The sequence below is a fragment of the Zonotrichia leucophrys genome, chromosome 21 (genome assembly GCF_028769735.1).
Source record: "Zonotrichia leucophrys gambelii isolate GWCS_2022_RI chromosome 21, RI_Zleu_2.0, whole genome shotgun sequence".
Classification (NCBI taxonomy): domain Eukaryota; kingdom Metazoa; phylum Chordata; class Aves; order Passeriformes; family Passerellidae; genus Zonotrichia; species Zonotrichia leucophrys.
Window position 1 is genome coordinate 7100602 of NC_088190.1, and position 271196 is coordinate 7371797.

The 271196-nt window shown below is 51.5% G+C and overlaps 22 protein-coding genes and 1 long non-coding RNA gene across 34 annotated transcripts; 10 read left to right on the plus strand and 13 right to left on the minus strand.

The window, feature by feature from the left end:
* The first annotated feature begins 3488 nt into the window (after positions 1-3488).
* NBL1 (NBL1, DAN family BMP antagonist) lies at positions 3489-16035 on the plus strand. 3 transcript variants are annotated; one of them, XM_064730853.1, is made up of 5 exons: positions 4348-4458; positions 10439-10503; positions 13963-14157; positions 14326-14437; positions 15579-16035. In XM_064730853.1, the coding sequence occupies exons 1-5, from the start codon at positions 4393-4395 to the stop codon at positions 15828-15830; spliced, it is 690 nt and encodes a 229-aa protein (XP_064586923.1). In that variant the 5' UTR covers positions 4348-4392; the 3' UTR covers positions 15831-16035. The 3 variants fall into 3 exon arrangements, with proteins under 3 accessions (XP_064586922.1, XP_064586921.1, XP_064586923.1); XM_064730852.1 differs by lacking the exons at positions 4348-4458; positions 10439-10503 and adding an exon at positions 3489-3594; XM_064730851.1 differs by lacking the exon at positions 10439-10503 and having other exon boundaries at positions 4310-4458.
* A 4321-nt stretch (positions 16036-20356) lies between these two features.
* HTR6 (5-hydroxytryptamine receptor 6) lies at positions 20357-25414 on the plus strand. The gene is made up of 3 exons (XM_064730588.1): positions 20357-21978; positions 23514-23672; positions 24436-25414. The coding sequence occupies exons 1-3, from the start codon at positions 21253-21255 to the stop codon at positions 24820-24822; spliced, it is 1272 nt and encodes a 423-aa protein (XP_064586658.1). The 5' UTR covers positions 20357-21252; the 3' UTR covers positions 24823-25414.
* Positions 25415-27348: 1934 nt separating this feature from the next.
* Positions 27349-66907, minus strand: TMCO4 (transmembrane and coiled-coil domains 4). The gene is made up of 14 exons (XM_064730864.1): positions 66867-66907; positions 63946-64115; positions 63394-63568; positions 59494-59521; positions 57528-57660; positions 52178-52275; positions 51532-51675; positions 50941-51060; positions 49520-49684; positions 48921-49057; positions 46808-46892; positions 43053-43170; positions 40054-40171; positions 27349-28537 (listed from the first exon to the last, which is right to left on the minus strand). The coding sequence occupies exons 2-14, from the start codon at positions 64107-64109 to the stop codon at positions 28202-28204; spliced, it is 1821 nt and encodes a 606-aa protein (XP_064586934.1). The 5' UTR covers positions 64110-64115; positions 66867-66907; the 3' UTR covers positions 27349-28201.
* OTUD3 (OTU deubiquitinase 3) lies at positions 58330-89408 on the plus strand. Of its 3 annotated transcripts, XM_064730867.1 has the most exons (11): positions 58330-58388; positions 59129-59281; positions 62447-62635; positions 71250-71540; positions 75684-75832; positions 77077-77189; positions 80688-80810; positions 83645-83770; positions 84332-84428; positions 84676-84857; positions 85170-89408. In XM_064730867.1, the coding sequence occupies exons 4-11, from the start codon at positions 71518-71520 to the stop codon at positions 85341-85343; spliced, it is 987 nt and encodes a 328-aa protein (XP_064586937.1). In that variant the 5' UTR covers positions 58330-58388; positions 59129-59281; positions 62447-62635; positions 71250-71517; the 3' UTR covers positions 85344-89408. The 3 variants fall into 3 exon arrangements, with proteins under 3 accessions (XP_064586937.1, XP_064586935.1, XP_064586938.1); XM_064730865.1 differs by lacking the exons at positions 58330-58388; positions 59129-59281; positions 62447-62635; positions 71250-71540 and adding an exon at positions 74041-74393; XM_064730868.1 differs by lacking the exons at positions 58330-58388; positions 59129-59281; positions 62447-62635; positions 71250-71540 and adding an exon at positions 74448-74483.
* On the minus strand, positions 68790-70765 carry RNF186 (ring finger protein 186). Its single transcript, XM_064730869.1, has one exon. The coding sequence runs from the start codon at positions 70374-70376 to the stop codon at positions 69453-69455; it is 924 nt and encodes a 307-aa protein (XP_064586939.1). The 5' UTR covers positions 70377-70765; the 3' UTR covers positions 68790-69452.
* Positions 89409-89728: 320 nt separating the features above from the next.
* LOC135456740 (group IIE secretory phospholipase A2-like) lies at positions 89729-91073 on the minus strand. The gene is made up of 4 exons (XM_064730807.1): positions 91031-91073; positions 90753-90900; positions 90443-90549; positions 89729-89985 (listed from the first exon to the last, which is right to left on the minus strand). The coding sequence occupies exons 1-4, from the start codon at positions 91056-91058 to the stop codon at positions 89843-89845; spliced, it is 426 nt and encodes a 141-aa protein (XP_064586877.1). The 5' UTR covers positions 91059-91073; the 3' UTR covers positions 89729-89842.
* Positions 91074-93458: 2385 nt separating this feature from the next.
* Positions 93459-95866, minus strand: LOC135456808 (phospholipase A2, membrane associated-like). Its single transcript, XM_064730920.1, has 6 exons — positions 95798-95866; positions 95502-95670; positions 94846-94902; positions 94547-94673; positions 93979-94085; positions 93459-93883 (listed from the first exon to the last, which is right to left on the minus strand). Exons 1-6 carry the CDS (start codon positions 95864-95866, stop codon positions 93756-93758), a joined length of 657 nt encoding a protein of 218 aa, XP_064586990.1. The 3' UTR covers positions 93459-93755.
* Positions 95867-95945: 79 nt separating this feature from the next.
* LOC135456809 (phospholipase A2, membrane associated-like) lies at positions 95946-96808 on the minus strand. Its single transcript, XM_064730921.1, has 4 exons — positions 96769-96808; positions 96357-96501; positions 96146-96252; positions 95946-96070 (listed from the first exon to the last, which is right to left on the minus strand). The coding sequence occupies exons 1-4, from the start codon at positions 96806-96808 to the stop codon at positions 95946-95948; spliced, it is 417 nt and encodes a 138-aa protein (XP_064586991.1).
* A 2110-nt stretch (positions 96809-98918) lies between these two features.
* Positions 98919-101159, minus strand: LOC135456734 (phospholipase A2, membrane associated-like). Its single transcript, XM_064730801.1, has 4 exons — positions 101120-101159; positions 100307-100451; positions 99983-100089; positions 98919-99276 (listed from the first exon to the last, which is right to left on the minus strand). Exons 1-4 carry the CDS (start codon positions 101154-101156, stop codon positions 99131-99133), a joined length of 435 nt encoding a protein of 144 aa, XP_064586871.1. The 5' UTR covers positions 101157-101159; the 3' UTR covers positions 98919-99130.
* A 3888-nt stretch (positions 101160-105047) lies between these two features.
* Positions 105048-110537, plus strand: UBXN10 (UBX domain protein 10). 2 transcript variants are annotated; one of them, XM_064730469.1, is made up of 2 exons: positions 105048-105107; positions 108237-110537. In XM_064730469.1, the coding sequence occupies exon 2, from the start codon at positions 108242-108244 to the stop codon at positions 109109-109111; it is 870 nt and encodes a 289-aa protein (XP_064586539.1). In that variant the 5' UTR covers positions 105048-105107; positions 108237-108241; the 3' UTR covers positions 109112-110537. The 2 variants fall into 2 exon arrangements, with proteins under 2 accessions (XP_064586539.1, XP_064586540.1); XM_064730470.1 differs by lacking the exon at positions 105048-105107 and adding an exon at positions 105402-105446 and having other exon boundaries at positions 108237-109244.
* A 2021-nt stretch (positions 110538-112558) lies between these two features.
* Positions 112559-124750, minus strand: LOC135456553 (ATP-dependent RNA helicase DDX19B). Its single transcript, XM_064730468.1, has 12 exons — positions 124625-124750; positions 123637-123685; positions 123219-123272; positions 122215-122350; positions 120315-120407; positions 119633-119735; positions 118591-118705; positions 118266-118443; positions 117093-117330; positions 115941-116103; positions 114514-114705; positions 112559-113049 (listed from the first exon to the last, which is right to left on the minus strand). Exons 1-12 carry the CDS (start codon positions 124679-124681, stop codon positions 112988-112990), a joined length of 1440 nt encoding a protein of 479 aa, XP_064586538.1. The 5' UTR covers positions 124682-124750; the 3' UTR covers positions 112559-112987.
* Positions 124751-127741: 2991 nt separating this feature from the next.
* On the plus strand, positions 127742-161172 carry VWA5B1 (von Willebrand factor A domain containing 5B1). 5 transcript variants are annotated; one of them, XM_064730622.1, is made up of 23 exons: positions 127742-128186; positions 129982-130136; positions 137960-138129; positions 138386-138547; positions 138892-139114; positions 139268-139410; positions 139639-139770; positions 140034-140158; positions 143131-143307; positions 146143-146253; positions 146715-146917; positions 148645-148759; positions 150254-150439; positions 150650-150845; positions 151772-151959; positions 154632-154812; positions 154999-155310; positions 156054-156191; positions 156752-156880; positions 157849-157923; positions 158315-158384; positions 158603-158726; positions 158943-161172. In XM_064730622.1, exons 1-23 carry the CDS (start codon positions 128124-128126, stop codon positions 159657-159659), a joined length of 4095 nt encoding a protein of 1364 aa, XP_064586692.1. In that variant the 5' UTR covers positions 127742-128123; the 3' UTR covers positions 159660-161172. The 5 variants fall into 5 exon arrangements, with proteins under 5 accessions (XP_064586692.1, XP_064586694.1, XP_064586693.1 ...); XM_064730624.1 differs by lacking the exon at positions 127742-128186 and adding an exon at positions 128876-128974; XM_064730623.1 differs by lacking the exon at positions 127742-128186 and adding an exon at positions 128994-129011.
* Positions 161173-172608: 11436 nt separating this feature from the next.
* Positions 172609-175069, minus strand: CAMK2N1 (calcium/calmodulin dependent protein kinase II inhibitor 1). Its single transcript, XM_064730779.1, has 2 exons — positions 174772-175069; positions 172609-173969 (listed from the first exon to the last, which is right to left on the minus strand). Exons 1-2 carry the CDS (start codon positions 174929-174931, stop codon positions 173899-173901), a joined length of 231 nt encoding a protein of 76 aa, XP_064586849.1. The 5' UTR covers positions 174932-175069; the 3' UTR covers positions 172609-173898.
* A 2311-nt stretch (positions 175070-177380) lies between these two features.
* Positions 177381-181120, minus strand: MUL1 (mitochondrial E3 ubiquitin protein ligase 1). Its single transcript, XM_064730557.1, has 4 exons — positions 180965-181120; positions 180779-180866; positions 179694-179814; positions 177381-178726 (listed from the first exon to the last, which is right to left on the minus strand). The coding sequence occupies exons 1-4, from the start codon at positions 181082-181084 to the stop codon at positions 178006-178008; spliced, it is 1050 nt and encodes a 349-aa protein (XP_064586627.1). The 5' UTR covers positions 181085-181120; the 3' UTR covers positions 177381-178005.
* A 1152-nt stretch (positions 181121-182272) lies between these two features.
* FAM43B (family with sequence similarity 43 member B) lies at positions 182273-183845 on the minus strand. The gene has a single exon (XM_064730582.1). The coding sequence runs from the start codon at positions 183374-183376 to the stop codon at positions 182486-182488; it is 891 nt and encodes a 296-aa protein (XP_064586652.1). The 5' UTR covers positions 183377-183845; the 3' UTR covers positions 182273-182485.
* Positions 183846-186618: 2773 nt separating this feature from the next.
* Positions 186619-189065, plus strand: CDA (cytidine deaminase). 2 transcript variants are annotated; one of them, XR_010442587.1, is made up of 5 exons: positions 186619-186915; positions 187193-187304; positions 187550-187607; positions 188242-188425; positions 188524-189059. XR_010442587.1 is itself a non-coding variant. In XM_064730625.1 (4 exons), exons 1-4 carry the CDS (start codon positions 186741-186743, stop codon positions 188353-188355), a joined length of 459 nt encoding a protein of 152 aa, XP_064586695.1. In that variant the 5' UTR covers positions 186619-186740; the 3' UTR covers positions 188356-189065. The 2 variants fall into 2 exon arrangements, 1 of the variants encoding a protein (XP_064586695.1); XM_064730625.1 differs by having other exon boundaries at positions 188242-189065.
* A 1189-nt stretch (positions 189066-190254) lies between these two features.
* On the plus strand, positions 190255-199743 carry PINK1 (PTEN induced kinase 1). Its single transcript, XM_064730930.1, has 8 exons — positions 190255-190575; positions 192440-192739; positions 193681-193784; positions 195395-195577; positions 195948-196111; positions 197061-197188; positions 197937-198173; positions 198558-199743. The coding sequence occupies exons 1-8, from the start codon at positions 190255-190257 to the stop codon at positions 198816-198818; spliced, it is 1698 nt and encodes a 565-aa protein (XP_064587000.1). The 3' UTR covers positions 198819-199743.
* A 1180-nt stretch (positions 199744-200923) lies between these two features.
* On the plus strand, positions 200924-204469 carry AGMAT (agmatinase (putative)). The gene is made up of 7 exons (XM_064730931.1): positions 200924-201454; positions 201573-201775; positions 202511-202559; positions 202695-202890; positions 203205-203384; positions 203642-203726; positions 203832-204469. Exons 1-7 carry the CDS (start codon positions 201084-201086, stop codon positions 203903-203905), a joined length of 1158 nt encoding a protein of 385 aa, XP_064587001.1. The 5' UTR covers positions 200924-201083; the 3' UTR covers positions 203906-204469.
* On the minus strand, positions 204462-217045 carry DNAJC16 (DnaJ heat shock protein family (Hsp40) member C16). The gene is made up of 14 exons (XM_064730929.1): positions 216831-217045; positions 215566-215632; positions 214369-214699; positions 213939-214123; positions 211603-211707; positions 210872-211030; positions 210391-210521; positions 210052-210235; positions 209700-209882; positions 209414-209490; positions 209072-209152; positions 208886-208984; positions 208281-208451; positions 204462-207871 (listed from the first exon to the last, which is right to left on the minus strand). The coding sequence occupies exons 1-14, from the start codon at positions 216989-216991 to the stop codon at positions 207475-207477; spliced, it is 2331 nt and encodes a 776-aa protein (XP_064586999.1). The 5' UTR covers positions 216992-217045; the 3' UTR covers positions 204462-207474.
* A 39-nt stretch (positions 217046-217084) lies between these two features.
* On the plus strand, positions 217085-225972 carry CASP9 (caspase 9). 2 transcript variants are annotated; one of them, XM_064730722.1, is made up of 10 exons: positions 217085-217130; positions 220835-221054; positions 221434-221514; positions 221676-221707; positions 222246-222422; positions 223099-223188; positions 223856-224003; positions 224357-224536; positions 224715-224824; positions 225448-225972. In XM_064730722.1, the coding sequence occupies exons 2-10, from the start codon at positions 220958-220960 to the stop codon at positions 225538-225540; spliced, it is 1008 nt and encodes a 335-aa protein (XP_064586792.1). In that variant the 5' UTR covers positions 217085-217130; positions 220835-220957; the 3' UTR covers positions 225541-225972. The 2 variants fall into 2 exon arrangements, with proteins under 2 accessions (XP_064586792.1, XP_064586791.1); XM_064730721.1 differs by lacking the exon at positions 217085-217130 and adding an exon at positions 219696-219936.
* Positions 225973-227425: 1453 nt separating this feature from the next.
* On the minus strand, positions 227426-229395 carry LOC135456634 (chymotrypsin-C-like). The gene is made up of 8 exons (XM_064730607.1): positions 229356-229395; positions 229148-229239; positions 228974-229071; positions 228764-228889; positions 228546-228682; positions 228319-228464; positions 227541-227693; positions 227426-227443 (listed from the first exon to the last, which is right to left on the minus strand). Exons 1-8 carry the CDS (start codon positions 229393-229395, stop codon positions 227426-227428), a joined length of 810 nt encoding a protein of 269 aa, XP_064586677.1.
* Positions 229396-239477: 10082 nt separating this feature from the next.
* LOC135456697 (uncharacterized) lies at positions 239478-247238 on the plus strand. The gene is made up of 2 exons (XR_010442596.1): positions 239478-239533; positions 246889-247238. It is a non-coding gene; the product is annotated as an uncharacterized LOC135456697 (long non-coding RNA).
* A 9739-nt stretch (positions 247239-256977) lies between these two features.
* LOC135456637 (chymotrypsin-C-like) lies at positions 256978-258565 on the minus strand. The gene is made up of 8 exons (XM_064730610.1): positions 258526-258565; positions 258318-258409; positions 258132-258229; positions 257918-258043; positions 257664-257800; positions 257435-257580; positions 257123-257275; positions 256978-257030 (listed from the first exon to the last, which is right to left on the minus strand). The coding sequence occupies exons 1-8, from the start codon at positions 258563-258565 to the stop codon at positions 257013-257015; spliced, it is 810 nt and encodes a 269-aa protein (XP_064586680.1). The 3' UTR covers positions 256978-257012.
* Between the last annotated feature and the right edge of the window lie 12631 nt (positions 258566-271196).

Here is a 271196-nt window from a genome sequence, read left to right on the forward strand (position 1 = left end):
TCATGGGACTTCCTGATGGTCCACAATTCCTGCCATGGCTGAACCTAATGGCTCCACAACTCCTGCCATGGCTGAACATTCCTATTGCTCCACATTCCTGCTGGCTGAACTTCCTAGCTCAAGTTCCTGCCATGGCTGAACCTTCCCTGAATGGCTCCACAGTTCCTGCCATGGCTGAACTTCCCTTCATGCTCATTCTGCCTGTGAAATTCCTGAATGCCACAGTTCTGCCTGGCTGAACCTTCCCTCCATGGCTCCACAATTCCTGCCTGGCTGAACTTCCTCTGTCCACATCCTGCCATGGACCCTTCCGAATGTCCAATTCTGCCATGGCTGAGCCTTCCTTCCATTGCTCCTCACAATTCCTGTCAAGGCTGAACCTCCCCTCCAGCCTCTCCCTGCATGCTGTGAAGCTCAGGGGCTGTTCCGGGGGTCTGAAGGAGCAGTGGGTGATATAAAGGAGAGCAGGCTCCTGGTACTGAAGTGATTTTAGCATTTGTTATAAGAAAAAGAAAGGCCCAAAGCAAAGGGCCTGGGCTGGGCAGGAGCATTCCCCAGAGGATGGAGCACGCGGCACTGGGCATGTCAGCAGCAATGTGCCCGATGTTCCAGGGGAGCAGCACAGCTTCCCTGGGTCAGATGCCCCTTTTTGTCCTGTTTTTTGTCCCTTTGGATTGGTTTCTTTTTGGATCCTTCATTTGCATGAAGGTTTAAGGTGCTTGGTTGGCCATGACAGTTCTGTCCAAGCTGGATCGTGGTGCACTTTACTGAGGTGTGTTATGGTACACTGAGTACTGGATTTCCTATAACAACCCTTTTAACCCTTTTTGCAATATAATAACCAAACTACCAGTACATGCTTAATGATCTATCAATGATTTTACAACAGTTTCTAACCTATTTTTACAGTGGGGGCTGTTGTACCCACGGGTTTTGGGGGAACCTCAGGAAGCAAGAGCCGTGCTTGTAAGGTCAGACTCACCCCTGGCCCGGGTGCTGGGGCTGCACAGATGGGAGGGTTTGTGCTTGCAGCACTGAGAGGATGTGGCCCTCACACCCTCCCTGCCACCACTGTCCCTCCCTCCTCCTACCTGAGGGGGAGATGGGAAATCATCCCTCAGCTTTTTTGGTTGTTAAATCTTTGTGTCTCTTTTCTGGCAGGAGTGCTGCTCCACTCACCCAGGGGGTGTATGCCCCTACACAGCAGTTTGGGGTCCTGGTATCTTGGAGATGTGTTATTGTTTATTCAGGAACCAAAAAGTTCCTGTTTAACCCCAGCAGGTGATGGGGAGGTGAGAGAATCATGGAATGGAATCCCAGAACAGCTTGGGCTGGCACAGACCCTAAAGATCATCTTGTTCCAGCCCCTGCCAGGGTGCCACTCACACTGAATCAGGCTGCTCCAAGCCCTGTCCAGCCTGGCCTTGACCAGCTTTGATCCAGCCTCCCTCAGAAGGGAGCAGATAAAGAGTTCTCTTTATTTCAGGGAGCAGCTGCACCATTCTGCACCCATTTGCAGATCAGATGCAGAGGTGAAAGGAGCTGCTCTGACATGGGTGCTCCATGGCCCCCAAGTCCCTCATGGGTCAATGCAAGGGGCTTTATCCCCTGAGAGCCCTTCCTTGGACCCTGTGTGGTTCATCTCAGGGACAGTGAGCAAATCACCAGTGGGAGGAGCTGGAACTCAGGCCCAGCTGTGGGATATGTGCAGGGCCATTGTCCCCACCCTGCAGCCCTTCATGGGCACACACACTCCCTCCCCCCTCATTTCCCACCCACCTTCCCCCCATGTGTTTTCTTGCCTCCCACTGTGGGAGCTCTGGGCTCTGCACTGACACAAATAAAAGAAAGGGTTTTATTTTTGACTTACACATCCACCCTTTTCATTCTCACGCCCACAGTGCCAGGTCCTGTCCTGACAAGCGGGGAGCCCCTGGCGCTGTGGGTGTTTGTCAGCAGCCCAGAGCAGCAGCAGAGGGTGAGGAGGGACATCCTGGCTTTCTGCTGTGTCCTTGGTGATTCCAGCAACAGGGAAAGGGCTGAGGGGAAGGCATGGGGTGTGTGGATGTGGGGCACAAAATATCCTGTAGAGCACCTGGTGGAAAAGCAGCATGGAATGGGCAGTTTGTGAGGGAGAGAGAGGAGCTGTGTCACTGTGGGGAAACATCACTGTGCTTTGGCTGTTCAGAGGCAGGCAGCAAACCCCCCCAGCCTGAGGGGAGTGGGAGCTGGTAAAACACTGGGTGATGTGTGGAGCAGGAGCCCAAAGCTGCTGCTGAGGGCAGAGCCCTGGCTGGGGAACAGGGGCTGAGCTCAGCTCCTGCCCTCCCTGCAGAGCCGCTGCCTCTGCTCTGCGCCTCAGTCTGTCCAAATGACATCTGCAGGCACCAGGTCATCACTCCTGGTTCTGGCTGTGATATCACATTGCCAAGGAGAAGGGAAAAAGTCTTGGCCCAGGGCTTTGACAGCCTTTCAGCAGCTTCTTTCATCCCCCAGCCAAGCCGCTCTGTCCTGCAGCACCTCTGCTTGTTCCTCCTGACACCAGAAAAGCTGAACCCTGCTCCTCCTGCCTCCCCACCCCCAGATCCACTGATTGCTGCTTCCCTTTCATGCTGTTTACAGAACTGGAACAGGGATGAATAGTAGGAAGCAGTGAATGAACAGCACGCTGGCTCACAGCTCCTTGCAGAGCAATCACACCCCAGTGCTGAGGATCCCACAAATCCCATCCAAACACTGAGCCATGGACCCCAAACACTGAACCATGGACCCAAACACTGAACCATGGACCCCAAACACTGAACCACGGACCCCAAACACTGAACCATGGACCCCAAACACTGAACCATGGACCCCAAACACTGAACCACGGACCCCAAACACTGAACCATGGACCCCAAACACTGAACCACGGACCCCAAACACTGAGCCATGGACCCCAAACACTGAGCCATGGACCCCAAACACTCAGCTGAATTTCACCACAATGCCCATGCCCTGTTGCTGTGCAGTGGCTGCAGCTGCATCTTACTTTTCCTTGTAAGAACTTGCTTCAGAGTCTCAGATGTCTCTTATTTCACTCATATTATTCAGAATAAAGCAGGAGTTAACTGCTGGCCAGGCTGGCCCTGGGGAGCAGGTAGAGCATTGGTCAAAGGCCTGGGTTCAGCAGTGGGTGAAAATGCTGGGAAAACAGATTTTGGCTCCTGCTGGCGTGTGTGGTCATGGCTAGAGGCTGTTCCTCTTGTTGGCCCTGTTGGAGTTAAGCATTGCAGTACAGTTCAGGGCTGGGTAGGTTGCATTTAGCAGGATAAGAAAGTGATGTTGGAAGCAGCGTTTTGCCACCCTGTTTACAAATCCTGTTATCCTGGAGCTGGAAGGAACTGGGCAGCAGGAAACCATTCCTTCGTGGCAGCCTGCAGCCTCCTCCAGCAAACAGCCAGCCCCAAAGCCTCTCCCCACAGCTGCTGCCAGGGCACTGCCAGCACTTCCAGCACAGCTGCTGCTTCTCGCCATCTCCCCTTCCTGCTTCTCTGATCTCTATGCAAATCCTCGCACCAACAGCAGCCAGCAAAACCCAGCCAAGCCTGGCAGGTATCTTTGATTTGGGTAGTGTTTAATGTGGGGGCCTCTTCAGATTAATTGTGCCTTAACAGAAACAGAGCCCTTGGTCTCCAGCAATTATCCTATCTGAAAGAGAGACGTGAATGGGGCTTCACTGCGGTGGGGTTTGGCTGTTTTTTAATGGGAGAGGAAAGAGGGAAAGAAAAAAGAAAGAGAAAAAGAGGAGAAAGAGGAAGGGGGAAAAAAGGAAAAGTAAAAGAGAAAACCGTCATCTCTAGTGCTGGAGAACTTTCCCAAAGTCTTTTCTGCAGCCGGGACTCTGCCCCACGGATTCTCTATCACGAATTATGTTTCAATAAGAGTTGTTGGCGTTCAGTGAGCCCAGTCCGGACTGTTTTTGACACCGCAGGAGCAAGTGCTGGGACATTCCCGTGGGCTCTCCTGGCCGAGAGAGCCCCCTCGTTTCGTGCCCGGGCGTTTCCAGCGGGCTCTCCCCGTTAGCTCCAGCCCTTGCCGGGGTTCCACGGCCCAGGTGGGTGGGTGAGCTCCGTGCCCGGGTTCCTGGGGTCCCGGCTCTGCTCTCCGCGGGGCTCTCGGTGCGCCCGGAGCCCGGCGGGGCGGGCGGGCGCTGCCGCCGCTGCCGCCGCTCCCTCCTCCCGCCGGCCGTCCCTCCCTCCTTTCCCCTCCTTTCCTCTCCCTTCGCAGCCCGATTGTGCAATCGCGAGCGGCGGGGCCGGCGGCACCGCCCGGAGCCCGGCACCGGGGGGAGGGAGGCGGCCGCTCCCGCCCGCCCCGCGCCTCCTCCGTGGCCGCCCCGCCGCGCCGGGGATGCGGCAGCCGCCGGGCACCGCCGGGCCCCGGACCCCATGGGATGCGCCCGCCGTTCCCTGGCTGGTGAGTAGCCCTTGGCTTTGTGTGCCCCCCGCCCCCGCCCCGGACCTGCCGCTTTTCCCCCGCACCAGATTTTCCGTCTCTTTTCCTCTCGCCTCTCTTCTCCCCCCCGCCGGTGATGGATGGCCGGGAGGATGAGGATGTTGCCACGGGCAGAAATCGGTTGCAGATGAGGCGGACTTGGGGGGATCTGCTCTGCAGTCGTTAAAGTATTTCCACCGCCGCTTCGGCTCGAGTAGAATAAAAGCCTGGGAGCCGGGGAGCCGCGCTGTGTCGGTCGCACATCTGTGGTACAGAGTCCTTCCCTCCTTCCCATCCCTGTCGGGTTTGAAACAAAAGTGCCGAGGGAAGAACGGGAACGCTCACTATCGATTAACCACACCACAGCGGACGCAGGGTAGTTCAACGATCATAAAAGGAAGAAGTTTTCCCGATGGCAAGGCAGTAAACTTTTGTTCCTTGAAAAGTTCATCCCGGGGATTAATTTACATCCTTGTTTCATGGAAATACTTTAGGCACTTACTGTAAAGCTTATATCCGATATATCCCTACCTGTTTTTTGAACCCCAGCATAGCATTTCAATTTGTCTCAGTTTTTGCAGCAGTTTTTATTTGTTCCATACAACAGTGTCTGCATTTTAAGATCAGTGGGGATTTCTCTTTTTCTCTGGTAGGTGTTTTGGAAGCAGAACATGCTTTAGCTTGCTTTCGGGCTGCATTGCAGTTGATCTGGACAATCCCTTATTTCCTACTAACATTTCTCTTACAAGGGCACCAGCAAGTTCTGCTCCACTCCACAATCTAACTTTTACATGTAGGATTAGCCAAATCAAATTAAAAATGCACCCTGTGTGAAGTGTTGGTAGATTTAGTTCACGGTAGCTTTTCCATGTAGGTTTTTTTGGGAAAAATTTGAACCCTGCTGAAACAAGTGGGAAAGATCCTAGCGAGATGGAGAGACCCAGATTTTCTCTTGTGTTTTTAGCCGAAGAACTCGGTGCTTTCTTTGCAATGTCCAGCCAGCCAAAAATCAGCTGCATCCACTGGGCACTTCTGCCTTTTGAAGGCAGGCTCCCATCTCGTAAAAGGCTGCTCGCCTCAAATTTGCAAACCACAGGATGGGAAATGGAATTTGCCTTCAGTATAAAAATCCCAAGTGTTTGCAAACAGCCCTGAGAAGAATCCGGGCTCTTGGCGTGACCTCCCAGCGCTGGATTCCAGCTCGGGGAGTTTGCGGTCTCACAAAAAGGGCAAACGAGCAAAGTCCTCCCGAGTGCCCGCTCGTCTTTCCGGAGCAGGGAGAACAGTGGAGCTGGAGGGAATTTTGGGTGCTCTGGAGGTGCAGGATCAAGCCCTGAGCCAAAGTGCTTTTCAAGGAGCCTTGAAGAGCTGCCCATGTTGGAGTGACTTTGCTTGCGGCGTGCGTTGGCATTGCCGAGGGCGGATCAGGCTGGTGCAGCCATGGGAAAGCTGCCCAAGGAGCAGAGGAAACTCCTGGGCAGTTATTCCTGCCCAAACTCCGTGCTGTTCCCATTAAAGCTTTAGCAGCTCCTCTGCCAGAGCCCATATCCGACCACGGGGCGGGCAGAGCCAGGTTCTTGCTCCGTCCTTGGGCCTTGCTCCTGCTCTTTTTGTTTTGAAGTCCGCTGGAAAAATCCACCCTCCTCTGTGGTTGCACGGGCTCAGAGAGCCCCTGGGACAAAGCAAGGAGCTCAGTAACAGGGGTCCAGCATGGCTGAGGGCAAAGAAACTTCACACCCGCTCAAACCAGACTCTTAAAAACCCGAACAGCTGATAAAATTGTCCTTCTGGGGGAGTTGTGCAGTGAGAGCCAGAGGTGGTCTGTCCTCTGTTAGCCCTGGCAGGGCTGTGCTCGCTGCTCTCCAGACCTTTGTTTCTTGTGCAGCGCTGTTTAGGGAGGGAGGGCCGTGGGGGCCAGGGCTTTCCTGGACATAAATTAGCACCGAGGGTGGGAAGGGAACAGCCCAGCACCCATCACAGCAGTTGTGGAGCTGGGCTGGGCTGGGCTGGGCTGCTTCCCTGTTCCAGGATCGCAGCCCTGCGGAGCTGAGCCTTGGAAATGGCGTCAGGATGGAGCCCTGGCCAGGGTCACTCTTAGATGTGGTTTAAGCCTCCTTCTTCTCTGACACAGAGCTCAGGCAACCTGTCCAGAGGGGGGAAGGGAGTGCTCTTGGGGTCACAGTGGGATTTCTTTGTGGGCCCAGTCCTGAAGTTTTTGGAGAAATGGTCTAAATATCAAGTGTGAGGTCAGCCCTGGTAGTGACTGAAAATACCAGCTGGGCCATGGGCTGTTGCATTACCTCCAAACCCCTCTGGCCTTGCACTTCCATGTGTTTTTCTGCTTTGGCCAGTGCCATGGGTAAATAACACAGACATTGGGTTTGTGCCATCAGAACTGAGGAGGCTCCTGTGGTGTAAAGCAGAGACTAAAAGAGGGCAAAAACACATCAGGTCAGTGAATTTCTGCTGCTGTGACCAAGATATGGCCTGAACGGGTATGAAGGGAGAGGGAGACAGCAGGGAGGATCCTGAAAGATCCACAGCTCCATCCACAAGCTCTTTTCTCCTTTTCTCCTTCCCCTTCTTGCTCCAGCAGCTGGGAACCTGATCCTGCAGGCGCAACCCCGCTGCGCTGGGATTTTATGCAAGTTTGGTAATGAATGACCGAGCCAGGGAAAGCCAGCGTGGTTGGCATCCGAGACAGCTCCCCTCGCTGCCTGCAGGAATTAAAAAAATCATCATCCTGGTGGCCACTCTGCACTGGAACTGGTTTTATCTGGTTCCAGTTAGGCTTGTTTTGAGTAAGACGAGCGGTGCCAGATTCTGATCTCATTTGCACCAGTGGAGTCATTTGGAGGAGCCGGTCCCAGTTTACCTCACTCCAAGCGAAAGCAGAACGGGCCCTGCTGGGAGAAGCTCTCCCTGACCGGGGCAGTGCCCGGTGCCTGCCCGCAGATCCACCGAGGAAAAGGCCGCGGCTCCCGAGGCCCCGGGGCTTTCCTGCCCTCCTGGGAGCTGGGACGGGCCAGGCTGTGCCTGCGGGACCCGAGTGACCGAGCCCGCTGCTCTGGGGGGTGCTTGGGTGAATGGGGGAATGTGCTGAGGAGGAGGAGATCCTCCTGTCCACCCTGGGTGGGGGAACTCGCAGGGGTCAGAGACAGCATTGGAGAGAGCAGCACAATCCGTGTTACCCATGGGATTTCCAAAGGAGCTGTTGGACACCCTGGTGCCCGTCGGGCTGCCCTCGTCCCCGGGCTGGCTCCGAGGCTCGGCCCGGCTCTGTGGGGCACCAGCCCCGGCTCTGTGGGAGCACCAGCTCCAGCTCTGTGGGGAGCACCAGCCCCGGCTCTGTGGGGAGCACCAGCCCCGGCTCTGGAGGAGCACCAGGCTGGGCTCTGAGGGAGCACCAGCCCCGGCTCTGAGGGAGCCCCAGCCCCGGGGAGAGCAGGAGGCGGCCGGGCCCCGCTCAGGCCCGGGCATGCGAGCGAGCCCGGGGCTGGAACGCTGCTCCCGGCTGGGCTGGATCAGCTGCACCGGGCCCGACCCGGCTGGGAACGCTCCAGGCACGGCTCCAGACCGGTCCTGGCCCGTGCAGGGCTTGGGCAGAGCCTGGACCCCCTGCCCGGCCAGCTGGGGCTGCCCATCCCGCTGCTCCCGGAGCCGCTGGAGGCCGGTACCAGGCTCATTTTCCAGCTCCCCACACAGCTGATCTGGTCCCGGGATCCTTTTCCAGCTCCCCACACAGCTGATCTGGTCCCACGCTCGTTTTCCAGCTCCCCACACAGCTGATCTGGTCCCACGCTCGTTTTCCAGCTCCCCACACAGCTGATCCTTGCTCCCATCCCACTCCTCCAGCTGCTCTCGGGGGCTGCAGAGCCCCCCATTCCTCAGGAAGAGGGGCAGTGCAGGTGTGGGGCCAGGATGCGTCCCTGAGCTTTAGGTTGATGCGTTTTCCTGGCCATGATTGTTCCTAATGCTGAAGAAATGGAGCAATTGAAATAAATGACCAGAAACTGTTTATATGACTCTTGCCTCTTCTACAGGCCATTAGTGGGACCCTTTTCCAGCAGAGTTCCTTCAGGACCCCATCCTAAGCCCAAGTCCAGAGGTAGTTTTCCAATGAATTTTGGATTTTTTTTTTTCCCAGCTACAAAAAATGAGTTTCTCAAGAGCTCAGTGCATGGATGAGAAGCCAGATTATAACTCCCAATGTACCAACATCTTTTCACATTCTGGCCAATGTGGGGAGGGCAGAAGGCTTTAAAAATGCTGCACTGCTTTTCTTTATTTCTGCAACTTGCCCAACCATGCTTGAGTGGAAATTAATATGTTACAGAAAGGGAAGCTCTAACATCTGCTTCTGAAAGGAGCAGACACAGCCAGGTCCACAGTGAGAAACAACACAGCTTTTTCTCCACTATCAAAAAGTTCTTAGGATGGATTCTTGTGGTTGTTAAATATCAGATGTCTTCCTGTGGTGGTTCCCTGTTTATTTTTTTGTAATTTCTCCCCAGATTTTTCAGCTCAGCGAAGCAAGACTGGGGCTCTGAGCTTGGAGAGATTTCTGTGCTCAGTTAAGCACTCTTGTGTCCTGCTGTCCTGAAGAATTACCTCCAGACATTCTCATTGCAGAGTTCTCCTCCCTCTCCCCTGCTCATATCATACCTCAATTAGATTCTTTTGGGCTGTTACAGTCACTACAGTAAGGGTCCCCAAAACTGTAAAGTTTTAGTTAAATGCAAATTTCAAAAAAGGGGGAAGTATTTAATAATAGGTATTAAATAACATCTGTTGTTTTGATAGATGTTTTTCAATACACTGTGACTTCTCCATTTTTAGCAGTTGAGATTTAAGTTTTCCCTCTTAATAATGCTGGCTTCTAAGTTGTTTTGTTCCATGTAAGCAAATATTATTTGAGTTGAGTTTCCTAAGAGCCAGTCCCCAGTGGTGTTCAGCAGTTACAGACCTAATCCTGCCCCTGAGGAGAGCCGTGCCATGGATCTTCCTGGGATGTTTCTTTCCAGCTGCCACCAAGCAGACACTTTACTCTGGCTTTGCATCCTTTTAGGTGCCTCCATAATAATTTTCCTTTGAGCATTTGCTGCAGTGAGAGCAGAGATCCCACAGAGTCCCTGCAGAGCTCCCTGCCCTGCCTGCAGCGCCGTGTCCCGGGGTGACTCCCCCACACCTGGCTGTGCCCACCTGGCTGTGCCCACCTGCCCTGTGCACCCAGGGGTGTGGGCTGAGGGCTCTGGCACCAGCCCAGCCCTCCCTGCTGCCCGGGCAGCCTCTTCTCTCCAGGGGAGTTGGGTCTCAGACACCTCCCTGTGCATCCACCAGCTCCCCTGCTCCTCCTGCAGCCAGGGAAACTGAGGCACAGAGCACCTCTGGGCTCTCCTCTGCTCTGTGAGGCAGCTCTTGTCAAACAGCACAAATAACTAGAGGAACACAGAGGGCTCCTGTCCCACACCAGCCTGGGGTCACTCCTCGGCCCAGCGAGCACAGAGCTGGGTGGGGAGCTGGAAAGGAAGGACAGCCCTGTATCCAGGGGAAGGGATCCCAGCTCTGACCCAGAACAGGAGCCCAAACCTTCCCCTTGCCCATCTCTGCTGAGAGCTCGTGTGTAAGGGCTGGGATCCCTGAGGCACAGCACGGAATGGACCCCGTGTCCGTGCTGTGCTCACAGCCTGGGAGCCCCAGTGGTGTTTGGAAAGCTTTGGGGGTTCTTGTCTCTCAGAGCCTGCGGTGCCTCGTGTGTGGCCCTGAGCACAACCTACCTGTTTGTGGTTCTCTGTATTTGGCAGAATTGCAAGATCCTGGATAAGAAAAATACCTATAAACACATTAAACAACTCGTGAAACATTCCCCATGTCCACCTGCAAGCCTGTCTTGTGTTATGGTGTAAACTTCCCACTGGAAAAAGAGGGTAAAACTGATTAGATCTGTTTTATTTTCCTCCAGAAGTGTTTGGTTTCCAAATGTCTGGGAACAGCTGTGGGCTGGATGGTGGGAACGTGGCCTCCGAGGTAATTCCAGGGATTGTCCTCCAGCCCATGGAACGATGGAGATTTTCCCAGCTGCTCCCAGGCGCTGGTGTTGTCCTGCTGGGGGGACTCCTGAGAGTGCTGGGATTGCTGGGATGGGAGGAAGGAGCTCCTCTAGCTGACACAGAACATCTGAGGTGGCACCAGGAGCTCTCCACGCCGGGAAGCTGCCGGTGGAACTGGGGTGGAACCAGTTCGGGGGTGCAGGGGTGGAACCCCGGTCCCAGCCGCCCCTCAGCTCCTCGGGCACGGCTGGAAAAGGCTCCGGAGCACGGGGCTGCAGCTGTGCCTGCGCTGAGCGGTTGTTTGTGCCGGGAGCTGGGATGTGCCAGGTTCAGGGCTGAGTCATTTCTTTCCCAAATGCTGCCGGAGGGATGGAGGGGAAGCTGCCCTGGGCTCCCTGCAGAGGGAGCGGGGGGAGCCCCTCACGGGCCGGTGGCTCTGCCGGAACTGAGCTGAACTTTCTGCTTGAAGAGCTTTGACTAGCGGGGGAAAAAATGTGCCTGGGTTCGGGGGAGAGAAAGAAGCCCCTGTGTGCCGGGAAGTGGCTGCTCCCGCCGGGTCAGCCGGGGAACACACTTGTTCCTTTGGGCTGCAACGTGTAATTTAGCTTGTCACGGAGGAATGTGCTCAATGCCTTTATTTAATCGGGAGTTTGCAAACCTGCTCGGGTGCCTCGTCTTCCTTTTTGCCTTCCCTTCCCAGGCGGAGGGGGAGAAGGAACACGGTGCTTTTGTCTCCGTGGCCGCTGTCAGATGAATGGTGCTGGTGGCAGCTCTGTCCGCATGACTGCTTTGAGCTATGGACACGCTGCTCCCAGCCCCGGCTCCCTCCCAAACTCAGCTGCATCAGATGTTTTCCTAGGCACTGGCGTAAACCTCGTTACTTACTAGAAAAGTAGCCCTGCGGGTTCCAGGACATTCCTGGGAGAAGGAAAACACCATGTGCAGGGGATGTGGTGTGCTCAGGGCTGCAGGGCAGTGGGGGACGGCAGTGCTGGGTGCCCTGAGCAATGGGGGGCTCTGGAACTGCTCCAGCTCCAAAGAGGTGCCCCCTGCCCCTGCTGGGAATTCCGCAGCTCCTCCCCACCCCTTGCACAGGGACAGCGGCCGTGGGGCCCTGGTTACAAACACGCCCTGCTCAGGAAAGGAGAAGCTCAGCACATGTTTAAGTGCTTTCCTGAATCCAGGCCAGGTCCTGGGCTGGAGCAGAGCACAGCCTCACTCATCTTCACAGGATGCTGGGAGAGGATCCCTCGTGCCTGTGGGTCTGCTCTGAGCAGCAGAAACACCTCCATGGAGCACAGACCCCAGGAAACAGGACCCCAGCACTGACAGGAATTTTGTCTCTTTGCAGCTGGCTAGAGATGCACAGAAACCTGGAAAAACCCCACCTTTCTTAGGAAAGAAGGAAATTGCTCTCTAATCAGGCATGTGGAAGTGAACTTGTGTGCTGGCTCCAGAGGAATTTGGGTTGTTCCCCGGGGGGTTGTGATTGCTCTCTGGGTCACATCCCAGCTCTGATCTCGGACTTGCCTTTGGGAGCAGGATTCCTCAGCACAGAGCTCCTGGCATTTGAGGAATGAGTGATGCTTGTTTCAGAAAGCAAACCAAGTGTGTGTGAGTCTGTGTGTGCAGCTTAGCCATGTTCATCCTTCAGAAATTGCAGAATTCCCCTGCTGAAATGGGAAAGAAACCTCGGGCACAAGAGTCCTCTTTGGGACAGATGTATTTAACCCCACAACTCTCATTGTGGCAGTGCAAGCTCAGGAGTTAAAACCCTCTGCATATCTCCAGCCAGCACCTACAAGGTCTCCTTTGTGCAGGTATTCCCACCAGGGAGCCATGGGATCCACATCCCACAACTGCTGGGAGGATTACAAAGCCAGGGCTCTGCAGGTGCTGCTGCATTATATCACTGTGGTTCTGTATCACCAGAAAATGAGGAAATTTAGCAGAGACACCACAAGATTCCTCCAGAGATCCCATGAGCGAGGATGCTCTTTTCTGTGTGCCATGGGGTGGAAGGCAGGGAGGAATCTTTCTGGTCTGTCTCTTGATTCAGATCCAGTGGAGGGATAACAGGGCAAAATCCCATAAAGACCTTAAAATCCCTGAGTGCTCAGGAGGTGTCTCAGTCATTTAGATGAATCTGATGGTGCTGCAGCCCTGGGGGTGTGGATGAGGGCTCCAGAGGAACGGGGCATTTTTCCTCTCCTCCCAGCAAGTGTTAGAGGGCTGGGCCCAGGAGCCATGGGAATCAACAGCAGTCTTTCCAGTGTGGGCTGTGCATCATCGTCTGGATAAATAAATAGAAGGAAATAACAAATAACATGGTTCTAACAAATATTTTAGGAAGTATAAATGCCGTTCACCATGACTCCATCCAAACCCCACACAGGAAAAAAATCTCCCTGTTTCTGTGCTGCTTTTCCATCTGCCTTTCCCCAGCCAATTGGGGGTGTTAATTCAGGAGAGCAGAGCAAGGAAACCTCGGGGGGATTTCTCTGAGGGTGAGCAGCGACCTCCAAACCCACCACCTTCGTGTCCTTGTGACAAGGCCCCCCCTTGTCCCGTCCTCGGAATAACCCTGAGCAGAATTTGAGTGCTCTGTGTAAATAAACGCTGTATTGTTCCTCCCCGCGGTTCCCACCCTGGGCTGAGGTTTCCCCGTGTCTCTGCTGCTGCCTTGCAGCGACACCTGCTGCGCGCTCCCAGGAGGAGAGGGGACCCCCAAGGCTTCCCAGCTGGGAGAAAGGGAAGGGAAAAAGCTTGTGCCTTCCTCAGATAAAAACATTTTTGTGCTGTGGGACTTCCCCAGCCCGGCTCGACTCGTGGCAGTGACACTTTTGGTTTGCAAAGTTCTCCCAGCCCAGTTTTGGGTGGGAAATGAGGAAAAGCCTGGGAGAGGCAAGGCGGGTCTCTGACTGGCCAGAGCTCCTTTGGAAGAGGAAAGGGGCAGAGCAGCACATCCCACTCTGGGCAGAGTTCTGGGAGCTGTGGAGGGGGATTTTAGGGATCTATCCAAACTGTCTGTGAGACAGTGCATTTTCCAGATCACAGCTGAAGACATTAATTAAGCCTTCTGCTTAAACCCCCAGGCAGGCTGACGAAAGAGCAGGGCCCTTGGCATCATTAAGGTAGGGAGGCAAAAGAAAAGTGAATAGGTTGATTTGCAGAAGTGAGAAATTGGTTATACATTCAGCAGTGTGATCTAATTACAACAGTTTTACAATGAAACTTGCAGTGCTGAGGACATAGCATTAGGAAATAGCATTAATGCTGTGCAGGAAGAAATCCAGTTTGCATGCTGCAAGATCAAACGAGTGGTTTGATCAAAACCACCACCTGTGCTTAGAACACCCAGGAACTCCCTGGGGAAGGGGAAATGGGCTGCTTGGCCAGTTTTGTTTGCTGCTAACGCTGTGCTCTCCGTGTGCAGGTGTAGGATTCTGGCAGAGCTGGCCATGATGTTATGGTTCCTGGCGGGGGCCCTGTTCCCAGCGCTGCTCCTGGCTGCCCCACCGCCCATAAACAAGCTCGCCCTCTTCCCCGACAAGAGCGCCTGGTGTGAGGCCAAGAACATCACCCAGATCGTGGGGCACAGCGGCTGCGAGTCCAAATCCATCCAGAACAGGTACCGAGCTGCCCTCAGGCAGGGCTGGAGGCACTGCTGGCACTGCAGTGCCTCTGGGCTGTGGCTGGCACCAGGCACGGTGTCCTGCTCTGTGCCAGGGAAGGTCGCACCTCTGCCTTGCCTGGGAAGGGCAGCACCCCCCTGAGCCCCATCCTGCTGTCTTTGCAGGGCCTGTCTGGGACAGTGCTTCAGCTACAGCGTCCCCAACACCTTCCCCCAGTCCACAGAGTCCCTGGTCCACTGTGACTCCTGCATGCCAGCCCAGTCCATGTGGGAAATCGTGAGTATCCATCCTGCTCTGCTCTGCTCCATGGGGCTCTGACACCCCCTCAGGGCCACTCCTCCTCCTTCTCTGGGCTTTTCCCACTCAGAGGTTCCTCCCAGGGCATCTCTCAGGTGGCTGTACCATTTCCTGAGATGCCTGGGTGGAGGGAGCTGCTGGAAGCTCTGCTGAATGATCCATAATCCCTCTATTTGCAGAACCATCCTGTCAGTCCCTGCATTATTTATCCCTATGCTTATCCACATTCCTGCTGTCTCCACTGCTCCCTTTGTCCACCTGCACCCCCCTGGGAGATCTGGCTGTGTTTGATGTCCGGCAGTTCATCCTTAGACCTCACAGTTCTGTGTCACCTCTGATCCTGGCAGAGCCATAAACCCAGGTCCCAGAGCAGCCCAGAGCCCAGGGACCAGGCTCTGCCCTCTGCCTCCCTTCCAGCTCACATTTGATGAGAGGGTTTAGCCCAAATTGAGCTGCTTGGCATCACCTCTTGTGGGTGGCCTTTGCTGTCTCATGGATACTCCAGTGCCAGCAGTGCCTGGGAGCTGAGTCCTGCTGGAGCTGTGCTGAAGGGTGGGAGTGAGGGGTTGGTCTCTCCTGCCATGTCTCAGGTGAAAGGAGGAGAGGAAATGGCCTCAGGTTGCACCAAGGGAGATTCAGATTACATATAAGAAAAAAAATGTCACTGGAAAGGGTGATCAGGCTTTGGAAAAATGTCCCCAAGGAGGTGGTGGAGTCCCTGTCCCTTGGGGTGCCCAAGGAATGGCTGGACAGGGCAGTCAGTGCTCTGGGCTGGGTGACGAGGTGGGGATGGGTCGTAGGTGGGTTTTGATGGTTTTGGAGGTCCTTCCGAATCTTAACAGTTCAGTGGTTTAGAGGTGACTGTCCTGGTGCTGGGTTGAGGGTTTGACTTGATGAGCTTGAAGGTCTCTTGATAATTCTGAGATTTTCCATTAACGTCTAGAACGAGACATTCCCAGAGAACTGTCACCTTGCAGACTGACCAGGGTTTGTTTCCATGGATAGAAACCCATCACATGTGCCCTGAAACCACCCCAAATCTGCAGGGTCTGGAGCAGCTCACACTTCCCACCACGGGAGCCTGAGCGCTGACCTGCTCTGTCCTTGTCCTGCTGCCCAGGTGACTCTGGACTGCCCAGGCAACGAGGAGATCCCCAGGGTGGACAAGCTGGTGGAGAAGATCCTGCACTGCAGCTGCCAGGCCTGTGGGAAGGAGCCCAGCCACGAGGGAGCCCTGTTCAACGTGTACCTGAACGCCGAGGAGAACATGGCCCACGAGGGGCCCGCGCCCCACCACTACCCCCACCACCAGCAGGAGCTGGAGGAGCCGCCCTCCAGCCACCACCACCACGAGGAGGAGGGCGAGGAGTGACCCTGTGGACTGTCCTGGCGGGGCTCTGAGGGCTGGGCCGGGCTTTGGGGAGGGAGGGGGGTGCTGGAGTCTTTCCTGTCAAATCGCTGCCCTCGCGTCGCCCCCGACCCCGGGGGCACAGGCAGGGCTGAGGCTGGAGCTGCAGGCTGAGACACGAGGGCTCGGCCTTCCCAGATGCACATAATAATAATGATGATGATGATGATGATGATGATGATAATATATTGAGAGGAGTGGCATGAGGGGCTCTGGCTGAGAGCAGGGGCTGGAGCTCTCCACAGGCTCCTGGCTCTGGGGGAATCCCTCTGAGTCCTGCTGGGTTCTCCTCATGTGGAGGAGGAAGGGAAGCAGCCTCTCCACAGCCCCAGCAGGGACCCACATCTCTCTGGGGTGGTGGGACCAGCAGCACCCTCCTGCCTCCTCTCCCCCTGCCTGCCCACAAGGGCTCAGTGTGGGCACGCTCCTGGCACCCACGGGATCTTGGTCCGAGCCCAACCCTTTGTATCAGGTGGCTTCTGGGGAGGCTTTTGCCCCAGGAGGTGCTTCTGGGGGCATGGGAGCCATGGTGGTGACAACCCTTGCCTTGCTGTCCCCAGGGCCACCACGTTGCTCCCTGGGAATGAGGGACTTGGATTGTGAGCACTGGGACTTCAAATTTGGGGCTGCAGGGGAAGGCCAAGAGCTGAGGGGGTCTGGGGGAGGTTCCAGCCCTGTCCCCCCTCTCCCTGCTGCACTTCCATGGTGCTGGAGGGAGAAGGGGCTGAGGGCTGGAACGTCCCTGTGCAGGGAGTGCCTGGGCAGGGCTGGGGGTCGGGGTGGGCACGGCCTCTGCTGCCCCTCTCTCTGCTGTATAAAGCTGATTCCTTGGCATTGTCCTGACAAGAGCTTCCAGAGCTTGTAATCGAATGCCTCCCCCTCCTTTTGACAAGTTTTGGGGTTTTTTTCTTAAATAAATTAGTTCTGACTTCCACTGCTCAGCGCTGTGCCGCCTGTCTGGTTTTTGGCGGCGCTGAGGCCAGGACAGGCAGGAGGCTCCGGGGCAGGGGAGAGCCGTGGTTCCCACAGCTTTGAGCCACATTCCAGCTGGGAAAGGGAGCAGAGAGCTGCTGGGCGGAAAAGTGAGCCCAAATACCGAGGGTGTGGGCTGCATGTGCTGGGGGAGCTGCCCGGGGAGCTGTGGGTGCCGCCTGTGCATGAGTGTGACGGTGCTCACAGGGGTCCGAGCATGAGGGAAGAGATGAGGATCTGACTCCATGTTTCAGAAGGTTTGATTTATTATTTTATGATATATATTATATTATAACTATACTAAAAGAATAGAAGAAAGGATTTCATCAGAAGGCTAGCTAAGAATAGAAAAGAATGATAACAAAGGCTTGTGGCTTCTTCCCACAGCTGACTGTGATTGGCCATTAATTAGAAACAACTCTATGACACCAATCACAGATGCACCTGTTGCATTCCACAGCAGCAGATAACCATTGTTTACATTTTGTCCCTGAAGCCTCTCAGCTTCTCAGGAGGAAAAAATCCTAAGGAAAGGATTTTTCCTAAGAGATGTCTGTGACACACGGGAGCCTCCGGGGCTGCTGTGCCGCAGGGTGACAGCCGCTAGGTGCCAGCCTCGCTCCGCCGTGTCCCCGGCATCCCACGGGATGCTCCGTGAGGCCGGCTCGGACAGGGCAGGACAGGACATCCCTTCGGGGCACGGAGGGGCACCGTGGCTGGAGCCAGCGGGCCCTTCCCAAGGGGGTTTGGATCGGGCATTACCTGTGCCCATGCAAACCTCTGGTCCCACAGGCGCCAGCGTGGATGTGCCCTGAGCAATGGTCAGTGGAATGGATGTGCCCTGAGCAATGATTAGTGATGCTCCTTGCTCTGAGCCTGGCCCTGGGGAAGGTCCAGCAGCTCCTGGAGGGGCCAGAGGCTGTGCTGGGCCAGCAGAGAGCTCTGACTGTCCCTCCCTGAGCTCAGCTCTCACTGTCCCCTTTATTGAGCTCAGCTCTCATTGCCCTCCTCTGTGGGGCTCTGGGGACTCTGCAGAGGTTGGGAGAGCAGGTCTGTGCTTTGGGAAGTGGAACAGGCTTTGTGTTAGGCAGGAATTGCCACAGCAGAGGGGCTGGGCTGACCAGGGAGGGCCTGGCAGGGCTAGAGGTGCTCTGTGATGTTTTTAGGCTGTGAAGTGTCTTCCCAAGGAAGGGAGCTTTACCTGAGAGCCAGGCAAAGGTGGAGAAGCCTGTGGTGGTCACTGAGCACCATCACGGGGCCCCTTTGCTGGTGTACAGTGGAAACAAGCTGGATTCAGCAGGGGGCTGTTCCTGTGAACTCCAGGAGCTGCAGTTCCAGGTGTTTGGAGCAGGACATCTCCACCTCCATTCCACACGAGCTGAGCTCCAGCAGAGGCAGGCAGCGAGGGCTGCTGTGCAGATGAAACCATAAACTGAGGTAGTCAGCCGGGCTCTGCCCAGATTCAAACCCAGGGAGCCACCCCAGTCACAGCCTGAAGGACATCTCGAGAGAGCATTGCAGGGTTGGAGGTTTCTGTGCTCAGCCCTGGACTGCTGCAGACTCCCTGAAGTCTCTCAGCTCCCAGTTTGACTCTCCCTGTCTCACCCTTTTTTTTTTTTGCCATATTGACACTTGGGTGGCTGTTGACAACTTGGGTTTGCTTTCCCTGCTAGTGGTGCTGGAGAGCAGAGCTGGTGGAGTCCATGATCTCTGCAGATGTGTCCAGAAATGCAGCACAGACAGGCCAGGACAGCTGCCAGCACAGAGAAGCTTTTGCAGGGACAATGGCAGGATTTGGTCTTCATTTTAAGGCAGGTTTTTTTAAACACATTTTGTTTCGATCAGTTCAGATTTGCTGCCCCAGCTAACACATCCAAACCAAGTGTACAAAGCCTCCCATGCATGCAGGATGTGCTGTGGGTGTTGGGAAGAGGCTGCTCAGAGCAGCTGTGGCTGCCCTGGATCCCTGGCAGTGCCCAAGGCCAGGCTGGGTGAGGCTCAGAGCACCCTGGCACAGTGGGAGGTGTCCCTGCCATGGCAGGGGTGGGAATGGAAGGAGCTTTAAGGCCCCTCCACACCCAAACCATTCCAGGGCTCCATGATTCTGACCCAGTCTCCTCCTCAGAAGCAAAAGCTCTGCAGACAATCTGGGGTGTTCCTGGTGAGCAGCAGGGCTGGGAAGGAAGGCTGGCTCTGCACTGGGACATCACTTCCTCCCTGTGCATCCAGCTGGGATGAATCCGAGTGCTGCCTTCCCTCACCCTGCCAGGGGAGGCTGCTCAGGGTGGGGTTTCTCCCTGCTCCCAGCACAGAGGGGAGGTGAGGCTTTCCTGGGGCAAAGGCTTTTCTAAGGAAACCTCCTGCTGCAAACAGAGCCTCGCACGTGGTGCTGCCCTGGGGCTGCTGCCAGCACACTGTGACACTGAGGGGACCAGGGAGGTTTGGTGGGAGCATCCAGGGGAGGGTCCTGGGCAGCAGAGCCTGTCCTGGCACAAGTGGCAGCAGCAGTTTGCCAGGAGCAGCCTGACCCAGAGATCTGGGGGGATAAATCTGTGTGTGTTTGTCTGGGTCCCTGCCTTCCACCTCCCCTGCCTTGCTCACAGATGGTTTCCAGGCCTGGAATGCCCGTTCAGGCACTGGGAAAAGCACAACAAATGTGTTGGAAAGGTGACTGGAAAAGCAGGACGTGGTAAAGGGGCTGATTTCTGTCCCGGGGTGGTGGCTGGGGGTGTGGTGTGCACAGCTGGCTCTCACCCACACATCTGCAGCACAACTGCCCGGGGAGGCGTGCCAAGGAACGCTCCAGTGGGCACTTGGGGAGGGCAGGGCTGGCCCTGGGAGCACAGGGTGGGTGCCAGGAGCACACCCTCAGCTCTGGCCTGTGCTGGAGCCACTGCCCTCAGCCCTGGTCTGCCCCAGCAGAAATCACAGCCTTTGGTTGGGAAAACCCCACCTTTGGGCAGCTGGGTGAGTAAAGAACCCCAGGCAGTGCCTGCCCAGCCCCCTGAGGTGTTTGCCCTGAGCGTGGAGGTGGCAGCACAGAATCCCCAGCTGCACACAGAGACTCAGAAGGGTTTTCTGGGCTGGCTCCTCTCTGTTGATGCTGTGGGGCCATCCAGGACTGCCCCTCAGGCAGGGAGCTGGGCTGCCCCAAGCCACTCCAAATAACCCTGGGGCAGAGGGGCCAGGCTCTGCCTTGTCTCTGCTCCTCCATCACTGGCTGCAGACTGCTGCAATATCTGCCAGCGAGTCCTGGGGCTGCTCTGGGGACTGTTGTGGGCAGCTGTTTGTTGTGGTTTTATTTGACTTGGCAAAATTTTGCTTTTTCTTGCCCAGTGTGGAGGGTGTAGCCTGGAACTCGGAGCTGCCAGCCGGGTTTGGCCACTGACCTGCTGGCCCAGGTGCCTCCAGCTGGCACAGATGGCAGGGATGGCAGAGCACGGGGCTGTCTCTTTAAGGCAGAAACGGGAACTCTCTGGCTGCCACTTTGTGGAGTTTAGCCCAGATCCCTGTTTTCATTAGCGCTTCCATTTCATCTCCTCCTCTCCCCCCCCAGCCCCACCTCCTCGATCGGCATTTCTGCATCCTTTGTGAGCATCCAGAGCAGCAGGTGAAAGTCGGGCTGGCACCTGCACACACCCACTGCCACCGCTCCCTGTGGGCTGGACGCTGCTGTGCCGCGGCAGGGATCCCTTCCACTCCGCATCTTCCTCCTCCCGGGCGGGCTCGGCCGGGAGCATCCCGGTCCTCCTCGCCCGAGGCTGCTCCGCCGCTCCCGACGCTCCGGCTGCAGCAGCGGAGGAGCTCCGGGACCCCGGGCACAGAGCTCTGCAGGGAGCCCAGCCCAGCCGGGGGACGGCAGCTGAGCCTCGGGGGGCCGGAGCATCCCCAGCATCTGGAGCATCCTGGAGTCCAGAGCATCCCCAGCTGCTTTCCCAGCAGCCCTGGCACCTGGGACATCCTGGGATGCAGAGCATCCCCAGCAGCTGAAGTGCAGAGCATCCAGAGCATCTCGGTGCTGTATTGTTCCTTGGTCCGGTGCACCCAGAGCATCAGGGTATCCAGAGCATCCTGCCATCCCTGGCACCTTGGGAACTCTGCCTTCCAGCTCGTCCCCAGCGTCCAGAAGCAGCATCCAGGGACATCCCAGAGCAGGGGGATTCACAGGAGCTGCTGTGAGTAATGGGGAGGGAACCTTGGTGCTGCTGATCGGCTCCTGGGAATGTCACCCTGCCCTGAGTGCCAGTGAGGAGAGACAGTGGGGGAAGAGAGGGAGAGGAGGAGGAGAGGAGGAGGGAGGACAGACACAGAGCAGAGAGATGATCCTCCTTCCCCAGCCCCGGTGATGATCACATAGTACGGGCCACGCTGGAGAAGGTGCCCAGCCCAGAGCCAGCCCTGCCCCCGGCTCCTCATGGAGGGGGACCTGGGGGCCCCCAATGCCAGCGTGCTGGGGGAGCACTCCCTGCTCGTGGGCAGCAGCTGGGTGGCCGCCTTCCTCTGCTTCATCATCCTGCTGACCACGGCGGGCAACTTCCTCCTCATCCTCCTCATCGTCAGCCAGCGCTCTCTCCGCAACACCTCCAACTACTTCCTGGTGTCCCTGTTCATGTCGGACCTGATGGTGGGGCTGGTGGTGATGCCCCCGGCCATGCTCAACCAGCTCTACGGCCGCTGGGTGCTGCGGGGGGACTTCTGCTCCCTCTGGGCCTCCTTCGACGTCATGTGCTGCAGCGCCTCCATCCTCAACCTGTGCCTCATCAGCCTGGACAGGTACCTGCTCATCACGTCCCCGCTGCGCTACAAGCTGCGCATGACGTCCTGCCGGGCGCTGGCGCTCGTCCTGGCCGCCTGGGCCTTGGCCGCGCTGGCCTCCTTCCTGCCCATCAAGATGGGCTGGCACGAGCTGGAGTTCCAGGTGCAGCCCCTGAACGTCACGGGGGGCCGGGGGGACGAGGAGCAGTGCCGGCTGCTGGTCAGCCTGCCCTACGCCCTGGTGGCCTCCTGCCTCACCTTCTTCCTGCCCTCCGCCGCCATCTCCTTCACCTACTGCCGCATCCTGCTGGCGGCGCGCAAGCAGGCCGTGCAGGTGGCCTCCCTGGCCTCCAACGTGGCCACGGCCGACGAGGCCACGCCACAGGTAAGGAGCCCACAGGGATGTTGCTCTGGCAGACCCCACAGTTTGGGTGCCTGGGCTGTTTCTGCCTCGTGGATGGTCTCGGGGCTGGAGCCAGCTTTGACAACTGCAGGGAGGGAGATTTTGGGCAACATCCACCTCCCTGACATCCTCTGAGGTGCCCCATGCCTTGTCCCAGCAATGGAGAGCTCTGAGACCGCTCATGAGCACAGAAAGAGCATGAGCAGAAGCAGAGAAATAAATAAGATTCAGGCAAAAATGCTCAGCAGTGCAAAATAAACGCAGTTTCCCCCCTCTCTTGGCTGGCGTCATCCCCGAGGGGTTTAATCTTATCTGACTTTCCACTCATAAATCTTGGCCGTGGTGGGTGTGAGACATACGGGGGAGAAGGATTTTAACTAATAGCAAATGCCAGATTCCCGAGAGCACCTTATTTTGAACAGAAGCTTCTATTTTTGTTACCTGCTCTATAACAGGAGCTGCCAAAGCCCTCCTCGTGTGCTCGCCGGTGGAACCGGAGTGTGTGGGTTTTATAACAAAAACGTGGCTGCACTTGTTTGTATTTCTCCAGGAGAAGGTAACTGCCACTAAATCTAACAGCTTTAATTCCCTGTAATAGGCTTTATTGACCTCATATCCTACAGGGAAAAGGCAAACTTAATTGCCTTTAAATACCTTGATTGAGTTTATTCTCTCCAAGAGCAGAGCCAGGACTCCGGCCAGCTCTCCCACACGTGATAAGCTGCACCAGACGGTCAAAAGGAAAAGGAGAATTAAAGAATCAACACACAATATCATAAAGTGTTTATTTCCTCACAGGATGCCAGGTTTTTGGACTCCACAGAGTCAGGGGATGTCCAGGGCTTTGCTGTGCCATGCAACAGCAGCATCCATCCCCCCGTCATTCAGCTGAGGCCAAAAAGCTTCCTTGAAGACCCAAATTGGCTGAGGAATAAGGTGTCAGCCAGGAACCCTCAGATTCATCTTTTAACCTTTTTCATCTTAATCTAATTTTAGAGATTTTTGTTCTCTTTTTGGGCTGGAAGCTAAGTTGCAACAGGGTATCATTTAATTACAGGGGAGGGCTGAGATAATCACTTAATTTTAGATTGCAGGAGGGGACGGAGGGCTGGGTTATGGTGTTTGGAGGCTGAAATGTTTCATGCCCTCCGTTTAAAACCATAATTAGTTTGCTGCTGTAATTAGCAGCTGGAGCTGCCTGTTTAGGGCAGGCTTTATCCTCACATGGACTGAGCTGGGTTTTTCTCTAAAGAGCAGCCTAATGACAAACATATTATTTTACAGTAAATAAAATCATACCCTCAGTGTTGAGGGTTTCTATTGCTTCCCCTTCCTAATTTGTGCTTCAGGGCTTGTGGTGTGTGCCCAGCTCATGGAGTCTGCAAAGCCCTGAACAGAGAAGGGAATTACTGGCAGGGGTTTTGCAGGATCTGGAGCACCAAATGCCACTTTTGTTGAGCAGAGGGCAGTGCTGGTGCCAGGGAGAGCTGCCCACCCCTGCCTGTCTCTGGCTGCAGGTCCCACGCGCCCCGAGCCAGCCCCTGGCTGGCAGTGAGAGCAGGAGGTTCACCAACAAGCACAGCAAGAAGGCTCTGAAGGCCAGCCTGACCCTGGGCATCCTCCTGGGCATGTTCTTCGTGGCTTGGCTGCCCTTCTTTGTCACCAACGTAGCTCAGGTAAGAGCCTGTGGGGGCTTGATGTCGGGTTTCCAGAAGTTTTTCCTTTGGAATCCAGCTGGGTTCAACCGGAGGGACCAGGTCTTGCTGGACCTCCAGGACCAAGGATTCAATTCCCCAGGGAGCAACAGCAAGGAAAAAGCCCTTCAAAAGGGATTTGAAGGTTTCCTCTGAAAGGGGAATGTTGCCTGGGAAACCCCTCTGGGTTGGTGAAAAAGACCTGTAGGTCCTCAGATTAGCAAGGCAGTCCTGTCTGGATAAATCAGTCCCTCCTGGACACAGAGTGCCCAAATGCTGCTCGAAGCCGTGGCTACCTTTGGCAAGCCAAGTGATTTTCAGCTCTTTAGTGGTTAGCAGCTCTCTTAGGATTTCAGCTCCTGCTTGTCAAAAGCACCAGAGGGCTATGGGGAGAAGCAGAGAGAGACGAGGAGGAGGGTCCTGGTGGTTCCACAGCGATGGTTTATTGAGGGGTCTGTGAAGGCTTCCAGCGATGGCTCTTCTGCTAAATGGGCTAAACCAGCCCCTTTTTATAGGGTATAGGGGGATCCAAACTTGCCCAATAGTAGGGGTTAGGGGGAAAGTGGCCTGTGGGGTTACAGAGATAAGCTGGGGTTCAAGAGGCAGAAGACAGGAGCTTATTTTGCTGTCTCAGCAGTTCCTACTGTTAAATCTCAGCACGCCATGGGGGCCCAGCCAGCTCCATGGAGTGTGCTACAGGCTGGGGCTGAGGTGGGAGGCTGCTGATCCCTGCTGTGTCCCCCAGGCAGTTTGTGACTGTGTCCCGGCCGGATTCTTCGACGTGCTCACCTGGCTGGGCTACTGCAACAGCACCATGAACCCCATCATCTACCCGCTCTTCATGAGGGACTTCAAGAGGGCCATGGGCAAATTCCTGCCCTGCTGCCGGCGCCCGGCGGAGCCGCGGCCCAGCGCCATCTCCCTGTCCATGAGGAACTCCAACAGCGCGGCCCGCGCCGCCACCTCCCTCAAGAACGTGCTCACCCTGCAGGCGGAGACCGACTCCATGGACTCCGGGGCTCCGGGCAGCGAGCCCAGGCTGCCCCCGGCGCCGCGGGGCCCCGGCGCCCGCTCCGTCAGCCTCTGGGACACGGAGCCCCCGGGCACGGAGCTCAGCACCCCCGTGGCCTGAGCGGGCACACGCGGCTCTGTGTGACAGGAGGGATCCCCGGGCCCAGCACAAACCCTGAGGGAGCTGATTTGCCACAAGCCATCTCCGCAGATCCCTGGTCCGGCACACGGTGCAGCTCATGGAGGGGATGGTGGCCCCGGCACTGCCACAGGGAGGATCAAACCCTGCAAAGCCAGGCGTGGCTGCTGAATTAACCTGCTTTGTCTCTCTCTCTTTCATCCCTCCTGTGCTCACCATCACCATCCTCTAACCCTTCCTGTGGCCTTTCCGTCTCTGGTGAGTCTGAACCTCGGATTCCAGACTCTGTGTCTCCCTAACCTCAAGCCAAGGCTTGGCTGTGCACACACAGAGTTCAGCAGATCTCCTCCAAGTGCACTGGGGGGAGTGGTGGAAAAACACCCTGTGGCTCATGGGCAAGAGGTCTGGAGCTGCTTCAGCAGGAACACTGAGGTTTGGGGCTGCTTCAGCCCATGAACATCACATCTCCCTGGAGCTGGGGCTGGATCTCCTCCCTGGAGCTGGGGCTGGATCTCCTCCCTGGAGCTGGGGCTGGATCTCCTGCCTGGAGCTGGGGCTGGATCTCTTCCCTGGAGCTGGGGCTGGATCTCCTGCCTGGAGCTGGGGCTGGATCTCCTGCCCGGAGCTGGGGCTGGATCTCCTCCCTGGAGCTGGGGCTGGATCTCCTGCCTGGAGCTGGGGCTGGATCTCCTGCCTGGAGCTGGGGCTGGATCTCCTGCCTGGAGCTGGGGCTGGATCTCCTGCCTGGAGCTGGAGCTGCATCTCCTGCCTGGAGCTGTGTGTGTCTCAGGTTGCTGTCACACAGCGCACTCCAGCTCAGCACACCGCCGTGGTTTGTCACGCAGAGCTGCACTGTGGGGGCTGAGCTTGGTGCAGAATGTCCAACCCTGATGTCTGGGTGTTCAGTGGGGGTGTGGGGTGAGACTCACGGTGCCTCCATGCGTGTCTCGCAGTAGCAATGGGATCAGCTCCATCCCACAGCTGCCCACTCCTGGCACAGGACCATCTCCCTTCCCTCTGACAATCCATCACATCCTTGATGATGCAGTTAGAAAATACACTTTTTCTCCTTCCTTCAGATAAGAATCTAAAGGAAAATTGTATTTTAAATGACAATGCCAGCCCCCTCCCCCAGAGCCATAAGCAGAGGGAACACTGAGTAAATGTGACAAGTGGGCACTTCAAAAAATCAGTATAAGAAATTATTTTGGTAAATTCTTTCTCAAGTGCCTTTGGGCTGGCAGTTGGCTGCTGTGCCCTCCCTGGACCCTTCACTCCGAGCCTTCTGCCTAATTCCAAGACTGTTCTCCTGGAACTCCCTGATACCCAATGGACACAGAGCATCCCTGAATACAGGATGCTGGAAGAAGCCAGGCCACTTTCAGTTTTCTTTCCATGTTGCCCACAGGTGTTCCAGAACTGAACTGCAGTTTGTATGACCAACCCAGCATTTCTTTGCCACAGATCCCTTGGGAGCCAGGGATGAGTGACCAGGACACACCGAGGGCTGAGCACAGGCTCAAACCTCAAACTGTTCAATGAATTTTGCCACAGATGGAGCTTGGGGCTTTTGTTGAGCACCCAGATCAAGATATGCATCTTTCCACAATGGCTTTATATAAATACAAGCTTGAACTACAACCCAAGTTAAAAAGGAGCAGAAAAAGGTACTGTGGAGTCTGGAAGTGTGTTAGGCACCAAATCAGCCTTGGGAGATGGACAGAGAGAGAGGGAGAGTGACCTCTTCAAGCCAAATGTTCAAAAGCAATAATTCCTTCGTGTCTCATGCAGGCAGTTCTGTGTGATTGGCTGTTTGCTTGTGGACAAAGCCTCGGATGAGCAGAGAATCCCATCCCAGCCCTGCAGCACCAACAGCAGCTGGCTGAACAGCCCCATCCTGTGGGATCCCACAGCCAGGCCCTCCCATCTCCGCAGCAAGGCATCCCTCAGGGCAGAGCTGGGCAGGTCTGAGCCCCTGGGATGATGGATTTAGGGGCAGGAATTGCCAGGCACTGCTTCCAAACCACGGTGCTTTGCTGGGTCACAGCATCACCCCCAAACCCAGCTGAGCCTGACTCCACGAGGAATGATCTGCAGGTAAGGTCTGCAGGAAGCTGGGAATGGGAGGGGGATTAACATGGCTGTTGGGTCAGTGAGGAGGAGGAGGGGGAGAACTCTGTGTGAACCACAATTGGAAGGTGCAATCCCAGTATTTTCCCTCTCATCAGTCAACAGGAGCCCCCAGATGGGGGTGGAAGAGTTTGAGCCCTCCCTTGTGGCAAAGCACAAAACCCCAGAGTGTGATTACCCTCCTGCCTGATGCACTTGCCTGGGCTCAGCAGCAACACTGGCCAGAAAAGGGGCTTTTGTGGAAGATGTGGATCATTCCCACATCTTCCACATGATCCACATGATGTGGATCATTCTGGAGCTGTGCTGGCAGGGAATGTAGGGCTGGGTCCTTCCCTCTGCTCTAAGACTGGGGACGAAGAGAGTGGAGCCAACTCACTTCTATGGAAGGAGGCAGAAATCAAACAGATCCATGTTTATCCTGTGCCAAGTATTGGTTTTATTCTAAGCCAATTAAAAACATGTCTGGATGGAGCTTTTAAGGCTGGAGGTGTCTGTGGGACACAAAAGGAAAGTCTCAGTGGGTTGCTGGCTTGGAGAACCTGGGATTTTCATAAACCATCCAAAACCCCCTTGGTTTTCCTGCTGCTTTCCCCCAGGGTCCCAAACATGTTTCTAAGAGGGCCTCCAACACCCACCAACCCCAGCCTGGAGACAGGGAAACCATCTTGGAGATGGGACAGTGCCTGAGGCCTGGCAGCAAACCTGCAGCAGGCAGGGAAGGAAGCCTGGCAGCCCCAGCCTTTCCCCTCCTGGTCAGCAGAGCTGGAGAGCAGATCCACATCTGTCCAGAGTGGGGCAGGTAGAGCCTGGAACACCCTGAGACCCTCAAACCAAACTCATCTCCAGTGGAGAATTGTTTTTAATTTCCTATAATGAACCCTTCTCTGTGAAATGTTTAAAATCCCCCCAGAGCCACCTGCTTCCCCCAGTCACAGCAGGGACACGGTGCCGAGGGGCGCAAGCTGCTTCCTGCGAGGATTTGGATGGGATCTGGCTCGGATTCCTCGGAGCAGGGCAGGCTGAGGCAGGAATGTGCCCTCTCCCGCCTCGGGGAGGTGCCGAGGGCGGCTGCTCCGAGCCTTGGATCCGGTGCCACGGCAGTGCCACGCTTTGCTCCGGAGGGGCTGCAAACAAACTGCAGCTGCAGCTCCGGCAGCTCCATCCTCCGGGAATCCCGGAGCCACGGATGTGCTGACAGCGGGTTTTGTGCTGGCTGAGCTGCTCTGCCCTAGTTTGCTCCCTTCCCCACTGCCTGGTCCTTGCTGTCTGTGCTGTGTGAGCAGTCTGGGCAGGGAGCAGAGGGCTCTCCCAGGGCAGAGCTGGAGGAATTCTGTCGGTGAGCACAGCCAGCTGGGAGAGCCTCACTCCCAGCCTCCTCCTCCTCCTCCTTCCTGGTGTTTTCCTCTCCCCGAGCCTCGCTGCCAGCTGCCCGCTGGGATTTCTTGGCTTGAGGGGAAAACAGACTGCCACTGCCCCTCTCTTCCAGCTGGCAGTCCTTGGTTTTAATGCCCACGGCTTTTAGGATGGTGTCCATCTGCTTCATGTAGTCCAGGTGGCCGTTTACCTGCAGGGAACAAGGATCCTGTGAGGGGGAACCTGTGACAGTGGTCACAAGGGTTTTCAGGGTGAGAGATAGACGAGAATGTTGACCTCATGTTCAGAAGGCTTGATTTATTATTTTATGATAGATATTACATTATAACTATACTAAAAAGAAATAGAAGGAAAGCTCTCAGAAGGCTAGCCAAGCTAAGAATAGAAAAGGAATGAATAACAAAGGTCTGTGTCTCAGCAGAGAGTGAGAGACCCAGCTGTGCCTTGAGTGGTCAGTAAATCCAAACATCCACAGGAGACCAATCCCAGACGCACCTGTTGCATTCCACAGCAGCAGATAACCATTGTTTACATTTTGTTGCTGAGGCCACAGCTTCTCAGAAGGGGGAAAAATCCCAAGAAAGGATTTTTCACAAAAGATGTCTGTGACAGGAACCCACAGGGATCCAGCACAGCCAAGCCCTTCATCCCAAGAGCCACCACCACAGAGAGACTTGGGTTTGGCTCTGACACATGGAAAGAATGAGGCTGGAAAAAATCACAGACTCATGGCATTGTTAAGGTTGGAAAAGATGTTTGTGGCCATCCAGTCCATCAGGCTGAGGCCACCACTAACCCATGTCCTCAAGTGCCACATTCACACGTTTTATGAACGTTTCCAGGAGTGGTGGGATCACCACTGGGTAAGTGTCCATCAACCAGCCTGAAGTGGCTGCAGTGTTTGAGGCACACTCTGGTGCTGGATGTCTTTTCCTCTGAGAGGTCTAAAAGCTTTTCCAACCCCCAAATCCTGGGAGCTCTGCCATGGGAGAGACACCCAGGCAGGAGAGTTCTCTTAGCTCAGTTGCCTGCTCTTGCAAAAGGTGTCCTCCAGGTGCCTCAGCTCCCTTGCAAAAGCCAAGATTAGCTTATTTAAAAGAAGGCAGAGTCATTAAAGCTCACACAACTCCCAAGCTGAGGAATTGCACTGATCCATCCTGCCCTGTATAAAACTGGGAGCCCGGGAGTTATGGGTTCATATACCAATTAAAGGTCAACAATATGTGTAAAAACCCAGACAGCTTTATTGTAAAATGAATTCCACGACAAGATAACCCCTTCTGAGATGGATGTTGTAAAGTTTCCTTCCAATCAGGGCACAGGAGGAGAGGAAATCTCCTCTGCACGTGATTGTTCTTGATGCTAAAGGCCACGTGGCTGGAGAGGCTGAAATTCCTTCCCCATTCCAGGTGTCCCAAGTGCTGATGTACCAACAGCATCCCCAGATACTTCAGCCTCTCTGGTAAATTCAATTTTGAGCAGTTTAAACCTTCCTGACCCAGAGATCTGTCTTGGCCTTTTATTTTCCCAAATCTTGCTGGTAATTAGGGAATTTCCATGGCAGGGAATACCCATAACCTCAGTCCCAGGATTCCTGCTTCTCAACACCGGGGTGACAACCCCAGGAAGGGATGATGATGGTAAGAGCTTTTCACAGAGCTCTGTACAGACCCCAGCCCTAGACCCTCTGCTCATCTCCTGCCTGGTGCCAGGGCAATCCTTCAGCTGCCCCTGGATCCCTGGCAGTGCCCAAGGCCAGGCTGGACAGGGCTTGGAGCAGCCTGGGATCATGGAAGGTGTCCCTGCCCATGGCAAGGGGTGACACTGGACGGGCTTTAAGGTCTCTCCCAACCCAAACCACTGTGGGATTCAGGGCTGCGCCAGCACCAGGGCTCCCAGCACACCTCTCCCAAAGCTAAAGACAACCTTTTCCCCACAGGTCCAACCCCCTGAGCTGTTTGTGTGAAGCAGCTTTGGAGGGGAGCATTTGGCTGCACTGAGGCCTTGGAGCAAACGGAAGGATTTAATCAGCACATCAGGAATACAAATATGTGACTTGAATCTGTCCAGATGGCTCAACGGGCTCTGGATGTTTTGAACAGATTAGTTAATTAAAATAATTAACCATGGAAGGGCTGGGAGCTGTGGACATTGTGCCCTGGAAAAGCACAACCCTTTTACTTCTCACTGAGGGGGGCTGTAGGAAGGAATGAGCACAGCCTTGGGCAAAGTGGGCAGAGACAGGAAGGAGCTGGAGTTACTGGGAGCAGGGGCTGGAGGCTCTTGGTGTGCTGCACTCAGAACCTCTCCAGTGACACCATCTGCCTGCCCTGCCTTGGGAATGATCAGCCTGCTGTTCTTGATCATTAGTCAGACACAACAAATTTCCTCTGCCACCCTAAGGACTGATTTTCATTACTCCTCAGTATCCAGCAGCTTCCACTAAAACAACAGGGAATTCCTCTTCCCTGAGAGATGCAGGGTGTGAGCCATTCTGAGGAGCTCATGCAGCTGAAAGAAAAGCTGAGACCTCCTGAGAGTCTGTCCCTCTTGCAGCTCTGCTCAACCTCTTCAAGGAAACTCACTGCTGTCCCTAGGACAGCAGGGGAGAGGATTCCATAAAGCTGGACCAGAGCAGCCCCTGAGAAGTGTGAGAGGAGGGAGGACTCAACTCTGCTGCACTGAGCCACCAGCAAAAGAGCAGCAAAGAAACTGCCTTGCCTCTTTAAAGCCATCCTGGTGGGAAACCCCAGCAATCCCAGCTCACTAAAGTCTGTTTTCATCTTCAGTCTGAAAGGCTGAATTCCTCTGCTGGGCAGGTGATGCTGGAGATGGGAGGGGAACACCGACAACATTGTCAATAAAAACTTAAAAGGCAAATAAAGAACTACATTTATATTTGTCAGAACAAAGTGCAGGGGGAATTTAGGATAAAAGGAAGTGTGCTTGGCACCAGAGCAAATACATTTTTGCTTCTTTTAAGGAATGCAGTGGGGTGGATTTATTGGGATTGTTTGGGTGACTTGCCCCAGACACACTTGGCTGACTGATCCCAGTCAACCATTTGACTTTATGGTTGTTTTGACTCACTGGGAGCCACGAGCCAGCTGCCTCTGGCACTGCTGCTGCAGGACTCCAGTGCCACACCAGGGACCTCCAGGGAACAGAGCTGATGGGGATCCACCAGCCAGTCAGCTCAGCATGTTTGGAAAAATTCTTAAGTGCAAATCCATCCACAAGTATCAAAAAAGTCCCTGAGAACAATCAGTTGTGACGATTAAACTGCCAGGGCAGTGTTGCTGTTGGAAACAGAGGATTAGAATTCTGCTTTCTCCCTGGTTTCACTACCAGGAACTCGGTGTGTCCTGGAGTGAGTGCTGCCAAGGGAAGGGCAAGGAGAGAGGAGACATTGCCCAGAATGCCAAGGGAAGGGCAGAGGAAGGGCAGAGGAGAGAGGAGACATCCCCATGATCCTGGGACTCCGCTGACTCAGGGACAGGCACGACTCAGTCACAACACTGATTCCACAACACTGATACCACAGCACTGATACCACAGCACTGATGTCACAACAATGACGTCACAGGGACAAGCTCAGTACAGCAAGATAACGCTTCATTGCTCACTCCAGAGTCAAGAATCTTCAGCTGCCATCCAGTGCCCTTCAATAAAAGCTCCTCCACCCATCCCAAGCAGCCAGCACAGGAGTGCACATGGCTCCAAACGCTCTGCAGGGCTACGGAACTGCCAGAGCTCAGCTGAGTGTCCCTCACCCCTCTGCTCCCTGGGTGGGCCTTCCTCCTGCTCCCCCTCACCAAACCCCCCTGGATTCACAGGGAATCACTGTGGAGGCCAGCAGTGTGCTGGGGAATGCACAGGTCACTCATACACCTGAGAATTTCACTGCTTTGATGTGTTTTAAGCCCATCAAGTCCTCCACAGAGCAACCTTATTCCACAGCAAAAGATCCCCTTAAGTTCAAACACCTCTGCAGAGCTTGGTTATTTCAGCAGGAGTAGCAACAACCTTGGAGGGGACCCTTCAGGACTCCCTTTAGGCTAACACTGTCTGTTTTCATAGCAAATGGTATTTTATGGGGGCTGAAGGAGTTCCTGGAGTGAGCTGAAGGTTCTGGAGCTCAGTGGATAATCCCAGCTCACCTCCCAGGAGCCCTCACCTGCCCTGGGTGTCACACGCAGAGTGACACAAAGGGCACAGCCAGCTCAGCCCCTCAGGTATTGCTATTTTCCACTCTCCCTTTCCCAAAGCTACAGTGAAGGTGATGTCCAGGACAAGCCCTGCTCTGAACTGAGCTGCCAGGTCTGGCAGCTGTTGGTGCAGAAGGGAAGAAGCTCAGATGTCCCTGCTGCTTCCCAAAAACTCCTCAGTTCTGTTTGCTGCCTCAGAACCCACACAGCCCAAATGGTGGCACAGGCTGGTGGATTGCAGGCTCTGCCAGGCTGTCCCTCAAACTCCAGTCAGCTGTGCCAAGCTGGCAGGCTCCTCTGGTCACAGATATTCCCACATGTCACTGAAAGCCTTAATTGTGACTCTGGCTACCTCCTGCATCACAGAGGGCATCCACAGAATCCCAGAGTGGTTTGGGCTGTAAGGGACCTTGAAGATGCTCCAATTCCACCCCTGCCATGGCAGGGACACCTTCCACTGTCCCAGGCTGCTCCCAGCCCCATCCAGCCTGGCCTGGGCACTGCCAGGGATCCAGGGGCAGCCACAGCTGCTCTGGGCACCCTGTGCCAGGGCCTGCCCACCCTCACAGGGAACAATTCCTGCCCAATATCCCATCCAGCCCTGCCCTCTGGCAGTGGGAGCCATTCCCTGTGTCCTGTCCCTCCATCCCCTGTCCCCAGTCCCTCTCCAGCTCTCCTGGAGCCCCTTTAGTCTCTGGCAGGGCTCTGAGCTCTCCCTGGAGCCTTCTCCTCTCCAGGCTGAACCTTCCCAGCTCTCCCAGCCTGGCAGAAAATGTCCTGGGTTTCCCCACAGTTTTCTGACAGCTCATGGCAAAGCCCTGATGCTGCCTGGGCAGAGGAGCTGGAAAATCCAGAGACAGCAGGAAACAGAAACCATTCCACACACCTTGACACAGGCTGTGCTGAATGAAGTTAGGATAGGAATAAAATTCTTCTGTTTGGATCCTCAGGAAACAATGTCAAAGTGAGGACAGTGAATACATCCAATAATTCAGAAGCTACAATTTAAATGGATCTATAAAAAAATTGATTCAATTCACCAATTGAATTTGGCACCTGCAGCAATGGTGCGTCCTGGGCACCAGCAGTCATTGAGAAACCAATCAAAAATATATTTGAGGAAAAATTGACAGAGCTGAATTTATTTTGGAAATCCTGACAATGCCATTTGCATTATTCCTCTTTAATGTTTCTATTTCTGCTCTGCCAAATTGAGGGAATAAAGAATTATTCTGCTGAGGCTCAGAGGCTTCGCTTTCACATCATCCCTTTGCACAATCAGAGCCCTTGTGGACAGAATAAGTCACTCAATTCTTATTTTTCTTCTCATTTCAAAACTCACTAGACTGGTAAAAGTTCTCCTTTCATTGCAGTGATATTTTTTGAGCCAGACTGTAATTTTTCCCTGCAATCATCTTTCAGCCACAACAGATTGATCCAGTCATTGTCACTTCTGGGCTGGTAATTGAGGGATGTTCCCCTCAGACACCCTCAGGCAATTCTACACCAAGGCAAGAGCTTTTTCCAAGAGTTTTTTCCATCAAACTTTGATATGTTTTGTGATCAATGTTGAAAATTCTGAGTAATCACTGGCTTTTGCTGGATTCATCCATTGCTGAAAATCTCTGCCAGCTTTATGCTCAATTTACTTTCAGCAATTCCAAGAGGAAGATGGAGAAGAGTAAAATACAGACTATAACAAGAAAACCCAGGAAGCAAATGGAGGAATCAAGTTCTGAAGGTCTAAGGGACAAATGGAGAGCAGCTGTACTTTAGTGACAACAGGCAGCACAAAAGTGGGAATTAATATTCTGAATTAGTGAAAGAGTCCTTGAAAGAATTTCAAGGGAAATGTGCCTTCAGAAATGTCCCTCTGTAGCCAGAAATGCACTCCAAGGCATCCCCCTGAAGGAAACAGCTCTTCCATTGATTTTTCAGCTGTTTGTGGAGCTGCTGTTGACTATTTTTTGTTGATGCTCTTCCCAACTAGTGCCACTCATTTATAAGGCAGCTACAATTAAATACTCATTTTTTGGTGCTAATCCAAATGGAAATGATTTAAATTCAATTATTTAAAGAGTGTTTTAAAAGACCCAGTATAAACTGTGCATATAATTATCACTGGGAAATAATTTGGACATAATGTCTTGGGCCATGGAGGACAAGAGATCCCAAAAATAAAGACTGGATTGATACACTGAATTTGAGTGATCCTAAAAAAGAGCTTTGGGGATCCAGGTGTCTGCCACTAGAAACCACAGCAGGCCACCAGTGACCCAAAATACTGGACATATTGATCAGCATTTTTATGGGAAATTATGGAAAATATGGAAGATTATGGAAAATTCTTCAGGATTCCACACAAGAACATGAGATGAGGTTTGGTGTCCATAACCAGAGGGAAGCATCAGGACCAGCCTGAAGCAGAGGATGGCTCCTGCAACACCCAAAGGGGCTGTCACCCTTCCTCTCCCCATCTTGCTCCAGGAATGCACAAGATTTGGCAGCTCAAACATCACCATCTCTGCTGCTTTCAAACGAGTTCTCAGCCCAACCCCACAAAACAAGATCGCCTGACATTAACTAAAGGAACTTTTGATGATTTTGGGGACAATGGCCTGTTCTGACTCATCCCTCATAAGCTGATGGCAATTGTGTCTGGGCAAGAAGTCTTGGGCATTTGGAAATTCCAAGAGCTGTGGAGCAGTGCCATGTCCCTCCTCAGCAATGTGATATCCTATACATCCACCTCATGGGGATTTGCAGGAGGTTTAAACCCTCCCCTTCCCCCAGTGTCACCAGGGCAGTGACATTTCAGTGACATTCAGCTCCTATCAATAATTCAGCTGCTCTAATTGCAGCATCTCAAACCCATGATGTGCACAAGGAGTCAGCAGAGTCAGCCTTCCCCCTGATTAACACTTCTAATTGCCTGCTGCCCTGGGATTTTGTTTCCATGTTAGCTGAGAAGGTCAGAATGGGAGCTCAAAGGGAGCAGAGAAATAACACAGAATCAGTGTTGGTGTTCCAGCAGAAGACAGGAAATGAAAAGCTGAATTTTCTATCCTTAATTTTCTATCCTTAATTCACCTGTCTGGGCTCTGTGTGGCCATTCCTGAAGATTCCAGCTGAACAGCACTTTGGGAAAACTCCCACAGCTTTGCCTCACCAAGGGCTGGGATGGGGAAAGCTGCCTGCAAAGCCAACAGCTACAGACCTGCTCACTGCAAACCAGGAAAGAACAGGGATGCAGTGCAAACTGTCCCATTTCCACATGCAAAGTGCTCTAAGGGGGAATAGAAAATCTGTCAAAGGTGATCTGTGATGCCAGTTGTTATGTTCCACGGGAGAAAGATGTGCTGGCACCACAACTTTGCTGGCTCTGCAAAGGAGCAGTGAATTTCCTCTGCTGGACTGGGTTTGATGGAAATACAGATCACCTGTGAGCCACTCAAACGTGGCACCGGTGCCCTCAGCTCTTCTGGAGCTGGAGGAGAAGCTGCAGTGCCAGGAATTCAGCCCTGCCCAGGGTAGCTGGGGGCTGTGAACACTCCACACACCCCACAGATGATGTGGGAATCCCCTGTGGAAGGATACACACCTGTTCCAGGCACCAAGGGGGAATGGGAGAATCCCTCCTGTAGATCTGCAGGAAACTGTGGCTCCCTGCTTGTTCCCGGTTGTGGGAATTCATTTGGGCACCAACCTTATGAAATGTGAGTCCTGTAAAATGGTTCTCTCTGCCTTTAGAAGCAGCTGAGCACCCCCAGGCTCCCACAAAGCACATCCAGCTCGAGCAGTCTGTGTGAGGAGTGAGGAGGGACAGCAGCCTCTGAGGTTTGTCAGCCACAAAGCAAAAACAAACTGCAAGTTATTAATGGCCTCCTTTGCACTTTTCTTTTGGAAAAGCTTTTCCAGTTTCTTCCTCTGTTCTAAAACAGTGACACTGCCAGCAGTCTCTGCTTGTGTCCCAAAGGGAAAAAACCATATTGAATATGTATTTAATGTGGGATTCTTGGAGCTCCCAAATCAACAGCAATGAGGAGCACAGCAGATGAAGCCACTGATGATGCCAGGGCTGTGGAAGGCATCCCTGTGACCTCCCAGCCCAACAGGCAGATGGAATTGTTTCCACAAGGCCCTGCATGTTGCCCTGAGGGGAGAGGGGCTCTCCCAGCTCCTCCAGGCAGCTCCCTGAAGCCAAGTTCTGCTCCAAGCTCTTGTTCCTCTGATCCTGCCCTTGGGGAGGTGGCACTGCTCAGTGCTCACAACCCAAACAAAGGAGCAGGGACATACTGGCAACCTTTTATTGCCTCTCCAACTCCCCAGGGTTCTTAATTAATCCATATTTTGTAACCACAATTAATTCTTTGCTGCAAGTCTTGGGAATACAGTGGGAAAAGTCACAATTTAATGTGTTTGGAGAAAAAAAAAGCCTGACTCACAGAAGTGCCAAATCAATTGGATTTTATGAAATTCAGACTTTCCATCTGCTTGTGGTATTGATGTACCTGACTGCCTTGAAGCTGTCTTCCCTCATAACGGGAATTTTGGTCCCTTTTCTGAGAGCTGACAGAAAAGTGGATCCAGGGGGGAGGTTGGTCTCTTCTCCCAGTTGACAAGTGAGAGGACAAGAGGAAACAGCCTCAGTCTGTGCCAGAGGACATTGAGATTGGATATCAGGGAACATTTCTCCATGGAAAGGGCTGTTCAGCCCTGGCCCAGGGCAAGGATGGCATTCCCTTCCCTGGAGGGATTTAACAGCCCTTGGGGACATGGCTTAGCAGTGGCCCTGGCAGTGCTGGGGGAACAGCTGGCCTCAAGGGTCTCTTGAGAGCTTTTCCCCCTCACCAATTCCTCAACTCTGTGATCCATCCCTGCTCTCCACTGGACTTCCAGCCATGCATTCCCATTGCTTCTAAACCTGAAAGTTCATCCCTAAATGCTGCTGCTGTGAAACTGCCCATTCCTGACTTGCTGCCGACTCCTGAGCCTCCCTGAAGGTGCTCCTTGAGCAGTTCTGCAATATTCAAATATTAATTCAGATTGCACTGAACAAACTCCTCTGGGAACAAACAGCAATCAGGATAATCCCCTGCAGCTCCACAACTTCCTTGGTCTCTAACAGGTGCTGTCAAATAAATCCACAGAATAAATCAGCCCCTTTGTAACCATGAGGAAGGATTTTATAACTGCATTTGCTGAGTGGGAGGATATTTTTCTCTCTGCTTTTTTACTGACAGTCAGATAAAATCACACTAATCAAGAGAGACATGAGATGGAGGCCTTGGAGGTGAATTGCTGTTTATACTGAGGGCTCCTAATCCTCCACTCTTTTGAGGATTCTGGTGCTACAGCAAAGAGAACCAAGCTGGTTGGATACAGACCAGTTTTCTTTATGGATGGACCAGGAGATGCCAAAAACACTGATGGTGCTTCATAATATTTTCATGCTGAGCACCTTTGCATCAGCTATACTTTATTGTTCTTTCACAGCTTGTCCTTCTCCTGGCAGGACACTCACAGGGACCTCCAACAAGGGCAACTGCAGGGGTGGAGCTGGTCTCCATAAAGAAAATACCTGTATCTCTATATATCTCTAAATATCACTTTGTATTTTTCTGTTCTGCTACTGCACTGTACTTGCAGCAAAATCCATCTTTGCTTTCTTGCCACTTTAAAAAATATTGCCTCTGGATATTTCCTTCCCCATTCTTGCTCCTTTTATTTCTAAAATGTTCACCAGAATGCACTGTATTTCTTCCCATGGTCTGGAAAATGGATCAAGGCAATGACACCTACTTAACATACATTTTTCCTCCCCAAAGCTTTGCAGTGAGATGAAGGAAGTGTCAATTCCTTCTGAAGGAGAGCAGCACTGGGACTGACTGCTGGCAGCAGGCAGCCAGGATGCAGACACACAGCCCTGGGAGATGAGCAGAGAGCAGCTCTGCAAACCTTATTCATTCAGTGAAATGTAAATCCTGCTCCTCTGAGGGGACAGGAGAAGCTGCTGTGATCCAGGCAGGATAAAGTGTGCAGGGCTCCAGGGGGTTTCATTCTTCAGGAGGCAGAGGGGCATGAGAAGGAGGGTCTCTGAAGAGAACTCAAAAAGAGAGGGGGGACATGGACTGACTGACAGGAAATGTCACCCCCGTGCCACCACTTGGCATCTTGGGCCATTTTCATGCCAGCAACAGATGTCAGAGAGCAAATGAGTACTGGCAGCTCTGGGATGGTGAGAAAATGGATGTGGGAGTGTGGAAATGCTGACAGCCCAGCGAGATGCAAAGATGCATGGGCCATGTTTAACAGCCTCCACCAAACCCCCTCCTCCTGGGAAGCCCCTGTTTTGTTCATCCAAGGCTCTGTTCTCTCTGCTCAGCACCAAGCCCTGCTTGTGCTGCCAGGGGCTGTGCAGAGCTCAGTTATCATGAATGAAACGAGTTGAGAACAGTTGGGTATTTATAGGCTTAGCAAGCTGGTGCTCCAGAAAATCTAAAAGCTCTTCCAAGTGCCTTTAGCTCCAGAGCAGCACTGATGGTCCCTGCCAGCTTGTGGGGACACTTGGGAAGAAGAGATCATGGAAATATCCCAAGCTTTGTGTTGGGCATCTTCCAGTTTGCAGAGAGTAAACAATAATGAAAACATTAAGATATGGAAAAAACACAATGGCATGCCCAGGATTTCTGTGAATATGGATACACAAGATAAGCTCTGCCTGGTTTTCTGTGGAAGAGCTCACTTCTTCTGTGGAAGAGCCAACAACGTGGTGATGAGTGTGAGATCATTGAGTTGAATATAGCTTAGATATATTGCCAGATGTTCTAACAGTGGCTTATCAGTAATGACACCAGCCAGCTTTGAGGAAGTTAAATGTTTCCCAGATATAGCAGTGAATCTCTCCCTGTTTCCTGGAGACACACTCTGAAAAGGCAGCAGGACCTGGCAAACCAACCATTGCTATCACAGAGCTTCTGTAATTCCAGAGCAGTTCCGGCTCCTGCAGCCCTGGGGACCAAGGTACAAGGGCCAGGAGCCCGTCCCAGCCTGAACCTGAGCACTGTGGAGGCTCCACCAAGATAAGATAGTGGCTTGCACCTGCCATGTGCTTGTTTGGGATCCACGTTTTCCAGCTGCTGATCCCACCTCCCCAGGACCCACACTCACAGGGCCTGGCACTCAGCTCCTTCCAATCCAAACCTTTCCATGATTCTCTGACAGCAAGGCCCTTCTTGAGGAGTGACAGCATTTTCTATCTCCACTATGAGATATGTCAGAACCAAAAAACCCCAAACATATCCAAGAGGAGAGGCAGATTCTCATTGTTTTGCTCTGTTGAGCACTAGCTGGGCCAACAAAATCCAGAGGGAAGTGTGGAAAAGAGTTCTCTCAAAGTCAGGAAGGAGGGACAATGTACCTAGAGGGGCTCTGTAACTGGGGTTACAGTGCTGCAGGCAAAGAACGATGGAGAAAAAATGAGAATATGAGAACTTACCACAGAGGAAAGGTCCATGTTCACCATCCTCCTGTCATCCAGGTCGACTGGCTGGAGGCCTGCAACATTGAGCTGGACAGAGGAGGTTCTGTAAACAAAGCTCAGCAGCCAGTCCCCCCTGGAAGCAGAGAAGAGTGGGAATAATCTTGTTGCCCAAGCAATGCCGTGTGGAATCAAAGAATTCCAGAACAGTTTGAGTAGGAAGGGACCTTAAAGCTTATCCTGTTCCACCCCCCACTATGGGCAGGGGCACCTTCCACTAGATCAGGCTGCTCCAAGCCCTGCCCACCCTGACCTGGAACACTTCCAGTGTGTTACTGCTCAGACCATGAGGAGAGTGGAAGTGCTGGGAAGCCCAGTGATGTCTGGACCAAGACCTGCTGCAGGTCTGTGTGATGCAGCAACCACACAGGAATGATTGCTGGATTCAGGGCAGACCCCTGAGACACAGGGCTGTAACTCCTGAATCCTGATCCACGGCTGTTGTCTCTTTACCTGCAGGGAGTTTAAAAATCTGACCCTTCTGTTTATTTCTATGTTTGCTCAGGGTTTGCACATTGACATATTTCACCTTTTTAACGTACTGCTATGTTCTGCAGGCCATAAAGCTGTAAAAGTGATGAGACCTACAACACTGATGTTGGGACATAAATATTGACTGTGAAGCTCCTGGGAGTGCTCCTGATTTATAGGTGCTGTAGAAATACATGGCTTCAGTGACAGAACTAGGAAGGGCTTGTTCCCACTCTAGAGCAGTGCCATAAGTCACTGTGACAGTTTCAGGGTAGACTGTAGCATGAGGAGAGAAGGAAACACAAAACTCTTCTGAGCTGAACAACACCATAAAATCTGGGTACCAAAATGCCACTGTGCTCTACAGAGCAGATTTAAGTGGGACATGAGTGAGATTTGTGCTCTGTGATGGCAGCAGGTGAAATGCTCCTGGCAAAGGTGCCCATTCCTGGCTACTCCCAAATATTCCACACTGGGAGTTGTAAGTCTATGCAGAGCCCTGCAAAACCTTTACAACACATTCACACTGCTCAGGTGTTGGTTCTTTCAAAAGCTGAGCCAGTCCAACTGATTTGGGTGAGGTTTGCCACTGGGAATTTGCAGCCCTGCTGTTGAAGTGGGAGGGGACAGCTCCAAGAGCTGACAGGGCTCTCACTCACCCTGTCCCCTCATATTCCAAACCAAAGGAGAACAAAGACTGAAGCTCAGCAGCTGGGCTCAAATCTGATCTCACAGGAATTCTATTCAGTGTAATTCATCCAACCTAAATAGAGTTACTCCTGAAGTGACAGAATGAGGCCACCCTTTGTGCAAGCAAGAGACCAGAGAAATCAGAATCAAGTGAGGCCTTACCACAAAATGTTTGTAGAATCTTTCTCTCTACCTCAATCCTCACAGAAATTCCCCAAATCTCTCAATTCCCTCCTCTAGCTGCCCCTCAGGTTGCCTGAATAACCCTCTGGACACACACACACACACACACACACTGTATTTTATTTCAGCAGCACAGGCAGGCTTAGAAACTGTAACAAATCTTTTTTGTGTCTGTGTGTGTGTGTGTCTTACAGGAAATGGATACCCTGAGCAGTGATACAGTGAAATTTATTTTTGTAGAACACAGACAGGAACAATATTTTCTGGGTAAACTCAGTTATATGCAATGATTTCTATGATTTATGGTTTCTTGGAGGAACTCACAGCACTCCCAGGCAAGCAGCTTTTCCTTATGGCACAGGAAGAAACACTGCAAGAGGTGTTTACATCACAGGCATCCCTGAAAATCCTGGGATCCAAAGAGGACAAAAGCAACAATTCCCAGCCTAGCTGAGAGAAAGGACTGATAATTTGTTGTTTTAACCTTGAATACTTTAAATTAATTTATTTAATTATTCATTCTAAGTTAAAACACTCTGTTAGAATCACAGTAACACAGCACTTCCCCACCTTCCATGTACGTGTGTAGGCATCCATATGGATGCATGCATGGAAAACACCAGCAGCATTTTCACCTGTCCTTGACCTGAGGGCTCACAGCTTTATAAACTGTCTTGGCTTGAAGATTCTTTGCTAATTTTCTTGCCTGGTTATTTCTCAATTTATTTCTCCATGTTCTTAGTCTTCCCCACTTTTCCTTGGTTTTAATTTCCCCTTATCTAATTGTGCTGGTAAGCAGTGTTCCTGCCACAATTATCTTCCAAGACACAGTCATTAGGTTTGAAGCTGTCACTTGACTGCTTAATAGCTTTTCTGAGATTGTTTCAGCTGTTTCAGGCCTCTGAACCTCCCTCTTCTCACCCAGCAGCTCCCATAACTCTGCCCAACAGCTGTCTGCTTTTATTTCTAAAATGTTTTTCAATGTGGTTTTAAAGGGCTGGTATTTGTTTCGTAGGCAATCTTTGTATTCTTTCACATCCTTACTAAATTTGCTACAGCTATTCCAGTTATTCTTCCTTTGCAAGTTAAATATCTTGTTCATGTGGACTATCTTGACCAGAAACTCACTCCAGATATAAAACCCTTCAATTTGCTTGAGCTCCTTCCCTTCCATTGTGATTTTCACATATTTTTCCCCATAAGCAGCCCCAAGTGAATTGCATCTTAAAGCTTTTACAGATTCTAATTCCCAATCTTTAAGTCAGCAAACTTAACTGCTGTATTTACAGTCCTTCACACAAAGCTGAGATTTAAAGGGCCTTCAGAATACATCAGATTACACACACAAACCCAGGCACTTCAGGCTGTGAGTGGCAGAACTCTGTCCCTCTATGAACACAGCTTTCCAGGGGCACAAAGAGCCAGGAGCTCTGTCAAACAGCTCCAGGTGCCTCCTGAAGCTGCCATCCCAAATGGATCTGAGGCAGAGGCCTGGAGGGACGAGGCTCTGGCACTGCTCAGTGTCCTCACCAGCACTCCCAAAGTGCTCGAAAGGGATGAATGCCCCAAACCACTTGCAGGCTAACAAGGCTGGGCACTGAGCTCACACTGACCTGCAGAAGCCATTTATGATCCTGCCTGACACCACTCTGGTGAGAGCTCTCCAGTGCTTGGCTTCTCCTTCCACTGGAGCTCCCAGTAAGACAACGTCTTCAATGATCCCTTGTGAGTCTGTCGAGGTGAAAGCACAACAGTTCAGATTCAGAAGATGGATCAGAAAATATTCTTATGTGAAGTGTGTTCAGATGTGCACAAAAATCATAATTTAGGTGAAAATCAATTTGATTGAAAGATAGAAACAATGGAAAGGAGGATCATAAATAAAACTCTGCATACATCTTAAATGTCCACAATTCACCTGGAGTTAGTAAATGTGAAAAACTGAGATTCTCAGACAGTGCAAAGGACCAAGCACTGGGAAGGAGAAGTGGCCTGTCCTCTGCCCAGAAAGGTGCTGGAAACCCCTGGAAAGGTCTGGAAACCCCTGGAAAGGTCTGGAAACCCCTGGAAAGGTCTTTCTGCAGACTCACTGATGTGGGTTTGCACAGAGCTTCGAAACAGGTGAAAGGATCTGAGATCCCACAGAGTGAGCAAATGTTGTCATATGTGAAGCATGAAGAGGTCTTCCCACTGCTGATTCTATGAAAAACACGACCTGAACATGCAAGGGGAAATCCCAAATTGTTAATATTGATTTGGAAGTAGGAACAATGCAGGCACTTGGCAATACCCAGTGAAGATCCATCAAACTGCTTTGATTTCCTTCTCCTGTAACATGAATGCCCAGGGCCTGATTTGCTGAACAGCACGTTAACTTTTAAGCATAATAAATCCTCCTCACTTACCAAAGAGCTGCAGCTGGGCAATTTCAGGAGGAATAATGATGGAATGAGAAATATTGGGCAGCCCTGCTACTTTCCTAAACTCCTGAACAATATATCAGTATCTTCCATAAATCTTTGTAAAGAGAGATGAAGGCTCTGATGCCACAGCAGTTAAATGGAAGACTCATGAGCAGAACATTCCAAACCCATCCTCAGCACCTGTGGCAGACCAGGCTCCACAGACCTGAGCCAAACCCAACATTTGAGGGAGAGGTTCTGCCTGGGCACTTTTCAGATTTAAATCCCTTAGCTTCCTTTCCCTGATGGCAGTAAAGGATTGGAGCTGCCTGCAGTGCCTGCCTCCTTCTCTGCCCTGTAAATCCCGTGCCTGACAAATCCAAATGAGCTCTCCTGGAATTATTTCTTATTGCAGAGCAATTTTTGCACCAATCAAAAAGAGCAAAGAGCAATTCAATTTTGTGAGTGTAATCTGTGAGCAATAAAGTCCTGTTCCCATAATTATGGGCAATGAAAAGGAAGTACAGAGTCTTGCAGGAAGCTTGTCCCAACCAAGGTTCTAAATTCCATGTCTGTGGTGGGAGCCAAGTGAATAAACAAGCAGCTAATTCATCAGGATCCTGAATATTTGGGCAAGGTGTTGGAAGCTTTTGTTTCTCCAGTCCTTTGTCCAGTTTATTGCTTGCTTAGAACAAAAAAAAAAATAATAAAAAAAAAAAAATTTAGCCTTGGCTGAAAAATGTTCATTTTCTTTGAATGTTGACAGGATAGAAACCTGGGAACAGATCACTGGCCTGCAGAGCAGCTGAGGCTTGAGATAAATGAAATCTATTTCACAGTTTGTAAATCTTTTAGATGATGATGAACAATAAAGTCTGTAAAAGCAGTGGAAAAAAATTACTTAATTAACCATTTACCCTCATAGAGAGTGGCTAATGAATAAGGAGTTTTATAAAGGAAAATTTCCAGTCAAGTCCAAGCAGGTGAGAATGGAGTGAGAATGAGAGGCCAAAATTCAAACCTGATTAAGATGATTTCTCCAGAAAAGGTGTGGAAGAAAGAATCTGTCCCAGAGACCATAACCAGTCCTGGGAGCTGGGCTTTGCTGTGCCCTAGGGATGGAACTCACTGGGAAAGGGAAAGCACCTCAGCACATCAGTCCTGGCTGCAGGGAAACAGCCCTGAGTGCAGCCCTGGCTGTGTACAGATGTTCCAGGGCAGAGCATTCCCAACGCTGAGCACAGCAGGGATCACAGCCCAGTGGGATAACGGCCACATGAGCTGGGATCAGTCCCAAACACCCAGAGTGTGACACCTCACCCCTGTCACACACAGCTGGGTCTCAAGGTTTGGTCTCTGGTGGTAACAGCTATTATCAATTTGCATTAGTTTGCTAATTGCTGAGTATTTACTGAAAGGCATGGGAATCACGATGAAGAAATCAGAGCGATGATCCTCCCACGCAGTAACGTGTCTCTGATGGCTCACTGACTCCAGCTCCTGCCATAATGGCATTTTCTGGAAACCTGCTGAGCTCTGGCTCCCGGAGTGATCCGTGCTGAAGTACCCCAAGGTTGTTCCATTGCTTTGCAGAGAAGCATTTGAACAGAATCTGTGCTCCTGCCATGGAGTTTCACTGGCCAATCCATCATTAGCTCTGTGTCCTCAGAAATGCCAGTGCCATCTGGATGCAGAGCCTGCATGACGAGGCCGTATGTTCCTTTCGTGTGAGCCATCCAAGTCCAAACCCAAATCAGTCTCAGCTGTCCCAGGTCCCAGCTCTGCTCCTTCTGTGGCTTGCTCTGGAATGTGCCTGTGAGAAAGCCTTGGCAATCTGTGCTAAACATGCTGCTTTTCATCTCACAAACAGCTCAGCTTGCAGAATTCAATTAAGGAACTGAAAAATCAGTGTATGGTGGGAGCTGCTCTGATACATCACCACAGTACTTGGATTTCTTTGCAGTGGCAGCCAACCTTCCAGACCCCTAAGGATTTCCTCCCTAAGCTATGGGCTCGTGTCATTCCAGAGCCTGCAGACTGAAATAAAAACCTGGAAATTCCTCAGCCCTTGGCATTCTCAGGACACAAAACATGTAGATCTAGGGCCAGATTAGGATCTGGGTTCTGGCTCCAGTGTAACTCCATAAGGATTATTCTGGATTTGATTATATTTATTTTGAGAACAGAATTCCTGTATTTGAAGACTTCTATCTTAAATCAGAAGTGAAGTTCTGGCACACAGCTGTCAGTCCTGACCTCCATCCTCACTTGACTCTGTGCCCACCTTGGACTTTACTGGACATTTTCCTTTATAAAACTCCCTAGTTATGATTTATTGTGAAGTAAGTGGTTAATGAGTTAAATTGCTACGTGGGGGGAAGGCAGGCTGCACACACTCACTGCTGACTCAACTCCAAGATACAATTTTCATCAACTGATCATAATGATCTTACTTTTTTTTTTTTTCTAAATTAAAAATAGAAATCTATTAATAAACAGAACCACAATGGGTAATAAATTGGCAGATGGTTTTATACTTGACTTTGGGGGAAAATTACCATGAAAATAGCAGATGACAGTGGCATTTCAGAGACTTAAATGGAAGGCAGGACTCAGGGAATCAGATGCAAGAGCTGCAGAGAGCTCCCAAGAAAGGCAAAGCATCCTCTGCTGGGATCAGGCAGTGCAGGGGCAGCTCCAGACTGATCACAAATGTCACCTTATTGTTTACAGACCAAAATGCCCCACTGAAACCCCTCAAGTGAATACAGTGGATTTTTTCTGCTGGACTGGGGAAAATGACAGAAGAATTTGGCTCCAAAGGCATTTAAACCTTGGGTTTTTTTTTTTTTTTGTTTTATTCCTATCCTAAAAGAGCCAAGTTGTATTCTTCCTCTTGGAAGAAAAATTTCTCCACCAGGAGTAAGGAAAATAAAAGAAAAAAATGGTTAGAAGGTGAATGTTACCTTTTTCCTGAGCCATTTCCTGCAGGCAGAAGTAAATGACTCTGGCACCCAGGCTGAAGCCAATCAGTGTGACAGGTCTCTGGCCCTGAGAAAGAAGGAGAGGAAAAAAATGCCACCAAATGGTGTTTTCTCTGGAAAGAGATCAGGCTGGAGATCCCTGAGAGCCTGAGACACAGAGCACCTGCTTGTGCATCACCTCTGAAATAGTGGAGCAATTTAGTTGGTTTCAAAGGGATCAGGTCTCCTCAAAGTTATGCCCAGTTCAATATGGAGAATGCTACATATTTGTAGTTTGTATTTTTGATCTTTAGAAAATCAACTGAAAACAATCTAGTGATCACAAGTTACAACAAAGGGGATGTTTCAAACAGAACCAAAACAGACACTGCCCTTGGTTTGAAATTTCCAAATGAAAACCTTATTCAAGGAACAAAATTTTCCTAGAAATGTTTCAATACACAGAAGAAGAAGCTGCAATACAAAAATACTGACCACTTCCAGATTTCAGGCTGAGTGACAGCAGCATGTGATGGTTATAAAAGATGAGGTGGCTTTTAAGCTTTAAGCTTTTATTTTGAACAGCCTAATAAGACTTTCTGTAAGATTAAAGGGAGCCTAATCCCAACATCAATGAAAAATGGTCTTTGTAATATCCAGGGAGCAGGTGTGCAATGGACACCCCAGACATCTCATTAACTGGTTTTAGGCTCCAGCATACTGGAATGTGTGTTTTCACAACAGCAAATGCTTAACAAGCAAGAACAAATGCCCCAAAGCAAAAGAAAGGGCTTGTATGAAATAAAGTTTATTGAATTTTCTAGGATTGGGTTTTTATGAGAAATCAAGTTTGTTCCTCCTCTGCTGTTCCACCTTGCTGGGTCACACAGCTCTGGGGCCATGGCTTGCCACAGGCTCCTCTATGATCAGCAGTGACTGGTGTGAGACAAACACATGGCCAGCAAACACCAGCTCTGGCCCAGCAAATGATGGCAGGCTCCTGGGGGGCAGAAATGGCTTTTTTTGAGCCTTTTCAGAGAAACTTCTGTTACTTCTGTCAGGTACCAGCCTGTTCCCCTTGTCTGCAGGCAAAGCCACAGAGCCACTGGGCATTGGCTGCCACCCACTTTTCTCTCAGGTTGTTTTGCAGGTGCCTCTTAATGATCCATAAATATTTTTTAACACTTTGTATTCTGCTTTTCTTTTCACCCATCCTCACCTCCTGCTCTCTGACTTGCACTAGGTGAGTGGGCCTGGCTGTGTTGTGACATGGTTTAACCACAGCTCATTTATGACCTGGATCTCTTCTTCCTCATTGAGAAAAGCTTTAGCTTAAATGGAACAAATCTCAGCAGGATTTCTCTGATCCACTTGGGACCTCCTCCTTTTCCCCAGTAAGCCAGATATCTGCTGGTCACCTTCATGCAGCACTCTCTGTTTTTATTTTATTAATTTTTGTCCCCTTAGAAAGATGCCCTTTAACCAGCATTGTAGTAAACCCCTCAGGTTTAGCCAGGGCCCCTTGGAGAATAGAATGCTGACACAGTGGCAAAGAAGTTTCCTGTCTCCAGGGACATCCGCCTTGTACCTTATCCCTATAGCCATGTAAGGCAATATTGTGTTAAACCCTACCATTGGTCACTTATGGTCACTCTAACACCTTTGCCATTGGTCAGGATTGGATCCAGGCCAAGGGTATAAAAGTAGCACACTGTACCCCTACTAACTCGGAAGAAGAAGAGCTGAGACCCTTCACAGACCCTCCAATAAAGCCATACTCGTGGAACAGCCAGCGTCCTCTGCTTCTCCTCTCTCTGCCGTCTGCTGGAGCCTTAGGCCAAGGGAAAAGCTACCTAGCAAGCAAAGCTGAAATCACAAGAGCTGCCTGATCACTAAGAGCTGAATATCTCCCTGCTTGCTAGGGGCTGACCCGCGGCCTTGGTCTGAGAGCGAGCTGGCTTCTGGCACCCAGTCCCCTTGGGGACTGAGCTCTGGAGCTGGAACAGCTTGCATAGGATACGACCAAGCAAGGCTCATTTACAGCATGACTGTAAAACTTCACCTCCCTGGGCCAGTCCCTTCCTGCTGTTACTCCTGGGTAATTGTGGCCACTCACCTGCTGTCTGCTGAGCAGGATGTGTGCAAGGTGCTTGCCCACCTCGGCAGAGCGATGCAGGCACACTCCCCAGGGGTTGTCAATGACACTGGCAACAGTCAGGAGGGATGCTGGCCAAGTCAAGGCTGTCACAATCCCTGCAACACACAGAGGTTCCTTAGAAAACATCAAAAGCAAGAAGAGTTCACTGAAATTAAAGGCTAAGCCTAGGAGCTTATGTCATTTCCAGCTCTTCTTTCTTAATAGCTGTGCTGAGAAATGCTCTGCTGGACTAAAGATAAGAAAGAATTTGATGTTCTGCCACAGGGGGAATGTGTGCAACCCACGTGTTGGGCTGTTTCTGCAGAGCAGTAAATGTGTAATAATAGAGGAAATGAAGAGTCCCAGGTGAAGGAAGGTGTTTCCAGCTGTAACTTTAACAGAATGATGCAATGTCATGGTGGCTCAGCAGTCCAGGAAAGCACAGCTAAATTACAGGTGTGGCAGAGGAGGTTCTCAGGTCAATTCTGCCTCCTCCAAAACATTCCTTCTTTAGGAAAGCTCCTTTAACACTGAAACTGCACAAGAGCTACTCAAGCAGATAGGATTTAGTTTCTTACCTGACAAGACAGTGAATTTTAGGGCTTCTTGAGCCATCATGTTGACAAAGCCATTCAGCAGGGAATCCAAGGCATTGCCAAGCTCCATCAAGTACTTGGATTCCCAGGCCAGGCAGTACTGCTCACTGGAGTGCAGCATGCTGCTCCACGGGGCTGTGAAGCTCCCTGGGAAAGGTTGCAAAGATGGAATTCATGTTGGGAGAGAACACAATGGCAAGAGGAGCCCAACAGAGGATCAGAACAAAACCTGCAGGACACTGGAATATTCTAGCAATGCTATTAATGACAGATCAACGCTGAAGGGCAGAGCAGAACTGTCATCTTAATTAATTAAAAGCCTTCCCACACTGTTTCTTCCCCAAACAATGCAGGCTGAGGCAGCTGCTGATCCAAGTGTCACAAGATCCCCACCGTGGTCTGTCTTATTTGGGGACACGTTGAAATTCCATAAAACTCCTGTCCTCAGTCCCTCTGTTTGAAGGAGTGTGCACACAGACAGGCACTGCTGTAAGGAGGAAAATGGATGACAACCCTAGTTTTGTTCTTTAAAACATTCTAGCAGATTGCTAGTTATGGAAGAAGAATGTGTGTCATCTGGAACTCCCTTTTACGGGCAAACAGACACAAAATGTTCCTGGAGGGACACACTTGCCTCTCTGACCCTGCCTGGGAGCCTCCAGCTCTGAGCATTTGGACCTGTGGCAAGTGAAGAGAGAAGCCAAAGCACAGCACTGCAAAATGAGAACTTCCCTGTGACAGCAAGCTGCAGCCTGGCAAGTGACAGGGTGAGGCATCCTTCTGCATTAATGATATCCAGAGTTAATTATGGTGCTTCTCAATAAACTGGCAGCTGTTCAGTCAGCTGAAGCTGAGCACTTTAGCAGACAGGTGACATATTTTTATGACAAGCTACGCTGGAAAACAAAGCACTACAGACCTTTCAAGGTTTCCCCTGTAAGTCACCTCCAGAGTGCTGTGCTTAACAGGATTTACTTGACAGAACTTTCTTGCCAATAAACCTCATTAGCTGACAGACATGGAGAGAGCAAAACCACACTATTTTCTGTTAATTCCTGGTGGATAAACATAAGGTCTCAGAGATACTTTGTACTAGTGCTGGCAATCATCTTCCAGACAGATCTTTTCTGGCAAAACCATTCAACAGTTCCTATCAGAAACAATCCTGCTGTGGCTGCTCCCAGTCCTGCTACCACCACCAACATAATGCCCTCTTTTTTTTCCTCTGTTTGCCTGGGATTGCAGATCCAGTTGCAAAGTCTTATGGTGAGAATTGATGTGGGTCAGTTATCACGCCATGGAAATGTGGGGCAGACATGGTGCTCTGTGAGCACAAACACAGCCTGGAGTAGGACACAGCCACAGCTCTTGGAGCTCCTCTCAGCTTCTCATCATGCTCTTACCATATTTGCCAGTGCACAGCCATCCAGTGATTGCTATGGTGATGTGGAGCTGCTTCCCTTCCGTAAGTGGGAGGAATTCAAACTCTTCTATGGCTCCCACACGTTTCTTCATTTTGTATCCTACACAGAGCCAGGAAGAAACACACGGCTCAGAGATGGCACAGAAAGGACACCCTCTGCTAACAGTAGGAGTTCGTTAAGAAATTAATTGGGTAATCTGGAGAGGGTTTTTTTTTCCTTTCCAAAACCCTCAGTCAGCCCATGCATTACTTATAGCATAGTAAGGAGCCCACATGATCTTTCTGAGCTTGTGTGATCTGAGGGAATCCAGCAGAAGGGGTTTTTTTGCTGTAACAGCTGCTTTTCTCCATGGCATCATCTTTCTAACCCAAAGCAGGAAGTTTTCATTTCCTTCATTAACCACACACCAGGGGCTACACAGTACCTGAATCAGCACTGAGACAAAAATCTCATGGATTACACCTCAAATCGCTTCCTTCACTCTGCAGAGAGCTCAGTGGGGTCATTAACTGTGCTTGCAGACATGATCCTGTGGCCCAGTGGCTGGGAATGGTGTGGTCACTCTCTTACCAGTAAGCCCAGCTCCTGCTGCTCCAAAAAGGGATGCCATGACAGCAATCCCAGCAGTGGATCCCAAAGCAGCTGCTCCAGCACTCCCGATGATGGTGGCAGCTCCTGCAGCAACCAGAGGGGCAGCCAGGCCTCCTGTCAGACCTGAGGATGCAGCAAGAGATATCACCAAACTATTATCCCTTAAAAACCATTCCCCTGTGCTGGGAGAGTGCTGCTGCTGCTGCAAGAGCTTTTTGCATGTCCAATAAAGAGGCTTTCTGAGACCCTCCCCAGGCCCTGATTCTCTGCCCAAATTCCTTGACTGACTTCAGATACATGAAGAATAATTTCAAAGTCAAAGGAAGACTGTGTAGTGATCTGGGGTAAGCTGTGCTCTGTTTGCTCAGGAAACATTGATCTAATCTCACACTCTTGATTTCAGAGTTGAAGATCTGATCCTCTTATGACAGCAAAACAGGAGAAAACTTTTTTAAGGGGTGACAACCTCAGTTTAATACTTCCCCCAGCTAGTAAAGCTACACTGGAATAACTTTTCCAGCTAACTCTTTCATGTTTATTTTTGTGGGGCTGAAAATACTTTTCTTGGAGTCAGACCCCTCTCTGTCCCTGGACTGTGTCCCCAGAATGCCAAAGGCAGCCTCACCAATCACTGTTCCACCCCCAACAGTTGCCAGACCGATCAGCAGGTATCTCTTCAGCTTTTTCCTTTTTTCCTTCTTTTTTCTTGAGACTTCTGCAGTTCTGTGGGGGGATTAAAAGTACAAAAACAAAGGGAAAATTCCAATGCTGCATCAAAATCTGCTTTTATTCTCTTCAGTGTAACTTCCCTCCCAGGAGCAGTAAAAAGGAACATGCAGGTGTGGACTGGGACAGCACACTGAGATTTATGAGCATGGATTTAGAGATTTAAATTGAATGGATTAAATGGACCACAGATTTAAATTGAAATAATTTAATTGCTGACAAAAGCCAACAGATATTACTTACTCAGAAAACCCTTCCTAATAGGGCTGAAGCTTGTGGAAAAAAAAAAAAAAAAAAGAAACAAAAAGTCAAAAGCATTTCATTAACTATATGCTGCCTAAGTGTCTAAAAAACCACAAGAAAGCTAAGAAGAAACAGGGAAAAGTGTTTGAAATAAAAGGGAATAGGGGTAATTTGTACTAACAAACAGAGATGCAATTAAACTGTTTTCCAAAGATGTGTTTACTACAAGCTGCTTTCTAATTGCACATCACAATATAATAATATAATGGGAATTAAACACAGTCATCAGTGTGCATTTAAGCTGTATTTTAACAAGCTTATCAGAAAGAGGTAAATAAACCAAAAAGGAACAAATACCAGTTATTAGCCACTACTTTTGATTTCCCTCCAGTGTCTTTGTTTTCTCTCTTACAAGAAGTGCCTCCATTTCAGAGGAAAGTGGGAGAAACAGAGGATACTGGAATGAGTTGTTTCAAGAGGAAGGTTCCTTCTGGCCTGTTTACACAGCAGTTAATCCAGGCCTTGAAATGTGACATTTATCTTGCTTCCAAACTTGGATATTTTCCCTGTTAATCCTAGCCTAATTTTGGATTTTCATTATCCATATAATTGCCTAATCTTTCCTGGAACCCCCTAAGCACACTGTAATTTTGATTAAGACAATTTTACACGAGTCCCAAACAATATGCAGCTTTGTGAGGCGCAGCAGGAGGGGAATGGAGCTCAGTGGGTGAAATCCCTGAGTCACTGCACTCACTGGCAGAACTCCTATGGACCTGCACGTCATGGAGACTTTGTCTCCACAGAGCCCCTCCAAAAAACCATTGCTCATACCTTGTGCAGCTGCAAACATGGTGTCTGCAGAGAGAACCACAGAATCACAAGATTGAAAGAGACCTTCAAGATCATCCAGTCCAACCCATTCCTTGACACCTCAACTAAACCCTGGCACCCAGTGCCACATCCAGGCTTTGTTAAACACATCCAGGGATGGTGACTCCACCACCTCCCCAGGCAGAACATTCCACAACTTTATCACTCTTTGCATGAAAAACTTTCTCCAAATATCCAACCTATATTTTCCTGACACAGCTTGAGACAGTGTCCTCTGGTTCTGTCAGTGCTGCCTGGAGAAAGAGACCAACCCCACCAGACTATAACCACCCTTCAGGGAATTACAGAGAGTGATAAGGTCACCCCTGAGTCTCCTTTTCTCCAGGCTGAGCACCCCCAGCTCCCTCAGTGGTTCCTCACAGGGTTTGTGTTCCAAGCCCCTCTCCAGCCTCGTTGCCTCCTCTGGATGTGTCTCAACGTCCTTCCCAAACTGAGGGCCCAGAGCTGGACACAGTACAGGGGCAGAATGAGCTCCCTGCTCCTGCTGGCCACACCATTCCTGATCAGGCCAGGATGCCAGTGGCCTTCTTGGCCACCAGGGCACACTGCTGGCTCATATTCAGCTGACTGTCAAGCAGTGTGACCGTGTTGGCAGGGGTCTGAGGGAAGAGATGAGCATCTGACTCCATGTTTCAGAAGGCTGATTTATTATTTTATTATATATATTATATTAAAACTATACTAAAAGAATAGAAGCAAGGATTTCATCAGAAGGCCAGCTAAGAATAGAAAAAGAAAGAATGATAACAAAAGCTTCTGTCTCAGACACAGAGTCCGAGCCAGCTGACTGTGATTGGCCATTAATTAGAAACAACCACATGAGACCAATCCCAGATGCACCTGTTGCATTCCACAGCAGCAGATAACCATTGTTTACATTTTGTTCCTGAGGCCTCTCAGCCTCTCAGGAGGAAAAATCCTAAGGAAAGGATTTTTCAGAAAATATCACAAAGCAGTACCCCCAGGTCCCTTTCTGCCTGTGCACTGTTCAGCCACACCATCCCCAGCCTATAATGTTGCAGGGGGTTATTGTGGCCAAAATGCAGAACTCAGCACTTGGATTTATTAAACTTCATCCTGTTAAGACTCAGCCTAATCATTCCAGGTCTCCCTGCAGAGCCCTCATACCTTCCAATCGATGGACACACACTCCCAGCTTAGTGTCATCTGCAGATTTACTAATGAAAGACTCAATCTCCTCATCCATGCCATCAATAAAAATATTGAACAGAGCTGGCCCCAGCACAGAGCCCTGAGGGACACCACTGGTGCCTGGATGCAGCCCCGTTCACCATCACTCTCTGGGCCCATCCAGCCAGTTCTGAGCCCAGCTCAGAGTGCTCCTGTCCCAGCCATGGCTGCAGCTTTCCCAGGAGTGTGCTGTGGGACACAGTGCCAAAGGCCTTGCTGGAGTCCAGACACATCCACAGCCTTTCCTGCATCCCCCAGGTGGTCACTGGGTCATTAAAGGAGATCAGGCTGGTCAAACACAACCTACCCCTCCTAAACCCCTGCTGGCTGGCTCTGATACCCTGGCCATCCTGTAGATGCTACATGATGACACTCAGTATTAATTGCTCCATTATCTTGCCAGGTACTGAGAGCAACACCTCTCCAATTTCTGCACAGCCACAGCTACTTCTACAGCCCCACAGACAAAGCAGGAATTGGCTATCAGAGAATCATGGAATCACTGAGGTTGGAAGAGATCTCCAGGACCATCAAGTCCAAGCTGTGTCCAATGCCCACCCTGTCACCCAGCCCAGAGCACTGAGTGCTATGTCCAGTTGTTCCTTGGACACCTCCAGGGATGGGGGCTCCACCACCTCCATGGGAAGCCCCTTCCAATGCCTAACAGCCCTTTCCATGAAGAAATTCCTCCTGATTTAACCTGAACCTCCTCTGGCACAGCCTGAGGCCATTTCCTCTCATCCTTTCCAAATGCTCTACTTTGTGCCTTAGTCACCAGTCTGAATGCTTGGCTTTGGATAAAATTGCTCCTGGAGTTCTTTATACGAGTGCTGCAGCCAGGCTGTTCATACCTAAGCTGGCAATATCCAGCAATTTCTGTTCTACATGAGCTTCATCAGCTTTTACAGTCACTGCAGTGTCTCTCAGGCTGACAATAATGACAAGAGAGCTGGAACAGGCCTAACTTGGAGTCAGTTGGAATAATGAGCAGTTGGAGTTATGTGGGGACAAAGAGAGTGGCAGCTAAATCCTGCCTGCTGATGCAGTAAATAAAAGGAGAAGTTCTGCCTGTCACTGCTTCCTAATGGCTCCTCCATTACCATTATCACTGGATTACCAGGCTGCCTTTATCCACTCTGGTAATTAACTGCTGCTGCTGGTATTTCTCTACCCTCACTGAGCTCAGATGTGCAGCTTCTTGCCTGAATCACAAATTACATTCAGAGAGATTGTTATGGGGAATTTCAGGCGATTTTCCAATAAGGAAAGGTGCAGGAGCACACATCAACAAGTGAATGTTGGGATGTTTTCCAGTTTCTTACAGAACTGTGTACAAAAGAAAGGTTCTCACCTGCAGGTCAGAGCACATTTGGTTTAACTAACACAGTTTAAGTATTTTGAGCATTATTCTTTAGAGTATTGTACATTTAATCTCATAGGTTCTGGGCCTCAATCCAACAAATCCACATCACCAAAGGCAGGAGCAAACCTCCTGTTAACAAATATCAGTAAAAACACCTGTGCAGGAGCTGCCAAACCCCTGGCTGGTTATTTCTGTTCCAAAACCTCTTGCTGGTCAAAGCTGGAAGCATCCCAAGCACATAATGGTATTCCTAGCCCCAAAATCTGTGAGGTCAGGGTGGTGACAGGTTTATATTTTGCTTCCTTTCCCCATTGACTCCTGATTTCAAACCAAAGAAAGGGTCATCAGTTCCCCACAGATCTCAGCCTTGTTTAAGCACAGCAACAAAACTGTGGTCTTGGGCCCCTCTCACCAAAAGGATTTTTCTTTTCTTTTTATCCAGTAGATATTTACTCCCATGGCTGCAATTTGTGCAGAGGACAAGCCAGGAACCCCACAACAGACACGCAGGAAGCCCACAGGGCTGGCAGCAGGGTTTGAAATCCACACTGTTCTTTCACTGTTATCAGACACAGCTTAAAGGCCCAGCACTGACTCTGCTTGCACAAACTACAGCAAAACAGCCCCCATTAATACCAACCCTTGCTCCTGCACACCAAATGTTTAGAAGTCCACGATCTTTGAGATTATTCTGACTTTCCCTTTTTACAGTGTGCTATAAAGTTAAGCATTATTTAAACACAGCTCTTACTGGAAGATACCCATCACATGCTGGACCCCATGGTAATCATCTGGCCATGGCAAGGGTGTTGATTAAAGACTTTATTAGCATTCAGGGTAATCTCATAACCTGTTTGCTGAGTTGACAGTAGAAAATATTTCCCTTGAAAGTCCACTACAGACATGTTTACTGCCTTAAATATTGCTAAACTGTCACACAATTCCTGCCTGATGAGAGGAATTTAAAGACACTGCATTTCTTATAGCTACCAAGAATTATAAATACTAATTCTATGTTAATAACTAGAATTCTATGTTAATAAATAGAATTATGAGCCAGGTCTGTACATATCTGAAGATTCAGCCTGTTGCCCTCAGAAATCTCCCTTCAATAGGAGTTACCCAGCTGTCTCTTAAAGATGCTTAAAGAAACAATGAACAGCTAAGGATCTAACCCTGATTATCTGTAGGAACTTCATTTTGCAAGAGGCAGTTCTAGCTGAAGGATTTTGGGCCAAGAGACAACAAGATCTGTGTGAGGTATTTATACAAAATCTACAGTCTCTGAGAAGCAACTGGAGAGAGGAAAGGAGGCAGCCCAGAGCTGAACAGCCTTTACCAGTGTGCAAGGCCAGATCTCAGCTCTGATTTTAAGAATGCTGAGCTTTTCTTCTTGTCAGTGCTGTGAGGGCTCTGCAACCCTAATCAAGCCATAAATGATTACAGCAAAAGCCATGTGGGGAATAATCAGAGACTGGACTTAGGCACAAGTAATTACTGCTAAGTTTTTGAGCACTGGCAGTGTTTTTTGATCCCGTATCAACCCAAACGTTCTTACTCTGACTCTTCCTCTTTTTGTTCCTTCAGGCTCTCAAGCAGAGATTCCTCCAGGACTTCCAGATCTTCCAAGGGAATTCTCAGCAGCCAGCTGACACGGCAGATCAACACCCTGGCTCGAGCATCATAGGATCCTTGAGGAGAGAAAAGCCCAGGAAATCAGTCTGGTCAGTCTGATGCCACAGTTTAGTTAAGGAGCAGAGTGCTCAAGGAATGTGTCACACAGCAGCTGCTTCCCCCAGGCCCTCCTTTTCTTACATGAAAATAAATGGAAAATCCTTCTTCCCTGCAAACAGAGCCACCACACCAGGTAATGCCTCTGTGGCAGGAAAAGGATCTCAGATCCTTTGGTCTCCATCCTCTGTGGTAGAGGCCTGCTGGCAATTTTGCAACAGAGAAATGCTGCAGCAGGACCACTGCTAACTGGAAATATCAAACATGTCTGTGTGGGCAACTGGGCACAGCCCACCTCAACTGGCATTTTGTAAAAATGCAAAAAAATCCATGCAAAAGCTTTATCTTCTCCTTTGGTGGCAGCAAGAAGCACTCAGGAGTGTAAAGCTGCACACTAGCTCCCCCAGCAGCACCACGGACAAATGTTTGCTTTTACACTCCCTGCTGGAGATGCAGAATGCACTCAGACAACAGCAGATAACTGAACTCAATACTCCTGGTTTTATAAGCAGGTGTTCTTCAAGAAAAGACATCTTAGAAGAAAAAATATCTTAAATGTCATAGGTTTGAAATTATTTGTGCCAACTCTTGCTTTTTTAATGTGTTTCTCAGCAGCATCTACTACTTCCTGATGTTTGGCTTTTATAAAGGGTTCTTGGTGCACTCTGGGATGGAAATTTTTCTCAAGGTGGGTGAAGATACCAGCAAGACCCAATTACAAAGAATGTTCATGATACCCGCTGCACGTAGATCAAACAGGGCATTGGGCAATCTATTGGGGTTGTTTATTTATTACCATTATTACCAAGATACCAAATCAATTCCATAGCTTTAAATGACACCCTTGATCAGGTTTGTGCGTAGTTGAGAAACGAGGACAGGATTTATCTTCACTCCTTCCCGAAATGCGGCACGTCCTGCAAGGCCAGGCGGGTGGAACGAGCCCCCTTTCTTCTTCCTGTCTGCTGACACTGCTGGGTTCTTCCTCACCAGCCTGGTGGGAAGGCAGCAAGGCTTGGAAAGAGGTTGCTCCTAAATTCCAGCTTCACAAAATAAGCAGTTTTGCAATAACTGACTTGTCAATTTTCCATTAAAAATAAAGCAAGAACAAAACTTGTTTTGTTCTGCAGTGCAACAGGCTATCAGCAACCAGTGAGTTCTTTCCTGTGAGGACATGTTAAAACACGGAGATTTAAAAAATGCAAGTAGTGATAGAATCCAGGCTTCTTTTAGAAATGAACATTCTGTTCAGCAGGCAGTCTTTATTTCATTAATTTTATCAGACTAATCCATGTAATGGATTGCAAGCCAGAGAATTGTTTTATGTGTAATATAATATATGAGAAAAATCACATTTATTTATAATGGGCTTCACAGGACACTCTGGAATTTATACCCTGATTTTTTTTTTTTTTTTTATTCTTTTAGGCAACCAGCAGAAACTATTTTAGGCTGAGATTTTCATAACAGCTTTACTGCCTTCCTAAAGGAAGAGATCACCTGATTTCCTGGAAACATTGGAGAAAAACCACCCCACTCCACCACCATTTACATCTGCTTGGCAATGGATGGTGGGTGAAGGTAAGGAGGTGAAGAGCTGTTCAATTTTCATTGGGTATTATGAACCATTCCTAAAAGAAGAGTTGTTTTTCCTGAAGGGGATGCAGGGAAGGAGTGTGCAGCTTTTGCCAGAGAGGAAGCTGAGATGAAACAGGATAGCACCTTTTTGAGCACTTCAAAGTATCAGATGTAAACTCAACTATATTATTTTAACAAAGAAAAAGTAAGCTTACCATCTTGAAGAGAGAACGACAAAAGGTCCTAAAGAGAGAGAAAAAAAAAAGAATATTCAATTTAAAATTGGTGATGTAGGTCTGGAGGGATCAAAATTGAGGCATAAAACCCATCACACTGACTGAATTACTGCAGCAGCTCAGTTCATAAGAGGGAAGCAGAAAGTTACAATTCAGTGAGGCAGCACAGAGCAAAAGCAGTCCAAAATTCTCTGAAGGCCAGTACAAAGGGCTGGACAGAAGCAGGTAATGCTTGGTATATGCTAAGGCATCTCACATTTTTTAATTTTGTTATGACCCTGATCTTACACCAGACTTTAAAGTTTGGAGGAGCAGGGCTGTAATGCTCCCCCTCTAATGCCTTCTGCTCCCTACAGTCACATATGCAACATCACTAACAGGTTTGAATGTTCCTCTAATGGCCCCTATTTTCTTTGGCATTCTGGGAATTCACAGCCTTAGGCAGTAAGGCTGAACTGGCATCAAGTTCTTTTGGATTAAGTGAGTTAAAAAACTCAGAATTTATGGACATCTGTCAAGATTGAGGGACTTGACTCCTGTGTTGGCTCTTTACCATAAAAAAAAAAAAGGAAAAACAAATCAATTCAATAGATGGTTTCTATGGATAAATCCATGAAAAAGAGGCCTGTGTTTTTACAACTGTGTTCTCCTCTTTTATTGCCACTGGACAAATTCTAAGCTCTTTATGTGACTACATTAAGCACCAGCTCAGTTGAGCTGCTTCCCTCTCCTACACACAAACACAGCACAGCTGAATTTTACACAGAATCCTTTCAGCCCTCTGGGAACACAAAAAATGCAGCCAAAGATGTAGGAGGCTGCCAAAGAGTTTATGATTATTAGTCCTGTAAGCTCCCAAGCACAGTTTGTATAGTAAAAACGTCTCTAACCTGAGAGTCCTACACATGAGGAGTGCAGAATGCAGAACAAACCATCCTGAACCAACCAAAAAGGGACAAACTGCAGGCTGCTCCCCAGGCTGGCTGGTGGGGTGTGGGAATTGGAGGTACCAGTACAGAGGGAGGGATGTCACTGGTTTCCCAAAGCCTGAGTACTGGGAGTGCCCAGGTGATGTGGGCACCACCATCTCTTCCCTAGGTGCATTTCTGGGGGAAGGGTTGGCACAGAGATGTCAAAGCCCAGCAGAAGGTGCAGGGCTGGGAGCCTTGAGCAAAAAGCTGACCAAGCAAAGGGCCTTGAGTCTGGAATAAGGTGAAGCTTGTGACCTTGTTGCCACAATTTTCCACAGACTGCCATAAGCAGCCTCTGGAAGAGGTGATGGCTTGTGGGCAATAAAATCCCTGAGTGAGGCTGTGATTGAGGTCCTGCCTGCCCACTATCACCTGTGGCACCTCATATCACACCAGCCCACGTAAATCTGGCCTAAGCATGTACACATGTGCCTTTCAAAAGGTCAGGGAGGCACGTAAGTAAACAGGTGATAAACTGCAACAACTGTTTTTATGGCATCTGTGCCAGTTAGCAAACTCAAATTTAGGCTGCAGTTTAGGCTGTGCTCGTATTGCACATGCAGGCAGCTGGAATCCTACCAGCAGTGATTAGGTTAGTTCACAACTGGTTTGTTTTCCTCCCTAAGCTGCAGTTGTTATATTGCAGCCTTATTGTGAAGTCAGTGTTTTGAATCTCCATGAAAACTCCATGACAAGACAACCACCCATATGACTGAGAGGCCTTACAAAAGAAGGGAGTCTTTATTCAGTCTTTGCCAGCTTTTTCTGAGTTGATGCAAGTTCAAAACCCACTTCCTTAACAACAGAGAGGCCCAAATCCACATAACAGTGAATGTGGGTAGGAAACCACTGGAATATGGGCATTCCAAGTATGCTGAGAATAAAAAACATATCCATAATAAGATTTTTCAACATGTAATCACCTATCACAGCTTCTACACCTCTTTTATTCCATTGCCTTCCCATACAACACCCATAGCTTGCTATGACTACTATCTTGAAAGGATTCAGTTACCACCATCTGCCTGTGTGTTAGTCATCTGCAATGACACAAAAGGCACAAAGATAACAATCCATAATCCTCACATGTTCACTGAATCAATGGTGAGCTCACATCTGATCTCCTGACTTCATGGATCATCTCTTCAGCTCCTTTGACATGAAGAGCTTTCAAAAAATGCAGCATTAGTGCCAGCAAGGCCCTGCACTGAACATGCTGAGCAATTAAAGCAGATACTTAATAAACAGTAAATATTGCATCAGCAGCTGCTGAATACAAAGGAGCACTAGAACCATAAAGCAAAAGATCAATAATTCATAAAGCTTTGTCCCCTGGCTTGTTTATTTCCAGGTAAGAAGGAGAAAGCTGATCTCAGCTTATCATTGATGTTTGCCACACACCAGGGTTTTTTCCAGACACACCTCTGCTGCCTTGCTCTGCTGAAGTCTTTCATTCTGCCTCTCCTCTGACAAAATCAATCATCTTGCCCACATGCAGATGACTGTGTTAGGGATTGCTGCTGTGGCATTAGACTGATAGTTATTCCTTATCTTCGCTTTCAGCTGATCAGAGTTGTCTATGGTTTCTGTATTCCATGAAAATCCAGGGGATATCCTCCATTTCCTGTCAGGGCAAGCTCCCGTGTGCTCCTACTGATCCAGAGCCACATTTGCACACGCACATGGAGCCCTCCTGCAGCACAAGCTCAGAGCAAGCACAAACTGAATTCCATCCTTAATAAACTCAGCAGGAACGCAGGAAAACCTGCCTCAATGCAGGGAATCCATCCTGAGGCACAGAGAATGAGGGAAACAATGCAGGAAGCACATTGAGGCAGAAAGAATGAGTGTGGATATATTGAATTTGAGGAAACAGCATCCAAAGAGGCACTTTTATTTCAGAAGATCTGCTATAAATTATTAAGATTAAGATATCTGTTGCTGTCCTTGTACTGTTGTAGGACTTTGGGCACTGGAACATTTGGACCAGGAGCAGATCCTCTGAGGCATTTCATGGACTGACAGGAGAGAGAAAAAGGTGGCTGAGGAAATGGGAGCCAGTCAAGGTGACCAGAGTTGTTCACTGCTCTCTTATCTCCCCATACACAGCCGAGTTCTCACATCTGCTGTTCTCCAGGCCATTGCTCAAGGTGAGTGTGTGATAGCCCTTACTCAGCCAATATCAGAGCACTGGGTGCCCTTGGGGTGTCTGGCCCACGGTGACAGTGCCCACGTTCTGTGTGGCACCAGCAGCAGCCTAATGCTCTCTTCACCCTGCATGGCATAACATGAGGTTGGATGAGGAGAGATCTTCCCCAGCAAAAGCAAATGCTGCCAAAATGCTTCACCTCTTTTACCTTTCCACCAGCTTTTACAGCAGAACATTATGGAGCAGTCCCAGTTTCACTTCCTCAGTGAAAGAAAAAAAAATCGCAATAATTTCCTTCTGGTCAAAATGTACTCTGGGAAAAAGACTTTGGAAATTGTGCTCCATTGAGCATGTGTGTGGAGGTGGTTTGTGATACATATAGAGTGAAGGGGCTTTCAGACAAGTGAGAATCGTGTCTACTGTGTTCAGAGTGTCACTAAAATCTGTACAACAAGTGTATGAATGGAGACCACTGCAGTAACACAATCAAAGTAAAAACTCTGTCAGTTCTCTGTTCTGTAAAGTGAAACCATCAAAGACACAACTCAGCAGACAGTGACCATGCTTCATGTTTATAATTTCCATGAAATCTTTATGGATAGACTGCCAGTCCCCCCACAGCTGCTTATAAATAAATGCCTATCAGAAATACTGGTTTTATTTCCCTGACTGCATAAACATCACTTCAGCTGCAAACAGACAGATATGACAAACCTCTTTTGCAAAGCAAACACGGGCGAGGGGAGCACATGGACTTACCTGGGTAATGAGAAGTGGATTTTCTTTCAAGATGGGATCCTTCAGCAAAATTTCCGTGAAAGTTTCTGTGCCCTCACCTCCCAAGCCATCAGCAAAGGCTGTCATGGCAGGTAAGACAGCATCAGGCAGGTCCAGCCACTTCACAAAGCCCTCGATGAATTCTGTCCTGAAGGAGCTGTAAGGCAACAGAAGCAGTTAAGGCTTCACAATTGGGTATTTCAAGGCTTTACAACTGGCTATTTTTGGAAGTTTTGAGCAGTCCTTGGTTTCAAACATCAGTTCAAACAAAAATCAAAGCATCAGGAGTCAGATGAAGGTGAATTGCTAAACCAACTGGCTAAATAAACAAGGAAATAATCTGAGTGGGACTAGACCTTGCTTCAGCGTTAACAGATCTGTTCTGTGCTGAACTGTAAAAGCCTTACAGGCCAAGAGAGAAAGGCTCTTCCACTCCCCCAACTTCAGAGGACCCCGCACAGAGTGTGCCACCAGCTCTGGCTGAGCCTCCACCCAAACTCCCCCTGGCCTGCCCAGGCCCGGCTCCAGCTGTACCTTTGCTCGTTTTCAGGGAACAGCCAGGCCAGGGAAATCCCGCAGAGCGCGGCGTACGCGAACCTGCCGGCCTCGGGCAGCCTCCGGGCCAGGCCAGCGCCCGGCTCCCTCTGCCCGCCGGGCTCGGCCTCCTCCCGCCGCCTCCCCTTCTCCTCCGCAGCCATCTTCACCTGCAAGGTCAAGGAGGAAAAAGCAGCAGAAAGAAAAACAACAACAAACAGTTGGAAACCAGGAAGTGAGGAGACAAATTGCCTTTGTTTTCACTGCCACACTTGCTGCTGGAATTAAGTCTCACCAGATCCAGCCTGTCTGTTGTCCCCAACACACTGTGACCAAAGAAAACACAGGAACAGGACACAGATGAACAATTCATCAAATTGTTCATCAATTCTCAAATGCTTTGCACAAAATTAGCTGACAATAAATATCTCAACCTGCAAAAGGACAAGTTCCCTTTGGGATGCAAAAGCACTGGGCTCCATTCAGGCCTGTCAGTCCCACACTTACTGCAAAAATAACATGAAAATAAAAGTTCTGCCACTGGTGCAGGGACCAGCACAGCTGCCTGGGAAATAATTTTCCTCTCTCATCCTCAGTCCAAATTGCTCCTGTTTGTTTTGCTGACAGCATTACGAAAGTTGAGTCCAGCTGCAGCCTCTGAGAAGGACTTTGATGTGTCCCACAGTCATTGCTGAGCTTTGTTTGTAATATTCCTCCTCTATACAACCTACCACTGCTCTTTCCCTAAGAATAAGATCCCTGCACCACACGGACCGTGAGCTGGGCCAAGGGATTCTTTTTTAGAGTGTAGATGTGCACACACTTCCAAGTGATGGTCCTCCAGCTGCTCCCCTGGTGGTGCCAGCAGCAAACTGAGACCTCAGGCAGAGGTGACAACACTTAGCTCATTTCAAATTCAACCTGGGTAACAACCTGGTCCAGGGCTCACTTCCATCACCTGCAATTTCTACTGATTACCTTAAGATCCAATCAGTTTCTAAGGGGCCCAAATCACCCATTTCATTTTACAGTTCAAATTAAAATGTTTCCTTTCTTCCACACCCTGGCTAAATAGGAATTAGGAGCCCGTGACACTACAAGTGACTCCCAGGGGATGCAGACCATTTATGGATCATTTTAGAGCCCAAAAAGAAAAAACTTCAACAGGAGCTGCTCTTTATAAAGAGAATTTATTATCTGCATGCCATTTGTCATGGTCCTTTAGGAAAGGTGTCTGTCCTGCCTTCCCACTCAGAAACTCTAAATATCCAGACTTCCAGACCAATTTTCCCAGGAATAATCTAACACTAAAGTTTCAATAATTTTACAATTATTTGTCATGTCTGCTCACCTCTGGTCACATTATGGGAGACAGCACTGAAAATAAAACCCCCTCCCCTGACAGATTTATTGATTTCTTAACTCGGGCTCATATGAAAAGTGAAGCAGCTAAAAAAGATCCGTGAGCAGTACAACTGTTTAACCTAATTTCCTAATAACATCAAATATGGAGCAATAATGGAGCAACACCACAGTGGCTCCTGGCATGCAACAAATAATTCAGAGTGCTGAGTAGCTAAAATACCCAGAGAAAGTTTCTGGAAGGCATTGCTCTGAAGATGTTCAGATCAATGTACTTCCCTCTACACAGGTATCTTTTCCTTATAAACAGGTAGGAAAAAATGGCCTTGGGATTTTCACACATACAGCGTAAAAAAAGGGCAGTGTGTGATTTACAAAAGAAAACTTGAGCCAAGAAGTTTTGCCACAAATCCAAGATGAGGGAATTGAGTGTTAGAAACATATTCCAAAAGTTATTTATTCCAAAAGTTTTTAAGTCTCATGGCACTGGAATTCCGATCTCTGCCTCAAACAATGTAGTTCAGCAATCAACAGCATTGCCATAATCTGTCACTTGAAAGAGAATTTTTTATCACTTCCAGCTCTCATTTTTCAAACAAAGCCCTTTGTTTTCTTGAGAAATGGTGTATTTTATACAGCAAATAACACTATCCTGTTTGGAAAGCTGAAAGAGAATTCCTTTGGGGATCTAAAGCTTTACGATACACGTGTTCCCTGCAGCTGAAAGAGGAAATAGAGACAGGCTGGCATCGTGTTTGTACTAAACTGTGACAAAGGCAACCAAGCCATCATCTCCACAACCTCCCAAAGTTAATGAGGCATCTCATTAACTCCAGAGGAGCGGTTGTAGGTAATTATTCAGACGGGCTGGCCAAAGAGTTCCGTGTAAGGCACAGTGGGGACAGCAGACCCCAGCTGTGGTTACACATCACACACAACGCTGTGAGCGTGGAAACATTTGGCCAAATGAGATTTTTTGGGGACCTGCACATGGCTCCAGAGGTGCTGGGAGCACCACAGCCTCTGCTTTCAATTTGTAGATAGGAGGTATAAACACGGAATTAATTCAGTTCTGTCTCAATGCAAGAACACATGAATGCATTATGGATGGGCCACAGGGATCAGAGCCCGAGGGGACAGGGACACAGAGAAGCCCAAAGCTTAAGTAGTTGGGAAAGTGAGCGTGTTTAATTCTGTTAATCCTAAGGCTGGCACAGGCGCGACTGAGAAGCGATGTCCTCACAGTGAAGTGAGCAAAGCTGCGGAGAGGGAACAGCACATTGAGAAGCGTGAAGGCAGCACCTCAGCTGGGGAAGCTGTGAGGGCGGACACCGCCACAGCTGCCCGTGCTCACGTTTACCACAAGTCCTTCACGTCTGAAGTCTCTGCGGCTCCAACACAGGCACTTATTTACGGAAAGCGGCGCTTCTGGCTACGCTGAGGGCGGGAAAGCAGCGGCCACAGCAAGGGAGCGGCCTGAGGGAACAGTCCCGCCCGCTCGACCCTCAGCCCGCGGCGCTGCCCCCGCACAGCCCCTCTCCCACCTGCCCGGTCCCGACCTGCCGCCGGCCCGGCCGAGCACCGCGAACCGGGAACCGAGCACCGACTACCGCCGCCAGCGCCCGCCCCTTCCTGCCCGGCCCGGCCCGGCATGGCCGCCGGCACTGCGCCATGGGCGTGGGGAGGGCGGGAGGTGCGCCGGGCTGAGGGCATGGAGGGCACTGAGGGGATCGGGGAATATTCTGAACTGGAAGGGACCCGCAGTGATCATGAAGCCCAGCTCCTGAAGTGAATGGGCCACAGAAGCGATCAAACCCACTATCTCGGTGTTGTCAGTACCATGCTCCAACCAAGCGAGCTGATCCCAGGATCGCCTGAGGGCATGGCGCGGGATGAGGTGATGCTGCCCATCCCCATTTATCTTTATAATTCCCTCCGGCACACTGTATTACCCAGTCACTATCCAAAATCAGGAGCTAGCTGGGTAAGGTAAGCAGGGCATGGGACTTCAGAGCTGAAACTTTCTTGACAAAATGACCAGCATGAATTAAACTTGAGTGCAGGCAAATCCTTTACATTTTGGAATAGGAATATAATCCCGTTAGCCTTTCCTCTATAAATGTAATTGCCGCTTCAGAGTCTTGCATGGTTATTGAGCCTAATTATCTTGTCAGATGGGAATGTGTTCAAAAGATAGCAGGTTCCAGAGCCTCATGACTGCCACCAGCACGGGTGAACTCTGAATCACCTGGTGTTAGTGGCTCTCAGGATGAAAAACATTTCAGTGGAACTGCTGAAGGAAAACTTGGAAGGTGCTGCACTAGAACTCTGTGGATCCATAAGGATTCCTTCGGAGGGCCTGTCTCATCCTGGAAATCACATTTCTGTATGCTGCCCTTTCCTGTTGACCTTTTTTTTTGGCTCTGTAGAAAGTAGTGTAATAAAACAATTCTTTTGGAAGGGCAGGGTGAAGAATAATAAGAGATTTCACTGGTCATGTTCATTCTGTTTCCATTTCTTCACACCCATGTGCTGAAAACATACATTTGCTTGCAGGATCCCTTGAGAGTGATCTGTTCAGGCCAATATTAATCAATTGTTACAGACCTTTACAGTACCAGTCACCCACTGGTGTTGGTGAAGGGAACTCGACAAGAATATTCTCTGTGAGCTTTAAGACTTGCCCAGTGTTTCTAAAAGTATTTTCAGTGCAGCTAAATATCTGGTCCAGTCTTTATATATGGAATAATACAGTATTTGTGTTTAAAACTACCTGCCTTTTTTCCCAGGTGGAAAGCTTTTTTTCTGGTTGGTTATTAGCAAATGTCATATATATTCTGCAGTAAGCTTGTTGCTGTCCAAAGAGATGAGAAAATCCAAAGGATTTTTATCCCCTGAAGGCTCCTGTTCCTTGCAGAAAACAAAGTTGTGTTTTCCAAGACTTTAGCTGCACAAGAGCTCCTACCCTCTTAGTCTAATCTGTTTTATCTGCTGTGAGACACTCTGTGTATTTATATACTGAGCAACTGCAGGACATCAGTTTCCATTCTTATCAAACACAAATATTTACCTGATCCAAGGTCTCTTGAGATCCTTAACACTCTTAAACATGCAGTTTAACTAGAGAAATCTATTTTTTCCCTCAGTTTAATTTTAGTTGGGTTTCAGGGTATTTTCTTAGCAACTAAGTATTTTTTTAAATGAAGGAACACTCCAACACTTTACTGCTTTGCTTTACTCACCAGCTCAGCTCTGCAGACTCCCTAATACTGTCAATAAGGAAACTAGGAATTGTTTTGACATAGTCAATGAGGAATTGAAACCAAGAAGTCAATGAGCAATTAGTATTATTTAAATTTAATGGAGACATTCCATTTAAAAATATCACACATGGTGTGACGCAGCAGTCACTGGATTTCTGTTTACCTCTGTGAGCATCTTCAAGGGCAATGTAAAGGGGGAAAGAAAGAAGAGAGGTCCTGCAGGTTGCCAGATAAAGGAATTCAGGTGAGAGGAACTATTTCAGTGCTAAATAATGTGGGGAATTTGGGGGGTCATGAGGTTTTTGAGCCTTGCCCTTTGCAAGCCACAAACCAAGATCAGGAGTGTTGATTTTGCCTCTTCCTCTCCAGTTTTGTATGTAACTTCAAATGCCATCAAATGACACCCCCTTTCCCCATCCCTGCCAGGGACTAAGGTGATAATTTAGGTTAAAAAAACCTCTTTTCCAAACACCCACTCCCTGATTTAGCAGCCTTATTTCCCACTCTGTCCCAAGGAAAGGTGTCCTTGTTTTCAGAGTGGGAGCAGCAACCCCGGGGTTTTGCAGGACATCACCTCCCAGGTGTCCCAGATAACATCCTGCAGGGCTGATCAGGAAGAGACACAGACATGAATAAAATAGCAAAAGCAAACCAACACAATTACAAAAAAAAAAAAGTGTGAAAACATAAATATCAACATATAAATAGTTCATTTTGTTTGCAGTAATGAGATTTAACAACAGTGTGCGCTGGCATTGAGCCAGCTCAGCCAACTGTTGAATTTATTCTCTGAGAGATTGTTTTTAGGTCCAAAACTCCCTGGTGTGCCCAGCAGGCACCTTGGCCCAATCCCTGATCTGTGGGACAGGCAGGTTAATTGTCTCAGGCCACAGTAACAATGTGGATCTCCTTGTCACAGGAAGCAGGGGAGTCCTTCTTGCACCTGCAGTGGAATTTAGGAGTGCAGCAAAGCACCATAGACATGAGCAAGCCCAAAGTAAGCAGGAGACAAATTACCCACTTCACCCTCCCTGAGTACATGAAGGGGAGGATGAGCAGGGCGAGGATCACCCCGAGCAGCAGGAGCAGCAGGAGTCTCTGCACAGCCAGGCTGCTGTGTGCTGGGCTGCTTTCCTCTGCGTTCAACATGTCCTGGCTGCTCTGAGCCCAGCTGTTGTTGCCATCCAGCCCCATGGCACAGATGTACACCTCAGGGTTTGAGTCAAGGCTCTCCAAGCGCTCCAGGATGTCTTCTTTGTTCTGGAGCGTGCGGATCAGCCCTCCTGACACGCAGGTGGGTTTTCTGCAGAGAGGGCAGGTGATTGTCCAGGTGCTCTTCTCTTTCCTGAGGATCAGCTTGAGGCAGACGGCACAGAAGTTGTGCTGGCAGTCCAGGAGCTTTGGGACTCTGTAGATGCTGTACTTGTTGAAGCAGATCATGCAGTCCATGTCTGGGGTGGCTGTGTCTGAGCACTGCAGGTTCAGGTCCAACGTGCTCATTTCAGGAGAGTTTGTGTCTGTTAGCACAGCAAGCGGCTGTGAGTTTGGACAGTCTTGTTCCAAACCTGCTGCTTTAAAGGCAGCAGGACTGTCTCTCTCTGTTCCTGAAGGTCTCTCCATTTCTTCAGTACACTCTTCAGTGAACCCCACTCTCCTCTCATGTTTTGAGTTTTGTGTTACGGATCCTGCTCTGCTCATTTCTGCAGCACCTCCTGCCACGGGCGCTGGACTGTCTGCCTCAGCCTGCAGTGCTCCAGGAGCTGACAATCTGTTTTCCTTGTTTGGCTTGTCAGTGGATTTCTCCATGGAGATAAACCTCGGCGCAGCTTGTCTCCCCTTAGCTGAAGGATTTCCCGAGTCTCTGGCTCCTTTTATGTGTTGCTGTATTCCTGCTGTATGCCTGATTGATTAGTGAGAGCCTTAAGCCAGTCATGCTCTTAAACAATATGATGTTTTTATGACATGGGGACCAGAGTTAATGATTGACTTCCCAGCCAAGGCAGTTTACAATGACTGATAATATCAGTGGGCAATTCCTGTCCGGAAGCAGACTCCATGGCATTAGCAGACCACTCTGACAGCCAGACACTACCATTATTATTAAATTAGAACTCTCTTAGATGAAAGCAATTTCATTGTTCTCCAAACAGTGACAGGCCTGGGGGAATTACCTGTTTCTGCCATTAGTGTGCTGAATGCAGTGCTTTGATTAAAGCATATGTATCAACAGCTTTGGGCTCTCTGGGTAGGAAGTTTGCTCTTGGTTTAAAAACACTTACGACCTGACAGCACCAAGTGAAGAATGAGATTGAAATGACTAAATTGACTGTTGAATGTCCAATTGTTATTAGCTCTTTTATCCTAGGGTATCTCTTTTTTCAGCCTAGGATAACTCTTTTGTCCTGTTTGTTTTAGTAATCAGAAGGTTTCCAGTACAAACTGAAGCATGACTGAGGTCCACACAGGATCTCTCAGAGTCCATGAAAGAAATCAGAAAACTAAAAGCAAGAGCAGTGTCCTAGAGGGTGGAACCTTCTTCTTTCCTGTGGTGTTCACCAAACAACCTCATGCACTTGGGAATGCCCTTCTTGAGTGATTTTGTGAAGATTCATCTCATCTGAAAAAAATGCCTGAACAAAATCCCTCAGTCTCTAATTTCTTTCTGCCTTTTAATTTCAGCAGTAAAATACAGATGGTTTCTCAGCAAGAATCCCATGGAAGGAAGGAATGAAAGAAGGAAGGGAAGGACCCCTAATCCCCAAAAGCCAGATGAGGTCAGTGTTAGCAGCAGAAGACACACAGGACCACTCTGGTAGCCTCAAGTGCACCTGAATGCTCACACTGCCCGTGCCCCCAGTCCCAACCCCTCCCTCCCAGAGAGGAGCAGCAGAAAGAAATGAAACACTACAGATGAGGAGGGCAAGGAGTTCAGGAAGGCTCTAATCTCATGAACTCGCTGGAGGGGATGAGGTGAGAAGAACTTGTTCTTATTTGCTGAGAAATAGAAGGTTTGTCGTAAGCAAACTTCGTCAAAGTGTGTGAGCTGTCCTCTGTTTCTGCTGATGTGGCATATGGTGGTGCTTGATGGACTTTTGGATTGCCCCAAATTTTAGGAGCCTGAGTATCTCTCAGTTGCAGAAGCTGGTATCAAAGTGCAGGAATGTCTGGAAGTAGGCTGGTGAACTGCAAGACTCGCTTATCTTTAAAAAGTAAATCTTCTTTTGCATTTCATAAAACTCTTTGTCAGCAAGTTCATGCTGTTAACAAGATCCGGGAAAGCAGAAAACAGACTTGCCATTATTACAATAGTTTAGAAACTTCAGATTTTCCCATGCCAAAAATGGAAATGTCTTAAAATCTCCTGATTTGTAATTGCTAGAACAATATAAAAACACCTTGCAGATGTTGGAAGTTGGAACAGACACCAAGAGGGACAACTACACTCCCAACATAGAAAGTTTCGAACTGGTTGGGATGAATCTGTGCTCCATGTCTGTCTGCTCTGTGTTCTACCAGTGGGTGAGGGTGACTTGGCTGTCTTTTGTGTTGGAAAAACAGTTTTTTGTTGTCCTCCACTGACAACGTTTTCAGCCAAGCCCTGATTCCGGCTCCGCTTTGTCTCTGGTGTCACGAGTGATGCTCCCTGGCTGGCATGTGCCTTGTGCTTATCTGAATTGCTCACAGCCCATTAATGCTCCTCTGGCTAATTACTGTCTCATTAATCATTTGCAGTCAGTTTATATACTCACATTGTTTTCCCTCTTTTAGTGTGTTTGCATAACAAAATGTGTTTCTATGAAATGCTTTATATGGAATTGTTTATAGCAGGAAATAGATATCGAAGAGCAGTTGTGTCATTGCTAGTAAAATCCTCACGTGCCACAAGCCAAACATCCCAGAAGATCCTGGGGATACTCCCATGAGCTTCTCCCTGTGCTGAGCTGTGCTTCAGGCTGGACAAGAGGAACAGAAAAATGACATCCAGCTTAGAAATCGCTGTGATGTGAAGCCTCTTCTTGCATTCCTGGGACTGTTCTGTTAGCGTTCCTCACAAAGCTGTTGGGATGTGCCCTCTGAGCTGGGAATTAGAAATTCAAGGAATCCCAGATTGGTTTGGGTTGGAAGGGACCTTAAATCTCATCCAGTGGGATGAGCAGGGACACCTTCCACTGTCCCAGGCTGGCCTTGGGCACTGCCAGGGATCCAGGGGCAGCCACAGCTGCTCTGGGCACCCTGTGCCAGGGCCTGCCCACCCTCACAGGGAAGAATCCATTCCCAATATCCCGTCCATCCCTGCCCTCTGGCAGTGGAAGCCATTCCCCCTTGTCCTGACACTCCAGGCCTTTTTTCCACAGTCTCTCTCCATCTTTCTTGTCAGCCCCCTGACGAGAAAGGTACTGAAAAGCTGCAATTAGGTCACTGGAGCCTTCTTTTCTCCAAACTGAACAATCTCAGTTCTCCCAGCCTTCCCTCATGGGTGAGGTGCTCCATCCCTCTGCTCATCTTGTCCTTCTATGGACTCCACGTGCAGCATTCTGACAGCCCCGGGCAGTTTCTGTCACGATGCCAGCAGATAAACCAGAGTCCCGGGCACAGCGATGCCCTGGTGGCTGCTGCTGCTGCTGCTGGGTGATTCCTTTAACGGGATCCTGTGGGACACGTGGGAAAGCCAAAGAGCAGGAGGCTGGCAGGGAATCCTCCCCAGGAGCCCTGCTCCAGATAAATCACCCATTTCCAGCCTCCTGTGAGGCGTCTCCCTCAGTGCTAGAGGAAGCGAGGCGCGGAGCCTCAATTTATTACACTTATCACATTTAATTCATCATCGCTGTCTCGGCTCCGCTTCTGCCTTGTCAGCCCTGCTCTCCTGGTGCCACCTCGCGGGTACTCCATCGGCTCAGCTCCCTCTTTGCTGGGGGTTCATTTCCCAGCGGTGATTTGGGCTGAGCAGCAGGATTGGGGCTGAGCAGCGGTGATTTAGGGTTGAGCAGGGTGATCTGGGATTGAGCAGCGGTGATTTGGTGCTGAGCAGTGGGATTGGGGCTGAGCAGGGTGATCTGGGACTGAGCAGCGGTGATTTGGGGTTGAGCAGCAGGATGGGACTGAGCAGCGGGATTGGGGCTGAGCAGATGTGATCTGGGATTGAGCAGCGGTGATTTGGGGTTGAGCAGCAGGATGGGACTGAGCAGCAGGATTGGGGATGCGCAGCGGTGATTTGGGGCTGAGCAGACACGGTTGCGGTGGCGTGTCCGGTGCAGAGCGCCCACCCGTGAGGTCAGGGCCGGGAGGTGTGCCGGGCAGCAGGGAAATGCTCTTGGGCGGGGGCAGTGCAATTAGCACCACAGACCAATTAGCGGGAATCCGGCAGCTTTTGGTGCAACATCGGCGACTGTGGCGCCTCCCCAGCCCTTCCCCACGCACACACCGCTCGGCTGCGCCGTCCTTCCCTTCGCCTTCGGCTTTTCCATGCGCAATTTCCTCTGTGCCCTCTCCCCTTCCTCCCCATCCTCATCCTCCTCCTCGAGGCTTCCCGGCCGGACGGGCGCTCACGTGACCCAGTCCCAGCGCCGCGGTCACGTGAGCCGCGCCCGGTTTTGGTCACGTGGCGCGGCCGGTGCCCGGTGCGGCGGCCCCGGCGGGGATGTCCCGCAAGCAGGCGGGCAAGGCCCGGCCCGCCACCCCCGCCAACAGGAAGGGCCGCCGGCCCCGGCAGGCCCCCGCCGGAGCGGCCCCGGGCCCCGCTGCGGGCGGCGGCGGCGGCGGCGGCGGCCTCGCCAGGCAGCTCCGGGCCCTCGGCCTCAAGCTGCGGGAGGTGCCGGGAGATGGGTGAGCGCCGCGACGGGTGTCCCCCGCCACCCCGGGGACTCTCCCGACATCCAGCCCTGAAGGCTGAGGGCTTCCTCCTCCCCGGGCGATGTAAGCCCGGGGCCGAGGGCTTTCACTGATCCCGGGTGGGGAGCCCGTGTCCCCGGGGCCGAGGGCTTTCATTGATCCTGCGGTGGGAGCCCGGGGCCGAGGGCTTTCATTGATCCCGGGGTGGGGAGCCCGTGTCCCGGGGCCGAGGGCTTTCATTGATCCCGGGGTGGGAGCCCGTGTCCCGGGGCCGAGGGCTTTCATTGATCCTGCGGTGGGAGCCCGGGGCCGAGGGCTTTCATTGATCCTGGGGTGTGAGCCCATTTCCCGGAGACCGAGGGCTTTCATTTATCCCGGGACGGGGAGCCCGTGTCTCGAGGGCCGACGATTTTCCCTTCCCGGTTGAAGTGGGCCCTGTGCTCCGCAGGGGTGAGGATTTCCCTGCTGTGCCCTCAGGGATCTCTGCGGTTCTGCAGGGCCTGACGGCTCGACCAGTCCCAGCCCGGGGGCTCCAGTGCCCAGCAGAACTGAGCATAGGAAGGGCCATTGTCACAGACATCTTTTATGAAAAATCCTTTCCTTAGGATTTTTCTTCCTGAGAAGCTGAGAGGCCTCAGGAACAAAATGTAAACATTAATTATCTGCTGCTGTGGAATGCAACAGGTGCATCTGGGATGGTCTCATGTGGTTGTTTCTAATTAATGGCCAATCAGAGTCAGCTGGCTCAGACTTTCTGTCTGAGGCAGAAACTTTTGTTATCATTCTTTCTTTTTCTATTCTTAGCCAGCCTTCTGATGAAATCCTTCCTTCTATTCTTTTAGTATAGTTTTAATATAACATGTATCATAAAATAATAAATCAGGCCTTCTGAAACATGGAGTCAGATCCTCATCTCTTCCCTCACCCTCAAACCCCTGTGAACACGGTCACAGGCCATAAATGTTCTCATGGAATACTTTCACCCCCTTCTTTTCTAGAAGGTGAAAAAGTAGCAAACGTTCCTGCTGAGTAGTTGCTCAGTGGGGCATTTGTTTGTGCTTTGGTGCTTTATGTCCCTTGTCTGGTGTCAGGGTGGGACAGTTGGGCCCAGCAGTTTTACAGTGACATGATCACTCAGGCCCAGCCATTGAAGGCACAGGGAGCGAGCACTCCTCTGCATTCACAGCCTCGCTAAACCGGACAGAATGAGCACAGCCCCTTTCCCTGTGCCCCGTATTCCTTCTGCTGCCCCAGGCACTCTCTCCCCTCACTCCCTCCCTGCAGGAACTGCTTGTTCCGGGCGCTGGGGGATCAGCTGGAGGGGCACTCCCGCAACCACCTGCGCCACCGCCAGGAGACCGTGCAGTTCATGGTGCAGCAGCGCGCCGACTTCGAGCCCTTCGTGGAGGACGATGTGCCCTTTGACAAGCACGGTATGGGCTCCCTGGAGGCATCCTTGTGTCCTGCAGCTCCTTACTAAGCAGTTCCCCCTCCCAGAACTACCTTAGAGCTCCTCTCTAGTTTTTAGAAACAGGGGCTTTTTGTTTAGGGCTGTTGTGGTGCTGTGGGAATCCTCATTGAATTTGTTCTGGACATTATTTAAATTTAGGAGGAACTTGGAGAAGGAAAGAGAGACTAAAAAGGCCAGGAGTAAAAATTGTGTTAATCCTCATTGAATTTGTCCTGGATGTTATTTAAATTTGGGAGAAACTTGGAGAAGGAAGGAGAGATTAAAAAGGCGAGGAGTAAAAATTGTGTTAATCCTCATTGAATTTGTTCTGGACATTATTTAAATTTAGGAGGAACTTGGAGAAGGAAAGAGAGACCAAAAAGGCCAGGAGTAAAAATTGTGTTAATTCTCGCTGAATTTGTCCCGGACATTATTTAAATTTAGGAGGAACTTGGAGAAGGAAAGAGAGACTAAAAAGGTGAGGAGTAAAAATTGTGTTAATCCTCATTGAATTTGTCCTGGATATTATTTAAATTTAGGAGAAACTTAGAGAAGGAAGGAGAGATTAAAAAGGCGAGGAGTAAAAATTGTGTTAATCCTCATTGAATTTGTCCTGGATATTATTTAAATTTGGGAGAAACTTGGAGAAGGAGAGAGAGACTAAAAAGGCGAGGAGTAAAAATTGTGTTAATCCTCATTGAATTTGTCCTGGATATTATTTAAATTTAGGAGAAACTTGGAGAAGGAGAGAGAGACTAAAAAGGCGAGGAGTAAAAATTAGGTGTTTTCAAAAGGAAATTGAGAAAAATTGTCTCATTCTCCTTGAATACTGGTGGGTATTTGGCTATTTTGGTGAGTGGCTGATTTCTTTGGGTTTCTTTCTCCTTGGCACTCAGTATTTCCTCCTGGGAAGTGAGGAGACAAATACAGCCCTTGATGTGTCAGGTGCCATGGAGGTGATGCACAAAGGTAATTTGGTCATGCAGTACATGGCACTCCTCCTTCTGAGGCCTTACTTTGTCTAAGGATGGAGTGCCTTTTTTAGAGATTTCTGTTGTCCTTTAAATGCATCACCTCATGTTGCAGCCAAGTTCTTGTTTCACAGGTGGGATTTCCCTTCCAGAATTTCTTGGGCTCGTGTTGAAATCTCACCCCTCATCATCCCTCCACTGCTTTTGGAAGTAGCAGAAATTAGGTTCCAACTCTTGTGAATGTTTTTTCCTTTAGTTGCCAATTTGGCCAAGCCTGGTACTTTTGCTGGCAATGATGCTATCGTGGCCTTTGCAAGGAACAACCAAATGAATGTGGTTATTCATCAGCTCAACACTCCACTGTGGCAGGTGAGACACAAAGCTTCTACATTTTTGCCTAATTTTTACCTGAGGGATATAAATACTGTGGAAAATCCCTGATTTATTAAAAAAGAGCATTATCTGCAATGATCTGGGCATGGGGCAGAGCTATGCTTGGTCTTTGAAGAGGGGGAACACTTGAGATTTTGGTTCGGAGGAGAGGGAAAGAAAGAAAACAGTGAGTGCATGAGAGATGGGTATGTGGGGGCAGAGCAATGTGTTTTACTTGGGTTTTAAGCTGTGACCTTCAGTGCCATGCTCTGTCTCTTGAAGGTCAGAGTGCATTTGAGCTGAATTTTCTGCCAGGAATCCCAGAATGGGTCAGGTTGGAGGGGACCACACTGGATCATCTGGTCCTGTCTCCCAGCCCCACCTTCCTCAGCCTCTCCTGGGCAGAGAGATGCTCCAGGCCCTTCCTCACCTCTGCAGCCTCCCCTGGCCCTGCCCCAGGAGCCCAGGGCTGGACACAGCACTCAGCTGTGCCCCCCAGGGCTGGGCAGAGGGACACAGGGGCAGGGTCACTCCCTGACCTGCTGCCAGTGCTCCTCCCAGTGCACCCCAGGGCCCCCTGGCCCCCAGGACACTCTGCTGGCTCCAGGACAGCTCAGTGACCATGGGACCCCCAGGTCCTCCCTGCAGAGATGCTCCAGCAGGCACCCCTGCCTGTGCTGGTACTTGGGGCTGTTCCTCCCCAGGGGCAGGACCTGCATTGCCCTTGTTGAACTTCAGGTGGTTCTTCCCTGCCCATCTCCAACCTGGTGAGTCCTTCTGAAGGGCAGCACAGCCCCTGGAGTTTGAGCTAGGCTTAAGGAAACCTGTACAATAAGACTCAGGAAGGTGGAAATGAAGGTATAGCAGGGCATGCACTGTGTTGGTGTGAAGCTCTATCAATTCTGAGTGGGATGTGGAATGCCAAGGTTTGTGACAGATAGAGAAATAAGGTTTTAAAATAATTTTTAAAACCTTAAAGTGGTGTTTAGTCAGCTCATGGAAAGAACTGTGTGGTGTGGTTTCCTCTGACAGGGACACTGAAACAAGTAATCCATCAGGTCCCTGGTTTTCTCTTTGTTGTTGTTTTCCATGGCAGGTGGAACAGGTCCATGCTCAGTCAGCCTGGTCATTGAGCACGTGAGAACCTGTATTCAAGCCAGGATTGCTTCTGGCCTCTATTTACAGACAGAACCAATGAAGTGTATAGATTAAACAGGGCAATAAAGATAAAAAACCAGATGAAAGCTGTCAGTGACATCTTAACTGCATTTAAAACAGCCTCACATGGATTCCTGAAATCAAGCAAGTTTAAACTCTCATTTATGGGCAGCCATGGGCAGAGGGACAGGTGGGTGAAGTACCTGCAGGGGAGGTCACAGGGGTGCTTTTCATGTGTTGTTCCTCAGTGCAATTTTGCTGTCCTTGATTCTTTCATCTCCTCTCAGTGCCCGTGTCAGGGTGTCAGTACAGAGTTTGTGATGAGGTTCTGTCCTGCCTGAGCAGTGCTGTTAGGGAAGGATTGTCTCAGGCCCTTGAGAATGGTGTGAGTTAGGAGAGCTGTGAGTAGTTGTACCATCATGAAAAGCTCTTGGCAGGTGGACGTCTCTGCAGGGACTTTTTTGGTCTTTGAACACCCTTTAACTTTTTTAATAGTGACTGTAAATTACAGAATTGTTAAAGTTGGAAAAGACCTTTCAAATCATGGAGTCCCACTGTGGACTCAAGTTAGGTGAGATTTGTAGGTTATTTGTTGGCTTTTTGGATAACAGGCTGGCTTTTTTCCCCTCTGTTTTTAATGTGCAGCTCTAATTTACTAACCAGTTTCAGTGTGTTCATGGAATGAGAGAATCCTGGGTTGGTTTGGGTTGGGAGGGAGCTTAAAGCTCATTCAGTGCCACCCCTGCCATGGCAGGGACACCTTCCACTGTCCCAGGGTGTTCCAGCCCTGCCCAGCCTGGCCTTGGGCACTGCCAGGGATCCAGGGGCAGCCACAGCTGCTCTGGGCACCTGCCCACCCTCACAGGGAGGAATTCCTTCCCAATATCCCATCCAACTCTGCCCTCTGGCAGTGGGAGCCATTCCCCCTTGTCCTGGCACTCCAGGCCCTTGCCCACAGTCTCTCTCCATCTTTTCTGTTGGCTCCTTCAGGCACTGCAAAGTCACACTTAGGTCACCCTGGAGCCTTCTCCAGGCTGAACAATCCCAGTTCTCCCAGCCTTTCCTCATGGGAGAGCTGCTCCATCTCTCTAAATCAATATGGTGACCTCCTCTGGGCCCACTCCAGAGTGGAAAGAGGCTTCCCTAATGAGAGCTAAATTGGCTCATTTTCAAATCTTTCAAGAGCTTTGGGATTTGTTAGATACCTGTTCAAGCTCTGGCAGAGGAGAAATGTTTAAAATAAATCTTACCAAGTTTCTACAGTGGAACAATTTAATAGAATAAAAAGCAGGAGTTAAATGTAACCAAGTGTTGAGTTGGAACCTGAAGGTGAGCAAGTGTAAAATACAAAATAGGTGAATGGAGAATTATTTGTTGGAAAACCTGATGTCATTAGTGCAGCACAGACTGCGGGCAGGGCTGAAAGGTGCCTTGGTGTGTGGTCTGGGAGCTGAGATAAGGCAGCTCACCGACGTAAAAGGGTTGGGAAACGCTGGAGCCCTAAGCAAGGAGTTCTGGTCCTTTGCTTGCTGACGTCTGGAGAGCTTTGGGTGAACTTGGGCTGGCAGGTCAGGCCAGGCTGGTCTGCAAGTGCAGTGGGACTTTCTGCATTCCTGGCAGCAGCTGGAATGCTGTGTAGCTCTTATCTAATAGTTTGAGACACTGATAATCAGGGTAGGAACTATTCTCACATCAGTACAGATAATACTCAGAGCAGGAATTTTCTGTGGAAATTGCTGTAACTTGGTGCTGACGAAGCAAAGCAACATTTGGTTGTTAACAGTGCTGCTGAATGGAGTTAATACATTTTCATGGATTTGCTTGCTTTTAAAAACAAAACACAGCTGCTTGGAATGCTGTTTAAACAGTATCTTGTCCCAACATCAAAATTTACTCTGGGTGACTGTTTCCACTGTTGCTGTCCCTTGAATGGCCTCTCTTCCCTTGTGTTTGAGAGTAAAATGACATGGTACATTCGTGTTTGAGAGTAAAATGACATGGTACATTCGTGTTTGAGAGTAAAATGACATGGTACATTCCCTGGGAGATCTTGCTGAAGCTGGTTCTGGTAGGATGATCAGAAAACAGCTCCTGTGGAAAGTTCAGGAAATAGTTCTGAGCTTTCCACAAAAATATTTTCATTCCACATTTTGTTTGTCCTGATGTAACTGCCCAATATTTTACATCTGGCTTTCATACTTCTTCTCTTCCTGTTTCAAATGCTCAGCAGCCACATACTTACCTCCTTCCCATCGCTGCAAAAAAACCAATACGCTGAGAAATCAGGTGCTGGAGCCGATTGCAGATGCTCATTTGCAGTTTGTTTCTTTTGTTGAGATCCGGGGCACGGACAGGAGCGGCGCCAGGGAGCTGCACATCGCCTACAGGCACGGCGAGCACTACGACAGCGTCCGCAGGCTCAGCGACGACTCGGAGGCGCCGGCGCACCTTCGGATGGAGGTGGGTTCTGCTGGGGCGGGACACAGCGCTGGGCAGTGCTGCCTCTTGATTCCCACCCTCATTTGTGTTATGAATAAGAGGCTTGACTAGGCCAATATTCAAGCAGCAATCAATTTATTATTTAATATGGTAAAGTATGAGCAATGCAGCGCTGGGTAAAGTTTTTCCCTCCAACTGCACACCGATAGTTGATGGTTACAGGTATTTATAGGGTACTTGTCGGATCTCAGCACCTCAGCCTGAGGTGCCGGGCCACCGAGACCACCCTTGGGGGGCTCGGGAGTCCTGGAATGTTCCAGAAGTGTCTGGTGGCTGGACTTTGATCCACACGGAGACGACACCTGTATGAGGATAGGAGGGTTTCACCGGGGTGAATGGTGAAGGGATGAGTTAATTAGAGGGTGAAACACAGGGTTTAGGATTTCTGTACAGGGGGGTTTAGAGAAGTAAGATGGAGGAATTGGGGCGTGTGTCCTGTCTCTTCTTCTTCTTCTCCTCCATCTTCTGTGGTGATGGTGGCGCTTTGGGATTGGTCATTACTGAAAGTGCACGGACAATAAGAATAAATGGTATTGGGGAAAAATGATAAATATTGTACATGTAACATTGGGTATAAAGATAGTGACTGCCTGAAGGGCAGACAGAGTGTGCTCATGGCTGGCTGCTGAGCAGAGCTCTGTCGGGCTGAAAGAAAATCTTTTAGATAAACAATTAATAAACATAAAAATCGAAAGAAGAACTGAAGCCTCTTCTCGTCTTTTGATACGCGGGCTGCCCCAAGGCCACTCCGGGCCTTTCCAGGCCCTCCAAACAGCTGAAAACCGACAGGTACTCATCAGCTTTTTCCAGCAGTTTCTATTTCCAATCTTTTACTCATCAGCAATTTTTATTCCAAATTATTACATCACAATTCTATACACTGTTGTGATTTTAATTTCTCAAGATGTGTCTCAAAGGAGTATCCCCAGATGGTGACAGTCCAGTTTCTGAAAGAAGAAAGACAAATCCCATCTGGTGGGGTCCAGCTCCCAGATGTGTGTCCACCTTTTAATTGCAGAGACTCTAAATCTCATAACAGTGATGTCCAGCTTCCCTTTGGTCGAAACCATAAACCCTTGAGGTCATGTTCATCTTCCTTTCTCAAGCTGTTTTTCTCTGCTTCAATAAGGTGTGAGATAAGCATATTTCCTTTATATATATTCCAAAGCTATAGTTTCAAGGATAAAAGTAATATTCTAAAATTATACTTCAAAAGGTTATTATTGCAGAGCTTTTTATGGATTAAATGCAAGCAAAGAGCAACATCCTTAACACCTTAATTCCAATGCTCCTAAATCAACCAGGGTTAATTGCAAACAAAAGATAGGTTCAAAGGCCTTTTTCCATGCTTTATTTTCCTCAGTTATTATTAGAATTCGCAACTATCCCATTGTCAGTGTCCACACATTTCGCATTTGCAAGTACACACTTTGCCTGTTTGTACCTGACACTAAACACAGCTTTGCATCTCACGTTTGGGAGGGAGGCAGGGGCTGGGTTGTGTTGTGCTGGAGAGCAAAGCCCTGAGGGTGTAGCTCATGCTGCTGGCTCTCTCCAGAGGGGCTGTGAAGGATTCAGCCTCTGGGCTGGGAATGAATTCAAAGCTGATGCTCTGATGTGGGCTGTCTGGAAGCAGCCTCATCTAAATGATGTAATCATGCACCTCAAATGGAAAAACAGAGGGGAGGGAGGAAAGAGCTGGAAATGCAACAGCTGGATGTAGTTGTCTTCCTCATATCTCCTTTTTTGATGCTGAGGAGTAATTGTGCTGTGCTTGAGGTTCTCTGCACACAGCTGAGGTGTGGTATTGATTTATTAAAAATATGGATATTGATCTAGTACTGATATCCAACTGTGGTGGACAAAAACTCTCTAACAGTTTAAAGTTAGAAAGTAGATGTTTATTGTGGGATAGCTCCCAAATACACCCTGTGATTTACAGGTGATTACAGAGTCCTTTTATCTATACAAGTATTGAATACTGTATTGTATATATAAATGTATTATTGAATACTCTAGTATTGTATGTATAAAATACAAATGCATTTTCATAACTTTGGTACATCCCATTCCCCACTTCCCCTGGTAATTAGTTCAAAAGCCATTAAGCATGGGTAGTTTGTACCTTGAAATGGGTCGGTGGTCCCCTTCATGGGGAGGGGTCCCAAAATGAGGAGGTAAATGAAGTCTTCCTCCTTCTGACCTTTCTACCTTTTCAATACAAATATGACACATGAGCCCTTGGTAGAACTCCTGCTCCCTGTCTTCAATTGATTTCAAAACAGAAGAGTCCTACAATTGTCTTATGTTCCTAAAAGCTATTTATCAGTTTTTCTATATTCTTCATTATAAACCCAGCTAACCAAACATTATGTTGGCGAGCAATCAATTCTTAGTTAACTACTAACTCTTAACTTCATCAAGGCCTACCCATTTATTTTCATTAACTCCAATAAAGCTTATCTCTAACTTAAACCTCAGCTCCTCTAAAATCCCTAAATTCTTTAAAGTTTATGTCTCAGTATTGTGTTAAAAATACTCAATTTAAAAGCTCATTTGTTGTGATTCATGTTGTTGTAGTGCACTGGAGTTTGTTCTGCAGTGCAGGAGATGTGGGAGGCTCTCAGCCATGGTGGAAGTTACAGTTTCCAAGAGGGTTTGACACAGGATGTTCCCAAGAAAAGTGTGCCTTGATAATTACTGTTGTTAGGATGTCAGACTTTGTTGGATTGCATGCTTGTGTGATCTGCTGGGTGTGTGATCTGTGTGTCCTGCTGGGCTTTGCTCTTCTTCAGATGCTTTGCAAGAACGATTCCAGTAAGGCAGAGGAAGTGAAGCCACAGAAGGGCAGCTCTGAAGATGAGACTGAGGTGGAGATGGAAGATGCTGTACAAAAAGTGTGCAGTGCAACTGGGTGTTCAGTAAGTATCAAGGAGCCCTTCTGGGCTTAATGTTCAAACCTTGATACATGGAAGTAGTGCTGGGAAAAGTTCTAAAAAACTCTCATCTTGTACAAACTTGGGTACCATGGCCATCAGTCAGGGTGCATCTCATCCTAGAGTCAGCCCTTTAATGCAGGTGAAATGCCAGCTTTTTTGTGGATGCCTGATAATTTTAGAAAGTTTGTTTTGAGGCTCTCCTAAAAATTCACTTGGAAACAAATCCTGTAAGTTCTGAAATCCTTTGGGGGTATTGAAGATCCCAGATAATTGGATAATCTGTGACTTTTGGCTGTTGGCACTGTGCAGGTGCATAGAACAGAAAGGGCCAAGAGGGAAGCTTACACTGAAAACAGCATATTCCTTTTTTCTGATAGCTTCAGGAATTTAAGGTTTTCCTCCTCACCCTTTCAGAAATGAAGCACAGACCAAGTAAATGATCATAAAAGCAGCAGCCCCCTCTCAGTGGTGCAGGTGTTGTTAAGTGTATGTGGGTCACAGATTTGAACTTCTTCAGTGTTTTCCTTCCCCTCTTGTGGACAGGACATGGATTTAGTGAGCCACATTCTTGAGGTGGAGGACTACAACGTGGAGTCTGCAATATTTGTCATCTTGCAGATGAAGGAAGTGGAAGGAATAGGTGAGTGCACAGTTTGTCACCTGGGGCTTTGGTGACCGTGATGTCGATGTTGGGGACAGGAGCAGGAGAGGTGGGGTTTGTGTGCTGCCACTTCAGCCTCCTGTGCTCAGGAAGGTTTTTAGTGAGGGCAGCATCAATCCAGCTTCCAAAAAGCCCCAGGATTTCTGGGAAGAAGAATTGGCTGACAGTGCAACAGCCCCTGGGTAGAGCATGTCAGCATGTCTGAGGAAACCTCTGCTGTTGGCAGGTGCTGAGGAGCAGCAGGAGCCCCCAGGCAGGGAGCAGAAATCCTGCAGCAGGACACTGTGGGAAGAGAATGGAACTGGTTCAAGAATCTTTGGAAATCAGAGCTTGCATCCAGGTGAAGCAGAGAACAACAAGGGACAAGCTGGATCCAGGGAAGAGAACCGAGCCAGCAGGAACCCAAAGGTGTGTGAGGGGTTTGGCAGCAATGTGAGCACCCCTCCATGATTGGGGGATGCCTTAGCACTGCTTACCCAGCAGCTCTCTTCTCCTTTCAGTTTACAAGAGCTCCTGCTCACTGCATTTTGTCACTGCTGCAGCTGTGAGTGCTCTGCCACAGACATTTCCTGGTGACATGCAGCTCGGAATAAAGTCCTGATAAATAGTCAGGAATGTCCTCTGGCAGCTGCCTTGCTATCTTTGTCTCCTTTATTACTTTTCCCTGGCTGAGCAGAGCACGTGTGGTTTGAACTTTGTGTTTTCATCCTTCCCCTGCAGGTGGCCAAGAGGCAAAGGAAGGAGCAGCAGCGGCTGGAGAAGAAGAAGCGGCAGGAGGAGAGGCACAGGCAGAAGGTCCTGGCCACCAAGGGGGACAGGGCAGACACCAGCACAGAGACAGAGCCAGCCAGCCATGTCACCCTGGTCAAGGCCATGGCTGCCCTGAACATATGACTCAGTGCTCTGATGAGAAAAGCAAATAAAACTGATGAAGGCAAAATTCCCCCAGGAGAATTTCCAGGCACCCGTGTTTATCTTGAAATCCATCTCTGCTGGGATTTCCAAACACAAGAGAGCTTCCTCTTCCTTTGCTTGTGGGGAGGACAATTGCTCATTGATTCTGCATCAACCTGTGGTGAGAAGAGCTATTTAAACTTAACAGGAAGTAGAGACTTGGATCTATAATTTTGAAGTTACATGAAGGTCAGGACCTTTTCTTCACACAACGGTGTCAGATTTATTTTGACATCTCTTGATGTGCCTGGTTTGGTTTTATTTTGTTTTTTTTTTCTTTTATTTGGTTATGCCTGGAGGAGCTTTATTTTACCTCACTGTCAGGGTGTCAGACAATCTCTTAACAAATCTCAACTCAGGAATATCTCTAGTGGATCTTTTTCTATTTAAATTCAAAAAAAAATAAGAAAACAGAGTCCCAGAATCCTTTCCAAAGCAAAGTGTGTCAGCCAGCACTGCTGTCTCAAACATGACATTCCTGTTTTGTTTGCCATGCAGGAATACAGTGACAAGTTTTAATCTCACTGGAACTGCTGGCATTGCACTGAGCAGGTTCAGAAGTGATGAATACATGGAGGGAGCTGGGGATTGCTGCATCCATGCTTGCTGAGGTTTGGGATCAGCTCCTTTATGATGAGACCTGTAGGGGATAAAAAAACCCCAAAACAATAATCCCAGTTGACTCATGAGAATGCAGAGCTGATTCTTCTGATCTGGTAAAATGTGACAGGAACAGGCTTCAAGTTTCTGATGAGTGGTGTTACTTGGACACCTGGAGTCTTGTCCCCTTTGCCCTGTTCCAGAGCTTTTGGGCCACTCCAGGGCTTTAGTCCAAGTCAGGGGCTGGATAGGTGTCAGTCTCCAAATGAAATCAGTATAGCCAAAGGACCAAGAGAACTGAGAAGAAGCTCCCAAGCCGCATTGATCCCAGGAAAACCTGCCTATTTCACTTCATAAATCAACCTTTTTTTCCAGGGTAGGTTTTTTTTCTTCTTAAATTCCATTTTAGTGAGGTCACCAAGTAGGATGCAGAGCTTGACTCCTGTGATGTTTTCCACTGTAGGACTGAGAATTTGGATAGAAGTGAAAGGGCTGTGGGATTGATCAGCCTTTGATTTATAGCTCCCAGTGTTTCAGCTCCACTCAGGTTTTTGGACTTGTAACAAGCACTAAGCTTGAAGAAAGGACATGTGCACTACACACTGAGACACCTCATCAGCCAGGGCAGAGGTGAGAGGGATTTTTTAAAAGTAAGGAGTGTTGCATTTGAAAAACTTGTCTGTGCTTAAAAGTTTATAAATCAGCATGGAAATATTAATGGGTTTTTTACTGAACTGCCAGGAACTGGGCTGGTACTTGAAGAATAAGAAGGAAGGACTCTCCTGTAAGAACTGGTGGCGTAGGAATTCCTTTTTCTCCAAGACAGTCATTTTTACAGTAGTGGGAAGGGAGGTGAGTCACAGCTTAGTGGGGAGAAAGTGCAAATTCTTTCAGGGGGTGATAAATTGTGACAGCGGGTTTGGCAAGGCAGTGCAGGTGACTGTGTCACCCGTGTCCTGCCCTGTCCTGTGTTTTGGTCTGAAAAGCAGGTGTGTTCTGAGGTTTGAAGAGATAAGAAATTGCAGTTGTGCACTGTGAGTAAGAGATTTGATCTCAGTGATTTGGGGTTTTCTCCTGTGGAGCCAGAGCTGACAAGACATTCATTGTTGCCTGGAGCCTGAGAGCTGTGGAGGGAGTTGGTGAGGAGGGAACCCAAACCTCACCCCATGGTGTGCAGCAGGAAAGGGGGGTCTGCAACAGCAGCACCAACAGCAGAGGGAGAGAATGGCCCACAGCTCATGGCCTCTGATACATGAACAAAATCTGGGGCTGAAAATGCTTTCATTTCCAAGTGTAATGTGATTAAAATAAACTCGTAATGTACTGGGCTCTTAAATCTTGACAAACCAGTCAAATTCCCTTTATCTTGCCAGGGCAGCTTTGTGCCTGTGCAGCCATTCCATATCCAGAGATGTTAAAACTGATTTTGTCTCTTTCACGTTTTTCCCGTTGAAATTTCCACCTTCCCAATGTATATTTTTTTCCCTAGGGAATCTTTGTGCAACATTCTTCACCAAACTCAGTTTATGCAGTGAATTTGCTTTGCAAACTGATGGTGGGTTTTCCTGGGAGGAGGAAGGGAGGCAAGAGAGCAGAGCAGAACAACACTGTGATTCATGCATGGTGTGTGTTTACTCCTTGGTGGAGCTGAGTGCTCTGTAATCCACGGGCCAGGGGTGGACAATGAGCCCTGGATGTTCCCCTGGGCTCTGAGGAGGATGACTGTTTGTTCTTAGCAGCTGGCTGACACATAGGAGGGTGTTTTGGCTCTTGCTGCAGCAGGGTCACTGTGAGCCTCTCAAGGGCAAATACACAGCAGGAAGATGTAGAAAACCACTGTCCCTGCCTCCTGTCTCCCTCCATCATCTTCCCTCGACTTATTTTCCCAAATCCTGCCCCTGCAGGTCAGAATTCAGTTGAACTGGAAGTTTTAAGCAGGTTCTGGCTGACCTCCATAAGCATGGCTGTGTGTGGGAAGGGTTTCTGCCCGTGCTGCTCCGTGTCTCCTTTCCCTTGTTCCTACTTAGGAGCTGCCTTCTGGTTTATCTCCCAGCTCTGCCACATCACCCATGGCCTCCACGCCTGCAGAGCTTTGGGAGCTGCAGAAAGGGAGAGAAATTGGGCATGAAGAATGATCCACAATCCAGTGTGGGGTAAAAGAACAGGAAAGGGAGGGAAATTGGGCATGAAGAATGATCCATAATCCAGTGTGGGGTAAAAGAACAGGAAAGGGAGAGAAATTGGGGATGAAGAATGATCCATAATCCAGTGTGGGATAAAAGAACAGGAAAGGGAGAGAAATTGGGGATGAAGAATGATCCATAATCCAGTGTGGGGTAAAAGAACAGAAAAGGGAGAGAAAGGGAGAGAATTTGGGGATGAAGAATGATCCATAATCCAGTGTGGGATAAAAGAAGGTGGTTTGTGCTGGTGTTGAGCAGTGGGGTGGTCCCTAGAAGCTTCCTAGGTACAAGCACCAGCCTTAGAAGGCAGCATTGGCTCTGTCTCAGTTTCTAGAATCCTTATTGCCTGTAGAAAATGAGAAGAAATAGGTGATTTGGAGTTATAAAGGTACCACATTTACTGTAGGAGCTTGAGGCGGGGATGCTGTTGCTTGTAGTGAAACACTAAACCAAGGCAGGAGCCCTCAGCACTGATGTGGAAATCAAATTAATTACTCTTAAACTCCTTTATTTTAGGCAGATCACATCTCAGAGGCAGCATTACAGCTGGAGGTGCCTCCATCGAGGCCCAGGGTGCAGCCAGACCTGGCTGGTTAGAGTTAATTAGGGCTAATTTGGGATCATGTGCAGCTGTGGTGTGGGACAAGGTGTCTGCATGGAGCAGCAGCCTGAGGAGACATCTGTGTGCAGGGAAGAGCCACCCAAGCCTCTGAGACCCCACCACTGGGCTGCCCTGTGCCTTCAGTGAGCATTAATTGCTATAACAGTCATTAGAGGTGGGATGGGGCTGGGTTGTGGATTGAGGCTGAGCTCCTGGAGAGAAGCTGGCCTTGGAGCCTGCTTTGGGGCTGGGGTGCAGCAGCCACTTGCTGTTTCTGTGGGCTTTTTTTTTCCTCTGGATCTCTTAAGATTTACTGGTTGGCTGCTAGAAAGTCACTTCTGATCATTTTTAAAGAAAAAATGTATGCAGGAAAGAACATGTCTTCAAAAAATCAGCCCTCAATGTCCATGCCATTAGCTACCCCTTCCACCACTGATTCCCAAAACACAACACTGGCCACAATTTTGAAACATATCTTTATTTGCAGGCTTTACCTGATTTTTATGAGTTATTCAACCATGGGAAGCAAGATTTCCCTGTGCTAAGGCTCTGGGGAAAGGCGCTGGACAATTCTTCAGTGCCACAGGGAAGGCAGAACCTGCCAGTTCTGATGGTTCCTGCTGGGTTTTGAGCAGGAGCATGGCAGAAACCCCAGTTGTGATGGTTCCTGGCAGGTTTGGAGCTGGGGCATGGCAGAACCCATCAGTTCTGATGGTTCCTGGCAGGTTTGGAGCTGGGGAATGGCAGAACCGGGGCCCATTGAGTTCTGGTGGTTCCTGCCAGGTTTGGAGCTGGGGCATGGCAGAACCCATCAGTTGTGATGGTTCCTGGCAGGTTTGGAGCTGGGGCATGGCAGAACCCATCAGTTGTGATGGTTCCTGGCAGGTTTGGAGCAGGAGCATGGCAGAACACACCAGTTCTGATGGTTCCTGGCAGGTTTGGAGCAGGGGCATGGCAGAACCCACCAGTTCTGATGGTTCCTGGCAGGTTTGGAGCTGGGGAATGGCAGAACCCACCAGCTGTGATGGTTCCTGGCAGGTTTGGAGCAGGAATGCTCAGCAGGAGGGTGTCCTGCCCCTGCACTTGGAGTTGGGGTAGTTGCTGTAGGATTTGCGGTAGGAGCTGGCTGCCCTCTGGAAGCACTCCGCAGCCCTCTTGTCGCACTCACACGTCCGCTTCTGGCACGACTTCCCGTTTCCTGGAAGAAAATTGGGGGGATGGAGGCAGGTGAAGGGTGTGAGGGTCAGGGGGTGTTTTCTGACCGTCCCCACAGCCCCTCTGTTGAGTTTGGGGTGTCTCAGGTGGTCTCGTGTCTGGGGTGTAGAGCATTCACATCACTTTGTCTCTGATGTGTCTGTGGGTGTTTGCCTGGGTCTCTGGGATGTGCTTTGTAACAATGAGCACTCAGGGCAGCTGTGCCAGGTCCCCATCCAGCATGGGAGGCTCCTCTCAAACCCTTGGTGTTTGGCCTCTTGGGAAGTCTCCAAGCTCTAAAACTTCACCACAATCCATCAGATAGTTATTTGCCTTATTCCTGGCACTTTTCCTGTATTTCCACCCACTTCCCTGTAAGTGATTTCCAGGCCAGGATGATCTAAAGGGGATGCTGGAAGCCAGGCTCCCCGCTCAGGGCGCTGCCCCCGCCCCGCTCTCACCGCAGGTGATTTGGTTTTTTTGGAAGCTGTATTTGTAGGTGGTCGTCTTGGGTTTGCAGCCGGCGGCCACCAGTTTCTTGTAGCAGCAATCGTGGGCGTGGCAGCACCTGGGGGCAGGAGAGCCGAGGTCAGGGACAGGTGGGACAGAAGGTAAAACATCACCCACTGCATCTCTGCTGCTGCTGCGCCACTTCTACAGAGACTTTACGGACAAGTACAATTTTCTCATTGCTGTTTCCACCCTCAGGAGCAGGAGGGAGATTGCAGCGCTGTACCCAGGGAGGGGAGGAGGGCTGGGGGCTCTCAGTACCTGTCAGTGGCATCCAGGGGCTGCTTGGAGCCACCCAAGCCGCAGTAGCAGCCGTACCCGTTGTAAGCCAGCGCCGATTTCCCCGTCTTCTGCTTAATCATCGCTGCAAACTGGGCCAGGTTGCAGCTGGCAAGGGCCAGTCCTAGGACTGCAGAAGGTGGGTTAAGAGCACCAGGGAAAGCAACCTCCCATGCCACCTTTCCACAGCAAAAATGGGCATCTCACCATGCCCACCTGGCTGTGGGCAGGGCCTGGGAGCTTTCCCGGGGGATACTCACAGAAGAGGAGCAGCGAGAGGAGCTTCATCCTGGCAGAGGCAGCTCTGGGCTTTGGCGAGCCCAAGGTGCTGCTGGTCCCACCTTTTATGGCTGTGCACCCTCAGCAGGGCCCCTCCTCTGGGGAGCCCAGAGTGGGCAAATATTGACAATGCTCACCATACTGGTCCCGCTGCTGTGCAGGTGTCCTGGCACTGCTGGAGGCTGTGGGGTGCCTTGTGTGGGGGAGGTCTTGGCAGGAGGTTTGGGATGTGTGGAGCAGCCTGGGGCTGAGTCTGTGGGTGTCTCAGCATTCCCAGTGCTTCCCTGAGTGAAATGAGAGAACTTGAGGGAGAGCAGGAACCACTTAGTATGAGGTGTCCTTGCTCATGGCAGGGGGTGGAATGAGGTTGTCTGAGGAGTCTGTGATTCCATGATCCACCTTCTTCCTGGGTGACAGGTTTTTTAATGCCTTGGCTAGAAAACACCATTCTGTGTCTTACTGTTTCTATCCTGACTTCGCTGGGCAGGGAGAAAATGCAGCCAGTGCAAAGATTCCTCCCCTTCCAACTTACCAGAGTGGCTGAGAGGCAGCATTGGGAGGGGAGGAAGGTCCCATGGTCCAGAATGGCTGTGGCTGGAGATAGAGCTGAGCAGAGGCCATGGTTGGTGGCTTTCTTGATAGTGGGGCTTTCTGAGTGCCCAGATGCCCCCTGCATGTGGGGATGCTCCATCCCTCTCCCCATATGTGCTGGGCACTGTTTTACTCTCAAATACCTCATGGCAGGAGGTGTGTGCTTCACCTTTATTTAGAAGCAAAATAAGGCAAATGGCAGAGAAGAAAAAATGCAAGTGATGTATGATGGAAGGTGAGGGAAAAGAGGCTGCTTGTGTCTTTTGCTTGGAGAGAATCTCTGGTTAAATTGGTGGTACTGAGCAATCAGTTAGCAGATACCTTCTGGCAGAGATTGCAGCTGCTCTGTGGTGCTTTTTGGGGAACCCCAGCATGGGCTGGCACTGAGGCAGGGGAGGAAACCCCCCCAGCGCTGGTAGGGAAACTGAGGCAGGGAACAAGGATGCAACTTGTGTGGGAATCAGAGAGATGCTGAGAGAAGGGAACTCAGCAAAGTCTCTTCCCCCCTCTGCCATGGGCCCTTGGCCTCATCAGCTCTCTGGGCTAATTTAAGTTGTCCCCTGGGGCGGTGTTGAGTTAATTGGCTAAACCAGGATTTGCCATAAATCAGGATTTTCCAAGTCCACAAGTAGTTTTATGACAGGGAATCAGGGATATTCTTGTCCATCAAACTGGCTGAGCTCCAGTGAGAGCCTCTGCACCCCAGCCCCTCTACCTGTGGCAGGTTTGCAGGATCCCTTCTCCAAATGGGAAATAAGCTCCCCCCCAAGCCAAATGCCTCCTGGGAAGCTGTGGATTTTGTTTCATAGTATGAAAACCACAACTCTTGCAGCCCAGTGTATTGCAATGCTCTGAGGGGCTGCAGCATCTGAGCCAAACCATCAGCATCTGGAGGATTTGTATGAATGGGTTTGTACAGCCGGATGTCCAAGCAGGAAAATTCAGGGATGGTTAAAATTCACCCAGAATTTACAAAGGGAGAGTGTGATTCAGTTTGTCCCAGCCTGCAATCTGTCTGAGCTATCCATGCTCTCGGTGAGGATTTGATCTTTGATTTATGCCCTGCAATTATCAGCTGCTGGGCAGAGAGCTCCTTCCTCCTCTCCCCCGGGATTGCACACGGGATTCCTTGATCCCGCTGATTTCAGGGCTATTTCCTGGTGCCATTGATGGCAGCTATGGGGCAACCCAGGGTGGCAATTCCAGCTGGGCATCAGCCCCTGAGGAAAGTGTTTTGTTGCTGTTTCTGTGGCTTTATTTCCTTGCTGAGCCCCCCTAAGGCGGTTTGGAGCCAGAGACCTGCCGGGGTCAGCACCCCGAGGCACAAACCCTGGCGATGCTGAAGTGGGGGGAAGCAGCCGCTGCCTGAGCTGCCTTTTTCTAAGGAATGTGCTCAGGGTTGTTGCAGAATTGGGCCAAAACATTCTTTTCTGGTGAGAACTCTGTTTTGCTCAGCGCTGGGTGTGACGCAAGCTCCCGGCCGTGGTGTCACAGCAGAGATTTGGGGGATCACACAATGTCTCGAGCTGGAAGGGACCCACAAGGATCACCCAGGTCCAAGCCTGGCCCTCCCAGGCACCGTGCCTGCCCCCAGCCCTTCCACCAGCCCCATTCTCCCTCTCTCAGGAAAACTGGGCATTTTCAGAGCCCGAAGGTTTAGAGCTGAGTTGGGGCAGTTCAGGGGTGAGTGTGTCACCTCTCAAGTGTCGTTTTTGCTGGGTACTTCAACAGGAAACCTGTCTAAGAGTGAGGGGTGCTCTCTGGGCTCAGCCGAGTCACTGCACGCTGCGAACCAGTGCTTTGGGCTCTCTGGTTTTATTTTGGAGCAACAGAGGGAATTTGCTGAGAAGCAGAAGCGGAGGGAGCGGACAGGCTGTCCGGGGGACGCTCCCCATCCCGGGACAGGGCCAGGGGTCCCCTCCTCCCTTGTTTTGCTGTGCTGCACCTCGGGGAGCGCCGCTGCCCCTCCTCGCATGCGGCTGCCCCGGAGGGCTCCTGTCCTGGCCTGGAAGCCCAAAGGCCCCGAGAAGGAGACTCGGCAGGGCTGGGAGGCGCCGCCGGCTCCATCCCTTCGCCGATCAGCCCGGAGATGGTTCCGCACAGGGAGCTCTCGGCTCAGCAGCGCCCGGCTCGTCCCCGGCACCCGGCGCGGCGGCGGAGCTGAGCCCGGCCCAGGCGAGCCCGGCACAGCAGCATCGCCCTCTCGCACCTGCAGGCGCCTCGCTGGCAGCGCGTCCCCGAACCTGCGGGCACCGACAGCGGGCTGGGAGCTCGGAGCAGCCCGGGACAGGGGCCGCGGACGGGGGATGGTGCGGGAAGGGGCGTCCCGAGCACTCACTGCAGGCGGGGATCCCTGCCCGGGGCGCAGACAGCGGCTGGGCCGGTCCCGCTGGGCAGCGCCGCGCTGCCAGCCTGGCATAGCAGCAGGCTCGGAGCAGGCAGCACCTGCGGGAGGAGCAGAGCCCGGCCTCGTCGGGAGCGTGGCACCCGGACAGCCGAGAAATCCATTTCCTGCGTGTGGCACCGGCTGCCGACACAGGCTCTGCCAGCTCTGCCTCCTCCTGCTCTGCATCGCCCAGAGCCTCCTCTGTCCTGCCCGTTCCCACGCCAAGCCTCTGCTCCCCCCTGCAAGCCCTGCCCCGCATCCCGGCTCCAGGAACGTCCCCCTGCTCTGGTGCCATCCCACGGACCGGGCACACCCTCTCCGGGATGGAGTTAGGGGTGAGCCCTGCATCACCTTCCCTGCTTCCCGAAAACCCGATGCCTTCCTGCTGCTGCTGCCAAGCACCCGGTCTGCATTTTGCAAAGCTTCAGCGGGGGCTGCTGGGGTGGTGCAGAGCCCCGGGGTTACCCAGCGTTAGCCCTGTGGGACCAGTGTTAGCCCTCTGGGGCAGCGTTGCCTGTACCGATCCACCGAAGCCCTCGAGGTGCCCCATCCCCTGTAGCATCCATGGGCAGTCAGGTTTCCCACGGTGCTTCCCTCGAGTCCCGGTGTGAACGGACGTGGGTGCTTCCCGTGCGCTGTGAACACACCTAGAGTGACCGTAAAATGTGATTTGGTTTTTTGTGACTTATGTGCCTGTTATGAGTTGTGAGGCCTGGGGAACTGGGGAGGGAAGGAGGCTTTGCTGGGAGTCCCCCTGAGGAGTGCACAGGAGTTTGGGGATGAGCCTGGCTCCCGTCTGTGGGTCGGGGATGCACTTACTGCAGGCAAACAGCATCGTCAGCACCAGCAGGACCTTCATCTTCCTCTCACCTGGGCCTGGGAGGAGAAACAGGGGGCAGGCTCAGCCAGGCAGCGTGGAGTTTGATAGGAGCAGCCGTGAGAAGCTTCCTCTGAAATCGGATCAACCCCAAAATCTGGAGGGAGGAAAGCAGCTGTGCCCCCTCGCACCAGCCTTGCTGCCTCTTGGCCGAGAGTGAGTGGTGTCACCTGCTGAGCATCCCCCGGCTCCTGTGCCACCCCTCCAGCACTTCTCACCTTCTGTGCCACCCCTCAGCACCTCCCAGCTCCTGTCCCACCCCTCAGCATCTCTCACCTCCTCTGCCCCCCCTCCAGCACTTCTCACCTCCTGTGCCATCCCTCAGCATCCCCCAGCTTCTGTCCCACCCCTCAGCATCCTCCAGCTCCTGTCCCACCTCTCAGCATCTCTCACCTCCTGTGCCACTCCTCAGCACCTCCCAGCTCCCGTCCCATCACTTTTGGCATCCAGCGCAGCTCTCCCCGCTCAGGGCAGCCCCGCACCGTTTCCCTTTGGAAGCGATTTCACTTTTCCCACCGGCACGGGCCGCTCGCTGCCGCCTCCCAACATCCCCCCGGATTTTTCTCCCCACAGCAGCGGAGTTGGGGGCACTGCTCACCGGGGCCCTTGCTCGCTGTCCGTCTGTCCTGCCGGGCAGAGCCTGCCCTCCGTGCGCAGCCCGACTGGAAGCTCCAGGAGGACTCGTCCGTCCCAAAGCCGGGAGTGCTACGCCCCTTCCCCCGGCCAGCCCCCTCTGCCGCGGGTGACGCAGGGGCCGAGCCCGAGTTCTTGGAAAGTTTTGGGAAGATGTTGATTATTTACGGGGATTTCTCTCCCTGCCCAGCAGCAGCAGCTCTCAGAGGACCGGGGACGTTGAACAAGAACATTGTTTATTTCCGCGCTGGTTTAATTTACAGCGGCTCTGGTGTGGCCAGCACAGGCAGAGGGATGGAGGGCGATCTCGCACCGTATCCCAGCTCCCATCACGGGCACAGATTGTTGGGATAGAATCGGTAGCGTTTCTGGTGGCTCCTGGCGTTTCGGGGCCGCATCCCAGCTCCCATCACCGGCACAGCCAGTTGGGGTAGAACCTGTAGCGTCTCTGGTAGCTCCGGGCGTTTCTCCTCAGGCACAGCGCCAGGCTGCGGTCGCACTCGCAGGACAAGAAGTCGCACCGGGAGCCCTGACCTGCGGGACAGGGGGAGCCCAGGGTCAGCCCCGGCTTTGGGGGGATGGAACCCCCTCTTCCAGGGCCGTACTCACCGCAGGAGAGCCTGCCGTGGTGCCAGCTGTAGTAGTAGGAGCGTGCCTTGGCATCACAGCCGTGCCTCAGGAGGCTGTGGTAGCAAGCATCGTGCAGCTGGCAACATCTGGAGATTGAAGCTTTAGGGAGTGGCATTTTCTCTCCCTCACGCCACAGATTTAAAAATATTCAAGAACGTGTCTGTGCAGGGGTTTTTAAGTGGATTCTCACCTGTCTGTGGCATCCTTGGGCTGCCCCCTGCCCCCCAGCCCGCAGTAGCAGCCGTAGAAGCCATAGTACAGAAAAGCGTTTTTCCCGGTCGCCTCTGAGATCATCTGGTGCAGCTGCAGGAGGCTCCCGTGGGCTGGGGACAAGCCTGGAGGGGGGAAATCAGGGAGACCACGCTGATTCCCTGGCCCCCAACTGCAGCTCCATCCCTCCAGCCCCACACTGGCACCAGGGTGGGGATGTCTTAGGAATTATAACCCAACAGAGAGGAAATGTGCTCCCAGCTTGGCATGGGAGAGCTGTGGCATGTCTGGGAGAGCTGGTGATGGGGAGAGGTGGAGAAATCACCAGCCTGATCCCAATGTCAATGGATGTAAGTGCACAGAGAGCCTTGGGACTGAGAGAGGACACTTACCCCACACAAAGAGCACGGAGAGGCCGAGGAGAGAGTTCATCCTTCTGACGGCTCTGGAGGAGGAAACCAAACCATTCTCTGTTATACCAACCCCTTCTTTCTTTCCTCATCATCCAGGAGCAGAGGTTCTCCCTCTCTCTGGGGAGTAGGAGCAATGAGGGGGTAAAGATGCCCCCTTGTCTCAGCACAAAGCATCAGGGATGGGAAGCGATGGGAATCAGATGGGGGAGAGGTGGGGAAAAGCAGAATCAGGAGAAAGGGAGAAAAATTGGAGGGATGTTCAGCCCTCAAGGGCTGCTCTTCTTCTGGGCTGGCATCTCAGCAGCATCTCCTTCAATCCCGCTTCCCAGCATGGCACTTGCACAGCTCCTGGTGAAAGGAGGAAAAGAGGGAAAGCAATCCTCCATCCCCACTTACCCTGGGAAAGCCCTGCTGGCTTGCAGTGCCCTGCAGCCAGCTCTGCTTGCTTTATATAGCTTGCTCCCATCTGCCTGAGCCAAAACTCGCTGACTGGGCTTCCCTGCAGAGGAGAAGGTGCCATCCTTCCCCTTTTGAGGAATGCCAGAAATCCCCGAGGCCCCAGCCCCGGACCCCACGCACGGGTGGGTGCTGGGTGGGAAGAGGTGGAAAAGCAGCGTCACTTCCAGCCTGAGGAGGAAGCAAACACACTCTGCATCAGCCAGAGATGCTCCTCCTCTGCCCTTCCCAGCACCAGGGAGCCACATCAGGGGGAAAAGAGCAGCTCTGGTTCAAGCTGGGCATGGACACAGCAAGTTTGGGGCTTCCAAGGAGGTGTAAGGTGGCTCAAGGAGAGTTATCACTTCTTTGGGCAAAGTCTGTGGGCAATACTGGAACCATCTCTAAATGTGCAGTTCCCAGAGTCACGAGGCTGGGCAGACACCGGATGGTTCTCACTCACCATGAGAAAACAGAAGCAAAATTAATCTTCTGAGGTGAGAAAGCCCAACTTCCCTTTATTTCTCTCCTTGAGGTTTTCCCACCCCCTCATTACACCCTTCTGCAGAAACCATTCAGTCATCAACTGCCCTCCTAATTTAGAACTTATCTAGTGTATGTGGTCAAGGCTTTGAAATCTTCCTTCCTCTGTGGATGATTATTCTTTAACCCTTATTTCCAAGAGTTACGGAATCCCAGACTGATTTGGTTTGGGAGGTGACTTAAGGAAGGAAGGTGTCTTGTCTGCCTTTTGTCTTTTGTGCTGGAAGAACAGTTTTTTGTTGTCCTCCACTGACAACGTTTTCAGCCAAGCCCTGATTCCTGCTCCGCTTTGTCTCTGGTGTCACGAGTGATGCTCCCTGGCTGGCATGTGCCTTGTGCTTATCTGAATTGCTCACAGCCCATTAATGCTCCTCTGGCTAATTACTGCCACATTAATAATTTGTAATTAATTTACGTACTTGTGCTGTTTTCCTGCTTTTAGTGTGTTTGCATAACAAAATGTGTTTCTATGAAATGCTTTATATGGAATTGTTTATAGCAGGAAATAGATATCGAAGAGCAGTTGTGTCATTGCTAGTAAAATCCTCACGTGCCACAAGCCAAACATCCCAGAAGATCCTGGGGATACTCCCATGAGCTTCTCCCTGTGCTGAGCTGTGCTTCAGGCTGGACAAGAGGAACAGAAAAATGACATCCAGCTTAGAAATCGCTGTGATGTGAAGCCTCTCCTTGCATTCCTGGGACTGTTCTGTTAGCGTTCCTCACAAAGCTGTTGGGATGTGCCCTCTGAGCTGGGAATTAGAAATTCAAGGAATCCCAGATTGGGATTTGGGTTGGAAGGGACCTTAAAGCTCATCCAGTGGGATGAGCAGGGACACCTTCCACTGTCCCAGGCTGCTCCAAGCCCTGTCCAGCCTGGCCTTGGGCACTGCCAGGGATCCAGGGGCAGCCACAGCTTCTTTGGGCACTCTGTTCCCCAAACTTCTATCTCCACATTGGGATAGGTGTGTGAATTATAGCCCATGGCAGTTTTGGGGTGTCAGGACATGGTGTGGCTGAGGGATGCAGAAGTGCTCCCCAAACTCAGCAGCCGCCATTGCAGTGCCTCAATCTCAGCAGCCCTTACAGAAAAACACCATGGAGAACCAGTTTGCATCCCTTTTATTGTATCTGTTATCTTTGCTGGGAAATGAAATCAAGAGAAGAGGAAGGGACACAAAAGAGGAAGCTGGTGTGTCTTTCCAGGAACTGGTGGCTCTCCATCCATGGTGTGTGTGCTCTTCTCACCCCGAGCTGCACTCACAGGGAGCCTCGGGGGCTCTGCCTTTAGTGAGCCCCAAGCCCGAGCTTTTCTTGCTGGGGAAAAGCAAAACCTGGAGCTCTGTGTGCAGATTCGCCCTCCTCAGCACTGGAGCTTGCTGCCTTGGCACTTGAGCTTGAAGTAGAAGCGGTAGGAGTGGTTGTAGGAGGGCAGGGAGCTGGCGAAGCACGAGGCCACCGCGGTGTCGCACAGGCAGGTCTCCCTCTGGCACCAGCTCTGCTCGGTACCTGCGGGGGCAGCACGGGGCCCTGCGGTGCCTTTATCCCCCCGGGCAAGGGGAGAGAGCAGCGTGTGCCGGGACTCACCCTGCACACACCCTCAGTGCCCGTTTAATCAGCACAGCCGGGCGGGAACGGGGCTGGATTCAGCCAGGGATGCTCCCGTGTGTGCCCTGCTCGGGGATGGGGATGGACTGTGATGGGGATGGGGCTTGGATGGGGATGAGACTGGGATGGGATGGATGGGATGGATGGAGGGATCAGAATGGGAATTGGAATGGGGATCGGAATGGGATGGATGGGGACTGGGATGGCGATGGGGATGGGGACTGGGATTGGGAAGGGATGGGGCTGGGGGCTGGGATGGGGATGGGATTGGGATGGGGCTGGGGATGGGACTGGGATGGGGATGGGATTGGGATGGGGCTGGGGATGGAAACTGGGATGAGGGTGGATGGCTGGGCATGGGATGGGCTGGTGGGAGGGATGAGACAGGATGGGATGGGATGGAGTTGGGGATGGAGGGATAGATGGTATGGGATTGGGAATGGGATAGGGGATGGGCTGGGACTGGAATGGGTGGCTGGGGACTGGGATCAGGATGGGGATGGGGATGGGCTGGGACTGGGATGGACTGTGATGGGACTGGAAATGGGGATGGGATTGGGATGGGTCTGGGGGCGGTGCTGCTGCCCACTGCCCAGTCCGTACTCACTGCAGGTGACGTTCCCGTCGCTGGCGGTGAAGCTGTACGGGGTGATCAGGGGGCTGCAGCTGCCCTCCCTCAGCCTCCTGTAGCAGCAGTCGTGGGCTTGGCAGCACCTGCGGGGACACCAGGTCAAAGCGCGGCCCCCAGAGCCCCCCGGCACGGCTGGAGGCCAGGGGAAGGTCCAGCCTCAGACTGAAGGCGACCAGCGAGAGGAGGCGGCAGGGGAACAGCGGGAAGTAGCTGGGGAGCGGTGCAAACTCCCCAGCGCTGGGGGGCAGCCAGCTAGCGCATCCTCGGGGGCTGGGGGCGGTGGGCCCCCCCGGTACTCACCGGTCCGTGGCATCCACCGGGCTCCCGGAGCCGCCGATGCCGCAGAAGCAGCCGTACCAGCTGTAGGAGAGCAGCGCGCTCCTGCCCGTGGCCGCCCGGATCATCCGCTCCAGCTCCAGCACGGAGCCGCAGGCCCGGAGCAGCCCTGGGGGCACAGCGGGGCTGGGCAGGGCAGGGCAGGGACCCGCGGGCATCCCTGCACCGGGCACGGGCATCACCCTGCCCTGGCACTGCCCAAACGGGTGTTTTCAGGAGTGGAATCGTGAGAGGTTTTATCCCCTGCTCCAGAATTGTGGAATCATGGAATGGTTTGGCCTGGAAGGAACCTCAAAGCCCATCTGGCTTTGTTCCATCCCCTGCCATGGGCAGGGACACCTTCCACTGTCCCAGGTTGCTCCAAGCCCCATCCAACCTGGCCTTGGACACTTCCAGGATTGGGCCACAGCCTCCTCTCAGGGAGAATGGCTTTTGCAGTCTGGCATTCACAGCCTCTGTGAATGATATTTTGCCCCCTGGACACAAGATATTTTGCCCTCTAGACCAGCTGTGCCGTGCTGCAAACTGCAATCCCCCATCACCAGGATCAGCCACGGGCTTGGCACAGGCAGGAAAGGTGACAACAGGCTCCAAGGGCCTCCCAAAAGAAATCTGGACATCCCAAAGACTCCCCTTCCCCAGCCCTCCAGGACTGCAGCAGCTCTGCACGAAGCACTAGAGAGAAACTGCCAGATTTAAACAAAAACCTGAACTGTGCACAGAGGCTCAGGGTTTGTGGGTGGATTCTGGCCTGGCCAGGCACAGCAGGGCACTTACCACAAGCCAGGAGCACGGCAAGGAGCAGATTCCTCATCCTGGGCTGCCCTGGGGAGGGAACAAGGATGGGTGATGATCCAGGTGGGACAGGAGCTTCTCCAGAGGAGCTGGGTGCCCCCGGGCAGTGCCTCAGGTGACACTGCTGTCCCTGTGGGTGCACAGCCCTGGAAGCATCCCCAGGTGAATCCTGGCTGCTCTGTATCCCATTTGGGATGTGGGGCTTGGCAGGGACCCAGTGGCTTGTCCTGCCTGGGGCTGCTGGAGCAGCTCAAGAGCTGCAGCCTTCCCCCCCTGCCCTGAGCAGCCTGAAGAGCACCAGGGCAGTGAAATCCCCTCCTCTCACCCTGCCTGGACCTGCAGTGCAGCGCTGCCAGCTCAGCAGGGTGGGTTTATATCCCTGCCAGGCCCACCCCCTCCTGTCTGTGCTGATGGTGTCAGCTGTCCTAAGCCAAGTTTGCCTGGAGCAGGGAGCTGATTCCCATCCTTCTCTTCCCCAAAAACCACGAGTTTTCCCACTGCAGTGAGCACCAACTCTTCCTCCATCATCTTGCTCATCCCTGGGCATGAATCCATGAATCCATCTCCATCCCTGAATGAGGCCACTCAAGGCCTTGGCCATGGCCGTGGTTTTAAAATCCATGGGATTTGGTGGCTGGAGAAGTGGGACAGAAATGATTTGTCACCTCAGAGGCCATTGAATCCTTGTTCCAGGTGTGGAGGCAGCACTTTGGGCTCAGTATTTCCTCAGTTTTACCAACTCACCTCCTGAAGCCTCAAAGATGTTTTCTATTTGTTCCTTCCTTGAAACTGCCCCCCAAATCCAGCTGTGCCAAATTGCAAAGGAGAACAGCAAACACCAGGATTGCAGTTCCTGGGTCTGCAGTTTTCCTGTCCTGCCCTCAGGTTTTCGAGGCAAGGGGTCTGTGAAATTATAGCACCAGCAGCAAAGGCTGGAAAAGTCATGAAAGGAAAGGAAAAGCCATGAAAACCCGACTTGGGATGCTTTAGGAATACAGTTTATTTAATTACCACAGCCCAAACATGATACAGAGCCACGGGGGAGACAGAAAAGCAGAGAAGATAAGGAACAAAAGCTGCTGTTTTCCCTTGAAATCGTGGGGCCAAGAGCAAACACAGACACAAATGCAGGTATCAGGCAGGGCCCCACCCTCAGGGATTAACCACGCTCCTGGGGAAGGGAATTTGGGGCTGGGAATTGTGAAGAAATGACCTCCAGACTGGTCTGGAATTTAGAAAAGAAACCTTTGAAATTCCTGAGAGCCACCAAAGCTGGCACTGAAGGGATGTCACCTCTCAGCTGCCCTGCAGGGTGGCAGAGCTGTCTGTCCCAGGGTTTTCCTTCCCTCTAACCCTTTGTTTCCTGCTGCAAGTGGAATAAAACCCCATCCAAGCCTGTTAAGGATGGGGAGTGACATCTCACCTGCCTCCCCCCTCGCCATCTGCACAAGAAACCTCTCCAAAATACCCCAACCCCTGCTTTCCCCACCTGGCTTTTAAAACCAGGCATCCCTGATAATAAATTAATCAATCCCTTTCCCCCCTCCTCCACAAAATACTTCCAAAATTGCAGAAGGTTTTCCCCACTGTGGTAGTTGCTGTCTGTGCTGCTCCTGCTTTGCCATTGCAGGCCCTTGGATTTTGGGGGCAAATCTGGGGTTTTGCTGTAGAGTTTTGATAAATCTGTGTGAAAAGCTTTGTCCAGAGACATGAATGGAGAGCAGGGAGCTGGGATCATGTGGATTTGGGATCCACACGTGGTTTTAACCAAATCCCCTCATTTTAAGACCTCCTTCTCTGTGGAGGACCCATTCAGGGGAGTGCCCACATGAAGCTAAACCCTGTCTTTAACTAACCCACAAACTCAAGGGCTTAAAAACCACCCATGGAAGTTATCATCCCATTGGAAATGTGGAACTTTTCAGCCTTCCTATGGAGCAAGGAGAGCTGGGTATCTCCCACCCATCTGTTTGCTCAGGCCCTTACTGAAGTGCAAATACCCCACGTGCTTTGATCTGCAGCATTGCTAAACATCCTGGGCTGGGGTGAGCTGATAGCAAACTATTCCCCTACTTATTTTATTTCTTTTTAGTGCTCAGGTTGGCCTTGATCCTCCCACCCTGCAGGGTGGAGACCCCAAGTTTATGGTGGAAATTTATTGCTTGTGTCTTTCTGCCTTCGATGGGCATCTGTCAGTGGGAGCAGCAGCTGCTTAAGGAGGAGTGGGTTTGGAAAGGGATTAATGTGGGGAGATGGAAATGTTGGTGTTATGTGGGGTGTTCCCAGAAGGAAAACTGGCTCAGGGATCATTTGTAGCCAGGGGCGATCAAGAGGGCTCCCCCTCCCCCCCAGCTGCAGCTCTCCCAGCACAAAGAAACTCCCCCAAAAGAGTTGTTGTAGGTCCCCTTGTGATCTTGTGTGTAAAGTGTAATTTTAAAAAAGTATTTTCCTCAGAATTCATGAGTTTGGGGTTATTTGTCTGGCTTGATTCAGTGGCCACTGAATCACAGGGAGGTTAAAGCCAGTCCTGTGCTGCCATCCTGCTGCCTTTGCTCAGGAGGGGCTGTAGCACCTTGGTTTCAAACTGTTGGGGCTAAACCCCAAGGATTTGGGTGTTTCAGCAGGGTGACACTGCTGTGGTTTTGCTTTGGCTGAGTTGGAGGAATGGGAATTCCTGCAGGAGGGCTGGGACACCCCAGTGCCAGGGTCACCTCTGGGCAGTTTGTGAGAGGCCCCCAGGCACCTCCTGCTCCCCCCACTCCATGTCCGGCAGAACAAAGCTTCCAGAACCTTCCCAAAGCCACGGGGCTGCTCCTGTGCCACGCCAGGCCTGGGGCTGTGTCACAGAGCCCACAGTGGGTCACGGCTGTCCCTGAGCCTGGGACATCCCCTGGGACAGCACAGCCCTGGCTCCATCCACCCAGGACAGCCCGGTTGCCCCATCCCTGTATCCACACTGGGACATCCCAGCTGCCCCATCCCTGGGTCTGTCCCTGGATCCATCCCGGGACATCCTGACCACTGCTCCCCCCCACCCCTTGATCCCAGGATCTGTCCTGGGACATCCCGACTGCCCCACTCCTGCCTGTTTCCATCTCCATTCCCATCCATCCCTGTTCTGTCTCACATTCCTATCCCTGTACCCTTTCCCATTCCCATCACGGTTTCCATCCATCCTGGTTCCCATTGCCCATTCTCATTCTACAGTCCCCGTTCCTATTCCCATCTTCTTTCCCATTCCCCGTTCCCATCCCCATTCCCCATTCCCCATTCCCTATTCCCATCCCCATTTTCTGTACCTATTCCCTTCCCCATTCCCTGTCCCTGTTCCTGTTCCCATTCCCTGTCCAGGTTCCCATCCCCATTCCCTATCACTGTTCCCTTCCCATTCCCATCCCCGTTCCCCATTCTCCATTCCCTTCCCTATTCCCATTCCCTGTCCCTGTTCCCCTTCCCATCTCTATGCCCATTCTCCATTCCCATTCCCCGCTCCCATTCCTGTTCCCTGTTCCTATTCCCCATTCCCATTCCCATATCCCGTTCCCATCCCCATTCCCATCCCTATCCCCGTTCCCATCTGCATTCCCTGCCCCCATTCCCTGTCCCCAATCTCATTCCCTGTCCCCATTCCCGTTCCCCATTCTCATTCCCTGTCCCCATTCCCATTCCCTGTCCCTATCCCCGTTCCCATCCCCATCCCCATTCCCATTCCCATTCCCATTCCCATTCCCATTCCCATTCCCTGTTCCCATTCCCATTCCCATTCCCATTCCCATTCCCATTCCCTGTTCCCGTTCCCGTTCCCGTTCCCGTTCCCGTTCCCGTTCCCGTTCCCCGTTGCCGTTCCCACGGGCGGGTCTGGGGCGGTGCAAGGGGCGGGGCCAGGGGCGGGGCCGTGGGCGGGGCGTGGCGCGCGCGGGCAGCGCCGCGGTGGCCGCGGTAACGGCGCCGTGAGGCGGGCGCGGGGCAGGTGAGGGGCGGCGGGGCCGCTGCGGGACCGGCACCGGCACCGGCACCGGGGGAGGGAGCGGGGGCGGCTTCTGGGGCTCTGCAGCCGCGCCACAGGGCCCGGCTCTGCCGGCGGGGCTGCGCTCCTGCCGCGGGCCCGGCCGTGGGCTCAGCCCCCGGCCCAGCTGTGGGCCCGGCCGGGCGGTGGCACCGAGGGCTCTCCTGGGGCTGGGCCAGCCCGCACCAGGACAGGGGCACTGGGCAGGGAGTGATGCCCAGGAGGTTCCACCTGAGCATGAGGAAGGACTTTAAACACCTGGAACACATTGCCCAGAGAGGCTATGAAGTGTCCCTGCCAGAGGTATCCCGGACCCATCCACACACAGGCCTGTGCTCTGTGCCCTGTGCTTTGTGCCCTGTGCCCCGTGCCATGCTGTGCCCTGTGCTTTGTGCCCCGTGCCTTGTGCTCTGTGCCCTGTGCCCTGTGCCCCGTGCCCTGTGCCCTGTGCTCTGTGCCCTGTGCCCTGTGCTCTGTGCCCTGTGCTCTGTCCCCTGTACCCTGTGCCCCGTGCCCCGTGCCCTGTGCCCTCTGCCATGTGCTCTGTGCCCTGTGCCATGCTGTGCGCTGTGCTTTGTGCCCTGTGCTCTGTGCCCTGTGCCTGTGCCTGTGCCCTGTGCCTGTGCCCTGTGCCATGCTGTGCGCTGTGCTTTGTGCCCTGTGCTCTGTGCCCTGTGCCCTGTGCCCTGTGCTCTGTGCCCTGTGCCCTGTGCTCTGTGCCCTGTGCCCTGCTGGGTCAGGGAGGTGGCACCCCATGAGCTGCCCTTGTCCCTTGCAGCCTGGCCCCGCTGGGATCCCGTGCTGTGGGTCAGGGTGTGCAGTGCCCACCTCCCGGGCCCTGGGGGCACCTGTGGGCACCTGTGGGCACGGCCCTCCCTGGCTGTGGTTCCCCATGCCAGCCCTCAGCAGACCCCGTTTCCAGCCTGTCCCCTCTGTCACACACCGTGCTGGGGCAGTGCAGGAGGGCCCCACCAGGGTTCTGCCAGCTTGGTTGGTTGGCTGGGGTTCGTTCTTGGCAGTGGCAGCGTTGCCGGGGATGTTTGTCAGTGCTCCCTGGGAGCTGTGCCTCAGGGCCTTGTTGCCTTGGAGTTTATTTGTTAGCAGCAGCGAGGGGGAGGCGCAGCCCCTGTCCCTCCCACGGGCTCCTGGGGAGCTGGGCTGAGTCACCCGGGCCGGTGTCCCTGTCCCCTTCCCTGGAGGCTCGGCAGGGACGGGTCTGTCAGCTGGGGCTGGGCAGGGTGTGCTGGGACTCTGCCTTGGCCGTGCTGAGCTGCAGGAGAAGTGAAATGTCAAATAACAAACACATCCCTGGCAAAGTGCCACGGGGGCTGTTCTCTCTGTTTGGTTTAGAATGGAATCCCAGAAGAGTTTGGGTTGGAAGGGAGCTTAAAGAACATCTTGTCCCACCCCTGCCATGGCAGGGACACCTTCCACTGTCCCAGGTGCTCCCAGCCCTGTCCTGCCTGGCCTTGGGCACTGCCAGGGATGAGGGGCAGCCACAGCTTCTCTGGGCACCCTGTGCCAGGGCCTGCCCACCCTCACAGGGAACAGTTTCATCCCAAGATCCCGTGTAACCCTGTCCTCTGTCAGTGGGAAGCCATTCCCTGTGTGCTGGCATTGCCCAGCCCAGGTGTGCTGGCATTGCCCAGACCAGGTGTGCTGGCATTGCCCATCCCAGGTGTACTGGCATTTCCCATCCCACCTGTGCCTGGCATTGCCCATTCCAGCTGTGGTGGCATTGCCCAGCCCAGGTGTGCCTGGCCTTGCCCATCCCAGGTGTGCCTGGCATTGCCCAGACCAGGTGTGCCTGGCACTGCCCTGCCCAGGTGTGCCTGGCATTGCCCATCCCAGGTGTGCCTGACATAGCTCATCCCAGGTGTGCTGGCATTGCCCGTCCCAGGTGTGCTGGCATTGCCCGTCCCAGGTGTGCCTGGCATTGCCCATTCCCTGGGCAGCCTGGGCAGTGCCAGCACCCTCTGGGGGAGGACCCTTTCCCTGATACCCAACCTAACCCTGCCCTGACAGAGCTCCTGCCGTTCCCTCAGGTGAATCATTCTCTGTTAAACAGAGAATTTTGGACACTTTTGGACCAAGCTTTTGGTCTCTGGAGAGTTCTGTGTATTGAATCAGGGGTTTTCAATCTCAATGGTTTTGATACCTTTAAAATACGAAGTCAGTCTTATCCCCAAATCCAAAACAGGAACTGAATCTGCCCCTGCAGGAACAGTGCAAAGGCCAGAGTTGTGCTCTGAGCTTCACTCCTCTCCCATTTGCGCTGAGTTTCCAGCTTCAGAAGAAAGAAATCCTTCTTTCCATCAAAAACTGCCATTCAGTGCCAAAGGGCACAACTCCCCAAAACTCTGGGTCGGCTTTACACGATCCCTGCCAAAGGCGGTCCCTACACAGAACGCAGCTGCCACCCTCTGGGACCCGGCCCTTACTGCACTGCAGGGTTAGTGATGCCCTGTGATGCCCAGTGATGCCCATGTGATTGATATCCAGTGATGCCCAGTGATACCCATGTGATACCCATGTGATACCCAGTGATGCCCATGTGATTCCCAGTGATACCCAGTGATACCCAGTGATGCCCATGTGGTACCCAGTGATACCTATATGATGCCCAGTGATGCTCAGTGGTGCCCAGTGATGCCCAGTGATGCCCAATGATGTTCATTGATGCCCAGTGATGCCCATGTGATTGATACCCAGTGATGCCCATGTGATTCCCAGTGATGCCCAGTGATACCCATGTGGTACCCAATGATGCCCAGTGATACCCAGTGATGCCCAATGATGTTCATTGATACCCAGTGATGCCCATGTGGTACCCATTGATACCCAGTGATGCCCATGTGATACCCATTGATACCCAGTGATGCCCGTGCAGTGATGCCCATTGATACCCAGTGATGCCCGTGCAGTGATTCCCAGTGATGCCCAGTGATGCCCGTGCAGTGATGCCCAGTGATGCCCAGTGATGCCCGTGCAGTGGTACCCCAGGTTTATCTGGCACTACCTGCCCCAGAGCCCCAGGGAGGCTGAGAGCTCCTGCCCAGCTCCTGTAACTTTTCCCTCTTTCCCGCCCCACAGGTGCCATGGCCACAGCGGCTTTCCAGGACTCAGCACCAGCTCAGCTCCGCTCCCCTCTGGGCACAGCCGCTCTGCTGTGGGCCAGCACCATCACCATGCACGTCTCCAGGCCCAAATCTGCCAAGGGGCAGAGGCCAAGCTTGAGCCACCGTCAGGGCACGGAAGGCTGTCCGTGCCATGTGCCAGGTTCCCCGCTGGCACCTTCTCCTCGGGAATTGGTGAAGAGCCGGAGAGCTCCGCTCACAAAAGCGGCGTTCCCACCTGCCCAGGTGTCTCCTGGGAAAATCCCAAAGCTCCTGCAGCAGGTGCCTTTGAAGACCCCCTCCTCCTCCTCCTCCCTGAACAGGTACCGGGTGCTGCCCTCCATCAGCCGGAAGGGGGCGGGGAGCAGCGCCGTGGAAGCCTTGGCTGAACGGACCAACCGGCTGGAAGTGAGCGAGGGCCAGGAGGATGCTCCAAAAGCCACCAAGGCTTCTTCTGGAGGACAGGGATGTGCCAGCACACTGTCAGGAAGTGGCATTCCCACCGAGGAGAGCTCACGTGCCCTCTGTGCCCCTGAGCAGTGGGGAGGGCAGGGGAGCCCCTGGGTGCCCCCTGCAGGCCTGGAGGAGCCGCAGGTGCTGCTCGCTGTCCGCTCTCCCTCTGGCCAGAGGTTTGAGCACCACTTCAAGCCCTCTGACAGCCTCCAGACCGTCCTTGCTGTGGCAGGACAGAAACTGTTGGCCAACTACCAACACTGCAGCGTTGAAACCATGGAGGTGCCCCGGAGGAGCTTCTCTGACCTTACCAAGTCCCTCCAGGAGTGCAGGATCCTGCCCAAGTCCGTGCTGTGCATCCGGCAGCACAAGCAGCACGATGCAGCAGCAGATCTTTAGGCACACAGAGCGCTGTGGTGCCTCTGCTCAGCGAGCTGCATTGCTTCTTCCAAAATACTGAGAGTCTGATGCTTCCTGCACCTACTTCTTACTCTTCTATCTCCCACAAAATCCCTAGGAAGCAGAGTTATGGATATGTAATAGTACTTGAAATAGTATTTCAGAGAATAGTATTTCAGATGGATAAACCTGATTCATACAGAACAGCCTGTGTCACCTGTGCCATCACAAATTTCTGCCTCAACACCACCAACCTTCAGCCTTTCTGGTTTGTTGAAGTTCCTGATGTTTTTTGAAAACTCAGGTTTCCAAGACCTCTCCTCTTGTCCTTTTCCATGTTTTGGGAAGGTACCACTTCTCTGAATGCAGAAGCACCATTTGGGAAGGTAGAAACAGAACTGGTTTAGCTTCAGGACCACCTTCAGTAGCTTATCATCATCCTAAATGTCTTCTCAAGAGACTGAAAAGGAGATCACCCCAAACCCATCTGGAATAACAATAGTAACACAGGAATGAGTTATTGTGAAGTATTAAATTGCAAGACATTGTAAAATAGCCTTGAGGACTCAGGTGTTTCTGGGTAACCACAGTCCAGCTCTTAACTGTGACTAAATCATCTTTGGCTGTCTTGGGGAGCAACAGGATTTTCTCCTTAGTTTTCCTTCTCTTATTTGGCTCATGTGACCCATAGGTAAGAAGAGGTGGATAGTTAAGAAGGGATGTTACAGATAATTCCATTTAACCCCTTTGCACTGAAGTCAGTAAGTCCAAGGAGCAAGTGCTGCTTTGGGAATTTTAATGGGATTTAACTGGGATCTGGCTCAAGGAGTAAGCCATCTTTGACTGCACCATTATTAAAAGGCTGTGGTTGGGTGACTAGGCAGCTTTAGGCAAACACAATGTCCTTGTGCTAAAAAGGGAAATATCTCCTAGTTCCTAATGGAATTTCAAAGGCAGTAATTTTTAATCTCCTTTAACACTGGACACTTGCCTCACAGATGAGTGAGTTTAAATGTTTTGAAGTTCCGTGTAAGTGCCAAACCAACCCTGCACAGGAGCACAAACACAAGAGGAGCAGAAAGCTGATGCTGTGCTGGCTGAGTGTGGTACCTGATGCTAAATGAAGTGTTCAGAGTCCAGCAGCTTTGTAAAACCAGTGTCTGATGGAACAGTGGTCCCTGCTGCTGTTGGTGATGGGAATCACTCAGCAGCTGTCACAATATCGACTCATATGGATGCCTTCAACAGAACCATGAAGTATTTCACTTGGCTGCAGGAAAAGGGACCATTTTCCAGGTTTCCTTCAGAGTTAGGTAGTTAATTCCCTATTTCTGCCTGTTGTGGGTACTGTATCACTCCTGTATTTCAGAGTATTTCCATCCTGTGTTAAATAAAACCTTTTAGGCTGAAACTTGAACTTTAAATATGAGCTGAGGTTAATCCATCACACCTGCTCTTAAGAAACCTTCAATCTGATGGCAGATACCTCAGGGGCTGCCCCAATCAGCCTTTGGATGGTCAGCTGCCCTCCACAGCACCCTCCTGCAGTTTGGAGCTGCGTGCTGTGCTCAGCACAAGCCTGCAGCCAAGGAGGCAGCACTCTCCATCAGTGCCAGGCTGTGAGCAGAGCTGGGGAGCAGCTGGGAGAGCACAGGGGCTCTCAGCAAGAACAGAACTATCAGACAATTCAGAGTAACTTGGCTCACAGTGGATTTCTCACACTGCAGAATGTTCCTCCTGGTAAAGCTGGATGAGTTTGGTTCTGATCGCCTCACCCAGGCTACAGCATCTCCAAAGGTGGGCAAAAAGTATCAAGTCTTGTTCTAGGCAAGCACAGCACAGGGCAAACACCTCTATTCTCCCTCAGTTCTTCCCTTCAGAACTGTTCTGGGGAGATTTTTGCAGCAATTCTAAGCGCAGCACAAGAAGCACAGGGGGAAGAACAATATTTATCTGACCTCATTTATTGTGTGGCTAATTTAACAAACTTCTTAGTGGCAATTCTTTAAGAATTTCAGCATTAAAGTCACAAATATAAAACTCATCAGGACTTTTGGCTGAGAACGTCCTTACTGAGGGTTTCAAACACCAACAAAGCAAGAAGTCAGCAAAGGGATTGTTCAGTATGTGTTCTTTAATTCCAATTAAAAGTACATTAGAAACAGCACACAGGACCAGCAGCAGCTTCCATGACAATTCAATCCAATACTCTGCTGTCACCAGGTCATTCAACTGTACTAGGAAAGTAGGTGATTAAACCAAGTCTTCCACTCCACACGCACTCACTCACCTGCCACTTTAAATAGGATTCCAACAGAATAAAAATAGATACACCCCAGAATACAAAAAGTTTAATTTTAAGCTGTTTTTTTTTCTTCACTAAAGCCTTTATACAAATTGATAAAAGGGTGCACAATTTCCTAAAATTTTAGGTACATTTTAAATGAGCCTTTTTTTACTTGGTAAAAGGATCCATATTCCTGTCTTTGAACAGAATATGATGGCCAAAACTGCAAAGAAAACAATTCAGTTTAAATTTACAATTTATACATTTGTTTTGACATGATTCCCACGCTGAGTAGCAGGCCCATGGCTGCTCATGCATGTCCCATTCCCCCCCAACAAAGAGCTGTGCACCCTAAGTTCTGCTTCAGGAGCCTCCTTCTCCTGGAGACGGGGCCGGGGGAACAGCCCACAGTGTCCAGCTGTGTGCACCAGAGTGGTCCCAACACACAGGAGGCATCATCCTTCCTCCTCCAGGAGCTGGGAATCCTTCCTTCTCCATGGAACACCCCGGGGCAGGGACCAACAACCTATTCTGCACTATGGAGCACTTCCCACCTGCAATTTGGCTGAGCAGTTTGACTCAAAACTCTGGTACTGAAACCTACTGCAACAGGTAAATTTGGTGTACTAAGGGTACATGTTTTTGGTCAATCCAGGCTACCATGATTTGTTGGTTCTTGTAATCCTGTATCTGATGGGTGAAGCCCAACAGCTCTGTACATTACCCATGCTGAGCTTCACAGCTCGGTGCATTTCATCAGATGGTGAATTTCATTCCCAGAGGTGAATTTAATCAGGCAATCCATTAGTACAGTTCCCTTCATACTGCCCCTCCCACCCCACCCACCCACCCCACAGCCAGGTTAAACACTGGGGATGATCTTGTGAAGTGTCACCACCACCCACGGCACGGAGAGCGGCCATCCCAACAAATCCAGGACAAAGGAAAAGAAAACGCTGCCCAGCAAAGCCACACTGCACCTGTGTTTGCGAGTAGGAGCTACTGGAGACATCCTCAGGACAATTTATGGAAGGAAAAGCAGGGCAAATCCATCAGAAAGCCAGAAATGAGTCTTAAAGAGCTCAGGGGAGTGACATCCTAGTTTGTACAAGTTAAGTATTTAGCCAAAAACCAGCTGCCTTGTTTGGGGTTTTTATGTTTTCTTTTTTTTAATTTTTTTTCCCTTTCCTTATGTCTGTTATATATTCAGCTGTTGGATTTAAACTGACCAGGTTAATGCTGCACATTATCCCAATTAAAGATAGTAATATTTTTTTTCCTTTTAAAATTTTAGGTATTCCCTATTGCCTCTCTTTTGGCAAGTGTATTTCTCAGAATTCCAAAGATCATCATCCCATTTTAAGGCTAAACTAAGAAATGTTAAAAGCTTCTGTAAACATTTCCTCTTCCTCCCCATAGTTGCACAATTTGAAGTCCAACTGCAATTTTGAACATGAGGTAATTTTTGTGTACTCATATCTTGAAGAGTCCTTTTCGGGACGAGCCGAGAGGCTGTGCCAATCCAAACGTTGATCCAATTGTAGTGGGAGAGCTTCCACAGCAGGGCACACACCAGTTCAGCAGCTATTTCAGTTATTTATCTTCTCAATTTCATCCAAGTCATCGGTATCCAATTTGTTTATCTTTTTGTCTGGGAAAGAAGAGAAATAGGTCAGATTTCTTAACACTGAGCAGAGAAGGGAACGCTGCTCTCAGCTGGACCTGAGTTCTGGTTTATCAGTGAATAGTCAGTCAGGTTTTAAAAATACAAATTAAAACTGTTTCCTTCTATCAAAGGCCCTTTTGGGTACTCCAGAACATCTGTTGAAGTGAGGGAGCGACCACCTTTGTTGTTTTAGCATCTGACTCCACTTTATTCATCAATCAGGCACTTTTTATAACAGTGTTAATTCACTTCATGCATATTGCAAAATCTGAGCTCCTGACAGGCTGTAGAGAAAACCTCAGCTCCTCCTTTTGTTTACAATACCTGAAGTTAGTTTACTGAAACCAAGATCAGTGTTCCCACCATAATATGAAAGGGTTCTCAAATTCCCAGACTGGCCGTCTGTTCCCAGCAGCAGCCAAGGACAGAACGGTCTGAGAATCTTGTTGTTTATATAAAAGGTGGCTGAGAACCTAATTATTTACAGGATCAAGCCTGGGAAAGGCTGCTTTACAGCAGGCTTCTATATTTCCCTCAGCTGAATACCTTCATGGCCTCTTTCTTTAAGCCATGTCTGAACCAGGCTCTCCACAAACATCCACTTCAAGGACTATCCATGCAGACAGCAAACACAGCCTGATTTATTCTGCTCCTGTCCCAGGCAGCAGCTCACAATCCCAAGTGATGCTACACCAAACACTCCTGCTGTGCTCCTCTGCCACCCGTTTAAGGCTCAACAAACACCCTGAGACCTGCTCAGCATCCAACAAGTCCAATTCTGCAGTGATTCAACAGCTCAGAGAAAGGAGAAAGGCTGAGGGTACGTGTGGGATCTCAGCACCTCAGGACTGAGGTGTCACCGAGACCACCCTTGGGGGGCTCGGGAGTCCTGGAATGTTCCAGAAGTGTCTGGTGGCTGGACTTTGATCCTACACAGGAGACGACACCTGTATGAGGACAGGAGGGTTTCACCGGGGTGAATGGTGAAGGGATTGGTTAATTAGAGGGTGAGACACAGGGTTTAGGATTTATGTACAGGGGGGTTTAGAGAAGTAAGATGGAGGAATTGGGGCGTGTCCTGTCCTTCTTCTTCTTCTTCTTCTTCTCCTCCATCTTCTGTGGTGATGGTGGCACTTTGGGATTGGTCATTACTAAAAGTGCACCGGACAATAAGAATAAATGGTATTGGGGAAAAATGATAAATATTGTACACGTAACAATGGGTATAAAGATAGGTGACCGCCCGGAGGGCAGCACAGTGTGCTCATGGCTGGCTGCTGAGCAGAGCTCTGTCGGGCCGAAAGAAAATCTTTTAGATAAACAATTAATAAACACAGAGACCGAGAAAAGAACTGAAGCCTCTTCTGGTCCTTTGATACGCGGGCTGCCCCAAGGCCACCCCGGGCCTTTCCAGGCCCTTCAAACAGCCGAAACCGGACAGGTACGTACTGAAATGTTCCTGGATTCTGTTGAGGATGTTCATGCTGTGCTTGCTGTCCACCATGTTAATGGCCAGCCCTCGCTTGCCGAAGCGGCCGGTGCGGCCGATGCGGTGCAGGTAGGTCTCGTTGTCTGGATTGCCATCCTTATCCACAGGCAGGTCAAAATTGATAACAACAGACACCTGCTCTACATCAATCCCTGACAAAAAGAGAACATCAGGTTACACAACTTCACTTAAATCTTTCTGCAGCAGGAACAGCCTCCTCACACTCTGAAATGGAGCTTTTCCACAGTACCCTCATGGGGTGGAAATAAAAACTATTGAGCTGTTAGGGCAGAGAGTCCCACTGAAACAGCCAAAGGCACTTGAATATTCTGGAAATTCTACCAGCACTCAAGTATTTCAGAAACTCTCCTTCCCTGCAAAGCTCTAAATACCACTTGTTTTTTTCCAAGTACAATCCTTTCTTAACTGTTCTAGGATGTCAAATTACACCACAAATTCCTACTGGGATAGTGAACTGGATTTCACTGGTTTTTAGGTTTCTGTTCTTGGGCACACATTCACTGCAAACCCTGGGTGTCAGCAGCACAGGGCAGGCTTGGTGCCAGACTCTCACAGGATGGACTTTTCCATCTCAAGCAGCAGGAAGCCAACAAGCATTCCTGTGTTTGCCCACACCAATTTCTCCCAACTGGAACACCTGAGGATGTGAACTGTCCCTGTGAGCTGGCCAGGGGTATGTGTTATCTTAGGAAGTGCTGTTTCCAGCCCTCCCTGGGATGCCTTTTCAGGCCACCTAAAAACAGAGGCCAGACAAAATAAAGGGAATAAAAAGTGGGTGTATTTATTGAAGGGCCTTCAGGTACATTTCGGGCAGACGAAGCCCCCCAGGGGCCACACTCAAAAATGGACCATGAGTTTTCACTTTTATAAATTTGGTTCATCTGCATATTGGGGGTTAATCCTCCAATTACAGCTTCAGGTAATGAAGTAATTTACCCCAAGTTTGCTCCTGCCAACTCCCTTTTGTTCAATTTCTTGGAGCCTGAGGCAGTGAGGTGTCCTTGACTGCCACGATGGAGAGGAATTGCTGTGTCTGCCCCAAACGGGAGAAGAGCAGCTGGCACTGCGGGTGGGGTTTGGAGTTCTATACTAAAGAACTGCAGGGTTATAGTACAAATTACAAATTGTCAATGCAAATTATAAAGAATATATTAAATGAATATATGAAATCCTGAGGCAGTGAGGTATCCTTGGTAGCCAGGCCTGGAGAGGAATTGCTGTGTCTGCTCCAACTGGGAGAGCAGCAGCTGGCACTGCGTGTGGGGTTTGGAGTTACACACTAAAGAACTGCAGGGTCACAAATACATGAAAAGTATGAAAGCCAAAACCCTGGAGCATCACCTGGCCCCATTCCTCCACATCCTACCTCTGGCACAGACGTTTGTGGTCACCAGCACCTTCTCCTTGCCCTCGCGGAAGCGCTCGATGACGGCCGCCCTCTGCTCCACCATCATCTCCCCGCTGAGCAGCGCCACCTGGTGGCCCTCCCGGGACAGCTCGGCCGCCAGCCACCCCGCCGTCTTCCGAGTCTGCAACACACAGCCAGCCCCACCGTTGGACAGGGTTTCTAATGCTGGAAAAGTGACAATGAACCTCCCCGGGGCCCACTGGAAGCTCCGTGGCTGCTCAGTTTTTGTCTCCCTTACAAACTGTATCAGAGAGGACAACACACCTCAGCCACCACAGGAGCTCCTGATTAATAAAACTGGTTTGCTTTGTGCTCTGCTCCTTGGATTTCACTCTGCTGGAGACTGACACTACATGTGTACACTGAAAACTCATGAAACTTGTCACAAAACCACAACTACTCAGCTTGGAAAATGGCAGGGTCAGACCTGAATGTGATTGTGAAATCCCACAGAGCTCTGCACAGCCTTGAATTAAACAGTTTTCTGAGCTCCAATTATGTCTTGAGACAGCCTAAAAGCAAACTGCTGCAGCAGATTCCAAACACTTTTATCCTGTCTGAGCTCACTCTGCCTGGCTGTTTGGTGCTGTCAGCACTGATTTTTCCCTAAAAATGATTATGGCAGCTTCCAGAAAAAGAAAACCAAGTCTCAGTATGATTCACAGTGAGATCCAGAGGTGTATCCTCAATTACCTGAGGGAAATGAAGTCCCAGGAACAGCTCTGTATCAGCTAGAGAAGCAAAAGACTTCCCAATCCCTCATTATGCCCTATTTTCATCCATTTCCCAACCCTACTTTTTTTTTCTTTTCAGTTCAGAGTTTTGGAATAACTTGCATTACTCTGATCTTTGTTTCAGAGAACTTCAGGGATAACAATGGCCAAACAGGAATAAAAAAAGTCCAATGTTGTCTCCTGGATGGACAAACCCAGGGAATCAAAGCAACCAGCACTTAACGTGGCTTTCAGGATTTCCCTCAAAGATGGAGCCAGAGAAGCCAAAAAGGGCAATTTTGTTCTCAGCTCCTTTCTGGAAACCGTGTCTGGCTTGGTTTTAGCACTTGCAGACTCTGAGGGGTCACTTGGACTAACAGTCCCTGGAAGCACTCACATGGCAGAAGATCATGGCCTGGGCGATGGTGATGGCCCCGTAGATGTTACAGAGAGCCCGGAACTTCTCATCCCTGTTATTGCACAGCACATAGTACTGCTTGATGGTGTCCAGGGTCTCCTCCTCACGCTTCAGTTTGATAATGTTTGGGTCAGGAACAACTTTTTGAGCAAACTTCCACACAGAATCCTCAAAAGTGGCTGAAAACAGGAGCATCTGGCAGTCCCTGGGGAGCATTCTGAAAGAGAAATAGGGAAGGTTCCCACACAATACTGTCACCTCCTGATATCCTGATGGAATTCATGCTACAGGCAAAGGAAAACATAACCCTGGAACCAGTTATTTCATTGGCTGGAAGGACTAAAACCAATCTTACCCACCCATGATCACTCCCTCATGGACCACAGGCATCCAGACTTACCTTCTTAAAGAGGAATAAACCCTGCTGCAGGGACAGGATTTTTATTCTGTAAGGTGGCCAAGAAGGCCACTGGCATCCTGGCCTGATCAGGAATGGTGTGGCCAGCAGGAGCAGGGAGCTCATTCTGCCCCTGTACTGTGTCCAGCTCTGGGCCCTCAGTTTGGGAAGGACGTTGAGACACATCCAGAGGAGGCAACGAGGCTGGAGAGGGGCTTGGAACACAAACCCTGTGAGGAACCACTGAGGGAGCTGGGGGTGCTCAGCCTGGAGAAAAGGAGACTCAGGGGTCACCTTATCACTCTCTAGAACTCCCTGAAAGGTGGTTATAGTCTGGTGGGGTTGGTCTCTTTCTCCAGGCAGCACTGATAGAACCAGAGGACACAGCCTTAAGCTGCGTCAAGGGAAATATTAGGAAAAAGTTTTATATGGAAAGGGTGATAAAATTCTGGAATGTTCTGCCTGGGGATGTGGTGGAGTCACCATCCCTGGGTGTGTTTAACAAAACCTGGATGTGGCACTGGGTGCCAGGGTTTAGTTGAGGTGTTGGGGCTGGGTTGGACTCGATGATCTTGAAGGTCTCTTCCAATCTAGTGATTCTGTGTTATTCTGTGAAATGAAACTGCTTGTCATCCCCTGACACTGTGCCTCTGTGAGCCCCCTGAACTAGAGCTAATCTGTCATTTCAATCTTGTTGCTTCACTGGTGAGGACACCAGTCCTGACTGCAGCCCCACTGTCCCTGTCCCTCTGTACCTCTGAATGCGGATGCTCTGGTCCTGGTGGCCCTGGGTGGCGATCATCACATCTGCCTCATCCAACACAAACACCTTGATCTTCTTGGGATCGATGAATTTCAGTTTGGAACACCAGTCCAGCACGGTGCCGGGCGTGCCGATGACGATCTGCTCCGAGATCTTCTGCCCTCTCTCCACTGCCGAGACAGAAGGAAGGGCTGCTCTAGGGGGGCTCTGCACACAGGGAAATGTTCCAGCCCTCTCTGACCGAGCCATTTCCCCCCCTGACCGCCCTGAGGAGCATCATTCCCTCACTCCTGTTTGTGGTGTCTCCCCTTACTCACGTTTGTTGCCTCGGACAGCATACGCAAGTTTCAGCTCTGGGTAGAAGTTCCCCATCTGTTCAATCACTTTTCCTGTTTGAAGTGCCAGCTCGTATGTTGGGGAAAGGCACAAACACTGAAGGAACAGAAGGATAATGAGTGAGGTGATCAACACATGCAGGGCAACCCTATCACACTTGCTTTTTAAAATCCTTGTTGAAGTTTTCTTCAAGACAAATATGCAAGTGGATGAACAGTTTCTCAATCATCTCATGAGGAAATCTGATTTAAAAAGTCCCTCTGCTCTGTTGTCAGTTACCTTCTCTTCCACCCCAAAGCCACTTAACCAACCCTCTTCAGCCTGCACTATTTCTCTGATTTAAGTCCTCCCAGAAAAATTTAATTCCTCACATGTGGGAAATAGATTTGTAGATAATTCTCAAAGTTTGATAGAAGGTTGACATAGTTTGTATGTAAACATACATTACTTAAAAATGTTATAAAATAGGATAAACATTGTTGAGAGAGAAATGGAATGAGAAACAAGTTTCAAAAAATGGTTTTATAAATAAGAATAGATATTTTGGAGAAACAGAACTATGAAAGATATATTGTAGTAAGACTTATGAGGGGTACTTTTAGATTATTAGTTATTTGGTATTTGGTTATTTGGTACTGGTATAAGGTATTTGTAGTATGGTGTGATAAAAGCGGATAAGCTAAGAAATGCTTATAATGTATTGTAATTAGGAAATAGCTTCTGAATGTGATAGTGTGAATTGTAATATCTGTGTTATCTCACCCTTCACACACTCACAGAGCAGTGGCATCCTGTGTGATGCACAGGAAGGACGGACAGGAACAAGCTTTGAGCAAAATCTGTATCTTTTGCACTGAAGGCATTTTGATAAATCCCCAAACCCCCATCCCCTTTAAGCAGCTTAAAGAAATAACACCATGGCTCCATCAAGCCATGAATTTCCATCTGAAGGCCTCCAGCAGCTGAGGTTCCTCACTAGATGGCACTGCACGGCCAGGGTGAGACAGCCCCACCCCAGATTACCTGTGGATACTTGTTCCCGGGCTCAACCCTGCTGAGCATGGCCAGCACGAAGGCAGCTGTCTTGCCGGTACCGGACTGCGACTGCGCGATGAGGTTCTGCGGGCTGGGGGCACAGCAGGCACAGCTCAGAGCGTGAGGCACCACGGGGGCACCTGGATCCTGTCACATCTGCATCCATGGCCAACCTGACCAGCTATGCTCCATGGGGCAGGGATTTCCTCCTGCCCAACACCCTCCTTCAGCGTTTCTCAGTTATGGAGATGTGGAAGGAGGGCTGTGGTTGTCTCTCAGTGATTTCCCATTTCACACTTTTTCCCCAGTGTCTCAGTACCTCACATGTTCCAGCTCAGGGGTGTGGAATGGAAAATCAGCACCTCAGCTACTCCCACCCACCCAGGATTTCTGAGCCTTTTTGTATTATTTCTTCCCAAACTAATGAGGAAAATGGCAATGACCTCCCAAACCGCACAGCACTGCATGCTCAGTACCAGCCCTAGGAAATGGACAAATCCAGGGCTGCTGGCACATAGTTAATAACCACAGAAACACTGTGACATGGGAACCCTTTCTCCATACCCTGAGAGTTTCTCATCACCCTCCTCCCACCCAAAATTCAGGAGCAGCACACTGAACCTTTCAAACCCTTCTATTCTGGCAGAGAGTAGGAAGAACGTGTACATACGGTTCAGCAAGCATCATGGGCAGGGCATTCTCTTGGATTTTAGATGGTCTGTTGAAGCCCATGGCATAGACTCCTTGCAGGAGCTGTGGTTTCCTGAAAAGAGAAATTTTCATATCATGACCTATTTAAGTCCATTTAGTTTTCATTTGTGTACAAAAAGGTGAGAAAAACCCTCGAGAAGACATCCTAGAGCTGTCTCTGGTACAATCCCACCCGTGAAACAACAGTGGTCAGCATCTGGAACCCTAAGTGACAGCAGGAAGTCTAGACAAGGAGCTTGGCAAAACCCCTGGATTTAATAAGTCAGCCTGCCTGTCCCAGCTCCAGGGCAAAGCCTGTGTCTAAGGCCAGCACTGCTTGTTCCAAAGCAGCTTTTCAGACAATCCAGGAATCACAAAGCAGAAAGTGTTAATCCTGCCCTTCAGGCCAGTCCCATTTCCTCAGCCAGGCCTAATCTTGGTGCCAAAATTATCACTCCTTGATGACTCAAACGCGGGACAAAGCGTGAGGAACAGGATGAAGGGATCATGAGATCCTTGCAAGGACTTCAGCAGGTTATGTGGATTCTGCACTACAGCTGAGCAATGCTGGCTCAGGTAAATGACTGATAATTAGCTCAGTTTGCTGTGACTACACCTTGTGATCTGTGGCTGCAAGCCAGCCCTCACACCCAGAACTGTGTGCTGACACTGCTGGCCAGCAAACTCTCATCTGCTGCTTTCTCTCCAGGGAGCTTTCTACTCTCAGCAGACACTTGTGTAGACAAGGAGACCCCAGAACAACATAAACCCGGATTATGGTGCTGGAAATTCTCAGCTGATGACCCCCAAGTGCTCCCTGGATGCTGTGAGTGCTCTCAGAAGGGCTCTCCTTTGCAAGCAGGTTACAGCTCTCCTGCCCACATCTCTCACTGCAGTAACTTCCTATTCAGCACAACATAATTTTGCAAAAATCCTGTATTGCTTTCCAATGATGGCTGGAACAAAAGCCCTTTGAAAACGTAACCTTGTGCTGCTCCAAGCAAGGACAGACAAAGCCCAACTCTGCACCAGTTGCCAAGGATACCCCGAGTCATAACAAAATGAAGACTCAATTAGGCTGGCTGTCCCTGTCATTAGCTCCCTGGGATTGTTTGCCTTTTGAAACACAGGAATGAATTAGTCTAACAGGCACTGCAGGACCTCAGCTTCTTTCTGCAGACACTCAACCACAAACACTAACAAAGCAAAACACCCTGGCATTTCATGGGGAGAAGGCTCTTTAGCTCCCATTTTGCTGCAGAGCTTGTAGAGCAACAAACCTGAGATCAACACAAGCACAGCAATCCCAACAGGATGCACTGTTCAGCATATTAATGCATGTATCCATCAACCATGCCCTAAACACAGTTATCATCCCTTGAAAGCTGCACTGGTAGAGGTTTTCAAGGGGAAGGAAGTCAGAAAATACTGGTGTCTCCAGTACATAAATCCAGTGTTGCTGGTAAAGATAAGCTGTTCCTTTTGTGCTGTTCACTGCTGTTGTTTCAGATGGAAACCCCCACCAGGTACCCAGATAAACCAACTCTCCTTGCACTTAAATAATACAAATGACACACTCATTAATTAATGACAGGTTGGCACTAACCTGATACACAAACCCATGTACTTTTAAGTGGTATCTCCTATGCCACCAGGGAATTTTTCAGGACATGAGGGAGAGGTTCCAACTACCTGATGGGCTCCAAATTCATATCTGCTCTGGCAGTTATAGCAAAACTTCTCTCTTTCAGAGGTTACATACAAGGCTCCCCATGACAAACTGAAAAACCCAGTTATAAGGGAGCCTAATTAATATATCTGATCCCAGGATTTGCAGCTCCATGCAGAGAAGGCTCTGGCTCATCCCAGCAGGCACTTACAGGCGCAGCTCCTCGAAAGACTTGACAGAGTAGAGGGGTGATGTGGGGTCCCTCTGCAGCACCTCCACCTGATTTGTGGTGTCAACCAGGTTACTGCGGATCAGCTTGTTCAGCAAGGACTGGGCAGCTCTGTCCTCTGGGAAAGGAGGTGGAAAACACCAATCCATCAGTCACAGCCTGTTCCAGGTCTCGCTCCCACTGAACTCCTGAGCCACTTAAAAGGGACAAAATCCCTCCAAATACTGAAATTCTTCATTAGAGTGTAATGGCTTGAAGAGCCCAAACCTCCTGGATGAGACATTGAGAGATCCCAGAGATTCTCCCATTTAATACCCAGGAGGACAAACCAAATGAGCACTGTTCTAAGGGGGACTTTAACACATCCAGATCTCTGCTTACTAAAATTCTTTTAGCTTAGCAACTACCTGGGACAGGATAGGGCCTCCTCAACCCTCACTCTGACATGTGGGCAGACACCTCCCAGGGTTTTATTTTTAAGGAAGGTTTGAGGATAAATGAAGTACTTTAAAAGATTTCAGAGCTGAATCACAAGACTTGAGGATAATAGAGATCCAAACGAGGTTAAACTGCTGCACTTTGGGGTTTTGCTACTAAATCTGTTCCTAAAACCCCCTTCTGAAAGAACACAAGCCTTTACCCACCTCTGAGCAGTCACTGCACAAACACAACTTGTTGGTTGCTACAGCAATCCCAGCTCCAGGTTATCCAACTGCTCCTGCATCCAGTCCTGCCTTGAGGACACTGCTATCCCCTTATTTCTCTCCACTCTAATCCAGGAGTCTCCCAAGTTATTACAGGACACAATGCCTTTAAAAGTGTTATGGAGGAAGGACATGTCTTACAATTAAGTCCTTGGGGCAGGATACAAGATCAGCGCTCCTGAGACATAAGGCAGACTTACTTTAAGTATATATTAAATCAATATAGTTATGATTAAATTAAATTAATATCCTTGCCAAAGCTTTTTTCAGGAAGGCACTCACCCTTCTCCTCATCCTCCGACTTCTCCACATTGTCATCTGCCTTGACAACGGCACCTGGATGGGAACAGGTTGGGGGGCACAGGTGAGCTCAGGGCGTGGGGGCAGCCCACACCCCAGAGCTTTGGAACATCCTGGGAAGAGCTACAAACAGCTCATTTTCCTGAGGAGAACTGCCCTGCTCCACTGCTGTGCACAGGAAACCCAAGCACCAGCTCCAAGTGCAGTTTAGCAACCACACCAATGGATTTTGCTCACCCAGCTCCCTGAGACACCAAAATATTTAGTCTGTGCTGCTGTTTAATCTCAGCTCTTCTGAAATCTCATGATTTACCAGGAATTTACTTTGGCATCAGTGCTCTGAAGCCCCACAGGGAAACATTCCCCCCTTTCCAAGCCCATCTGAGCAGCTGGGACTCACCATTGGCATCTGGTTTGGTTTTTTCATCCTTCAGATGTAAAGTGCTCAACTAGAAATGAGGAAAAACACAGAATCAGAGAAATTCAAATATAGCTCCCTATATTCTAATTCCAGCTAGGAAAACCTGAGCTTTGGCTTTATCAAGTATTGCACAAACCCTGCTCAACTGCAAGGGATGAAGACACAAGAGGAAACTTGAACTCTTGATTTCAAGAGTTTTAATACAACTATTTCTAAGCAGGAGTTTAAACAAAAATACAAATTTTTTAAACTGTAATGACAACACAGGGAAAGGGTTGTTTTGTGTCCTGTACCCTCCACTCCCCAATAGCTCTGCTGATGGAAAATGGAAAAAAATCAGCATTCCAGGATGGAAATAGGATCTATGCCCTGTCCTGGCCGGCAGAAGCTGCCCCAGGATGAATTTGTTTCACCACCTGAAATGTGCAGGGGGAGCAGCCCTGAGGATCTTCCCCACATCCTCAGTTAGTGTTCTGTGCCCAATCACAGAAAAAACAGAAAACAATTTTTCTGAGGCACAAAGTTACATCTTTTCATTAAAAAAAAATATGAGAGAAAGAGGAATTTTTTTGGATGCTGGAGGACAGAGGTGAGGCTGGGTGAGTGCCTGAAGCGCGGTAGTGTCTGGATGGAGGGCGAGTGGGACCGCAGGGACGTCTCTGCCCTTCGGATACGCAAAAAATGGATGAAGGCGAAGAAAATTTTAAAATAATGGTAAGTGAATAAATAAATAAAAATATAAATAAATAAAAATTGGGCGTCTTGCTTATAAAGGAAGAGCCCAAGCCCAGGGAAAATTGGACACCTCGGGCCCTCCCTGCCCCCACGGCAGAAAATGGGGCGAAAAGCGTTTCTCGATCGCTCCTTTCTGCGAGGAGGCAGCGGGGGCCGCGCGGCCCGGGGGACCCCGCGCCGCTGGACCGGGCCGGGCCATCCCGAGCCCCCGCGGGCCCCGGCGCGCACTCACCGACTCGGCCGCCGCCTCCTGCTCGTCCACGGCCAGGGCCCACGAGTCGGTGGCCATGGCCGGCCCGGGGTGGCCGCAGCAGCCGCGATGGCGCCGGGCGGGAGCGGCGCCTGCGCGCCCGCGGCACCGCCCCGGCACCGCCCGGACCCGCGAACCGCGGCCGCGCACCGGCGTTCCGGGGACTGCGCGTTCCGGGGGCGGCGGGAGAGGGGACGGGGGATGAGGAGTGACAGCGGGGTGTCTGGGGTAGGGAGAGGTGGACACGGGGTGGGGTGAGGCTGTGACCCTGTGAGCTGTGCGCTCTGTGGGGCTGTGAGCCCTGTGTGCAATGTGGGGCTGTGACCCTGTGGGGCTGTGAGCCCTGTGAGGTGAGGCTGTGACCCTGTGGGGCTGTGAGCTTTGTGGGGTGAGGCTGTGGCCCTGTGGGGCTGTGAGCCCCGTGAGCTCTGTGGGGCAGTGAGCCCTGTGTGGGGTGAGGCTGTGGGCCCTGTGCTTTGAGGAGCTGTGAGCCTTGTCGGGCTGTGAGCTCTGTATGGGGTGAAGCTCTGAGCTCTGTGGGTCTGTGTGCGCTGTGTGGGGTGTGGGGCTGTGAGCCCGCTCTGTGGAGCTGTGAGCTCTGTGCAGATTGGGGCTGTGAGCTCAGTGGGGCTGTGAACCCTGTGCAGTGTGGGGCTGTGTGCTCTGTGGGGCTGTGAGCTCAGTGGGGCTGTGAACCCTGTGCAGTGTGGGGCTATGTGCTCTGTGTGCTCTGTGGGGCTGTGAGCTCTGTGCAGTGCGGGCCTGTGAGTCCTGTGTAGGGTATGGCTGTGTGCCCTGTGGGGCTGTGAGCCCTGTGTGGGGTGTGGGGCTGTGAGCCCTGTGCAGTGTGGGGTTGTGAGCCCTGTGTGGGGTGTGGGGCTGTGAGCTCTGTGCCCTCTGTGGGGCTGGGTGCCCTGTGCAGTGCAGGGCTATGTGCCCTGTGTAGGGTATGGCTGTGTGCCCTGTGAGGCTGTGAGCCCTGTGCAGTGTGGGGCTGTGAGCTCTGTGCCCTCTGTGGGGCTGGGTGCCCTGTGCAGTGCAGGGCTATGTGCCCTGTGTAGGGTATGGCTGTGTGCCCTGTGAGGCTGTGAGCCCTGTGCAGTGTGGGGCTGGGTGCTCAGGCCCCCTGTATGTTGAGGGACACTGTGTTCAGGGGCCTGGTGCCCTGCATGCTGTGGGGCTGAGATCAGGACCCCACTATGATGTGGGGGTCAGCCTGTTTCTCACATGATGTGGGGCTCAGTCCCCTGTGTGATGTGGCCATCCCTGGGGTCAGGCCCTTCATGTGGGATGGGGTTGTTCCCCATGTCTGGTTTGGGGCTGGGGGTCAGCCCGTGTCTCACATGATGTGGGGCTCAGTCCCCTGTGTGATGTGGCCATCCCTGGGGGTCAGGCCCTTCATGTGGGGTGGGCAGGGGCTGTTCCCCATGTCTGGTTTGGGGCTGTGGATCAGGCCCTCCATGTGGGGTGGGGTGGGGCTGTTCCCCCTGTCTGGTTTGAGTCGGAGGGTCAGGCCCTGCCGTGTCATCTGGTGTGAGGCTGCAGCTTCTGTTTCCCATGGAATGGAGTCCCTTTGGGAGCCAGGGCTGGGGGAGAATCACGCAGACACTGTGACATTTGTGAGGGAACCGCAGCTCCGTCTGTGGAGCAGGGGTGGAGGTGAAAACAAAGTAGGAGAATGAGTCATGGAGGTCTAGAAGTGACAGGAGCTGCAAGAGTAATTTCCGTCCTGTCTCCTGCTGTAGGGCAGGCGCCAGCTTAGACCTGGTATCAAACCTGTTCTTTAAAGGTCTTGCAATAAAGAGGAGTAAAAGGGAAAGTAGAAATTAAAGAAATGTAGGAAGAGCCTGTGGGATTTCCTTGCTGGGCTGCTATTCCCTTCCTTGAGCCTTGTTTGACAGAGCAGCTCTCAAGGACAGTCTGAATTTGTGTTTTTATTCCATGCAGCAGAACCAGTAAAATGGCCAAGCCTGCAGGCATCAGCCACAAGTTCCCAAACCAAGGATATATCCCTGACTCAGTATTCCCCCTCCCCTTTAATGGAGACACTCCATTTGTTCCCAACAACCTACAACTTCCAACTGAGCTGTTATTTCTTTCTGTGCTGAGAAATCTTATCCCAGGTGGGGCTGGACCCTTCACTGTTGCTGTCTTCAGACCAACCATGGTTGTTTTTTTCCTTAAAACTAAATCCTGTTATTATCAAATATTATAATCTGATACTTTTCCATCTAATTCAGTTTCCTGTGTGGACGTGGTGGCCCCATGTCCCTCAGTCTGTGGGGATCCCTCCCCAGCCCCACACGTGAACTTTGGGGTCTGTATTTGGAGCTGTGGTTGTGGAGGTGACATCATGGCTTTTTTTCCATGGCAACAGGAGGATGCTGAACACTGGAGCTGAACACAAGGAGATTCTCAATGGCAACAGAGCAGGCAGCCAAAGGCAAGTCTGAGATGTTAATTAGTTAATTAGGGTAAAAATAAAGATGAATGTGGGAAATCCCAGAGGCTGATAGGCTCGTGCTTCCAGTTTAATGTTTTCTTGCTGACACACCTCCCATAAATACATTTAATTGGGACTAGTCCCATTTTAGAGAGGGGGAAACAGAGGTACTGAGAAGAAAACTGTGATCAGACAACATTGGCTGGGGGCAGATCCTTCCAACGCCTCCTTTCTGCTCCTTGACCTTGGCTGCAATCATTCCTTGGGATTTTCAGGGCTGTGCAGCCTGTCAGTGTGACTGTGGTGGGTGTTTCTCTGTTCTGCCCATGAGGAAGGACTTTTCTCCTCAGTCTCTGGAGCAGGATGGGATCCTGGAGGTGTGGGTTTCCTGTGGGTTCCATGCAGGGTCCTTGATTTTGCTGGAGACTCTGCTGTCATACAATTACATATTTATTCATTTAAGCATGAGGTAAATATTCAGATTTGTTTAAATAAACACTTACTTATTTAAACCAGCAGACTTTGGCTGTGCTGGAATGAGAGAGCTCACAATGGTGGAGGTTGGATGGTGGAATTTCATTGAAATTATCTCTGGTCCTTATACCCCAAACAGGTCAGTGTTCCTTGCCCACACACAGACCTGCTGCAGGGAGGAGGAAGAGGAAGAAGAAGAAGAGTAGGAAAAGGAGGAGGAGAAAGATGATGAGGAGGAGGCAATCCCTGCCCAACCCTATGTCATCACTTTTTAATCATCACAGTCTCCCAACAGAGTGATTATTTGTTTCTTCAGAGCATTCCAGGCTGAGGAAAATGGCATTTACATACAGAACACACATGGAGATCATGAGAAGTGCTTGTTGCTGTCCATCCAGCAGGAGGTTTAGTTTAGTATTAGCTTTTTTCTGCTTTTTTTTTGTAAGTTTTGAGCCCATGTGAATCTCCCAGCACAAGAGCACCACACGAGCACACTTGAGTGAGCTGGGTAATGAGCCTGGAAAACCTGTCCTGAGCTTGGCCAGTCCCAGAGTCCACCCAGGCATGAACCAGGACTGGGAATATTCCTCTGTGGTGGTTGGAGGTGCTGCTGTTGCCTGGCCCCAGGTGGGTAAAGCCACAAGCATTGAGATAGCACTTAGATGACCTCAAATGTTACTTTTAGCTTGTCCCCTCCCTGGTTTTGCCTCACTTATACCCATCCCATTCCCCACTGCTGCTCCCTGGGAGGGGTTGGCCCTCATCCATGGTGGGGTGTCCTGGGCAGAGCCAGCCTGGAGAGGATGAGGAGGAACAAACACCTGTGAGCTGTTCTGGGCAGCACTTTTGGTCACTGTGGTGATGCAGCTTCAGCATCAGCACTAAATATTAATTCCCCCCAAACAACTCCATGTGTGTCTTCCTGAGGTCTCACACTTGCCTCATCCACCATATCAGATGTTGCTTTATCTTCTAAACAAATACCCTGCTGCTACCACATTTGCTGGTTTGAATCCCAGGATTTCTCCTGGCATATGTTATTTTCTTCCCAGAAGCCACAAGCTGTGGTAAACAAACATTTACAGGCACTGGGAACACGGGACCTATGTTTTGCCATGGCTGACTTATTTGTCTGGCAAGAACCATAAATTCTGGAGGGTCAAGGCTGAAGTCAGCCCTGGGAGCTGGGCTTAGGAAAAAATTCTTGATCAGGCATTTGTTTGTGGAGTTTCTTGCCATTTCCTCTAAAACACATTGTTCTTGGGGGAGAGGATGGGTCATTAGGGGTGCCACAGGTCATCCCAATCCTGCAGTGTGGATGTGTCCTTGGAGGCCAGGGGGAGAAAGAGGAGCTTTACCCTCGGTGTGCTGTGACCCAGGCTCGGTGTCCAGCTCTGCTTTGGGACAAAGTCCAGGTCTGTGTCCCTCCAGCTGCCTCAGTTTCCCCTTTCTGTAAGTTTTTCCTGGGTTTAAGTGTAAGTTGCTCAGGGCAGGGACTGTATCCCACCAGGCTCATCCCTCAGCACAGCACTGCTCCTGTGGGGAGGGTCCTTCTGTACCCCCATGGGTGGGGGCTGTGCTTGAGGGGCTTTGGGGGTTCCTGGGGGGGAGAGGGTGCAGGAGCTGAGATGGGAATGGGGGCAACAGCAAGGCTGGGAGAGATACCCAGCCTAGGGCTGCACAGGAGGCCAGTGAGCAGTGATGCAAGCTGATTTTGGGGGGCTTCAGGGTGCTTTCCTTCCTTTGAAAGAGAAAGGGGATGACAAAGGTGAATGCGGTGGGTTCTTCCCCTCCCGGCAGCTGCTGCGGAAAATCCCGGGGAGATAAATGGTGGGCATGGGTGAGGGGAGTTTCAGCCTCTTTTCTCCACCAGCCTGCCCAGCTCAGGGGCATCTCCTCCGCCCGGATGGGCTTCGCCCCTCGCCCGTTGTCTCCCCCGCAGCCCCCCGGCTCAGGAGGGGAGCGAGGGGAGGGCGAAGCGCCAGGGTGTTCGAGGGGATTGTCATGGTTACCTCCCTGACAAAACAAATGGCTCCACTGGGTGATGATGATGGTGATGGTCACCCAGACAGCTCCGGACACTTTGAGTCAGCGGCGGGGGGCAGAGCCCCACCCTGGGGGTGCAGAAGCCCCCCATCCCAGGGGAGCCAGACCCCCTCCCGGCTCCGGGCACAGCCTCCCCGCCGGGGCACATGTTGCTGCAGCCGGCTCGGTAAGACCCTTCCTCGCCCCCCCGGGACCCCCGGGCTCCCCGGCTTCCCCCAGCCCCGCTGCCCGCTGGGGAGGGTCCGGGGGTGCAGCCACCGGTTGCTGAGGTGGCTGGTGGTGCAGCGCTCCCCCACCCCAAGCCCCGGCGCTTGCTCCTCTCCCTCTCTCCCTCCCTTTCCCTCTCTCCTCATCTCCCTCTCTCCCTGTCTTCCAGACACAGCGCTCCGCAGCCGTGCCTGCCGCCTTCGGGATTCCTCCTGCCCCTCCTGCCCTCCCCAGCCCAGCCGCAGAGGGGCTGGAAGAGTGGGTGAAGTTGCTCCAACCCCCCCATCCCTTTCTTCCTTCTCCTCCTCCTCTCTCCCAGGAAAGGTAAGAAAAGCAGCGGCTACTCTCCAGTTGCTCCTGCACCTTTTTAGCTCCGCAGGGGTGGGTGTGAGGGGTGTGTGTGTGTGTCACTTCCCAAGGCTGTGCACGATCCCAGCACAAAGCTGCTCACTGTAGAGATCCCTGTCATAATATTTGTGCAGGCACAAGCCCACACTTTGCAAGCTGCTGCTTCCCAGCCTTGCTTTTTTCCCAGCTGGATGCTGAGTCCTGGAACATCCCATCCCCTCCCCAAAAATTGTACAGACTTTAGTAGTGACTGTGTCCATATCTCTGTGCAGGCAGAGGACAGGGATGGATGGGGGGATGATGCTGGGGGTGATGGGCTGTTGCTGTCCTGGGCAGCCAAGTGGGATAACCCATCTGTGGACACACTGGGGAAGGAGGAGTGACCTTGGCAGGGTGAGGGGGGCTGATCCCCTCAGTAAGGATCAAAACACTGACACCTGGCTGGAATCCACCACACAGGCTGGGGCAGGGCAGGGCAGGGGTGGATGGAGAAGGGCTGTGCTGCTCCTGGGGGCCCTGTGTGTCTCCTTGCATCTGGACGCACCCCAGGCAGGAAGCAGCCTGCCTGGTAGGTTTAGGTGGTGTCTGGGCCAACACCTCCCTCTGGCTCAGCCCAGGGATCTTCCCCCCAGCTGTGAGCCTGGCAAGGTGGGGGTTAACTAACCCCTGTGTCAGAAATATGTGATTAACGGCTCTAGGAAGGGGCTTGGGACAGGAATCCAGGTCTGTGACACCCAACTCTGGGGCCAGACTGGTGGTCCAAGACACTTGCCAGGGTTATGGCTGACAGTCCCCAAAGTCTGTCTCTGCCAGGGCTGTCAGTCATGGCCCAACCTGGCACTGTGTCACCTCAGGAAGGGGCACCTGGCTGCTTCCACTGGGTCCTGGCAGGAGAAGTTGCTTCCCAGCCTTTCCTCAGTTTCCATATCTGAGGCCTCAGGGTGCCCTTGGGGCCAGCAATCCTTGTCACTGCTGTGGCAGTGGGGGTCCTTGCTGTCACCCTCTGGGGGCCTGCAGTGGCTGTTTTCCTGGTTTTCCATTAAGTGGGATATTCTGCTTGCAGTTTGAGGCAAGGGAGGCTGGAGATGGGAGAAGAGTTCCTGTAGCCTTTGTTGAGAGTGTCTCACAGGTCTGCCATGGTGGATCCAGGCTCTTCCAGATAGGACAGTGCTATGGGTGCTCTTTCAAACCCCATTTTCTCCTCTTCCTAGAGATATTTTGGGAGCTGATCCCAGTTTCCTGGCCAGGTTTGAGCCTTGTGCTTTGGGGGAAAGCATCTGGAGAACTCCTGCATGTCTTAGTCATGACCTGCAGTGATGTGGATTGTGTAGGTGAAGTCAGGGGTCCCTCAGCAGCTCCCTGAGCCTTGAGGCCCTGAAAACCAGGGAGAAATCCCACAGGTGATTCTACTTGAGAGCCCTGACAGTTTGGGAAGTGCAAGGCTTCTCCTGTCTTGGATTTGCAAACAGTGGGGGTGTTTTTTCCCGGTGGAGATTGTCCAGGAATGCTGATGGGAGGCTGTGGTGCAACAGGCATCCCTGGCCAGCTCTGTCCACCTGTACATCTCCACAGGGCGCTCTGGCTGTCGTCATCCCGGCGAGCCACTGGATGTCAGTGTTGATTGAGACACACGACGTGGAAGGAATATTTTACCCAGCTGCAGAAAGCCAGGCGTCCTCTGAGCAGTGGGGATGTGCCCCACGTCTAGCTGGGACCTGGAGGTGACATCTCCAAGGGAACGAGCTTGTGGCCGGCCAGGGGTTACAGCAGGGCGGGGCAGTGATTCAGCTGCTCAAAAATGCGTTTGATGCAAGGTGTGACACCAGGGCTGGGCCTGACACGGCAGCCTGCCTGGCCTGGGGGGCAGAAGCAGCCGGGCTGCCACTGATTTCTGCCCTTGAGGCAGCAGGGCTGGGTGGAGCTGTGTCGGGTTTTATCCCAGCTCCTGCTTTGCCTCTCCCTATCCTGTTGTTGGCTGTGGATGCCACAGATCCCGTGGTGACCCCAGCCCACTCCTGGGAGTCATGTCCTGCCAGAAGCCAGGCTGGACAGAGCAACAGTTTTGCTCTGTTTTCCTTCTCAATGCATGAAAATTCACCTCAGATGAGCATTACTCTGCCCCTATCTTTACTCCACGTGCTCAAACAGATTTTTTGAGGGCACATCAGTTCTCAGAGACACAGACGGACACCCAGGAAGCTCCAAGCAGTGCTTCAAGCCCCACCCCCATTTTCCAGGCACATTAACACCTTTTCCTATCCCATAAAATCCAGCCCCAGCCCCTCCGGGGTGCTGGGACAGACACTGCAGCCCTGTGAGGGGCTGGAGCCTGTGCTCTGGCTCACAGCCCTGTGTTCCCTGCGTGTCACGGGGATGTCACAGCAGCAGCAGCTGCTGTGGGGCACAGGGTTTGGCTGAGGGCATTGCCTGCAGTGGATGATCACACACACTCTCTCCTCTCCGTGGCCAGGAAGAGCAGTGGATTGTCATGGAAAGGAAGGGGGAACAAAAAGATCCATCCAGTAGCAGCCTGGTCCAGAACACAGCTGGCCAAGGGACAATGTCTGTGCCAGCCCTGAGGTGCTCCCCAGCTGATGGGATTACAGGTGTATTTTCAGGGCTGAAGGTAGTAACCCTCAGTGGTTTCCCTTTTTCCTGGGATGCCAGATGCAGTGTGAGGTCAGGAGGCACCTGGCCAGGTCTGTGGGATGGCCCTGGGCCTGCTGTGTGTGACACGTTTGGTGGCAGTGAGGGGACACACTGAGGACTGAGTGTGTCTAGGGGTACTCTGTGCAGCATTAACTGTTGGTAGTTTTTTTGGGTTGCAGGGTCCTGCTGTTGGTAATTGTTTTGGGATGCAGGGTCCTGCTAGGTTCCATTCTGAGAGCCCAGGCCCCATGGCCTGAACGGAGACTGGGTGCACATCCCATAGCAGCAAAGGCAGGATGGGGAGCAGGCAAGGGGCCAGTGCTGAGTTCCTGGGTGGCACAGGGGAGAGATTCCAGCCTTCCCACTGCTCTCCCTCGCTCCAGCCTTTCTGCTGCTCTCCCTTTCCTTACTGCAGTCACTTGATGGCGTTGGTGACACAAGCTGTGTGGAGCAGCTCCACGGCTCTGCTGGCAGTGTCCCCTGTCAAAGGGTTTTTGCTGGGAAGAGCCCTCTGAGCCCTCCCTGTCCTTGTGGGGCCAATTTTTCGGCTGGCACACCAGTGAGAGCTGGTGCCAGGCTCCTCTGAGCCACCTCAGAGGTGCAGGAGAGGTGCAACTTTCCTGACTGGATTTAACAGGGGATGACACAGGGCTCTGCATCTCACCAAGGGTCCCTTAGTGTTTGTTCTGGCCCAGGTGATGCAGAAATCCCTGCTGGCAAGTGGCTCCCATGGGGGCTATGTCCCCAGTGTTCCATGGGTGCAGGAGATGTGGGGAGTGTCATGGTTTGAGCCTGGCACAGAGCCAGTGCCCCCATGAAAATGCCTCACCCTGGTGTCTGCTGTGAGATGTGACCAGGAATAAGCAAAACAGGCTCCAACTTAAACATAAATAACACTTTATTACCTAAAACTACAGGAAAAAATAGGAAAGACTATAAGGAAAAGAAAAAAAAATTGAAAACCTTACAAAAAACCACTTTTCCTCCTCCCCACTCCCTGACTTTCCCAATCCAATACATTCTCTCAAAAATACCAACTGCCCAGTCCGGCACGACACTTTAGTATACTCAAACATCAGTTCATGAAGAGGGAAAGGAGTCCTTCTTGTTCCATAGGCTTCTCGTGGAGACACACGGAGACCCTCGTGTGCTTCCCTGTCACTCCGGCACCGCCCGGAAAGTCCATTTGCCGTTTGTGACACGTTCCTTCCATGCTCAGTGCTCTCACCACCGAGACATGGCCAGAGCTGCTTTTAGGGTGGTCTTTCAAGGATGCCTTGTCTCACTCCAAAAAGGCACAGTCTCTGCTTTTGGGACAACTGTCCCCCCCCATATATTTCCAACCCCCTGGGGCCGGGGGGTCCTCACAAATGAACCCTCCTGGTTTTGAGGCACTGCCTCCCCCTAAATGCAGTCTGTGTCACAGGAACAACTGAGTCCATGGCTACAAGAAAAGTCCAGCTAAAAGGCCACTCCAAATCATCTCTCCCCATCCAATCATCTCCACAATCTCCGGGCCAAAGTCTTTATCTCATATCATCTCTCATCTCCCTTCTTATTCAGCTTCGAGGAGGATTAGCATTTTTGTAAGGCCCCAATCATGCAAGAAAGGGTTAAAAGTTTTCAGTCTCTGTCTGTCGGACGGCTCCCACGCACGCTGCCCACACGCTGCCGCTGCGGCCGGGCAGTCCTCCCCCCCTTCTCGCTGGCTGCTCTCCTGCTCTCCTGGGGGGGGGAAGGGGGGGGGGGGTGGCTGGCTGCCCGATGTCTCTTGGGGCTCCCCCACCCTTCCATCCTCGAAGCCCCCTCTGTCCAGGCCCTGGCCCCAGGCCTCACCGCATGGCTGTCCCCTCCCCCGCCCAGCAGCAGCGGGCCGGGCGGGGGAGAGAGATCTGACCTCCTCGCCCGACGAGTCCCAAAGAGGAAATGCCAGGGCAGTGCCCTGCTTTTAACCCCTGTGTATTCTCGGAGGTGTGTCCAAACCCCACTGGCTACACCAGGTGTCAGTATGAAACTCAAAACCTTCATTGGTTTGACCACAGCTTCCCAGAATTCCCACTCCTTCCGGGTCAAACCATGACAATCCACCCTTCACCTCCGAGAATACACTTTCTAAAATTATCAACAGGACTACAAAACACTTCTACACAACAATACCTTAGATTCACTATGACTATTCATCTACCTTAACTTAGTACATGCTTTCCTTATTCTTCTCGGTCTCATCTCACAGCTTTACCTCATCATTCTCCCGTGATTCGATTCCCGGTCAGGGAACCAAAAAATGTCATGGTTTGAGCCTGGCACAGAGCCAGTGCCCCATGAAAATGCCTCACCCTGGTGTCTGCTGTGAGATGTGACCAGGAATAAGCAAAACAGGCTCCAACTTAAACATAAATAACACTTTATTACCTAAAACTACAGGAAAAAATAGGAAAGACTATAAGGAAAAGAAAAAAAAATTGAAAACTTTACAAAAAACTACTTTTCCTCCTCTCCACTCCCTGACTTTCCCAATCCAATACATTCTCTCAAAAATACCAACTGCCCAGTCCGGCACGACACTTTAGTATACTCAAACATCAGTTCATGAAGAGGGAAAGGAGTCCTTCTTGTTCCATAGGCTTCTTGTGGAGACACACGGAGACCTTCGTGTGCTTCCCTGTCACTCCGGCACCGCCCGGAAAGTCCATTTGCCGTTTGTGACACGTTCCTTCCATGCTCAGTGCTCTCACCACCGAGACATGGCCAGAGCTGCTTTTAGGGTGGTCTTTCAAGGATGCCTTGTCTCACTCCAAAAAGGCACAGTCTCTGCTTTTGGGACAACTGTCCCCCCCCATATATTTCCAACCCCCTGGGGCCGGGGGGTCCTCACAAATGAACCCTCCTGGTTTTGAGGCACTGCCTCCCCCTAAATGCAGTCTGTGTCACAGGAACAACTGAGTCCATGGCTACAAGAAAAGTCCAGCTAAAAGGCCACTCCAAATCATCTCTCCCCATCCAATCATCTCCACAATCTCCGGGCCAAAGTCTTTATCTCATATCATCTCTCATCTCCCTTCTTATTCAGCTTCGAGGAGGATTAGCATTTTTGTAAGGCCCCAATCATGCAAGAAAGGGTTAAAAGTTTTCAGTCTCTGTCTGTCGGACGGCTCCCACGCACGCTGCCCACACGCTGCCGCTGCGGCCGGGCAGTCCTCCCCCCTTCTCGCTGGCTGCTCTCCTGCTCTCCTGGGGGGGGAAGGGGGGGGGGGGGGTGGCTGGCTGCCCGATGTCTCTTGGGGCTCCCCCCCCCTTCCATCCTCGAAGCCCCTCTGTCCAGGCCCTGGCCCCAGGCCTCACCGCATGGCTGTCCCCTCCCCCGCCCAGCAGCAGCGGGCCGGGCGGGGGAGAGAGATCTGACCTCCTCGCCCGACGAGTCCCAAAGAGGAAATGCCAGGGCAGTGCCCTGCTTTTAACCCCTGTGTATTCTCGGAGGTGTGTCCAAACCCCACTGGCTACACCAGGTGTCAGTATGAAACCCAAAACCTTCATTGGTTTGACCACAGCTTCCCAGAATTCCCACTCCTTCCGGGTCAAACCATGACAGGAGGTTGGATCTCACCCGTGGCTCTGTACTAAGTCCCCAGTTCCAAACTGAAGTCACGCTCCAGGAGCCCAAATTCACCCCTCTGGCAGTCCCATAATGAATTCCTGTTGTGCCAAGCTGTTATAGAGAGCTTCTTCCTGTTATTATTTCTTCCCTAAGGTAAAATAATTCTCCCTCCTTCCTCCCCCACCTGGCATTTAATCACTTCCCCATACCTTGGTGGCCTCTGCCACATACTGAAGTGGGGGGACCTTCACTGTCTCTCCCTGTAGCAGATGAACCCTAGCCAGCTCCTGCCTTCCCAGGCCCTGTTGGCACAGCTTGGAGCATCCTGTTGGGATGGCCTCCCCTGGCTCAGCTGGGACTCCATCCATCTCCTGACTGTGGGGGCTGCATCCCCATGGATGCATCCCCAATCTCTCTGGGCAGCTCCTGGCGTGAGCGGCGTTTGTGCTGGAAGGAGGGGTGGATTAAATCGGGAATTTAAGGTTTTTGGCCAGGATCCAGGGGCGTGCCTTGGGATTACTGCCCTCCATCATCATCATCTTTGCTGCTGTTTCCTGTGCTCAGTTTCCCTGACTGCTCTCCCCTATCCTGGACAGCCCTTCTTGCTCTCCCTGGCTCTCCCTTTGTCCTTTCTCAGCGCCGTTTTCCTGCCCGAGCACTCACTGAGCTCGTGGCCTTGATGTCTTCTGTGGCATTTGCATATAAAGGTGGGTTTTAATAACGCAGGAATGAGAAACTGATGTATTTCAGTGCTGCTGGCTTCTCCTGGGCCTCGTAAATCACTGCATAAAGCGTTGCAGAGCCAGCCAGGGAGAACTGCTGCCTAGCAACTTCTCCTCGTTCCCTGGGGGAGCAGGATGGGGCCCTAAAATCCACCTGAAAAGTCTCCTTTAAAACCCTGAGGCCTGGGGGAGAGGAGCTGTAATGGAGGAAAACCTGCTTAGGGAAAAGAGTTGGAATGTAATTGGCATAAGGAGTCACTTTGCATCTGAATGTGTCGGCTGAGCACAGGGAGGGATGAGTCAGCCTGTGCAGGAAGGATCTGGAGATGCAGGACAGCAGAGCAATGGCACTTCCCTGTAATCAGCAAGGATGAGGATGGGCAAGGGCATGGGAGGGCAGCAGCGTGTATGGCTCTGCCTGCCTACTCTTCCTTCCCCAGGGGAAAGGAAAACTCTCATGATCACAGTCTTATCCTGGAGAAAGTTGTTGGTTTGGAGGATAATGAGGAGAAAGAGGGACAGAAAAAGATGTTAACTGTTCTGCTCAGACTCCAGCAGTGTGGGAGGTGGGGACTATGCACCTCCAAGGCTGTGTCCCCAGCCAGGGAGGTTTCATCTGCACCTCCTCCCTTGTGCCAATGGGGATTTGGGGCAAGGGTTTGCCTTGTCTTCCCATTGGGGTCTTGCTTCATCCCCATCCCCATCACTGCAGTCATCAAACCCAGGTCTCATCCTGCCCCAGGTCACTCAGGGTTTCAGAATGAGGTGGCAGAGCCATGCAAACATTTTGGGCACTCGGGGCTCCACAGCCATTCTCACCTTTCTCTCTCCAGCTCCCCACGTCACCCAGAGACCCCCAGGAAGATGCCAGGGCTGGTTGACCGTGTGACCCTCTCCCGGCTGCCCCTCATCGCGTCCGAGGTGACATCCTGCGTCAGTGGCTATGCCTTTGGGATGACAGCCCTGCTCACCTACCACAACCCAGACCCCCAGGCTGTGGAAGGCAAGTTTGAAGGAGTGAAGCTTGGAATGGGAACTTTAAAGCCAGGATATGGCAGTGCTGGGTTTCTGGGCATGCCTTCAACCTTTAGATGCTGGTGGGAAGCACAACCAAATGTATTGTGTCCAAGTCTACAACTTTTTAGGTGTGAAAAATCCCACAAGTGGGATTTTTTTCCCACTTGGGAAGTGCCAAGAGGGACCTGGCTGGTGGGTCCAGGAAAGAGGTGGGTGTTGCTGACACCCTTCCTGGCTGGCAGGTCTCTTTGTGTACCCCTTGGACGAGGGCACAACTGTGGTGGGCTTCGAGGCGGCCGTGTCCCGGCGCACCGTGACAGTGCAGATCAAAGACAAAGCCAAGATGGATGACACCTACTTCAACAGCTGCAGCCTCCCCCCTGGAAGAGCTGGTGATGGAAGTGGTGAGGGGGCTGAGGGTGTTTTAGGGAGAAAAGGAGGGGAAGGGGAGTGGGGAGGTGATGGGGGTGGCTGGCTGGTGTATGCTGCTGCACCAAGGGGGCTCCTTTTGGGAAGATGAGGGGTTGTGGTGCTGGTGCCAAAAGTGTCAGTCTTATCCATCTTGGAAAGCACTGCTGCTTCTGGGCAGCCAAAGGAGTGATGCAGAAGCTGGGGCTCTTTAGAGAAAGCTGATATGTGTGCATTGGTGGCGGCTTTGGGTGTTTGATCCAGGGCTGGGAGTTGTGGAGGCCTGGAAAGGAGTATTTTCCATGGTTGCAATACCTGGCATGGTCCAATCTCTGTGCAGGAAGGCTTATGATGGATGAGGACCTGGAGAGGATTGTTTTTGTGGCCAACCTGGGCATGATTCCTCCCCTGGAAAGTGTCTCCATCTTCATCAGCACCTCTTCTGAGCTGCAGACACTGCCCAGCGGGGTGGTGAGGGTCCTTCTGCCAGCTGTGTGTGTCCCCAGGGTCCCCCAGCCCAGCCTGGAGAATGCCAGCAGCTTTTCCAGCCACCAGCTCCAAATGTATGGAAAACCACGGGGTGGGCTCTGTCTGGGATTGATCCTGGGGCTGCAGGAGGCTGGAGAGTGGCTGCAGTCTTTACCTCTGGCAGACCTGCAGTTCCTGGGGGCATAGAACACATTGACAGGGTTTATTTGGATTTATCTCACCATCAGGGACAAGCACCCCTGTGGATTGGGGAGCCCAGAGCAAGGGAGCAGGTTCTGCCTGGCTCAGCTGCTGGACAGTGAGCCCACCAACCCCTTCGAGTATGAATTCAGCTTCCACCTGGAGATCCGGGGGCCATGTTTGCTGGCAGGTAGGAGCACTGGGGCTGCCCTGCTGCACAAGGCTGATTTATCACCTCCCCAAGGCAATGTCCACACTCCTCCTCAATGTAAATCTGTGTTGGCAACTTAACTGTGCTGGGGTGGATTTACCAGTACAGGATTGATGCTAACTGGGTTCCTGTCCTCTACTGCCTTGTCATCCCTTCTCCCTGGTGTCCCCACCCTCAATCCCTGCTGGCACCTCGTTTTCCCTGCAGGAGTTGAGAGCCCCACACACGAGATCCGAGCAGACGCCGACCCCTCAGCTCGCTCTGCCAAGAGCATCGTGATCACGCTGGCCAACAAACACACCTTTGACAGACCCGTGGAGATCCTGATCCACCCAAGTGGTAGGTGGGCTCTGCTTCCCCTCTGCTGCTCTTGCCCCTTCCTGGGATCTTCATCTGTAGCTCTGGAGACAGCTGGATTAGTGCTGGTTTTGCAAATACTGTCAAGGTTAGGCTTCCCAGGAGGTAATCCTGGCCCCTCTCAGGGTTTTCTGAGCTCTCCAATCTCACAGGGGCTGCTGTTTTCCCAACCAAGGCTGCCTGCATCTCTGCCAGACCCAAATTGTAGCCACAGCTGTTCTTCACACAATTCTCTGCATTTACAGAGCCCCACATGCCCCACGTCTTAATGGAAGAGGGTGACATGACCCCCGCAGAGTACGAGCGACACCTGAAGGGGAAGAACGATTTCATTAAAGGCACTAAGAAAGACCCCAGTGCCAAGAAAAAGGTGAGAAACACAAGCTGCAGGTGTTAGCTGGGGCTTTCCATGGACTGGAGCTGAGCTAGGAGATGATTCCATGTTTCCAGCATCAGATATTACACTGTCCCAGTGAGACCTGCAGCATCCTCCCTCAGAGAGGGGCTTGTGTGGAGGAAGAGGGGGAAATTCAGCAGTGCTGCTGATAAACTGAGAGGGGAAGGAGCTCTGAGATGGTTATTGTGTGTATAATTAGTGCTAGTCTAGCATAGCATAATTAGAGAGGTGCATTGTGATAGTATTAAGGGTATTATAATTATTGCAATGACATAGAATAAAATATTCTTTTAATTGCTCGGTAAATGTTTACTGTTTCTGGGTAGCTGTCAGAGAGAAAGAAGTGATCTTCCTGGGAATAATGAGCTGAACTGAAGACAAGGTAGGAGAGACTTCTCTTTGTTCTGCTGAGCAGCAAAGAGAAAAATATCTGTGCTGGGATTTGTGCCTCGTCTTCCAGCAGTTCTGAGGGAATGAGTGACAGCCCAAGTCTTTGGTGTGCCTGGGATCAGCGGAGAGGAGCAGACAGCTCAGAGCCCTCTGGATTTCCAGGGTGGGCGTCTTCTCCTAAGGGACAGGTCGTGCTTGTGTGGCCACAGCTGGGGCTGACAGTGTCAGCTCCTGTTTTACACAGCCAGGGCTCTCCTGTGTGCCCAGGGATGCTCATTTCCCCCTAAACTCCTTCTCCACGTGTCTGATCCTGGGTCTGTCTTGGCAGAGATCCCTGACCTGCTGCAGGGGTGTCTCCCTGTGCTGCTCAGATTTCTTCTTTCACCAAAGACTTGTCAACCCTCCTCTCCTCCCTTCCCTTTGCCCTCCACTCTCTCTGGCAGGGCTGGGACTCTGCAGGCGTCTCCTCTAATTGTGTTCAGCGTGTGGCAGGTGGAACGAGATGAAACTCCCACGCTACGCCTCGGATGGCTCCCTAATTATTTCTGCACATTTAGCATGTCAAATTATCTAAGGGGGGATCATTCTGGAGACATTTCCCTGCAGGAAAGCCACCTGTGCCCCAGGAGGACTGGGAAACAACTGCAGGGAGCAGAGAAAATGCCTGGAATACCTGGGGTAGATGATGGGCTGGAATTGCTGCTGCCTAGAGCAGGACATTGGCCACTTCTTGGCTTAGATTAAATTAGCCCAGAAATTTCAGCGGTAAATGATAAGTAATTCTCCTCCCTTTGTTTGTTATGCAAAAAGCTTGGATGCTGTCAGCTGCAGGTTGGTGGGGATGGATGCACACTGGAATCAACTTTACTCAACAAAATCTGATTAGTTTACTGTAATTGGATAATGGGTGAAGGGGAACGGAAGGGAGGTGAGGAGATGTTTTCTTCTCTGGCTAACCTGTAGCAGCTCCACTGAAGCTGTTTACTGAAGATTTGCCTCTAAAATTCCCTCCAGTCAGTGAGAAATCCCAAAGTATGGGCTCATCTTGATTGCACAGGAAATTTGTGTCATGGATAGCCAAGAGCATTCCAGGGAGTTCTGTGGATAGGTCCAGGGCCACAATTCAGTATTTGTACAGAGGCAGCAAGAACCACTCTAGTCTGGAATGTGATAAACTGGAAAAGTTGTGAAAGAAAATAATGTCATGTGGCTGGAGGAAAATGGAAATGGAAAAAGCCCCTTGATTTCTCAGCAGCTGATTAATTTATGATTTCCCTTCTACCCATAGCATAGAAAGGAAAGGCAGGAGGATGAGTGGGAGCTTGGCTTATTCCTCTGAGTGGGACCTGTCTTTTCACTGGGTCAGAGAAGCTGTGCTCAGGCAGAGGAGCTGAAAGCAGAGCTTGTGTGTGTGTGTTGAGCCACAGGGAGTTAGTGAGTTTTAGAAAACAAAGGTTGATCATCAGCTCATAAACTGAGGAATGTGACTCATGGCTGGAGAAAACAAGCCCAGTTATCTGGGATCTGGTTTGCTCCCTGTGAAACCAAAGAGAAAAGCAGCCAGAAAGAGGAGAAAAGAGGCAAACAAAGCCCCTGAGGATCGAGCTGCTGTTGAGGAGTTTTTTCCCCACTCAGACCCAGGGATGAAAGGCCATGGCTGGGCTGATGTGGGGTCCTGGAGCTCCCTGCAAAGCAGCTGAGGCCATGAACCCGTTATTGCTTGATACACACGTAACAGCACATTATAAACCCATCACAAGAGGTTTTTACCAGTTTTATTTTATCCCATTTGTAATGAATACTTGAAATAGAAGGAGAGAAAATGCAGAGAGCAATTGGAGCTGTGTGCAGTGCAGAGATCATGCGGGTTCCTATCGAGCCGTGGCCAGAGCAAACGGCTCAGCTTTCCAAAGCCTTTCAATCCCTACAAAGAAAAGTGATAAAAGAAATGGGCAGAAAAAGCAGCAAACCAGAGGCGACAGGAATGAATTGGAGTGCTGAATGCAGCAGATCAAGGGCTGCATCTCACACTTCATTAGTGAGTGACCATGGAGAAAACCTCTGGTGTGCCTCGGTGGGATGCTAAGCTGTGCTAATGAACCAGGTTTTCGGGAAGGATCTAATGAAATGTTTGGAGAATCAGATTTGCAAGGTGCTGGGTAGGGTGAGGTATTTTGATTTATTTCTCCAGGCTTTTATCTGAGTGTGCAGTTTCTCCATATAATCCCTGAATGGTTTGGTGGAGAGGACCTTAAAGTTTATCTTGTCCCATCCCGTGGGCAGGGACACCTTTCAGTATCCCAGCTTGCTCCAAGCCCTGTCCAGCCTGGCCTTGGACACTTACAGGGATGGTGAATACTGTGGGTATGGACAGAACAGGACATCTGGATATTGGCCCACCCTGGTGTTGTCACCTCTGAACAAGCAGATTCTGGCCCACAAAAGGCCATGTACCTGCATTTTGAGCCCTGCTCTGATTCCCCTCAAATTGAAATGGGGTGGAGAAATCAACCTCTCAAAATCAACCTCTGGAGCTGTCTCCTGCTTTCTTTCAGACGGAAATCATCAGGAAGAGGCTGAACAAGGACATCCCCCACCACCCTGTCATCATGCTCAACTTCTGCCCTGACTTGAGGACTGTGCAGCCAGGCCTCCGGGCAGCCCAGGGCGAGTTCATCTTCCTGGTGGAGCGCAGCAGGAGCATGAGTGCTGTGAGCATCAGCCGTGCCAAGGTACCTGCAGGAGGGGAAGCACCTGCCTGTCAACAGGGATGAGTGAGAGAGCAGTGGGGGTGCTGAGAGCATAACTGTTCATTATCAGGGCATGGGGGGTAATTATAGGCTGCATTTCAGTCATCTCAACCATGGTGCTCCTTTGGTACCTGCAACAAAGGTGACTCTCCCCTGTTCTCTTCTGCTTCTTCCTATCAGCATGTAAAATGTAAAATTATTTTCTTTCCCTCTCTTGCTGGCATGTTTTGTGCATCCTTTTTCCAGTTCTTCCTGTGTCCAGAAGGGCTTTGGGTGATGACTGCCTAGGTGGAAACCTCCAGGGAGCTCCAAGGCGAGCAAGGTGCTGACCATGCATTAGGAGAGGTTTTTCACATCTCTGTGAACACACAGAAATGATTTAAATATGAGACATCCCTTTTCCAAACACAAATCGCCACCAGCAGCCTAACTCCCATAGTTATGGGTGTTGTGTTGAGAGCTCTGAGTACAAAATAGCATTGTCAGGATATTTTGTGGGTCTGAGGTTCCCCTGTCAGATGTGGCTCTTACCCAGAGCCAGCCCTGGTGCAGGACCCTGCACTTGGTCTGCTGAACCTCATGAGGTTCCCACAGACCCCCTCCTGAACTTGTCCATCTTTTAGCACATCTCCTTTCCCATCTGTCTCCAGTTTCCATGGGAACTGCTGAAGAAGGACAGACACCTTCAGCAACAAGGATTGGGATGCTGGGGAGCCTGCAGATGGCTGCAGCACATCCCCTGGGATAGGGAGGCTGTTCCCAAGGGGAACAGGATATCTCTGGGCTTGTAACCCCTTCCCCCAGCACCTTTAGCAGTCTGAGAATCTTTTCTCAGCATGGATTTTTGCATTCCAACTGCCAGCATGGCTGGGTTTGGGCACCACAGTCTCTGCAGCCTCTGTGGAGGCTGGATTGTCCCCTGGGGATGGGGACCTGCAGGATCAGAGCCCTTCTCTGATTGCTCCTGAAATGGAAACCCCATCTCAGGAGGGCTGTAGAAACAGGAAAAAAGCTGTTCCCCTTCAGGAAAAAATATTTTGAGGGAGATTTTGGAGGAGATACCTCAAGGGAGAAACCCACTGTCCCTCTTTTGAGTGTTCCATCCTTGTTTGTCACTCACAGACACCAGGGACCTTACAGCAGGAGCTGTTGTGAGAGGGTTTGGGTGGGTTTTGGTTGGTGGAACCTTCTGCATCATCCTCAGCTGGCTGGGTGCATGGCATGACAGGTCTTGGAGCTGTGCAGCCTCAGGATGCACTCAGGGATGGGGTGGAAGGGCCTGTGCAGAGCAGGGGGGCACCCGTCCAAAGCAGCTGGAGTGGAAAATTCAGGGATTTAAATTTCCTGCAGCCAGCTCCTTTCCCACCCTGATGCAGCCAGGGAGAAGAGCCAGGCTGTGATGGTGCTCGCTGGCAAAACTGCACTAATAACTGGGAATTGACTTTTCTAGAAGCAAACATTCCTCCTTATTGAGTTGCCATAAAGCTATGGAGTGCAACAGGATCAAGATCAATATTTACCATAAGAAGCAATAAATCTTTCTGCTTGCTGAAATAGCAAGCAGGCATCGGTTGCCCATTTTGGGAAATGCTTTAAGAGAAATATTTGGAAATTTGTATTTTTTCCCTTGTAATGAGTTCCAAGATGGGATGTCAGCACTGAGATCTGGAAGAGCCAGCATCCCGGGAGCCATCTGGGAGCAGTGGTATAAATATATCCTCGTAGGTTTGAGATAACAGCTTGCATTCAAGTACTCCAGAGCCTGTTAAAGGGCAGCCCTGCTCTTGTACATTATTCCACTGATTTTCAGTGCTCCAGCTCTGAGTTTTTTGCTGAGTCTTACAGGCTTTGGGAGCCTGTATGGAGGAGCTTTTGGGATCCCTGCTGGACCCAGGCAGGGAGTTCGCTGTGTCCCTCTGTGGTCACTTGGTCTTTGCCACTGGTAGGACATCTCAAGGAGGCAGTTCTTGCTCGTTTGACCTTGGCAGCTCCTCCAGGGGCTGCCTAGAGGGTTTCTGCTGCCCTGGCAGACTGGCAGGAGTCTGCCTTGATCAGCATTTAAATAGAACTGAGCTGCTCCTGAGCACTTTGCTTTACATTTTGCTTTAAATAAACACTTTGCTTTAAATGGGTCTCCTCTCCTGCCACATAATTGCTCCTACAAGTTCAAGAGCTCCTTAAGCAGCTCTTGCCCAGTTCCTGTGATCACAAGCTCTGTCCTGGACTTGTCTACAATACCACTGTGACAATTCAAGTTGCTCTTGCCTTATGTAAAGCCCAGGAATAGACACATTAGATAACCACCTCTGGTAAAGAAAATAGCTTAAATCTGTTGTCTCCCAGTTATTTTAATTGAAGCCAGCTATGAATACAAGAGAATTGGGGATGGGGGAGGCTTTTCCTTTTGTGTAACTTTAAGCTGTTTGTTTATTTTCTGCAAGTTTAGGCATTGAGATGCATTGCGTGTCGCACTTCTCAATTTCACACTCTGCTTCTCACCCACCAGCTCTGTGCTGCAGCACTGTGTTGCCAGCACAAATTGAATCCCTTAAAAACAAACAGAAAAAATTGTTCAGTTCTTTGTTGTCCTTTTTCCCATAGACTCCCCATTTTCCTCACTGCTTCATGTCCCAAATATCATCAAGGGACTTTGAAAAGACCTGGGTCATATGGAGGCATGGGAAAGAAGCAGTTGGTTTGTTGTCAGGTGAAAGTGGGAATCAGATGGGATGCTCTGGGCAGAGCTTTTCCTGGTGAAGTTGGGGCAGCCAGGGAGGATCCAAGTGTCCTGATGTCTGTTTGCTTTTTACCCCTCAGGATGCCCTGTTGGTCATTCTCAAGAGCCTGATGCCAGCATGTCTCTTCAATATCATCGGGTTTGGATCCACCTTCAAGACCCTCTTTCCTGTCAGCCAGGCCTACTGTGAGGTGGGTGAACCCACAGTTCACAGAATCACTGACTGGTTTGTGTGGGGAGGGACCTTACATGCCATGGGCAGGGACACCTTCCACTATACCTGGGTGCTCCCAGCCCTATCCAGCCTGGCCTTGGACATTTCCAGGGATCCAGGGGCAGCCACAGCTTCTCTGGGCAACCTGTGCCAGGCCCTCACCACCTTTAAAGTAAAAAATTTCCTTATAATACCAAATCGAACCCTGCCCTTCTTCAGCTTAAAGCTATTCCCCCTTGTCCTGTCACTCCAGGCCCTTGTCCAAAGTGTTTCCCCTGCTCTCTTGGAGCCCCCTTATGCACTGGAAGGGGCTTTAAGGTCTCTCCAAAACCTTCCCTTCACCAGGATGAGCATCCTCAACTCCCTCAGCCTCTCCCCTGGCTCTCCTTGGTGCTCAGAGGGTGCTGGTGCTGACAATTGCCCTGTTCCTTTGGGCAGGAGAGCCTGCTCATCGCCTGCCAGAGCATCAGGAGGATCCGGGCTGACATGGGCAGCACCAACCTCCTGTCCCCCCTGAAGTGGCTCCTCCGCCAGCCCCTCCACAGGGGCCACCCCCGGCTGCTCTTTGTGCTGACAGCCGGGGCCATCAGCAGCACGGGGAAGGTTCTGGAGCTGCTGCGGGACCACTCCTGCTCCACCAGGTACAGACTGAGCCCTGCAGGGCCAGGAGCTGGCACAGGCTGCCATGTGCCTTCCCCTGAGCACAGCTCCCTCTCACAGACGTCCCCACTTCAGAGACAGAGGCAGGAGAGATTGCTGCTATGAGCCATGGGAGAACCTCAAAGGGTTTGGAACGAATCCCAGAAGTTCAGATGCTTTTTAAACAATCAAAAGCAGGATAATTGAGCTGACAACTTCACAGCTCTCGGCTGACGCTTCCTGCTAGGAGAGATTGACACGCCAACAATCTTCCTCGCTTTTTTTTTTTTATATTTTTTTTAAAGCACATCTGGGGCTGGCCCCAGCTGCTTCCAGGATGGGGCTGTGCAGAATTGAATATGCTGAAAGGCAGCAATGTAAAAAGCAGCTAATTGTGCACAAGCTCCCAGCCTGGCTCCCCAGCCCTGATCACAGGCTGTTCTGGTTTCTCCTCTGCCTCTTTAAGGAGCACAAAACATGAGAAAAATGTAAGAAATCCTGATTCCTCTTCCATCTCTCAGACTTTGGAGTTATCAGGGAAGCTGCTCTGCGGGTTTGTAACTGCACAGAGGTCTGGTTGTTTCCCACCCTGCCACCCCTGGCTCCTGCAGGACTGGAAGGGTTAAATGCAATCAGAGCTGGAGCGTGGTCTCAGTGACCCTGGAACAGAGAGTGCTGGGCATGGACCATCTTAAAAGAAGATCAGAGCCTTATTTAGGAGGGGTGTGAGGCTAGCCTAGGATTTGCAGGCAGCTGAGGATTAAAACCCTCCAAGAGAAAAGCCCCTTGTGCAGATGCAGTTTGCTGCTGAAGGTGCTTTCTTTCTCAGCAATCCTCTGCCCTGCCCAAATGCCACATCCCACCCATTCCCATCCTCCTGGCTTCCTGGCACATCCATCCCCACCCAGCACTGCCCTCCCTGCCTGCCAGGGCTCCAGCTCAGCTCCCAGCCTTCAGCCCAATTCAAATCCTGATTCACAGACCTGGCAGTGGGGGGGAGCAGCCTCACCTGGCTTGATCATCCTTCCTTGAGAAAATGTTTATTTTCATTGCAAGCAGAGATAATTACTGGATCTTTAGTGCTATTGACCACAGCCAGCAGGGAAAGGAGCTGAACTGAGAGCAAAGCAGCTTGTTTGTGTTTGCAGAGGAGGGGAAGGCTGGAGGTCCTGCTGGGAACCCCTGAGTGTCACTGCTGAAGGCTGCTCTTTGGGGAAGGGGTTTGGGGTCTGCTGAGAGGAGGGGGCTGGTGGTTCACAGAACCCCAGAATGGTTTGGATTGGAAGGGACCTTAAAGCTCATCTCATTCTGCCCCCCTGCCATGGGCCAGAGTGCTCCAAACCCCCTCCAGCCTGGCCTGGGACACTTCCAGGGATCCAGGGGCAGCCACAGCTTCTCTGGGCACCCTGTGCCAGCACCACCCTCACGGGAAGAATTTCTTCCCAATATCCACTCTAACCCTGCCCTTTTTTGGCTTAAAGCAATTCCCCCTTGTCCTGTCCTGTCACTCCATGACCATTTCCAAAGTGCTTCTCCAGCTTTCTTGGTGCCCCTTTAGGCACCGGGAGGTTCTCAACCTTCCTGCCACATGCCTAAAAGAGGGGCTGGTTTATTCTGCTGGACACAGCAGCGGCATGAAGCCAGAGGGAGTTTCTGCCTGAGGGAGTGTGTGAGTACATGGGGTGGATGGCTTTTCCTTTGGATCCTGATTCTCCCTGTCCCTTTGCAGGTGCTACAGCTTCGGCCTCGGGCCAAACGCCTGCAGGAGGCTGGTGCGGGGTCTGGCTGCCGTGTCCAGGGGCGTCTCCGAGTTCCTGGAGGAGGGCGAGAGGCTGCAGCCCAAGGTACAGCCCCGCTCCCGGGGCTCGGAGGATGCTCTGCCTCGGCGAGGGGGAGGCCACGGCTCCCGGGGGGCTCATTCCCCATCCTGGCCCTGCCTGCCCAATCCCCCCGCAGCAGGTGGGCCAGCGGGAGGGGATGAGAGCGCACCTCGGTGTCCGGCGGCCCTCGGAGGGAGCGGAGGGTGCGTTTGCCTCCGCCGGGGGCTGGGGACCGCGGTGCTGCAGCTCTGCCTTCAAAGGCAGCGGCGAGGGCAGTGGGACCGGCATCAAAGCAGCCAATTAGTTTTGAAGTCGGGCTCAGCCCTGGCGTTGCTCAGGCGAGAAGGACTCGGGGTTGGAGCGAGAGGAATGCGCTGTGATGGCTTTGCTTGTTAAGCTGGCTTTAAAGCCTCTCCATTCCCTCTCTCCCCGTGAAGAGTAAAACCGTGTGCTTGAAATCTGGCATAGGGATGGCTCTGTCCCCTGGTGAATGCAGAGCCCAGCCTGTCACCTGCTGCTTGACTAAACCCAGAGAGAATTGGGTCTTTAGCTCCTAAATATCTCCAAAAAGCCAGCTTCTACCTTCTTGATCTCTCAAGAAGGAGTTCAGCAACTCCACCCTCTGCAGGAGCCTGGAGCACACAAAAACCTCTCTAAGACAGAATGGCATCAACATTTCTGATGTAAATTAAAAGCAGAGACAGTGAAGAGAGAGGTGTTTAATAAGAACTATTAATAAGAGCTTTGCAGGCTGTGCAGCTCGGTGCCTTCAGCAGTCTGAGGCGTCAATTAATGGCCTTATAAAACACAGCCTGGTGTGTCTTCCCGAGCCTGTGAAAAAGCAGGGAACAATGGGGAATATTTGAGCTGTTCTGTCTCTAAATGTGGTGTTCAGTTCCCTTGGCATGCAGGGAAGCTCATGTAGATGGCTCCATGGGAGATTTGCCCATGAGGTATTCACGAATATTGGTCTTCTCCACATGTGTAACTGGCAGAGCATTGCTGATCTCTGGCAGTGGCTTGTGCCAGCAATGAGCTGTTCCAAAATTATCAGTGTATGAGTGCTGGGCTCAGGACAAGGGCTGGGGCTGGGGCTCAGACCAGTGAAGGCTGACAGCATATCCTGGTGCTAGAGGGGAGCAAGGGATGCTGCCTCACATCAGAGAAAGATCCCTCAGGCCATACGCACCCACCTTGCTCTGGGCTGGCAGTGTGTGTGAGATCAGCCCTGTGCTCCATCACTATCTGCTCATGGTAAAAATCATGGAATCATGGAGCCATTTAGATTGGAAAAAACCAACCATTACCCAGCTCTGTCAAGTGTAACTGTGCCAGGGAGGTGGGGGTGCTGGGATGGACATCAGAGTAGACTAAGAGGAAGCAGAATGTCAGGAGAGGGTAGGAATCAGCTGATGGGACTGTTAGAGGGAATGTTCCCCTTCCCTGCAGCACATGGCACGTGCACCATGGCTCCCACTGTGTCCAGCTGGTGTTGAAGCTCTCCCCTGCCCTTTGCAGATGATCAGGTCACTGAAGAAGGCGATGGCGCCGGTCCTGAGCGATGTGTCCGTGGAGTGGGTCTTTCCTGAGAGCACCGAGGTCCTGGTGTCCCCTGTCAGCAGCAGCTGCCTGTTCCCTGGTGACCGCCTGGTCAGCTACAGTGTCGTCTGTGACACCTCCCTGTACCTGTCCAACCCCAGAGCTGTGAGTCTGTCCCAGCAGCGGGGGTGTTGGGGTGTACACAGCACTCTTGGCTCTGTGCATGGTCAGGGGGTGTCCCCTGCTTCCCAGCTGTGTCCTTAAGGGAGGTGATGGGTGGGACTTTGGGGGGCTGTAGTGGCTGAGGGTGCTGGTCTCAGCTCAGGTGGACAGAGACTGTGGTGGGAGCTGTTCCCTCTCTGTGCTTCCCCCCAGGACAAGAGGCGGCAGTACAGCACGATGCATTCCCAGGAGTCGGGCAGCTCTGTTTTCTTCCACTCCCAGGAGGAGGGAGCAGGCTTGGAGAGCTGGAACCACTCCAGAGACTCGGAGGGGTCCTGCCCCACTGAGCGCTCCCCCGAGCACCTGGGCGTGGGCAGAGACCCCGGGGGAGAGTCAGACACGGACACAGGTCAGATTTCTCTCTCTACATGATGCCCTGTCTCTCTAATCAAGCTCCTGTCACTGCTCCCCCAATTTTTTTTTGCCTGATTTACACATGTCTTCAGCTGCAAAGAGCTGGAGGAGTTTGCAGGAGAGATGACAGATCTCCTGAGGCTTGAGCAAGTCTGTTTGGTTTGGATGTTTTATCCAAACCTGTCAGGAAATCAAGGGAAGCCCTGGTGAGCTGGGTTCCCTGGAGATTTTCAAAGCATCTCTAGCTTTGGCCACATAATTATTTACAAGCTTCCCAAGCAGTGTGAGGAGGAGTGGAGTGATCAAATGGGTAGCTCTGCTAGACCATTCCTGTACCTGCAAAGCAGCTTCCCAGTCAGGAGAGGGGGAGAATGGATCCAAAGCCCTCTCCCCAGGGTGTCACTCCTCCCCACCACAGCCTGCCTGGGTGTTTGTCTCAGCAGCATGTGGCATAAAGCAGCTGGTTGCACCCGGAGCTGGGGAAACCTCTGTTACTCATGGGATGTTCTTCCCTTTTGTTCCAAGAGGATCTGTACTGTGCATCCCCTCAAACTTGTCAAAAGCAATGAGAAATCGTGTCTTTCCAAGGCAAATTTCAGTCTTGCTCTGACAGGAGCGTGTCTGCACTAATTAAATTTCATTAGTAAACCTTTTGTCTTCTCCAGGGAGGTTTGGGGAAATGCAGTCAGGCTTTTTTTGGCTGAAAACTCCTCAGACAAAACCTTCCCAACCTGCTCTTTTGACATCCCCAGGAATTTTGCGTTTCTATTTCCTTCTGTGGTTTCGTTGCTTTGCCTAAAACTTTGCAGGGCTGAGTGTGCCCCCATGAGCTTTGACAGGACCTTGGTGAGGGCTCCCTGCCTCCCACTGCTGGCTGCTCCCAGGGTGGAATGGAGCTGATTCCTCTCTCCCACCGTTCAGGAATGGATGTGAAGGCTCTGTCCAGGAGACGGGCGTACAGCACCACCCACATCTCCGAGCACGAGCCCCGCAGGAAGGTGCCCACGGCCAGCGACCCTGGCACTGCCCTGGTGAGGAACCCCCTGAGGAAAACCCACCTGCAGGACCTGCAGCAGCTCAGCCCCGAGCCCTGGCAGGTGGATTTCCAGGTAGGTGATCCCCTGGGAGGCTTTGCCTGTAGGTGGAAGCCAGCAAGGAGGAAGAGGAAAATATCAGGTGGATGAGAGCCTGAAGGAAAGGGCCTGACTCACACTAGCCCTAAAATATTGATATAGATAATAGATTCAGCTCTGCAGCACATCCCAAACACTGGGGAAATGAGCTGAGCAGGGAGCAGAGTGCCACCCTGATATCCCTGATATCCCATCCTCATATCCCATAGCAGTCCCTCCCCATGGGAACCTGCTTTTCCCTGCTCCCCTTCCCTTAGCAGCCTATGCTGCTCCTCTGGTCCTTCTTACCTCCCTACAATTTAGGATTCAAACCTGCCCATGGCTGTGGCACTTCTGTGCCTGGCAGGGAAAAGGAATTCAGTGCCAAAGCAGATTCCCAGCTGGATCCATTGCCTTACACAGCATTGGGATGAGATGTGAACCTGTGTGATGATGATACATCTGCTGAACAGGGTTTTGTCCCCTACCTGAAGCAGGTGGAATTTGGGCAGATTTTTCAGCTGATCTTTGGGAAGGATAGGGATAGTTTTCTCTCATCTTTGGCATTGCTGGGATGCTCTGCTCTGCAATCAGCATCTGCAGGGCTGGGAGGACCAGCAGCACTTGTGTTCCCATGGAAACTCAGAGCAGGGACTTTCATTTCCCCTCTTCTCTGGGTTAGAGATCACTGGGTGAGGGCTGGGAGGGGAGATGAGGGGGCAAAGGGGAAAGCAGGGCCAGGGCTCCAGAGGGAGGGATGAGACCTCTGCCCTCAGGCTACAGCAGTGAGGGTGGTGAACATAATCCAAGACCAAGAACAAGCAGCTTTTAGGGGTACTGGCAGAATTCCCTGTATTGAGAAGGTCCCCAGAGCATCCTCCTGCCCTTGGTGTGTGGGCAGGGGTGGAACTGACTCCCTTCTGGGGGGCAGTAAATGGTTAACAGCATGCAGCATGCTCTTAATTAAATGCAGCCTGGTTTTGCTGTCCCTCCTGCTGCCAGGGCTCCCAGCAGCTCTCCCAGCTCCCAGTCCTGCTGCCAGGGCTTGACATTTTCAGGGGTGTGAAGCCGAGCCCTCAGCTCATCTCCACACTTGCCATGCTGGGAAGGAAAGGTCAGCAGCAGCCATGGGCAGCTTAAACCCCCAGCTCCATTCCCAGCTGGCTTCCCCTGGCTGGGAGAGAGCTCAGGCAGGAGAAGGAGCAGGTTTGGAACAGAAAGGGTCTGGCAGGATGTGTCAATATTAGCTTGGTAAATCCTGCCTGGAGCCACCTGGTTCCCGGTTTTGCTGGTGGTGTCATAGAACAACAAAATTTAGGTGGTGGTGGAAGTCATATATGTCTGTCACTCAGAGACCACTCTCCATTCTTCCATCCACTACTTTCTATCACCTCTGTTCTTTGCTGGTGATGTCCTGGGAATATAGAGGGTGTCTGTTAGATGGATCTTCCCACAGCCCTGGGGACAGGGATGAACCCAGACCTTGCACAGGGGAGCATCTCTGTGGAATGTGGCACCAGAGGTGCTGGAGTGGGGGATTAATGGTCTTCTGAAAGAGAAGAAAGAGTCTCATAAAAAAAAGAAAAAAAAAAAGAGAGATAAAAAGATAAAAATTCCTTTCTCCCATCCCCTGCACCTCTCTCCTTTCGTTACTAAGCAACTGGTCCTTGATCTTTCTGTCTCTCTTCTTTTCTTTGGTTCCCAAGCGAAGTCATTAAAATGTCTGGAGGGATGAAACTCATATTTCACCTTCTGTATGTCTGGGGAAGGAGCCCCTGGGGCCAGGGTCCCTTGGGGACATCCCAGGGTCTGGTGGGGAGCTTTGTCTGGGCACAGATCCCAGCCAGGGATGGGCAGAGGGAAGGACCTGGGTGATGGCATCCCTCACAGGGGTTGGGTGGGGACCAGATGGGATCAGAGGGCACAGAGCAGGTCCATGCATGGAGCAGAGGGCACAGAGCAGGTCCATGCAGGGAGCAGAGGGCACAGAGCAGGTCCATGCACGGAGCAGACGGGATCAGAGGGCACAGAGCAGCTCCATGCATGGATTAGAGGGCACAGAGCAGGTCCATGCATGGAGCAGACAGGACCAGAGGGCACAGAGCAGGTCCATGCAGATGGGACCAGAGGGCACAGAGCAGGTCCATGCATGGATCAGAGGGCACAGAGCAGGTCCATGCAGGGAGCAGAGGGCACAGAGCAGGTCCATGCATGGAGCAAATAGGATCAGAGGGGACAGAACAGCTCCATGCATGGAGCAGACGGGATCAGAGGGCACAGAGCAGGTCCATTCATGGATTAGAGGGCACAGAGCAGATCCACGCATGGAGCAGATGGGATCTGAGGGCACAGAGCAGGTCCATGCATGGAGCAGACAGGACCAGAGGGCGCAGAGCAGGTCCATGCAGGGAGCAGAGGGCACAGAGCAAGTCCATGCATGAAGCAGAGGGCACAGAGCAGGTCCATGCAGGGAGCAGAGGGCACAGAGCAGGTCCATGCATGGAGCAGAGGGCACAGAGCAGGTCCATGCATGGATCAGAGGGCACAGAGCAGGTCCATGCATGGATCAGAGGGCACAGAGCAGGTCCATGCAGGGAGCAGAGGGCACAGAGCAGGTCTGTGCCATTGCCTGCAGCCAGACCCAGCTCTAACCCCCGCTCTGCTCCCAGCCCCTCCCGGCCATCCCGGCCGGCTCTGCCGGCAGGATCCGCGGCTCAGGCGCCCGGCGCCCCGCCCTGCTCCAGCACAGCTGTGTGTCCTTCTGCCACGGCGCCACCGCCCCGGACGGGCTGCAGGAAGCCATCAGGAGCCTGCACTCCTCATCGGACAGCCGGAGCCCCGGGGATGTGGGTGAGTGGGAGAGGGAGGCATGGCCAGCCTCGCCTCACCCTGTCCGTGCCGGGGTCTGCTGCCATTGCATCGCACCCCGTGCCACCGTGTGACAATTGGGGAGCATTAAATTATGGTTTTGTGGTGCCAGTGGGGAATTCAGCTCCCGGGGAGGTGATTAATGCTCCTGCTTTCCCCTCCCTGCAGAGGCTGCCCAGCATCCATCCTGTGAGACAGAGACCTCCTCCGACTGGGAGCCGCAGGACCTGGATATGGGCGCTGCCTGCGGCTCCCCGCGCTCCCCCAGGGCCCTCTGCAGGGCACTGGTGAAGGGGCTGAGGAACAACGAGCCGGTGCAGTGGGAAGTCACGTTTGACATCCACCCTCTGTTCCGGGAGCGGGAGAGCCACGAGGATGCTGACACAGACCTGTGGAGTGAGACCTTCCACCACCTGGCAGCCAAGGCACTCATCCAGGACCTGGAGCAGCTCGCTGAGAGGGAGTGTGAAATCGAGCATGGTAATGCACAGCTGGCTGCAGGCAGACCCTGCCCGGCCTCGGGAGGGCTTTCCAGCAGTCTCAGCAGCCTCTGGAGTGAAAACAAAAGCTGCTGGTGGTGAAATATTAGGGAATGTCTCACACAGCTCCCAAATAACGTCTCCCTTCAGCTGCCTTGTGCTCTTCTGCTTCTGCAGCCTTGCTGCACATGATCATTCCTGAACTCATGTTCCTTCCCACTCCTCAGAAGCAGGGGTTGGACTTCATGGTCCTTGAGAGTCCCTTCTGACTCAGTATGTTCCATGATTCTGTGATCCCTCTGCTTCATGCATGAGGTAACATGGTTATTTTTAAGGAGTTGGTCACTTGGAGCTGGGAAGTGACATCCAGCTCCAGCAGCAGCCACACATCACTGCCATGGGCCACACATGTCAGCCCTGTCCTCCATGAGGTGCTCTGGCCTTGTAAAATAACAGCAGCAGCAGCAGTAGGCAGAGTTTAGAGAGATAAAGGGATGCAGCCCCAGCTGGGCATGGATCCCAGCATGGGGGTGGGTGTGAGGGGTGGGGGATCCCTTGGGGCCTGTGGATTCTTACTCTGCTGTCTCTGTGTGGCAGAGTCTGGGAGCTGGGTGTGAGGAGTTGAGGAGCCTTTGGGGCCCATGGACTCTGACCCTACTGTCCCTCCTGTGGCAGGAGCTGGGTGTGAGGGGTGGGGACCCTTGGGGCCCATGGACTCTGACCCTGCTGTCCCTCCCATGGCAGGGTCTGGGCTCCGGTTCCAGCTCAGCGCTGTCCACACCAGCAAGGCCTGTAACATCATCAGCAAGTACACAGCCTTCGTGCCTGTGGACCTGAGCACCAGCTCCTACCTGCCCACCCTGGTCCAGTACACCCACACAGGTAATGTGGGGCTGGCACAGGGGTGGGACCTTGTCCTGACAGGGGAGGTGTCACTGGGGAACTTCTCTCAGGGCAAACGCTGTGAAGCCGCAGCACAATTTGGCACCAGACCCATACCCAAGGCCGTGGTCAAGCTCTTGGTGGCACAAACCTCTTCCTGTGGCCAGAGAAAAGGTCTCCTCTGAGGCTGGATACCCAGGGATGACCAGAGAATCACATAATGTTTTGGGTTGGAGGAGACCTTACAGCTCATCCTATTCCACCCCCTGCCACCATCTCCACTAACCCAGGCTGCTCCAAGCTCTGTCCATCCTGGCCTTGGACATTTCCATGGAGGGAGCAGCCACAGCTTCTCTGGGCAACCTGTGCCAGGGCCTCACCACCCTCATATCAAAGAATTTGTTTCCAATAGCCTATCTAAGCCTACTCTCTTCCAGTTTGAAACCATTCCTCCTTGTCCTGTCACTCCAGTTCCTGACCGAGCTCATTCTGTGGTTTCATTGCCATCATGCAGTGCCAGTCTCTCTCTAAAACTGGTCATTCTCTTCTCTCATGCCAAGGGGCAGCATCCAAGCAAAGCAACCAGAGGAAACAGAAGAGTTCAGGAAACAGAAAGTATCGTGGCTGTTCCCATGGACATCCTCAGTCAGCATGTGGCCAGAATGGAGACCTCGGATTGAACAGCATGAGTAAGATTGCCTGGGGTTTTATCTCCTTCCTGCTGTTAGAGATCTCAGTTGTGGCAGGCCATGGGCTTGCTAGGGCCCCGTGGAGAGCAGAGGCCTAAAGATAGGAAATGCCAAGTCATGGCAAGCCCCTCTCTTCTGCCTTTCAGACCCCAGCTTATCTCTCTGTAACCCCATAGATCACTTTCCCTTAACCCCTGCTACTGGACAATTCTGGATACCCCTGTACCCTATATAATGGGTTGTTTTAGCCCATTCTGATTTGAGGAGCCATTGCTGGAACCCTTCACAGATCCCCAGTACAGACACCACTGTGGAACTCCAGAGCTGCCTTCTCTCTCTCTGTGTCTGCCAGCCAGCCAGCAATGCCTTAGCAAGCAAAAGAGCTGATAATCACTAAAGAGCTGATATCCCTTATGCTTGCTAGAGGTAGCCAGGGGCTGAGAGCTGCTCGGGTTTCAGGCACTGTGTCCCCATAAAGGACTGAGCCATCCAGCCCGTGCAGCCTGCTCGGGGGCAATGCTGCTCTCAGCAGGAGCCTGGGACACTCAGTGGTTTGGGGACACCTTCTCTGGTCTTTTTAAATCCTGCCTTCCCCTTTGCATACGGTGCTCACCAGACTCGTGTCAGGCTGGGGCTCATCTCCTTGAAGGGCGAGGAAGCTTCGATTTCCCCAGAGCCCTGACAGGGCAGGGGTGCTGCTGGCAGTGCTCAGGAGTTAATTGGCAGCCGTAGCGTGGGCAACACGCAGGATGAAACGAGTGTAATTAGAGGCAGGGGGGATGTGAGACACTCGCTTGTCACCAAATCCTCCACTAATGAAGACGAGTTGGATCGGACCTTGTCTGGCACTGTCAGAGCTGGAGCTGAATTACAGAGCCCCGGAGAGGCTCATTAACCCCATCGTGCCGTGGGAGGGAAGGTGCTGGCTTTGGCTGGGTGCTGTTGCTGATGTGTTTCCTTGATTGCAGATGCTGAGGAGAGGAGCCCCTCACCCTCCAGCACCCCATCTTTGTCTGCCTGGGAGCGCTGCCGTGGCCCTGAAGGTAGGGAAAGAGCTGCTGGCACTTTGTGCAGCTCCATCAAATCCATGGTTTGGGCTTCTGCTGAGTTTTGGGGAATTTTATACAAATTTATGACCTAAAACTAGGCTTGCTCTAATAAACACATGCATCCCTGCAGCAGAGGAGTTGATCTCTGGGCCGGGCTCATTCTGAGGTGAAAAGGATGGAACTTGATGTGGGTTTTGGTATAAATCTCCCCCAGGTACATTTTTAAAAGGTATAGGAATTTTTATTATCCCTATAGGAAAAATGAGGCAAGGGAAGAGGAAGAGTTTTGCCAAAGATTCAGCAGCCAAACAAGCCAGAACGTTGATTCTGCTCCCTTTTGCTCCCCTGTAGCACCTTGTAACCCCAGCACTGTGTTTCTCCCCAGGGCCTCTCCACAGCCTGTCTGCTTCCTCTGCACAAGCCCAAAAATCCATTGAGAGGCTCTTTGCTGCCAGGTATGAGCCAGCTCGACCTTCCTCTGACCCCAGCAGGTGCCTTTCACCTGTGTGGGTGTGATGTGAACACAGGCCAGGGGGAGAGGAGGGACCCAAGGACAGCAGCTGGAGCTGGGGCTAAGCATGGTGCCGGTGTCTGGGGAGCAGGGATGGTTTGGAGGGGGGGTGGGTGTCAGGGTGAGCACAGAGGTCACAGACACCTTTTCATCCTTTCACAGGCTGACCCTCAATAAAACCATGCTGCTGGTTCGAGCTGCCAAGGGCTTCATGGGTAAATCTCCAAGCAGAGGGAGCAAAGCCAGCTCTGAGGGTGACAGTGAGAGCATGGACTACCTTCCCCTGGTGAGCAGCTCCTCCCTGGGTCTTGTTGGGGTTCTGTGGTCACTGCAGGGGAGCAGAGGAGGATCCCTCCCAAATTTTCCTCCTGCTGCTTCTGTAAACCACGTCCAGTGACCTGCTCAGAGATAGAGAGCTGTTTCACCCTTACATGCCTTTTTCCTGAGCTACCCACAAGTGGTTGGTGCCAGAGCTTCCCTTTGTGCCCACCATCCCTTACAGGTGTCCCTGCAGCTGGCCTGTGGTGCCTTCCTTCTGAATTCAGCCTTCTGTGACGCCGTCAACATCCCCATGGAGAAGCTGAAGTGGACATCACCCTTCACCTGCCACCGCCTGTCCCTCAGCCCCTCCGGCTCCTACAGCAGCAAGAGGAGCAGCTCCTCCTCCTCGGAGCCCAAAGCCCTGAGCTGCCCCCGGCAGCTGCTGGTCCCCAGCGGGCAGGGGAAGGGCCCCATCGCTGCAGACCCGGCTGGGGGAGCAGTGCTGAGCACGGGCCGCCCTCGGCACCTGTCGGGCAGCGCTGCCGAGAGCATCTCCAGGGCGCTGAGAGCCGAGCAGGAGCAGGAGCTGCGCCCCCCGGCCATCACCATCCGCAGCTTCTCCTCCCCCGCCGACAGCCGCGCCTGGGACGCCGAGGGCGGCCCCGAGCTCCAGGCTGTGCTCTCAGACGTGGAGCTGCAGCAGCAGACGGAGCCCGAGGGGATGCTCTGGGCCACGGCGGTGGCCCTGGCCTGGCTGGAGCACAGCTCAGCCTCTTACTTCATCGAGTGGGAGCTGGTGGCTGCCAAAGCCAGCCTGTGGCTGAGCGAGCAGGACTTCCCCGGGGGATCCAGCCTGGCCACGGTGAAAGCTGCAGCCCAGCAGCTCTTTGTGCTGCTCCGGCACTGGGATGAGAACCTGGAGTTCAACCTGCTGTGCTACAACCCAGGCAGTGTGTAAGAGGAGGAGGAGGGAGGCTTGGGCAGATTGCTGAGGGCACAGGAGCAGGGATGTATCCTTAAGGAAATGCCTCCAAGGAGCTCAGCTCCTCTGCTGCAGGAATGTGTGTGTTTATTAGAGCAAACCCTGCACACACAGCAGCCTGGGCTAAACCCTGCACTCAGCAGTCAGGATTTTGCCCTGGAAGGGAACCCACCACTGCCTGCAGTAGATGCCTTTTATTTTCAACTAGATCAGCACTTCCAGCTACAGCAGTTCCCTCTGATTCTGGTTTCTTCTGGTCCAAGCCCAGTTTCCAGGGCAGATCTTGTGGCCTGCTCCACTTTCCCTGTCCTTGCTTAGATGCCTCTTCCCAGCTCTGAATCACTGCCAAGCCCCCACTGCAGCCCCTCAGCCCCAAATCCCTGCTTTCCTGAGGCTCCTGCCATCTCAGATGGCTTTCAGAGAAGGCAACATGCTCATCTCATGGGTAAAAGGGAATCTGGGCTGGGGATGAGCATGTGAAGAGCAGCCCCGCTGTCACAGCCAGGAGGATCGAGCCCAGCCAGGCCAGTTGGAGGCTGCGACCAAACCCCATCCCATCCACACAGTGCTGGGCTCCTTCAGGCTCTCTGCAATCCCAGCAGGAGTTTGTGAGGTCCCTTGCAGCCAACGTGTGCCTTTGGAGCTTCACAGGCAGAGCCAGGGTGCCCGGGATTGAAGGATCAAGTGCCTCCAGAGGGAGTTGTGTGCCACTGTCTCCTGTGGAGCCCACCTGGAACCCACTGCCTTCTGCTCCCTCCCCTGGCATGTAGCAGCCTTGCCTGTCCCAGCAGGCTTCTGTCTCGTGTCTGTGTGTCTGGGGGTGACACAGGAGGGAAACCTGTGCTGGGGACCATGAGCACCCCTGTGGCCTCTGCTCTGGTGTCACCTCTCCAAGGTCCCCAGGACTGTGAGCGTCCTTCTGGTGTCTGCTCTGGTGTCACCTCTCCAAGGTCCCCAGGACTGTGAGCATCCCTCTGGTGTCTGCTCTGGTGTCACCTCTCCAAGGTCCCCAGGACTGTGAGCGTCCTTCTGGTGTCTGCTCTGGTGTCACCTCCCCAAGGTCCCCAGGACTGTGAGCACCCCTCTGGTGTCTGCTCTCAGTGTGGCCTCTCCAGGGTCTCCAGGATTATCTTTCTGCTCCCTGCTCTGGTTTCACCTCTCTCGGGTCTCCAGGAGCTTCCCTCTGGTCTCTGCTCTCCGTGTCAGCTCTCTGGGTTCCCCAGAACTCGAGCCCCCCTCCAGTGTCTCTTTGATGTCCCCTCTCTGAGGTCCCCAGTGTGGCAGTGCTCAGTGTTGCTGCGGGTTTGCCGGCCGGGTGCCTCGGCACAGTCGTGTTCTCTGTTGTTGCAGAAATGTTGTTGTCCCAGTAAATCACAGCCTGCTCTACTTGCCAGTGTGAATCCTTTGTTTTGGGGTGGGTTCTTGGTGGGTTTCCCTGGGGCTACCCCAGCTGCTTGAAGCACTGTGTGACTGTTGAGTAAAATATCCCCCAAAAAACCCCGTGATGATTTTAATGTGTGAGTTTAGGGCTAAGTTTTAGAGGGGATGAGGAGCTTCCTTCCACTTTTGGGGAGTTGTGTTTTGCAAACCCTGGATTGCACAGCATTTGGTAAACTGATGCATCCAGGATTTTAAAACCCAGGGGAAATTTGGTTTGATAATTCTCTGAGGCAGAGATGGAGCTGAGAAATCTGCTGTCTTTCTCTGCATAGTTTAACCTCTCACATTGGTCAGTGCAAGGAAACAGGAATCCTGCCTTCATCCCACACCATTCTTAATTAGTGTTGTAATCACAGGAATTGGTAAAGCAGCCATTGTGTTTTCCAATCCAAAGCAGGACATGGGAGCTCTACCATCCTTTATTTTCCCCTTGGCAAGCAAGGACCCCTTCAGATGCCTCCTGCTTTTGGTGACCTCTCTATCTATACATGCATCACATAAAACAGACACTTCTAGCCCAATTTCCTCCCTCTGGACTCCACCTCCGGTCACGGAGCAGATCTCAAGAAGGGATTTGGAGTCTCCAGCCCCAGCATCTCCAGAGGCCCCCTTAGAGCACCCTCTTGGCATCCGAGGGGATCTCACCCCAATAAGTATTTTCCTTAAGGAAGGGCACTCCGGTGCTGTTGCCGGGGTGACCGCAAGCGCCTTATTAACAGAAATTAATTTGAATACAGTTGTCAGCCGTAGCTTAATAAATAACCCCCTAATGCTGTGTAAATAAACATTCGCGTGCAGCGCCTGCACGGGGAGGGAGAGACGTCCCATCCCGGGCAGCCTCGTGCCAAGGGCGGTTTTGGGGAGAGAATTGGCCAAGTTGGGGTTACGGTGAGACCCCGCAGAGACCCCTCCGTGTCCCCCTGCCCCGTCCCACCGCGCTGGGGAGGTTTGGCTGCCGCGCTCCGCTCCTGCCGCGGCCGCGCTCCTCCTCCGCAGGGCTCATTAGCCGGGAACCGGAGGAGCCTTTTCGTGCTTTGAAGGGTTATGAAATCTCAGGGAGAGGGGGAGGACAGAGGGAGAGCTTAAAAAAGAGCCGTGGTGTCCCCCCCCGCCCCACGAGCCAGCCGCCGCCTGCCGAAGGAAAAGGGCTGGCAGCCGCTCCGGCACAGATTGCGCCTCTGCCCCGTCCCCCGCCGACGGGCGATGCCGCGGGGTGCAGAACTCGGCTAGAAAATGACATTTTAATCAGAATTTGCCATGTCTGGTGTGCCTGTGTCCCAGTGCTGAGAGGGGGGTGAGGGGGCAGAGGCCACGCTGCCATCCAGGGGCTGCTCCAGCGCCTTCAGCTCCCGAGCTCTCCAAATTGGCGCAACATCCACCTGCGATGCTGGGGAGCAACCCTCACCCCCAAAACCCGAACCGGGGAGCAGCGTGGGGCTGTCTTGTGTTAACTACAAAATAGTTTTGCTTCGGGCATGTCTTTGGCTTTGGTTTTCCCCATCCCAGGACCCCGGGCATGCCGGCGGGGGAAGCAGCCAGTTGGTGCCGTGGGCTCCATCACTCCTGAAATAGAGCCCAGGGGCAGCTTTTGGGTGTCGGAGGCATCTGAGTGAAGTCATGTGGATGTTATGCAAGACTTGATGATAGGTTGTAAACAGCTATTAAAGTGATTGACAGGCCCAGGACGAAGTTTTGAGGGGGGGAAGAAAGGGGAAAGATGAGTAATAATGATTAAAATAATTATCAAATCGAGACGTTCCTTGAATAAGGGAAAGTTTTGTGAGGAGGGAGGAAGATGAAGAAATCACATTTGAGCATTTCCCTGAGCTGGGAGTTGGGAGGATGGGGCAGATACTGAGCACATAAAGTTTGGAAGGGAGGGTTTTGCATCTTTAAAACCAGCTAAAAAAGCAATTTCAGCAGAAATTTGGTGCATTTGGGTTCACTGAGTGCCGCTGGGTGCTGGCACCCCCAAAACCCAAGGGCTGAGCAACCCAAGGAGAGCAGCCCTGAGTTAATTAGGAAAAACAAGCAGATTATGGGGAAGACAGCTTCTATTTATATATAAATACTCCAGTAATCAGCAGTGAAGGGCAAGGGAAATCCAATAGAAATATGTGACTGTTTAAGAAGCTTTCTGAGCAAAACGTTACACAATCAGTCGCATTTGCCTGGGTCTCGCTCCAAGTCCCAAGAAATTACGGGGAAAAAAAGAGTGACCCTGAGCAGGAGGAGGGAGAAGGGATTTGTAGAAGCTTCTGCCCATCAGATAAGGGGGAATCTCAGGAGCCTAAATGGAGATGGTGCCAGCAGCGACCCCAAACCCCCCAGCTTTGCCCCCAGAACCAGGAGCTCCACACCTCACAGTGCTGGGGGTTCACGGGGAAGTGCAGTCATGTACAGGTGAATTTCACTCAGAAAAAAGCTGCCTGGAGCTTCTGTGTGTTCGCAGGGTGCTGCTGTCAGTGGGTGCTGACACGGAGCAGAAATAGCTGTGGCCGCCCCTCGATTTCACACATCGCCCTCGCTCCTCCCGCAGCTCTGCCTCACCCCAGCACAGCACAGACTCCGGGGCTGCCACACGTGTCCTCTGCTGAGAATCACCTCAACAATGCTTTCCAGAGGCAATCAGGTGGTTGGATGCTCACCTTGGGGCTTGGAGCTCTCTAAGCACCTGGGGCTTGTGTCCTTTTGTGTTGTTTCCCCTCCCAGGGCAGCTGCGCTGGGATTTTGGGATTTGTTATCCTGAAGGCAGTAAAAGGCCGAGGCTGAGGTTTGGGGGTGTCTCAGGGGAGGGATGGGTGCAGAGCTGGGGTAGCTGACCCTGCCAGTGAGCTGGTTGTCTCAGTGTTGTGCCTTTGGGGTGGCTGCTGTCCCCATAGAGTCATTCCCTACACAAAGAAGGAGGATGGAAATTTTTCCCCTTGCCTGCAAGGAAGCAGCATCACTGCCCAAGGGTCACTGGTGAGTGTTTGCTGCAGCTCTGGGTGTGCCTGTGGGGTTGCAGTGTGGGTTTGTGGGGCTGCATTTGAATCAGGAGAAACAGCCCCTCTTGTGCAATGACCTTTCCTGGTTTTCTCTTTCTGTGCCACCTGTAAAGTTACCTTTGCCATGGGAAGTTTGGGCTGCGATGCACATGGGTCCTGCAGGTGCTTGTGCCCTCCATGTGCAGCCTCCTGGGGAGGTCCATTTAATTGTTAAAATAATTAAATCTCCTCAAGACACAGATAAGATATTGCTCATACTTAAAAAGCCAAATGAGAGGTCTGTGGGCTTCTGTGCTCATTAAATTAGAGGATTTCTTTGCTTTTTGTTGTGGTTTTTAATCCTTTCTTTGCACTGGGCAGGAAAACAATGGATGTGGGTTGTGGGGTGGGAAGGAGTTGGAGTCAAAGCATCAGCTCCAGTGCAGTGGGCACAGCACCTAGGAATCCTGAAAAGGAATCCTGTGAAGGGTGTAAATCCCTTGGGAAAGGTGACTGGGTTGGCATTGCAGGTTCTTAAAACCCTCTCTGGCCATGAGCTCATTGACAGCCATGGAGCTGGGCCAGATCCAAAGCACCACAGTGGGCAGAAACAACGTGGCTTAGGGCATGAACAACGTGTTTTGGGGCATGAACAACGTGTTTTAGGGCTTGAACAATGTGTTTTGGGGCATGAACAACGTGTTTTAGGGCTTGAACAACATGTTTTAGGGCTTGAACAATGTGCTTTAGGGCATCAACAACAGTGTTTTGGGGCATCAACAACGTGTTTTAGGGCATGAACAACGTGTTTTGGGGCTAGAACAACGTGTTTTAGGGCTTGAACAATGTGTTTTGGGGCATGAACAACGTGTTTTAGGGCATCAACAATGTGTTTAAGGGTGAGCTGCCCTGTGCCAAAGCACCAGGGGCTGGCCAAAGGCACCTGGGTGCTGATGGGTGCTGGTTTGGAGGCAGTGCTCGTTCCCCCCAGAGCAGGGCTGGGAGCTGAGGGCTGATGGTGACCCATGGGTGTCCGGCTCCACAGGGGCTCTCTGGGAGCCCAAGACCCACAAGACGCTTCCCCAGCACCTGTTTGGTTAAAAGGCTTTTAAAATGGTTTTCCCCTGGGACTAACCCCATTTCCAGGCCTGGAAGGGGCAGCAGGTGAGTACTGGATGTCACAGGGCTGGTGTGCAGGCTGCTCGCTGGCTTTGGGGGTTCTGGCAGCCTTTTTATGGCTGTTAAGGGTTGAATTCCTGCTGTTTTCAGCCTATCCACAAGGATGGTGAGGGGCTGGGGCCAGTCCTGCTGCAGGGGGTTGTGTGGCTGCAGGACGCCCTGCTCCAGACCCGCGGGACTCGCCTGTGGGTTCTGCCCAGGGATCCCATCCCGGGCGTGGCTCCTGCTCGCTTCTCCTCTCCCCCTGAGGCTGCACCCGCTGCTGCCGCTTATGCAAGCGCCGGGAGCCGGAGCCTTGTGTAACCGTGTGTAACCGTGTGTAACCGTGTGTACCCGTGTGTAACCGTGCCGCGGGGTGGGGGCGAGGCCCCGCCGGCATCGCCTGGAGCAGCATCCCTGCCCGGGCTCCCCATGGCTGGAGCAACATCCTTGTCAGTGCTCCACATACCTGGAGCAGCATCCCTGCCCGGGCTCCCCATGGCTGGAGCATCCCTGCCCGGGCCCCGCACACTTGGAGCATCCCTGTCTGTCCGTGCTCCGCACGCCTGGAGCAGCAACCCTGCCCGGGGTCCCCATGGCTGGAGCAGCATCCCTGACAGGGCTCTGCATGCCTGGAGCATCCCTGTCTGTCCAGGCTCTGCATGCCTGGAGCAGCATCCCTGTCTGTCCGGGCTCCCCATTCCTGGATCATCCCTGTCCGGGCTCCCCATACCTGGAGCATCATCCCTGACCGGGCTCCCCATGCCTGGAGCATCCCTGTCTGTCCAGGCTCTGCATGCCTGGAGCAGCATCCCTGTCTGTCCGGGCTCCCCATTCCTGGATCATCCCTGTCCGGGCTCCCCATGCCTGGATCATCCCTGACCAGGCCCCGCACACCTGGAACATCCCTGTCCAGGCTCCCCCTCCCGATCACTCCCCAGTGTGCAGTTCCCCGGCGTTCAGGACTGCAGGATGGATGCTGTGGAGTCTCGTGGCTCTTTGCTCCTGGCTAGAGCCAGGGAAGGGTGCAGCAGAGCTCCTGGTGCCCAGCTGGGAATGCTGATACCCCTGGAATGAGGATCTGTGCTGGGCAGGGGTGGTGGGATGGGGCAGCCCCCCAGTGCCCCTGAAAGGGCTGTCCTGGGTTTGTGTCGGGCCACAGCTCAGCTCAGCCTCCCCTCGCTCCCGAGGTGCTGAGTTGCAAAGTGATTTTCTGTACCAAACCCTATTTTTTGCTGCTCATGGGGTCCCCCCGAGCTCCCTCCTCATTCCTGCTTCCCAGCACCTGCTGCCGATCTGGGGATGAACCTGTTGCTATGGAAACTGGTTATGGATGCTGAGGATGCTGCCAGGGTCTCATCCTGATCCTGCCTTTCTCCTTTCCTTACTCTGAGGCTCAGGGATGGTGCTGTAACCTGGGATGAGGCTGGGACCAACCCAGAGAATCCCGGGAGGTCAAACACTGGGGGGTTAAACCCAGCTGTAAAGAATATAGGGGAGTTCCACCCCCGTGCATTTGTCCAGATCCAGTGGGAATAACCCAAGAGCAGCTTTCCCAAGGCACCTCCCCCAAACCCAGGCATCAATTGAGGTTTTCCCCCTCTCTGGGGATGCTGTGGGATGCTGTGGCTGGGGCTGGATTGTACCCAGGTGGGAACTGAGTCTCATCCCAGCTCCTCCAATGTGGTGTCCCAGAGGCTTCACCCCACCTGGGCAGGCTGTGCTCTGTGTTGGTTTCCCTTGTCTGTGACCCATGGGAATTGGTGCTTCACCTTTAAAATGATGCTAAGCTGAGAAAATACTAATTAATTAGAGCTAGCTGGAAAATCCCAAGTGCTTCCTTGACGAGGCATCAGCAAGAACCTTCTCTGCGTGTGTGTGTTTCCCCCTCCAAAAATACATATTTTAAAAACACTTTAAATACTTCAATGGTCCCCAGGCCTGGCTTCTGTGGGACACTGGTGTGTCCAGCCCTTGTGGAACCACCAGGAATTTTGTGGGGCTTGAAGGGGCTGCTGCGGGCTGAGCCCCACCACGTGTCTCTTAGTCACAGAGTATTTATTTATATTTGAGCAGGTTTGGAGCAAAAATGGGAAACAGGAGTTGTGGGGGGGACACAAACAGGCTGCACCGGCTGCCCGGGCTGAGTCAGAGCTGGATCAGCCCCATCTCCACACCCGTGACTCACCGCGGGTATTTCGGAGCCTCGTGTCACATGGCCTCTTTGGGGATTTATTTCTGTGCTTTGGTTATTTTCCTTTATTTTCTTTTATTCCCCCCACCCTGAGAAGGGGCTGATGCTTTGAGTTGTGTGCACACGCAGCTCCAGGGACTCTGAGATGTTCCCACTTTGCTGCCCTTTGCCCCTGGGAAAGGCTCAGCAGGGTGGGACACTTGCAAAGGAAAGGGCTCATGCGGGTGTCACATTTATCTCTGCAAAAATTATATTTTTATATATTGAAGCCTAAAGCAGATAGCCTCCAGAAGTAATGGGTTAAAACATAGAATGAGAGCATGTAAAGAAGGGCCTAGCACTAAACACACGAGAAAGCACAGCACTAGAAACAGAGCAATAAATTAGATAAAAGGTAGAGCATCATGACAGGGGAAGAGATAGGTATAGGAGAAACTAATAAGCTAAGCAGGTTTAGAGCCAGCGATGTCAAAACGACCCTAAGGGTTTTGCCAAGCCACGAGATCTAAGCCAAATACACCGGGAATTGACCAAATTAGGAAAAGAGTTCAAAAGTTTAAAGAGGAAGACTCATCGGAAAGACCCCGTCTATGATGAAGGCAACAGGAACGACCACCTGAAAATTCCCCAAAAGAGATGTCTCCACCTACGCTCCGCCCACGCTCCGCCTACACCACGCCCCATATGAATATGCATGATTATGTATCTGATCTGATGTAATCCTATACCCAAAATTGTATATAAGGCTTGCTTTTGCTATGTGAACTCAGAAATCCATTTTGTGATTTCTCCGACGCGTCGCTAATAAAAATACCTCCTGCTTAATTGACTTAAACTGAGTCTGATTAGGCAGTCACTCTGCCTGTTTGGGGCAAAATTTGGCATCAATATATATATATACCATTGTATGTATTATATAATACCATCTATATTACATAATATTATATACACTATTATATAATGTAATACTATATATATTAATAATTGAGGTGTTGTAGCATGGAGAGGAGCCCAAATTCCTCTGGCTTCCTTCGTATTCCTCCATGTTCCTGGTGTTGCATTACCAACACGAATTTAACAGGACAATTGCTGTCACAGGCACATCCTGCCGAAACTCAGGGGAGGAATTGTCTTGGAAAAATCTGTGGCAGGGAATCTTCCTCCAAAGCCAGTGAGGCTGGGAACTGAGGCAGCCCTGAGAAGGCAGTGGCCATTCTCACCTGCTCACCAAGGGTCTGAAAATACCCAAATGTGAGGCAGCACAGACATCCCAACCTCCCAAAAAATACAATCCCCCTCCCAAACATAGACTGTTCGTCTGGGAAGGCTTTGGCCAGGTTGCAGAGCCTGGCGCCGTTCTCAGGTTTGGGTTTTATCTGAGCACCTGCTGCTGCATTTGGCTGCAGCTGGAAATTCTCTGTTTTCTGGGTGAGGTGTCTCCCACTTGTTATTGTCATGCAACAGTTTGACACCTGGAGCGGTGTGTAAATGAAGATGTCTGATGTTTCCCTCCTAAGTGGGAACGGCTGTTTAGAATATCCTAGAAAATTTTAACTCCAGGCAAAATGAAAATGAGGAGCCTGGGGAGGCAGGCAGCTCCACTCCCAGGCTCCCCGAGGCAGCAGCAGCAGGGATCCAGGGATTTTCTTGCAGAATATTCCCAAGGTAAGGAATGCCACATCGTGGGAGTGTCCTCTTGACCCCTCACAAAATTCCTGGTGAGCCCAGGAGGGATGCTGCACGTGGGGCAGCATTTCCCTGTCCTCTGGAGATGTTTACCTTGGGTAGGACACACAAAATTCCCCCAGTGCTCAGCACAGGTCTGGGCAGCTGAGTGGCTTGGCCAGATTTGGGAAAAGTGCCCCTGTTCCCCGTGGGGTCCTGGTGTGGGGATGGCCCTGGAGACACCAGCGGAGCTCAGGGCCAGCTCCTCCCTGCCCTGCCTTTCCCCAGCTCTGCTGCCTCTGGGGATTTGCCTGTTTTGGACTTTTGGGTGCCTGCGTGTGTCCAAATGTCCTGCCTGGGTAAATCAGCCGGGAGCACAGAGCCTCAGTGGCCTCTAGTGGCTGTGGGACAAAGATCCCAGGAAAGGGGGACCCGCAGCCCCCCAAGCCCCCCAAACAAGCAGCACTGGGGGTCCATCCCACCGGAAGCCACTCTGCCCATGGGGAGACCAAAGGCAAAGGTAAAGCCCAAAAAAAGCTCCAAGGCCATGAGTGATGGGGGAGCACCCAGCAGGATGGGGCTGCATCCCAAATCCCTCTTGGCCCCATTCCCTGGCAGGGATGGATGGAGAGCTTTCAGGCAACCACTGGGTTTTTCTCATTTTTGTGTTAAAAAGCAAGAAAAAACCCCAAGTTTTTAAGGAAGGTAAAATTTATTTCATGCCTTATCCCATTTTTCTAAAGTGTATTTTCTGTCTGATGCCACAGTACAAAACATGAACTCCAGCGGTGAAAACAGTTGAGCCAACGGATCAAAAAGGGTTTGATTCCGTTGAAATGACCGTTTTTGTGTCTTCTCCACCAAAGGTCACTAAAGCTGCTTCCTTCTGAGTAATTGTGACTTTTCAACGAGGGAAGAGGGAAGAACTGACCCATTTTATTCCCCAAACCCACAACGTTTGGGGGCAGGATGGAGCATCCCCTTCTGCAGCCCATGCTGCTGTCCCTCCTCTCTCCCCGCCATGATAAATAAATTACTTTAGGAGTGCTGGCCTAGTTTAACATGCCCTAGTTTTGATGGAGGAGGGGAAAGGAAAAAAAAAAAAGAGAGAGAATATTTATTTTGAGCAGTTGCTTCATGGGTGTCCTTTTGGGATGAGCTTTGGGGGACTCACCCACTCCCCCCTGCTCCTCTTTGCCCTGGCTGCAACACACTGCCCTCAATTTCAGTTTCTTTTTCTGAGCTGCTGCCTAGGTGATGTGGGAAATGAGTGGTGGGGACACTGATCCAGCCCCAAAATCGTTGTCCATTGCTCTGAGCCCCCCAGGACTGGTGTCATGCCAGGGGTTTCTGGGGGCTGATGCCTCAAAGCCTGTGGAACATGAGCAGCTTTAGAGGAGAATGAAGATTCACCTGGCTCTGGGTGTAAGCAGTCAGGGTTGGCTTTGCTGCAGGAGCAACTGTGTTAGCACCTTCCCCCAGCACCAAAATCCCTGGGAAAATGGGATTCAAGTGTGTGTTTGGGCATGGCAGTGGGATTTCACAAGTGCTCTGGGTGTCGCTGGGACCTTTGCACCGCACTCGTCCCTCCCCTACCCTGCTCTTCCAAAGGTGCCAAGTTTCCTCCGGTAAATAAACCTGCAAATGGCTCTTTTCTATACATTTTATTTTTTCCTCCTTTTTTTTCCCACCCTTGCCAAAACAAGCAGCCCATATGGGCAGGGTTGGGTGGGGATTTTTGCAGTTTCCATGGGGATTTGGCTCTGGAGCTGCTGGGTGCTGGCTTCTGGGGTTTGGTTCTGGTTTTTTTTTTCTTTTTTTCCCTCTGATCCCTGTAACCGGAGCGTGGTGATGGCACCGGGCTCCCTTCCCGGCTCCGGCATCTCCCAGCCAAGGTCACCGGGGAGACCGTAGGCAGCCGCCGCCTGCGTTGGGCCATCTGTTAAATAATGTATGCAATAAACTCCTGCCCCGGGGCCAGCTTAATCCTTAAATCCTCCTTCAGAACACCATCTCCCGGCCGTGCGGGATGCCCGGCTCTGTCTCTTGGGCGCATCTTTCCCCACCATCCCCCATGAATGGCTCTCTCCTCGCCCCTCCATCCCGCATCCTCCCGTACGCGATCGCGCCGGGCTCTCCTGCTCCATTATTTATGCGCCGTGCATGAAAGATGCATATAAAAGAGCGGTTCATAATTTAGCAGAATCTCCTCTCCTTTCAGCCTCCCTTCCCCCTCTGGCTCCAGGCTTTCTCTGGAGCGTTACCAGCCCCTCCCAGGCCTCCAGGTGTTTTTGGGGGGATCTGGGGCTGTGCTTGCGCCCCATCCTCAGAGCACCCACAGACGGGTCTGGGTGTCAGGGCGGTTTAAGCGCTCAGAGGTCTTTTGATGTATGGGATAAAGTGGGAAATGGGGTTTGGCAGACCCATAGATCAGGTTTTTATAAAAAGGAGGGGTTTTGGGTGAACTTAATTACCCCAGTGCTGCATCCAGCCCATGGTTTTGTGTCTAAGAGCTCCCGAGCGCTGTGTCCTTGGCACATGTGGGATGCTTTGCTCTTCTCTGGCTCTGTCTGCTCTCCCAGTGCCCTGGGCTCGTCCCCAGATGTTGACTGGGGCAAAACCCATTAGTCTGGGAGAAAAACCTCCCTTCTGGGGGCCATCTCATGGTTTGGAGGCACAGCGAGTCCCCCAGCACAGAAAATCCGGGGGCCAACACTGTGTGCGCTGCGTCCAACCCACACAGCCACGACCTCGGAGCTGAACTCGCTGGGGAAAAATTGAAACTAATTGGGGATTTTTCAAGGGAGCAATTTAACAAAGCTCCTCATCATATCCTGGATGTGGGAGAGCCTGTGTGGGTTTAAAATGGAGCAATAAATAGCAAAGGTGGTGGGGACAGGAGCATTGTGCAGCCTTCACACCCCAGCTCCCTGTGCCACCCCAAATTAATCCATCTCCCCCCAGGTTATCCTGTACAAATCCCAGCTCAGCAATATCCTGCTTTTATTGCAATATATGATTTTCTTTGCAATAAAATCCCACCCCTGGACCTGCTTCCCATCTGTGATTATATTCTTGTTCCCTGGGCACAAAGGTTGGCTCGTGCCCTCGGTGGCGTGGGCAAAAGGGACAATGGCCTTTTTTAACACCAGGATTTGGGGTTTGTGGGGAAGGGAGGCAATACTGCAAGGGAAATGCCCATTTTCCACACCTTTCCCACCAGTGAAGGGGAAGCCGCCTTTTATTCCCCGTTCCCAACAGCCACTCTCAGGACCCAACGTTGAATTTTAACATTAAATTTGTGCCCCTCAAGTGTTTTCCCATCAAACAAAAAAATCCCACAAATAAATATTAATTACAATTAGTTATTCAGGTTAACAGGGGTCTGTGCTAGAGAGTGGGGAGATTTTCCTTAGCTATTTTGGGATTATTTGAGGGGACAGGGACGGATGCTCATGCTGCTTGGCCCTGGCAACCCACGGGAAAACACGGCAGATCCGCATTTATAATTTTTTTTTTCCATTTTGTTTCATTTTCCTTTTTATTCGGACATTGCAGAAATAGCCCTGTGTAGTGGATAAAAGTGCAACATACACAATATTTAAGAAAAGGAGGAAAGAAAAACCTGCCTTGAGGTCTGTCAGTCAATTGCAAACAGAAACAAGAACCAAGCCCGGGCACCAGAGGCGCTTTTTGTCCCCCCCCCACTTTTTTTTTCCCCTTTTGTTTTTATGCACGTCATGCAAAATAGTTAAAAAGAAAGATTAGAAAAGAGAAGTCAGAGAAAACCCCACGAGAGATCGACCGAGCCCTGGAAAGAGCAGAAAGCTCCGAGTGCTGCTCGTCTCGGGGAGGGAATCGCTGCCCTCCAGCATCTCCAAGTGTTTGGCACTCTTGTGATTACATTAAATAATTTCTTTTATATATATGTTTTAATACAGTCTATTAAAGAGAGGAAACTGCCACAATATAAGGAAAAAAAAAAAAGAAAACCAAGATCACCCACACTACAGACTGCATGGTAGTTAGAAAAGCTGAGCGACCCCCCCACCCCCCCATACATATAAAATCTGTCCCTTTGCTCACAGCAACCAAGAAGTACAAGCTTTAAAAAATAAACCAGCAATTCTTCCTTCAGGCCTTTCCTTTATAAAAGTTTTGGTTTTCCCCCTCGAGAACCTTAAAACGTGACTAAAATTAAATATATATATATATATCTATTTTATATAATTTCCCAACATCCAAAGACATCAACATAAAAAAAAAAAAAGAAACTCATACAGAAGGGGATAGCGTGGTACATCCAAGTGCACGGATTCATTTTTGCAAGATTAAATCATGTAAACAAGGTGCCCGCTGGGAACAAGCCTGGCCGGAGGGAGACTCCAGGGGCTGTTCCCCCCGCTCCCCCCATCTCCCGCTGCTCCCTTCCCTCTTACCCCCCGATCTAGCGCGGCGCAAGGTTCATCAGCCCGAGAAAAGCCATCCCGAGTAATTCAGAGCCGCGGCGTGCCTCCTCCGTCCGTCCCTCGGGGCGGGGGGTTTGAAGCAGGTGACTATTTTCCCGATTACACAGCTATATTTGAATTTATTATCATTTTTGAATTCACGGCTGGGCTCTGGCTCGCTCGCCGCCCTCCCCTCCGCGCGTCTCCGGAGGGCAGGACGGGCGCGGGGCTGCGGGCGGCGTTCCCGGCGCTCGCTGCGGGGCTGGGGTCATTCTCTGCCGGTCACCTGGGCCATTGTAAACCGACCCCAGCCCGGGCCTCGGCCCAGCGTCCCCAGGGAGGCTTTAAACACCGGGAGGGGCCTTTTCGGAGAGGTTTTGCAGCACATCATCAATTCTATCATCTTCAATAACCACTAGAAAGCAGAAAGAAAAAGAAGAGCGGTGAATTTTCTCCCCCCGCACAAGGTCACCCTGGGGGGGTTGGAGGGGTCCCACATCCCTGGTGTGGCTGCTGGCAAAGCGACACGGCCCCGACACGCCGCAGGGCACCGGGCACCGTGTCCCGTCCCCGGGGAGCGTCCCCAGTACCGCCCGCCCCGGCGCTGGTGCCCTGTCCCTGGGGACACTTGGCAAAGGACATGTCCCCAAGGAGGGTCCCCTCACCCCTGTGCCCTGCGGATGGTCCCCAGGGAATGTCCCCTGTCCCTGAGGAAGGTCCCCGCTGCCCTGTACGCGGTGAAGTGCCCAGGGCACAATGTTCTGTCCCCAGGGAAGGTCCCGGCTACCCAACACCGCGGTGACAGTCCTTGGGACGTGCTGCCTGACATCCTGCGGGGAGCCTGGTGCATCGTGCCCCGTCCCCGGGGACGCTTCCCGGTGCCCTGCATCCCCAAAAGGTGCTCGGCGCCCCATCCCTGGGGAAGATCCTCGGAACACGATGCCCAACATCGCTCAGGGAGCCCGGTGCACCATACCCTGTCCCTGGGGACGGTCCCCAGTGCCCTGCATGCCTGGAGAAGGTCCTCGGGACGCGATGCCCGACATCCCCAGGGAGAGCGGTCATCGTGCCCCGTCCCTGAGGACGGTCCCCGGTGTCCCGCATCCCCGGGGAAGGTTCCCGGTGCACGATGCCCAGCACCCCGTGGGATACCCGCTGCATCCCGTGTCCCGCATCCCGGGCGGCTCCCGGCGCGCCCCGGTCCCTCCGGCACCCACCTCTCTTGCTGCGGCCGATCTGCCCCAGCTTGGGCGGCCGCTTGCCCTGCCCGCCGGCCAGGAGCCCGTCGCCGCCGCGGAGGCGAACGGGGAAGGGCAGCTGCCCCACGGCCGCGTCCCCCGCCAGCTGCCCCTCGCCGTAGGGCGGCCCCTCCGACATGGGGGCGGCGGGGGGGGACCCGCCGCCGCCGCCGCCCCCCGACAGCCTCCCGGGGCGCGGGGCCCGCGGGCCCGGGGCAGCGGCGCAGCGGGCGCGGGGCGGCCGCCCCGTCACATCCCGGCCCGGCCGGCGCTGCTCGCGGCTCCGCGGCTGCGGCGGCGGCTCCGGCGGCGGCGGCGATAGAGGAGCGGGAGGCGGGACCGGGCGGGGCTGGGCGGGACCGGCTCGGCCCCCGGCACCGGCGGCGGCGCCGCCCCGCGGGCTGATCCCGCACCCCGGGGATCCCCGGGACTGCCCCGCCGCCTGCCCCGCAGCGTCCCCGGGGAGCGAGGAGCATCCTCAAGGAGCCCGGGCCTGCCCCGCCGGCTCCCCGCGGAGCACGGAGCTGTCCCGGAGCATCCCCGGGGTGTCCCACAGCATCCCCGGAGATCCCAGAGCTGCCTGGCAGACACTCTGCGGCTTCGGGCTCTGGATTCCCCAACCTGCCCCTCAGCATCCCTGGGGAGTCCAGAGCTGCCCTGCAAGGACCCTCGGAGAGCTTAGGTGGCTCCACAGCACCTTTGGGGTGCCCAGAGCTGCCCCACAGCCACATCTGGGGAGCCCAGGCCACCCCACAGCCACGTTTAGGGAGTTCAGAGTGAGCCTCCCCAGCCACTCCTGGAAAATCTGGAACCAGCCTGGGGAGCCCAGCGCCAGCTCCCAGGAGCCCTGGGCACAGCCTCACGTGCCCTGCAGAGCCATCTGGGGGCCTCTGGCACTGTGTGGGGGGCTGCAGGGTGGGGGGGACTGGGTGTGCGTGCTGGGGGGACTGGGGGCCCCCAGGATCCCTCCCTGCACGAGCCTTTCCTGGGACACTGCAGGAGCACTCCTGAGTCACTGTGAGGTTTCCATGGGGTTTTCTATGCAGAGTCACCACAGCAGCGTGGGTCACTGGGGTTATTGCCTGGCAAAGCGAGTGATGGGAAGGTTGGGGATAACATCTTGGGACAGGCCACAGCTGTGTTGGGGTGTTCAGGCATCTGTGGTGCATCTCCTACAAAAGGGAGCAGGAGGACAGTAGCAACAGCAGCAAAGAACCTGTTTGTGCAAGGCTGTTGCAGGGTTTCTCTGGAATTGGGAGCCTGGCTCATTTGGGGCTGAGCAGAATGCAAGGACAGGGTGCCTGGTGGTGCCAGGGCTGGGGTGAGCTGTCCTGGGGCTGCTCCCATCTCCAAAGCCCTTGTCTGCTGAAATCCTCAGCCCCCAGAGCTGCACAAGCCCCTCTCCCCTGCACTCCTGCCCGCCCCCGAGCTGTCAGCTCCTTACATAAGGTTGCGGCTACGCCCGAGAAATCACAGGGAAAGCTTGGAAACAGGAGGCGAGGGGTAATGGGGAAGCACAGCCCCTCCAAAGAGTATTTTTAGGCTTTGCCTGATGCTCCATTCCTGGGCAAAACACCGAGGCTTGAGGGCGTGCCCTGCACCGGTCTGAGGGGGATTGACCTCCCCGCTGTCCCCAGTGAGGGGATGAGGCTTTTTGGGGTGCTCGTTCCCCTGAAGCGGAGGGACACCTCTTCCAGCAGATGGGATTCTGCCCTTTCAATCTGTCTGCTGGGTTTTGGGGCTGCAGTGTGGCTTTTTGAGCTCTGTTCTGCTGTTCCCTCTGGCATTCTGTTCTGCGGGCTGCCTCGCCCTGCAGGCAGCCACCGCCATCTACAGCTGGTGGGACACGGCCCTTTCCCAGCCCTGGAATAACCAGGGAGCTGCTCCTCCTCATAATCCAGCCCTGGGATAACCAGGGAGCTGCTCCTCCTCATAATCCAGCCCTGGGATAACCAGGGACCTGCTCCTCCTCAAAATCCAGCACTGGAATAACCAGGGACCTGCTCCTCCTCAAAATCCAGCCGTGGATTTGTGCCCCACAGCTAGAATGGCCTTCGGACACTGCCCGGCTGCTCTGGTTAATGTTCAATGAGAAACAACTCATCATTTTCACTGTAAATTCAGGGGGTTTAAAATGCCAGTCGATGGGGACGTTTCTTTTTTAAATGTGCCTGGGGGATGTGGATGGCTCTGCCTGGAGCAGGGCTGCCCAGGGGCTGCCTCAGTCCTGGGGTTTTCAACTGCTCCTACTTGAGGCTCCCTCATTCCCCTGGAATGTTTCTCTAATTGTTCTCCCCAGCAAATGTTCACTGTAGCAGCACTTGGGGTCCATTAACCCTCTTGGGTGCATATGGGATTTATGGCAAAATAGGAGTGTCAGGGAAGAGAATTTTCCTTTTTTGTGTCCGTTTGGGGGTTTGGCAGCACCTGTGTCATGAGGGGACAGCACTGACTGTCATGTCCAGTGCAGGAGGGACAGGTTTCCCCCTCAGCCAACCTCCATCATGGCTTGGGAGGATCCAGGCTCACCATGTCCACCTCAGGGAGGACAAACCTCACCACTCCCCTGGAATAATCCAACACAGACACACTTTTCATCCTATTTTATTACTTCACACCTCAATTGCTATCCCAAGCCAAGCCAAGCCAAGCCAAGCACAGCCATCAGCCATTAGCCACAGCACTCTCACATCCCCATCCTCACACCCTGGTGTGACAAAGCCATTTTGGGGGGATCACCTGTGTTCACACCTGCTGGTACGAGCTCTCCGACAGCCCCTCCTGCTCCCTTAGGTCTTGCAGCCCTCTGGCAGCCTCACAGGAATTCTGCAGCCTCCCAGAACCCTTAATACACTTTATTACTGTTTTTCCCATGTTTTTATCAGCTGGGTAAGGGGCTGCAGGCTCTGTAACCATGACACGAACCCTGCGAGTCCAAACCTTAACAGAAGAGCTTCAAGCTGCATCTTCCCCCAAGCACCTCACCCTTTGCAAAGAATCATCTCTCTCAAAAACACCTCCATAGCACAACGTGAGCCCTGATCAGCTGCAGAGTCACCTTTTCAAACTCTGCTTTGCCCCCTTGGTGAAGCATCTGCTCCCTCAAGCTCCCTCCCCTTCCCCAAAACCCACCACCCAAGCAGCGAGGCGACAAAACCCCTTTGCCAGTGGCAGCTTTACATCCAAAGTCTCCCCGCTGAGAACCACAAGAAATTAACTGTTGTACAAAGGAACCACCCTGGTGATGCCCTGCCTGCAGATTGGGCACTTTTTGGGCGTGGGAAGAGCCTGGTAGCACTCGTGGCAGGAGCAGACGTGGCCACACTCCAGGAAGACGCAGGATTTGGTGCTGCTCAAGCAGACCACGCAGGCGTTTTTGAGAGCCTCGCCGCCCTCGGTGCCGGTCAGGCGCTCCTGGGCCTGCCGGAACTCCTCCTGCATCTGCCGCAGGTGCTGCCGCTCGCGGTGGTGCCGGTACTGCTTCCGCAGCAGGAAGAACAGCACGGCGCACGTGGCAAAGCCAAAAACCACCGTCAGCAGTTTCCAAAACCGCACGCTGGACTCCTGTTTCTGCAGCAAGGACTCGAAATCCAGGGAGCTCAGGTAGTAGGGCATGCCCTGCTTGGGGGGCTGCAGCTTGATGGTGGCGTTGTCCAGGACCAGCTCTCCCACCCCAGTCAGGGCCGTGCCCACCTTCAGCATCTGCTCTGTCTCCTGGATGCCCTTGGGACGCTCCCCGCTGATGTAGTGGCCGATGACGTCCGTGAAGGACTGGACAGAGGGGTGGAATTTCTCATACACCGTCTCCAGGCCGAGCTCGGCAGCGTCCAGAGGCTTCATCACCCGCACGGTGACGCCGGCGCTGTCCTCAGCGGGGACCAGGTCGAAGGGGGTGGTGCTGGTTCTCTGGTGGATGATTTTCTCATAGTCATTCCTGGGGAGGGAGAGGGGGGGAAGTGAACTGACTGCCTCTGATGGGAAACACAGCCTGGAACATCCTGCTGGTTTTGGGGACTGCCAGATGGGACATGCCCTGAGTGGAGTTTCGTTGATGGGGGTCTCTGGAGTGTGGAGCCTTTCAGTTCTGAGGAGGCTGTAATCTGATCCTAAGACTCCTCCCATGGGACACTTGATAAAACCCCGCCCCGGGTCTGTGTCCCCCTCTCTGTTCTCGGCTCTCTGGGCTTTGTTCGGGCTCCCACCAGGGCATGGTGTGGAGGGGGGGGAAATAAAATAGACTCTCATGCTCAACAAGGAAGACACTTGTCAGTCTGTTTCCTCTGCTGTCTGCTGTGCCCTCCCTGGACATAATTGTCACTGTAGCCACTCGCCGCTGCACTGGAGAACACCTTTCCCCTCATGGCATTGCCCAGGGGTGCACGAGGCCACTCCACCCTCACTCAGTGCTCCACAAGAAGTGGGGGCTCCCCCCATCCCCACCTCCTCACTGCCTGTGCCATTCCCAGCTGGCACAAACCATCCCACGAGGGGAAGCACCACGTGTCACACATCCCGATTTGGTGTTACCAAACGCTTATCAAACAGCATCACTGGGCTCTGTTTCAGCAGTTCTGGAACCCCTGGGTGTGGGGATCACCCAAATGCAATTAATTTCTTTTCTGCAAGTGGTTTTTTTCTGAAATGCCATCCTCTGGTGGGGTAACGAGGTGGGGCTGATCAATCTTCAGCCCATGTTGGGTTACTCGATGCTCTCTTCTCCTCCAGCCCCTCTGTGAAAGCCCTAAAATCAGCCAAACCCTCCATTATGGCAGCTGTCACTGTGGAGGCTACTCTGGGACCCAGCTTTGAGGCACTTGGTCACTCTGGCCATGCCTGAGGCCATTTCAGGCTGTCAGACCCCCCAAGGGTACCACAGGAGTTTGAGGGTGCCAGGCACATACCAGAGGTGGGTGGTTCTGTTCCACACCATCTTGTGCTCCTGCAGTGTCAGCCTCTGAACCACCCCCTTGCAGTTCTCCACGAACTGACTGCTCAGGGTGTCCTTCACCGAGCGCACCACACCTGAAACAGGAACCAGGGGCCACGTGAGGGCTCGTGAAACCACCCCTGCACCATGGGGAATGGCTTCACTGGGCTGCTAGGAAGAAATCCTTCCTTCCTGTGAGGCTGCTGAGGGTATCCAGAGCAGCTGTGGCTGCCCCTGGATCCCTGGCAGTGTCCAAGGCCAGGTTAGATGGGGCTTGGAGCACCCTGGGACAGTGGAAGGAGTGGAACTGGAGGAGCTTTAAGGTCTCTTTCTACCAAAACCATTCTAGAATTCTAAGATGGGGGCAAAAGGGCCAAGAGCTTGTAGTTTCTGCTGTCAGGAGTCTGTGGCTGCTTGGTGTGGGGAAAATGACCTGATGGGCACGGGAGGAGGAGCTGGGGATGAAATCCCCCAGTGAGGAGCAGCTGTGGGGCAGGAGGTGCCCCCTACCCCCGACTTCAGGTTGTGTTTGAAAGGAATGAGGGATTTGTCTTTACAAACAAACTGTGGTAGATCAAACTAGATACTGAGAGATAAGAGAAACAGTGGGAAGAACCACAAATTCCACAGGATTTTCACTGACTGACACAAGGGAGGGAAAGTGAAAGTAAAAGTGAAGGGAAGGTTTGAGAAAGGAAAGGAAAGGAAAGGAAAGGAAAGGAAAGGAAAGGAAAGGAAAGGAAAGGAAAGGAAAGGAAAGGAAAGGAAAGGAAAGGAAAGGAAAGGAAAGGAAAGGAAAGGAAAGGAAAGGAACATTAGAAGGGAGCCATAGGTATTAGGCATTTCGGGCAGTCTGCACCTCTCCAGTGCCTCAGCCAATAGGGAAAGAGAGAGGGAAATGCGGCCGGGAAGCGAGAATAAAAAGGAGGCTGCATCCTCTAGTAATTTGAGAGACCCCATGGGAAATGCCTATGACCCCTCTCTTAGTTCGAATAAAGTTACAGGACTTCTCTGTTTCCTTTTTGGACATAAATCTCTGGTGTCTGTACACGACCTTACCTTCTATGACCGCATAGGGCACGCAGCGTCCGGGCGCCTCCAGCAGCACGGCCCGCAGGTCCCCGTCCAGCCGGACCTTCCTGGCGCCCTGCGGGAGCAAATAGAGGCCGCGGCTCAGCCGGCGCGACCAGGCCGCGGCTCGGGGGCCGGGCACATGCATTCCCCCGTCGCACCCCTCACACCTACCTCGAGCCCGCGGGCCACGCGAGCCTTCTGCCGGTAGATGGAGTAGAGCAGGGCGGTGATGGCGGTGCTGGCGGCCAAGAGCACGGCCTGTGCGGCCGAGGGCCGCCCGCCGCCCTCCATGGCGGCCAGGCCCGCCGTTACCACGGCAACCGCGAGCCGCGCCGGCGCCCGGCGATGACGTCACGAGCGGCGCTCTGGCCGCCGCATCGCCGCCATCGAGACGAGGGGTCCGCCAAGGCCGGGCGGGGCGCAGGGGCTCCGCAGAGCCCTGCTGGGGTGCGGGGTCACACACAGTGTCCCCCACACAGGCTGTGAGTCAGGGGAGGCGGCTCAGAGCCCGGCCGCACGGAGCTTTAGGGGGACAAACGCCATCCTTGGAGTTTGGGGGCGGGACAGGGGGCAGCCTTCCCACCCCTTCACCGCGGTCTTGGGGAGGACATCAAACTCCAGCCTCACCAGTATCTGAGGGGGATTAGCCCAAATCCCAGCCATCCCTTAGGATCTTGGCAGCTGGCTCCAAATCCTAATGCCCCTGGGTGTGTGTGTGGAGCATCCCCCGTACTCCCCCTGCCACCTTGGGGCTGGAGGGGCAATCCAAATCTCACCTTCTGCTAAGTTTGGGGGACAGTGGTCAGACCAGCGCCTGTCCCCCGTGGCTGGGAGGGTTCATCTCTCCAAATCCCAGCCCTATAACACCTTGGGGAAGGGCTTACAACTCCTTACTGGGCTGTGGGGCAGCAGCACCACGTGGACCCATTGCGGGGGCTCAGCCTCAGGACGCAGCCCCCAGGCCCACTTTCCAGAGTCCCTTTTCCCACCCCACAAAGGGCCATGGCAGGTCCCTGCCGGGGAGGACACAAACCTACCCACACCCCCATCCCCCCATCTCCTTACCATCGCTTATTCTGGGAAAGTAGCAAAAGGGGAAGAAAAAAAAATAGCAATTTTTTGTAAATTATTGATCTTCAGGCCCTTGGTGCTAATCTGGAGTGGGAGGGGGGGGGTGTAGGCAAGTTGAGCTCTCCAGTGGGGTCCAAGGGGCCAAACACCCATCACTGCTCCCCCGACGTGGGCGGCACCGCCTCCCCCCCAGCTCTATATTTAAAAATTCAAGTTGCCATGACTACACAGATCAGCTCTCCCCCGCCCTCGGTGCCGCAGGAAAGCACCGTGGACCCCGCAGCCCCCCCTCCTTGGCTTGCCTTTCCAGGGGTAAAAGCAATATAAACCCCCCAGACTGCCTCAGAGCCGAGCTTTACTCTGTCGTCCGCCGGGGTCCGGGCAAGACACAGGCGCCGTCACACCGCAGAAAACACACATTCATTTTATTATTATGGCCGCTGTGGAGGAGGCACGAGAGCAGGTTCATGTGCGGGGCCGGGGGGGGGTCTCTGGGGTGCAAACCCACCCCCACCATGGGTCTTCCTGCAGACGGAGCCGCCGTCTTGTCCAGATTGCTCCCCGAGGAGGGTCCGGCACCGGCTCGGGGCGCACCGAGGGCACCTCGTGTCCCGCCGGCGCTCAGCACACGGCGGCGCGGGGCCCGCGCAGGCTGCAGCCCCTCATGTCGCTGGCCAGCCGCAGCACGGCCGCTCGCTCGGGGTCCCCCAGGGGCGGCCCGGTGCCGAAGGCCTCATCCTCCTCCTCCTCCAGGATGGAGCTGAGCCTCGGGGCGCAGCGGGCCCGCTCGGCCGGCGGCCGGTAGGGACACTTGGCGTTGAGCAGCCTGCGGAGCGGCACCAAGGGCACGATGGCGTCGCCCAGGAGCTGCTGCTGGACGTGGCGGAAATCGCTCTGTCTCTTGAGGCGCTTGAACTCGTTGAAGGCGGAGGCCGAGGTCTGGTAGAGGAGCAGGGCCATGGCGCGCGCCTTGTCGGCCTTGGAGACCAGCACGGCGTGGCAGCGCAGCACCACCGCCTTGTTCTTCACCTGGTGCCGGTACACCCAGGCGAACACCTTGGGGTGCCGGCGGTCGGCGGCGCAGTAGGTGATGCGGTGCAGCAGGTACGCGTGGCCCGGCCGGCGGGCCCCCTTCTCGCAGGGCGTCATGCGGATGCCATGAGGGCCCAGCGTCAGCGTCATCTTGGCCCCGCCGGCGCCCGCCTCGCTCTTGGCCCAGATCTTGCCCACCGCCTCCTCGGTGCAGCCCTCGCCCTTGGCGTGCAGGGTGACGGCGTTGCCCAGGTACCTCACCGTGTACGTCGGGTCCTCCTTGTTCAGCTCCACTTTCTGGCGCTTCCCGCGGAAGACGCTGCCCAGGCGCTCCAGCGGGCACTCGGGCAGCAGGTCCGGGCAGGAGCGGAGGAAGCCGGCCAGCAGCGCCGCGTAGCTCAGCCCCGGCCCCAGGCTCTTGCCTTTGCACTTACGTTCATTTTCCACCAGCACGAACTTGCTCCGGCGCCAGGGCAGCATCTCGGCTCCGCTCCGCTACCGCCGGCCTCGCTCGCAAGCAGCGGGACCACCCCCCCAAGCCCCGGAGCCGGTCTGGGGGGTGTCCCCGCGCCCCCCGCGCAGGGGGTGTCGTGCCCTACCCCGGCAGCGGGACGCGGCCCCGTGTCCGATCCGGCTGCCCACGGAGGAGGATGCGGAGCCGAGGAGCCGCCGCGTTCCGGGTGCCGCCTGCGCCTGATGCTGCGGGAGCGGCGGCGGCTGCGGGGACGCGGCTCCTCCGTGGGCTGCTCCACCTCCCCGAGCACGCGGGGAGCCGCCGGTGAGCGGCCCCCGCCGGTGAGCGGCCCCCGCCGGTGAGCGGCCCGGTGCGCGCCCGCTCCGTGCCCCGGAGGGAGAGGAAGCCGGGGGGAACCCAGCCCCCCATCCCCATGCAGCAGCCAGACCCCAGCGCCGAACCCACCGGCGTCAGGGGAAATTCCCTCATTTCCCACCCGGGTGGGGTGGGGGGGATGATTTGGGGAGGGTCAGATGATGGCTTCTAACACGGGAACGAGAAAAAGGTGGGGGCTGCCACCCCAAATCAGTACGTGTCACAAGGGTGTGTGCCAGGATTTGCAGATCATGCAGGTTTGCTGGCGTTTTTTCCTCCAAACCTCCCATTTGCTCCTGTTATTTCCAAGCCAGTCAGATCTCCTTGCTTCTCCTCTCCTTTTGGGCTGAGCTGGCTTTTAACCTGTTGCTTTTATCTCTGGCCAAGGCCCTAGGACAGCTTCTCTCCAGGAGAAATGGAATGTTATTTTATTTCCCCACGGCACAGCTTGGGGGGAATTTTCTGGGGAGCACTGCAAGGTTTCAGCCCTGCAGTAGAGTCTGAGGCTGCTCAGGATTCAGTGCCTTTGGCTCAAACCCTGATTTCCACCTTTTTTTTTTTTTTTTTTTTTTTTTTTTTGCCGTCTGGACATAAAGCAGGGAGACCCCTGGGCTTGGGGATGCTCTGTTTGCCTTGGGATTAAAAAACGGAGAGGAGAAAGGTGTAGAATAACACCATGTTCCCCCACTTTTAGTCTGCTTGGGGAAGAAAATCAGAGTGGGGTGTTGCAGGGAACGGGAAGCCATTTCCCAGCAGCTTCTCAGATTTTCTGCAGTTTGAGTGAAGCAAATACAACCTTAAAATAGCAGCTTCACAGGCAGACAGCACCAGCCCCACTCTCTCACTGCCGCGGCCTTGACAGCCTTGTAGGATTTTGCAGCCAAAATAATAAAAAATGCATTAATTTGTCTGTTTTTCAGCTTTTCTGATGCAAACATGGGCTGTATGGTTTGCTCCCAGTGCAAGGATGGTTTTGGGGAGATGGCAATTAGGGAATTAGTGTTAATGAGGGAGATTTCTATCCATGCTAGCCTCTGTCTTTCATAATTTCTATTCTTGTTGACTGAGGTGAGGGCTGTGTTTACTTGCTCAGTGTTCATATTGAGAGGGCAGATGTGCACCCACCCTGGAAGCTTCTTTATTTAGAGATCCCACATTATTGGGGTCGGGGGGCTGTGGTGTCCCTCTACCCTGGTTTGATCCCACAGTGCCACCCACAAGTTGCCCTAGGACTGGTTTTCCTATTTTCTAGAAAATAGGTTTTTCTATTTTCTCCCAGATTTTGGGGGTCAAGGGAGGCTCTGCACCGCATTGTATATAGGGGAAAACAACCTGGATTTGCACTTGAAAGCTGAGAAAAAGAGTTGTGGGCTGGTTCAGGGCTGCCAGTCCCTCCTCTCACTCACTGCCCTGGCAAATGTGAACTGTCATTGCTGGGCTCCAGAGTGAACAAGCAACCTGGCAGTGGGTGGGAGATGGATTTCCCGATTGTCCCTTGGACAATACAGATCTCAGCATCCCAGATTTGGTTTCTTGAGGTGCCTGTGGCGGTCTCACTGTCCCATACTCAGTTTCAGCTCCCAGAGTTTCAGCCCCATCAGAAGCTACTCCCAGTTTGGATGCTGCTTCCCAGCCTGTTGTGGCTCCTCAGTGACCCAGCAGCAAGATTTGATGGCAAAACCGGCAGGTAAGGTCAAAATCCTCCCAAAATCCAACAAACTGGATTTGGGAGGATTTTGACCTTACCTGCCGGTTTTGCCATCAAAATCCCAGTGATAAATCCCTGGGACCTGTGGCAACCGTCCTTGCAGCTAGAAAATGGGGCAGGAAGCTCCTTGGGCAAGGGGAAAAATAGAGAAATCTTTAATTAAAAAGCAATTTGATGATCACCTGGGAGCCCTTTACCTTGTGTGGGCTGATTCCCATGGAAGCACCAGCCAAACTGAATTTGGGCTCCAGCATGAGGGCATCTGAAACTGGGCTTTTGACCTGTGTCTTCAGCCAGATTCCCCTGCTGCTTGTAGTTAGAAGAACTGGGAAAATATAATTGTTATGATAATTTTTTAATGCTTTTAATCTTATTAATTTATTTCTTTTGATCTCACTGATCAGCAGCTGTTGTTCCTTCCCATCAGGAATGATTTAAGGACATTTTCCTTTGGAGCCACAGAACCAGTTTTGAACTGAGGAGGAAAAAAACCTCCAGGATGGCGGTGGAAAAATGTTCTCCTGGGACAGAGAAAGGAGGAAGTAAATAAAAACCAGGAGAAAATGGAAAAAATGAGGCAGCAGGCAGGGAGAGGATGTGGGAATCCCTGCACACGGTGCTGTGGGGGCCAGGGCTGCCCCTGAGGATGCTTCCCAGAGTTCAGCTCAGCTTTTGCAGGAAAACCCCCATTTTCAGGCTTGCCAGGGCAAGGACTCAAGGGCAAAACCCCACAGCTGGAAGGTGAGCTAAGGAATTCCTACTGAACACCCACCCAGGGCTGGAATAACCCTTTGCCAGGAGATAATGAAATTTGAGGAGCCTGGGGCTGAGGATGGGGGGCTTGCACCCTCCTTGGAACCCCCAGGTGTTTTAGGCACAGATGCCTGGGGTCAGGGGATGGTGTCTGGGGTCAGGGAATGAGCCATGGAGCCCCACACGAGCTGTCACCTCTCTCATCACTTGTCTGCAGGCGCCACAGGGTGTGATGAAGTCGTCCCCCATGTCACTGCCAAAGGAGAAGGGCACAGAGTCCTGAGGTCAGAGGAGGGGAGAACACCTGCGGAAGACCTTCATGCCCCGATAAATACAGAGCTGCAACAGATTTGCCCCCCAATTCCTCCAAAAACACCATGCAAAAACTTCATTTCCCTCCCCAAACGATGGGGCTGCTGCAAAAGCGGCTGTCCCTGAGGAGCAGTGGGGACAGCTGCGTGCCGGGGCGTTATCCCGGCGTCCCGGCCAGCCTATTTTCCAGGCGAGGAAATATTTAACCGCGGCGTCAGCGGGCAGGGCAGGCAGCTGCAGCCATGGAGAGAAGCGGGCAGCACCCGCTCCGTGCTGTCCCCCCGGGCCAGCCCCAGGGTGACCATCTCCAGCTCCTGCTGCGCCGCAGCCGCGAGGCCAAAAACTGCGCCTATTGCCCCTACAGCCGCTTCCCGGTGGGAGCTGCGCTGCTCACCGCCGGAGGGGAGATCTTCTCGGGTAAGATGGGATCTGAGACACCCCCCCCGGGATTTTGGGGAGCCCCCAGCAAGCCTTGGGTTCTGTGTGAGGGTGTAGCGGGGTCATGCCGGGGTGCTGGTGTTGTGTGTCCTCCCCTGCTGCCTGCTGGCAGCCGCCATCCCGGACCGAGCCAAAGATCACAGCGGATGGGAAAATAAACAGGGGAAGCAGGGAAAATGGCTTTTCTTTGTCAATTCCCTGGGGAGAAAGGAGCTGGTGGGGTTTGGGGTGGCTGATGCCAGGGTTGTCCCTGCAGGGTGCAACGTGGAGAACGCCTGCTACAGCCTGGGGATGTGTGCCGAGCGTGGTGCCATTCAAAAAGCCATCTCTGAGGGGCACACCAGCTTCAAGGCCATGGCCATCGCCAGGTGAGGGTGCTCTGAGAGCTGCAGTGCTGAGGGATGGGGTGGGGAACCAGCAGGACAACACCTGGGACAGCTTCTTTTGCAGCAGCCCCATCGTTTGGAGAGGGAAATGAAGTTTTTGCATGGTGTTTTTGGAGGAATTGGGGGGCAAATCTGTTGCAGCTCTGTATTTATTGGGGCATGAAGGTCTTCTGCAGGTATTCTCCCCTCCTCTGACCTCAGGTCTCTGTGCCCTTCTCCTTTGGCAGTGACATGGGGGACGACTTCATCACACCCTGTGGCGCCTGCAGACAAGTGATGAGAGAGGTGACAGCTCGTGTGGGGCTCCATGGTTCATTCCCTGACCCCAGACACCATCCCCTGACCCCAGGCATCTCCCCCTAAAACACCTGGAGGTTCCAAGGAGGGAGCAAGCCCCCCATCCTCAGCCCCAGGCTCCTCAAATTTCATTATCTCCTGGCAAAGGGTTATTCCAGCCCTGGGTGGGTGTTCAGTGGGAATTCCTTAGCTCACCTTCCAGCTGCAGGGATTTGCCCATGAATCCTTGCCCTGGCAAGCCTGAAAATGGGGGTTTTCCTGCAAAAGCTGAGCTTCCCACAGATCCTGTCCAGCTCTTGTCTCCCTTCTGCACGGGAATCCCAGCACCCACACCTTGTTTTGGGGTTGTTAATATTTAATGGGTCGCGGGAATCTGCTCGAGGGTCAGATTCAGCAGGTTCAGAGGCACTGGGGCTCACACTGGTGGGGTAAAAACACAGGATGTAAGCCCAAAATATCGTCTGGGGGAGGTAATGCTGATAAGCCAACCCAAAATACATGTAGTAGAGGGGGATGCTCCCTGTGAACGTGAGAAAATGGGATATATGAGTAATTTGGGGAAGAAATGCAGGTTCTTCCCTTCTTCTTCTCCCTCATCTGGCTCTTCTTTCTCCTCCTCCAGTTTGGCACAGACTGGGATGTCTACCTGACCAAAGGAGATGGCACCTACATTGTCAAGAAGCTGGAGGAGCTGCTGCCTACCTCCTTTGGTCCTGAGGACCTGAAGAAGGTCTGAGCAGTGTGGCCACCACCAGTCTTTGCCCTTAGGCACAGGGCACAATGGTTTTCCCTGATTTTCTCAGCCTGTAAGCAACTTTTTGGGGACAACACAGTGGGAAATTTGTTTATATTGTTAAGTTGCCTGTTCCTCTGTCTCATCTTCTAATTCAGTGTTGATTTGCAGGCTCCAGCTCCACCTTGCCCCGAGGAAATGGCAAAATCAAATCATAGAAATTCTCTGTTATTAGTAAAAAATGCATCCAGACATCCCTGTAGGCAAGGGAGGACATGGCTTTGGTGCAGAACTCAAACAGGCTTTGGTACAGAAACCACTCCTGAATAATGCAAAATCGTTGCTTGGGAAAGTGCTGGATCCTTCAGCTCTAAAAAGAAGTGAAAGCAAGAGGGAAAAGGTCCATCAACCCCAGCAGTAATTAGTGACCCAATCCAGATTACGTAGATTGCAGGATGGTTATTGCACTGACCATGTCCTTTGCTCCTTTCTTTCCAGCTTGTTTTTCTTGCTTTCATTCTGTTTGGGGTGAAGAAGAGGACAAGTTTTTGGGGTCTTCTGGAGGGTTTTGTGCCTCCAGGATAATCCCATTTCTTGATTGAATATTGATTTGTAATACAATGATAAATGAATTCTTTACATTTCCTAGCCAGCGCTGGGTTGAGCATTTCTGCCTTGCCCAAGTGAAATAAAAGCAGTTCTGGTTTATCTCCTGCAGTTGTAAAGTGATGAAACACAGGGAGTGGGGTCCTGGGGCTGTCCTGGCAGGGCTGGGGGTGCTGGATGTGCCCTGGGAGCCTCATGAGGTTCAGCAGAGCCGAGTGCAGGGCGCTGCCCCTGGCTCAGGGGAACCCCTCAGTGTCTGTACTGGCTGGGGCAAGGAGAACATTCCTGCTGGGAAGGACTTGGGGAGGCTGGTGGATGAGAGGCTGGATGTGCCTCGGCTGTGGGGCTGGTCCCACAGCACGGGCAGCAGGGAGGGATTCTGGCACAAGCTGCTCAGAAAAGCTGTGGCTGCCCCTGGATCCCTGCAAGAGTCCAAGGCCAGGTTGGACGGGGCTTGGAGCAAGCTGGGTCAGTGGAAGGTGTCCCTGCCTTGGCAAGGGTGGGACTGGATGGGCTTTGAGGTCCCCTCCAGCCCAAATCAATCTGTGATTCTGTGATTTGACGATTCCACACACTGGGCTGTACCCTGGCTGTTTCAGGGCAGTGCTGTCATCCATGCCAAGGCACTCCCAGCAGTGGCATCCATGACCTGCATTGCACAAGGCTTTACCTTGGTTGCACCCTGCTCTGTGCCCTGTTTCATGACCCATTCCATGCCCTGCTTGATGCCCCACTCCATCTCCCCTTCCATATCCTGCCTCATGCCTTGCTGCATGTCCCCTTCCATGCCCTGTTCAGTACCACACTCCACGCTCTGTGTCTTGCTCTATGCCCCATTCCATGTCCCACTCCCATGCCCTGCTCCCTGCCCATCTCCGTGCCCCATTCCCTGCCCGTCTCCATGGCCATTCTATACCCCATTCCGTGCCACATTCCCTGTTCCACTCTGTGCCCTATTCCCTGTCTCACTCCATGCCCCATTCCCTGTCCCATTACATGCCCTGTTCCCTGTCCCATTCCCTGCCCACTACCTGCCCCATTCCCTGTCCCATTCCCTGCCCCATTCTGTACCCATTCCCTGCTCCATTCCCTGCCCCATTCCGTGCCCATTCCCTGTCCCACTCCCTGCCACATTCCATGCCCATTCCCTGTCCCATTCCGTTCCCCGCCCGTTCCCGCACTGTCCCCGTCCCGTGCCGGGGGCGTGGTTTCGCGCCCCGGTGGGCGTGGTTTCCGGGCGCGGCCTGTGGCCATTGGCCCGCTCTGGGCCCCGCCCCCCGCGGTGACGCGCTGGCCATGGCGGTGCGGCTGCTGCTGGCCCGGGCCCTGCGGCTCCTCCCGCGGTGCCGTCCGCCCTGCGCGCCCCGCGCCCCCCGCCCCGACCCCCGCCCCGGGCCCGCGCCCGCGCCCGCCGCGCCGCCCGCTCCATGGCGGCCCTGGCTGGCCTGGCTGCCGGCCGCCCGCCGCCTCTTCCTGCGCGGCCCGGCGGGCGGGCTGGCGGCCGTTGCGCGGCGAGGCCGCGGCGGCGTCTGCCTGGCGCTGGCCATGGCTCTGGGCCTGGTGGAGCCGCGCCTGGAGGAGCAGCGCCGGGCTGAGGCGGCGTGTCGCCACATCCAGGTGGGAAGCGGCCCGGGGGTCCCGCTGGGCACTCCGTGAGGGGGAGGGAGGGCCTTGCCGGGAGGAGGAGGCGTTCAGTCACCTCCCCAGAAGGGCACGGGGAGTCGCAGGCCTCCAGACATCCTTCGTGAGAGAGAGAGAGTGGTCCTCGATGTGTGGAGCCTTTTGAACCGCCCCGTGCGCGGCACAGAGTGTCAGTGCTGGGGGGAGCCACATAGACACGCCCTCCCATGAAGGGTAGGGGGGTCCTTGCTTTGGGGAGTCCCTCAGACACCCCCACTAAGGGTAGTGCTCATTGCTCTGGAGAAGCCGTCAGACATCATCCATAAAGGGGAGGGGGATTCTTGTGAGGAACCCCTCAGATGTCCCTTCTGAAGGGGACGGGGGGGTGGTCACTGCTGTGGGGAGCTGTCCAGACTCCCTTGCTGAAGGGCAGAGCCTTGTTTTATGGAGTCCCTCAGACACCCCTCATGAAGGGAAGGGGGGTCACTGCTGTGGGGAGCCCCCCAAGAGCCCCTGTGAAGGGCACGCTGGGGAGCCCCCCAGACACCTCCCCATCTCTCCCCAGGGAATGTGGGGGGTGCTGCAATGAGCAGCCCTCAGGCACCTCCCCAAACGAGGGGTGCTGGGAGCAGCCCCACAGGCACCTCTTTCTCCCCAAAAATAGGGTCATGGGAAAGCCTCTCACTCAGCAGCCCCTCATCACCCTAAAGCAGGTGCTTTCAAAAGCAAGGAGCCCTCACTCCTTGTTCCTCCAGAGAGGGAGGGGGTCAGGGCCCTTGTGGTGGGGGTTTCATGTCCCAGGACCCTGATGTTGATGCCCATGGGGATCCTGTGGTGCTGGGCCAGGCCGTGCTGGCAGGGCATGGGGCACGGATGGCACTGAGCTGATTTCCTGGGTAAAAATAGACCTCTGGTGCTCAGAGCCAGCTGTCACCTGCTCCACTGACCAGCAGACACATTCCTGAAGTTTCTTCTGAAGAGGATGCTTTCTCTCCTGTCCTTGCTGGGTTGTTCCATTTGCTGTCCCTGGTCTGTGTCCAATGACACATCCCTAGGGTGTCACTGCTGCTTTGGGGCTCATGGAGAAGGCCACTTGTTTGTATTGGTATGGTAGCAGCTGGGAAAGCACCAGACCTGTAGGATCATGAACTGTGGTGAAACTCCAGAACAGCCTCCTGTGTGCTGTTTTTCCACATCTCTTGATTTTCTGCCCCAGCTCCCTCCCATCATAGATTCACTCTTCCTCACACTAACCAGCCCTCACAGCTGACTGCCACAAAAAGGACACTGTTTTTCCTGTTGCTGCTTTTAATTCAATTTTCTTTCAAATGCTGTTTGACTTGTTTGTTTATGGAGGGGGAGAAAAGTGTAATAATGCATCTGATTTCAGAAGTGTTCAGTTAAACTTCTCTTTGCACAACCATGGAATTATGGAATGGTTTGGGCTGAAAGGGACTTTTAGGACCATCTCTTTCCACCTCTGCCAGGGCAAGGACACCTTCCACTATGCCAGCTTGCTCCAAGCCCTGTCCAACCTGGCCATGGACAATTCCAGGGATGGAGCAGCCACAGCTTCTCTGGGAAAATATATTTATATTCTAGATTGGCAAATGACTCCCCCTCCTGGTTCCTCTTCTTCCCTTAAAACGGGCACCTTTAGAAAAGACTGGTAAATTGTATCACACAAAATATATGGCCTGCAGATGATCTTTCATGTGGTTTCATTGATTCGAGCCCAGTGATTGAGAATTTCAGGTTGGACCATCCCACTAGGACGTGTAATACCACTGACACACCAAATTCTCCTCTGCTGGGAAGTCTGGGCTAACTGAGCGGGTTTTCCTGTTGGTGTTCCTTTCAGACCGTGTTTGTTGGGAAGAACAAGCCGCAGAAAGATCCCCTGAGCTCCTTGCGCTGGCAGGGCTTCAAGCTGGAGGAGTATCTCATCGGGCAGCCCATCGGGAAGGGCTGCAGCGCCGCTGTGTACGAGGCAGCCATTCCCTTCTGCCCCGCTCCTCGGGCTCCTGCTCAGAGCAGCCCTCTCCCAGCCCTGCAGCAGCAGCCTGCCTCAGCTTCCCAGGGCGCTGAAGAGGAGCCTGTGGTGAAGCACCAACCGCAAGGGGCTTTTCCCTTAGCAATCAAAATGATGTGGAACATTTCGGTAAGGAGTCGGCGCTGAATCCCCCGTGTCTGTAGCTGGGGAGTTCTGGCTGGAATGTTTAATACTGAAGTGTTGAGAGCGCTAATTAAGGAGTGCAGGATGAGTGTGTCACAACAAAGCTGTTGGTAGGTGACACTGGAGATGTCGAGAGTTAGTGCAGAGTCCCAGAGCGAGGTAATTGGCATTCATCATCCTCTGGAATCAGCATTGAGAGCTGCTGCTGAGCTCTTGGGTATGGGGGTGATGTTTTGGGAAGAAAAGGTTTTCTGAGGCTGGCTCTATTGGAAAGGTCTAAGAAGGGGAAAGCCACTACTGCCAGTGATTTAGGAGTTGGTGTCCTGTCAGTGTCAGGACAGAGATGGGTTTTCTTCCTGAAGAGTCAGTGGTCTCAGGGTGCACAGTAACCTGCCTGCTGTGTCCCCTTGCCATGCGGTGACTCTCCAAGATCTGCTCCAGTGTTTCCCAGCCCGGGTGACTGGAGATCCAGTTCCTCAATGTGGCTCTTCCATTTTTAAAAAAATCCATGTGGCTTTCCCCATCGATGTGACAAATGAATATTTCAAGAGAATCTTCCAAAATGCCAGCATCTGGAATCCCTTGGTCTCCAGATGTACCCTGGCATTTAGCTGTGGGTTCTTCCACTTGGGTTTGGAAGTTGAAAGTGAGTGCTAAGGTGTAGTTTGGATTGCTGACAGTCAAGGGTGCATTTGAAGTGACAGATAGATTTCTTTCTGCAACTAAAGGCCTTGTGGCCTCCCTTAGTGAGATCTTTAAGTAGTTAATTGCCTTCCTTGATTTTCAAGGGAGGGAAGTCCTGGAATCTGGTCTCAGTCGACCCAGCTCCAGACATGGTGCCAGCATCAGGATGATCTGCTCTCAGCTTGCTTTGGGACGGGGTGATTTCAGAGCTGGCACCCACATGGGTGTGGTTGTTGTTGCAGGCTGGTTCCTCGAGTGAAGCCATCCTGGACGCCATGGGCCGAGAGCTCGTCCCTGCCACAGGCCTGGCCTTGTCCGGGGAGTACGGAGCTGTCTCTGGCCGCAGGTATGCAGGTGGCAAGGTGCTGGTCTTATCACTTGATTAATTTGGCAGCAATTTCTACTGTTAAGGAGGTGGACAGGGCTTTCTAGAATAGCTGCTGAAAGCAGGTAAACCTGGGGATTGTTAAGTTTTGTTGGCATGCAGGGAATTGCATTGCTAAAGTATGTGGTCTAGAGGTGGTTGAAAGGGTGCATCAAGAATTTGGGAGCATTTGGGATCCCACCTGGGTCTAGTGGCTGTGTCTTAGCTTCCCTGTGTTGAAATGTGTTGGCATTTGCTGAGGTAAGGGCTGGAGGAGCCACTGATTGAACACCATTTAAATTTATATTGTGATGCTTTTTAATTGCACCGCTGCAATCGGTAACAGTGTATTAAACATCAAATGATTTCACTGTAATACAATTTGACTGTGAGGTTTGAGAACTGGTTTGGGATAAGATGGGTGCTGGACAGAGAGGTTGAAATTGTTTTAGTTAGTGCAGGAAAACTGGTGAGAAGGGAAATGGAAATGATTAGTTTGTACTCTTTGACCTGAGTGGGAAGTGAGCAAACAGCGTGAAGGTGGAAAATCTCACGGAAACTTCTAAATTACCTCAAGTTAGCTATCATTTTGTTCAGAAATGCATCTTTTTTTTTTTCCATTTGAAACAATGGAGTCCACAGCCCAGATTGTCTGATTTAAATTTCAAATCCATCCCGGCTGCCAATACAAATGAATAATGAATGCTGTGCCCGTGGCTGGCTGGGAATGCAGCAGAGCAGCCAAAGGGATATTTGACATTCAGGGGATGAGAGATCTGTGTTGCAGACAAATAGGTAACCTGCTTTTCAGGGTAGGGAGAGCTTCCTGCCTCTGCCATAAAATAGAGGTTCTAAATTGATACTCACAGTGTGAAGTTGACCTTTATTATGTCTAACAAAGTAATTGCGTTTGGGTGTTACTCTCTAGAGCTGCTGTAGCTGTTTTTGAATGGAGAAGCAGCCTGTGCCTGGCTCTGCCTTTGTTAGCAGCATAGAAGGGTTAGTGGGGCTTGAGTAAAATGAGGGCTGCATGTTATGTGTGAGGGTTTTTATCAAAGCTCTGTTTGTAGTGCAGGTAAAGCACCTTATTTCCTATTTGGCCATTGTGAATAGGGAAATCCAGTTGCAGAAGAGCCCCTTGACACCTTGGTTGGCTCAGTTTGCTCTGGGAGGCACTGGGGTTGATTCTGAGCTCTGGAGAAGGTGCTGGGAGATGCCCGTGGCTGCAGCGGGTCCATACAGGCTGTGGGTGCTCTGCATTCACCTGAGAAGTTCTGGGCTGAGGTGCTGGTTGGGAAATGGGCCATGAAACTGCTGCCCATGCTCTTGCTCAGTGAATGGATTCCAGGATGTGAGTGTCTGACTGTTTGCTTAATGTGCAGTCCTGTAATCCACCCTGTGCAGCTTTAATCTCTCTCTGATGAGGCTTCCAGTGCAGCAAAAACGTGTTTGCTCACTGCTGGGGAACCCTTTGGTGTGGAGGACAGGCCATAATAATGAAAAGTAGTTCCAGCAATAGCAGCAATGTGCCTGGGATCCATCAGAACCGACTGAGGCATTGGTGCAATCTGTGGTGTCTTTCCTCTGCACAGAAATCCTGTCCTTGGGAGGAAGAAGCTGCAGCCTCATCCGAATATAATCCAGGTGATCCGAGCGTTCACATCCTCTGTCCCTTTGCTGCCTGGAGCCTTTGCTGATTATCCTGATGTCCTTCCATTGAGCCTGAACCCCAGAGGGATCGGTCACAGCCGCACGCTCTTCTTGGTGATGAAGAAGTAAGTGGAGAGAAGCTGCTTAACGTGACTTGGGCACTCTGTCCCTGCAAAGCTTGGGTCTGGGCTGCTGCCAAAGAGCAGAGTATGCTCTTGGAAACGCCTCCCAGGACCTGTTCCAAGTTCTTGAGGTTCTGACTGTGCTTCCACAATGAAGACAAACCGTTCTTTTTAATAATTACCCCAAATTAAAGTGAGAAATGTGGAGTTTGTCCCCATTTGTCTGCCCTTCTAAGTCTGAACTTCACCCCTAGTCTGAGCACACTGCTAGAGATGGAGTAGAATCAGTAATGAGATGAGCCAACAGTGAGGTTGAGCTGCCAGTGATAAGCCTCCAGGATGCTAATTCCCATTTTTTCCCTGTTCTGCCTAGCTACCCCTTCACGCTGCGCCAGTATCTGCAGGAGAACACGCCGGATGTTCGCCTCTCCACGGTGATGATTCTGCAGCTCCTGGAAGGCGTGGACCACCTTGTTCGACATGGAATAGCACACAGAGACCTCAAGTCTGACAACATCCTGGTTGAATTTGATTCTGGTACGTAGATCCCTGAGGATAAAAGCCAGTTAATTCACAGAAGTGATTTGATCACATTGGTATTCGGGGAAGTCTCACCCGGCTGCGTGTTTGGGGGAAGAAGCATCAAACCTTTTTGAATAATCTCAGGTTTAGTTTTTAGCTTGGTATTTGCTGTGAGAGCAGCAATTCATCGATCCTGTCTGTGCCTGAGGTTTTGGATCATTAACATGGACATAGTGTATTGCTGAGATGATGGATTGCATGAGCACAGCCAACATTGACTGGAACATCCGGGAACGCCACATTTGGGATGCTGCAGGAGCCTTTGCTTCAGGCTCTTGGTTCTGTCATCTCTTCCAAGCCAGAGAGTACAGAGAGCCTCTTAAAATCTCACAGCCAGGTTAATGGTGCTGCACCCTGGGATGAGGAAACATGGGTTGGGAGGGGAGGGATCCAGCATTTTCTTCTATGTGTTCTCCTGTCAGCCTCTAACAGCAGTTTGAATTACCTGAGCTCTTTTTGGGTGTGATTGAGATTCCAATTGGCAGGAGCAATAGGAGGTAGGCAGGTGTGATTAGGCGTGGAAGAATTTGGTTGAAGAGTATCAGGTAGAGAGACACAGAGAGACCACTGGAATCCACCCTGCCTTCCTGGAGACCAGCCCAAGAGGTGACAGAGGATTCTCTGTTCCCCAGGGCTCAGGATTTAGAATCATAAAATGATGGAATGGCCTGGGCTGGAAGGGACCTTAAAACTCTTCTCATTCCAACCCCCTGCCTTGCACAGCGACACCTCCCACTAGACCAGGTCACTCTGCTGAATGTCTTTGCCCACAATCTAATGAGGGGATCAAATTCCCCCTCAGTCAGTTTGCAGGGGACACCAAGCTGGGTGTTGATGTGGTGTTTGGTGCTGCCAGGTCCTCCCAAACTGAGCCCTAACTCTGGCAGCTCTGTGTTGTTCACAGCTGGCTGCCCCTGGCTGGTCATCACTGACTTTGGCTGCTGTTTGGCGGATGAAAACATCGGCCTGAGGCTGCCCTTCACCAGCTCCTACGTGGATCGGGGTGGCAATGGCTGCCTTATGGCACCTGAGGTAAATCCCTCTGTAGCAGTGCTTTGGGGTGCTGGTTTTCTGCTTGTCCTGTTGTTGGGGCTAAAAGTTTTGGTGGCATAGAAGGTTTGTGTCCTGCCTTGAGTTAGGCTTGGTAAACATCTCTGCTGAACTATGTCAAATAGACACCTTGAGCTCTAACAGGTGAAATGTAATCAATTGGTGTTAAGAGGCAGAGTCAACTTTTCCTCCCCTCCCCTGAATTTACTCTTTAATATTTATTCAGGCTCCTTTCCATGTACCTATTAAGAATTTTATGCAGCAGTTGCAACAGTAGCTTTTGGCTAAAGTTCAAGACTGTTGTGAAATTATTTACAGTTCCTTTTTATTTCTTTGATGATAAGAAATAATAAAAGCCAAGACACCCTTAACTGTCTGCTGGACCTGGAGCACCTTGCTGTGGTGTTGGTTGTTCATCTGCAGGTCTCCTGTCTCCATAATTCCAGCAGGAGATAGCCCTTGGAACTCTGGGAGTGCTGGTCAGGGACAACAGCTAAAGCCTCAGTGCAATGTTCAGACTCCTCCCAGCATCCCAGTGGGCTGAGCAGTGCCAGAGGCTTAGAGCATGCCAATAGGGAATATTTACAGCACAGATTCAGATGCAACCTACCTTTGGGTTCAGTGTCGAAGTTTATTACAGGGAAAATACAGGTTTGAGCATTAAAAATAAAATTTCAGCACAGAGGCTGCACTCAAGCTGTTTATTTGAGTAGCCCCCTCTCTGTGGCAGGTGATCACAGCCTCACCTGGTCCAGGCACGGTGATCAACTACAGCAAAGCTGATGCTTGGGCTGTTGGAGCGATTGCCTACGAGATCCTGGGCCTGGCCAATCCTTTCTATGGCCACGGGGACTCCAGTCTGGAAAGCAGAAGTTACCAGGAGGACCAGCTGCCAAGCCTGCCCAACCATGTGCCCCTCGAGGTGAGGCAGGTGATAAAGATGCTGCTTCAGAGAGATCCCAACAAGGTAAGAAGCTGTTGCCTTCAAGATATCCTCTTTGGGAGTACCCCTGGCAGATCATTTTGCCTTTGAGGGGTGTGGGTACAGGGGTTAGGCCAGATCTCACTGCAGGATCAAAGGATGACATAAGGATCAAAGCCAAAAAAGTCTTTGCTGAGTGGTGCTGAATTGTTTCAGATGTTTGTGTCAGGACCAGACCTCGCATTGGAGGGTTCCACACAACATTATATATGTACAGTAGTATTCTGAAAGAGCTTTCTGATTCACAGGGTGTTGCCTTTGGGGGGGCTTCAGGGAGTTTTGGAGGTGCCAATGCTCCGTGCTGGTGATGTGGCTGAGTGTAGCAGGATCAGCTAACCTCCCTCCCCTTCCCTCCCCTTCCTCTTGCAGAGGTTGTCTGCGAGGGTGGCTGCGAACGTGCTGCACCTGAGCCTCTGGGGTGACAGTGTTGTGGCATCCAGGACCCTGAAACCTGACCAGATGATCGCCTGGCTGCTCTGCCAGTCTGCAGCCACCCTGCTCACCAACAGGCTGGCAGACAAGAGCCAGGTAGAAACCAAAATGAAGATGTGCTTCTTGGCAAACCTCGAGTTTGAAGACCTCTGGGCAGCAATATTCCTGTTGCTGGCATGGAGAAGCCACTCGGGGTGAAGGAACCACCTGGAACACGAGCATCCCACATAAATGGCACTTTCTAAAGGCACTTAGGAACCTGTCCTTTCTGTCTGTCTGCAGTCCTGTAGTGCTTTAGAGAACGAGCTGCAGGCCTGTGTTTAGGAGCTTGAATTTCTCTCTAGCAAGTGTTAACCACGCTGCTTTTGTGTCCCTGCTAGAGGAGATGCCCTTCTTGCTTCCTTACTCTCTGGGGGGACGGGAGTGTGGACCTTGCAAGTGTCCAGAGGTTTGTGGTTGGTTTTGTTCCCGTTTGGGAATTGATTGACTTGTAAATTGTGTGTTGAGTGAAGCAGATTCCTTTCAGAGGGGTGACTGGGAGGAGGCACTGTCTGGCTGCATTTTATAGAGAAACAATTTAACACACGGAAATCCACGCTGACAGAGGGAACTGCAGTCTCTGTTCTTGGGGTAACCATGGTGGTTTGAAACCCATTTTCTTCTGAGCTGTGAAATGACAGCCTGAAATCTTCCTGATGAGGTGCTGCCTGGTAACGTGAGCGTCAGCAGCAGTAAAAACCTCGCAGTTGTACGCAGGATAGTGGAAGCACATCATCCTCAAATCCCGCTTATCCTTGTTCTTAACTGTTGTAGCTCTGTGGTGGTGGCTGCCCCAGGGTCCAAGGCTGAGTCAGACTCTCCAGTTAGGGATAATGCTCCAAACAGAGTGAGGCTGGGCAGCAGCCCCTGCTTGAAGAGCTCAGTGTGATGCTCTGCTCTTTTACCTGTCTGTGTTTCCTTCAATGAAATAATATCCTTTGGTGTGGGGGACAGAGACATCGATCTTTAAATAACAGCCATGTTTATGAAACAGCATTCAATTTCATGGCTATAATTGTGTTTAGAGGAACTTGGGGAGAAAGTTATTTATGCTTGTTGCACAATAAATTAAAGATTTAATGTGGCTGTGGCTGCGTGGGTTCTCTCAATCCAATTTGGGCTGTGGAGCATTGGTTCCGGGGTGTGTTAAACGCAAATTCAGCTCTTTCCAGTGCTAACTGTGGAACACGGTGTTCTACTCCAAGGGGAATTTCCCAAAGAGGAACAGACCTTGCCCTAGGGATGTGTTTTGTTCTCTGCTGTGTGGTAAATCACTGTCTGCTCCTGCAGTTTCCTGCTCCTGCAGGTGGATGACAGTGGCTGATTCCCCTAATCATCACAGGGTAACCTGCACTCAGGGTTCTGCACATTGTTCCAGTGCGGCAATGAGCACAGGGCCTGGTGAATTGGGGGAAATGAACTCTTGGGCTGCAAAAGCTGCAAAAAAAGGCCTTTGTAACATTGATCTGACCCAACCAAAGTGTCTGCTGCTGTTTCTTACATTACTGAGCTCTTTCAGTGTGTTTCTGCTGCCTTTGCTTTCTGTGTGCCTGGGTCTGGCAGTGAGTCCCATGCCCTGGGCCCTGTGGAGCCTTTTGAGGAGTAAATGCTGTTGCTGTGTGGTGGATCTCTAAGCCCTCTTCCTGCCATGAACATCATTCCCGTGCCTTTCCCTCTCTCTCCCAGGTCCTGTCTCTATACAAGTAGGGAGTAGAAATTACGGGCTGGAGCCATCCAGTATCAAGTGTGTTTGCATTTGCCCAACCAGGGTTTTATCTGCACTGATTAACTCCACTCATTGGAAACTTGCTTTCCCTGGAATCTGTTTCGATTCTGTCCTCAAAAATGGCCTAAAATGCTTGTCCTGCAGCTTGTCCCTCAGGTCCTTAAATCCCTGTTAATGCTTCCCCTGTTGCTTGCATTTTGTCCCCCCTGTGGTTCTGCTGAGGTCAGACTTCCCTTTTGTTTGCTTTCCCTTCTGCCTTCTGCTAACGAGACATTTTTATGATTTTTCAGCATTCTAGGTGCTTTTGTGGAGTGCAGGTTAAAAGTACAGGCCGTTAATGCAACAAATGCTACTGTGCTGTCTACAAATGCCCAAGGGGAGCAAACTGGGACATCTCCCAGCATGTCCCTCCCACCCTGTCCCACTAATCCCTGCACAGGTTCTTGCCCCTCACTGCTGTGTTTGTTCCCAGTGTTTGCCAGGACTATGCCATTGGGAAAGGGTTTGGCTGGGAGGGTGATTGTGGAGGCTGGGCTGGATTTCTGCCCTTCCCTGGGCAGTGCAGTGTCCAGTGCACTTTGATCCCTGGAGGGAGGCTTGGCAGAGGCAGCTGGCACTCTGCCCAAGCTGGGAACGGGCTCCACAGCACGCCTTGCTGCCTTCCCAGTGAGAGAGAGGGTGGGAGTGTGTGGGTCAGGATGAGGCCTCTGCTCTGGGCTGCCTGCAGCCAGCTGCTGCCCAGGGCAGCTGGGCTCTGTGCTCCCAAGCCAGCTGTGACCACCATGGTGACAGCATCACACCACAGCCTGCGGCCTCCAGCCTTTCTGGCTGCCTCCAGCTCCCCAGCCTGTGTGTCTGCAGGGCTCCTCCAGCCCCTGGTCCCAGGGAGCAGAGCCCCCAGCTGCCGGAGCTCACAGTTCAACGTGCCTCCCAGTGCCCTGCTCGTGGCCCGGCCTGTGGGGGTCTGCTCCATGATGAGGCTTCCCGTGCAGGCGTCTGCGGAGGGACTGGACGTGGCGTTTGTGGGTGTCCCGCTGGACACAGGCACGTCCAACCGGCCGGGAGCCAGGTAAGGGCCAGCCAGGGAAGCTCATGCTTCCCTCTGGCCATCGGGCACGGCTCTCCTGTGGTGAGAGGGGTGCTGGGGACAATGCCCGGTGGCATTTCCCAGCCATGTCACGGCCCAGGTTCGGCCCGCGTCAGATCCGCGCCGAGTCGGCCATGCTGAGGAGGTACAACGGCAGCACCGGGGCCGCGCCCTTCGACTCCCTGCGGGTGGCCGACATCGGGGACGTGAACGTGAACCTCTACAACCTGCCCGACAGCTGCCACCTCATCCGGGACTCCTACCAGGAGATCGTGGCCTCCGGCTGTGTGCCCCTCACCTTGGGTAGGAGCCCCGGCCTCCCTTCCTGCCACTGCGTCCTGGCTCTGCCAACTCCCTCTGCTTCTGTCATTCAATCCAGCCTTGGCAGAAGGCAAGCGATGAATCTGTTCCCTGCCTGGGCTGTTGTGCTGTATCATGGGTAAATTCACAGGCTCTCCACTGAACAGAATGTTCTGTGATGCCTCTTCCTTTGGGTCAAAAATGAGGAGGATGGGTCCGTCTGCAAATAATACCAGTGACGTGTTTTTGGTGTGCTGTTGAGCAGGACCCAAAGCAAGAGCAGGTGTTGTCCCTTGTGTCCCTCCAGCTGAGTGAGCACCAGGTTTTGCACAAGGCCTGATTTGGGTGCGTGTTCAAGTTCGCAGCTGTTAGTGCTTGGCATTAGTGCTGCTGAAGGCAGTGAGTGTGTGGAGTAACGGGGGGCAAGTCACCAGTTACAGCGTCCTAGAAGCTGATCAAATATCTATTTATAAGCCCAATCAAGGATCCTGCTCCAAGGCTGTCCCTGCTGGCAGTTCTGCATATCTGGTCCTCCCTAAAAGGAAGACCAGGAGAAGAGAGGACCCAGGAGAGGAAGCAACCTGCACACAGCAGTGTTAGTTTTCCTTTGGCAATGAAGCCCTGCATAAATAAGTGCAGGATAAATGCAAAGAGGGAAAAAATTACTTGGGAGCAAAAGTAATGAGCACTGAGCAGCTTCTGTAGTGTATTCCCCCTCTTCCCTGTGTCTTCTTGCAGGTGGAGATCACACCATAACATACCCAATCCTGCAGGCCCTGGCTGCAAAGTAAGTTTCTAATCTGGAGATGGAGAGGAAGGACCTGGGAAGGAGCCTCAGCAAGGCTCCAGGTTTGCTGTCCCTGCTGTTGGCAGGGCCACCACACACGGGACAGGACTAGCGTGGCCACCGTGTCTCGAGCAGGCACGGTCCCGTGGGGCTGGTGCACGTGGATGCCCACACGGACACCGGGGACACGGCCCTGGGGCAGCGGATCTACCACGGGAGCTCGTTCCGGCGCTGTGCGGAGGAAGGGCTGCTGGACTGCGGCCGCGTGGTGCAGATCGGCATCCGAGGCTCCTCCTATGACCCCGATCCCCACAAGTACTGCCGGGAACAGGTAAACTGATCCGCACACAGAGCTGTGTGCTCCCCCTGCCATAAATACCACGTCAGTAACGTTTACTTGGCTTCAGACGGGAAATAAATGCATTTTTTTGCCTCTTGTTCCATGCCAGCGGCTTGTCTGCAGGACAAGCACTCCCGGCTCGCTGAATATCAGCTGAGTGGGGAGTTAGTGTCTGTGTGGGGAGTGGAAGGTGTTTCCAGGTGCACTTCTGCAGCTTGGCCCTGGAATGAGGATTGTTCCCGGTAGATATTCCCCAGCAGGGCAGGGGATGCTCCTCATCTCCCCCTTTTCCTGTGCTCCCGCAGGGTTTCCGCGTGGTCCCAGCTGAGCAGTGCTGGATGAAGTCCCTGGAGCCGCTGATGAGGGAGGTGAGGGCGCAGATGGGGGAGAGGCCGATGTACATCAGCTTCGATATCGATGGGCTGGACCCCGCCTACGCCCCGGGCACCGGCACCCCCGAGATAGCCGGGCTCACACCTGCACAGGTGAGGGACACGCTGCCCTGCCCAGGGGGAAAGGGCTCTTTTGCTCCCTTAAAGGAGGTCGTTTCACCAGCACAGCAAAGTGGAAGTTAGGGAGGCCAGGAAGTGTTTCCTCATGATGGTGGGGAGGAAAATGTGGAACTGATGTGATTTCGTCTGTAGAGGCTGGGTTTCCTTACTGGAATATGGGGAAAGCAGAGCCTGGACCGGTCTGTTAGGTCAGATGTGTTTCTTGATCCCAAATCCATTTTTTTCCCTAGGCTTTGGAGATTATTCGTGGCTGCAAAGGCCTGAACATAGTGGGGTGTGACCTTGTGGAAGTTGCGCCAATGTACGATGTCTCTGGTGAGTCTGAAGATGCCTGAGGGCAAGACAAGTGCCTGGCACAGGTGCCTGTGGGTGAAAGCTGTTGGATAAACACAGATTTCCTTTTTGTGCTTGTTTTTTTAGGCAATACAGCCCTCCTGGGGGCAAACCTACTGTTTGAGATGCTGTGTGTCCTCCCAGGAGTGAAGACACTGTGAGGGCAGTTCCCACCTGCCCTGGGGCAACGCTTCTCTGTGTTCTCAGCCAGGCTTTCCATGTCCCCTTCCCTTCAGACAGCTGCAGCCAGCATGGGTTTTGCAGCATGAAATAAATGCCATTTACTACTAGAAAAGGTATTTTTTAGCTGGGAAACTGTAGGGAACAGGCTAGACACCCCATTTAACAGGGGTCTGGAGCTTTGGAGCTGGCCTGGGAAAGGCATAGTGAGGCTAATGCCATTTTGCCTCTGGAATGATTCACCCAGCTCACAGGGCTCCTGGAAAAACTCTCACTGGTGAATGATTTGTCCCATTAGGATGCTGCAGCAGGACAATGAATTTGGAAGAAGGGAGGACATGGAGGGGGCCTGAGCCTCCTGCTGAGAGTAGGGAGATACTTGTCTAGATTGCCTGCTGGTGAAATAACCAGGAGTTTCCTATGGCAGGAGCAGTTTTAACGCTCCTGAAATTTCTGAGAGGACATGGAGGTGAGGTTAGTTTGGACATGGAGACACAGAGCCACCTCATCACACATTAAAATAGTTTATTTTGGTTGCGAAACTGTAATTGTCTTAAAACAAAATGACATCAGTGCCTGATCACAAATACAAAAACAAAACAAAACCCCCCAAAAATAAAAAAGACAAGTTTGCCAAATAAGTTAATTTCCCCCCTCCCAGTATCAAAAGTGCAAAATAGGTACCTAGTTCTCAGTCCTACTTGTCAGGCTGCGCTCGTGTCCTGGCTCCTGGTTGCTGTGGGTGAAGGGCAGAGACAGAGACAGGAAGGAGTTTGGGAACAATCTCCACTCTGGGGCCTGTATCCCTTTGCCTCAGCTCTGAGCACTGTGCCATCGCTCAAATCTCACTAGGAAAGTGCACTAGGACCCAATCTCCTCAATCTTTGGATTACAAATCACCGCGTGTGGAACAGAATCACAAGTGTTCAGAAAATGATGGGGTGATGGTTCATGGCTGCTGGGAGAGGGCAGATCCCGGGATAAGCAGCTCTGACTGTGGTCTCAAGACAGCAAACACCTGGAGTGCCATGCTGGCACTAACCAGGGGGCAGAGCAGCTTGGCTTTTGCTTCACTTAGGCAAAATTTCCATAAAAATCCAGGAGCTGTGCTCCTGTCCAGCCCCAGCCAGCACCAGTGGACTGATGCAAATACTCCCTGGCTGAAAGGGGAGGTTACCTGTGCTAAAAAGAAAATAAACCCAATGATTCTGGCAGCATGCAACACAAAATGGATGTGAAGGCCATAAAGCCTTCTCCCCTTCCTCAGGGTTGGGCTGAATTCCCTCACTGTAGCATAACTAGGCACTTTTTCATGAGTTGTGGGTTTTCTCCTTCTTTCTGATCAGCTGAAGAAACAGCAGAGAGCCAAAGAGCATTCTTCTGCTATTGCAAATGTTTAAGATGTTATGTGGAGCCTTCTGCTGGGCTAAAAACTATTCCAACCACATCCTGCATGGCAAGCTGTGGGAAAAGTGCAGGAGTGCTGCAGTGATTCCTCCAGCCAGGTGGAAATGAAGTCTAGAAGCATCAGGCTGGTGTTTCACTCCCTCTCTGCTCTCTATCAGCGCTGCCTGTGTGCCTTCACAGGAGCTTCACAGGAGCTCCTGGGCAGGGAGAAGACTTCACCTTCCTTCCTTCCCTCTACTTTAGTGCCTCATTCCATGGCCCAGAGTGCACTGGGCTGGAATTAACTCACATTAATTAACCTCACATAGGGATAGTTTGTAGTATTGCAGCCTTTATTTGAAGCACGTTGTACAGGGGATCTGAGGTACCTGTGGGGGCTGGAGCATGCCAGTCTGCTCCCAGGATGGGGAAATGCAATGAGGCAAGGCTTTGGGAGCAATTAGGGCACACAGGGAGTGCAATGACTGGAGCATTCCCAACTTCTCTGCGGGATCAGCAGCTAGCTCAGGGGTTGGCAGTTATTCCTACTGACTGGCTGCTCTGCTAAGATGGTAACTAAAGTGGCAAGGGCTGAGTCTGGAATTAACACCATGTGTTCACTGAGTGCTCTGTGCTCCAAGCCCTGTGACAAAGGCCACTGGCCCCCATCCCTGTGCTTTGGCAATGCTGGAGCCTGATGGTGCCACAGGGTTCCAGATCCATGGAAGGAGGAGGCCTGGGTGCCAATGTCAGCCCCGGTGCAGTGGAAAGGAAGAACAAACCTCACAGGATTTCAGTCCTTGCCACAAAGAGAAGCCCTGCTGCCTCACTATGTCACTCAAGGAGTGTTAAGCAGCCACCAGGCTGCTGTTTATCATCCTTCTGCCTTACCCAGGGGCACCCTTTCCCTGTGGTGCTGGAAGCAGCTGTCGGGGCACTGCTGCAGCGAAGCAATGTCCAAACCCAGGGCTGTGCAGCTGCTCTAACCTCACACACCCCCAATGCTTCCAAAAGATGAAAGAAATACCCAAGCAAACAAACACAAAGCCACGAGAGCAGCCTGAGTGTGCAGAAATGGAGGTTTGGGGTAAGAAGGAAATGGGTGAGAGGCTGAAACCCAACATCTCAACCTCCAACTAAACCAAAGGAGATTCACACGCACGCAACAGTCTGATGATACAGCACTTCTGGGGCAACATTTCAAGAATACAATCATTGAAGGATGAGGTTCCTTGATACAAAGGAAGGTTGGTTCGTACTACAGCTGGAAAGGTGTTTGCAAGGAGCCCAGGTGACTCCCTGGCAGCTATGTAGAGTTTTTTACACATCTACTGGCTCATAGCAGCTCACGCCTACAATCTGAGGACGCAGGTAAAATTATGGCTCTAGGATACATCGTCTAAAATCGACAGAAGCAGAAAAGGCATCTGGGAAATCAACATGACATTTAAATGACTCAACACTTTGACAGTATTTTACGGCCGTGCCCTTTCCCTCCCTGTTATGGTTCAGCCAGTGAAGCTGCAGGTGGAACCATGACACGAGGAGCATGAAACATGCAGATCGCCCACGAGCCTGCACCACGGGGGGGTCCCAGCTAAGGTTTGCTACAAGGGAGATGCTCCTAACTGGATTCTGCATCACTTACCATGGGGAAAGCCGAGAGAGTGCCACTGCCTGGTGGGAGGAGGCCTTTCGGAAGGGCAGGGCCTGGAGGGTCTGGAGGGTCTTGCCAGAGTTACACCATGCACCATGGGCTAAGCACACGGGGACGGGGAGGGAGTACCATGACCCGGCCTGCATCACCGGCCACAGCTGGTCCAGACCCAGGGAGGTCACGGATTTCTTCAACTGAGGTAAAACAAGAGGTGGGATGGGGGCGACTCGGGAAGCAGACGTGGCAGGACGAGAGGGGCACAATGGACTTCTTGGCTCTGGGGTTGTAGAGCGTCCAAACGCACGGCGGGGCGGTGGAGGGCACACGGGCGCGCTTGGCTGCGCTCCCGGGCTCCAGAGGCGGGAGGTGTGTTCTAATTGCCGGCCCCAGGAAAGTTCATCTAAAACCTAAAGTCCATTCAGCAAGCTTGTTTGAGTATTCCTGGAAAGAGCTGTCCCTTGTCATCTTCATAAAAAGTTTGTCCCCTTAGAATCTCTGTAAAATTCCTCAGTCTAGTGCAGGCCACGAGGGGATATAGAACCTCTGTAAGGAACCCTCTAGAAGGCGTTCCATCCAAAAGGACAATTTGTGTAATTTGTTTTTAATGGATCTAGATCCCGGGCTGCAGGAGGATTTCCCTCTGGCTTCCGCATGTTGTAAAGCGTCGTAATCCTCGCACGATCCCAGGGTTCCCCCCTCGTCCCCTGATCTGTGAGGCTTAAAGAGGCAGAAGTATTTCTTGTGGCCGTTCAGAGCCAGGACATAGCCTGTGTAGTCACGCTCGAGGAAATGCTTGTCGTACTGGTTTGGGATGGGGGCCGCATCCTGTGCAAACTCCAGCAGATACTCCAGCCACTCTCGGTGCTTATCCAGGCTGAGGAAGGAGAAGTGAAGAGAGCTGCTTCTGGGGGAAGAGCAGAGAAGATACTGGGATTAGCACGTGTCCTGCGTCTGGCTGGATTCCTACTGAACAGGTAAGGAATTGTCAACAAGGACAGCCCAGAGCTGTGTTGCTGCAGCTCCTTTTTCAGCTCAATGTATGCAGCACTGTCGTGCTTTCTATTTGTCAAATCATGGCTGCAGTCAAAGTGGCACCAGGACCCAACCCCTCTGGCTACCACCACCAAGTCTGGCTGGGAACAGCCTCTTGGTTTTTGGTGGCTCATTGCCACTGATGAGGGCAGAGGCCGCTTTGATCAACAGAAGCATTCACTCCTAACAATGGAGCCACTCCCACTCCTGACGTGTCACCACAGCAGCATCACACAAATGGTTAACACAGCAACAGAAGCCTGGGAGAGGGCCCAGCCTACCCTGTGAACATGTAGACTTCCAGGGCGAACTTCTGGAGCAGGGGGGTTTTGGTGGAGTTGGACAGGATCAAGACAACGTTCATGTGCCCTGGCCTCAGGCGCACCAAGTTACTGGTGTAGTTGATGTCTGTTAGCTCAGTCACCTCCACAAAGCTCTTTTTGGGAATCCTGCTGCAACAAAAACACCGAGTGAAAGGGGGGCAAAGGACTGGGAGCAACCAAAGATGGAGAAATTGTGAGTGCATCTGCCAGCCCGTTATGCTGAGCCATCCCTGTGCCCTGTAGCAAAAGCCAATGTAACTGGTGCAATAGCTTGGTTTGCACCTCTCTCAATGAGTGGGTCAGACCTTTCCCTTTCCCCCGAGAATGCTCTCTTGGGCAAACTTGGTGGGAACTGTTTAATAAGCAGATTAGTGTCCCCTTGTCCTTGCTGGCTGGGTTCTGGCTGCACACTGGTCCTCCTTCCTTGCTGTGCCTGCACTGCCCTGCACAACTGCACTATGTGCAACTTCAGCACTTCTCTGCTCTTTACTAACCCCCCTTGCACAGGTGCTCCCTGAGCAATGCTTCTGCAGAAAACATTCTGGAAAAGTTAGAGAGGGAACCTGTTACTCTCTTTGCTGAAGCTCGCGTCGTTCTTCTCCGTCTTTGTGGCTGTTTCTTCTTTCCCCGAGGGTGGAGTGTCCCTTGTGTCACTTGAATCACTGCAGAGGAAAGGCATTTTGTGCGTGTTTAAGGCTTTGGGGCTGGACTGTAGAGCTATCCCTGAGTGCATTTTGGTGCACACTCACCTGAAAGCTTGAACAATAACAGTGCCAAAGAGAATGAAGAGCGCAGAGAAGAGCAAGGACAGGAGTGGCATCATTTCTCGCCTGAGGGAAGATGTGCAAACAGCAGTCAGATCTGTGAGTTCACATCTTCCACCTTGATTTCAGTTCCTGCCTATGTCAGATAACATAGGCAGTGTGCCTTCCCAGAAACTCAGCTTGTTTCTTGGGTCTTAAAGGCCATCACATTTTTGAGTGCTGTCCTGCTCCCACCCAAAAGGATGCTAAAATTGGATCTGTGTTAAAATAAGGTGACAAAGGTGACATGGAAGCTATGAATACCAACAATGGATGCCCAATCCATACCAGTTACTGTGAAACAAACTGTCCCACCAGTCTGAGATGTAGTCCACTGTGGAGTAGAACCATCGGATAAGGAACATCTGTTTGAAAAGAATGAAAAGCAAAAAATGAAATGACAAAACTGCTATAAAGAGCCCCAACAGGTTCACAGCATGCCATGAGATTCCTTCTGTAAGCAAGAAATCTTTCAAGAGTTTTGCCTTGTTATTTTAAAATAAAAACAATGCCTCTGAACAACCATAATGGGACTGTCCACAAAGTCAGGCATCTGGAAAGGCTGTGCACTTACAGGAGCGAGCTCATCATTCAGGTCTGCCACAACGGTCTCTGACGACAGAAGGCCAGGGTCTGTCCTCAGCTGGTCCAGGAGATCCAGGAGGATGAAGTTGTCCTCTTTGCTGCCTTGCCAGGCCTCCTCTAAGACTTTATAGGCGATCTTCCCCGCATTATTGCGTCTCTCCAGAATGACCACCTGGACGAGCCAAGAGCATGGCACACATCAGAGAGGAAGGGGCTTTTGTTTTCTTCTAGACAGACGATTCATTTCAAACCACTGCCCAGAATCAGGTATCACATCAAGGTACAACATCAATTAAATGACAGGCTAAGAGAAGAAGAGATTAAAAAAATAAAACGCTCACAGCTGATCTTCCACGATACTTCTCCTCATCCATCAGCAAGGCGTCTGCGAATTCTGGCTGCCGATCACTGTAGATGTGCACAAACCTCAGCGTGTCTTTTGTGTTGGCAACAGCAAAAGTCAAAAATGCCTCATAAGCCTCAGCAAACTTCTCTCCTTCCTCGGTAAGCAAGACCACGCAGTGCCTGGGTGACACAATGAGATGCAGATTAAGAGCCAGTCTGGAGGTGAGAGGGAATGACCAACCCCTTTCCTCTTGGCAGAACAAAGTGACAAACCAAAAGTGACTCTAGGAGCAGTGCCAGAGCCTTGGGAAACAAAATGGGAACCCCTCACTTACTTCCGCTGACGGTGAGACTTTTTCACAGGACACAGCTCCTGGAACAGCCTCTGGCTGGTGAGCCTGGCCACCATGAGGAACTTATTCTGGGAAAGGAAGTCATCAATGAGCTGCTTCTTCATTTCTCGTGCCTGGCAAGGACCAAGAAAGCAGAAGTCGGAAATGAGCAGGAAGAGGAGGGGAAAGCTGTCGGATGTTCCTGGAGAAGGCTGCCAGCCCTTGTGGTCATCCCTGCAATCACCCAAGATGTTTTGAGGTCCCAAGACTGGAAAGTTACAGGTGTCCCCGCTCCCCAACAGGCTGGAGTGCCCCAAGCTTCTCTTGTCCTAACACTCTCTCTCCTCCTCCAAAGCCTGAGTTTAAGCTGAGAACAAACACTCTTCCTCCAAACTGCACCACTGACCATGCCCTCATCACCAGCTCGGTCAGAAAAGCTCTGTGCCTGTTTCCCTAAGCTCTTGGAGAGGGCTCTGAGTGATACCTGCACAACGTCAGCGGGTCGGTCGATGTGCTCCTTGAAGATCATCATGGTGGGAGTGTAGACGTTGATGTTGTACTGGCTGGACAACTCCTCGGTGCCTCGCAGTCCGACGTACACGTAGCCAAAGGAGAGGTAATCTCGGTAGGCAAAGGCCGTCAGCTGGGCAGGAGAAAATCCCCAGCACAGTTATGTTACAGTGTAAGCATCTGCTCCCCCAAGTGCCCGTGGTGACTTTGCTCCAAGAACACATCCCACACATCCCAGGTGATGTTTGAATCCCATCATCTCCCTCACTGAACCAAATTTTGCATCCTCTTAGTCATTGTGCCAGGAGTCTCCACGGATCCACAGCTTTATTTACAGCCTGAGATGTTGTAGGGTGGCAGGGGCTTCTTAGGAAATGGGATTTTCAGCAACCCAAATTAGATATGCCACAAACATCTCTCATTCCCAACAAAGGTTGTGCACCTGTGTTGCTGCTACCTCTGCAACACACCTGCACCTTCACACCCATGAAGGGTAACTGTGCCAGGATGAAGAAACAGACTCCTTACAAAGCTGGTCACCTGGCCATATAATTTACAACCTAAACAAATCAGCTTGCTCTCCTCAAGCCAGTCAGTGGTGTCTGGAGGCATCAGTCCACCTCTGCTCATAGCAGTGGTGTGCTGTAATTTGGAACATCTGGATTTGTAAGCAAGTCAACAATGCAGTGAGAGAAATGGCATTACCTTGTATAACAACGGCACAACTGGCATGTGATCGAAGAGCAGCACGTGGGGCTTGTTGTCTTTCCTCCAGTGGGACAGAAAGCGGATGTAGTTTTTATCTGTAATCTTTAGACAGAAGCAGAACATCAGTTTAACCTCTGAGCTGTCAGATACCAATTTATATATACATAAAAATGGAAACCCAAGGGTTAAAAGAAGCCTGAGAGCTCCAGTAAACTTGCTCTGTTTCAGGAGTGCTGCCTCTCAGAAAGCACATAAATGGCTGCAGTTACTGTAGAAGGGGAAATTATCCCTATTTTTGGGGTGAGAAGTCCAATAACTCCAATAACCAGAAGACAAGTGAAGAGTCCATTGGGGAAGGTGACTGTCGTGGTTTGACCAGGAAGGAGTGGGAATTCTGGGAAGCTGTGGTCAAACCAATGAAGGTTTTGGGTTTGAGACTGGCACCCGGTGTAGCCAGTGGGGTTTGGACACACCTCCGAGAATACACAGGGGTTAAAAGCAAGGCACTACCCTTGGCACTCCCTCTTTTGGACATCGCAGCGAGGAGTTCAGATCTCTCTCCCCCGCCCAGCCTGCTGCTGCTGGGCGGGGGAGGGACGGCCATGCGGTAGGCCTGGGGCCTGGACAGAGATGGGGTTGAGGGGGCTTCGGGGGGCTTCAAGGATGGAAGGGTGGAGGAGCCCCAAGAGACATCGAGACATCGGGCAGCCAGCCCCCCCCCCCCCCCCCCAGGAGAGAGAGAGAGGGCCGGCCCAGGAAGAGAAAAGGGGGGGGAAAAGAGTGCCCGGCCGGCCGCAGCAGCAGCACGTGTGGGAGTATCATCTCGTCCCAGGACAGACAGAGACTGAAAACTTTTAACCCTTTCTTGCATGATTGGGGCCTTGCAAAAATGCTAATCCTCCTCGAAGCTGAATAAGAAGGGAGATGAGAGATGAGATGAGATAAGGACCTGGCCCGGAGAATGTGGAGATGATTGGATGGGGAGAGATGATTTGGAGTGGCCTTTTGGCTGGACTTTTCTCGTGGCTATGGCCTCAGTTGTTCCTGTGACACAGACTGCATTTAGGGGAGGCAGTGCCTCAAAACCAGGAAGGTTCTTCGTGAGGACCCCCCGGCCCCAGGGGGTTGGAAAAATATGGGGGGGACAGATGTCCCAAAAGCAGAGACTGTGCCTTTTTGGAGTGAGACAAGGCATCCTTGAAAGACAACCCTAAAAGCAGCTCTGGCCATGTCTCGGTGGTGAGAGCACTGAGCATGGAAGGAAGATGTCACAAGCGGCAAATGGACTTTCCGGGCGGTGCCGAAGTGACAGGGAAGCACACGAGGTTTCAGTGTGTTTCCACGAGAAGCCTATGGAACGAGAAAGACTCCTTTCCTCTTCATGAACTGAAGTTTGAGTATACTAAAGTGTCGTGCTGGGCTGGGCAGTTGTTTTGGGAGAATGTATTGGATTGGGAAAGTCAGGTGGTGGGGGAGGAGGAAAAATGGTTTTTTTTGTAAGGTTTTCAATTTTTTTTCTTTTTTCTTATAGTCTTTCCCTATTTTTCCTGTAGTTTTAGGTAATAAAGTGTTCTTTATGTTTAAGATGGAGCCTGTTTTGCTTATTCCTGGTCACATCTCACAGCAGACACCAGGGTGAGGCATTTTCATGGGGGGCACTGGCTCTGTGCCAGGCTCAAACCATGACAGTGACCCAAGGGAAAATGAGGTGAGGTGAACAAGGCCATGAGCAGAGGCCAGGCAGGTGAGAGTGCTGTGGGGGCTGACCCGGCCACATCACAGGGGTGGTGGGCATCTTAGGACTCTGTCAAAAATCACCAGAAGGCTGAAACAAAGGAATATTTTATCAGTTAGGAGATTTTACTTATGACTTTGAAAGGGCTCATGCTGCCAGTTCATTTCAAAGGTCTGAAGGAAAACTGGACAAAACAAACGGGACTCTGTGTCAGTGAGTTTTAGCAGACATGACCTATGAGGTAGCAAGTGGTCCCTAATTTGCTGGATGAAATGCCAAGAAAGCAGGAAAGAAGTGAAATCCAGCAGGTTCCTGTTCTAGGGATAGCTTGGGTAGAGCCCTGGCAGCTGTGGGGTGTCACAGCTGGGGTCAGCTGCCACTAGAATCACTGGTGTGACCATGCAGGATCCTCTTTTCAAGGACTAGTGTTACAGAGCTGGGGGGTGGGAACACTTCTGACAGCTCCAGGACTTGGAGCTTTGTGCCACAGATCAGCTTGGAGCCTGAATTAAATAGATTATCCACCGAAACAGCCAAGGAGAGAGGGATCTCCAGGCAGAGAGGAACAGCAGCATCTCCCACCCCTGCTAGAACCTACCTTTTCAACAAGATTCCCTGGCAGAAGGTTCTCCACGAACTGCCGCAGGTTTTCCCGAACAACAGCGTTGTGGAAGAAGGTTATTTTCCCATTAATGAGCCCCAGCAGGGTTGGAGTGCTGTGGGCACCCAGATGGTGGGCAAGGCGCCGTTCGTACCCCGCGTGAACGACGCCGATTCCTGCTCCTGGAAAAGGAGAGCACCAGGTTTACCTCTAAGATCCCCCACAATCCAAATGCCCAGTGCAAAACTGATGACCTGCTCCTTTGCCCAGCACCCTGCTTTGGAGTTAGGAATGTTTGGGAGAGCATTAGGATAAAACCCTGAGGACATCCACAGGGTCTGAACTGGGTCACACAAACCTGAAGGCAAACCACTGCAGCCTTACGAGGTGAGGGACACACACCCAACCCCAACAACCGCATCCTTACCCAGAGCCTCCAATTCCTGAGCAACTTCCTTCCACACGGGCTCGATGTGGATGCAGCTGAAGCACCAGTCTGAGGTGATTTTAATGAGGTAAGGTTTCTTGAAGCTATCTGGCACGATTTCATTGATGTAGTGGGAAAAGTGGAGCAAATACTTCTCGTCGGAGGTGTCGCGCCTCTCGGAATTGAAAGGGAAATGGAAGAAGGACTCATCAAAATAGAAGCCATCGTGGAAGCGGTGGAACTGGCGGTGCTGCTGCTGAGAGAATCCCTGGCTTTCTCCAGCATCTCCGTAGCGATCAAAGTTTGCCCTCTTTTCCTCATTGGAGAGAATCTGGAAAGCAAATGATGGAAAAATGATTGCCCGAAACCATGAGGGGGAACTGCCCTGACTGTAATCCCTCAGTAAATAACATAAGCAATGTGCAGTCTTTGCTGCACATCAGACAAATAAATATTTTGAAAAAGGAAGCATTACATCCTTCTCGGCTCACTGTGGTAAATAAGGGTATAAAACCCTCATAGCCCAAAGAAAAGCAGCCCCTAAATCCAGACTGCTGTACCCACTTCTGGAACCAACAGCTCCTTGGGTCTGAACATCCTGTGTTCTGAGCACAAACACTTTTCTGGAGTGGCTTTTGCTGGTGTCTCTTTGAATCTGGAGGGTTCAGAAAGTACCAGAAGTTTCACTGAGCAGCCAGAAGCCATGCAGAGAAACTGCATTTTTTCGCAGGGAAATAAAGATTTATTTTGATTTCCATGGGCTTGGCTCCACAAACTGGAGCAACCAATTTCCAGAACGTGCAAATAACTACTGCTAAGACTAATTTGAGGTGACTAAATCCCTGTGATGATGAATGTTGCTTACATGACCCCAAAATGCTTTTATGTATGTGTGACACAGTCAACATGCTGGTCAGCTGGGCAGGGCTTGGGGAATACCCACTCCTTCCTTCTTTGAGGCTTTTTAGGCAGAGCAAGGCAGACCTGTAGCAACGTATTTACAGCACAAACCATGCTGGTGACCCCAGTGGCTCTGTCAACAAAGCTGAGCAAGTATTTGGGTGGGTAATGCCCACCTCCACAGAGTTAAGCACCTTTCCCACACAGACATACACTGGAAAAACACAAAGCAATGTATGGAAAACTAAGGTCACTTAATGTTAACGATATCAGGAGTTTACAGGAAGCATGTGTTACCTCATAGGCCTTGCTAATCTGGATGAATTTGTCCTCTGCTCCCGGGTCCTTGTTTTTGTCAGGGTGCCTGTGGGGCAGAACCAGAGGAAAAGGGGTCAGTGGGGGAGCTGTTGGCCTCTGTTTGGAGGTGAGGAGGACATGGGCAGTGAGGGCGTGCACTGACATCCCTGAGGCTGAGGTCAGATTTATACCCAGCACAAGCTGTCCCTGCCCAAACCCCATCCCAAAATGCAGCACTGGGATGTGGGCTGTGTGCCTGTGGACCTGTCCCTCTGTCTGCTCCATCCCCAGCAGCCTGAGCCCAGGACATGGAGCGTGTCTCCTTCCTAGCAATGCCTCCCTTGGCTGCTGCCCTACATAACCACCAGGTTCTTCCTTGAATCACCTTCTGCCTTGGCCTCAGGGATGTCTCACACAGAACAACACAAGCTCTAAAAGCTGCAGGTAAGCCTACTTTATTAATTTCTTTTCTATGCTGTAAGCCTGCCCCTTACCACACACCACCTGCATGAGGGGCATGACATTTGTGCATCCAACCCATTTCCCTTCCACAGCACAGCGACTGAACGGCCCTTGGACATCCAGGTATCAAGCTGAGACTTCAACCCTTGTGCATTAGAAGTTCCCAGGGAGAATTTTTTCTCCCCACAGTGAGACTCCAAGAGAACTTTTCCCCCCATCACCTGACTCTGGGAGAACTTCTTCCCCTTGCAGCCAGACTCCAGGAGAACTTTTCCCCCCACAGCCAGACTCCAGGAGAACTTTTCTCCCTGTAGCCTGATTCTGGGAAAACTTTTTCCCTTTGTAACCAGACTCTGGAGGAACTTTTTTCCTGTAGCCAGATTCTGCAACAATTTTCCCCCCACAGCCACACTCCAGGAGAACTTTTCCCTCTGTAGCCAGATTCCAGGAGAACTTTCCCCCACCCGTAGCCAAACTCCGTGCGAATTTTCCCACCCCAGCCAGACTCTGGGAGAACTTTTCCCCCTCTATGGTGATTCTGGGAGAACTTTTTCCCCCTCGTAAGCAGACTCTGAGCGAACTTCTCCCCCCGCAGCCGGACTCCAGAGGGTTTTACAGCAGTATCGCCGGCATGCAGCATCTACGTGTGTGTCAGGCTGACGGGCGGCCTGCGAGGACGCCGGGGCGCACCGCCAGGCGAGGAGGCTCACGGCACCGCGGGCCGCGGGGCCTGCCGCTGTCACCGAGCCGGGGCCGGGATCCGCTCCGGGGCCGGGCGGAGAGGGTGCAAGGGCAGCACGTACCATTCCCGGGCGAGCCGCTTGTAGGCCTTCTTGATGTCGGCCTGGCTGGAGCTCCGGCCGACCCCCAGCACGCGGTACGGGTCGAAGTCGCCCGGCGCGGCCGCTGCCAGCGCCGGCAGCAGCAGGAGGAGCAGGAGGCAGCCGGCCCGTCCCGGCTCCATGGTCCGGCGGGCCGCGGGCGGAGGAGCGGACGTGCCGCCCTCCCGCACCGAGCGCCGCCGCTTCCGGCGCGCCCGCCCGCCGTCCCCATGGAGACCGAGCTCTTCCGGGAGACCGGCGCTGCCGGCGGCGCGCTCGGAGGTGAGGGCCTGCGGAGGGGCCGCGGCGGCTCAGAGGCTGCGGCAGTGCCGTGCCGTGGGTTCGGAATGGGGATGGCGGCAGCCGTGTCCTGGGCGGCATCGGGCCGGGGAGGGGATTGTCCCGCTCTGCTCTGCGCTGGGGCGGCCTCACCTGGGATATTGAGGGCAGGTGTGGGCACCGCGATATAAGAAGGATATTAAGGTGTTAGAAAGCGTCCAGAGGAGGGCAGAGAAGCTGGTGAAGGGCCTTGAGGGGAGGAGGAGCGGCTGAAGGCACTTGGTCTGTTCAGCTGGAGGAGACTGAGGGGAGACTCATCCCAGTTACAGCTTCCTCTGAGGGGAGCAGGAGAGACAGACACTGATCGCTGCTCTAGTGACAGCGACAGGGCCAGGGAATGGCTGGAGCTCTGTCAGGGCAGGGTTAGGCTGGAGATCAGGGAAAGGTTCTTCCCCCCAGAGGGTGGTTGAGCACTGAACAGGCTCCCCAGAAAATGGGCACAGCACGGAGCCTGTCTGAGTTCAAGGAGCTCCAGGGGACATGATGTGACTCCTGGGGTGTCCTCTACAGGACCTGGACTCGATGATCCATGTGAGTCCCTTCCAGCTCAGCATGTTCTGTGATTCTATTTTGGTTTTTTGCTAAGTTGTGCTTATCCAAAGTCAAAGACTTCTTTCTTGTCCCATGCTCTGGCAGTGAGGAGGTTCACTAAGGAAACGGGGAGGGAGCACAGATGGGACAGGTGACCTGAACTGGCCAAAGGGATATTCCACACCACAGAATGCCCAGTGTATCAACTGGGGGGAGTGACTGGGAAGTAGCTGATCTGGGTTCAGGAAGGGGTCTGACATCAGTCAGTGGGTGGTGAGCAACTGCATGGTGCAATTTTCCCCTTTATTATTGTTGTTATAATTGTTATTGTTGTTGTTGTGTTGTTGTTGCTGTTATAATTTATCATTACTACTCTATTTTACTTTATTTTCAATTATTAAACTGTTATTTTCTACACATACAAGCTTTACTTTGATTCTCCTTCCCATTCCACGGGGTGGGAGGAGAAGAGAAGGGGGGAGTTGAGCAAGGAGCTGCGTAGTTTTTTATTTCCAGCTCAGCTTAACCCACCACAGCTGGCTTAGGGAATGTGTGTTGGATGAATGGGTGGTGAGGTGGATCAAGGGCTGTCTGGGTGGCAGAGCTCAGAGGGCATCATCCACTTGGAAGTCTGCAGTCAGTGGCTTCCCCAAAGATCTATACTGGGTTCAGTAGTCCAGTCTTAATCAACTTGTTTATCAACGACCTGGACAGACTGATGGAATGTACCCTTCAGCAGGTTTGGTGATGATATGGAACTGGGGAAGTGGCTGATCCACCTGAAGGCTGTGCTCCCCGGTGCACAGCAGGACTTTTAGAGGCTGGAGAGTTAGACAAAGAGAAACTTAATGGTGCTCAACAAGGGCAATGCAGGTCCTGCCCCTGGGGAGGAACAGCCCCAAGTACCAGCACAGGCAGGGGTGCCTGCTGGAGCATCTCTGCAGGGAGGACCTGGGGGTCCCATGGTCACTGAGCTGTCCTGGAGCCAGCAGAGTGTCCTGGGGGCCAGGGGGCCCTGGGATGCACTGGGAGGAGCACTGGCAGCAGGTCAGGGAGTGACCCTGCCCCTGTGTCCCTCTGCCCAGCCCTGGGGGGCACAGCTGAGTGCTGTGTCCAGCCCTGGGCTCCTCGCCAGGAGCATCTCCCTTGCTGAAGAAAGGCTGAGGGAGCAGGGGCTATTCTGCCTTGAGAGGGGCCCTCATCCCGTCCTTTCTGTCCCTGTCTGCAGGGAAGGCTCAGCCTCTTCACCGGGGGGCCCAGCAATGGCACAAGAACAGCTGGCAGGAACTGATGCACAGGAAGTTCCATCTGAACATGAGGAAGAACTTTGCTGTGCGGGTGACACATCGCCTAGAGAGGGCGTAGAGTGTTCATCCCTGGAGATATTTAAAAAAAAACCTAACAAAACACCAAAACACAAAAGGACGGAATCGTGTTCCGTTCGCTCTGGGATGACCCTTCTGACCACGGCAGGGCTCTTCCAGCCTGAGTCCGTGTGTGATTCTGGAACTCGGAGGCGGTGGCGCTTCCGGGCAGCGAGCTGCGGTTCCGGGGCAGAGCGGCGGCTCCGGGAAGGGACCGGCGGTGGGTCTGAGGCAGAGGGGCAGGTGCGGGGCAGAGCAGCAAGTCCGAGAAGGGACCGGCAGTGTGTCCGGGCACTGAGCGGCGGTGTGTCCGGGCACTGAGCGGCGGTGTGTCCGGGCACTGAGCGGCGGTCCCGGGCATTGAGCGGCGGTTCCGGGCATTGAGCGGCGGTGTGTTCGTGCATTGAACGGCGGTGTGTCCGGTATTGAGCGGCGGTGTGTCCGGGCATTGAGCGGCGGTCCCGTGCATTGAGCGGCGGTGTGTCCGGGCATTGAGCGGCGGTGTGTCCGGGCATTGAGCGGCAGTCCCGTGCATTGAGCGGCGGTGTGTCCGGGCATTGAGCGGCGGTGTGTCCGGGCATTGAGCGGCGGTGTGTCCGGGCATTGAGCGGCGGTGTGTCCGGGCATTGAGCGGCAGTCCCGTGCATTGAGCGGCGGTGTGTCCGGGCATTGAGCGGCGGTCCCGGCCAGAGCACGGCTGCGGCCGCCCAGGCTCCGGAGCCATGGAGGAGCAGCAGCGGCGGGCGCTGCGGCGCGGGCGGGCCCGGCTGGTGGCGGCGCTGCGGGTGGAGCCCCTCTGGGACCCGCTGGAGCAGCGCGGGCTCTTCACCCGGCCAATGCTGGAGGAGTTGCAGGTGGGCCAGGGAGCGGGACACTGAGCACCGGGGGCTGGCCCCTAGAGGGTCCGTGTTTCCTGAGAGCCGGGGACGGGCATGGCGGGGTAGCTCCTGCATCCCCTGAGCCCTGGTGACAGGACTGAAGGGTGGCCCCCATGTCGCCTAACCCTAGTGACAGGCCTGAGAGAGGTGGCTTTGTGTCCTCTTGTGCCCAAAGGAGGGACCCATGTCCCCGGAGCCCCGTGACAGGTCAGGGGGATGGCCCCCAAGTCCCCTCACTCTAGTGACAGACGTGGGAAGGACTGTCGTGTCCAGGTCCCCTCACTCTGGTGACAAGCTCATAGGGGAGCTCCATGTCCCTTTAGTCCTGGTGACAGGCCCAAAGGGATGGCCCTGTGTCCCCTCACTCTGATGACAAGGCCTGGCGTTGGTCCTTATGCAGATGTTTGAGAATCACCCCCCCCACTTGTCCGTTCATGTCCCCAGCTCTGGCTAGTGCCAGGTGTAGGAGTTTCTCTTTGTGTCCCCTTCCGAGTTTGATGACACCCTTAAGGTGTTCTTGTTTCCCCCCTTGGTTACAGGTGACAGGTCTGGGAGTGTTTTTACCCCATCTTACACACTGGTGACAGCCCAGGGGTGCCTTTTTGTCCCCAGGGGCCAGATTTGGGGTGCTCCCCTCTCCCCCTTTACCTCTAGACTCCTCATCAGGCTGGGTATCCCAGTGGAGACCATTGTTGTTGGAGGGAGGTCAGGGCTGGGGGTCTGGTGAGGGTCTCTGGCTATTTCCACTCATTTTGCTGTTGTTTACCCCGTGTCCCTGTCCTGAGTGTGGATCCCACATTTCCCTGCTCAGGGTGGTTGGAAGGGCTGTGCAGGCACTGCACAAACCCCTGTTCTGGGTTTTTCTCCTCTGCAGAGCACTGGCAGCCGAGGGGAGCAAGCCCGGCAGCTGGTCATTGACCTGGAGACTCGAGGGAAGCAGGCTTTCCCTGCCTTCCTCTCCATCCTGCGGGACACCGGGCAGGGCGACCTCGCTGAGATGCTGATCCAGGAGTGCGAATCCCGGCCGGTGCCACCGCAGCTGCCGGACCTGCGGCCCGTGGAGCTGGAGCTGCGGGAGGAAAAACAGCGTAAAAGTCAGTGCTGAGGGTGCGATGTGTTTTTGGCAAACAGCAGCATAGGGGGTGGCAGCTGGGATCCCTCTCACTGTGGGCAGGAGTCTGGGAAGTCCTGATTTTTATTATCCTGGTAGAGGTGACTGTTGGAAGAATCATGGACTCCTAGAATGGTTTGGGTTGGAAGGGACCTTAAAGCTCATCTCATTCCTTCCCCTGTTGTGGGCAAGGACACCTTCCACTATCCCAGGTTGCTCCAAGCCCTTTCCCACTTGGTCTTGAACACTGCCAGGGTGGGGCCTCCACAGCTTCTCGGGGCAGCCTGTATGTCCTGCTTTTCAGCCATGGAACCTTTTGAGCTTGGACTCATCATCTGTATTTTTGTCCCATGCCATTACAGATGTGACCCCTCATGAACGTCTGTCTATCCCAGTGCAAGCTGAGAGTGAAAGACCTCGAATGCCTCCTGTGCCAGCCCGGGGTAAGCCACATTCCACTCCTAGAGCCACAGCATGCCAAAGGCTCATTTCCAGTGTGGTGGGAAGGGGAAATTCATATATGTTGGGAAAGATGCAAACTTTAGGAGTGTGATCTTCTTGTGGAGTGTGGTGAGCTGAATCCTGTGCCTGTTTTGTGTTGTAGGTTCTGCGGTTGACAAGAGGAGGCGTGACCAGGTTAGTATTTGAGAAAGCTGAAAGTGTTCCCTACAAGGCAAAAGCTCTGTGCTTCATGGGTGACTCCAGAAAATATGTCTGGAGGAGCTGGTTCTCACTTTGTCATACCTGAGCAATTGCTCCGAGGCTGTAACAGGGCTGATGGTTTCAGAGTGGATCAGTCATTAGCCAGATCCTCCTCATGATTACCACACTGATAACACAAATTCTTGGCTCCTTTTGGTAAGGTTTGATGACGATGCCTAAAAATATTTCCCAGAAATTTCAACATGCTGTTGGACATGCTACAGATAAAGCAGCAGCTGGTTTTCCACAAAGGCTTTCCCCAGTTTAGTGGGTTGTTCTTGTTTCCAGCTGCTGATGAGGAGATGTGTGTGGAGAAAGGGTGCTTCTACCCATCCCTAGGACTAGAGTAATTAAAAAGCTGTGAAATGAACCACTTTAAGGACTCCCATTCCTCACTGGCATTGTATCGTGCTGGATTAGCCAGCAAGCACTTGGAATAAGAAGGAGTTTAATTGTGACTTGTCCCTGCCAGGATTATGAGATGAAAGCGGATCCCTGTGGACACTGCCTGATCCTCAATAACGTCAATTTCTCCAGAGACTCGGGTCTGTCCACCCGAGAGGGCTCTGACATTGACTGTGAGAAGCTGGAGAGGCGCTTCAGGGCCTTGCGCTTCACCGTCCTGACCCGGCGGGATCTGAAAGCTCAGGTGAGCCTGGGTGTGTCCTGCTGACACGAGGGATGAGAGGTCAGCCCCTGGAAGCAATGGGAATGCTTTAGGGGATGTGTCTTGTGTTGGCAGCACACCAAAAACCTCCCACAAAGAAACAATGAACCACTTGTATCTTACTTTATTGTTGCTCTGCAATTGCCGAAGTGGAGAGGACCTTGCCCATTTTCATCCTTCTGCATGAATCTTGAATCCTCACTGGGATTTGTAGGGATTTGGTGAGGTTGTGTTTTTGGGATAGCTTGAACAGTTGTGTCATGTCTGTCTGTGCCATCCTTGGCTGTTACTGGAAGTATTGGAGGGAACTTGATCATCTGAAAGTAAATATGATTCTTTGCTCACCCACCAGCTCCCGGTCAGAAACAGTGGATTTCCTCAGATCATGTGGAAATGTGCTTTGGTTTGTGATGCTGTGTTGTAAAGAGTATAGAGAGGTGAGAAATTTCTGTGATTAAAGCAGCCAGTGTTAAATAAGGGCAGAGATGCAGAAACTCTCACTCTCTGCCAATGGCTTTTGCCAGCTGTAATCAGGGCTCATGTTATCCTGTGGCCGAGGTTGACAGGATCCATGGCAGTGCAGTTAGAACAGGGCCTGGCAGTAACCTGTGGCTGACATATGATTCAAAAGACTCTCTTTGTGATGTTTTCTACACAGGAAATGGTGTTGGAGCTGCTGAAGCTGTCTCAGCAGGACCACAGTGCTTTGGCCTGCTGCATTGTGGTGATCCTTTCCCATGGCTGTCAGGTGGGTTTGTCCCATCTCTCCCTTTGTTCCTTTGCTGTGGGAAAGGGTTAATTCCCTCTCCTGTGGTCTCACACAGGGTGAGAGGGAAGTGGTCTGTCAAAACTTTGTTCTGCCATTGCAGTGCATTTCAAAGAGTTACACCCTTATTCTGCGTTAAAGAAAACAGGAGCTTCTCTGATGTGGTCTGATCCAATGGTGCCAGTGGACAAGTCTTTTCTATTTTGGAAGTTGGGGCTAAAAATTTGGAAATCCATGGAGGTCCCAGTCAGCCTCATGTTGTGGTGATTCAGTCCTTCCCATTCTCCAGCTCTGACTGGGAGATGCTATTAGCAATAAAGCCATTTTATTCCAAGTCAGTTCCTAGAGGATGAGGAGAAGCATTCTTGGGAAAATGGTCTATGGTATGTGCCCATTGTACCAAAGGATGAAGAACTCTTTTGCTGGAGGATGTGGGATATGAGTTGGATAACAGAAGTTGGATTGCTGGGTTTTAGTGCATTTCAAATGTCCCTGGATGTCCCCTCACCCTGACTTGGCCACAGGGATTCCCACAAACACCAGGATTTGTTCTGGTACCTTTATGCCATGAAGCACCTGATGGGAAATGGGCCCCCTTGGAACTGGCCTTGCCTTCCCTGTCACTAGCTCCTGCATTTTCCTCTTGCAGACGAGCCATATTCAGTTTCCTGGAGGCGTTTATGGAACGGATGGAAAACCCATTCCCATAGAAAAGATTGTGAACTATTTCAATGGGTCCAATTGCCCGAGTTTGAGAGGAAAACCCAAACTGTTCTTCATCCAAGCCTGTGGTGGAGGTGAATCTTTGTGTTGGCTCTGGTAGCGTTGGGCTGCAGAGGTGTGGTCAGGCTGTGGCTTTGGCTCCCTTTCTGTTCATTGATTGCCCCTCTCTCCAACTGTCTTCTCACACCAGCTGCCTCTTCTTTTATTTGTTGAGAGGCCACTCCAGCTCTTCACACACAGTGAGGAATTTTATATTAACTACCAATGACTTTGACTCAACCAATGCTGCTGAATGGCCAAAAAGCCTTACTTTGTTCTAGGGCCTTTTTCCTTTTCTTTCCCCATCTTTTCTTAATGTCGAATGTACAGCTGTGAATCACTTGGGTGGAATGGACCTCAGGAGCTGTCTTGTTGCTGCTTTTTTCAGAACAAAGGGATCAAGGCTTTGTAGTGGATTGTGATTCCCCTGAAGAGGAAGCTCCTGGGGGTTCCTTGGAATCGGACGCAACCCCCTTTCTGGTTTCATCAGACAACATGGATGAGCCTGATGCCATTGCCAGTTTGCCCACACCTAGTGACATCTTGGTTTCCTACTCAACTTTTCCAGGTGAAACAGCCTGTGCAAATCCTTTTCTGAGCATGAGGGAATTCGCAAAACAGTCAAAGCTTCATGGCCAAAGATAGGGGCAGTTCAGGATAACCGAGCTCTGTTGGAGTGCTAGGAACTTGTTGGGATGAGAACAGCAGATGGGTTTTGGCATAACATTCTCCTTCTTTCTCTGAAGGTTTTGTCTCCTGGAGGGAGAAGTCAAGTGGCTCGTGGTATGTGGAAACACTGGACAGTGTGCTGGAGCAGTATGCCCATTCAGAAGACCTGCTCAGCATGTTAGTGAGGGTAAATGTCTTCTTTGTTCTGCTTTTTGCTGATGAAGGAAATAGTCAGGGGTGTGATCAGTTGAGGCATGGAGGCCTACACTCAAAAAAGCAGTGAGGATATTGAATGTTGAGTTTAGGGATGGGCTCATTGGAGGTACTGCAGAGAGGTTTAGTTACAAGGAAAGTGTCTAGCCTCAATCTGCCAAAAATCATTGGAGGCTTCTCCAGTGAGAAGTAATCTTGGCAATACAGGCTTTAATCCTTCTGAAGAAATTGCTAAAAATGTCATGGCTTGTCCTATCCAAGCTGATGGGATTTGGGTGCTCCTGTAAGCTTGTCCTGGGGTTGGAGGAGCACAATGCACAGGGCTATGGAATAAGTCTGGCTGATAAACATCTTTCTTTGTTTGCTTTGTTGACTCAATATTGCCAAAGTTGTGTACAAGTGTAGGTGCCCCAGATACTTTTTCTGTTCTCCATGGGTAGGAGAAAAGTCCAGTGTGGGAGGAGAGAGGACTTACAGAATCACCTTGTTGTTGTTTTCTGGTTGTTGCGGTGCTTCTTTGGCCACCTTGGCATGGCAGCCATTGATTCCCAGGGATGGGGAGAGCATCCCATTCCTCAGCCTCTCTTCTGTTCCCAGGTGGCACACGCTGTCTCTGCCAAGGGGAGGTACAAGCAGATCCCGGGATGTTTCAATTTCCTCCGTAAAAAATTCTTCTTCATGTGCCGCTGACACATGGGCTCCGAGCCCCTTGCCAAGCACTGGAGGTTCTTCCTGTGGCTGAATGAAATCTGTGCCCACCACGACTTGGTGTCAGTGCTCCCTGTGGATTTTGTCTGTGTGTCCAGATGTTTGTCTGGAGAAATGTGATCCACGAGCGTTGGCTTTGCCATGCAGTGGAGATGAGAGGGAGATTGTGCTGTTCCAATGGGAAATGTGGATGGAGCAGGAAGTCCCTTTGCTGGAGAACAGAGCCAGAGGAGAGCACTTCTGGCTCACCCTGACACGGCCACACTCGGCCTCAGAGGATTTTTCTTTGCTGATCATGGTATTTGTGTCCTGTGCTGTCCAGGTAACTGATTGAGGGGACCAGGGTCTGATGTTCAAGTGAAATGGGATGAGTTTTGCAGTCAGTGTTTCTAATAAATGCAATTAAAGAGCAAATCTTTAGCTGTATTCCCTTGTCTGTTCCATCTCCTCATTGCCATTTCAGCACCTCCTGAAGGCTCCTCTGAAGTGGGAAGAGTAGGAACCTTCACTCATGTCTGTGCTGCTCTGTCTGGTCATTTACAATGTGGCTGTGCTAGCCTATGGAGCATCCTGATCCTTTTGAGGAGTCAGTTGGGAGTTACTATAGGAAACTGATGAGGATTCATTGAAATACCAGTGCTGAGGTAAAGTTCTTAAGGAGCTGCTACCATGATGGCCTTAGGTCAGAAATCCTGCATCTGTGTTGGATTTTGAGGGGGAAAAGCATCCTTGGTGCCACCCTTGGGAGGTGCAGAGTGCACCCTTAGGGTAGGTCTGTGCTGAGGAGTGCTTGGGGATTCCCAGGGAACCTGGGAATATACAATCTGCTTTTGCAGTCACTGAGTATTTCCACACTTCTGTGGGAGCATTTCAGGTGCTGTGAGGGTGCTGCAGGAGGAAGCCAGGGCTGCCCTGAGCACCCCAAGGAGGGTCCAGCTAGAGCTGGGGTGTGGCTGTGGTGGCCTTGCCCGTGCTCAGGTGTTTGTGAGAACTCATGGTTGTCTTCTTCTCTGCTCCCCTTCTCCATCGCCCAGGGGAGTGGGGCCCTGGGCTGTCCTGTCCCATGTTATCCAGTTTTGTACAGAGCATCTGGGTGTGCAGGTGATCCCAGGGCTGATCTCATCTCCCCTGGACCTGTTCTCCTTCAGGAAAGGTGACCCTCCACTCTTCCCTTGTTTATTTCCCTGCTTCCCTCACTAAGAAAGCATTGGGACTGGGGTGGGGGTGACTTTGGGTAGAGATGGCTCAGCCTCGTCCCTCTCCTTTCCATGACATGGACTGCAGTGGCTGCTCCTTCCCCAGGACATCCCTGGCAGAGATGAGAACAGAGTGGAGCACTCTGGCAGCACAGGTGGTGGAGGAAGTGTGGTGGGGCTGGGGAATGACCTCCAGGACCAACCCAGTTACCTCAACACCCCCATTATAAATCTGCTGCCATCAAGTTACCAGCAAGATCCCCTGAAACACCCCAGCACCAGCCAAGACACCTAAAAACTCCTTGGGCCAACTCGGGGCCCTATAGCCCCTCCCCAAGCTAGAGACCCCCCCAGGACCATCAGGCCAGATTCCAGCCACTCTCCCATCAAACCACCAGCCGAGGTTTGAACCCTCTGGCTTGGTGATGGCCATGGATCTACATGGCTGGGAGTAACTTGTGGGGGATCTCTGCCCACTTTAGGCTCCCCAGGAGCCTGCCCAGCCTCACTGCACAACGTGGGGGCTCTCCCCAGCACACAGGCAGAAGCCCAGGACCACAAGGTGCAGCCCCCTGGTTCTGCTCCATCGTGTCCCCTTGAAAGAACCACACGAGACCAGCTTAGCACTATTGCTTTTATCACAGTCAGTACTTGTGCTCCATGCTGTGTCCTCAGTTCGTGCTCATTTTCTGCCAAAGAAAGACACGGGGAGGCTCATGGTGAGACCTCTGGCAGGGCAGGGGCAGTGTGGCCAACCTGCAGAGGGCAGGAGGAAGGGACACCCACCTCGTTGATCCAGTCGATGTAGGCGGACACCCTGGTGAAGACTGTTGGCTTGTTTTTCATGTTGCATTTCAGGCCGGAGCCAAAGCTGACAATGCCCTCGACCTCCCAGACGCCATCGTCGCGCTGGCAGTTCAGTGGGCCCCCAGAATCGCCCTGTGCAGACAGACAGTGTGGGCCATCAGTCATGGGCACCCAGTTGGCACACCCCACATCCCACACAGGACCCACCACTGTCATAGACAGGTAGAAGAATTATAAAAGAAAGGCCTTGTGAAGTCAGACCTTGCTGTGCTAAAATTGCCAAAGCTGGGCTGTCATTTCTTCTGAGTGCAGCTAAGCTATTTTGTGAATGAGAAGTTCGTTTAACACAACAATCTATTCTGAGGGTGAAAAACAAATGCACCTCTGTAAACAATAAGATTTGTCCCATGAGAACCCACAAAGGGAAAATGGAAATATATCTAGAGAGAGAAAATTTGGTAGACTTATTCAATAGTGCTTACCAGCCAGTGACCTGAATTTCACTGTATTGCTGACCAACTAGGTTTAACACAGTGCCTTCTGATATTTCCTATAAATATGAGTTTTGTGGATAAAGAATTCACTTTCTGCATGAAGAACATGGAGTCTTGGCTGATTTATTCCAACACTCCACTGCAGTTCCATCCCTTCCCCTCCTGTGCTTCTCATGGAACCTGTTGCCCTGCACTGCTCCAGCACCACTCTCAATCCTGCTCTGGGCTGGGAGCAGGTGCCACCCAGCTGTGCCCACACTCACGTTGCATCCAGAGACGATGCCGTCGCCGCCGGCGCACACCATGGTCTTCTTTACAGTGCTGCCCCACCAGTCCCACTTGGAGCAGGTCTCATAGTCCACCACGGGCAGCAGAGCCTGCTGCAGGGCATCAGCCAGGGGCCCGTTGGCTGCAAGGACAGTCACACTTCACACTCTGCACACCCCCTGCCCAGGGACCGCTGGGGACTGTCCGGGGACATCCCACTTACTCCTGACGCGTCCCCAGCCGGTGACATAGCAGGGGTAGTTGTTGGACAGGATCTTGCCAGCAGCCGGCAGGCAGGCGGCACGGACGGTGTCAGTCTCCTGCACCTCCTCTGCCAGCTTGACCAGGGCAATGTCGTTGCTACAGGGGGACATCAGCCATGAGACAGCGGTCCCCAGCTTTGTTGCCCCCCACCCACTCCTGGATATATTCCATCCCTACATGATAAGGATGGAGTTCCATTTCTCGTGGACAATTGTCTTCTCCACAGCCACGGCCACAGAACCAGGCTCGTCAGCCTCTGACAGGTCCTGCTTGCCCAGCACCACACGATAGGTCTTTGAAGAGCTGCCAGGGAGAGAGAGAGTCAGTCCCCACAGATATCTTAACTGCATGGCACAGATGCCCCCCAGCACCCCAACACCCACCTACCTGATGCAGTGGGCAGCTGTCAGCACCCACTGGGGGGCAATGAGGGTCCCACCACAAGTGTGGCTCCAGGATCCAGAGCGGCTGTACTGCAGAGAGATCTGCGGGGGCAGAGGCACAGGGTCAGAGCAGGAACGTCCCCATCCCTGTCCCCATCCCTGTCCCTGTGCCCCTCACCTGCCATGGCCAGCTGTGGGCTACAGCGTCTTCACCGCCCACCACGCGGGAGCTCAGCTGTGGTGGCACGGCCGGCTGACCGCATCCGTAGGCTGTGTGACACCCGGCAAAGGGACATCAGAGGCTGCCTGTGCCCGTGCTCAGGGCCAGGGCAGGTGCCACGGTCCTGTTGCCCCTGCCCTGACCCTTCCCCATGCCCTGCACCTACCGTAGCCCAGCAGCACAACGAGACAGACGGCTCCCAGCATGGTTGTGCAGAGGAAAGGTGCTGTAGTGTGGCTGCTCAGGCTTCTTATAGTGTCTGTACTGCTGGGGACCTTGGGGTGTCCCTGCTGGCTGCTGACACGTGGGGACTGTCCCACGCTCTGGACACAGGGGGTCCTTAGTCCCGTTGCCTGCTCTTATCACACTCATGGTCTTGCCTGGGAATGGCCACATCTGCCCCTCATGTGCTGGCACCATGCTGGGACATGGTGGGGACACCTGGCCCTGCTCTGGGAAGGGGCAGGGTCCCTGCTGGGGCACAGGGTCACTCCCTCCTGGGGCAGCCTCCCACCCATGATGCTGTCAGTGAGGTGCTGGGAAGCCCTGCTGCCCCCCAGCCCTGAGCAGTGACTTCCCCAGGACACTCTCTGCCCCCAGCCCCTCAGTCTCCCAGGGATAAGGTGCTCCCTTTCCTGAAATGCTCATCACTGGGTATCTCTGAGTCCCTGTCAGTGCTTGTTCACCTTGTGTACCCATCCTTGTCATGTCTGGGTGCTTGTTCCTGGCTGCTGCCTTGGTTGTGGCATCATTGTGGGTGCTGGTGGAACATTCTGTGCTCAGGAAAGCCCGGGGGTGAGTGGCTGCGCCATGTGTGACTGCCAATTGCATGCGTGGGGATTTGGGTGGTTTTTGCTTTCCTTTATGTTGTCACTTTAGATTGTTGTATTTATGGTTTGAAGATAACTGTGGAAGTTTATTTTTGGCTGTTCTTTTTGTATATTTGTATCTTTGGTTGGTGGTGGGTGCCCCAGGGCAGTAGTAGAGGCCAATGCCCACATGTGGCTGGAGAAGAGCACCTGGACATGTGTGGCTACTTCTGCCAGAGGGAGCCAGAGCCAGCCAAGCACTCCACGGTGGCACAGCAGGAGCCAGGATGTGGATGGAATGGCCTGGCCTCTGCCCAAGGTTTTCCAAGAACTCACTGGCACATGTGCCCCCTTCCCCACGGCCCTGTTCTGTGTTGCTACTTCTGCGCAGAGCTCCTGGGTGTACAGGTGGTGCTGATCCCATCTCCCTTGGACCGGTTTTCTTTTAGGAAAGGTGACCCTGCACTCTTCCCTATTGGGATGTTAGGAGACACAAGACAGAAGATGGCTTTCAGACCTAGTTAACATAAGAGATTTGATTACAGGATGCCTTGGCAAAAGCAAAAGGAACTTTGTAAATTAGACCTAGATTGCAGTAGGATTCCATCAGATGGCTTTACCGGAAAAAGAAAATCCCATTCAACTCTTCAAGCAAGTGATGCTGTTATATTCATATGTGAAAAACACCAATCACTTGTTTTTAGAAGTTTAAAAGTTTAACAGTAATAAAATGGTTAAAAAATAGTAATATAATTAGAGTAATAAAAATCTGAACAATTGGGATTAGGACAATACAAGATAATAAAAACAAAGTGTTACACAGTCCAGGTGCCTCTTTCTGGGCAAAATAAGCCTGAAAAAGGACACCTGTTAACAAAGGATTAACCCTTAAAAGAAATAACCTACTGCATATTCATACACCTCATACATGATGCATAAATTCCATTCAAACACAGGATTCTGTCTGGTCAGTTTCAACTTCTTCCTCTTAATCCTAATGGTGTCTTCAGGACTGAGCGAGGCAGGAAGAAGTTTGTTTCTTCTGATAAGAGAGCTATAAATTATTTTTCTCTGAAAGATTTAGGTGTCCTGTGGCTGCTATCTTGGTGTGAGTCCTCTCTTAAAAAAAGTATCTTACATATAATAGTTTCTATTTTAACATTATGTTAAAATGTCATGGTTTGAGCCTGGCACAGAGCCAGTGCCCCCCATGAAAATGCCTCACCCTGGTGTCTGCTGTGAGATGTGACCAGGAATAAGCAAAACAGGCTCTAACTTAAACATAAAGACCACTTTATTACTTAAACTACAGGGAAATAGGGAGAGACTATAAAGAAAAGAAAAAAAAAATTGAAAACCTTACAAAACCACTTTTCCTCCTCCCCACTCCCTGACTTTCCCAATCCAATACATTCTCTCAAAAATACCAACTGCCCAGCCCGGCACGACACTTTAGTATACTCAAACTGCAGTTCATGAAGAGGAAAAGGAGTCCTTCTTGTTCCATAGGCTTCTGGAAACACACTGAAATCCCGGATGCTTCCTTGTCACTTCGGCACCGCCCGGAAAGTCCATTTGCCGCTTGTGACATGTTCCTTCCATGCTCAGTGCTCTCACCACCGAGACATGGCCAGAGCTGCTTTTAGGGTGGTCTTTCAAGGATGCCTTGTCTCACTCCAAAAAGGCACAGTCTCTGCTTTTGGGACAACTGTCCCCCCCATATATTTCCAACCCCCTGGGGCCGGGGGGTCCTCACAAATGAACCCTCCTGGTTTTGAGGCACTGCCTCCCCCTAAATGCAGTCTGTGTCACAGGAACAACTGAGTCCATGGCTACAAGAAAAAGTCCAGCCAAAAGGCCACTCCAAATCATCTCTCCCCATCCAATCATCTCCACAATCTCCGAGCCAAGTCATCTCATCTCTCATCTCCCTTCTTATTCAGCTTCGAGGAGGATTAGCATTTTTGTAAGGCCCCAATCATGCAAGAAAGGGTTAAAAGTTTTCAGTCTCTGTCTGTCGGTCCCGGAACGGCTCCCACGCATGCTGCCCACACGCTGCCGCTGCGGCCGGGCAGTCTTCCTCCCCCTTCTCGCTGGCTGCTCTCCTGGGGGGGAAGGGGGGGGGAGAGGGGGGGCTGGCTGCCCGAGGGCTGACTCTCTGGGACCTTCCACCCTTCCATCCTCGAAGCCCCCCCGAAGCCCCCTCTGTCCAGGCCCCAGGCCTACCACGTGGCTGGCCCCTCCCCCGCCCAGCAGCAGCGGGCCGGGCGGGAGAGAGATCTGAACTCCTCGCCCGACGATGTCCAAAGAGGAAGTGCCAGGGCAGTGCCCTGCTTTTAACCCCTGTGTATTCTCGGAGGTGTGTCCAAACCCCACTGGCTACACCAGGTGTCAGTATGAAACCCAAAACCTTCATTGGTTTGACCACAGCTTCCCAGAATTCCCACTTCTTCCTGGTCAAACCATGACACTCCACCCTTCACCTTCCGAGAATACACTTTCTAAAATTATCAACAAAATTACAAAACACTTCTACACAACAATACCTTAAATTCACTATGACTATCTATCTACCTTAACTTAGTACATGCTTTCCTTATTCTTCTTGGTCTCATCTCACAGCTTTACCTCATCATTCTCCCGTGATTCGATTCCCGGTCAGGGAACCAAAAAATGTCATGGTTTGAGCCTGGCACAGAGCCAGTGCCCCCATGAAAATGCCTCACCCTGGTGTCTGCTGTGAGATGTGACCAGGAATAAGCAAAACAGGCTCTAACTTAAACATAAAGACCACTTTATTACTTAAACTACAGGGAAATAGGGAGAGACTATAAAGAAAAGAAAAAAAAAATTGAAAACCTTACAAAACCACTTTTCCTCCTCCCCACTCCCTGACTTTCCCAATCCAATACATTCTCTCAAAAATACCAACTGCCCAGCCCGGCACGACACTTTAGTATACTCAAACTGCAGTTCATGAAGAGGAAAAGGAGTCCTTCTTGTTCCATAGGCTTCTGGAAACACACTGAAATCCCGGATGCTTCCTTGTCACTTCGGCACCGCCCGGAAAGTCCATTTGCCGCTTGTGACATGTTCCTTCCATGCTCAGTGCTCTCACCACCGAGACATGGCCAGAGCTGCTTTTAGGGTGGTCTTTCAAGGATGCCTTGTCTCACTCCAAAAAGGCACAGTCTCTGCTTTTGGGACAACTGTCCCCCCCATATATTTCCAACCCCCTGGGGCCGGGGGGTCCTCACAAATGAACCCTCCTGGTTTTGAGGCACTGCCTCCCCCTAAATGCAGTCTGTGTCACAGGAACAACTGAGTCCATGGCTACAAGAAAAAGTCCAGCCAAAAGGCCACTCCAAATCATCTCTCCCCATCCAATCATCTCCACAATCTCCGAGCCAAGTCATCTCATCTCTCATCTCCCTTCTTATTCAGCTTCGAGGAGGATTAGCATTTTTGTAAGGCCCCAATCATGCAAGAAAGGGTTAAAAGTTTTCAGTCTCTGTCTGTCGGTCCCGGAACGGCTCCCACGCATGCTGCCCACACGCTGCCGCTGCGGCCGGGCAGTCTTCCTCCCCCTTCTCGCTGGCTGCTCTCCTGGGGGGGAAGGGGGGGGGAGAGGGGGGGCTGGCTGCCCGAGGGCTGACTCTCTGGGACCTTCCACCCTTCCATCCTCGAAGCCCCCCCGAAGCCCCCTCTGTCCAGGCCCCAGGCCTACCACGTGGCTGGCCCCTCCCCCGCCCAGCAGCAGCGGGCCGGGCGGGAGAGAGATCTGAACTCCTCGCCCGACGATGTCCAAAGAGGAAGTGCCAGGGCAGTGCCCTGCTTTTAACCCCTGTGTATTCTCGGAGGTGTGTCCAAACCCCACTGGCTACACCAGGTGTCAGTATGAAACCCAAAACCTTCATTGGTTTGACCACAGCTTCCCAGAATTCCCACTTCTTCCTGGTCAAACCATGACAATGTTATAACCTAAAACTATATTTAATACACTACTTAAAGAAATTAATACAGCATAACTTTCTAACATAACACATATAATATTCATTTCAATATTTGCAAAAAGCCAATCACAAAATATGCATTTTTCACACATAAATTAGTGTATGTGATTTTAACCTAATCACTGTAGTACACATTGCTAGTCTCCCTAAAATAGTATATAAGTGTTTGTATGCCACAATGAAATCGGATTCTGATCACCGAGTCAGTCTCCCTGTCTCTCTCCATCGCTGACAATTGGTGCCTCCGTGTGAGGAAATGAACTGGGCTCAATGGCAGCAGTCGGTGAGCCCCTTGAACTGATTTTGTCAGAACCCAGGATGTTCCTCTGGCTGCCCTGGATGGCTTGAGACCCTGACAGGGGGCTTAGAGATATTGGCACGGAGTCAAAAACACCTGTGCCTTCAATTTTATCCCATGGAAACAATTACCAACTTTGTATGAAGATTTACAAGCCACAAGAGTTCGAGTAGAATGATAGTTAATTTGTCACAGTGTGAAAAAGTAGAATTTTGGTGATTCAGAATGGGGATTCAGGAGGCAAGATGGAGGGATCTGGGCATGTCTTGTCCTTCTTCTTCTTCTTGTCCTCCATCTTCTGCTGTGATGGTGACACTGATTTGTTTAGAATAGAGACAGACTGTCTAACATAGGTGATAGGTATTGGAAAATTATTGTAAATAAAGTACATGTAGTTCTTAGTATACAAAGCTTACATCACCCCAAGGGCGGTCAGTGTGGCACGAACTGATCTGCTCGACAGATCTCAGCAGGTCAGAGGAATGTAACAGATGAGAGAAAATAACCTTGAAAAGCAGAACTGACAAATCTTGACTTCTTTGGTCACGGGCTGGGAAAAAAAGAGACTTTCTAATACCTTGGGAGCCATTTCAACCACAGAAATCCAAGAGATCGTGGTGGTAAGAGAACCGTGTCTGGGCCCACAATCACCTGTGTGCTGCGACTGAGCCAGGGGAACTAAAAAAAAGAACTAAAAATGGGAAAGGAAATGTCCAAAGAGAGAGACATCTATGAAACCATGCTCGCCCTTCTGGGCAGGCATGACTCCCCCATGGCAAAGCAGGACCTTCAGTCACTTTTACTCCCGTCCTGGAGAATACTTTTTAAGATGTTGAAGAAGCAAGAGTGACCGGATGCTGCGGGCCCCCTACGCTGCTCTGTCTCTCCTCACTCTGAGTCTCCGTGCCCACCTGAAACTGGCACCTCTCGGTCTGAAGACCAGCTGCAGCTATCAACCCTGCCCAGACAAGGGAGGGGGAGGCATCCTTTCTCACAGTCATTAGCAGTTTATATTGCTGACGGTGGCTCTAGCAGTGAGGAGGGGGAGCCCTTTGATCCAGGGCCGATAGACTCAGATTATGAGATCCATTCCCTCCTGACCCTTGTGATAAATGCATCCATTTATCTAAAAGAAAAAGACTTGGACCCCCAAACTTTCTTTGTGTGCAGGAAATCTTGGCATTCGCAAAAAGGACTGTTTCGAAAAGAGGGAGGCCTGTGAAAAACTCCAGTCACTTGTTTTAAAATTTTAAAAGTTTATTAGTAATAAAATGGTTATAAAAATAGTAATAAGAATTAGAGCAATAAGAATTTGGACAATCAGAGTTAGGACAATAGAAGACTATAAAAAGCAAAGAAATATGGATGTTCAGATGCTCTCCTAGGGCAATTAAGCCCTGAAAGCACCCCTGCTAACAAAGAACTAACCCTTAAAAGCAATAGTCTGTTGCATATTCATACAGCTCATACATGACGCATAAATTCTTTTCAAACAGAGGGTATTCTCTGATTATTGTCAACTTTTCCCCCTTAATCCTCTTGGCTCCTCACAGGCAGGAAGGAGATGGAAAAAAAATTGGTCTTTTCTGATAAGGAGGCAATAATTCTTCTCTTGGGGATTTAGGTGTCTTGTTGCTGTTATCTCTGTGCAAAGAATTTCTTGATTATCTCATCCCTTTCTTGAGCTAGTTAAAAAAGTATCTTACATCGCACAGTTTCTATTTTAACATTATGTTATAACCTAAAACTATATTTACCTCACTACTTTAAAAATACACTATTACTGGTATAAATGAATACTCCAATTTAAGAATTACGGAAATTTATTAAATAATCAAAGAATAAATTCGGAAAAAGCCAAAAGCACTTTGACTCTTAGCCAGGCGATCGGAGTCAGAGATACCCAGGATTTATCTCAACAAATTCCCCGTGTGTCTCCAAATGTCATATCTAAGGGGTTCATTTTATACAGTTTTTTGGGCTTTGGAAGGGGCCCTTCTTTAGCATATTATCGTAGTGTTTTCCTTTTTGGTGCTGTGTTTCTTAGAACTGGTGAATACTGCTGGGGTCTTATCAGACGAAAAAATCCCTTGAAATATACATTTCTTGAGACAGTCATCCTCCTGGTGTTTGAATCTCCATCCTTATCACTTATTACTATTACTGCTACACTACTGCTACTGCTAGACTACGCTACTACACTATTACTCATTGTTGCCTGACACTGGCTTTAATACACGAAATGCTGTGGTTTTTAATTTCCTTTAGCACAAATTATTTTAAAACATATATTACACTACTAATTAATACAACATAACACATATAGTATTCCTTTTTAGTATCTGCTGTAATATATGGTAGGGATAATTCATGCTATTGATGTATGGTATAAAAGATTGTAGAAATCCAAAACTATGTCTCTGAACGCCTTGGCCCGAAAGCAGCTATCTATTCAGATTATAACAAATTCCTGGACACAAGCTAAAATAACAATCGATATTTTACCGTAAGGATAGAAGCTTCCAGGATGATTGTTGTGGTGTGTTTTAAACTTTCAGGTCCCTTCCCCAGGTGTACCAATACCATCTTCCCCTCTCCCCCTCGTCCCTTGCTGAGTGAGTCCTGTCAATCAGGCTTAACATTCCAGCAAAGGCGTCGTGTGGTTGGTCAAGTTCAAAGGATGCCCCTCAGGCCCAGAGGTCATTGGCCTGTCTAGGTGTCCCTCGTCCCTTGAGACCCTGCCCCTTTCACCTGGTTGGTGGCTCACCTGTCCCCTCCCCTCCCCCTGCCCCGGGAGCTTAAAAGGTGAATCAGGCCATGCGGCCGCCATTCTGTTGGAGCTCTTCCCAAGATTCAGACCTCTGTAACCATGGAATAAACCTCTGGATATAACCCTCCAGCAGAATCCTCTCCTTGTTTTCTTCACCATCGCCTGAAGCTTTCCTCCTGAGGTAAACGGAGTTCCTAACAAGCCTGGACTTGTTTAGTGCCTGGCTGCAACCACCAGCAAGCTAAAGGTGTCTCTGGGGTGATACACCACAGTTGCCGCCTTTGGCCTGGCAGCGAGGGTCAGACTGGCCCAGGCACAATCTAACTGGTAATATTGGGATTCATATTCCAATAGATGATGATCACCGGTATCTCGAGTTGTTAGGAACCACCTAAGAGCAATTATTGCCTTGCTGATTGCATCAATCAAGATATTCAGCGGCGCCAAATCTATACATCTGAATACATGGCTTCCCCAGAGCCCGTCAACTCTGACTACACACCTGGAACCAGTCTTTGTCCAGCTCTGCACATTGAAAAGAACAGCGATGAATGTGAAGAGTTACAAAAAAAAATTTGGACATCTTTGCCTTGGGCACAATAAACTGTATAAAACCTCGCCGCAAGAAGCGGCATTCGTGAATGGGGGAGACTCTGACACACTAGGGGTTGGGTCTAGGTTCACCCAGCGCTGATTCCAGGCTCGACGCTGTCTCTTTGGCTGTGGTGGTTTCGGAGACCGAAATTCGATCGCGCAAATAGATTAATAAATCTTTCCAAAATTTTTGACAATTTGGCTCATGATTGATCATTTATAATGTCTGCAAAGAGCCAATTATGTAATATGTACTTTTCACAAGGTCAGATCCAAAACTCCTGGTATTTGCCCTTGGTGCTGCAATCAACTTCGGTCTAAGTATGCTTTTGAAGGGTGTCCAATACCGAGAAACCGGAGCTGTAGTGTGGCACCATGTGAGGAGGGAGATGCCCCAGCCCATGCCTCAGAGTGGACCACACCTCAGCCCAGCCGCTGCCCCAGGCAGCCTTCACCAGACCACAGGAGCCCCGGCCGGACTGTCACTGACCAACCACCCCAGGCAGTCCAAGAATGGACCTGGCAACCTCCAGCACAGTAATGTTGCTTGATTCATCTGTTCATTTGCTTCCCACAGGAGTTTTCAGACCACCTGGACAGCGTATGCAATCTTTGTTTGTTCTCCCTGGAGCTATTGACTCTGCTCCTAGCATGGACTCTCCAGCCGCCCTGTGTAGTCCTGGCCAGGAGCAATATAGGCAAATGTGGCATTCACATTCTCTGAACATTATTCCATCGCCCAGGGTTTTTCTCCTGGGAAGATGAAAGGCAGCGAGAGGCCTCAGAGAAAAGAAAAACAATCCTTATCTCATTTGCTTCTCTTGTGTTGTTCTCATGTGGGATGTGTCTGGAGATTGTTTACCCAAGGTGATTGCTTGATTGGACTCCGGTGTGAGTTGTTTTGACTCAATGGTCAATTAGGGCCAAGCTGTGTCGGGACTCTAGAAAGGGTCATGAGTTTTCATTGTTATCTTTTTAGCATTCAGTAAATATCTTCTCAGTATAGTATAGTATAGTACAGTACAGTATAGTATTCTTTAATATAATATAGTGTAATAAAGTAATAAATTAGCCTTCTGACAACATGGAGTCCTCCTCATCATTCCTCCTGCATGTCAGGAAAAAATATTTATGATAGCCCAACTCATCTTTTCCCTGGCAGCACCACTATCTGCATCCCTGATAACTGAGAAGAGGGGTTTTGGTTCTACAGGGTGCCCACAGATTTTTTGCTTCCACAGTTCTCAGCGTCCCACATGCCAGTGCAAAGTGACTCTGAAAGGCAGAGACACTCCTAACAGGACTCATTGATACAAGAGCCAATGTGACTATTATCTCAAAAAGCCATAGGCCCAGTGAGTGGCCATTAACTCTCTTGTATGGGTGGGAATATTGAAAGCCTGCAAAGCTAACACTCAGTGCAAATAACAGGGCTTGATGGGTGGACAGCCACAGTTAAACATTTTGTGCTGCCTGTCCCCCTGGTTTTATGGGGGAGGGATGTGTTAACACAGTGGAGAATTTTCATGCATTCAGATTTTGTATAGGAGTCGTTGGGGACACTCACAACCCCATAATGGTCCCTGGCTGAAGAACCCCAGGCACTTTGAAGCGTTGGAAGGTATAGGGGCCTGAGTAAATATATGTATTGCAGTAAAAGATCTCTGTATTGTATAAGTGACCCTGCCCCAATTCTAGTTATTGTAAATGGGCTGCAGCTGTGATGTTCTTAATTGGGTGGCAGCTGTAGCCCGTGGAGTTAGCTGGGATAAAAGGGAGTGGGGCAGCCAGGGAGAGCTGGGGAGGAGCCCTGACTGAAAAGCAACAACAACACTGCTGTGAAGAGCTGTGTGTGAGAAGGTATGAGACTCTAGAAATAGGATAGCAATGATATGAATACAACAATTGGTGACCCCGATGTGATAGAGACACGCAGCCTGAAGAGCTGTGATAGAAGATAGGACAGCTGAGAGCTGTGGCAGCCTGAGAGCTGGGACAGAAAGATCAAGGGATATGTATGTATTCAATGTATTCAAGACAGCTGAGAGCTGTGGCAGCCTTAGAGCTGGGACAGATATGTATATTGTAACTGTGTAATTGAAAAATTGTTAAAAGAACAGGGGGAAATATAGGGACCTGAGTAAATATATGTATTGCAGTAAAAGATCTCTGTATTGTGTAAGTGACCCTGCCCCAATTCTAGTTATTGTAAATGGGCCGCAGCTGTGATGTCCTTAATTGGGTGGCAGCTGTAGCCCGTGGAGGTAGCTGGGATAAAAGGGGGTGGGGCAGCCAGGGAGAGCTGGAGACGAGCCCTGACTGAAAAGCAACAACAGCACCACTGCTGTGAAGAGCTGTGTGTGAGAAGGTATGCGACTCTAGAAATAGGATAACAACAATATGAATACAACAGGAAGGAGCAACCCAGGTATCAAAAGCCACAGCTCATACAGATCTAAAGCCCTGAGGGATACCTAGCCTGGGTCAAACTGGTATATTACCAGTTGCTTGTGTTTTTTTAACAATGTATTTTGTTGTGAATTTTTCGGTACAGCCATTTAGTACTATATAACTAAATATTTTTTTATTTTAGCCTTCAATGTTTATATCCCGTTACTCTTACTAAGCTGTCACGATCCGTCCTAGTGAACGGATAACGTGGTGGTTCATAGGAGTGATCTCAAGATGCAAAAGAACTGACATGGTACAAGGGAGTTTGCTGTAATAATAAAAACAAATGCACCTTTATTGAATGACCACAGCAAAATGCGATAGAGGGATTAAGGGAGAGAAAAAGATAAAGAGAGACAGAGAGGGGGACATAGCTACCAACGAAGAGACGAATTCCTTTGGTCCAGTCCAGTCAAGGATCTGCCTGTTACGCTGGGGAGGTCTCAAAATCTCTAGCTAACTCAGAGGTTTTTATTATGATAATTCTATTGAAATTTGTTGGGGGGAGTGGAAAACAGATACAATAAGAAATAGATGTGTGATAAATAGGTATGCTTCGTGCTGATAAAAATTGAAACAGTAATCAATATTGATACAGTAATTAATATTTGAGAATAATAAAATAGTTAATAGTTAGAAGTTGTAATGCCAAAGCAGAGAGGGAAAGGAGGGGCTCCACCCCTCCTTCCCAGCAGATGTCCTTAAGGACCACAGGAAAGAAGCTGAAGATACAGTTGCTAAAAATGACCAAGAACCTGGTTGGGTCCCAGAAAATGCTAATTATAAGGGATTTATTGCCTTGATATGTAGATGCAGTGATACGTTAGTCTTGGCTTACATTGTACTGGCTTGGTGCGCATGTGTAACCCAAAGGTGAATTAAAAGACAAAGAGGAAGAAGAGAGGTCTTCATCCAAAACCACCCCCAAAGACTTGTGTGACCACCAAACCGAGTGGTGGCACATGCGTGATAAGGGTGGTAATGAGGGCGGAGATAGAGATATGACGAACCGAAAATGGGAGGAGATGGTATTGACACATGGCATATAAGGGGTGATTTTCACTTGGCAAGCTTGTACGTGAGGTGGCAAGGGCCCCAGAACCCTGCCCTCCATACCCCGTGGTTATCTTTTGCTTATGCGCTATTATTGGAACCAAATTATCCCTTATTTTAATCAAATTATATTGTATCCAATTTTTTATATATTTTTTAACTATTCAATTAAAATTGCTACTACTTTTAATATTGTTTGGTTTTTTTTATGATGAGATAATTGGACAAACATAACAGATGTAACAGGTAGTCCATGTTCTCAGCAGTAAATGAGAGCCATTGTTTTCCTGGTCCAGTGGTCACAGCCTGCAGGCCAACATCTCGCTTTGGTCAGCTTGCCTCCTCCACACACCTCCCCCGGGCTGGGGGTTTCAGTCCCAGTCCTTGGAAGGAACAGAGGGGCCTTTTCACATAGGGATTTCATGTCTCAGTCCTTGATGGAGAGGCTCCTTACATCCCAGTCTGTCTGTCACGGTGGTTGTAAAACAGGTGAGGGTCTTCTGTGGGAGACCACCTGAAACTCAGGAGAGTCCAGCCAGGCCGAGAGGTGGGACAGCTCCCAAGGCTGTTGTTGCAAACGGGGCATGGTGCCCCTTCTTAGCATACAGCAAACACACTTGTGAAAACAATAACTTAACAGTGTGCTTTCAGATCTCAGGGCCTTTGGCATGTGATTTTCTCCTTCAAAGCAAGATATTCTAGACAGGGGGGGTCTTCTCTTTAGTGGTCCCCAATGACAATCGTGAGGCAGATGAGGGAAAATTCAGACAGACTCTCACATAAGCCAAACTTAAATCCATCCTACAAGCAATATTTAGAGCTGCTGCAGGGGGTGCAGCCACCCCTTCCTGGCACCAGCCAGTGTTGAGATTTATCTTCTAATTTTAATAACTTGTGTTTTTTCACAGGATTGTTACTAGAAAAATTCAAAGGTGCTTTTATAGAGGTGGTGTCTTCTTAGATATTAGTAACATAGCAAACTTGCATAGTTCACTGAGAGTAATTAAATAAATTGTAAATTCAAGAATCTTTAGCTGACATGCAAGACAAACCTTGAACTAAATCTGCAGTAATTATTTGAGACTTAGCTCCACTGTCAGCTTTAAGTGCTTGCTTTTTACCCATAGTTTTAACAACATAATTTTATTGTGAATATTTCAGTACAGTTGTTTACTTGCATGTTGTTTACTTTGATGTTGTGAAAAATGCCATTCACTTGTGTTAAAATTTTAGAAGTTTAATAGTAATAAAATAATAATGAAAATAGTCCTAAAAATTAGGACAATAAGAGACAATAAAAAGCAAAGAATTACAGATATCTGGGTGCCTGGCATTCTGCTAAGAGGCACACCTTGCTAACAAAGGATTACACCTTAAAAGCAATAGCCTATTGCATATTCATATATTTCATACATGATTCAAACATTCCTTTCAAACTAGGGAGTTTCTGCTTAATTTCAGCTTCCCTCCCCCATCTTGTAAATCAATCTTCTTTGGTTCCTCAAAGTCTGGGCCTTCCTGATAAGGAGGCAATAATTATTTTCTCGGAATCTTGTTCTCTGTTTGCTTCTATCTCTATCTTTTCCATTCTTTGTGCTAGTTACAAAAAGTATCTTACATCACAGAGTTTCTATCCAATATTATGCTATAGCCTAAAAACTATATTTACCACACTACTTAAAAGAGATTAACACAGCATAACTTTCCAAGATAACACATATAGTATTCATTTTAATATTTGCAAAGAGCCAATCATATAATATGCATTTTTCACAATGTTTAACTGTTTGACAAATTTTCAGTAAACTTTTTGTAATAATAGATTTTAAATAAGTTAATTCTAGTTAAGATTAATTTTTGTTTAGTCTCAGTGGTGCTAACTTTAAGTTCTTTTAGATATATTTATTAAGGTTAAGTTTTAGTGAAGTTGATTTTAAGTTTTGTTGAAGTATACCTGTTTCAATTACTGTTGCTATTACATTTGCTATACAAGTGAATCACATAAAGCCTGAATGAATTTTTGTCAAATTTGCTCATTTACATTACAAGATACAACTTTTTTACTATAGCAATAAGAACAATTTTTGCTATTTTATTTTGTTATAAGTAGTACTGGAAAATGAGTCTCCATATTATGACTGCTATTAGTTGTGGGTTATTTAATGCTTTATTTTTTACTTTTTTGCTTTAATGTCATAAATGTCTAGGAAAATATAACCTCAATTTCTTAAAGACTTCAATTATAATCTCAATTTCTTATATGAGTTCCTACTGATGTATTAGTAACCCTGATTATGCTGTTAATCTTATGATATGAATTCACTTATTTTTATAACAAGCATTACTTTATTAATTTGCTATGTGTCTTTGTTTAACTGTTTAACTAATGCTAAATGACAAAACCAGCTACTTTACAAACCTTCATGTATCTTTGTATAGCTATATATAAGACATAGATTATTTTTCTAACTACTATTACTAAGAGGTTTCTAAAATAAATTAAAGAGATTTTTCCACTTGGCCAAGTCCTGGTCTTAACTAGCAGAGAAACTTTTCTACACCAAAACTATACTCAAGTAATTTTGACTTGCTGAATTTGGACCTATAATACCTAAATCTCCTTTTAAAGTGAACTTGAAATCATACCTGGAAATGCTTTTTAAAGCTCTCACTTTAAAAAATAAAGCTTGCCAAATACTACAGACTCCAAGTAATAGTACAATGTTTAAGAAATTGATAACATAATGTTTTAAATTGCCCTTCTATTTTTCACATGCTACTTATTGTATCTATTAAAATCAGATTCTGATCACCGAATCAGTCTTCCCCATCTCTCTTCATTGCAGACACTTGCCCTCATTTGTTTCCCCAGTTCTCTCACCAAGGGAGCCTTGGGACTGGGCTGTCCCATGGGCTGGGGGTGCAGGGAGCTGGTGCTTGACTTTGGGCACAAATGGCTCTGTAACAAGCTGAATTGCTGCCAGCATAGTCCAGGGCAAGGAAGCAAAAAGGACCTTTGCATAATCTCCACAGATGTTTTATTCAGCCACGTGGTGAGATGATCAGGTCCCAGACACACACACATGGAGGGTCCAGCTTTCTTTCTGCAGGAGTCTGGGGGCTGACCCTGGTCTCGAGGCAGTACAAAGATAAGGGCCAATCAGGGAATAGGGAAGGTGTGGCTCAGGAACTTAGGGACAGACATAGGGACAGGGGAAAGAGGCAATGGGGTCTAACAGCTTTTTGAGGGAAGTTTCTTGTGTCTCCCTAGACCAGGGAATGCCCCTCCCAGGGTGTCCACAATTCCCCGTTTTTTATATTATTAAGAAAGCTTCTCTGAAGGATCAATTTGAATCAACACAAAATGACAAAAACAATTAAAAGTGCTCATAAGACAATTTTCAAAATGCAAGCAATTCTGAGTCCCCAGTGTCCAAACAGATTTTCTTAGAGCTGGCAGGAGGGATGCGGGATTTTCTTAGTATGGCTTATCAGGAAACCAAGTCAGGAGAAGGTTCCTTCAGCAGGGACTGGCTCTCTGCCACCTGGGGCAGTGTTTTTGGCTGTAATTGGCCCTGTACAAGGTAGTGTAGGTGGTGGTGTGTCTGTTGGAAACCCCAGATAGAAATCATTAACTTTAAGAAAAGGATGGTTACTTTAGGGAAACTTTAATTTCTTTCCCTCCCAGTCACCCTCCCTCTGGTATTACGAAGGAACTCTGCGGAAAGGGTTTAGTGGAGGGAGACCATGGAAGGGGGAAAAGGTGGTAGGAATTTGTGGGAACATAAAAAAGGGGTAATAGGACAATGGAAAGGCAAAGGGGAAAGTGGGAGGAGGGCAGGGAGGCCACAGGAATTGGGGAAGAGTATTAGAAGAAGTGGGACTTACTGAACTGGAAGGTTCTTTCATTGTGGAGGTGGACTCTTGGAAGGAGGATGACTCATCAGGGTTCTGTGCTCTTTCAGCTTTTAGACTGTTGCTGGGGCTTGGTTGTTGGTTTTGGATTTTATTTCCTTGGTAGGAGTGTGGAGGACTTCCATGACGTGGGTAATATTTCGCAGGTTTACAGTTTGGTGCATGTTTATTACCTTGCACTGGAACTCCACCAGGTGTCACAGACATTTTTTCATAAAATCCTTTCTTTTAGGATTTGTCCTTTCTGGGAAGCTGAGGCCCCAGAAGAAAAATGTAAACAATTATTATCTGCTGTTGTGGAATGTAACAGGTGCATCTGTGATTGGTCTTCTGTGAGTGTTTGGATTTACTGACCACTCACGGGAGACATTGTCCTGCTTTCTGCCTGGACACAGAACCTTGTTGGGGAGATTCCTATTCTATTCTTAGCTTAGCAGCTTCTGCAACTTGTCTCTCTATTCCTTTTAGTATAGTCATAATGCATTATATATCATAAATTAATAAATCCAGCCTTCTGATCATGAAGCAAGATTCTCGTCCATCTCTCTCACCCTGAGGAACCCTCACAAGTCACTGCAATAACCAGGTCCTGTCACATCAGCTGCTTGGGGGCCTTTTCTTCCTTGTATTATATGAAATTCAACAATTTCTCCATCTCCTAGACTTGGAGGTATTTCTTGTGGTTGTTCTTTTTTATAGCAGTCTGATGAACAAACTCATCTTCTTTGTTATCATGCCAGGTGATGACACTGTGTTTTTTACATTGAACCATTTTACTGTCCCCAAAACATTCATGGCAAGGACTTTTTACCTCTGCCAGTGGGTTTGTGTTGGTGTTGCTGGTGCTGGATGTGCTGATGGTGTTGAGGTTGGTGCGCTGCCGTGTGGGGTTCAACATGCTCCCGGGGCTGGTGGCCACACTGAGACCTGGCTTTGTCTCAGGGGTCTCTCTCAGCTGATGCCCACGGGCGCTGCTGGCACAGAGCTTTGGCAGTGGTGCGGGCTCTGCGGGCAGGCAGGGGGTGGTGGTTTCGCTGCCAGGTCTGCAGTTCTGAGCCATCCCCTGGCAGGGCTGCCCACCTGCTGGTCTCACCCACCCACCTATTGGAATAGGAATCCCAATATAACCAGTTAGATTGTGCCTGGGTCAGTGTGACCCTCGCTGCTGAGCCAAAGGCGGCTTCTGTGGTGCTTTACCCCAGAGATACCTTGGCTGCTGGAGATTGCAGCGGGGCACTGGTGCAAGTCCAGGCTTGTCAGGGACTCCGTTTACCTCAGGAGAGAGAGCTTCTGGCGACGGTGAAGAGATAAAGGAGTGGATTCTGCTGGAGGGTTATATCCAGATGTTTATTCCATGGTTACAGAGGTCTGAACTGGGGCAATTCCTCCAACAGAATATGGCTGCATGGTCTCATTAACCTTTTAAGCTCTGGGACAGGGGAAGGGGAGGGGACAGGTGAGCTACCAACCAGGTGAAGGGGCAGGGTCTACGACGCCTTGCTAGTATGTTAGCCTGATTGACAGGGCACACTCAGCAAGGGGCGAGGGGGAAGGGAGAAGGTATAGGCACACCTGGGAAGGGACCCGGAAGTTTAAAACAGGACATTGCAACACACCGCAACACCCACCCTCTGCCCCAGTGCTGTGGGCTGCTGTGACCTAGGCTCGGCTGCGGGTTTTCCACGGAGGCAGCTGTTCAGTGTGAGCGGGGATGGCTCTCAGCACCCATGCCACATCTTGTGGTGCTATAGCAACTGAGTTAAACACATCCATTCTTTATTTTCTGTCCTTTCCAGAAATGCAAGTGCCCGTGGGGTTTCTTTCCGCTTCGTTGTAAGAAACTGGTGCAGCTTTACATTGCTAATCAGACGCCGCTCCTTTGACCTCCCCTCCCTCACTCCTGAGACTGTGGAAACTGTTGGAGGAGATGTGTGACTGCCAATGCCATGTGGTCTCCACCATCTTGAGCATGTGAATGCAACCACACACGCAGCTGTGGCCATGCAGTGACAGCAAACCTGGGCATCAGGAGTAAAGATGGAAGAGCTTGGAGAAGGGGTTCTCAGTTGGGGTTCGCTATTTTTTAACTGTTCCTCAAGATTCTGAATGCATATCATCATCATATTAAAAAAAGGATAGAATACTTTATGGAAGTCTTCTTCAGGTCTTAATTTTTCCCAAACTACTTCTAGAAAGTCATTGGTTAGGATTATGTTCCGCGAAATATAAATGTTTAAATAATCAGTGTTCAAAACACTTTAACTCCCCCTCTGAAAAACCAAAATCTTCTTGAAGAAAAGACTTTTTAAGGTGGAGGTGAATTTCTTGTTCTGGTGGATGAGTGTTGTTTCCATCTAAACCCAATCTCTTCCCAAGAGTAAAAGGAGGAAGGAACTAAAATTTCAAACTCAACACACTGGGGTAAGACAACAAAATTCTTGAGCTGGTGTAGTGCAGATGTTTTCCAGGAGAAGAGGTCCCTGTCCGGGCGCCATTTGTAGCAAGCTGAATTGCTGCTAGTATAATCCAGGGTAAGGAAGCAAAAAGGACCTTTGCATAATATCCACAGATGTTTTATTCAGCCACGCGGTGAGATGATTAGGTCCCAGACACACACACATGGAGGGTCCAGCTTTCTTTCTGCAGGAGTCTGGGGGCTGACCTGGGTCTCGAGGCAGTACAAAGATGAGGGTCAGTCAGGGAGTAGGGAAAGAGTGGCTCAGGGACATAGGAACAAAGGAACAGGGGAAGGAGCCAATGGGGTCTAACAGCTTTTTGAGGGAAGTTTCTTGTGCCTCCCTAGACCAGGGAATGCCCCCCCAGGGTCTCCACATGTCTCTGTCTTGTCCTTTTCTTTCTTCCATGATGTGGACTGCAGTGGCTTGTCCCTTCTTGGGACATCCTGGGTGGAGGGGAGAGCAGAGCAGGAGCTCCGCAGTGGCTCAGCTGTGGTGTTGGGGTGTGTGGTGGAACTGAAGGAGAGTGGGGTTTAGGGACAGATGGGGAAATGCTCTTTTGGGCTTACTCCTTGGGCCCCACTGCTTTTCTCCCTCCTCCTTGCTGGATGCCCCTGAGGGGAGCCCAGGATGTGGACTGGCACCATGTGTCAGGGCAGTGCTTCCCTATGCTCTGAGCCATCAGCATTGGGATGCTGCTCAATGTCAGGGGAGTTTGTTCATGTGTCCCTGGGTGTCCCGAGCTCTCATCCCCAGGAGTGGGTAAATATCACTAATAACATGAAATTTTTATGTAAGGCATTGTATGAGTACTTATATTTCAAGTGTGAAGTAAAAGTAATGAACTTCACAAAGTTTTGTTGTATTCTTTTAAACTTCCCCTTTTTCTCCCATATTGTTAAATACTTAATAATGGACACATCCTATAGGGTGTACATCAGATGTTAGCCATTTAATAAAAATAAAGCTTACACTTCTTTAGGTTAACCTGTAGATTTACTGTGTCAGTTATAAATTATACGAGCAGAATATAACAATAATTGACAACATATAAGTATAACAAATATTCATTAAACTCTACACAGCCATAGAGACTAAAAGTAGTTGAGGTGGAAGTCAGTCGATTTGTTCAGCTGGAGGAGACTGAGGTCAGACCTCTCTGGAGGCTGCAGCTCCTCCTGAGGGGCAGCCCTGATCTCTGCTCTCTGTGACCAGGGACAGGATCCAAGGGAACCCCTGGAGCTGTGGCCAAGGACAGACTGGACGTTTGAAAAAGGCTCTTCACTGAGAGGGATCACAACTCTTCACCACTTCCTGGGCAGGGTGACACTGGTTATTGGGGTGACACACACTGTGGGAGGATGCCCATGCCTGGCTGGTTGGGGCAGGGCTGACGCCCCAGCAGAGAGCCTTGTGGCACTATGGGGCCTTTTCCAGGGCTCCTTTGTTGCCACACTTCTCTTCATAGAGAAAAGCAAGGCCCAATTCTTCCCAGGAAGCGTGTCCAGGGATCTTCGTGGAACGGGTGGGAAAAGCCTCTAGGACCCTGCAGGATGCTGCCGCCTGCTTTCCCCTGAGAGAAAGGTACTACCCCTTTCCTAAGTCTCCCTAGGCGGAGACCCGTTCTTTTCTGACCGTGTTTATTCCCCGAGCCTTGGAAGCAGGGGTGGGGGGAAACTCTTCTGGCAGACACTGCCCGATTGGGTGGGCTTTGACTTTGGGAAGACATGTCTGTGGACATGAGCACTCAATTTTCACGGGGAGAGAGATTCACTTTGGAATTCTGGGAGGTCAAGCTTCGTGACCATGGAGTTCACGCCATGGGCTCCCCATGGGCATGAATTCCTCCTGGGACACCCCAGTGTGGAATGCCCTGGGTGCTTATTTTCTGAGGCATTTCCAATGGACTCGGTAGCTGCCGACCTGGGAGCTGCTTTTCGTATTTGTGAGAGGGGACTACCTTCATTTCAAGAGCGTTTCTGACTTTGTGAGGGCCTCCGGCAGGGATGTGGGGGGACGTCTCCCCCTGCGTGGGGATCCACCTGCCCGCCCTACCATGGCTGGCGGGAGAAGAGACTCTTCAAGGACAGTCGCCGCCGCTGGCTTGTCCACCCGCGCAGAGCAGGGAGAGGAGGTTCTGCTCAAGGTGTCGGTGGAGAGTTTTTCATCTGACTCCCTGGAACATGTGCAGGGGCCACCTCCTCTGCCCCTTCTAGGGCTGAGAGGGCCGCCTGCTGCTCCAGTGGTGGCATTGCTGCCCCTGCCGGCCCCACCCACCGTCCCACCTTCAGCACGGTTCATCATGGCTCCAACCACAGTGGCCCTGCCCTTGCCTGCCATGCTGGCGGGAAATGTTGAAGCTAGGGACAATCCCCAACAACCCCCACCATCTCCCACTGGCCCGGCTCCTGTTCAAGAAGACACTGAGGACAGCGACCAGCCCACAGAACTTCCCCACATGCCTCCCGCAGCCCCACCTCCAGTGGCGGCTGCCTCAGTGCCTGCACCCAGACTGCCAACCCCTCCCTCAGCAGCAGAGCCCGCGCCGGAACCGCCCCACTTGGAACCAAGAGAGACTGCGGCAGGGCTTCCTGGCACGCTTATGCCGCTCCTGCAGCCGATCCTGCCGCCCCCGCCACCCCCAGCTGCACCTGCAACCTGCCCAGCTTCCCTCCCGAGTTTTTCAGGCTGTCCCGAGGCTGCCCCTGTGGTGAGAGCTGGGACTGTGGAAAGGGACGCCAGCCTGTCCGCCAGGGGAGGCACGGCTCGTTTGCTCACAGCCGGCGCCTCTCGGCTGAACACTTTGAAACTCAGCGTTTTCCTGGGACAGGGTATTGTTATAAATGATCAAATCAAGAGCCAAATTTATAAGAAAATTTAGCAGACTTATTAATTTGTCTGCGAGACTGAATTTCGGTCGTCAAAAACCACCACAGCCAAGGGGCAGTGTCGAGCCCGGGTTCGGCGCTGGGAGAACACACGGATCTGTGTCATGGTTTGAGCTTGACACAGAGCCAGTGCCCCTCATGAAAATGCTTCACCCTGGTGTTTGCTGTGAGATGTGACTAGGAATAAGCAAAACAGGCTCTAACTTAAACATAAAGACTACTTTATTACTTTAACTACAGGAAAAATAGGGAGAGACTATAAGGGAAAAAAAAGAAAAGAATTGAAAACTTTACAAAAAAACTATTTTCCTCTTCCCCCACTACTTGACTTTCTCAATCTAATACATTCTCTCAAAACAACTGCTCAGCCCGGCACGACACTTTAGTATACTCAAACATCAGTTCATGAAGAGGAAAGGAGTCTTTCTTGTTCTATAGGCTTCTCTTGGAAACACACTGAAATCTCGGATGCTTCTTTGTCACTTCGGCACCGCCCGGGGGAAAAAAGTTTTTTTGTCGCTTGTGACATGTTCTTTCTATGCTCAGTGTTCTCACTACCGAGACATGGATCAGAGCTGCTTTTAGGGTGGTCTTTCAAGGATGCTTTGTCTCACTCTAAAAAGGCACAGTCTCTGCTTTTGGGACAACTGTCTTCCCCATATTTTTCTAACCCCCTGGGGCCGGGGGGTCTTCACAAATGAACTTTCTTGGTTTTGAGGCACTGCCTCCCCCTAAATGCAGTTTGTGTCACAGGAACAACTGAGTCTATGGCTACAAGAAAAAGTTTAGCTAAAAGGCCACTCTAAATCATCTCTCTCCATCTAATCATCTCTACAATCTCCGGGCTAAGTCATTTCATCTTTCATCTCTCTTCTTATTCAGCTTCGAGGAGGATTAGCATTTTTGTAAGGCTTCAATCATGCAAGAAAGGGTTAAAAGTTTTCAGTCTCTGTCTGTCGGTCCCGGAACGACTCTCACGCACGCTGCCCACACGCTGCTGCTGCGGCTGGGCAGTCTCTCTCTTTCTCTTCTTGGCTGGCTGCTCTCCTGGGGGGAGGGGGGGGGCTGGCTGCCCGAGGGCTGACTCTCTGGGACCTTCTACTCTTCTATCTTCGAAGCCCCCCCCGAAGCTCCCTCTGTCTAGGCCCCAGGCCTACCGCGTGGCTGGCCCCTCCCCCGCCCAGCAGCAGCGGGCCGGGCGGGGGAGAGATCTGACCTCTTCGCCCGACGATGTCTAAAAGAGGAAGTGCCAGGGCAGTGCCCTGCTTTTAACCCCTGTGTATTCTCGGAGGTGTGTCTAAACCCCACTGGCTACACCAGGTGTCAGTATGAAACTCAAAACCTTCATTGGTTTGACTACAGCTTCTCAGAATTCTCACTTCTTCCTGGTCAAACCATGACACTCCACCCTTCACCTCTGAGAATACACTTTCTAAAATTATCAACAAAATTACAAAACACTTCTATACAACAATACTCTAGATTCACTATCTATTTACTTTAACTTAGTACATGCTTTGTTTTTATTTTTCTTTGGTCTTATTTCACAGCTTTATCTCATTATTCTCTTGTAATTCGATTTCCCGGTCAGTGAACCAAAAAATGTCATGGTTTGAGCTTGACACAGAGCCAGTGCCCCTCATGAAAATGCTTCACCCTGGTGTTTGCTGTGAGATGTGACTAGGAATAAGCAAAACAGGCTCTAACTTAAACATAAAGACTACTTTATTACTTAAACTACAGGGAAATAGGGAGAGACTATAAGGAAAAAGAAGAAAAAAAGAATTGAAAACTTTACAAAAAAAACTATTTTCTTCCTCCCCACTACTTGACTTTCTCAATCTCATACATTCTCTCAAAACAACTGCCCAGCCCGGCACGACACTTTAGTATACTCAAACATCAGTTCATGAAGAGGAAAAGGAGTCTTTCTTGTTCTATAAGCTTCTAGAAACACACTGAGAACCTCGTGTGCTTCTTTGTCACTTCGGCACTGCTCGGGAGAAAAAAAAAGTTTTTTTGCTGCTTGTGACATGTTCTTTCTATGCTCAGTGCTCTCACTACTGAGACATAGATCAGAGCTGCTTTTAGGGTGGTCTTTCAAGGATGCCTTGTCTCACTCCAAAAAGGCACAGTCTCTGCTTTTGGGACAACTGTCTCTCCTATATTTTTCTAACCCCCTGGGGCCGGGGGGTCTTCACAAATGAACTCTCTTAGTTTTGAGGCACTGCCTCTTCCTAAATGCAGTCTGTGTCACAGGAACAACTGAGTCTATAGCTACAAGAAAAAGTCTAGCTAAAAGGCCACTCTAAATTATCTCTCTCTATCTAATCATTTCTACAATCTCCGGGCTAAGTCATCTCATCTCTCATCTCCCTTCTTATTCAGCTTTGAAGAAGATTAGCATTTTTGTAAAGCCTCAATTATGCAAGAAAGAGTTAAAAGTTTTCAGTCTCTGTCTGTCGGTCTTAGAGCGACTCTCACGCACGCTGCTTACACGCTGCCGCTCTAGCCGGGCAGTCTCTCTCTTTCTCCTCCTGGCTGGCTGCTTTCTTGAGGAGAGGAGGGGGCTGGCTGCCCGAGAGCTGACTCTCTGGGACCTTCCACCCTTCCATCCTCGAAGCTCCCCCGAAGCTCCCTCTGTCCAGGCCCCAGGCCTACCGCGTGGCTGGCTCCTCCCCCGCCCAGCAACAGCGGGCTGGGCGGGGGAAGAGATCTGACTTCTTCGCCCGACGATGTCTCAAAGAAAAAGTGCCAGAGCAGTGCCTTGCTTTTAACCCCTGTGTATTCTCAGAGGTGTGTCCAAACTCCACTAGCTACACCAGGTGTCAGTATGAAACTCAAAACCTTCATTGGTTTGACCACAGCTTCTCAAAATTCTCACTCCTTCTTGGTCAAACCATGACAATCTGACCTCCGAATGTCAGTCTCCCCCTGTTCACGAATGCTGCTTCGCACAGCGAGTTCTTATACAGTTTATTCTGCCCGAGGCAGAGATGACCAAACATTCTTTGTGTCTCTTCACATGCATAAACGTGGCTTTACATGTGCAAAGGTAGACAAAGATCCAGTCCAGGTGTCTAGATATTGTCAGAGAACTTCGGGAAAGTCAGCATTCACATGTATCAGGGTGGCGCTATGATAGATGTAGTCATTGAGGCAATAATCACTCTTGAGTGGTCCCGGGGACCCAGGGAAGCCGGTGATTGTCGCCCTGGAAGCTTCTGTTCTTACGTTATAGACCCCGATGTTATCTCAACGTAGTCCAGGAACTAGATGTATATGAATAAGACACTGCTCCCAGCCAGGGTGGTTAAAAGACATAGTTTGGATCTTACAATATTTTATGCATTAATAGCATGAATTATCTGTACCATATACTACAGTATTTTTCACAGGCTGACTCTGGGTTGGTCAGCGGGTTGTTACTGGGATTTGGGGTGCCTGGTTCCCCTCGCGTGTGCCAGTGGCGTGGAGGGTGTGGTTTCTGGAGGTGCTGCTTCTGGTCCCAAGCTCCCAGGGGATGGTGCCACTGATCAGAGGGCTGGGCAACACTTGTTTGTATTGTGGGGGAGAACGGCGCAGCAAGGAGTGGAGGACACTTGTTTGCTCTGGGCAGACGGGACCCCGAGATCTGGGTGCCCCATCCCCGGGAAAGCTTCTCCTTCCCAGCCGCCGGCACCAGCGGTTCTGGGGGGAGAGGGAGAAGGCATTTGGCCACTCCTGTTGCCGAGACACTCGCAGCATGGTGGGGGCGGGCTGTGAGAACAAAGACCCTGCCTCACAGGCTGGGTCTGGGCTGCTTGGCCCATCCCCCTGGCCCGGAACCCCTGCCCAGCCCACCGCCGGGTTTGGTGGCTTTGGGTCACCTAACCGGGCCCGGGCCGCTGTCCCGTGAGCTGGGTCTGGGGTCCTTGGTCCACCCACCTGGACCAGGGCCAGGGGCTCAGCCCCACTCTGCCATGCAGGGTCCAAACCCCCTCTGCTGCTGCTGGTGTTTTTGAGAAAAAAAAAAGAAAACAAAAAAGAAAGGTGGAAAAGGCTGACCTCTCATTTTCAGTCCAGAGTGCTGGAAAGCCATGAGTCAGACTTGGCCCAGGTGGTTGAATTATAGGCTGTGGCCATGGTTTTCCAGAGATTTTTTAGTACTTTTGGATTTCTAAAAGTTAATAATGATTTTCTTTAGCAATTCTCTGTTTCAGGATTCGGCAGGTCTGTTTCAGAACCAGGATCTTCAGGAATGTCAAAGAGCAACATCTCCAGTGAATAAATGGACCATCTCCTGAAATGGAGCTGTTTGGACTTGAAACAATGAACTTTCTTTGCATGGTGGTTTGGGTTCCTGATATTGTAAACCTTGTGTTTGTGATAGAATAGAAGTAAATATTCTACAGGTAAAGAATCTCCTTGATCATTCTATGTCAGCACTTGATTGAGGTTTCAATTGGCCATGGATAAACCTCTCCAGATGTGACTGTTCTCTCTTCTCCAAGGGCCCAGCAGAAGAATTACAAACGCAGCTCCTTTTTCTTTTTATTATAAGAAGAGGGGTGAGGTGTTGCCACATTTCTCTTCACAGAGACAAGCAAGGCACAATTCTTCCCAAGAATTTCTGAGATTCATATTCTCAGAACCTCAGAGAAAGGGAAAACACAATTCTTATAACTTGCAGTGCCTGTGTTGTGCCAAAGTAGAATGCAATATGGAGATTGCTTATCCAAAGTGAGGATGTTTTGTTTCCTTGGCCTATCAGGGCCAAGTGTGTGTGTGTGTCAGAGCTGTCTGTGTTGAGGGAGTGAAGCGAGTGTGAAGTGAGTGAGTGAGTGTTGCCACTGAATCTCCTGACTGTCAGCCAACACACACAGTCCCGACACACAAAAAGAGTGTTGACTGACAGTCAGGAGATTCAGGGCAGTGTAAACGTTGTGTGCAGAGTGAGTGCTCGGCATATTCAGTTTAGATGTATATGGAATAGTATAAAAAAGTAATTAATTACCTTTCTGATATCCTAGGAGTCCTCCTCATGAATCTCTCTCCATTATCGGAGTTAACTTTGATCTACAATACTCCTTCGTCCACCAAAGCCCCTCTGAGGATGGGACACAATGCACAAGGACAGGCACAACAGGCTGTGACACCAGGGTCCTGCATCCCAGCCCAAACAACTGTCCCCATGGCACATGTGGGTACACAAAGAGGGGACAGGGGGCCCCACATTACCCAGCTTCAAACGAAAAGCCTAGAGCTCTCCATCCAAGCCAGCAGATCATGCTGCCAATATCATGCCAGTGTCCCAAGCACCTGGCCCCATCCTGCTGTGCAGAGTAGCCACCTCCACACATCATCTGACTGACAGGTCTTTAATTGCCTTTGGGGTGATCCCTACAGTTCCTTTGCCATAGCACATTCCTGTCCATCCAAACCATTTCCCACCCTGCATCCCTCTTCACCTGCTAAAGCTTTGGTCAGGCTGACAAGTGCCAGGGGGTGCCTGGAGAGTCCCCAGGTGGATCCCACTGTGCCAGGGCTTGTGCGAGTGCTCTTGGGCCCCGGTGCAGGTGCCAGTGCTGCTCTGTGGGCTGGTGATGGTGCTGATCAATTGTTGAGCAGCACCTAAACCTGGCACCGTCCACCACGTCCCCCACCCAGCCTGAGCTGCTGCCGTCCATCCCTGCTCGCTCTGCTCCTCCTCCTCACCCCGTGAGGATCCCGGCTGGGCTCCAGCAACCATGATGGGATGATGGTGTGATGGATGGCTCTGCTCGGGGGCTGATGGTGCGGCACCCACCTCCACTTCCTGGACAGCTCCTTCACATCTGCTCCCACCAACACGCTGCCCTCTTCCTGGAAAACTTCCCTGTCTCCTCCAGGGCAGCCTGGGCTCCTCCAGGGAATCCCACAGCAAGGGTTTCTGCATGCTGCCCATCACCCACCTTGTTCCTCCAGCCACCACAGAAGGAGATCCATGGTAAGATGCCCTGCTCCAGGGCCGTGTCGCAGGTCCTGTTGTTGGAGCTGGCAGTGCCATGCAGCTGCCAAGGGCTCCGTCTCCAAGAGAGCTCCTGCAGGCAACCCTGACCTCTTCCAAACCTGTCAGACTCTCTCAAGCTCCCCAAGGCCAACCCAGTTCCCTCAAGAACCCCATTAGAAAGTCAACCCTCATCTAGGCAGTGCCATTGAGGTCCCCTAAAGCACTCTGGGAGCTACGAAGTGTTCCAGATCATCCCCAAGGGCCAGCTGGGTTCCCTGGAGCTCCCTGAATAAGCTGGACAAAGCCCAGCCCCTCTCCCATCAAAGTAATTGCCAACCCTCATGCCCTTGCCTCAACCATTGCTTGAGGACTGGAAGCATCTTGCAGGAAGTGCCCAACAGCCTCTGCAGAGTCCTGTCCAGCCCCACTGCACAGCAGGGACACCTTCCCCAGCACACAAGCAAGGGCCTTGGCATCAGCAGACCCAGCCCTGGATGTGTGTCCCCAGCTCCACTACATCTCTTCCCCGAAAAAACCAGCGAGACCAGCTCAGCATTTTTTGCTTTTATCTTGATCAACAGTGGTATCTCCACAATGCCGCGTCCTCAGTTTGAGCTCATTTTCTGCCAAAAAGACACAGGGGTAGCACGGTAAGACCCTCAGTGGGGCAAGAACAGCTCTTGTGTGTGGGAGGGGCAGAGGAAGTGGCACCCACCTCGTTGATCCAGTCGATGTAGGCAGACACCCGGGTGAAGACTGTCGGCTTCTTTTTCGTGTTGCAGCCCAGGCCGGAGCCGAAGCTGACGATGCCCTCGACCTCCCAGATCCCATCATCGCGCTGGCAGTTCAGGGGGCCCCCAGAATCGCCCTGTGCGGAAAGACATTCTGTGCCATTTCTCCTGGACACCCTGCCAACACTCCCCTCATCCCTCCCAGCCATCCATCACCATGGCTCCATCCCCTCTCCTCTCAGTGCCCACAGTACCACACCATTGGGGCTCCCACCATGTGCAATGCCCACACTCACGTTGCATCCAGCAACGACGCCATCGCCGCCGGCGCATACCATGTTTTCATCCACATAGCTGCCCCACCAGTCCCACTTGGAGCAGGTCTCATAGTCCACCACGGGCAGCAGAGCCTGCTGCAGGATGGTGGCCAGGGGCCCGTTGGCTGCAATGAGAGACACAGCTTGTACCTCACACCCTCTGCCTGCATCCCCTTTCTGGAGACTCTCCCAGGTACATCCCACTTACTCCTGATGCGTCCCCAGCCGGTGACATAGCAGGGGAAGTCGTTGGGCAGGATCTTGCCAGCAGCCGGCAGGCAGGCGGCACGGACGGTGTCAGTCTCCTGCACCTCCTCTGCCAGCTTGATCAGGGCAATGTCGTTGCTACAAAGGGACATCAACCATGGTCCCTGTCCATGGGAACAGGGCTCCATGGCCAGGGGAACAAGGCTCTGTGGCCACACCACCCACGATCCAGCCCTGATGCATCCCATCCCTTACATGATGAGGTAGGAGTCCCAATCCTCATGGACGATGGTCTTCTCCACACCCACAGTCACAGCACCAGGCTCGTCATCCTCTGACAGGTCCTGCATTCCCAGCACTACACGATAGGTCATGTAAGAGCTGCCAGGGAGAGAGAGAGAGAGAGTGTCAATCCCTACAAATATCTCATCCTGCTTGTACAGATGGCCCCCAGCACTCCAACACCCACCTGATGCAGTGGGCAGCTGTCAGCACCCACTGGGGGGCAATGAGAGTCCCGCCACAAGTGTGGTACCAGGATCCACCGCTCCTGTACTGCAGGGAGATCTGCGGGGGCAGAGGCACAGGGTCAGAGCAGGAACATCCCCATCCCTGTCCCCATCTCTGTACCCATTGCTGTCCCTGTGCCCCTCACCTGCCATGGCCAGCTGTGGGCTACAGCGTCTTCACCGCCCACCACGCGGGAGCTCAGCTGTGGTGGCACGGCCGGCTGACCGCATCCGTAGGCTGTGTGACACCCGGCAAAGGGACATCAGAGGCTGCCTGTGCCCATGCCCAGGGCCAGGGCAGGCGCCACGGTCCTGTCCCCCCTGCCCTGATCCTTCCCCATGCCCTGCACCTACCGTAGCCCAGCAGCACAACGAGACAGACGGCTCCCAGCATGGTTGTGTGGAGAAAAGGTGCTGTAGTGGGGCCACTCACCCCTCTTATAGTGTCTGTACTGCTGGGGACCTTGGAGTGTCCCTGGCTGCTGCTGACACGTGGGGACTGTCCCACGCTCTGGGCGCAGGGGCTCCTCAGCCGCATTGCCTGCTCTTATCACACTCATGGTCCTGTCTGGGAATGGCCACATCTGCCCCTCATGTGCTGGCACCATGCTTGGACATGGTGGGGACACCTGGCCCTGCTCTGGGAAGGGGCAGGGTCCCTGCTGGGGCACAGGGTCACTCCCTCCTGGGCAGCCTCCCACCCATGATGCTGTCAGTGAGGTGCTGGGCAGCCCTGCTGCCCCCCAGCCCTGAGCAGTGACTTCCCCAGGACACTCTCTGCCCCCAGCTGTAAGAGCTGAAAGAAGGGATGCGTGACTCCAGGTGGCTCTCCAAATTGCAGTTTATTACATCCAAGAAGTTACAGCAGTCCAGGGTCGTGGGTGACAGAGCTGTGCCTACAGCTGTCAGCTCCAGCTGCAGGCAGGCCTGGTGACCCTTTAGTTTTAGTTACAATCAATTAGATACTTTTCTTTGCTATGTGTCTTAGTGCAGTAGAACCAATCTATACCTTTACTTTTACCTGTAGCCTATCATAACTGCTGTAATTACCAGATTCATGTTAGTATTCTCTAATCACTAAAAGTTAGTACGTTACAGTTTAAGCTAGAATTTGTTTTTCAGTTTTCTTTCAGTGGAAAATTCTGAAGCCTTTTTTCTACTGGCGAGACAGGCAGATTTGTTTGCCTGTGCTATCTTTCTGCTTGGTAAAATCATCTTCTGTTTTGAGGTGGGTTTATCCTTTTGTCTAAGTCATAAAACCTCTTTCCATCTCGACATAACCTTTGCCTTCTTTGTTGTCCAGCAGAAGTGGATCAGCAATTGTCAATTTACACATCTAATATTCTTCTATATCCAAACTTCCTTTCATTTGTATTCCTTCTTTAGATTCTACATTCGAAAATCTTTCTGCCATACATACATATCTGTCAGACTTTCTTTTCAAACTTTCATCCTTCCTAACACCCAGCTCCTCAGTTGCCCAGAGATAAGGTGCATTTCCTGAAATGCTCATCACTGGGGATTTCTGAGTCCCTGTCAGTGCTTGTTCACCTTGTGTACCCATCCTTGGCATGTCTGGGTGCTTGTTCCTGGCTGCTGCCTTGGCTCACGTGGCATCATCGTGGGTGCTGGTGGTACATTTGGTGCTCAAGAAAGCCTGGGGTTGAGTGGCTGTGCCATGTATGACAGCCAATTGCATGCGTGGTGGTTTGGGTGGCTTTTGCTTTTCTTTATGTTATCACTTTAGATTGTTGTGATTATGGTTTGAAGATAACTGTAGAAGTTTATTTTTGGGGGTTCTCTTTGTATATTTGTATCTTTGGCTGGTGGTGGTTGCCCCAGGGCAGTAGTAGAGGCCAATGCCCACATGTGGCTGGAGAAGAGCACCTGGACATGTGTGGCTACTTCTGCCAGAGGGAGCCACAGCCAGCCAAGCACTCCAAGGGGTTCCATTAGGAGGCAGAATGTGGATGGAATGGCCTTACCTCTGCCCAAGGTTTTCCAAGAATTCAGTGGCACATGTGTACCCTTCCCCAAAGCCCGGTGGTGTGAGAATCTGGTGTGAGAATCTGGGTTGCCTTGTTCTGTGTTGCTACTTCTGCAAAGAGCACCTGGGTCTACAGGTAGTGCTGGTGCTGATCCCATCTCCCCTGAACCTGTTTTCCTTTGGGAAAGGTGACCCTGCACCCTTCTCCTTATTTATGTCCCCAGTTCTCTTTTCAATGGAGCCTTGGGACTGGGCTGTCCCATGGGCTGGGGTAGCAGGGAGCTGGTGCTTGAGTTTGGGCAGCGATGGCTCCAACTTGTCCTTTTCCTTCTTCCATGATGTGGACTGCAGTGTCTTGTCTCTTCCTGGGACATCCTTGGTGGAGGTGAGAGCAGAGCAGGAGAACTACAGGGGCTCAGCTGTGGTGTTGAGGTGTGTGGTGGAGCTGGAGGAGAGGGGGGTTTAGGGAGAGATGGGGGAATGCTCTTTTGGGCATACTCCACGGGCCCCACTGCTCTTCTTCCTCCTCCTTGTTTTTCAGTGCTGGATGCCTGTCTTGGATTTAAAAGAGAGGTGTCTGCTAAGGAAGGCAGGAATCTCCCATGGAATGGAAAATGTAAACTCCGTCCCTCTGAACTGTATAATTCTGAAATTAAAAGGGTCTGAGACAAAGATATGGGAATAGGAATAACAGTTCTTTACTAGGAAAAATAGGAAAATAGAAACGTAATAGTACAAACGAATAGATTATGGACAGAGTCTGAACAGGCCCTGAAACGCTCTGTGTCAGGCTGTTGGCAGCAGTCCCATTCCATGGTGGCTCAGCCCTCCTGCAGTGCCAGGAATGGTTCTACTGGAGCAGGGATCCTGTAGAAGGGTGGAGTTTTCCTCTGAAGGTCCAGGGCTGCTGGAGATGGGCCTGGGCTCCCTCAGGGAATGCATTGGACAGACAGCTTCTCCCCTGAGAATGCAGTGGGCAAAAGCTGCCCTGGTGTTCCAAATGTCAGATTCTATCCATGTAGGAATGCTTGGCTCCTCCCTCTGGGCAGAGCATCTCACAATGGGATGATGGAATTTTATCAGTCATGTGGTGAGACTCAATGGCCCACTAACAGAAGCTGTCTCTCCAGAGGGAGGATTGGTTGTGGTGTGGAAGAGATAAATGAAACCTCCCATTTAACAGAAGAGAACTGCTCCACAGATAGGAATAGAATACACCCACCCATTTCCAGCCTAAGGCATTACTCACTCCTTATTCTATTACTATCTGCATCATACCCAAATAAATAGGCTCTGCACAATGAAATCTTACACACAGTTCTCATTTAAAACTAGGTTTCCCTGTGGTACACAATGGATTTCTCCATTTTTCTGCAGTACCCACCAAGTGTAACCAGGTCCTTGAGCAAAAAAATCCTACGGATGTGTTTGTCTTTGCCTGATGTGGGATTAATCCAAACATTATTTCCTAAAATACCTTTCATATGTACCACAGGAACATTTTCTCCATCCCCTGTATGCAAGGGTTCAGACTGGGCAGGACCAGCTCGATTGAGGGACCCTTGGGTATTGACCATCCAGGTCACTTTTGCTAAGTCCATTTCCCAATTTCTAAAGGTTTTTCCCCCAAGTACAGCAGCTATAGGGCTTGCAAGTCCTCCCTGGTGGTCAGTTGCCTAAGATAAGAAATGCCTAGTCATGATGAGTGGACCAAGAAACCCCTCTTTCACCTTCGAACCCTTGTTATCTTTCTGTGAGACCATCGGTCATATTCACCTTGACCCTTTCTCTTGGACTGTTTCCCAAAACCCACATACCCCGTATAACCCCTACTTCTGCCCAGTTTGGCAGAAGAGCTGTCACTGTCACTCTTAGTGGAAGCTGCCAATAAAGCTTATTATAAAAATCTATGGAACTTCATACAACTCTTCTCTTATCCCTGCATCTGCTGAGGCACTTAGCAAGCAGAGAGCTGAAATTATTAAAGAGCTGATCTCACTCAAAGAGCTGATCTCACTCAAAGAGCTGAGCTGCTTGCTAAGATTGCCTGTGGCTGGGAGCTTGCCTGAGGCACCTGGACAGGATTTACTTAGCGGTACTCCTCTATCCGGGACACCAACGACTGCTGGGGTCAGACAGACACCAAAAACCCGAAGCCGTTATAGCCAAGTGCCCTCAGGGTAGTCTTAAGCAGTCCGTTGTTCTGTTGAACTTTCCTGGCAGCTGGTGCATGATAAGGGATATGATATATCCATTCAATACCACATTCTCTGGCCCAGGTGTTTATGAGGCCATTCATGAAATGGGTTCTGTTGTCCGACTCAGGGATCTCAGGGATGCCATGTCTCCACAGGGCTTGCTTTTCAAGGCCCAAGATGGTGTTCTGGACTGTAGCATGAGACGCAGGGTAGGTTTCCAACCATCCAGTGGTGGCTTCCACAATGGTCAGCACATAGTGCTTGCCTTGGTGTATCTGGGGCAGTGGGATGTAGTCAATCTGCCAGGCCTCCCCATACTTGTACTTCAACCCCCACCCACCGTACCACAGGGGCTTCACTCCCTTGGCCTGCTTGATGGCAGCACACGTCTCACAGTCATGGATAACCTGAGAAACACTGTCCATGGTTAGATCCACCCCTTGGTCCCATGCCCACTTGTAGGTGGCATCTCTGCCCTGATGACCTGAGGCATCATGGACCCATCGAGCTAGGAACTTGCCCTTATGATCATACTCAGCCAATGTCATAGATAACAATCTGTCTAAATCTATCTTTGACACCTCTATCTTTGCAGCATGATCTACCTGCTTGTTGTTCCGGTGTTCCTCATTAGCCCGACTCTTGGGGACATGGGCATCTATGTGGTGGACTTTCACAGGTAGCCTCTCTACCTGAGTGACGATGTCTTTTCACTCATCAGCAGTCCAGATTGGTTTTCCTCTAGGCTGCAAGTTGGCCTTTATTTCACCTTTCAAGCCAGCCCCACAGAGCATTGGCTACCATCCATGAATCAGTATAAAGGTCGAGCTGTGGTCACTTCTCCCTTTCAGCAATGTCCAGGGCCAGTTAAACAGCCTTGAGTGCAGCAAGTTGTCTTGATCCACCTTCTCCTGTGGTAGCTTGTGCAACCTGTCCTGTGGGGCTCCATACAGCTGCTTTCCCCTTCTGGTTCATCCGTATGATGTGACAGGAATCATCAGTGAAAAGAGTGTAGTGTGTTTACTTTGCTGGTGGTTGGTTGTATGGTGGAGCTTCTTCAGCATGTGCCACTTGCTCTTGTTCCTCTTCCTCAGTGAGAGCAAAGTTTTCACCTTCCGGCCAGTTTGTAATTATCTCTAAAATCCCAGGGCAATTCAGGTTTCCAACATGGGTGTGATGAGGGCAATCCATTTGCTCCATGTGGCGTCAGTGGTGTGGAGGGTAGTGGGAACCTTTCCTTTAAAGATCCACCCCAGCACTGGTAGTCGGGGTGCCAGGAGGAGCTGTGCTTTCATGCCAATCACCTCTGAGGCCCCTTGAACTCCTTCATAGGCAGCCAAGATTTCCTTCTCTGTTGGGGTGTAGTTGGCTCCGGATCCTCGGTAACTTCAGCTCCAGAATCCCAGTGGTTGGCCTTGAGTCTCCCCAGGCACCTTCTGCCAAAGGCTCCAGGACAAGCCATTGTTCCCAGTTGCAGTGTAGAGCACATTCTTCATCTCTGATCACATCCTTCCTGGGCCAAAGCCTACCGAATTTGTGGTCTTCTGCTTGATCTGGGCAAAGGCTTGTTGCTGTTCAGGGCCCCAGGTGAAATTGTCCTTCTTGTGGGCGACTGGATAGAGAGAGCTCACAATCTGGCTGTACTCGAGAATGTGCATTCTCTGAAAACCTATGGCGCCTAGGAACCCTTGTGTTTTTCTTCTTGCTGGCTGGTGTAGACATTGCGGTAATTTTGTTGATGACCTTAATGGGAATCTGATGCCGTCTATCTTGCCTCTTTGCTTCCATGCACTGGCTCTCTCGGGCAGGTCTTTTGTCTTTACTCTTCTTGATGGTGAAGTCAGCTTCTAGCAGAATCTGGATGTTTGTCTTTCCTTCCTCAAATAATTCCATTGCTGTGTTCCCCCACACAATGATGTCATTGAGGTACTGCAGGTGCTCTGGAGCTTCACCCTTTTCCAGAGCAGCCTTGATCAGTCCATGGCTGTAGAGATAAGGGGTCTAAAAGGGGTCTGGAATTAAGAAGCGACTCAATATGAGGTATGCATCTTGTTCAATTTATTACTGCTTGATATGTTTTTTTATTGTTGTCCACGCAGCTTTAGCTTACATTTTATTGGTTACAAATATCTCTTCATGTGGCTTTACTAATGCTATGATTGGTGCAATCCAGCTGCTCATGCTTCTGCTTACTTCTGCCATAGTTCTGCCTTGCGGTTTATGATAGTCTGCTAGTGGGCCTGGAGGCATTGTGTAATTACCAACTTCTCTTTATTGCCTGGCCAAGGGGATTTCAAGGACTGTCTGCTGGCTTCAGGCCTGGTTATGCACTTCTTGCAGATAACCGTGCCCTTTGTCTATCAGCCAAGCCTGTATGCTTTCTGCACTACAAGTTTCTATAGTCTCTTCACATGGCAGATGGTGGGGACGTGCTTCCACCCCTGGGGCAGTCGGTTCCAGCAACATGAAAAGAGTCCGTGACAATATTCAGCGGTGTAGAGAGCCATTGCGACATGGCCCAGTAGACAGCTGCCAGCTCTAATGTTTGGAGTGTATCCTCTGGTAGGGCTTGCAAAATTTGATGTTTCCATTGATCATTCTGGTACCAAGTGATTGCAGCTCTTCTGGTGTTTTTTCCAGCATCAGTACATACTGTGAGGCCATCCTTTAATGGTCTACGTGAACATTTTTCCAATGCTATCCAAGAGTGCTCTGTAAGAAACTGAGCTTCTTTTCCTTTGGGAAGAGCTGTTGAAATGTACCCTGTGTAATCTAAGAGCGCAAGTTGCAGAGCAGTAAGATGTCTCAGTGCCCATTCAAAATCAGCTGTGCTCATAGGGATTCGAATACTTGCAGCCTCCATTCCCGAGATAGCTGTCACCTGATCTCGTCCTTTCTGGACCACATCTCCTACTGTTTCCAGTCAGGTTTGAATGCTTCATTTAGCTTGGAGACTGAGAAATATCCATTCTAGGATATATAATTTGTCTTCATTTCTTCCTCCCTTGGTTTTCTTTTTCCACTGTGCCACTATGGCAAACACAGAAGTCGGTCGAGAAATGACCAGGAGGTGGACAGGGAGACGTAGGTCGCGTCGGGATGCCCGCCGTGTGGATATAAGGGTGCCGATATTAGAAATGCACTGTTCTTGTTCTGGGGAGAGAGAAATCTGTTTTGCCGCATCTGTACCTTTCAGGAGAGGCCACAGAGGAGCCAGATCATCAGAAGTAATGCTCACAAGGGGTCGGACCCATTGCAAATCGCCCATCAGGGTTTGAATGTCAGTAAGATTCTTGATTTCAGTAGTGATGGTGGTTTTTTGAGGGCAAATAACACTATCGGTGATCTGCCACCCAAGATATTTCCACAATGAGGTGCGTTGGACCTTTTCATGTGCAATCTGCAACCCCGCCTTGAGAGGATTGCTGTTAGAATCTGCAACTGATCATTGGTGAAAGGATTTTCTTGTGCCAATAAGATGTCATCCATGTAATGATAGATCAGGGAGCGTGGCCAGAGTCACCGTACTGGCTGCAATGCTGTGGCCACTAACAACTGACACATAGTGGGGCTGTTACGCATTCCTTGTGTAGTACAACCCATTTGAATCTTTGTGCAGGCTGGTCCTTATTCACTGCTGGTAGGGTGAAGGCGAAACGTTGAGTATCGTGAGGGTGCAATGGAATGGTGAAAAAGCAATCCTTCAGATCTATAATTAGCAGGGGCCACCCTGCTGGTAACATGGAAGGTGATGGCAGACCAGGTTGTAGGGCTCCCACAGCTTGCATCTGCTCATTCACCTTCCTGAGATCATGCAGCAACCCATGTTTTTCACATTTCTTGGGAATGACAAAAATGGCGGTGTTCCATGGGCTAGTAGGTGGTTTGATATGTTGAGCTGCAAGTTGTTCCTGGACCAGCTCATGTGCTTTTACAGCCTCTTTTGGCTTAGCGGCCATTGTTCTACCCACACAGGCTTATTCATAATCCAAGTCAGCTTTAGAATTGGCGGCTGCTCGGCAGGGGCCACTGCACGAAAACCGTGTCTGGGGTGGTAAGAACAACTCCCCATTGTGTCCTGCATTCCGTTCCAATTAGGGCATTCACTCCTTTCAGCAGTGGCAATACTATAACTAGTAGGGTAACAATGTTCTCTTCTATCTGGAAGGTGACGGGCTGAGTACTTAGGTATGCCAAGGACACTCCTCCCACTCTGTTCACCATCGAGTCGCTATGCTGAAGAGGCCAATGCTTTGGCCAAATATTGTTTGAAACAATAGTAATTTCAGCTTCAGTGTCCAACAAGGCCGTGAAAGTAATAGTTTCACTGCCATTTGTCATGGTCAGTCGTTGCTCTGGTCTATTGTGCATGTCCAATGTAAGGCAGACAATCTCTCCTGTGGAACCAAAACTTGCATCTCCTCGCACACTGACTTCTTTCAAGGGGTTTTACATACTTGGCTGGTAAGATTTTGCAATGGTACAAGTTGTGCAATCTTGCTGCCTTTTGGAATGTGTAGGGGTGGATCCATAGTATATGTGACAATTTGGATTTCCCCAGTAAAATCTGCATCAATCAAACCTGGTATTACTATGATTCCTTTAAGGTCAGAGGATGATTGGCCCATGAGTAGGGCCCCTATTTGGTATTGTGATTCGTGCAACGGGCCATTTTTCCATGTAGGGACCCAGAGTGGCTTATCATCGATTAGCATTATGTGTACTGCTGTTGCCAGGTCGATCCCCAAGCTCACCCAGGTTGCTGGTTGGCCAATTCCAGAGTTTGAGCAGCCATTATTGTCTGCATGCGATGGCTCCCCACACTCCTCTTTACGTTTCCTGAACTGTGACATGCCAAAGTGGAGTGGGAGTTGGACTGGCAGTGGTTGCACCATACCGTAACAGAGCAAGATCTATGCAAGTGGCCTTTTTTCCCAGCTCAATAACAGGCACCTCTATTATCCCCAGGTCTGGGGCTATTATTAGTCTTTGTCAGTGGTTTTAATGCTGCAGCCAGAACTTGAGTTTGAGTAGATACAGCACTTTTCACAGCTTCTGAAACAAAGGCAGCTTGTTGGCTCAAGGTACTGTGCGCCATTTGTTCTACCATTTCTTCTATAGTCATGGTTCTCGGCAGAGTCGATAAAATGATCTTGGATTTGTCGTTCGCATTCGCAAATGCAAAAGTTCGCAGCATTTGATTACGCATGTCATCCAATAGATCAGGAGCCTGCTCAAATGATTGCACCAGTCTGTTGACAAAACTCTGGCATGGTTCTTGTAGCCCCTGTTTAATAGTAGTATTTGAAGGAATCTTGTGTTCAGAGGGGACTAAAAATAGAGCCTGTTTTGCCCCTTCAGCACTTGCGTTGTGGAAGACAGCAGGAAACTGAAGTTCTGCTGCAGCGTTGGCATAATTTCCTCGACCCAGAAGCATGTCAATGTTAATTGCTACAACGGGTCTTGCACTGGCCGATTTACTGACACTATACACTGTGCCTGCCTTTCCCACTCCTTTTCCCATAATATATATTGTGCCGGTGTCAGCAGAAGGTTTGTCACAGTCATGCAGTCACTGGGTGTCAGAATTTCAGCGCTGAAAAGGAAGTTGATAAGATGTTTCGCCGGTTCAGAATGCAACCCGTAGTCTGAGACTGTATTGCGTATCTGTTGCATAAGCTTCCACTCAAACGTTTTCCATTCACCAGCCTGCCGCCCATCTCCTAAGTTGACCATATGCACCAGGCAGGCAATAGCTGACGCCGCTTGCCATTCACCTTCCAGAATAGCATCACAGATAACACCCAACCACCAGCTTTTTCCATTCACCAGCCTGCCGCCCGTCTCCTAAACTGACCATATGCACCAGGCAGGCAACAGCTGACGCCACTTGCCATTCACCTTCCAGAATAGCATCGCGGATAACACCCGACCACCAGCTCAGTGGGGTCACTGGCTTAATAGTTACCTCTTCAGTTGTAATTACTTGCACATCCCCCACAGGGGTTGCTTCTTTTGCCTTCAAATCTTTTGCTCCCAGGTCTGAGAGTTGCTGAAGGACCGAATCTACTAGGCTGTCAGATGGCTTATTTCACCTTTTTAGCTTTGATAGTGGAGAGGATGGTCTTTCAGTCTCTGATTCAGGGTCTGACTGAATTCCCAGTCCATCTGAATCAGAAATAACAGGTTTTGGTATTTTCAGATGGCAACTTGGTCCCTCTATGTGTCCCTGGGACTGAGAGGATGCAGATGAACCTGCAACCTCAGACGAGCCTGCTCCCTCATTTGTGCTAGAAATGATTTCTGCGACACTGTTCTTAATAGTAGCAATAACACCCTTCACTGTTCGGAAGCATTCATTGTCAAAAATGCAGGTATGCTCAGGCTGTGGATTGTCTTTCCCTAGTAATTCTGAGGCAGTAAGCGCCATTCTTTTCTCTGCAGCCATCTTCTTCAGGGTGTTTATCACCTCTCTGCAGGTATTGTCCAACTGCGAAAGAGTTTTACTGCTGTGGTCTAATGAAGTGTCTCACAAGCTAATTGCAACCTCATTCCATTCAGTCAAGATAACATCAATCTAGGATCCCGGAGATGACCATTTTCCTTGGGCCACTTGCAAAGCTCATGGAGCTTTTTAGTACTCACGGTGACTTCTTGCTTAGCGAGCATTTTCTCCAGCAGTGAGAGTGGCGCTTCTTTATCCATGACCCAAGTAAGCAGTCTTACCGTGGCGGTCATTGACTGTCGCAATCAGTCTGGTCCAGCTACCCGCAGAGCGGAGGCCACTCACGTGTTCCCCATCTTCCCATCACGGCTTCCCTCTTGGCCGTCTGACCAAGAATTGAAGACTTCCTAAAATTGGGCACAGGTCCCTGTTTGGGGGCCAGATAGAGATAAGGTAGAGATAAGGGGTCTAGAAGGGGTCTGGAACCAAGAAGCGACTCAATATGAGGTATGCATCTTGTTCAATTTATTACTGCTTGATATGTTCTTTTATTGTCCATGGAGCTTTAGCTTACATTTTATTGGTTACAAATATCTGTTCATGTGGCTTTACTAATGCTATGATTGGTGCAAGCCAGCTGTTCATGCTTCTGCTTACTTCTGCCATAGTTCTGCCTTGCGGTTTACTGATAGTCTGCTAGCGGGCCTGGAGGCATTGTGTAATTGACCAACTTCTCTTTATCGCCTGGCCAAGGGCATTTCAAGGACTGTCTGCTGGCTTCAGGCCTGGTTATGCACTCCTTGCAGATAACCGTGCCCTTTGTCTATCAGCCAAGCCTGTATGCTTTCTGCACTACAAGTTTCTATAGTCTCTCCACATGGCAGATGGTGCGGACGTGCTTCCACCCCTTAGGCAGTCAGTTCCATTGTACTGCATGCCCCTCAAGGGAAAAGCAAACTGAGGCCTGCATTCTGCTGCCAGAGAAATGGAGAAAAACGCGTTACCAACGTCAATACCAGTGGCATACAACTTTGCTGCCTTGGACCCCAGCTGGTACTGGAATTCCAGCATGTCCAGCATAGCAGTGCTCAGCAGTGGAGTCACTTCATTCAAGGCACAATAATCCACAGTCAATCTCCATTCTCTGTCAGACTTGGGCACAGGCCAGATGGGACTGTTGAAGGGTGAGTGGGTTTTGCTGAGCGCCCCTTGGCTCTCCAGTTCAAGGATCATTCTGTGGATGGGGATCACGGCATCTCAATTAATTCAATACTGCTGGTGGTGCACTGTCAAGGTGGCAATTGGCACTTTTTGCTTTTACACCCTCAGGAGTCCTACTGCAGATGGATTTTCTGATAGTCCAGGCAAGGTGTTCAACTGCTTAATGTTCTCTGCCTCTACAGCAGCTATGCCAAAAGCCCATCTGAGTCCCTTTGGGTCTTTGTAATAGCCATTCTGGAGGAAATCTATGCCCAGATTGCATAGATTTGCACGGGTCCTCTGGGCCAGTCACAATGGGATGTTTCCGTCACTCCTTCCCAGTCAGGCTCACCCTGGCGTCCAACAGGGTCAATTGCTGTGATCTCCCTTTCACCCCAGCAATGGAAACAGGTTCTGCCCCCACATGTCCCGAGAGTATTAGGGTACACTGCACACCAGTATCAACTAAGGCATTGTATTTTTGTGTCTCTGATGTCCTAGACAATCGGATACACACTGTCCAGAAGATCCGGTTTCCCCGCGCCTCTCCCTTGCTAGAAGCAGGGCCCCTCTAACCCTGGTTATTATTTCTTTCCTGGGCATACATGGTAGAGGTACCTTCAAGGGGATCTGACAGATCATATTCAGCAGCTCAGTCATGGTTGAGACTACTTTCACTTTAGTGGAATTCCCTCGGTGAATGTTTCTCTCCTTGAGTTGACGCGCCCATGCTGCCAGGACAGAAGTGGGTTTCCCATCCCACATTCCCATGACTTCCCCATGGTCACGCAGAAAGAACCACAGGCCAGGCCGTGGGGTGTACCCTCTCTCTCTAGCTGGGGGATGTTGGGCTCTGACTTTGGGGCCTGTGACTACCACGGGTGCTTCATTGATCTTCCTCATCTCCTCCCTCATCTCCCTCATCTCCTCTTTGAACTCCTTATTTGCAGCAGAGATATGAGCCTGCATCAGGCCATTGATCATATTCTCATAATTTCTAAGCTTGTTGGCGAGAGAGCTCACTGTCTCTCAGTTAGTATTGGCATCAATCATTGCAATGAAGGTGGTGTATTGAGATGGCCCTAGATTTGCCAGACAACATTTGCCCTGTGCACTCGACCTTGTCAGGGTCATTATCATGCTGTCCATCCCTCCCAAAGAGTACCTCCAATACTGCCACATCGCTCAACTGTTG

What these genes read in the sequence shown, in the direction of transcription:
- VWA5B1 (XM_064730620.1), top strand. Translation starts at nt 129,604, where the DNA reads ATGATGATGGTGATGGTCACCCAGACAGCTCCGGACACTTTGAGTCAG. An exon ending in GACCACTCCTGCTCCACCAG is followed by an intron (nt 146,918 to 148,644) that starts GTACAGACTGAG and finishes GTCCCTTTGCAG; the next exon opens with GTGCTACAGCTTCGGCCTCG. An exon ending in GGAGTGTGAAATCGAGCATG is followed by an intron (nt 155,311 to 156,053) that starts GTAATGCACAGC and finishes CTCCCATGGCAG; the next exon opens with GGTCTGGGCTCCGGTTCCAG.
- CAMK2N1 (XM_064730779.1), bottom strand. Translation starts at nt 174,931, where the DNA reads ATGTCGGAGGGGCCGCCCTACGGCGAGGGGCAGCTGGCGGGGGACGCG. An exon ending in GATCGGCCGCAGCAAGAGAG is followed by an intron (nt 173,970 to 174,771) that starts GTGGGTGCCGGA and finishes TCTGCTTTCTAG; the next exon opens with TGGTTATTGAAGATGATAGA.
- NBL1 (XM_064730853.1), top strand. Translation starts at nt 4,393, where the DNA reads ATGCGGCAGCCGCCGGGCACCGCCGGGCCCCGGACCCCATGGGATGCG. An exon ending in GTGGGAACGTGGCCTCCGAG is followed by an intron (nt 10,504 to 13,962) that starts GTAATTCCAGGG and finishes CTCCGTGTGCAG; the next exon opens with GTGTAGGATTCTGGCAGAGC. An exon ending in CCCAGTCCATGTGGGAAATC is followed by an intron (nt 14,438 to 15,578) that starts GTGAGTATCCAT and finishes CCTGCTGCCCAG; the next exon opens with GTGACTCTGGACTGCCCAGG.
- CDA (XM_064730625.1), top strand. Translation starts at nt 186,741, where the DNA reads ATGGAGAGAAGCGGGCAGCACCCGCTCCGTGCTGTCCCCCCGGGCCAG. An exon ending in CGGAGGGGAGATCTTCTCGG is followed by an intron (nt 186,916 to 187,192) that starts GTAAGATGGGAT and finishes TTGTCCCTGCAG; the next exon opens with GGTGCAACGTGGAGAACGCC. An exon ending in AAGGCCATGGCCATCGCCAG is followed by an intron (nt 187,305 to 187,549) that starts GTGAGGGTGCTC and finishes CTCCTTTGGCAG; the next exon opens with TGACATGGGGGACGACTTCA.
- RNF186 (XM_064730869.1), bottom strand. Translation starts at nt 70,376, where the DNA reads ATGGAGAAATCCACTGACAAGCCAAACAAGGAAAACAGATTGTCAGCT.
- HTR6 (XM_064730588.1), top strand. Translation starts at nt 21,253, where the DNA reads ATGGAGGGGGACCTGGGGGCCCCCAATGCCAGCGTGCTGGGGGAGCAC. An exon ending in CCGACGAGGCCACGCCACAG is followed by an intron (nt 21,979 to 23,513) that starts GTAAGGAGCCCA and finishes CTCTGGCTGCAG; the next exon opens with GTCCCACGCGCCCCGAGCCA. An exon ending in TTGTCACCAACGTAGCTCAG is followed by an intron (nt 23,673 to 24,435) that starts GTAAGAGCCTGT and finishes TGTGTCCCCCAG; the next exon opens with GCAGTTTGTGACTGTGTCCC.
- AGMAT (XM_064730931.1), top strand. Translation starts at nt 201,084, where the DNA reads ATGAGGCCTCTGCTCTGGGCTGCCTGCAGCCAGCTGCTGCCCAGGGCA. An exon ending in CTGTGTGCCCCTCACCTTGG is followed by an intron (nt 201,776 to 202,510) that starts GTAGGAGCCCCG and finishes GTCTTCTTGCAG; the next exon opens with GTGGAGATCACACCATAACA. An exon ending in GCCAATGTACGATGTCTCTG is followed by an intron (nt 203,727 to 203,831) that starts GTGAGTCTGAAG and finishes TTGTTTTTTTAG; the next exon opens with GCAATACAGCCCTCCTGGGG.
- TMCO4 (XM_064730864.1), bottom strand. Translation starts at nt 64,109, where the DNA reads ATGGCTGCGGAGGAGAAGGGGAGGCGGCGGGAGGAGGCCGAGCCCGGC. An exon ending in AGCAGGAGCTGGGCTTACTG is followed by an intron (nt 51,061 to 51,531) that starts GTAAGAGAGTGA and finishes GGCTCTGTGTAG; the next exon opens with GATACAAAATGAAGAAACGT. An exon ending in TCCTGCTCAGCAGACAGCAG is followed by an intron (nt 46,893 to 48,920) that starts GTGAGTGGCCAC and finishes CTTCTTTCTCAG; the next exon opens with GGCCAGAGACCTGTCACACT.
- CASP9 (XM_064730721.1), top strand. Translation starts at nt 219,805, where the DNA reads ATGGAGGAGCAGCAGCGGCGGGCGCTGCGGCGCGGGCGGGCCCGGCTG. An exon ending in ACAAGAGGAGGCGTGACCAG is followed by an intron (nt 221,708 to 222,245) that starts GTTAGTATTTGA and finishes TGTCCCTGCCAG; the next exon opens with GATTATGAGATGAAAGCGGA. An exon ending in TCCTTTCCCATGGCTGTCAG is followed by an intron (nt 223,189 to 223,855) that starts GTGGGTTTGTCC and finishes TTCCTCTTGCAG; the next exon opens with ACGAGCCATATTCAGTTTCC.
- LOC135456808 (XM_064730920.1), bottom strand. Translation starts at nt 95,866, where the DNA reads ATGGGAGCTGGGATACGGTGCGAGATCGCCCTCCATCCCTCTGCCTGT. An exon ending in GACAGCGAGCAAGGGCCCCG is followed by an intron (nt 94,903 to 95,501) that starts GTGAGCAGTGCC and finishes TTCTCCTCCCAG; the next exon opens with GCCCAGGTGAGAGGAAGATG. An exon ending in GGCAGGGATCCCCGCCTGCA is followed by an intron (nt 93,884 to 93,978) that starts GTGAGTGCTCGG and finishes CGGTGCCCGCAG; the next exon opens with GTTCGGGGACGCGCTGCCAG.
- LOC135456740 (XM_064730807.1), bottom strand. Translation starts at nt 91,058, where the DNA reads ATGAAGCTCCTCTCGCTGCTCCTCTTCT. An exon ending in CCCCTGGATGCCACTGACAG is followed by an intron (nt 90,550 to 90,752) that starts GTACTGAGAGCC and finishes TCCTGCCCCCAG; the next exon opens with GTGCTGCCACGCCCACGATT. An exon ending in AAAAAACCAAATCACCTGCG is followed by an intron (nt 89,986 to 90,442) that starts GTGAGAGCGGGG and finishes ATTTTCTTCCAG; the next exon opens with GAAACGGGAAGTCGTGCCAG.
- LOC135456809 (XM_064730921.1), bottom strand. Translation starts at nt 96,808, where the DNA reads ATGAACTCTCTCCTCGGCCTCTCCGTGCTCTTTGTGTGGG. An exon ending in CTCCGTGCTCTTTGTGTGGG is followed by an intron (nt 96,502 to 96,768) that starts GTAAGTGTCCTC and finishes TCCCCCCTCCAG; the next exon opens with GCTTGTCCCCAGCCCACGGG. An exon ending in CCCAAGGATGCCACAGACAG is followed by an intron (nt 96,253 to 96,356) that starts GTGAGAATCCAC and finishes TTCAATCTCCAG; the next exon opens with ATGTTGCCAGCTGCACGATG.
- LOC135456553 (XM_064730468.1), bottom strand. Translation starts at nt 124,681, where the DNA reads ATGGCCACCGACTCGTGGGCCCTGGCCGTGGACGAGCAGGAGGCGGCG. An exon ending in TCTTTCGAGGAGCTGCGCCT is followed by an intron (nt 120,408 to 122,214) that starts GTAAGTGCCTGC and finishes TTCTCTTTTCAG; the next exon opens with GAAACCACAGCTCCTGCAAG. An exon ending in CACAAACGTCTGTGCCAGAG is followed by an intron (nt 114,706 to 115,940) that starts GTAGGATGTGGA and finishes TCTTTTTGTCAG; the next exon opens with GGATTGATGTAGAGCAGGTG.
- OTUD3 (XM_064730865.1), top strand. Translation starts at nt 74,209, where the DNA reads ATGTCCCGCAAGCAGGCGGGCAAGGCCCGGCCCGCCACCCCCGCCAAC. An exon ending in TGTGCCCTTTGACAAGCACG is followed by an intron (nt 75,833 to 77,076) that starts GTATGGGCTCCC and finishes TTTTTCCTTTAG; the next exon opens with TTGCCAATTTGGCCAAGCCT. An exon ending in TCAACACTCCACTGTGGCAG is followed by an intron (nt 77,190 to 80,687) that starts GTGAGACACAAA and finishes TCTTTTGTTGAG; the next exon opens with ATCCGGGGCACGGACAGGAG.
- LOC135456734 (XM_064730801.1), bottom strand. Translation starts at nt 101,156, where the DNA reads ATGAGGAATCTGCTCCTTGCCGTGCTCCTGGCTTGTG. An exon ending in TGCCGTGCTCCTGGCTTGTG is followed by an intron (nt 100,452 to 101,119) that starts GTAAGTGCCCTG and finishes CTGTGCCCCCAG; the next exon opens with GGCTGCTCCGGGCCTGCGGC. An exon ending in CGACGGGAACGTCACCTGCA is followed by an intron (nt 99,277 to 99,982) that starts GTGAGTACGGAC and finishes CTGCCCCCGCAG; the next exon opens with GTACCGAGCAGAGCTGGTGC.
- PINK1 (XM_064730930.1), top strand. Translation starts at nt 190,255, where the DNA reads ATGGCGGTGCGGCTGCTGCTGGCCCGGGCCCTGCGGCTCCTCCCGCGG. An exon ending in CGGCGTGTCGCCACATCCAG is followed by an intron (nt 190,576 to 192,439) that starts GTGGGAAGCGGC and finishes TGTTCCTTTCAG; the next exon opens with ACCGTGTTTGTTGGGAAGAA. An exon ending in AAATGATGTGGAACATTTCG is followed by an intron (nt 192,740 to 193,680) that starts GTAAGGAGTCGG and finishes TTGTTGTTGCAG; the next exon opens with GCTGGTTCCTCGAGTGAAGC.
- MUL1 (XM_064730557.1), bottom strand. Translation starts at nt 181,084, where the DNA reads ATGGAGGGCGGCGGGCGGCCCTCGGCCGCACAGGCCGTGCTCTTGGCC. An exon ending in GCGTGGCCCGCGGGCTCGAG is followed by an intron (nt 180,867 to 180,964) that starts GTAGGTGTGAGG and finishes TTGCTCCCGCAG; the next exon opens with GGCGCCAGGAAGGTCCGGCT. An exon ending in AACAGAACCACCCACCTCTG is followed by an intron (nt 178,727 to 179,693) that starts GTATGTGCCTGG and finishes CTCCCTCCCCAG; the next exon opens with GAATGACTATGAGAAAATCA.
- FAM43B (XM_064730582.1), bottom strand. Translation starts at nt 183,376, where the DNA reads ATGCTGCCCTGGCGCCGGAGCAAGTTCGTGCTGGTGGAAAATGAACGT.
- DNAJC16 (XM_064730929.1), bottom strand. Translation starts at nt 216,991, where the DNA reads ATGGAGCCGGGACGGGCCGGCTGCCTCCTGCTCCTCCTGCTGCTGCCG. An exon ending in AAGTCTCACCGTCAGCGGAA is followed by an intron (nt 210,236 to 210,390) that starts GTAAGTGAGGGG and finishes TGTGTCACCCAG; the next exon opens with GCACTGCGTGGTCTTGCTTA. An exon ending in GAAGTCTACATGTTCACAGG is followed by an intron (nt 207,872 to 208,280) that starts GTAGGCTGGGCC and finishes CTCTTCCCCCAG; the next exon opens with AAGCAGCTCTCTTCACTTCT.
- LOC135456634 (XM_064730607.1), bottom strand. Translation starts at nt 229,395, where the DNA reads ATGCTGGGAGCCGTCTGTCTCGTTGTGCTGCTGGGCTACG. An exon ending in CCCACAGCTGGCCATGGCAG is followed by an intron (nt 229,072 to 229,147) that starts GTGAGGGGCACA and finishes CTGCCCCCGCAG; the next exon opens with ATCTCTCTGCAGTACAGCCG. An exon ending in CGGCTGGGGACGCGTCAGGA is followed by an intron (nt 228,465 to 228,545) that starts GTAAGTGGGATG and finishes CTGTCCTTGCAG; the next exon opens with CCAACGGGCCCCTGGCTGAT.
- UBXN10 (XM_064730469.1), top strand. Translation starts at nt 108,242, where the DNA reads ATGGCCACAGCGGCTTTCCAGGACTCAGCACCAGCTCAGCTCCGCTCC.
- LOC135456637 (XM_064730610.1), bottom strand. Translation starts at nt 258,565, where the DNA reads ATGCTGGGAGCCGTCTGTCTCGTTGTGCTGCTGGGCTACG. An exon ending in TGGGACTCCTACCTCATCAT is followed by an intron (nt 257,801 to 257,917) that starts GTAAGGGATGGG and finishes GTCCCTTTGTAG; the next exon opens with CAACGACATTGCCCTGATCA. An exon ending in GCGTCGTTGCTGGATGCAAC is followed by an intron (nt 257,276 to 257,434) that starts GTGAGTGTGGGC and finishes CTTTCCGCACAG; the next exon opens with GGCGATTCTGGGGGCCCCCT.